The sequence below is a fragment of the Corvus hawaiiensis genome, chromosome 8 (assembly GCF_020740725.1).
Source record: "Corvus hawaiiensis isolate bCorHaw1 chromosome 8, bCorHaw1.pri.cur, whole genome shotgun sequence".
Lineage (NCBI taxonomy): Eukaryota > Metazoa > Chordata > Aves > Passeriformes > Corvidae > Corvus > Corvus hawaiiensis.
In genome coordinates this window covers 30,029,787-30,267,909 of record NC_063220.1, presented here as the reverse complement: position 1 = coordinate 30,267,909, position 238,123 = coordinate 30,029,787, and the positions used below count along the sequence as shown (strand labels likewise).

Sequence of the window (238,123 nt, the reverse complement as noted above, 5' to 3'; positions counted from 1 at the left end):
GAGCAGCCACAGCTGTGGTGAGGGGCACAGGTGGAGCTTGTCTGCAGAGATGAGGCCAGGCTGAGCCTGTGGGGTGGTGAGGAGATGCTGACCCTGCTGGAGCTAGCTTAGGAGGTAAAGAAAGCCCTAAACCACAGCATTATTCAGACCTCATAGTGGGATCTTGTGGAGAGGTAAGTGGGCTAAAATTCTGCACTAGTTTTTAAGTGATACTCTTTCTGGTGAGGAAGAGGGAATTATCTCTGCTATCTGTGCTGCACCAGTGTGGTGTTGGAGTAGCTGCTGCTTTTCTAGTGCTCCACCAAGGGGGTCTGCCTCAGCACCTCTACATTTTTTTGCCTTGTGTGTTTTGCTTTTGTTTCATGTGTACCTACTAAGTTTGTGTTAAAATCTCCCCCAATTACATTTGACTGCAACATTACTTTCTTCTTTAAGGCTTATTTCCCAGGACAGGCTTTATATATGAAAGAATTATAAAAGGTGTTTGGCTGAATTGCATCTTCGTATTCTAAGAACTGGATGGGTCCTTGCCCATATTTTGGCCAAAATAATTGTGTGTGTGTTACATAAACAAGCAGCTATAATGTGTACACTGAGGGCCACCTCATAGTATTTTCCTTGCTGCTGTGGAAGGCGGGATGGACGGCAGGTAGGAATATCTGCAAACCTGCACTGCAAAAACCCACTCGAAAGCAAATATCGGGCCCAGGATCAGCGTGCCTCAGGAAGCCGTGGCATTGTGTCTGCTAGGTGCCATGGAAACATCTCCTGGTGGTAACACAGCCCTCAGCTTGTGTACGGTGCCTCCAGAGGGAAGTGCTGGCTGGAAGGAATCCACTTTTACTAGGAGTTAGTTTCTACCTTCCACCAACTCTGGAGGGAAACCACTGATTAAGATGATGCCTAGCAATTATACTACGATAAGTTAAATACAGAGTGGCTGCTGTTAGCTTTGGCCAGCCTGCACGGATTTGTGGAGGGGAAGAAAGGTGATGGTGTCTTGCAAGCTGAAATACTGGCACTCTGCTGCAGTCTAACATGGGAGCAGGCGCCTCCCTTTCCATCTGCGTAAGTGAACTTAAATCTGGCTTCTTCAGTCCTTTCTCACACCCTTCCTCCTTCCTGAGAAGGCTGACTGTCTGCTGCATCTGAAAATGGAAAGGGGAGGGATTTAGAGTAATGGTGCACAAAGATTTTAGAGGTTTTTTGTAACACCTTGCAGCTAATATATAAAAACGCTGTAAAACATGTTTGGTACATGCTGATATTAGTTCCTTTTAGGTAATTATTTATGCTTTAACACTAACATCAAATTCTAAGCTTGCCTATGTACCGAAAGAGCAAAATGGGCTCGGGTGTTTCGAGTGCTGTGTGTGCTTTTGCCATGGCAGCAGGGCTGGCCTGGAGCTCCAGCTCATGGCTTTGCTGCAGGCGTGTGTGAAAAGCAGCTTCACTACAGCAGTTCAGCTTCAAACCCATAGGAAAATCTTTCCTCTTCCTGTCTGAAAACATAGTAGTAAAAACATTTAAGAAGAGGCTGGTTTCACAGTGCAGTGACATAGTGCTACAAAATAAAAAAAAATTAAAAATTCCCCCCTTCAAATGAGATGTAGGTACTGTTTAAATAGTCCTAGTGCAGAAATGGTCAATCCAGGTGCTCCTGGTTTGGGCTTCTGCTCTCATTGCCTGGTAGGAACATGAGGACAAAAGGCGGCAGGCGCTGTGGGCCATGTCAGCCGCCTGTAAGGCGAGCAGGGGCCTCAGGGGAGGCGGGGAAGAGGCTGGGGCAGCCGCGAGTCCTTTCGGAGTGCCGGGCAGAGTTTCCCCTTTCCTTAAATATCCCTGAGGGATATCATTCTTAAATACATATTTAATATATATATTCTAAATGTACCTAAGCATATATTTAGATAGATATTCCTAAACACCCGCCCCAGGCAGCCCTGCTGGGCTGAGGGGCTGCAGAGCCGGCTGTGCCCACCTGGGGCAGCGCCCTGTCCTCACAGGGCCCCTCAGCCGCCCTCAGGGACAGGCACCCCCCGCCAGAGCCCACAAACTTCCCAGCTCGTGCTCTGCATCCTGGCAGGATGACAAAACAGCTTCCTTCACCAGACAGGATGAAAAGTGTAGGTTGTTTGTGATTTCTTATGTTTTTGCGTCTGTTGTTGGGGTAAGAAATTTGGAATAACTGGGTGAGCAGGCAGGACCCCCTTCTGAGGCTTGTAACACGGCTGCTGCTTAAATTCTTCTTCTGGTTCCTTCATGAATATTGCATTTTCTATCCTCAGGAATTAGGTAGAAATTCACAAATTTCATGGGGTTGGAAGGCTGTGCACCAGCACAGGGTAAGCTTTTTCCTGATTTCTGGGGCTTCTTTGAGGTGTAGTGACCCCTCCCTTTCCTGAACAGCACATCTGCCTCAACATGAGGCCCTATTTTCCCTGACTGTAGGTGTGAGGGGGCTTTACAGGAGTTTACCCCATCACAGGTTTTGTCTCAGCTAAACAGAAGAATATTAGTATTTTAAGAATATACAGTAGAAATAAAATTTATACGAAGATGCTACGAGGAAGACAAGAATTTTACTGAAGCAGTAGATCTTTGGAGGGTAAAATAATAAAAGCCAGTCACTGTTTATCACTTGTCTGTTTTTATTTCCCAGAAATCATTCTCTTCTATTCAAGTTAGGCACACAACAAATAAAATTTCACCAGATCTACAGTTTAGTGGAGAAAGAAGCACTTTTGGTGTTCCTCTGGAAACCCTCGTACAGGATGCAAAGCAATGTGGGGTTCCTTCTCTCGTGACACAGATGGTGGAGTACCTAGAGGCGTTTGGTAAGTTCATATTTTTCCTGCTTGGCTTCTGAAAGCTGGTATTCTTTGCTTAAGCTGTACTTTTCAGCTGTAAATGCTGAAAACGTTACAATTGTTACAATTATTGTGCCTTCTTAAAGGAGCTCTTGCTTTTTGAACTCCAGTTCTCATCACAAAGATGTGGTAAAGCAACTACTGTTTACTGTTCTGCATTTCTTACACAGGTCTGGAGCGAGTCGGTATATTTCGAATTGGTGGCCCAGCAAATAAAATCAAGGAATTGAGGCAGAAGTACAATCAAGGGGAAAAAGTCGACCTTATTAATGATGGAGATGTTGATTCTGTGGCCAGTCTCCTGAAGCTCTTCCTGAAAGAACTACCAGTGGCTGTTTTTCCAGACAATATTTGTTCTGGCTTGCTAAAAACTTTCCAAGGTACAGAACAGGCACCTTCCAAGCTTCTGTCCTTTCTCTGACAGTGACAGATAATGTGTTCATTGCACCTTCTATAAACAAGGTTTTGTGTTTCCTTAACCTGAGACTGATGTTTAATTGCTTTGGAGGGACCAGGCATCTATGACCTTGCCTTTTTTTGATTTAGTTAAGTCTTTTGGATTCCCTTCCTTCTCGTGGCAATGCATCCTGCAATCCAATCCTGCATTCTTTGAGAAAGCTCCTCTTCTGCATGCTGTCTTCTTAAAATTGTATACCTTACTAGTTCCTGGGATAACATTTTTGCTTTTAATGTACTCACCACCTTAAAGCTACTTGTGTCTTTATATAGCCACTGCCTCAGTTCTCTCTTTTCCAAGCTGAAGCCCTCTTTTTTATTTAACCTTCCCTGGCACAGGAGGTTTTCTGTACATCCCCGTTCTTATTTAGAACTTCATTTTTAGTTAGCATTTATTTCACCAGTCCTCCTATAATCTTCTTGGACAGCAGTGTGTGGAGCAGCACGACGCTTTCAAAATGCAGAGCCAAGATGTGTACCCACAGCCGTTCACTGCCTGGTTCCCCTTCCATGCCTGTAATGGCCGAGCTAATGCTCTCGGTCTGCCCGGTGATTTTGACTGATAACTAATTCACGTGTTTGCATACAAATAAGTGGGTTTTGTGGGTTACTTTGCAGGCTGCTTTTGTTCAAAATGCCTGTGTAGGAGTTTACAAAGAAAGAGAAAGGAAGCAGTTTCACGAACTGTGAAAGTCTCCGCAGAAAGACCTACGGGGCTTTTGCAAACACCTTTTTTTTTCTACCCTGAACAGTCTTGCTGTCCTTTTTTAAAATTATTTTTTCCTCTCCATCCCCGTTTCCATTTCTCTCATTAATCAGTTGTGCACCACGGGCCTCGACCCGCACAGAATGTATTTTTTAGGGCTAAAATTACCCTTAAGGGCATGATTTACTTACAAACAATGTCAAAGCTACGCAGATGTGTCCTGGTGATCTACGGCAAATTTGAGCATCAGCTGCCAATTATTGAGCAGTACTGTCATGTCAATTCTAATAGCCAGGAGACTTTACCCTACTGATACTGAACTGCTGATCAAACCGAGTTGCTTGTGAACCCCTTTTCTGCCTTTTTACCCTTCTCTGAAGAATGAGAACCAAGAAAATGTTAAGTATCCCCAATTTAGGTTTTTAAGCATCTCTTGTGTAACTACAGCTGCATATTTATAGAGCAAAGATGTTTTGAGTCTGAGAGCTACCAATTAGTCAGGAAATGAAGATGATGTGGGGCTGAAAGGGTACAATTTCTCGTTCCTCTTAATGAGAGCCATAGAACATGTGTAAAATCTCTTGGGAGAGTCAAGGCTGATAACCTTGTATCATCTTTAAAGGCAGTTTTGAGGATTCAGGTACATGACTCCTGCCTGCAATTTCACTAAGAAAGCAGCTAGTGCTGGATGATTTTTCCATAATAGGAAGTATATCAGAAACAGTGTGTGTAAAACTCGATATCCAGAAAATCCATGGTCCTTAAATATTCATATGTGAAAACTTTTGTCAAAATTTAGTGTATAAAATCCTTGTTTGGGACGTATTTATTCTTCAATTTGCTCTAATATATTTTAAAACTTCCCTTCTTTCTTATATCTAATGGTTATGATGAAATTGTGTTGGTATGAGGAATATCTGTGTCATAAGTTTGGGTTTGATGTTTCCCCCCCCCCCAGAGCACAAAGTCAACACAACAGAATGCATAGAGAACCTGAGACAATTGCTCAACTGCCTGCCCAAAGCCCATCAAAACCTTCTTCAGTTCCTGTCTGCTTTCCTGCTGAAGGTAGCAACCCACAGTGCAGTGAATTTCATGACTCTGGAAAACCTGGCCATCGTGTTTGGACCTGCTCTGTTCAAGTGAGTCCTCTCTATTTAGCTACCTCAAACAGCACAGCAAGATCACACCTCACAGTGAGGTTTTCTGTTGTAACTGTGTGTCCAATAGTCAGTGGAACATTTTAAAAGTTAAATGTTTATATGGTAAGTTATGGGCAGATGACAAGTGACAGGTTCTGAGCTGGCTGATCACTTTCATTCTGTTGGGCACTGACTAGACAGGTCCAGCCTCAAGTAAGAAACCATATGAAGAGGCATGAGGGATGGAGAGCTGTTTAAGGAGAACTGCTTCTCTTTTCTTAGCCAAGATAAGTGCTGGCTGTGGAGGCTACTTAGTTGTTGGATTTGATTCTGAAAAGCTCACCCTCACTTTGAGTTTGTAATAGCATTTGATATCAGAGAAATGAATCCCTGTTATCAAGAAAGAGAAGCAACTCATTCTGCCCTTGCCACTGAAATTCAAGTTGACATCCAAGTTGCCAGCTGAGCTTGCAAGCAGTGAGTGCCTGGCTGGAGCTAGAGAAGGCATGCTTGGGGTGGGTGATGGTGAGTGGGCACAAAACTGGAACCTAAAAGGGGAGTGGGACAGCATGTCATGCAAGTCAACGTGGTAAGAAAGAACAGCCTAGTGTGATCAGATAATCGGGGATTTCCCCCCTTCATTGTTGACATTAGAGGGTGTTAAAATATTTATACCTGTTACAATTTGTAAAGCTTTGTTTTAATGGATCATAGCCATGCCAGCTTAACATGAACTATAAGCCAATGTCACTTTGCAAAATGTGTATGCTAGCAATTAATATCTTCTATGCAGTAAAAAAGCCTTGTTATTCAGTTGGGTGGGTTTTTTTTTGTTTGTTTGTGGCAAGCCAAGTTCATTTTAAAAGTAGATATTCAACAAATTTGATCAGCATCAATGACAGGCTTTGTTTTGGGGAACTGTAATTTTAAACCTTGCTGCTGTTTCATAGGTCTCTGTATGTGGTCTCTGTTTTCCTGCACTGTGGGTTTATTACCAGGTGTACCAGCATTTGACCTTTGCAGGTGATAAAAGTTTATATCTTTAGCAAAAGTACAGCAAGGGAAACGAATCTAACAAGATGTGGTGTGGTTGGAGTGATGCCACTCTGTCCTCTGGGAAAAGGCCTCACCATGAAGGGTATTCAGCACTGGAACAAAACAGTTTTGCAACCAGACCCCAGGTTCCTTAATACCTTCATACTAAAGTTAGTAAATGAGTGGAGACAGAGGAGGTTTATTTATCAGTGTTTGGATTACTTGTGTGGTGACACTTATCAACATCGGCTGATGCTTAAAGGCCTTCACCAAGAATCTGTCCCTTGGCCTCCACACGAATTCAGAAAGCACTTCACCAACTGTCTCTCTTCTGCCATCAGGGGATATTTGCTGTCACCTGGGGCTTTAGTGCATGCACACCCATGCAAGGAGACTTTGTTCCTTTATCTCCACTCCCCAATTATCCCAACGCGTGCCCAGCGATTCCTGTATCTGCACATAAGAGTCCCATATGCTCTCTTACTGATTGATGAATTGCTTCAGTTTTTAAATGTCCCACTCTGCTGGGACATGGCTCAGCTGCTTCTGAACATGTGCCTTTGCCTGGTTTTTAAAGTACATTCAGTGCTAAACTGAGTGCTTGTGGCAATGACCTGTCTGAGAAGCCTTGAAAGCAATCAGCATCGGGTTTCCCTGCCAGTGACCTGTCAAGACAACAGCTACCATAAATAGAAGTATGTCTGCACTATAAATGTTATCTTCACCTTTTTACAGTCATTCGGATTTCACCAGCTCTGGGAGACAACCCAGTAAATCTGGAGCTCATTTTTTCTTTGTAAAATATTTAACTGGTGCTGTGCTTGGTGAGTTACCTCCTAGGCTTATGAAAAATCGCCTTTTTGGTAGTTGGGCAGAGAGGAGGGCCTTGCAATTTTGGCACTGTCAATGAGATTGCTCTATACCACTTCCTGCTGAGTGACCTGAGGCCTTCAGTGTTTCAGAATAAATCATTTGTGTTATCCTGTACAGCAGTGAAATTCAAGGTAGTCAGCTGTGGCAAATCATATCTGCTGACACAGGGAAAAAGCCATAAATATCCTTTATGTCTTTCAGAGCAAGAATTAGTGCAATTATCTGGCACATTATGAAACATTTGGCAGCCAGAGCGAAGGAAATTGAGACATGTTGGGTAGCACTTGCTGTAGTTGTTCAGTGTAAATGTGAAGGTTATGGAAAAAAACACTTCTAATCTGCAGAAATGTGTGCTCTGTGCAATTGCTGGAATTAACCTTCTGGAGGTAATGTCAGCTCCACTTATGGCACAAATTCATAGCAGGTGTTAAAACTGTTCTTCATATATTCTGGCAATCTGCATTTTTGTGAAATTGCATCTTCCCTCTTTGACATTAAACAACTAAACTAAGTTGTTCATGAGCCTTTTCATATCTATTTATATTTGAGTGTAAATTCTGTCTATGATTATCACCTATCTCAATCTTTTGGCACTTTTATTTGTGGAAACCTGTCATACTTATAGTTCCACTGAAGTGACCAAGTAGGAATATTCAGTAGTTGGAACATGGAACCAATATGAGCCTTGGGAACACAAAAGAAGAATATTAAACTTTGTACATTGTAAGCCTAAACTGCACATACTTGGTGATTAGTAGCTGTTGTTATTGTAACACAAAAATTGTAAGGCTTAGCACAGGTATTATATTGAAAGTCTAGTTAGAGGATCATGGAAAACTCCTGTTTTTGTCCTCCTAGTATATATAAATGCCTAGGAGAAGGTATTGCTATACTTTTGTCAGAGATTCAACTGATGTTATTTAAATTTCCATGGATACTTTGTTATGCTTCATCTTGGTAAAGAGATTTTTGGTACTGGTCTCAGAAAGTAATTCTTGCATGAGTGCACAAGGTCTCCAGCCAGCCAGCTGTTTGCTTCTACTCACTTTGACTCATTCTTTCTGTAAATTTGCAGCAAGCCTGTGGCAGCAGGGAACCTTGGCAGACCTCCTGGACAGAGCCAAGGCAGGGGACTGTGTGGACTTTTTAGCCTGTGCTATGTGGCAAAGCAACTTTGAAAGGTTCAGGCTCACTCAAGAAAACCAGTAGCTAATTCCTGATGGTCAAGTTTTACTCGTTTCTTATTCATAGTGAGTGTTCTCCTGTGATTTGTAATACAACAGATTACAGGGCTTTTATGGGGAAGTGCAGAATATGCCTCAGTAGCTCTGCTCTTCCTGGGATCATGCGCCTGGATTTAGTAGTGTGGGAACCTGGTTCCCCTTTGCTGTCACCCCAATAATGCAGTTTCTGCTAGTGGCAGAAGTATCTGAGGAGGCAGGAAGTGATTATTTTACAAAATGAATTGAAAATCATTGTGGAAGGTGGCTGCAGAGAAAACCAAAAGTGTATTCTCTATATTTGGAATGCACAACTGTTGCCACCCATTAATGTCTGCTGATGAAACATTGATATTTGGAGTCAGCTGTCTCATCCCAGTCTATAGCTTAGATCTGTTTTAGGATGAAATGGGAACTGGGCACCCAAACACAGGCTGCTAATCAGGGAAAGGAGGACTCAATGAGTGGGCTGAGAACCATTTATCTTCCTGAACAGCTTGTGCAGTGGTAAGGAGTTAACAGCTGGTAGAGGTGGATTCGGGAGCAGATGTCTAAGCTAAAGAAAGAAGCTGAAAAAGAAGACAAAGCACTAAAAGTATTGCTTGTCTGGCCTGTGAGCTGAGGGTGTTGATGTTTGGATAAGCAATGAATAATCTCTTAGGACTGTTGTATGCAGCAAAGGCTATTGCTCAGTCAACCAGGTTTTACAAGCAGCCTTGTTCTTTGTGGAGAAACTGAGTCTGTCCCAAGAAAAATAGGAATCCAAGAAAGAGAAATGTTAGCTAATCCTAAAGAAGGAGCTGATGACACAGTGGTTCATCCTGTAATTCTTTCTACATTGTACCTAGCTATAACTCTGCTTAAACCTTCTGCTTTCAAAAGGAGCCTAAACTCAAGTTCTTACAGAAACAACAGTAAATTTACAAAAGAGGAACATGAATGAAAGCAATTGGACTGGGTCCAATGTGTATATTTGTATTTTAAAATTGCAAATGAATAATGAATGTACTCATTTGGCAAACAGAAGACTGGTGTATTTATGCTCCACATTAGTCTCCAGAGTTTATGAATTTCTTGTTTAAATATTAATATTGTGCTGGGTGGAACTGAGTTGGTGCAGCATGGCTGGAGAAGCTCCATTAAGGCCACAGCATTTATGTAAATTCTCTCCAAGCTTCCAAACTGTTGTCACAGGTCCTTCAGGGGTTGAGATTAGAGTCCTGTATAAAGAATCCCTTCAATTAAATTATTCTGACTTGACAGGGATAGTACAAATTCAACTATTATTTATAAAAAAACCCCAAAAAATCTGGGGAGAGCAAGCAAGAAAAAAAAAACCCAACCCAAACTGAACGTGGTTAATGGGAATATCTGGAATTTCCACTGCATGATATGTCTGTGGATTTATAAATTAATACACTGAAGCAGTTTGTTAACTAGGTTTTTTTCCCAGAGAGTTCTGGTAATAAGACATTCTAGTCATCAAAGTTCACCTTCATAAATGAAGGTAGAACAAAACCACTCTTTCCATCCCAATGCCAGTGGCAGATGGGGCTTTTTTTTGTCTGTCCTTTTCATCCTTGATTTGGAGAACCTCATGTCCGAGCTACTGTCAGGTTCTAACTATTGTGCTGTGCTGCCACAGAGTCATTGTGTTGTGAACCATTGCAGCAAAGCTGGGGCTCTGTCACTGTGGAGGTCCCGCTGTTGTGAACACGCCAAACTCTGGTGGTCACTGTCCCAGCAATTTCTGCTTTGCTGAATTGTCTTGGGTACTGGGAGGGCTCCCTGTGTGACTCATGATTAGCCCCTGATCTGAGAGCTCCTAATCTTAATCCATCTCCTCTTCCCTCAGGATTCCTGTCAGTCCCTTGGCTTGTGAAGAACAAAGGCTTTACAATGGCCTCCTGCTGTATTTGCTTCAACACCAGGAGATGCTTTTTGTTGACCTGAACCCTTGTTTCTCACAGAGACACGCAGCTGGCCTTCAGGTAAGAAAGTTACAATAATTGATTCAGCAAGTAATCAGAAGTGTTTCATTAGGTTGAAAACCAGAACTGGGAAAGTATTTGCTTATACACAGTGTAATTAATGACTTCAGCTTGTAGCCAGCAAGGTAAATATTCATGATATACCTAAGCTGGAGAGGAAACATGCGTGTTAAAATTCTAATTATGAAAAAAATGCAAGGGCAAAAGCAAAAGGTCAAGAAGAAAATCCCAAGCTGTTCCACTTTAAATATATTAATGTCAGGCTGTGTTAGATCAAAGCTACTGGATTTTTCCCCAAGTGAAGCACTTTATTTTATGTGTGTGTGTTTGTCTATACATTGGTGATGCAGAAAAGCAAAATCAGAGGTTTGAAACCCCTTTCTTCTTTTTTAGAACTCATTGTATATGTTCCAGCCTCTCCTTGAGCATTTTCTTTTCTAAAACATTGTTAGCACTTTGATTCCTTTTTTGCCTCTTTGCTGAAAACCTCCTGGTGGAAGAAACACGACAGACAAATCCTGGTTTAGAGAGAGGGTCAATATAAATCTTATTTTCACTATGTGATGTGGTGTATCATTGCTGCTTAACTTGAAATTGATTTTTGGAAAAAGACATGAAGGAAATGTTATAGCAAACCCTGCAGTTTAATACTGCACAGTGCAGTTTTGTGATCCTTGTGGCTCACGACGAGGTTGGCAGCAGTGTGCCAGGTCAAGGGATGGACTGTGGAGGAGATTTGCACTGCATGTAAATGTGGATGATGCTGTTTGTGTTTATGACTCCTTAATCTTCTGGCTTCTTTCTCCAAGTATCCCTGTTAAGGAAAACTAGCAGACTTCTAATACAAAGTCAGATTCAGTATTTAGAACACATTACATATCCCAAACAGAATATTGGGGCTGTAATGCTCCTTGGAAGCTTTCTTGGAAAATAAAACCCATACAGATGCAGGTAAAAAGAACAGAATATACTGATACAAGGATATTTCTAAAATATTGCTTCAATGCCACAAGACACAGCTCCAAATCTAACCGTAGGATTGTTTCATACTAAGACAGTGTTGGAGCCCACACTCCCAGCTCCCCTTTCTCTCTGAAGAAGTCCCATGTCACTACCACCTCTGGGAGTTTCTGAAACCAGTATTTTAACGAGCACACAAAATCAAAATATTAACTGTCCCAATAGATCTGCTTCTGTTTGCAAAGCTAGAGGAAGCATCAGCAGCTAAAAGAAATTGGAAAGGTATTAAAGAAGCCAGGAAACCTGGCTTTCACTTGCAGTGCTTTTGTTTTAGAACCAGCTTCACTCCCTGTTAATTCTGCAAAATGTCACAGTCTGTCTGGAATTGTGGTGATGTGGGAAAGAATTCTGCTGAAAAGCTCCTTTCAAGTTCTTTAATAAAACCTCAGACAAGGCATAGCCATGGGGCACTCTCCTGCTCTGAGGTAAGCTTATGAAAGAAGTCCCATCTGTGGGTGAGAAGGGAATTCAGTGTTCTGTGGCTGATCTTGTTTATGTAATTTTTGGCAGGAAACGCAGCACACTGGATAGGTACCCTTCATCTTTCATAATGTAATAATTGCTCAAGGTCCACTAAACTAGAAACATCAAAGTTAGGTTTACAAACTAAACATATTAAAAGTCCATGTTTTTCTTCCAGTAAAACAAGCAAAAAGTGAAATGGCAAACCTGGCTCAGATCCCTTGTTGCATCCTGGAAATGAAACTTGTTTTCATTGGCTTTTACACAGATACTTGCATTTGGACTACTTAATCTTAATTGCTCTGATTTTGTTGTTGGGGTGTCTTTTTTTTTGTTTGTTGTTTTTTTGTTTTTTTTTTTTTGTTTTCCACTTCAACATTTTAAGTTAACCTGAGCTCTGTCAAATTAAAGCCATGCCAATCTGGCAGGCATGCCATACAGCTGGCAAGACCTAACCTTCAGTTGTGTTGTTTGTGGGCTGAAGTGGGCAGATTGATTGTTCTGAGCAGAGTTCTTAGTGTCTCAAAGTGCCAGGAGCCATCCCACTTACTCTGTGTGCTGGCTTATTCAGACCAACAGAAGAATTCAGACTGGGAGAAGAATTTGCAAGTTTTTGAAAGGCACCAGTTTAATAGCTCAGAACTATTACCCTGGTCTGGATAGCAGACTATTCACAGCCACCAATTCTATCTAAAGATAGTGATTAAAAAGTTATATCCAAGCCATGACGTATTTTAACATGTCCTATTTTCCTGTATGTTGTATATATTTCTTCTGTCCTTTAAAAGAGACTCAGAATGCTGTAAAATCCTGCCAGGCTGGGGTTTTGTGTCTGTATTTTTTTCTTAATGCATTTTATTTGAATTTTAATTTTATCCCCCCTCCACTCCACCACTCCTGAGAGTTCACTAGCATTAAAGCTGTCCTATAACCTTCTGTCCTAGCTCAAAAGCTGCAGTGGTACTAACCTGATTTTCATGTTTGGCTTAAATAATTCTTTAAAAATAGGTTAGGCACCGTGTTGTTTGTTTTTACCTGAGGCCTCTCTAGATAACTGTGTTTAACCCAAGGAATATCACCAACTGTGTTGGAGGTGTGCAAGATTATCTTAACTTCTGTAGTATAATTTAATTATGAACCTTGCTAATAGCAATTTGTCATCTCTGAATTTTACATTCCAGATAAAAGTTGAACATGGATTTTTTTTTTTTTTTTTGCATCTAGTCCAAGAATGTTGTTCTGTGTCTTTTCTTTGTACAGAAGTCATAGATAAATCCTTCCTGATTTATGCACAGTACCTTTGTCTTGCAAACAAACAGGAGCACGACTTTCTGGGTGCCTACAAGCCACTGCTTGTCTCCATATTAAAGCATGGGTTTGGTTAGAAGAAATGCCTACACCCTGAGGAAAGGAGTCTCACTTCTTGTTCTCTTCTCTTCCTTTGTCCTCTTATGCATACTTCACTATGTATCAGCAAGGCTGCTCTCTACAATCTTGGAGCCCTTTCATGAAGGTATTGCAGAGATCCAGGGGGATGGGGAAGTGGAGCTGGACAGTATCCTGGACTTGCAGGTTGACCACAGACAACTCAGAATGAAATTCTGAAACTGTAGTGTGGTTTGGAGCTGGTCAGAAGAGTGCAACTAAATATTTCATGGATACTTTATCTACTCAATTTATGGCTTTATTGGGAAGGCTTTTGTGGTCTGGAGAGTTTTGTCAATCTTGTGGGTTTAGCTTTTTTCCAAGACAAAATGGATGTTTCAGCATTAACTCTGTTCAGTGAAAGAAATGTGGTGCCTCACTCGCATGTGAAGTTGTCATAAAATAGAATTGTGGTCTCTCAGCTGGAATCTCCTCAATGTGGAGGACAGCAATAATTTAACTGAAGTTTTACTTTGCTAATCCCATGACAATTCGTGTTGAATTAACTGAAACCTTTCAGAACAAATGAACAACCACCCAACCAGACATTATCTCATTATCTGAAGTTTCCAGGTTAGACTAAATTGTCTCGTCAAAATACTTTTTCCTGGATAGGGGAACATAGTTCCACTTCCTATTTGTGCTCTTAACGATTTTTCCTAAATTTAAAGTGGTAGAAGTGTTGATTACTTTCTTTCATTTAAGTTTTTTCCTTAGCAATGGTATGTTTTAGTTGGTTTTATGTGTGAACATAGCAAGTTCTGCATGTACCATGTGAAGTGCCAGGAGATTTGTCAGTGTTTCTGTAGGGATTGCTGTTACATTATAGAAGGACTTCTTAATATTTCCAATTCCACAGAAAAACTCTTTCCCCTAATCTTCGTAAATTTGCTAAAATATGGACCCATTAAACATTACATTTTAATTTTCCATTTGGGTACTGACCAAACCAGAAGACTGGATGAAAAATGCCGTTCTTAGAGATCAAAGTAGGACCTATACCCCCAAAAACATTGTGGCCAATAAATTGTAAAGATGTATTTCTTCTCTACTGGAAAAGCAGAGCAGAGTATGTTACTGACTGTAGGTATAAGGATTTGATGAAAATCTGCTGTAGGCTGGGGAAGTTTGACTTGAAACAGTTCAACTAGATGTGGCTGGAGTACTCATTACTCCTTCTAGGTGTTCAGTGCCAGAGCCTTGCTGCCTGTGGGTGGAAGGAATAGAGCTTTTCTGTGCTGTGCCTGTGATCTGCAGCAGCCCGGCCTTTGTACTGGAGATCTGTAACTTGGAAAGGACAAATGTGCCTGCTCTCCCTTTGTGGGCAACTGCAGGGTGTGGAGGAAATGTCACTGGTTTAGTGTTTGCTCCAGCATTGCTGGGGCTTTCTCTTGGTTTGCTGAACCAGTGCTCTGGGACCCTGCTGTCACACTTCAGCCCCCCAGGTGGGTTGTGCTGCCCTCTTTCCCTTTTCTCTCTTTCCCCTCCCCAGTACATGGAAGCTTTGGGGTTTTTTTTGCCTGGGTAAGGCTGCACTAGGAGGGTAGCTCGGCAGGAGAGGGTGTGCACTGTGTGACAAATGAGGACACCGCTGGCTGTGCTTTACTGTAACAAGCAGCATGAGCACAGGGGAGGGGAGCTGGTCAAGCTGAAATGCTGAGGCTTTACTTCAGTCAGTGGCACAAGAGCAGAGCTTGGGCAGTCCCACGAGCTGCTTACGCTGATCACTGGCTGTTATTTGATAAGGATATAAAGTGTGGGAGAAGGGAAGGTCTTTCTAAAACTGGTGACTGATACAGGACTTTCCTGGCTTGGAACATGGTTTTGAAGGCAGTGTGGGTGCAGAAACCAGCTCAGTGGGCTCTCACCTTTGTTACTTAGTCTGTGAATGCCCATTTTCAGTTTGGCTGAGAATGGAGCATATCAAAAGCTCCTGCCATAGACTCACAGAACTTGTATGGATTACAGATTAAGGATGTTTATCTGCAGTTTGTGAAGGGCAGCAATACCTGATGTGTTCACAGCAGCAGCCAGTTGCTTTGCTTACAAGCATCAGCTACACTACAAGGAAGAGGATTGTAATTAATCTGCTGGTGCACCCACCAGAATAACACGGATCTCTGCTTTGAGAGGATCTGTGTGGTCTTCCTCTGATGCTTAAAACATTTACCACAACGCCTGACCCAACTCTTAAGGTTTTCAGGCATCTCAAGGTAGCAGCAGAGGAAGGAGCCAGCAGCGTTTTCTTCCACGTGGTGTCAGCATTGTTCTCTCTCACTCCAGAGCTGTTCTTTCCTTTGAGCGTAACCCTTTAATATGTTCTGAGAACCTGTCTTAAAATTAGGTAGTACATTTCTATTTTTGTAGTGTATCAGAGCATCAACCTGTTCCTTCCTCAGATAATTAATTGATATCAGAGAGGCATGAAGGAAGGGTTTGAATTCACCTCCAAGCCATTATGAAATGCAAGCCTTTTTTATTTTATGCTTGTGTCACCTTCCTTACCTGAGCAGGACTGCCAATAAAATCTCTTACCACTCTTGTGTTCCTTTTCTTTGGTGAGCCTGGGAAATTTGATTTGTTTGCTGATGATAAAGACTTACTGAAGAAAACATCAGAAGTGAAGTCTTTGACAGGAATATCAGCCCTTGGGAAATAAGAAGTATTTGTACTGAAAGGCTTATGATACATAAGCATCAAATATTTCAGCATTTCGACTTGTCTTTGGCCGTAACAGTAGGGTTATTTTAAACCCTTAGTGTCTTTTCATTTCATGCAAGGTTGGGTCTGAAGTGAGAAATGTTTTCAGAAAAAAAGGCAAGAAATGTAGAGTAAAATAAAAGCCTGAAAAAATATTCACTGCCAAAAAAAAAAAAAAAAAGAAAATCCAACTTTTCTTTTAACAGTAGTTAATTGTGTTCATTTAACTCTAGTTAGTTCCAGAGCTGTGCAACAGTGAATTTAATATGCATGTTCTGAAAGCACAGTTTCCCCTCACGCTGCCTCTCCCACACCCGCCAGTTCCTAGACCGCTTTGTTCCTCTTTAATTAGTTTATTTCACCTACTCGAGCAAATACGCAAACATCCTTAAGCACTTAACGCCAATTGAGAGAAGAATAAGGCTGGCACTTATCGCCTTGCATGCAGAAAGGCTCGGCTGAATCTTGAAAGGATATTAGCATGTTAGAGCCTAATGCAGTTTCCCTCTCTCCCAGTTTATTTGGTTTTCTGCTGTAGAGTGGAGCCTGCAGGGTTTAATTTATTTGCTTCAAGTAAAAATGGAAATGCATGTTCGTGAGTCAGCGTTTTTGCTAGATAGTTTCCAGAACTATCAAATGCTGCGTACCCCTTTATTCTGTTATGAGAAGGAAAGGGATGAAATATGCCTGTAGTAAAAATACAAGTGCAATTGAGCCAAAAATTATGAGAAACAAGGAAATGTGTGGTGAAGTTGTGTGCTACACCTGTTCTCTGGGGTCTGTAGTTAGAAAAGTTAAGTCCAAGTTGCTTTGATTTACCGATACATCTTCTTAAAAGAAACTGTGGAAAAAAACTGGGGAGGAATAAGTGAAAAAAGCATTCCAAGACCATTTTTAATTTAAGGGAACATTATTGCAGTTGGCTTTGCATGCATGGGTTGGCTTCTGTGGCTGGTAATTCAGATGGATGCTTGAAGCCGAGGTTCTGCCAGCAATTTTAATCCTGACCTTTGAATTTTCACTGACCATCTGCTTTAATTAGATGTTGCCCTATTCCCTGGGGACTGCAGATGTGCTCACAAGGATTCTGGCTGGTAAAGGAATCATAGTGTGGGCCTTAGGCTGTTCTGCCAGGCGCTGGGGTAGTCAGCTGTGCCTGGAGATGGTTTTGCAAAGAATGCTGCTCAGGACTGAGATTTTCTGGAAGCTGCTAGGAAAACGAAATTCTTGAGGGGTTGATGCTGTTTGATCCACTGTTGCTTCCAGTATGCAACTGGAACTTTGCCTGGGAGCTGCTGGTGTCACTGGGTGCACGAGAGAGCAGCCACGGGAGCTCAGCTTTTGGGTAGCTCTTATGCATGGGAAGCTGAGCAGGGCAGAGAGCCAGATCTTCTACAGCTTCAAACTGGCCTCTGCTCCTTCTTGCCTGTGGAGGGGCTGAGAAAGGCTGAGGTTTGCCAAGGTGGACAGTGTTGGGACCTCTCTTCTGCCTATGCCAGGCAGGGGTCAGGAAAAGGCTGGTCTCTGTGCAAAACCTGCAGGCAGGGCAGTGGGAAAGCTGCACAAGTAGAGGTCTAGGTAGAGGAGGGCAGAAGATGTCGTAGGGAGTCCTCTACAAGCCCTAAGCACTGTAACTTTAGGAGTTTTGTGTGTGTTCTTTTACTTCACCGAAGCCATTAAGCTGAATGGGACTACACTGAAAGAAAAAAAATTACTTTAAAGTAGAAAAAAAGAGAAAAGAAATAAAAAAAGAAGTATTTTGGTCTATTAGTGATTTATACAATAGCTTTAGTATTTTTGTAGAGTTGTAGTGGAGATCAAGTGAAGAAATTGTGACACATTTTAGTTCCCTGATTTTGAATTTTATTTCCAGACTCTCTGGGAATTCCATGGATAGCTTTGACCGCCATAACTTTTTCCTTGGTCAATACAAGAGGACCACACAGCAACAATAGAGAGTGAGCTGGATTTGGGTATAGGGAGAACACTGCATCTCAAAATCATAGAGAAGCTATAAAAATATGTTTGTCTTCTGCATATTTTCACTAGGAAAGTATAGCAAGCAATCTACCACTTAATTACAAGAAATGATGGATGAACAAAATATTTTCTTGGTAAAACATCTGATCTGCTGCTTTACTTTTCTTCCAACTCTTGCTTTGATGTTGTTAATGTTTAGTTTAATTCCTGGCTATTTTGCTGATCATTTATATTCCATGATGCCTTCCAAGCTCAACCAAAATGCTGGTTAGGGTGGAAGATGGGAGAAGACAAAGACAAACTCTGTTTAAAATTAGTAATTAATGGACTGCAGAACAGTAAAGAGCTGTATCTGTTTAATTATCCTTTGCAACCACCAAGCACAGTTCATGTTGGAAGCCTAAAGAACTTGTGAAAGCTGGTGTTTACAGATCTGCAAGTTGTGTTCTAGATAATCAGCGAGTTGAGCCTTTCTCTCCTCAGTAATTTGTGTATTTTACCAAAATCTCCTTCTGGATCTGTCCAGAGCATGAGTTAAATATTAGCAGCAGCAAACACTGTTGACTTCTTTCCCAGTGTTTCTTATTCCCTGCATTCTCATGGTAACAGCCATTGCACTTGCTGACCAGGGAAAGCATAAGTAGATGAAGTCTAAAGCCAGATCCATGAAAATGTCATTCCTTATAAAGTCTCTTTGTTTCTGATGTCTTCAGCAAATCCAGATCCATGTAATTGTCATTCTTTATGAAATCAGTTTGCTTCATTATAGCAAAACAGGGAGGTGCCTAGTTCATTTGTACACTTAAAATTCACAGGTATGCTGTTTCTGCGAAGTGTGCTTAGGGATCTGCTAAACCATGATTTAGAAAAAGCCCAAATCAACCAACCAAACAAAACCCCAACAAAACAACCAACCAAAACCCCCACACAAGTAACTTTGTGAAGCTTTGCTCTGATTTCTGTTTTCAAACCCTTTGCTGAGAACTTCTACCTGAGACACACATTTCTAAGTTATGCTGATGTTTTCCTCCAGTGAAGCCTGCTTTACTTCTTTAATGTAGAGAAGTTCATATTGAGTCAAAATCAAAGAAAAAAATAAGGAGACATTTATGTGCAGCAAAGCAGGGCAGCACTTTTTATATTCTTATTAAGCTGTCTCTCCCCAGGAGCTTGGCACTGCCACAAACACTCCAGAAAGAGAAAAGAAACTCTTCAAAGTGGAATATGGTAACTTCAATTACAGGACAGGTCAGCTCCTAAGAATACTGAGGGGAATGATGGATCTCTTCAACTTCTTCCCACTTAATGGATTCTACAATATGTAATCTTTCCTACTTTGAAATCTTTGTATAGCTTTGGATTTCTTTTTTTTAGTCAAAATTCACTTCAGAGTTAAAGGGTTGCTGCTGTCCCTGTATACTTTTCAATTGTGGCTTTTCAATTATTGAAAGGGAGAAAAAATAGAAAGTAATGGAAAACAGATGGAAAAATTAATTCTTTGACACCAACCTACACTTCAGTGAAGAAGCTGAGAGTGGCGTCCTCATCTCACCCTGATGCAGCTTTTCCACTCTGAACAAAATAGTAATTCTGGAAACAAGGTTTTTAGGTATTCCCTTTTCCTTTTCTCTTTTGCCCCCTCTAGCAATCCTTCTTCTTGAAGCTCAGTGTGTTATATACCTCTTAGAAACCACTGATGTTACAAAGTAGAACAAATGCTTGGCACTGGGGACATTCTTCATTTTTATTCAGAGAGGTTTTTATTTCCCGTTCCTTGTTATATTAAAACCAATGGGAGGAAATTTTAACTACTCCTACTCACTTCACACATCATAAACTATTGGTTCTTGGTCTAAAATGACACTAAAGCAAGGAGAAGTCACCTGCCTCTAAATTAGGTTTTATACTGATGGAGGTGATGTATATTGCTCCTTATAGAGAGGGATGGCAAAATTTCTTCCCTACTTCAACGCATCTCAAACTGATTCTGCAGGTCTTGTTGCAAAGCATGGGTTTTTCTTTTGGTTTTGATTTTTTTTTTGTGTTTTGGTTTTTTTCCCTAGGAAGGGAAGCCTGTTCCCTTCCACTTTGAAGCCATTCCCCCTTCTGCCCTATCACTACTTGCTCTTGTAAAAAGGTTCTGTCCGTTTCTCCTGTGGGCTCCCTTCAGGTACCGGAAGGCCATAATTGGGTCACTGCAAAGCCTTCTCTTGGCAAAAAATAACAGATTACTGCTTTCTTCTGCTCAGCACATTCCACAGGGAAATTCCCACCACAGCAGAAGCAGAGCACAGGTTCCATTGTGAATAGAATCACAGAACCATTAGGTTTGGAAAAGACCTCCAAGACCATAGAGTCCAGCCTTTAATAATGCTATGCCTGCCTCACCACTCTAGGTGGTGCTTAGATATTATCATGGGCAGGTTGGAATGTCTTCAGTGAAGTGGAATGTGTATTTGAATTACATAACAGTGACTTTTTGACATTTTCACAGGGTGTCTGCATTCTTTCCTTGAGTAGACAACAAGTCAACAAATTCCAACCAAAAATGCTCACCGTCCAAGCAGAACTGCATGAGGGCATGGTCGGGCCAGCCGAAGAGCTGTGTGTTATTCCACAGTGATCCTTGGCACACCTTGTGAATTAACCATACATTGGGTTAATTCACCAAATAATAGTGTAGTAGGGGTGGTGCTGTTTTTCTTTCACGAATCTGATGCTCACAGATGCTGTGCAGAGCAGCCCTGAGCTGGGCAGCGGTGCCAGTGTGAGATCTGTGTTACTCAGGAGAGGGTTAAATCATGTCAGACTAGCTATTTTGTTAATGTGGCTGCTAATTAAACTAATTTAGCTAATGTAACAGCTTTCAGTTGTTCTGATAGGGTTCTCCTCACACTGGATACATACGTGTTCCTCAATGCGCTATGCAAGTACCAGTTGTTTTTAAATGATGAAGTAAAACAAATTCAGAGCAACCAACTGCACTGGAGATGTGGCCTCTCTTTAATGACTTTTTAAAAATTATTTGTAAGTAAGGTGGACAGGAGTTCAAAAGGGTGACTGCAGTCTCAGCTGAACCTTTGAATAAAAGCTCCAAAGTGCCAGGAAAAATATTGGATGAGGTTTCTTTGATATATTCTTTCTTACTGAAGAGAATATTTAAAAGAGAAAAGGAAAGACAAAAGGTCTGTAGTGCTTAAAAAATTCTTCTTAATCTTGCCCTCCCTCTTTTGGAGACTTATAACATGATCTGAGGCATAATCCAGAAAAACACGTCAAGAGGATTTGTTCATAAGCGTACAGCGTGTTGACATCAGCAAACTCTTATTATGGCTGTCATGTTCTCTATCCTGAAGCCTCGTTCTAATCTCCTGGCAGCATTCAAGCTCAGTGCTTTCCATTTTGATTGAATTAATTAGTGGAGTTTAGATGATTGCCCAATTCTGAAATTGTCAGAATTTTTATAGCAGGGTGTTTTTAAAGGCTATTTTTGCCCTAGTTAATAGCAAGTAGGACATCTGACTGCATATCTGTATTGTCTAAATTGAAAATACATGGCCCATTTGGAAGCAGAGAAAATGGTAAACGAGAGCTATATTTATGTACTTATCTTGCCTTTAAGTTAATCTCCTGTTACTAGTCTTGAGCCTTTCAGGTTGCCATAGAAACTGCCACAGCCTCCAACTGTGCTTCTCCCAAGACTTAATTGCATTCTGAGTTTCATGTGCTCTCTATTAACTGCAGCACCAGCAGACACAGGCACGCTGCAGAATGGGCTGAATTAATGGTTCAGTATGATGTATGCGTTTTTTAATACTTTGTTTCTATATCCCTTTTCAAGTTTTTCTTCACCAGCTGGTTAAATTCTTCTGTAACGTGTAGTGATACCACAGGGATGGATTCTCTTTGCTGCCACTGTATTCTATGTTTTCCAGTCTTTGATGCCATCAAAGTTAGCTGCAAGAGTCATTAGCTTTAAGGACTGGTTTCTTTTTCCCCTTGGAGAAGTCAGATATTCCTGAACTACTTTATCTCTGCTGAAGTTTTTCTGACTCTTCTCCTTCACCTCTGAAGGCAGCATTGGAGTGCATACCTGCTGTCTCAGTAGCTCTGGTAAGCTTTTGCTGACTCAGTGCTCTTTACCACATGATTTTTGCTTGTTCAGTGTGGGTCAAAGGCAGTTGTTCAGCCAGGCTTGATTTTAAGTGAGGAATACAAACTCATTAAAGTAGGAAATGAGTTTGATAAGGTTTGATAAGGCTTTTCTGGGAATTACTTATTATTCTTGATGAAACTTCTTACCAGAACTGGACTGATAATGTGCCTCATTCAACTAGCAGAACAACATCTCAGAGATTTGGTTTCCCGCTTGGCTCTCAGCACAATGATGCTCTCAGTGCAAGTGCAGTGTTCTTACAGATGCCATTCTGCTTTCAGTGAGCATGAACTCGGGGAACCAGTGGTTAATATCACTTTGTGCTCATTGGATTTAAATCCAGAACTGCATAACTAAAAAAGCAATCCCCACTGTTCTTGTCTTGTGAAAAAAGAAGAGAGAAAATGTTAAGCCCTCTGCCTCAGCTCTGCTTTGCTTGTGTCTGGTGGGTAAGAGATGGGGAAAAGGACAGACATCCCCGTGCACTGTTGCTCTTGGACCCAGGATGTTTCTTTACTTGTATTAATGCAGGCTCAGAGATGTGCTTTTATCCTCAGTAGAAAATACCCCACAGCTGGTGAAAGAACAAAAGCAGTGGTGCTGAGAAACACGGCAAAGTGAAGATTTCACCAACACGTCACTTGAAAATGCTCATGCACGTTAAGTTATGCTTTTAGACACTGGCCTTCTGAGCACAGCTCAGATATACCCATTGTAACTTTTAAATGTTATAAATATCCTTTAAAATCTGACCCTTTTGCTTATGTTTTTCATGTGGTTCATATTTCTTATTATTTTTGTAATTCTCCATAAGTGCTACTTTTCTTGAATTAAGTATTGGTGGTCCCCCATAAAAATTTTTGTAATTAAGTAAGCCAAGCTAGCTTGTCTGGCCTCAGCCTTACTACTAGTATTTCTCTGTGAATTTGTGGGGTAATTTTAGCTTTTTCAACCAGAAAGAAGAATTGGGTAAAAGATGAAATTATGACAATATTGCCAGGATCAATCTGAAAGCGTGAAGACAGTTTTCCAGCACTTCCCCCCCCGCATTCTCTTTGTTTTTTTCCCCAGATTCCTTTTTACATTAGCTACCTATTTTACGCTTCTTGCCACAACAGAGTGCACATTCTGTCTCAGAATTTAAATCTCTTCCAACCTATCTCATCTTTTCTTTTTATCTGCTCTGTGAGCTTGCATGTAAAAGAGTGCTGGGTTTCCCTGCCAGCTCTGCTCAAGTTACGTTTCCTGGATTGCCCTACAGAATGCCAACATACATTCTCAAAATCTGTGTGTGCTGGAGATCTTCCTCAAACATTCTAAAAACACTTGCTTTGGGATGGGATTCATTTGGATTTGAATATAAAATAAGTATTGTTTGTTGGCTTCTTGTCATTCTTGAGAAGCCGAAGAGTTGCCGTGTCTCCAAGTTGTCTGTCTCCATGAGCTGCTTTCCAGGCAGTGACAGCGCTTCCTCTGCAGGAAGCACTGCTCGCACTGTCTCTGCAGGCATTCAGAACAAAGACCTTGCCCATCAGCTGGACAGCCCAATGTGTGAGCACGTGGAAGGCTTGACACCAGTTACATGCAGCTCCTAGAAATCCCAGAAGAGAGAAAAGACTCATTAAAAGTGAGATGTGACAATAGCAGCTTGGTTTACTCCACCGTGGAGTGTGTTGCAAAAGCTTTTTCACATGAGCCCTAATTTCTTCTGATTTCTGTTGTTCACAGTAATTTTAGGATGCTCCCAGAGTGTAGTGTGTTGGTAGGCTTTTCTACAGGCACATGGCATCTTTGGAGTACAGGTGGCTGGATGTTTAGAGTATGCCTGGGGCCACATCAGCTCATGCAGTTGCGGTTAGGGATTGCTGCACTTCGTTGCAGAGTTGCGCTTACTGTTGTACTTTGCTTCTCCTGCCTTGCCAAAACTTTTCTTCAGATACCTCTTGCTCATCCTTCCTTTCCTCTCTTGAATTTGTATCACTTTATTTTTTGCTTTGTTTAGTGCAGCAAATATAGATTTCCTCCAGCTTGTACTGAGCAAGATGGGAGGTGATGCTGCATAGAATGTAGGCTCTGTAGGGCTAAACTTTTAAAATTCTTGAAATTTAGACCTATTATTCACTTTCAGTGTGATTTATGTCTCTCTACTCCTCATTTGTGCCTCCGGAATCAATCCCCAGTGAAAATTCTGCTTTCTGCTTTACCCCTGCTCACCTCAGTGGCCACTTAGCAGAAGGTTTCACCTATGAGTTAACTAAATGGGGCATTTTGTGTGTCCTTGCATGGCATGCAGTGGAAACATGCATGGGCCCTATTAATATCTGTTCTTACATAAACAGAACCAATTTTATTCAGTTCTGCAGCTAAGGAAGCACTGTGGGAACAAGACAGCCAAAAGCTTGGGAATTACTCTACAAGGAAGGATCTCAGTGTTTCTTGGCAAAAGCTGCTTATGCTCAAGGCTTTCTTGGTAAGAGCCAACAGTAACAAGGTCTTATTCTGAATAGGAGTCTAAATAAACAGAATTTTTCTGCCTTTTTTGAAAGCTCACACACAGAAATCACAAAGTTTATTTCAAAGAAGGGTGATTTTTTATCTAGTTATAGCCAGATACTCAATTTTGAGGAGGGATTCTAATGAAAGAAAAGAGGAGTTGGAGTCCCAAATGGGGACTTATGGAAAATTCTCTTTTCTTTATTTACTTCCAAATACTGACAGGATGGAAATTTTTTTTTTCCTCCATTCTCTGTCTGTTGGTTTCCTTAACATAGAAAGACAAAACTGAAAGGCATATGGTGGCTTACTTAGCAATAATTGGATTACTAACATCAGTTGCTATCAGAATTTTATTACAATAGCTACAGAGGTGGCTGAATTGTTGTAGATGGTCATATATAGAATGCCTTTTTGGGGGGTGATGGAGACTGTAATAGAGGCATTAGATGGCATTAGATTCACAATGTCATAACTTCTAAATGCCTTCGATTTTTTTTTTTTTTTTACATGTATATTGAATTTAAATGTTAAATGAGAACTTGTGCCTGGAAGGTCAGTATCTGCAATGCTGTGTTGTGCACACAGGTGCACCAGGGAATGTGGGGAACTCTCTTTGATAATGGTTTCTTAGCTGGGCTGAACACTGATAGCTCGGTGACTCTGATACCAGGACCAGAGACTCTGCCTGTTAAGCTGGTACCAGCACAAATGCCATTTGATGCTGGTGCTTTGTCTCAAGGGGTGCTGCTTCAAAGGTGTCTCTGGTTTCCAAAGACTGCCTCTGGCTGGATAATATTTCAGTGTAAAGATAACATCATCAGAGATAAGAATAAGGAAAAGATGAATGATACTGTTTGTTCTTGGGTTATTGCTGTTTGTTTTCCCTGGGCTGGAAGATAGAGTTAGGAGGAAATTCAGAACGAAATCTTGCATACTGAAAGCTGCTGCAGAGCTGGCAGGAACTGATATGAGAGGGCAGGGCTCTGCCTTATATCCTTCTCCTTTGTGCATTATTCTCCCCCTTCCTTCATGAAATCCTGTCTTCAGCCACTTCTAGCTTTCTGTTCTAATAACATGCTGCAGTGGGAACCTCAGACTGATGGGGAACGTGTGACCCAGTGTATCTGTGCACCGCAGAGGAAGAAGGAGCCTGTTCCCCTTGGCCTGTTTTCCAATTGCCCGTTCCCAATATGTCTTCATGTTATCAGTGGAAATATTTGTAGGAAACCAAGCAATCACTACTGAATGCACTGATCTTCAAATAAATCAGGATAGCTGCTCAATCTTTTGCATTCAGTGCACACTGCAACAGCTGATGTGCAACAAGGCTATTTGCTGAGACCTGCATACAAATGCAACAGTAAGGAGACACCAATCTGCAGAACAAAACTGAAAAAATTCACACCATATGTTCAGCACCACTGATAAAAATGAGCCATTTATTCCCAGGTCCAAAAATAAGTTTGTAACTCTATTTATGAACTTGTTTTTCTGGATCCAAACATAATAGAATGCAACCCATAATTTCTTAACTGCTCACAATTGCACCTGACCATCTGAAAGATATTTCTGAGGTCTTGGAAAAGCCTGTAAGAATCAGAGAAGGACCAAAAAAGCACAGAGAAAATCACAATAGTAAAACAATTAAAAGGCAATAACTTTTAAAATAATTGAGGAAGTATTTAAATTAAGAAATAATCTTGATTCCCATTTCCTGGGAATGTGCACTGTGCAAGGAAATAGAAGGTAATTATGCTAAGAAGACCTGTGGTAAAATCTTTAATTATAATCATTCAGAGAGAAGTTAATTAAAAGCACATCTTTAATGTAGCAGAATGGTTTTCCCTACATGCCACCATTTGGGACTGACTCTCTTCTGCCCTCTCTGTTATTTAGCTTAAATAGTAACAAATAGCTGTGAATGCAGTTCTAATTTTCTCTTATCTGCTGAACAATGGCTTGTGTTCCAGGAGGGGTTGTGCAGAAGGCTGTAGTCTTTCTGCAGGAGAAGAAATAGCCCCTCTCAGTCCCTATTGCTGTGTAAAGAAGTTACAAGAGTAACTGCAAAATTTGAATTTATGAGTTTCCTGGGAGGTGGCTTTGGCCATGCTTCCTTTTTTGCTCCTGTTTTCCACCACCAAGTGGGTCCCAGGTGTGCAGTATTGATATCCCTGTTGGTGGTCAGTCTCCATAAGCTGCTGGTCTGGTACTGCACTCACAGCAGCTGCCAGCCTGCCTGAGCTCCATGGGGTGGGATGATTGGCCATGGAAATAATGTAAGGAAGTAGGAAGTGGAGATGTAAACACGGCCATGCAGTTGAAGTCTGGTGATGAAGGTGGTTTTTCAAATGCCCAGCAAGTTGACACTGCTTTTCTTTAAAGAGGGAACTTTGTGCCTACCTGAATGCCGAGCACTGTCAGGCTGCCACAGCCTTATGGTAATTAATCACAGCTTAGGAAGGAGAGCAGAGAGGGTTTTCTCCAGATTTTTTTTCCAGAAGTGATTTAAAAGTTTCTCAAAAGGTGAGGAAATTGACCTTGATATGAAAAATCTGTGGGGTAGGAACACACTCCTATTCCAGACTCTCTTCTCTATGACGTGTCAGTGCCCAAATACTTGGCGTGTATGTTTTGGTGTTTGGTGTTTTTTTATTTTTAAGCCATGAAATTTGTTTCCAAATAATTTCTATGTCTCTTTCCCCAGCTAGGCTGCACTAAATGATTGCTAACAGGGGTAATATTTCATTTGGCTGCAGGCTTCCCAAATTAGAGTTTAGTTTATGGTGTTCAAAACCAAATCAGCCCCAACACTGTTGTAGCTGTCCATGTTTCTGGCTTACAAACCCCACACCAGCAGTGAAATGCATCCTCTTTCTGCACCTTGCCCCCAAAAGGTCAATGCTAATGGACACAATAAGGCAAATCAGTTCTGAAGCTTCTAGGTGAGACATTAAGAAGAACTTTTGAAAAGAGACTGGCTGAAAGAGAAGGGCTAGAACTCCTGCGTCTTCAAAATGTTTGTCTATCTGGCAGGCAGTGTTCCAAAGCAATTGTGTGCTCTGAGGCCATGTGTCAGCTGAAATTTGAGATGGGTGGAAAGCTGACTGTGAGGCTGGCTTGAACGGTAAGTGAACAGGACAAACACTTCCACCCTGCACAAGTTCTATGTTCAAGCTATTGTGCAGCAGATGCTTGAAAGCTGCTCATGAGAAGTCTGTGAAGAGCTGGAGATGCTGGGATGATACAATCCATTGATTTTTTTTTTGGCAAAGCAAACCCTCTGAAGATGCTTTCTGAGCACCAGAGTGAAGTGGCATTACAGGGCTTTGTGTGGCAGGTCTGAGATGGGACAGAGAGGGAGGAACCAGGCCAAAGCAGTAAGGTAACATGTCTAAACTGAGGTTTTAATATGCATCAAACAGCACAAATTGAAAAATGGCTATAGACACATTTAATCAGGGTAATTGGAAAGACTTTTTAGGAGTTTAGTTTGTATTACCCAGCTCAGTGTACAGAAATGATGAGTTCACATTGTATCAGTTTCAAGAGTTGATAATGCAGTGAGTGATTGCCTAGTTTTTATCAGCTCTGAGTGAAATTTTTCAATTTAAAAGTTGCTGTTTCTGTTAAAAGAACAAACATTTAAACATTTAGGCAGGTGGCAGGTTCTACAAACTGTCCACAAAATTAAAAATAACAGTATGTCATCAAAATTCTATCAACTGAGATAACCTCAGGCTGCTGGAAATTTCTGATCTAGAAAAGTTGGACTAATATGTTCTGGCCATAGGAAGAGAGAGAAGGCCCAGTCAAAACCTAACGTTTCTGCTTCTACTAATTTTTAATATTCTGTACAAAAGATCCATTAATAAATTTTGAGATTAAAGACTTAACTAATTGTGATAGTGAATACTTAAATATCTTCCATTTCAAGATATTTTTTTACTAATCTGTTTCTATCATAGGGTTTTCCTTTGGTAAAATAATGTTTATCAATATTATATATATTCCTTAAGGGTAAAATCATGGATATCTCTGCTCCAAATCTCCTAGGTTCTGTCTACAAGGTGAACTCTCAACAGCAAATGGCACACTAATTTTTCATTCTGCTTAAAATGCAGATAAAATATTGCCATTGAGTAATAAAGGTATAGGTTACATTTGTAAGATATACCTTAGTTCCTTTCATGCTAAAACAATTCACCTCAAAGCATCTTGCTGGTGCACCAGCAAGATATATATTACCATGGCAAATTTACTTACTATCTTCTTGATGTTACATGACCTCAGATTATTAAATGACTATCAAACATAATAATAGCTTTCAAAGAGCATAATAAAACTAAACATCTCTACAGTGCTGTGGAGTACTGCAATATAATCTCAATTAAAAAAAGTAAAACTGAAGTCTACAGGGATTCCTGTATGTTGTATACTCAGAGAAGATGCATTAATAAAATTAATGCATATATTGTTGAGCTCTGTTCCTCTTTGGAATGCAAATTCCTAGATCTTGGAAGTGCCAAGGTAGCTGCAGAGTAGCTGAACCTATCAGTGCCAGATATTGACTCAGATTTGCTGTACCTATAAGAAGCCTGTCTCTAGCAGGTGATCTCTCAAAAGCTGTGTTTTAATAAATTATCTCACAGCAGTTCATTTTGCTGTGAATTTTGAGATACTATATTCAGAAATGTGTGCAGCCTTTCTTCAAGACTTGGTGTTATATCTTCTCTCCCAACAGTGCTTTTATAATTACTTTCTTTAATAGGAAGCCAGAAAAATATTTGCCATAGCAAAGTTTAGCAGAACGAATTCAAGGTGTTATGTCCAAAACACCACTGGGAAGATTTTGGGTTATAAGGGTGTGCACTTTTAAAAAGTACTGGCTTTTCTTTAAATATTCCTGCCACTGAAGATGATGACTTTGAGGCTACAAGCTGGTGGTTTTGTATAAGTAGATGCTGGAAAAAAGTGTCCTCAATGCACTGTACTGATTGAAGTCCTCCCCTTGCCTTGCAGTTTTTTACTTAAAGCTGTACTGTCAAACAAACGGCTTTTCTTCAGCATATTTTACCCTCCGTTCAAACAGCAGTTTGGCTAAATGCAATATGCAATAGCTTTGTGAACCACCCTGCAGTGGATTAACCATTGGTGAAAGAAGTAAAAAAAATTAGACCCAAAGCCCAACTTTAAAATGGAAAGAAAAAAAATCGATGTGTTTGTGCGTCTTTATCAGACACAAAATGTTTATTTTGCAGACTTGTTCTATTCTGTGGCTCCAGATTCTTTGGCTACAAGGGATGTATTTTTAAATTTTGAATGAGTTGTTAATTAGAGCAATTTCTTACACTAATTAACTGCAAAGATCCCTGGAGAAGTCTCTGTTCTTATGCAGAAATCCATGTGAGATTAAAAAACTGTGATGTGTATTTAGGGTGCAGTGAGAGAAGCAATGAAGCTGTGAGTGCTGTGTGTTCATAGCTGCACCACTTCCACAGAGAGTTCATTTCCTTTGTTAGTACTGTAAAGTTCAGGAAGCAAATGCTTAGTGCCTCTTGTTGAAAAAGTTCCAGTGAAGACCATGCAATAATTAAAGCTGATTTTTCTAGAGGGAATTTGAACAAAAATAATGCAGACTCTTTAACCTAGGGGCACTGCAGGGGAAAGGGGAAGCCTAGGTTAAATCCCAGATGTTTAACAAAATATTGGAGCAAGCCCAGAATAAAATAAGGCAGCTGGATGGGATGGGATTAAATGTACTCACTCGCTGGAGTTTGCAGGGGACGTTCCTAGGTTTATGACTGTAGAATAACTCAAGATAGAAGAGACCTCAGGAATTCCTGAGGAGGAGTTTTCCTTGCCCCAGAGTGTCTGCAGTGCTCAGACAGGTGTATTGGCTGGTAAATCCAGTGCACTGGGATGCTGGAAAGTGAGAAGTAGTACTTTTGGGCAACAGATTTAAAAAATTGCAATTTCTTATTTACAGTCAGGAAATTTATAGTGAAACTGGAATTTTTTAGCAGTATTAGGGCAGGAGATCAAAGAAAGCACGTGAAGAGACTTGGGGTCACAGGTGGGCATTCTCACATGCCAACCCATTGATCTGAGAGCTCTTGAGCGCATTATCTTCCTTTTCAGCTGAGCATTATCAGCATTAGGGTTGTAAGTGAACGGAAATTGTGTAGTTCAGCACTGTGCATGAAATTTCTCTTGGCAGGCACGGAGTGCTTTGTGTGTGTGTAAGATTTGGGCCTTGCTTTATTTAACAAGGCACTTCAGTGCTTGCCAGCCTGCTTAGCATATAGAAGCTCTTGGAACTAAGCACATGCATGTTTCCCTCACTTGGGACTAAACCAGAAGTTCTGCATTTTCATTATAATTATTACAAGGTTACTTGAGGCTTGATCAAGGTTACTTGATCACTTTTTGTGCTTGACAAGTTCCTCCTGAGTAGCTCTGATTAGGTAAGTAGCGGCTGTTTCACTGCTGCGCGATAAACACATGACTGATGTAATTGCAATAACACTTTTGTGTCTGTACTAAAAACTGGTGAATATTTGGAATTTTCTAATTTTCTAGTTGACGCAGGAAAAAATCACAAGGAACAAAAGGATAAAAAGTGAAAAGGGTATCAAAACTAGAACAGTTTTTCCAGTTTCCATTTTACATCGTTAACTGTCTGGGGTCCAGATAACACAAGATCTGATTCAAACCTCTATTATCTCTAAAATTTAAAATAGCACCACTGAGGTCTTTCAAAGGTAAAACGTAGTTCAATTTTAAATGGCAAAAGCTCCAGCTGGTTTGGGGAGAGACTTTTAAAATCCTTCCCATTTGGCTACTTTGGTGTTTCTTGTAAATGTCTCCTGTATTCAACTACGAACTCCTGCTGTTTTGTATTTGTATCTTCCATTTCTCATAATATTTACCAATTACAGGGTTATCGCAGCTCTTATATTGTGTAAAACTGTGGGTGCCCTGCACAGAAGGGAATTTAATACATGGAATACATGACATTTTTGATGACCTCTGAGCCTTTGGATGCCTTTGAGTGACCGCTTGACCTTTTCTGTTACCTCTGACCACATGGGTGACCTTTGAGCTCTGGAAGACCTGTGACCTTTTGGCAACATTTTGAGCTCATCATGACCTTTCAGTGACCTTTGACCCTGCAAGACCATTTGTCCTTTTGCAATGACCTGTGTCCCAGGATGACATCAGAACTTTGGGACTGACCTCTGGTGTGTTTTCTGTTCGAATTTTGTTAGCATTTGTAGCTCCCTCACCAGGGCTATGCTGAGGTCTTGACTACAAGAACATTGCAAATGCTTAGAAGAGCCAGAAGTGCTGTTTATCCTCCCAAAAATAGCCCAGAAAGCACAAGTGAGCAGTGATCAAACTGGTCTGGAATTGCAATTCAGCCTTGTACATTCTGTTTCTTCTCTCCACAGGCAAGCAACAAAGAGGATGCAGAAAGAGACAGACTCACATTGCTAAGGTAGGATGAAAACATCCCTTATTCAACTGCTTCACGGAAACTTTTGATATCTCAAGAGAAATTTGTGTCCTATACTACTCTAATGTAATGACAGTTGGTTTGTTGGAGATTTGCTGGAGGAATAACCTAAAGAGTGAAACTTCTCAAAGTCTTAATGCTGATGTGTATCAGCTGTAGACAGATAAATGCAGGCCATTGTCACCAGCTAACTCCCAAACAAATGTATTGTTGACTCCTGGGTGGGTGGTTTGTGTGGGTTTTTCCTCAGTATTCCTCTAAAGTTTTATTTTGCTTGTAAATCCCTATATCGTGGGTCATGCGTTGGTATGACCTGAGGGGCCAGGAGGAACTGCCTGGTGTCAGAAACCATTTAACTCGTGTGGAGTTGCACCAGTTGGCAGATTTACAATCAGTAAATATAACAATAATTGAAATCCTTTGCTGTGTTTCTGTCCGAAAGACTTGGCTTTTATGAGACTGGCATTTCTCTAAGCAAACAGCATTATGTTATGCCCCAAGACTAGATTTCCTTGCATCATTTCTCCAGCACACTTGTCTGATTTACCACAAGGCCATAGCTTAGCAAAACAATTTCTTATGAGGAATATTTTTACTCATAAAATTCTAGAACCACAGTAATATCTTCCACCCCATTTGCATTTTGGACTAAAAATACGTGGACTAAGCTAATAGCCACTGGAAAATCATGGTACACATTCCAGTCTTTAAGATATTGAGATGTTGTGAGACCAAGTTTATTGAATTCTACAGTAAAACAGCTGAGGAACAATGTCATGGTTCAGAACAACTTCAAGTATTTCCCAAATATTTTGCACTGCCAGACGCTGCTGAAGTATCCCACTTAATATTCTGTTTGCTTTGCCAGTAATGCAGCAGATTAATAAACCACATTAGGTAGGAAATAGCTTTTTGAGAGAACTAGGAAAGATAATTCAAGGTTTTAGACAAAGCTATTGAAGCAGAAACAGGCTGGCATTTCCCAGAAGCTAATCAAATACTAGCAGAGCAACAAGGGAGCGTAACACATCATTTGTAAGTCAAAAGTCAAGAGAGAAGATTTTAAAAGATACTTTAGAAAAATACTGTTTCCATTTGCCAGCAGACAGTACCTCTCAAAGTCAAGCCTCTATCACTATAGAAATCACCAAGCCCCGTTGAAACAATCATCTGTTCTGTGAGGGAGCATCTTCTAAATCACAGTGATGGTTTAGGACTGGTGGAGGACCTGCACAGGCTCCTTACTCACTGCTGGATCTGGGACATGCGGTCAGGTTCAGTAGATAATAGAAATTCTGGGTGTTTTATTTCTACATTTTTTGATCACAGTCAAACTACTGGCAATTGTTTTTTTCTGGTCACACTGAATTTCAGTTCTTCCTGCCATGCACTGTTGATACGTAATGCTTTGGATGTCCATCTGGGTTATAGACAACTGAATTTCAGTAGCTGCAGTGAAAGGAGAAAAAAACAAACCAAAACTGTGTGTGTAAATGTTTTTGATAAATGCTGGAGTATACCATCAGGGAGACAGTGAACACTCAGCTTCAACTCTAGTGGACCTAGGGCATTCTTCTCAGGGATTTAAGATCAAATCCCTTTGGATACAGAGTAGAATTAAAGCCAAATTTTCTGTCTTGAGTTTGTGCCCTATTTTGGATTTTAAAAAATCATTTAATTCTCAAATACTTTTTGGTAAATTTGTGCACTATGATTTTGTCTCCCTAACTGAAATTTGTGCAGGACCCTAAGTTCTGTATTCTTGAGACATCCAGATTCACATTTCTCAGAGAACTTCATGTTCACTGGTGTGCATTCTTTTACAACCAAGATCTGGTGAAGGTCAGCAAAAGGCGCTTTTTTTCCTGGAACTCAACTTGAATATGCCATTCTTGAAAGCAATGCTTTTTTATTTGTTTAAGAAGTACTGTCAAGTGGGCTAATTGCTGATGTGAACTTCCTGACTTGTTTGTATTCATTTCAACAAAACTAAGTAAATGCCCTTGGTAAATACTCACTCGGCAAACCCTTAGGCCAGTCAATAAAGCTGTATCCCCAATCATTTGTTACTGTCACTCTGCTGAAGTGAAAATGCACAGTAATTTGTTTCTAGCAAAATAGGATGAACCAATCACTTGGCCATTTAGTTTGAGGTAGTGTCTTGTCTGAGCAGAGAAGGGAGCCCTTGAATGAAGTGAGCTCACCTCCAGCAAGCAGGGGCATTATTTGCCTTGAGATCCCACTGCTGGTCTAAAAGTATTATCCAATGCCAAGGTCACTTCTGAGAACAGCTTTTAGATGTGACAGTCTGCTCCCCGAAAGGTGTGTACTGCACAAAGACCAAAACCCATGGAATAAATGTGTAGGAGAGAGAGCTGTAGCCTCAGTCTGCTGTGATGGGAATAAGTATTGCAATCAAGAAGCTGCTGGGTGTATTGTGAAGCCTCCTGGTTCTAAAGCAAAATGTTGGTGTTTGGTTGCCATAAAATTACCTTTTCCTTAAGTCTAAGCACAAGGAATTGCTGCCCAGTTTCTCAGTAAATACATAAGTAAAGAATGATGCTCTCAAGAGTACATGATTGGGAAAGGACAGGAAGTCTACTTTACCTTTCCCAAATTGATGGCTAGTTCTGAACTGAGAGCAAGGCTAATTACCATGCACCTTCTTTCACGTCCCTGACGTGGAATATGTTCTTTGTTGTTTGAAATGCATTTGTGCTGCTGCTTTTATAATACAGCAGTTTCAGAGCAAATGGGATGATGCTTCCCTTTTTCAGTTACTTCATGTGCTCTTGTATTCCAGAACTGAAACTTGTCCCAGTAAATTAACATTTATCAAATTCCTTTTATCATGAAAAAGTGAGGACAACTCACAGTTTAGGCTAGCAAGTTACGGACTTCTGTGACTTTAATTTTGTGTAACGATTGTTGTTTTTCATTTAGTGTTACACCCTTTTAAAGCAAATCAGAGTGATACCACAAGATCCCTGTCAACTGATTTTCTGCTTTGTTTCATAGAGGCTTAAGTTCATGGCATATACAAATCTCTTATCTTAGGAATCTGACATACAGAAGTGTGTTTGATACACGTCTATCTGTGTGCTTAGCAGGCAGTTTTAATCCCTACATTAAGTCAGTTATTAAGGGCAAATAAAAGTGCTTGTCTTGGGGGACAGACTATTAACATATACAGGAATCTCAAAATGTTGCAGGATATTTTTCTTTTGGAAAAAAATAATTAAGGCAGATCCATCCTGTTGGGCTTTGGTTTTTATTGTTTCAGTGTAAAAGCTAATTATTAAATCTAATTAGATTTACCTGCTCTGCTGGCTAAATTTGAGAGTAACTGGAGGTACACCCTGTGTCTCTGTAACCAGGACAGTGTCACCAGGCTGGCTGTGCACTCTGCTAAATGCTGCTGAATCCAGCAGGCACAAATAGCACTGTTGTTGTTATGGGAAACTGGTCTTTTGTCCTGCCTGTTCCAATGCCAGTACAATCCTGCTGCCTTTTGGAAAGAGAAGTGCAGAGTAACCAGAGGCCTTAGAATATAAAATATTTGTGATACAAAGCTGACATACCTTGTCACATCTATCAAGGATGTTTTGTCAGAAAGTGCCTAGGGATTAACAAACTAGCAGGTCCACAAGACAAGTCTGAAATGGATGAAGTGTGTTTTGAAGGAAGGGATCACAAGGCTGATGTTTCACTTCTCCTCCTTTGCTCTCCAGATACTCTTTTCATAAAATATGCAGAGGCACAATGGTAATTTGTAGTGAAGACCAAACATGGTAAAAATGACAAGCAATGGCAAGTGTGTGATAAAGCTTTTCAGGGTAGTTTTTCCTCTGATCTGATATTTCGTCTGTTCACGCTTTGTATTTTAAACAGCTTTTTAATTTTTCCTCGATTCAGAAGAGTTGACCAAGGTTTGGAAATCTGTGGTTACACAGTAAGCTTGAGATACTAATGCCTCCCTACAATGGGATTACTTTTAGGGTTTTGCTTGGTTTATTTTGGTTTTTCTAATTTTTTTGATCTTCTCACAAAATATAGTAAATTAAAAATCTGGTTTTCAGATTTTTCTTGGTAGTGAGGTCAGTGGGGAAGACTTATTAATCAGTAAAAGCTCTCGGCTTTGCTTTAGTCTCCCAAAACCACTTTTTAAATTTTCTAGGTGAGAATTTTAGAGAAATTCACTGTTTTGTATGTTTGTCCACATGCATAGTCATGTCCACGGGATTACCTTGGTGCTGGTTGAACTGATGTAAAATTCTATGTGGAGCTTTCTTTCCTTTGGTTTTAAGAGTAGGTTATTTGACTTTTTTTCTGCTTGATATGAATTTAACTAAAGTAAACCTGATTAAAGGGCAATACATCCACATTATTTTGCACTAGCTTGACTAAATCGGCTTAATATTCCTTCCCCATGGTGTGCCAGCACTGCAGAGTGATGTGTAATGGGGTGTGATAACACTCTGTTGGCTCCCTCACATCCATTTAGGATGACCTGCTTCTATCACTGCCACTGCTACTCCACTGCTTACATTGACCTTTTGAAGTTTTGGGACTTTGTTTGTTTGTATTTGTTGTGTGGTGGTTTTGTTTTTCCCACAGTAATGTTTGTAACAGGATTTCTTTCTGTTTATGCAATCAGGCTGGTCAGGAGAAAGCGAGTGCAGTCATTTTGGGCACTGCCTGTGGGCATGGAGGGATAGATCCAGGCTAAGCAGACACAGTCACATCTCCTCTGATAGAGCCCATGAATGATTACAGGGAATGTGATCCACTGTCCAGAGCCAACTCAGCTCTGCTGGGTACTGATACAGGGAATTTTTCAAGTGGTTTCAATGGGGATGCAGACTGAAACTATGGAACTACACTTTCTAAGCAGGCATTGTGCCAAAGGTCAAGGTTTCATTTCTAACTTTCATGTTAGGATAGAAATTAGAAAATAAATATTAGAAAGGAAAGAACTTTTGAGTATTTTTCAACCAAAGAGAATAGTTTCCATCCAGTAGCAAGTGACATGTGCAAAATCCTTGCAAAGTGTTGCTGGCAATCATTGTAAATTGTAGCTCAGTGGAATTTTTTTCCAGCTTTGAGAGTTTGAGAGTAAAACCCTGCAGAAATTTTAGGTTACCATATTTTAATCTGCAAGTACAGTTCTCTGAATTTCCCCCATTTTCCCTTAACAGCAAACATTAACATTTGCTAACATCTCACCCTTTCTTCAGGGAGCATGACAGACTGAGGAAATAGCAGTTTTCCAGACTTTATGCCAGAGCAAAGTTTTACCTTAATTGCTGTCAAGCAGTTTGTTTCTCTCCTAGCAGTAAAGCAGGTGTCTGTATCTCAGTAGAGCAGTGCCATGGTAAATTGAACAAGGCAGGCACTAAAATATATTCCTGAGAGCTGAAACTGCTTTGAACATCCTGAGTCATTTCAGCTGTGTGGCTGGAACTGAAGAAATAGAATTACAGAACCTGTTTTCTTATTGATTTCTTATGAAAATAGAACTTATGTAACTTAAGATCTTTGGGTAGTCTATATAAAAAGAGAAGTCAGTCCAGTTTACACCAGGGACTATTTTGAGCTAGAAGATTCATAATTTCTCCTGTGTCTGCGGTTGGGCTTGCTTTGCTTTGTACTTAGAGTCTGTCTCTCCTATCAAACAGCAAGGTTTCATTGCTGGCATAGCTGTGCACCTGCCTAAACTGCTCCGGAATAACAGGGCTGCATTTCTGATCCAGCTGGTGATGTATCTTGACTTGGGCAGTAGATACTTCAGGGGTGAAAGGTGTATAAAGCACCACAGGGAAGCATTCTGTAGTGTGGCTGTCCCTCAGGCAGTGTTCTTTCACCCAGTGTGCAAGAAGCAATCAACCACTGAGCTGTTTGGTTTCCTTCCCATTCTGCAGAAAGGATGCCAGGAATCACTCATTTCTGGATGCAAGCACTGCCTTTTATACAAAAAGCTACCAAATAATGATACAGAAATGGGATTCTCAGAATCCAGAAATGGTCACTCACGCTTACACAACAAAATTCACAATGTGTATGCAGTGGTCTGGGTCCAGTTCATAATACTATCATTTGCATATACAAATTTCCCCAGGAGTGTAATTTTTAGCTTTATAAATGTCTAGGGTAACTTGAGATCATATTTTCATCCTATCTGCTCCCACGAAGTTATTATTTAACCTTATGCTCTATTAGAGTTTTGGCTTGAATCAATTGTCAATGAAATAAAGATTTCCAGTACTCTGTGCCTGGGGGCTCTTCATTGCTCTGTTGCTCTGGCGCCTTGTTCTCATGGTTTCAAGACCAGCTCACAGTCCCTGTGAACTTTTTGTGCATTTTTTAACATCATGTGACATCAGTATAAACCCAGGGGTTTTCCTAACTGGAGTTAGTTGTCAACTCTCATTTGAGTTTTACTTTTGCCAAGTGTAGCTGCTGATCGTATTTCTGTTCAGAAATATTTTATGATGGCATGCAACCTGCTAAGATAAAGTTGCATTTGCTCTTAGCTCTTCATAGTTCCTATGGGATAAAATTCTCCTCCAGAGAAACCATAAGCCAGTTATGTCAATGAGGGAAAAAAATCCAGAGAAACGGGGTCAAGAAGCACATTTCCAAGTCGGAGACCTTGTTGAGGAGAATATATTTCAAACACGTGTTAAATACACCCTAAATTACAGACTTGGATTCCTCTGGAACTTCAAATACCTTTGAGCCTTTTTTTCTTCTAAATTTTTCTTTCTTTTACTGCTGCTGATTCAAACAAAATCTGCCCATGGTGGGAGAATTGCTAATTGGGATTTTCAATTACTATAAAATTTGTCAGTGCTTTATGAAGTGTGCTGCTGTTATGTGCTGTAGTGACAGAGTAATTAAAGCAGACGCAAAATATACAAGAAGCCATCTCTTCCTGCATGTGCCATTGCTATGGGCTGTGTGTGGAGCTGCCCTTGGCTCCAGGGAACGGGGTCACTCTGATGTTAATGGAGGCACATTGTGCCAGCGTAAGCAGCTGTGGGAATGCAGCCTGGTACTGGGCTCCGCTTTTGGAGCTGTTCCTCAGCTTCAGAGGGAGTTAATGAGCAAATCGTTCTTCACACACAGAGGGGATGAAAGAAAGCGTCTCAAAGCTGATTTTATTTGCTGCTGAAACAAAGTTAAAAAGAAGAACTCTTCAACTACTTGAATTCATTTTAGCTTTCTACCCTAAATTTAGCATTTAGCATTTTTCATGACTCAGACTGCATGGGAAAGATGGAATGCAAAGATTGTTTCCTCAAATGAGAGCTGTCATATGGAATATTTTAGGTTTTGGGTTTGTTTTTGTTTTTATGGTCAAATAGGTTTTTATTTTGCTCTTCGTGGGATATATTATTGTAAGCAGTATTGAAGAGCTGTGTTGTCCATTGACTTTGCTGCTCTCCTGCAGATACATCTTTTAAAATGGCCTAGCCTGGGAAATAACAGATAACGATTTTACAAACTCCTTTCTCAGAAATGGCACTTAAGATCTGTGGTTCTCTTCTAGCGTGACATTAATGCTGTTTGTGGCACAGGAGGACTGTCAAGAGAATTTGAAAATTAGAGATATGAATCATCATAAAAACAGTGGTAATGATATTTTCCATGACTGCTGGTCTGTGATGTAACTCTGGATCAGAGCATGCTTTATTACTGAGAATAGAAATTCAGTGGGATGGGAAAGAAGTTCCCTGATCCTCCTTGATGATTTCTTTGATACCACAAGCCATCTAGCTGTTTAATTCCATTTAATTATTTCAGAGTAAATTAGTAATTGAGAGTAATGGCACAAAAGCCTCTCTGCACAGGAGGATGAGAATGCCAGTTATTTATTGCAAAAAATTGCAAAATATTTCCAGAGAGGATGGACATGGCCAGAAAGGTGGTTCTGTTATTTCTCTCAGATTGCTGAAGAGGGAATTATTAGGCCAATAAATGAATTGCCAAGTTTCATGAAATATTCTGAATCTAGAGTCTGAAGGCACTTTTACAACACTAGCAATATGCAAAGCCTCTGATTTTGCCTTATATTTTATTAAATAATTAATAATTTGCTCTAATATTTCAATGTCCCTGTATCTCCAGCATACTGGTTGGAAATGCTGTCTGTTTTGCTTTGGCTTTCTTGTGATCTGAAGATTCAGGTATGGTTAACTTGAATGAACTAACTCAATTAAGTTTTTGGCTCTTTATGAAGTAATGAAATAATTTTGGTGGCCAACAAAAATAATATTTAGCATTGCTTTTCATGGTACACAATACTGTGAATATGTGATAAAATATTTTTGGGGGTAATTAAAGGGATGAAGTCTATAAGGTTTTGGTATGACCAGTGGGGAATGCTATAGAGGCCCTTTCTAATTAACAGGGCAATTTTTGCAAATTTTTGCAAAAAGCAATTTTGCTTTACCACTCAGCTGGTTTGAAGGCAAAGCATTTACTCTGCAGAGAAGGCTCAGAAAATTTTTGTTACTAAGTAAAAGTCTCAATAACCTTTCCTCACATACCACAGGCTTATGCCTGGATGGAATAAGGGAAAGCATTAGTAAAAGCCCAGACTCCTGGTGAGGAAGAAGGAATTTTTTCTTTCAATATGACTTGTGCATGAAATATTTTAAGTGTTGTTTTAATATTTATGGTCAAATGCGTTTTGCATTTTATGTAGTCTATAATTCTGAGAAACAGCTGTGAAACCTTTCTCACATATTGCCAATATCATCAATTCACTAGAAACTGCTCCCTTAGATACCATCCAACATCTGAGTCCTGCCTGTGCCACTCCAGTTGGAGCTGGTTGTCGTGTAAAGTCACACCAGCACAGACCTGTAATGGTGGACAAGTATACACTAAAAATACCCTTTCCAGTTTGTTGGCAACAGGAGGAAGATTTGGTTTTGGTTTAGAAGGGCAATTTTGTTTACTGCTTGGATTCTGAAAATGTTAGTGCTCTGTGGTTTTTCCTTGAGGCACATTGCCACTGAGGAAGCAAACATGGACTGCAGGCTCCAAAGTGGCACCTGGGCTGCTGGTGGGCAAGGCAGACACATCCCCGGCAGGGCAGCTGTGGCTGATGAAGGCTCTGGGTGTGGGGGTGGTGTGTTCAGGGCCCTGGACCTGAAAGGGGTTCAGACCTTGTGTCCAGGGCAGGAGGGGCACCAAAGCATTCAGTGGTCACACCTGGCTCAGAATGCTTTGTGTGTGGAGGGTGGGTGATGTATCTTGGTCCATCAGCAATTTAGTAGTTTAGGTTCTCATTTTTTTCCACGAGTGCTTGTTATTTTCCCTGATACTCTGATGATTTCTGTATGAAACACTGACACTCATTTGCTGCCACGTTTCCCAAAGAATGTTCCATTTTCATTCAGGGCTTCCCAAAGCTTTGGCATTTTTTTGTCATATATGTTGCATATAATTTTTTTCCAAGTAATACAGGGTTGTAATGAAACTAGAGTATCTCTCAAAAACAAAGATTATTTGCCTTCCATGTCCTATAACCAGGGCTTCGTAAGGAATAACATCTTTTTAAAAACACCCCCAAAATGGTGGTCTTCCTACTACTTCACACTATAGCTGCCATAAAAGTGAACTTTCTGAATTTCTGTTTTGGTTTTAGTGTAATATGATGAAATTGGTATGTCAGCAATGGCATTTTTCTTCCTAGGTTTGAAGTCCAGTAGTTTTCCAGACAAATAGGATATTCCTGAGTTATTGGAAAATTCATGCTGAGCTACTTCATACTGGCTAATTTTGCATGTCACCTCTCATGTTTCTGTTGGCTGGCAAAAAATGGCTGTTATTTGCTATTTCTATTTTCTATGCTATTATTTCTACTTCTTTTGACTCTTTCTCTGCAAAACACTAACTCTAGTAGCCTGCAAGTGGGAGACTTTAAATATTAAGAGGAAAAGACAGCTGATAATGTTCAATGCAGGCAAACATCCAATCATGCTCCTAAGATGTTTAAAATCAATTGTGATATCTAACTCGTTTTACGATTTTGAGAAATATTTTTATCTCCTTAAGACTGATAAGTGAATAATTTTTCTTTTGTGAGCACAAATGAACAAATGCATTTTGTATTTTTTATCTTGGCAGTTCTATGAAGCAGAAAACACATGATTACAATCCTGTTGGGGTTTAGATTCAGCGTGAAAAACCTAAGGTGTCTTCAGAGAAAGCTCTGAAAAGTTTGCTGCTTATGCTTTTGACTTGTTTGTTCTAGAGACTGTAATAAACTGGTTACAGAAAAGAAAATATCCTCACTGAAATTCAGATCCTAGGTTTATTTTTGCTGGCTTATGACTACGTATTCTTTCTTCACAAAATAACTAAAACTCTTTCTCAGATTTTAAGCCCTTACAACTGTCAGCTTTCATCCTTTACCATTTGCAGGTTAAAAACGTAATTTAGTGACACAGAATCTTATTAAAACTGCGTGCTGCAGATGTTTTCTCACGGCTAAATCTTTCCAATAAAATCCTCAATGTGCCAAAATATTGCTTTTTTAAAGCTCCGCCCTTAAAAAATCAAATCAGTGACTCCTTCACCATCTGTCCTGAAGAGAATTAAATTGACAGAGGTTTTCAGAGCAGTAGCCAGAATGCCCTTCTCTCCCCCAGTTGTGTTTTGAATTCTGTATATTGTATTTCTTTTTAATTCTTTGCTGCAGAAAGTTTGCTACTTTTTTCAAAATTACAACTTTGTATAAAAAGTACTTCAATTTTTCTCAGCTGTTCAAACAACTGTGTCCCTTCATAGTCCATAGCACCCTGTGGGAATGGTCTGCATCACGGTTTCCAGTTTTTCTTGTGAGTTTTATTTTAAAGGATTTGTTCAGATGAGCAAGGACTGCCCTGAAAGGTGGTAACAGAGTTTTAAATAAGCTGTATATAATTAAAATGGTAAATGGGAAAACTTGATGCAATGTTTTTTGAGAATATTTTCAGGCCTCAGTCTGGTCATATCTGAGCACCTAGGAAGACTTTACCAGGCTTGTAAAAGTGTAACGTGGCTCTGCTGGGAAAGCAGATGGTGCAGGAACGCAGTGGGTGGGCTCCTGGATAATATCCACCCAAAGCACCCAGCCTCAGGTGGCATGGAGCTCTAGGGAAAACACAGGGTGGTTTTGCAGTCATACTGGTGGATATTTTTGGGCTGCCAGGGAAGGGGTAAGTTTGCACCTCGCTCCTGCCAGGGCTGAGATGAGGTCAAGGAAAGGCTGCATGAGCCAGAGGTGCATCGAATTTATGGGTCCTCTAAGCACACATGCTCCAGGAGGAGAGGAGGTACCCTTGTCCTGCAATTTAATATGCGATGGACAACTTGTTTAGTCTCCCATCCCCTTTCAGTGGAACTGAAAGGTGTGAGGCAAGTTAATGAAAATATTATGAAGGGGTCACCAAGGAAATATGATCTTCTTAATACTTCATTTTCCCTCTTTGAATTAGATTCATTTGTCCATTTCAGTCTTTTTCCAATGAGTTTGCTCAGATTGATGACAAAACAAGCTTCATTTTAAAATACACCTTGAAAGCAGCAAGGCATTTTTCTTATTATATATTTGTAGAGTGCATCCATGACTTGATTTACATGAGATTTTTGTTCTAAAGGTTTCTGTTCTACGTGTCCACTTGTCTGCTGCTATCTGGTAACTGGAACTGCTGTGAAATGAAAGGAAAAGGGCAGTTTAGGATTAGTGCAGCTGTAGAGGCCCACATAAGTTATAAATATCAAGTTAGGAGCTGATTAAATACTGAGGAAAGCAGCCCATGCTGAGCTCTGGCCCCACTACAGCAAAGAAAGAAGTGACTGCGGTTGTGTTGACCAGTTTAAAATTAACTTTATCTACACACTGCATTAGAGATGCAGCAGTGACCACAGCAGATGTGGTTGCAAGTTTCCAGGTATGCTAGGAATACTTGGAAATGACCAAATTATAAATCTTTATGTTTATTTTTTTGTGTTTTTTCTTTAAAAATTGACTTCTTGTGTCAGTCTACAAATACTTTCATATTAATTGAGCTAAAGTCACACATGTACCAGTAACACAATTTTCTCTGCTTCACAATGCTAATACTGAATTGAAAGCAGCACTCTGACAACACTTGAGAGGGTGGTAAACTTTCATTTTGAGAAAGCTAATTACTTATATGTTGTTTATTTTGTTAGCCGCAGTCTCTCCCAGTTCAATTTTAAATTGGCCAAATTATATTAGCTCTTTATTGCCTGGTCATCAGGCTGAGATATTCATGTTTATCTGAAAGCGAGTACTCATGTGAATATCCACATCTAGATAAATATACTTTAATGAGAAGGTTGCTATTTTTGCTTAATTTTAGGTGGACATTTGAGACATTTGATGCCCAGGCTGTTCTTTGTCATCTGAAATGCTACTGGAATACCCCTTATGTGCATCTTACTGTCCTGGTCAACACAGGCATCTGAGCTGGTCACTGACTGCTGCTTTTCTCCCTCTGTGCTTCAAACAAGGATGTTCAGGGGAATTAAAATTTCTCATGAGCAGATGGCATTTTTGTTGCTCAATAGCCAGACATTTCAAAATTCTACTCAATCTTTCTTTCTGACTGCAGGGGAGCTCTGGGCTCTTTCTAAAGTCTCCCTTTCATATCCTGACAGAGAGCACAGCGATAGATTTATCCATCTGTGTCTACCTTGGACTTCTTGTTTTGTGTGTTCTTAATGTTATTACATCTTGCTGGTCAGGACAAAAAAATTTTTTTTGCAGAGAGATTCTTTCTCATGTTCCTGCAGACAAGGAAGGAACTGTTTTATTGGGGAGGGAGATGTTTTCATTGTCTTTTTTGCCTAATTTGAGGGATGATATTGACATTTCTGTGTATTGATCAGTTCTGGCATTTGTTACACTATTTTCCTAATGTTAAATACTGGTATTTAGACATATGTCAATACCTTCAGTTTATTTGCAGCTTTCTCTTGTGTATGTTAAGATGGACATAATATTTCAGCTTTTAGTGAAGCCCTAAAAACAATTGTTTAGTTGTTCAAGCCATGTTTTACTGTAGCATCTTTTCTAACACTATTAACATTGTTGTGGTTAGCTGAAGTACAAATTCCATTAAGAATAACAGCAGAGTCTCCCCCAGCAAAGAGTCTCTCTGTACTGTTCCAACCTCAAGGAGCTTACAACCTTCTGAAAGTTTCTAAAGTGATATCTAAAACTAAGGCAATAAAACAGGTTCTCATTAAAAAAATAGACGTAGTAACACGATGGGGCCGGAATGCCTTATATTATAAAGGTCTGTCAATTAGAGGCTGTTAAATCTCTCTTGATATCAAAAGGTGCCCAAAATCACTGAATTAATGAGAATCATCTCAGTATCATCAGGCCACACACTCAGGAAATAAGTGTCCCTCACTGAGCCAGGCTGGTGAGTGGCAATGATTTACCCGTGCACATTATTCTCTGACTCCCTGCCAATGCAATTTCAAGAATTATTTAGTACATGCTATCAATTATTGTATTTCTGTCTTGCTTAAAAAGGAAATACAGAGGCCAACTTAATTTAGCCCATGAATTGCCCAAGACAAGCAATGAAAATGATATCCCAGCTTGCAAATAAATAAATAGAAAACAGGAGGCTGAAGCCACAGGGGTTGTCAGCACCTTCAGGGGAGCCTGCATAAACCCATGGCTGGTTGTGGGCTGCTTTGCTGAAGGGTTGAGGTGCTGCAGATACATTGGTTGGGGTACTTATTGGGAGATATTCCACAGAAACAAAATGAAAAATTTTTATAGTGACTTTCTTTAAAGATTACTGGTTCAACATTGTCATATGAAGTTTTTTTCTATAATATCAAATATAGCGATAACTACAAAGATTCTCAAAAGAAACATGAGTGAGAAGGTAATTTTGTATACTTTTCAAAAAGCAAGAGTCAAAATGCATTGAAATATTGTAGTAAATTTCAGTATGATGTGTGGGATGTAATAAGCAGATTAATACTTAAGAATTAAGCTAAAATAAATTAACAAGTGTAGGCAAAATAAATAAATAAAACCACCCAAACTTACAGACTTGAATTCTGTCAAAGCTAGGACTGCCAAAAGTTCTGTTATACATATATTTTATCTGTACGTTACTTTTTCTTAGTGGTTGCTCCTCTTTGATTCTTTTCTTGATTTGAACATGAGGCAAATTGAATTACAGGTTTTTGACATAAGAACTCTTTTCTTATTTCCTTGACCCAGTACTGCCTTGGCTTAATGGCGGTTTTTTTTATATGCTAACTTCACTGTAAATCTCACTCTTTCTTGAGATGAGGTGGGTATAAGTTGGCTGAATCATAATTAATGAGCTGTAAAATTAACAAACTATAAATTGCTTCTTTAAATTTGGGATGCAATAAACCCCTCAATTTATCTATAATAAATACAAGGAAAAATGCATACCTGTACACATGTTGTCCTGGCTTGTCCTCAAACAGTGCATGATTTCTAGTTTTGCTAAAACTAAAATACCATCAAGGCGTGTGCTTTTTACTGAGAATCACAAGTGCTGTCACCGAACGACAGATAATTCACGTTGGGATTGTTTCCTTTGTCGTTTTATGCTCCTTTTCTACTGATTTCTGAACACTTCAGTGTCTTGCCAGATGCATTGCTCACGTAGAGACAGCAGCCTATGCAGGGGACTAATGGAAAAATCTAGAGTGGTAGTGATGGCATGGGAGAGTCTTTGCCCTGGAAACAGGAGGGCACAACTCCTGTAGGAATTGTATCTGTAGGTGGTAATTTTGCACAAAGAACACATGAAAAACAAACTGGTATCAACAAATGCTTCTATAGTTATTGTAAACATATTTTGTGCATACACTTGCACTCCTGTATTTACACAGAAATGAAATTGATAAGGGCCAGAATGGGAACATGTAAAAGTCAAATTCAGAAAATGTCAGTTTTCAGAAACTGCAAGGAAGAAGAAATTTCTCAAATAGTTTAGGACAGCTCGTTTTGCTTGGCAGAGGGAGTTATTTTAAAGTGTGTTTATTGTTTTGTCTCATGGTAGAATTGGTGAGACTGTAATTGTATGACTGCTACCATTCTGGCTTCCACTTAAAGCAGAAAACATTTACTTTCTTCATGGTGCTGGTAATAGAGAATGAGACACTTTTTGAAGTGTTTCACATTTTAAATACGGCAGTGATTTTTCTTCTACACAAAAGAAAGTGATTTATTTCTAGTGTCACATTTCACGTTCTCTGGTACAAATATGAACACTAACAAGCTGAGGGGGGCATGCAAGACTATCACAAAGTATCAGTGAGATATAAGTAAAGCCTGATTTTATTAGGTCAGCCAGAGATAAATGACTCCAGGACAACTGCAGAGGTCTCAAGATGTCAATACTTATTCTTTAAAAGAGAAAAAAAAAAAAAATAGAAAAAATTCCAACACCAAACCATAAAAGACAGCACTGCTGCAGTTCAAATGTTTTTCTTTGTCTACTTTTAAGGAGAGGCATTGTGGCAATACTTATAAATGTGCAAAACAAATATCTGCATAATTCTGGATGTAGATTTAGACAATTGAGATACTCTAGGAGTCCCATTATTTTGCTTTGTTATCATCTTTGGCATAAACCCTAACATCTGAGTTGTGTGACAACAGGACATCCTTGGAGTGTGTCCCTATTGTTTAGGAAATCTCAGATTATTTTGCCACTCATCATGAATATTGATGTGCTATAGAAATAACCGTACTTTTCCCCCTATAGGGTTTAGCTCCACTGATCAGCAGCACAATGTTTTCCCAGATGTTATCAAATACAGTCAGGTAGAAAACTGTTGCCTTGTGCCTGAAGAGCTTTCCAAGGTCTGAAGTACTTAAAAAGGCATTGGTGATCTCTTGAGATCTTCTTTCATTTGGTTTGCATGAAGTCCATTAAAATAAGTATTTTTTGCTGAGAATGTGATGTCTGTTGTGAGGTAGCTTCATGCAGTCAGAGAACAGTTTAGGTTGGAAGAGACCTTTAAAGATTATCATGTCCAACTGTTAACCCAGCACTGCCAAGTCCACCACTAACCCATGTCCCTAAGCACCACATCTGCACGTCTTTTGAACACCTCCAGAGTGGTGCCCCCACCACTGCCCTGGGCAGCCTGTGCCACTGCTTGACAATCCCTTCTGTGAAGAAATTTTCCCTAATGTCCAATCTAAACCTCCCCCGGGGCAACTTGAGGTCGTTTCCCCTTGTCCTGTCACCTGTTACTTGAGAAAAGGAACTGAATCCCCCTGGCTACGCCCTCCTTCCAGGGAGCTGCAGAGAGCCAAAAGGGCCCCCCCTCTGAGCCTCCTTTTCTCCAGGCTAAACACCCCCAGCTCCCTCAGTCACTCCCCACCACACTTGTGCTCCAGACCCTTCCCCAGCTTCGTTGCTCTTCTCTGGACACACCCCAGCCTCTCAGTGTCTTTCTTGTAGTGAGGGGCCCAGAACTAAACACAGGATTTGAGGTGCCTCACCAGTGCTGAGTACAGGGGGGCAATCAGTGCCCTGGTCCTGCTGGCCACACTGTCTCTGATACAAGCCAGGATGCCATTGGCCTTCTTGGCCACCTGGGCACACATTGGCTCATGTTGAGCCACTGTCCTGTGGATGTTTGCTCTCAGGTTGCCTTAGGACTCTGGTGTGCACAGTGACATACTATAGCAGGTCATTTCTTTCAACATTTTCCAAAGTACTACTGTAAAATGTTACATATGGAGGTATTTAGAATCCAAAATCTTAAAGATAGACCAAGAGATCTGAAAATTTTGCTCACTCACGAGCTACTATATTTTGTCACCTGCTGTGAAGCTCTTTGACCCTAAAGGTACTCATCACTTGAATAATTTTCTATCCTGAATTCACTTTTATGCTCCAGTGATGCAAAACTCAATGAGAAATAAATTTTATTCCAGCTGCAGTGAGGTAGCACAGGTCCTACTGGTGATCATTGTAGCTTTAAATGAAAAATTAGGGAATAAGTAAGCAGACTAGAGCTCTGAAGTTCTGCTTTATCAGTGGGGTTGAAAAAAGAACATCAAAAAAGCAGGGAGAATACATATAAGAAACCTAAATATATATGTGTGTGTACACATAAAAAAAAGAATCTAAACTTTTGGCTTATTAATATGATGCCAAAGATACTGTGATGAATTTCCCGAATAATAAAATAATTTTGGTCATTTTCTTGCAGTCTTAGGAACTTGCATTCTGTTTTCGTTTGGCATTATGCTTTTAGGCGTTTTATTTCATGGTGTTGAAAGAATTACCTTATATTACTGTCTGTTAGAATGCCATCTATGTTCCTTTTCTAAAGTGAATGTTCTACATTTTATATGTCTCTTCAGATGAGAGAGATCTTAAATATTGCTGAAAACAATTGCTCCTAAAGCATTTTTGCCTTTTATTGCATTTATAGTAATAGTGACTGTCCAGATATGATGCTGGTCACAGATTTTGCAACCCAATCTATGCCAAAAACTCCCTAATTTTTTCAAAGAGCTTTTATGAAGCTTTGAAATTCTTGGGAATCAATTGACCTAAGTCTTGAAAATGTGAAAAGTAATAAAACCTTTTTAATATTCATATTAATGAAACGTAAATTGCACAATAGATTTTGCATCTGTTGGTTTGACAGCCACAGCTGTGGCTTTGACCTCTGCTGCCCACTCTGAAGCATGTCAGGACTTCCCTTAGTGCAGCATGTGCTGTTGTCTTCTTCCTCCAGCATTTGGGACTAATCAGCTCTTACAAACAGAAACAGGACTCTCCTAACACAAAGGAAATGTACACTGCTGCTCTGATCTGACAGTTCATAATGTTTCAGGCAAGTGCTCACTTGAAAGCCAAAAGAGTAAAATGCAAGTACAATCTTGTTTTCTTCTCTCTGAATTGCTCCCTGTTTACTTCTCTCGATATGTCAGGCTATTTTTCTGTTACATCAGCTGCTGTTTATTTGAGGTGTATGGTAAAAGAGGGAAAAAAACCTCTGGAAATACTTTATCCTGTAGTTTTCCTATCACATTTCAAGCCATATTTTAGGTATAATTGAATGAATAGTTTCAGGATAAGAAATTACTTAAAAACTTTCCCATTTTCCCCCAAAGTGCACAAGGATTTCAGTATCAGTTTCTGTCTGCCTGCTCCCCAAAGACACTGCCTGTCTGTGTCTCTGGATTTCTTGCTTGCACAGAGCTGTATGTTCCTGTAGCAGGTCTGCTGTGGGTGCCAAAAGGGAAATTGAAAACCTGTTTCTGACCTGGAAATACTGGGCAGTGAGGAGGTGATAAAAATGAATGCCTGGCTTTCATGGAGTTATTACCATCCTTTAGCTTCTACTAAGGGAACTTTAAAATAGAAAACATTATTTTAGTTTGTATGGTGACAGGTTTTTGAGAAGAAGTGTAAGTGCCCCAAAGCAGAACAGAACAGAAAAAAAGATTTAATACATTGAATATCTAAATCTCTCCTTCCCACAGGTTTTTGCACAGATGGTCTTGGGGCAGTGCCAGGAACCTGCAGGTGCAGAAGGCCTTCCCTTAGTCCTCATTCCCTTCAAGCAGCTCTCAAACTCACAACTTTTTGAACCCTGAAAGTACATTGCTTTTTCCTTCTCAACAGATGAGGTACAAAGGTTTTGCCAGCCAACTAGAAAGCCTGTTGCTTGAAATGCTTTGGAACACTTTGTCTTACCCTGTAAGATACAGCCAGCTGAAGAAAAAGATGTACAAGTTATAGCAAGACTCAGAGCTGTTACCAATTGCCAGTGCTCTGCCCTACGGAAGGAGGTGAAGCAGCTCTGTGGTGTTGCTATAGAAGCTGCAGTTCTTGAGCATCATCCTGAGAGATACAAGGGCCAGGAAGGCTACTGTAAGACAGTGATTAATGCTGCTGTGTTTGTAAACTGATTCCTCATTGATCCCAAGGAAGCCTCTGGAGGTCATCTAATCCATACCTTTGCCTGAAGGAAAGGTAAACTACACTTAAACCATTCCTTACAGACATTTGCCTAACCTGATCTCCCCACCACAGATGGAGATTGGGCAACATCCCTGAAGGATTTACTCCAGCACTTAGCTAATTTGTGTCTCTCTCTCTTTAATCTTCAATTGCACATTGCCTTTTGTCATCTGTCATAGTTCCTTAGCTTTTGTGATGTCCTTATTTATAAGGCTTGAACTGAAAGTAAAACAGGGTGATTTGGACCTCCTAGATTAATATATGAAAGTGAGGGGCAAAAGAAAATACTTATTTCTTTTGCTTAATATTAACCAAATGATTTCTGCTAGTGTGTGGAATGGGTTAAATAGAGCTACTGTATTTCCAACTACCTAAATACATATGAAAAAATTCTGCTTCTGAAGCACATCATGCTGAATAATTTAGGGACTCTGGGACTGCATACTGTACATAAAGGTATTGCAGGGCATAATATATCATTAGCATGTATAGAGTCTGTAATTTGAAATAGAAAATATGTACAGTATCCTAGCAGGAAATACTGTATGCTTGATGAAAATTTCCTCTCTGAGAATTAGGGTCTTTGTCAAAATGACAGATCAAAACTCCAATGTGAAATTTCAATAAAATTAATGGGGCACGTCACTAGGACTTGAGAAAGCAGCTCCTGATGCTCTGATGGTGTAGTGGTCATAAATAAGTTGGATCAATTTCCCAGGGAACATCTAGACAGGCAGAACAAGTCTGCATTGCAGCACCTGGCAGCCTGGAGTGTGCTGGGCACGCTGGAGCCGAGGGGCCTGGCAGCAGCTCTGCTGTGGCTCTGGGGGATGTGCAGGCACACATTGCATGTGGGATGCAGCTCTTAATGCACAGAGCTGCACAGCTTTGGGCTTGAGCAGCTTCAGCTACCCTGCCATGGCCCACTGTGGCTGTGCTGGGCACAGCTTGCTGGAACTTCAAGTGTTTTTAGGCCATGCTGCTTATGGTTTTGTTATTTTCAACAAATATTCAGTCAAAAATCTTTATATCTATTAATAAGCAAGTCAATTTTGTGTTTCTCAGTGCTCATTGCTTGTAAGAGTGTTTTGTTAAGGTTTTTAGTAGGAGCTGGGAAGATGAGTCAAGGTTTTCCATGAGGGAAAAAAATCAATATGTGATTCATGTGATTCATCCATCTCAGAGGAATTATGAGGGAAATATTGAGTGAAAATGTGTATGGGACATCAGGTAGGCAGAACATCTCATTTATTTAACTCACTGGGAATAAACCATTCACCAGCACTTCTGACTTACGTCTGTTAAAACTAAACTTCCATCCTGAGCTGGATCTCACTTTATGGCCCTTCTGTTCATTGATCTATGCTGGATTTGCCCTAAGGTTCTTTATGCACACTGTATTATTCAGTGCTACTGAGCTCCATTAGAATTCTAATGAATACTGTAAAATTACTGGTAAAATGATGTTGGTCCTGAAAGTTACTGCAAGTAGTCAGAATATTAAACTCATTGCCACTGAGTTCTGGTGCCAGTTTAAATCTTTGATGCTTTTAATGGTGAATATTAGAAAAACTGGATGCATCTATATTCATACCTATTTTTGTGACATTCTCTGTGCTTATGCAATGAACTGAGCAGAAGCAACACAATTCCACTGGTAACCTGGGCTTGTTACTACTTTCTATGTCACACCAATCTAAATAAAGTATTTCACTCAAATGAAATTATAGTGCAGGATTTCTGTGCAAAATACCGTACAAATATCTGTTTAATAACCTGCTGAGGGAGGGCATTGGCTGCTTTGTGCTGTCTCTGTTGAATGGCACTGGGCTTTTCATTTTGTCTGACAAAGTTGCTGTGGAAAAAGGTTGGCACGTTTTTGCCTCATCCTCCAGAAGAGTATCTACTTGTTTCACGGGTGTGGTAAGACTAGGATGGGAGCTCAGGGCATGACTTTCCCCACGCCCCCCCCCCCCCCCCCCCCCCCCCCCCCCCCCCCATGAGTGATGAACACATTTATTGAACACACTTATACGTCAGGATGCCTTCAGAAAGCAGGAACAGCACCTGAGCTCCTGAATAACTCTTTCAGTTCTAGGTCATCTCCAGCCAGGGGATGACTTGGCTGTGTTTCTGTTCAGCAATGTCTGTCTTAGAGCTCGACTGTGCCTTGTAAAAAGAATGAGAGACTGACTGAAAAGTGCAGATTTATGCATATTGCATTTGGTGAAAAAATGAGCCCCTAACTTCCCAAGTAATTTTTCTTTTACAAGATCATTGAAGCATTTCTGTAGTGTTTGTGGGCAATTGGGTGTCGCTAAACCAAGAGATGCATCTGGAGCCCTAATCCTCCCTTGTGTTGAATTAGGTTACAAACTGGAGCAGTTTAACAGGAGAGGTCAGGAGAGATGAAATCTCTGCAGCCCAGAGTTTGGGGTGAATTTGGAGTTAAACAGCTGAAGTTTGTATCCACACTCCAGGACAGACAGATTGAACTGTGGCTCCTGGTATAATTTGTGCATGAATTATGGGAATGGTAGGAGGTTGAGGGGCTGAAAGAGAGGGGGAGAGGGTAAGAATATATTTTCTTACTTTTTCCTTGTAAATCTCTGCATGGACAATTTCTTATTTTTTTCTCTTTAAAAAAATCTGCAAATGGAAATGTTTTATTTTGGATAAAAATAGGTACTGTGTTGGTACTTTTCACTTCTTTTTTCATCAGTTTGTCACTGATGACTAAGTGATAGAGTTCTGAGAACTGTGGTTTTAGTTTAGCTCTAGAAACCCATGCAAGGTTTTCTCTTAAGCAGGTAACATCAAGGCATGATTTATTTCTGTCCCCTGGTTTCATCTGCCCATCTGTCCTATCTGTTTAGCCTCTATCATTGCAGATATGAATTTCTTCCAAACATTGAACATGCCAGAATTTCTGCTTCTGTTTTAAACTGAAAGCCTACAACATCTGCAAATTAGAGCTGGCAATAGGAGAGAATGAATTAAAATGAAATTCTCTCTGTGGCTGATATAAATCACAGTATAAATCTTATACCCATCTGAGGTAGTTGTACATGAAAAAGTCTTCATACAATCCTGTTAAGAAATGACTTTTTTTTTTTTTTTTTAAGTCAAACTAGTTTTTATCACATCCAGAAAGGAAAATGGGTGCCAAAAAAAAAAAAACCTGTGGTAATTTTAATTTTAATCTGAATTCTTATCAGTGCTGTAATTATTTCTAATTGTTTCAAACTCTCAGAGGTTGTTATAAACTGTACTCCATAGAATATTCTCAACCCTAGAGTACTAGCAAACTGCCAGAAGATCAAAATAGGCACAAGAAAAGAAGTCAGTTTTCCATACAATTAGCATTAGTTTTATCATGATTTGATGCAAATAAGAACGGCATACATAATTATACATACATTATACAACCAACTGATCATTTGCACATGCAGAAATGCACTTTGATGAAAATAAAAACAAAGGAGAAATGCAGATTGTGTTTTCTTGTTTGCATTCGTTGCTGTCTGTGTATCTATTTCCTAGGCTTGGAGTCCTCACTCTCTGGGGTGCTGAGGTTAAAGAGCAGTCCCTGGGCTTGGCTTCATGGTTGGAATTTCCAGATGGCTTTTTATGGTCGAGCATCAATTCAACGAAAAAGATGGCATAACATCCCTGATTTTTTTGAATGGAAGGCAAAATAAATCAAGCATATTTGCCAGCCCAAACCTCTGCTTGGAATAATTAGTTTGCAAATTTTCAGAGATCCTGCAGCCTATTTTTAAATATAGCTGGAAATGATGTCAAGCAGGGCAGTGTCTTTACACTGCACAGTAAGAAGGGGTCACTCACAATATGTCTCCTCTAAACAGTTTGGTTTGCAGGACTTTATTACAGGTTTTGGAAAAAAAATGGATTTCTCTGTGTCTATAAATACTGGAAAGATAAATTACCCTGGCTCTTATCAGTACTTTTTATTCTAGTCTAGTATTTCTGTTATCATAATTAATTCAGTCTGTGCTTATGGGAAACTTATCAAGATTCAGTCTTTTCGTTTCTCTGTCTTCTCTTTTTCAAGCTCAACACCAGACTGATTTCCCTCTCCTCTGTTTTCTTTCAGTGCCTCTTCTCACCCCACTTGACCAATTCAGGTTCCATCAGCCTTCTTGACAACCATGACCTGAGGTACTCGTGCTCTTTTCAATCTTTCAATGGGTTTTATTTCCACTCATGCTCAACAATTCATTAACTTTTAATTTTTTTCAGGTGTAAGAGCAGTGCTATTTCTCCTTTTTTTATCTTGTCCTTAGCCTGGCTTTGATTCCACAAGTCAAAAGGCTTTTTAACATGCATGGTGTGTGGAACAAGGGGGCTTTAGCAGGTTGTTGACCTGGTATCAGTAAACCAGAGAGCATCAGCACGTCCCTGCCAGGCAGCCACCTTTTTTTTGTCCCCTTCAGTATTCTTAGACTGATTTTAAAGGAAGCAACACTACTTTCTTCATCCTTTCATTTATGACTTCAGTTCTTTTCATTTTGATCTTACTTTGAATAGCAACTGGAAAAAAATCTTCAAGCTCATATTCAATGTCTAGGGATTTAGCAAAGTGATGTTAGAAACAGTTCAAAGCAGCTCTATATGAAGTTGAATTCAAATAGTGCTGATATATTTTTAATTTGTGTCTGTGTGAGTAATAGAAGGAAGGCACTTTGCTATGCAGATGCTGGTATCTGAAATGGATTTACATGGATGTTTTATTAGATTAATGACAGGTTTTGAGATACTCGTAGCTGTGTGGTTGTTTTTAATCTTACAACTGGGTGAATTCTGAGGTCTTGCTGACCTAAGCAGTAGCAACAATTATATTCTGAAAACTGTGCACTGTGGAACCTTATATAGAAACACAGATGTCTGGATGGTGGTTGGAGTTATGGGAACTATGTGGTTCTTCAGATTCCTAGGGTGTTTCATGGCTTAGATGGCTGTTCTGCACCAAGAAATGGACTGTGCTGTCTACATCAATGCTGCAATGACAATTTAAAATGATGGCAGTGGTCCTACACAGGAAGCAGACTTCGTGTTTGTCTCCTTATCACTTGTGGAAGAACCAGGCAGTCTGCTTATAGATGAGAAGTTTTGAGCCTATTTCCTTAAAATCTTTAATTACGGAGGAGACACCTTAAGTAACAACTTCTAAGATTTGTCCTTCTGAGTGCCTGAGGAGACCAGCAACTTTGCAAGTGGGAGATGAGGTGGGTGAAGAAAATACGATGACTGTGTAGGAGACAGCAAGGCAAATTCAGGGTATCTGTACAGAACAGCAGAACTTTCTGTCGCAGAAGGTTAATTCAGCTCTGCATCTCCTGGGAGCTCCATGGTGAGGAGTCTCCCATCTAATACGTGGATGACTCGGCAGCTTTCCAGGGAAATGCCTGGATGAGGCCTGGGACTGAGTGTTTCTGGATATTCTGTGCACATCTCAGGCCTGTGCCGTGGGAGCAGGGGAGCTGCACTGCTGGTGGTGAATTCCTGTGTAACTCTCTGTATGACAGAGATCAAGAATTAAGAGCAAGGGTAGCTGCTGTGACTTTTCCTTTGCACGTTTGCAGACTGTTGCAATGCAGCCAGGTAATAAAAGCCTGTCTGGGTAGTTGGCTGAGGTCTGCAGGAATTCCTCGTTATCTCTCTGAAATTCATAGTAATTCTTTCATATGTATGTACAAAGTGTTCTGTGTGTAATTTCACTGCCATGGGAGGGAGCGTGTCCCGACCTTACTCTGGTTGTGCACTTGTGTTGCTGTGAAAAGAGATTGCTGCTGATAATAAATATTTCATTTTGTTAAGACTACTTTTAAACAACATCTGAAAAGGTCACTATTTTTGAGATTATATCTTAGACATGTGCTTCCAGTTTTGTCAAACTTTTCCTATTTAAGTGGAAAGTTATTTTTTGCACAGAGCAGAGGACATTATGAAAAATGTTGGTGATTACTCATTTCAAGTGGCATCAATGTTGTGACTCACTCTTTCATGGGCATCCTTCCCTACATTCATAATGGATTTTGAAAATTGGAACTGGCTTCTGCCAACAAAATGAAATATTAATGAATGCAGGGTTGCATAATACAGTTTTTGCATAGTGTAATTTTTCCCAGGAAATGAAATGACCGCCTCTTAAAAATAAACTGGGGGAAATGCTTTATAGTCTTATTTTGCTGTGAGCCAAAAGGTATTTGGGTGAAACCTTGAATATCTGTGCGTTGGCATATTTGTTGTATACAGAGGCTCTGCATCAGATTTGATGCATCAGATTAAATGGTTCATGACAATGACTGCTGCATTAGCTGTAATCATTTAATCATCCTTTTGAGTATGGAACAGTTCCAGATCTGTCTAAAAGTATACACTGCACAAGCAAGGGAGTGAGGATGCTGAGGACAGTGGAAAACCAGGAGTTCATCAGCACATGTAAGTAAACAATTTCTGAAAAAAATGACATGGAAACATTCTTCCAGACAGCAGACAGAGATGCTTGACTGATCCCTCAGCTCTTGTCAATCAATCCATGAATCAATCAAATTGTACTTTATGTATGGATTAAATTTAATCTGCCCTTGGTTACTGCCTAACCCTTGAAATGACAGCACGAACCTTTTGTTGTTACCTAAGGCTGTAAGTAGGGATTTGGGTCAAGGCCTTCAGCAACAACTTGGGGAAAACAACTGGATTTTCCACAATCAAGGGAAGGGTAACAAATAATAGCAAAGCCCATTAATCCTCTTTTCCATTAGTGGCAATGTCAGATAAAGCAGCTTAGTGACTCTTGAGGAATGTTACATGGATGATTTATTGCATGTGTAGTTTTAGATGTAGTGTAATTTTGAAACGTGGTACCTCTACAGACTCACCAAGAGATAGAGTAGAATAGCAGATGAATTACAGCACCATATAATGGGCAGTTTCTGTACCACTCTTCAGCTGATTTCCCAGCCTTTTCAGTTAGTTCTGGCTCCTTTGGGTGGATATGAGCCTCATTTGCTGCAGAGGCTGACAGGACACTTCGTGGTAACTGATGAAATTAAAAAAACCCTTTCTTTGATGATGCACTTGGAGAATGGGTTTCATTTGGTTACTTTTCTCCTGCCTGTTTCCTGTTTGCTATATGACTGTTTACAAGAATGAGCTAGTAATAAATTAGTCTACACCACAGCACAGATGTCAAGAGTAGTTATGGTTTTATAAACATTTTTAATACTGGGGATTCATTTTAATGGCGTATAAGGAGGAGTACTTACCCTGTATTGAAGAGTGGGCTGATAATGAATGAACTCTAAACTTCCGTCTCTATTACAAATTTAACATCCCTATTGATTTAAAGATGCACACTGCTTTATGCCAGGAGATGACTGTTCCTCAAGTTCTCCTTAAAAGCACTGCTGTTCCTGACCCCAGCTGCATTTGCTTCTGGGAGAGGCCTCAGCTACTTTTTTATTCTGCTGGAAATTCACTGCGCAAAACGAGAATGTGATGGAGCGATGAGCGTTGTGCACCTGCAGGCCTGGTGCAGGCACTTGACAGCAGCATGACTCAACCCTCCATCCTCCCAGCTTGGCATTCAGCTGGATCTGCCTTATGTTTGACTAAGAAATAATCTTCTAGGTTCTAGACAAATGCATCTTCCTAATACTTATTTACTACGTTTTATTTAAAGCTTTAAGATACATTTATGCATCGTTGTGGTTTGCTTAGACCTGCACTGTGATTGTGCTTTGGTAATCACTTTAAAACTGTGCAGTGCAAGGCAATTGAGGAAGAACACGCAGAAAGGATTTCAAAACTGGTTCTTTTTAAAAAGAGAGCTGTTAAACAGGTTAGTCAGAACTGTGAGTCACCCCAATTGAGTCATGCTTACTTTTTGGTGGCTATAGATTATCTGGTTTTCCTGTTTCTCCATGAAGCTGTGAGTAATGCTGTGGTAAGAACTGTACTGCTTTGGAGAATGGGTTTTCCCTGCTCTGCCAGAACACATTTATGCACTGGGCAGTTTATAAAGTCATTCTTTGGCCCATTCTCTCAAAACACTTGAGGGGCTGGTTGCATGATACAAGTGATGACAAATGGGCCAAGTGTAGCATTGAGGGGAGAGAAAAGAGAGCAAGGGCCCTCACTACCAATCCATGATTGCCACCACTTCTGTGGGGTTAGTAGGAAATACTAATAGTTATCCTGGTTGGCATTATCCCTTTTGCACCCACAGGAACTTTGGGGTAGTTAATCAGAACAGAGGAGATCTGTGAGGAGCAGAAGAAACGAGGGGGTGGGAGACAAGAACAAATATGCCCTGAGATGGTAACTGGGTTGGTGCCTCAATAACTGTTGGAGCTGAGTTTGGGTATGTTGGAGGATTTTTTTTCTATATTTGTAGTGAGCATGCATCAACACAGCTGTAGTGTTAGGCATAATCCCAGAGCCTTTACAACCATCATCCCAGACACTGAATTAGCAGTGTATGTATTGGCCAAGTGCTTTCAGCTTGGTGGCTACCTAAAATTAGTCTTAAACTGTGTAGGTGCTTAAATGTGGGTTTGAGAGCCTGGATTTGGGTTAGAGAGTGTAGGCTGTAGTTCTTCAAACTTCAGCATAGAGAGGGAAGATATTGTAGCTCTGAATATTCCTGAATATGCCTACATTTAGACTACAGTATTCATTGCTCTTTTTTAATAAGTACTGTCAGCATTTTTGTTAACATAAAAGCAAGATATCCTTTCCTTGTAACCTTTTAAAAAAAAGATATTACAGTCAGATTTTAAAGGATTATTTATTATTTTTCACTGGCTCTGCTTCTGAGAATTTTTATAAAGACTCTAATTCTCTCTAAAGATGGATAGCTCACCTAGAAATAGAACTTTTTTCCATGATTGGTATGTTTCTGATTGATGCTGCAGAACTGCTAGATGGAAAATATTATTAAAATTAGAATGAAAATGTCTTTCTTGTATTTACAACTCTCTCTGAGTAGTGTAAAACCAAACCCAATTTTCTCTAGTTTATCAAAGGATCAGGGGACTTACAATTTGAGATAGAAGATGTGATCATGTCATTAAGAACACTCAATGTGCTTTACAACACAGGATTTAAATGCTTTAAAAGGGAAAAGTAATTTACTCTGCCCTTTTGAGAAAGATAGCAAAGTGGTAAAGCTGCTTTCTGCATAAATTTCTTTCCTACATGGTTCTGCTTCCTTTCAGCAGATCTATACTGGAAATATTCAAGTCACAAATAGTTTGCATTGGGACCAAATTTATGTGAACAAGGTCATTTGTTTGGTGTCAGCAGTTGTTGTGAAGTTGCACAAGGTCTTCCCAGAGAAAATGATTGCCTTCAGATTCTTTTTGAATCTTAAAAGCTGTTGCTAACCTGGGATGAGAACATATTCAAACAAATAACCGACTGAAAGGGAGAACAGTGCATTTTATAAGTGAAGGGCTGAGTGCTGCCCTCTGTGTGTGCTGCAGCCCTTCAGTGAGCTGATTCTGGACATCCCTGTGAGATGTTCTGAGTCAGGAGAAGAAAGGTCTTCTGCTAAGTCTTGTTAAGTCAGGTTTGTCCTGGTCCTTGGAAGAGGACCTCCTCTTAGGAGTTGGAAACAAATACTGAATTAGTCACTGGGAAGAGAAGTGGCTGTTGTAGAAGCTTTCTGTGCTGCCATGGACAGTAAATGCCCTGTGGCCTGGCTATGTCAGGACTCAGATCCTGGGATCTGGGGCAAGAGACTCCATTGCCTGAGGAAAGGGGATGTCCCAGTGGTCCTGGCACAGGAGGTGTCTGCAGACAGGCTTGGGCTTGGTGCTATCTCAGGACACCCCTGAGCAAGGGAGCCAAGCCAGCCCACAAGATAAACACACACACACTTTAGCAGGAGGCAGTGCAGCAGGAGAAAAAAAAGGCAAGAGCACAGATGGTGTGTGGTTATGGGGATATTTCCTCGGCTTTGTGCAGAAATTAGGTCCTGTGTTCCAGTGACTGCCACAGGTTCATCTCCTCCCCAAAGTACCACTATACAAAAGAAAATCCTTCTAAGTAATGAGAAAATAAATTTGAATATGTGTATAAGACATTTATGCTTCATAACATGTGCCATTTTCTTGTATTTTCACTAGGGTTCTGGTTTTATGCCACAAAGTTGAATATTATGTAAGAAGATTTTATTATTTAATTTCTGTAGAGTGTTGTGACCAGTCCTGGATGTTTTACTGTGTTGAAAAACACAATGTGCTGAGAATGTACATTTGGGTGAAATACAATTTCCTCTGTCTTTCCCTCAATATAAAAGAAAAAAATACTTTGCTTACTGGAAAAAAAAAACAACCCAAAACCAAATCCAACAAAACCAAAGCAACCTAAAATATATTGAAACTTAAACATATTCTCAGCCTTTGGAAGAACAAACTTATATTTATGCTGAGGAGCTATGGATTGCCCTGTTAAATTAGAATGGTACATGGTAGGACACAAGCACAGATCATAAGCCTGGATAGAAATAGAAGCCAAACAGAGGAGGACTACTTGCTAGGAGAAGAAATTAAAACAGCAAGGTAGAAGCTGAGCAGGAATTGACCACTGACTGTGGCTGCTAATATTTGGTGGCTTATTCACTGCATTTTGGTGAAATACAAGTGCAGGGGAATATAGTATAACTGCTGAGACTTTTCTGATGTCAATGGATGATGATATTAGAAAAGATAATGGCCTGAATCAGTGGGTTTCAAATATCACTGCCTACACATTTTAGTAAATAGTAATTCAGAAAACAGCTTGGAAAAAAAAGTAGGATTTGTTACCATGCACTTTTCATGGCAGAAAGGAGAATGAGCAACTGGAGATTTATAAACCTCCACAAAAATGGATGAGCTAATGCCCAGAAGACCTCCCTCAGCTGCCTATCATAACTGTGTTTTACATTGGGACTGTTTGCTTATATTTGATGGATTTATTCTGGATTTTTCTTGTACCTTCCTATTATGTTCCCCAACATGAGTTTCCTTTCTTTTGTCTACCACATTATTTTCTTTTCTGACTTGTGGGCAGCTTTTCCTCTCTATGAGATTAAGATGGCTGGGAAGAAATATTATGTCTGAATTGACAGCCAGGAGTAAGTTGACTAAATTCAGCTCTTTGTAGGATTTTTCCATGGCTCAGAATGGACTCCAGAGGGGCCTGTGAGAAGTTGGATCTGTCTCGGGTTTATGTTTATATGATGCATATAGCAAGTTCAGAAAAGAGCATATAAATAAACACATTACATCAATTTTGACTTAATGACATCAGCTTCTTCTCTGACCATACTTGCCCTTGAAATTAATAAGCACTTGGCAAAGAAGTAACCAGATTCAAATGTATAAAAATACTGACTGCAGTGAATGGGGTTAAAAACCTCTCTGTGGGATCCCATGTCTTGTATAGTTGCATCTGATGTGTGCAAATGGAGATTCCTTGCTTTTCCCTGTTTCTGATGGAGGAAGTTAAATTCACTGCTAATCATCCCTGTGTTACTGTTCTTCTTCCAAAAGAAAAGTAGTTTTGGTTATTTATTATGACACAGGAGACTTAAGTTACAGGTTTTACTTTTGTAACTGCATTTATTGCTATTCTCTTTCTGAACTTCAGTCAGCATTCCCAGTGTCACACAAACAGTAGTGGGTATTCAGAGTTCTCTAAATGTGATCTAAATACATAAATAGAAAGTAGTTTGTTAAGTGGCATAAGCATCATATAATGGTGTAGTTTTACATTTCATGTTTTGGGTTATTTTATACATTAATACTTCATAATCCGTCTGTATCAGTTAGATTTTCCTGCAGTGCAACAGAAATAGAAAATAGGAAGTAAGCTCTTGAGAAAGAAATATTCAAGGGCTTGGATTTTCTGTTTTCATACCCAAAATTCAGGCACATCAGGTCACAGGGGCCAGTCCTATTGGGCTATAAATACTGTGGGCAACAGGCCCTCTGGTACAGCTGCCCAGCCCTCTGAGGGCAGCCTGTGGGTGTTTCCTGCTCGTGGTCAGAGGGTAGAAACACCCATGAAGGTTTTGTAAACTAGAAAGAGGCAGACAGATTGCAAATCTGTCTTTCATGTTAGCTGACCTGTCCCTTAGATGTCAGTAGGACTAATCAGTGAGGGTCATGTGGTGCACAGTAATGCCTAGGGGGAAGGTCAGGTGTCCTCTGAAAGCACGTAATTGCTGATAATGGAACTCTTTGACAGTGCTAATTAAAGAGGTTCTCCTATATGTCACTAAGATCTGAAATTAGACAGCAGTTGCTTTAGGTTGGTTTTGATACATGTCTTCTAGATTGGTATTGATTTTGTTTTGTATCATTCTGGCTTCTCTGCTGCTGGGAAGATAAAGCTCCAGGTGAGGCAAGGTAGTATGAGCTGGTCTGCTAGTTACGTGGAGGAGAGTGAGCAAGATCTGCAAAGTACCTCGTAGGTGAGTGCATTACTACAGGCAGATGTGCAAAAACACAAATACTGAAGCCTTTGAGGTTTATGATTCTGTGAATGCATGTTTGGAATGAACATAAACATAAAAATTAAAGATATGTGTGTATTTTTCCTCATCTTGCAAATGTTCAGAGGAAAAACTGGTTATGAATTAGTTCTGTATTGAGTCTAGCCTGACTGGCGTAAACCTGCTGGAAATAGTTTTGTCATCTGTGACGGTATTAAACTCACTGCAGCTGAGTAGTAGCTCAGTCAGTAGCACCACTTAGGCTGGTACAGCTGGGCTTATCATGCAGCCTTGTGAGTGCTGGATAATGATCCTTGGGCATCTTTACAGCGATTTTCAGCAGAGCTGATGGGACTCCATAAAACAACTTGTTATTTAATAACAAAATTAGAGGCACGGTTCTGTATTTCCAGCTTAGCACTCTTCCTCAGACCAGAAGCCTGTATGGAATCAGCTGATACTGGTTAAGCAGGGAACCAGGAGTGGTGTAGCCTTCCAGCAGAGCTTGGTGTGGGCTCCCTGCCCCAGCAGCTGGCTGTGCTGGTGGCAGCTCTCCCACTGCCACTGTTGGTGCTTGCTCAGGTATGTGCACCTGGGCTGCAGAAATGTAATCCAGTGATGGGACTGTAGTAGTCCACAATCTGCACAAAACTGTGTAGCTCCATGGTAATTTTCCCTTTAAAAGAGCAGGGATCTGTACCTTTTGAGCTACAGGGTAGATGGGCCCCCCTCAGTGCAAACTTGGGTGTGCTATGGGAGTGTGTATGGGATTCATGGGCCTGCTGCTTAGGAGGCTTGAGCCAGGAATTCTGTGCAGTTTGATTGCTCACTGAAATCTCTTCAGAAAATATACATATTCACAGACCTGAAGGTCTGTGCAGGTGCTCAAAGTTTTACCCAGCCCAACAGAAAGGCACCTTATGGGTCTTCCCTGGATTTCATTATGACAACTGTGTCTGCACCTACGCTCAGCTGGAGTCTCTTCCTGTGTGAGCCTGTCGGCTCATTTTAAGACACACAGCAAGATCAACTGAGTGCTCTTTCCCCCAGGCTCCCCCCTCTCAGATGATGTCCTAATTAGGTCACTAAGAAAATCAAAGATGTAGAAACTGGATTGAGGGCTCACAATCGGCTCCTACATATAATTGCTGTATTTTAGTTTAATTTCTCCTGAGATGTTTGCTGATGTTTCAGAGAATGTTGCCCATAAAAAGGCAGGCTGCTCATCAAGAAAGCAAGTCGGTGAACACATGGGTATTTTGAGCCGCAGCATGTAGCACTCAGTATTTATCACTACAGGAGAGAGCATGTGACTCCTCTCTCACATGGCAGCTCCTTGGTTTATGTCTTACAGATTGGAAAATAGCAAAATATCCTGCAGGATCGCTTTTGAAGAAAGGGAAAGGCACTGGAGCGATCCACAGTGCTAATGTTTTGCTGTGGAATGATTCCTGCCCTTATCCCTCAAGCAAATCCTGTGTGTGGGAAGACAACAGACTTGCTGAAGTCAGAACTGAGTTCCTGCTAAACAAAAGTCAGGAGTGTGGCCTCAGAAGTAGCAGTGTGACCTGCCAAGGAGGCATATTCAATCTTCTCCTCAGAGCAGTGGAGCTGTCTTCTGTCCATGGCAGCAAATGCTGTGCATGCAAACAGGCGGGACTCAGTGCACCTCCTGGTTGGTACAACTGGAGAGAGGTGAAGGACAGCTGGAGCACTTCAGGGTATTGTTTCTTGGCAGGAGCACACATGATCCAAGAAAAACAAATTTGCTCAATATTTTTATGAGTCTCTGAGCTCAGCTAGGTCTGGCAGGGATGACTTGACTTCATCCAGAAAGACAGTAGTGGGGAGATCATTCCAAGTTTCCCTTTATTTGGGTAGTGGAACATGAGTAACTTCTTCCCCGAGCTGGAGGGCGTTGCCCTGGGCTCCTCATCCTGCAGTGTGCGTCACACTGCGCCTTTCACATCCCTCCAGGGTGCCCAGGGCAGCTCCCTTGTATGGCCTGACTGCACTGCAAAATATAATTGCCTTTGATGCAGCAATTCCAGCACAGGCACTCTGGACTCTGTGGAATAACAAATAATAATAATAAAAAATAGTCTGGCAATAAATGCTAATCACACCCTGTAGGCTTGCACTGAGTTTGTCATTAGGTAGTAGATATTACATGCAGAAATACTAACTTTCCCAGAACATTAGAGAGTGTAGAGTTCTTTGTAAATGTGTAATTTCCCCTTTAAAATACAGTTTATTTCCCAGTATAAATTCTTCATTATTCTGTAGTTCTGAGGTTGAAAGGCCTCATCATTTGTCTGAGTCAGAAATGCCCTTGAGAGAAAACAGTCATTTAGTGAAATGAGCAAATTCTGGAAACTGAGGCAAAGGTTCTGTTCTGCAGGTGAACCCAAAAAGCCACAAAACCTGCCGGGATGTGGGTGTGGGAGGTGGGTTTAGACACTTTTTAGACAACTGCAGCTTGGAGAGCTTCTTATTCCTCCTTTTTTAATGACATTTTGCTTGTTGTGCTCTCCTGTTCTGCTGAAGCCAGAACTGTTTCTGCCCACTTTTGTCTCACTACCTCTCTCTCCTTTTGCAGTCTTTGTAGGGCACTCACTGCCAGCTAATGCTGTTCTGAGCTTGTGAACATATAATTTATGTTGAATATTGTGTCTGTAACTTGCAAAACCAAGCTGGATGCTGTGATTCCTGTTTCATTCTTCTTCCTGACCTAGCAGTACTTCTCCTGATGATACCAACCAAATAAAGAATGGAATTTCTATGACAATCTATTTGTCAGCCATAAATAGGCAATATATTAGTCAAACTTCCAATCTTAGTGAACAGCAACATATTTCTGAATCTTGGTATCTCCAAAATGTAGGTAGATGTTTTCTTTGGGGATCTCTGACATTTTTGTTGTCAGCTAAGGGCTGTCGTGTGATGTTTACATTGGCTTGATCAACATTTGGCAAAAGAGAGTAAGAATAAAACTGGGTATAAAATGGGAAGCTTTTCCACAGAAAAAGTGTTTTTTCATAGACAGGATTTGCAAAAATATGAATCACTAAAACTGTTCAGTAGAAATAAGGAAAAACTGATTTTAAAGCCTTTATTTTCAAAATTTCAGAAATATGTATTCTAATGAATTTAAAATAAAAAAATCCTTAAAAGTTTATCTGCTATTCAGTGGGGAATTTCAAAGCTTACTTCACACATAGGTGTAGCTTTATTTTCATTGAGACTTCATGATGATGACAAGCCTGGCATGTCATCTGAATGTGGTGATGAAATACATCTGGCACTGAGAATTTCAGTGTGTTAAAGAGTGATGTTTCATAGCATTACAGCCCTAAATGGCTTGAATGTCATTACTGAAGAAAAGGAGGTAACAGCAGTTTTAGGTTTTCTCCGTGCGTGGGACTTAGAAGGAAGCAGAGATGAAGGCTCAGGTATCTTTGGCTCTCCCTTGTGAGGCCAGAGGCTCTTTGCCTGCTCTGGTCTCACCCCAAGTATGTGGATGGGAAGCAGGTGGAAGAAGCTGGGGTCAGCCAATAGGGCCCAAGTCAACATCGCTGTTGAAATGAGTGTTTGCCTCTAAAGACAAATTATTTCCTTCTGGTAAAGGAAGAAAAGTAAAGTTATTGTGAGTCTACTGCAGTTCCTCTCTTGTGCTCCCCAGGAGCAGGGTGGCTCCATTTATCTGACTGGGACATTACTCTGAAACAGGTTCCTGAGCTTGGCTGGACTTTACTTATGAGCATTTGTTAGTATTATTCCTGTTTGACACGAAATTTGGTTTTTGTTGAATGGTTTCACACCCTCACAAGAAGAGACTCTTCATTTACACTGATCAAGTGCTATCTTTGAAACTAGTGGAAGTCTGTGTAAAGAGCTTCCCTAAAGATATAGCAATCGCTGCTCAGCACCAAAGTCTAGACAAACAACAGAAAAGTGATGATGCTTTAAACTTGGTCTCAGTCCGAAGCATCCCTGTCTTACAAACTAATCTTCAATCATGTTATCTTATCAGTAATAACATCAAAGCCCCGCAGTGTGTTTGCAGTGATTTTGCAGAGGAATAGACCTTAACTTATGCACCCACAAATGGAGAAGTCCTGTTTGTAAGAGCACTCTCCGTTCACTCCCTTTCTTGTGTGGGTGAGTGTAGGTACCCAGTCCTTCTTTAAATTCTACTCTAGCCAAGCTGTGATGCTTATCAGTGTGATTTTGTGATAAAATGTAGTGATTCCTCCATTACACACTTGAAGTGCTAGCTGTGAACCTAGCCTGACCATTGAAAATCAATGGCTAAGAGTCAAGCACTTAAGCATTCTGGAATATATTCATTAAAAATAATATCACTTATTTTTAATGACACTACTTATTGACCATGTAAACTGAGCTTTTGAGTCCCACAACCTCTAGAAGCATACCTTTGTTCAGTTGCTGTCCTGCAAATAGAATAGCAATAAAGAAATTTATATTTGTATGGTCAGAGCAAAGGAACTGGAAACAGGAGGAGAAAAAAAATTTGAAATTTAAGTTTTAAAGCAGGATTTAACTGCTAACCATTAAATTTAGCTTTTCTGTTCACTCTTCTCTCACAAACCCTGCTCTCTGTAGGGCAGAAGTCCCTGCAGACTGGCTGTGATATTCTGATCCCCAGGTAATTCATGTCATTAAACACATTGACAAATGTGTACCAATATAAGAAAGAAAATAGCAAGCAGTGTGTGCGAGCAGGTAGGGAGGCTGGGACGAGGTGAAGATGCTTTGTTAGTGCTGTTGGTGAAAGAAAAGCGATTGTCAGGGCTGTGATTCCTGGCTGCCACTGCTGCCTAGGAATGCGTGTCAACACCACGCAGAGGCACAAGCTGCTGCTGCGGGGAGGAGGAGGAGGTGCCTCTCTTTATCCCCGCTCTGCTTGATGCTGGCGTCTCAGAGATGCCTTTGTCACAAACAGGAGTGCTCACAAGGCGTTGTTGTCTGCATTGCTTTCTCTCCCCCAGCCCAAACAACAACAAAATCCCATCTCTGCTATGTAGCAGTGAGATTATTTGCTGGTTGGGTTTTTTTTTTTTTTATTTTTGCCGCTGTAAGATTTCAGGATGATCCAAGATTGTATTCACTGGATTTGAGGGGTGTTGTTCCAGGGGGAATTCCACTGCTGCCTCAAACCCAGCAGTTTGCAATATCCTGAGCTGACCCTGCTGAATGTATTATGTCAGGTCAGAAACACTTTGTTGCAGGAGCACAGCAGCTATTCCTTTCACAGGAATGGTTTTATCTACTGCTTGCTGTTAGCTTCATAACCTTTTCCTACTTGAACCGTCCTTTCCGCCAGATTTTTTTTGTAGAATCTCTTGGGGTTTGCCCATGAGCTGAGTATGCAAGAGACCACTAAACAAGAAAACCTCCAGACAACTTAGCTGGGCAACCCTATTTAAGTAATAAAACTCCCCGTGTTTGATGAGCCAATTACACAGAGCAAGCATTTAAAGGACAGAATGCCAAATGCTTGTTTGTAAACCTAAGCTTTTATTAGCAGCATTGTTACAGCTGTCAAAGATCGTGATCTGAGGTCTACCTGCACCCCTGCCTGAATTCTGAGCACTGCTGGATGGGCTTTGTGAGTGTTGTAGGACTAATCCCTGTGGTTCCTTGATTATGAGCATGTGCAGAGCAGCCCAAGGTAGAGCTGTGCATGTAGAGGGAGCACACAGAGACGTGCTTAGCAATGCCATGTCTGTGCATGTGTTCCTACAACTGAGGAAGATACAGGGAGCCTGCCTGCCTTGCTGATTTATCTGATGTTTTCTTGTTTCTGTTTCAGCATTCAGGATAAGTCCTTCAACACGACAGCTTTAGCAGAGTAAGTGAACACTTTAAAGATGTCCTTATTTTTAAACAAGAATGATGAGTTTAGGTACCGTACAGAATAATTGTAAGTGGTATGTGAGAAGTCCCAAGCTATCTGTCATATATTTTGATTGTGTTTTCAGTAATCTAAATATATTATTGACTGTATGGGAAGGATTGCATAAAGCAGCTGTCTTTAAATGCTCTGTGACCATTTAGCAGTGAAATACCTTTCTTGGGAGAATATGTGCTGGGTGCACATCACACACGTTTAAATGCATGATTTTCAGTGTGGGATAAACCTCCTGTTAAAATATTGCTCCTTGCTAGTACTGATGATCCCATCAAACACAAGCACGTCTGTTTTCTAAGGACACATGGTCTCTACTTACCACAAGCATTTTTAGGAAAAAAAATTACCAGCAAATATTTAAAAATATATTATTTACACAGGCCAAGTACCAAAGACGTCATTTCTTTGTAATCAATTACATAAACTCCTTAGAAGGCCTTTTGTATATATCATAGTCATAAGGATGTATGTGTTGATTTTTCTTGCTGTTTTACAGAGACAACAGAACAAGGGAGGACATTAGAAAGTTAGAAAGGCAAAGGCTCTAGGAACTATTGCACATGAAATAGTCTTTGTCTTATTTTAGTCTAAACCACTTCAATATTGGTGTTCTGTATATTATTGTTTTGCATGCTTTTGATTGTTTCAAAAGCTTTTGGGGAGGATTCTGCAGCAGTAAGGTGCCAAGCTGTTTTTCAGGAGGAAAATGATGTATGGATTTGTTTGTATATTAGGTGAGTTTTACACTGCTAAAATGCTCATAATTTAAACCACTCTGGCTGGACAGTGAGCTGTTTGCTGAGTGCTGTGGGAACAGGGTACATTCTGAAAGCAGGCCAAGTTGTAATCATCTGAGCCATCCCTAAGTGTTGTCATAACCACTACAGGAAAAGTAATATTTCAAAGGGATCTAAGGAATTTCCCTCCCTTATGCTGCTTTGCTTTATTTTCTTATATTTCCTTGCTTTATTTAATATTTAAATTTAGTCACACTTCTTGTGGGACTTGTGATTGGGGCAGATATGGAAAGATTGCACTGAAACTAATAAATCATGGAGGGGTTTTTGTTTGCTTGTATGCTTGTTTGTTTTCATTCCCTGTGTTCCTGTTAGTTAAGTGATGAATTGTGGTCTGTAAAATTCTGGGTTGCTCCCCCTTCACAGAGAAATAGCCAGACAACAGGTAATACATTTTTCATATTTTTTTCTTCTTCCCTTTTCTCTGCCCCAAAGTACATCCATTGTTTCCTGTAGAGATTCCGCTGGAGCGACCCCCAGGCCTGCCTCACCCCTGAGGTTTCTGGGACCTGGGGGTGATGGCTTTTCTCTGTGGGGGCTTCATGTTAAACCCAGGAGGGTATAAAAGCTGGGAGTGTGATGCCAGCCCTGCCCATGGGGAGATGGAGAGGGGTGCAGGGTGAGAGCCAGCAGAGTGGCAGAGCTGGGCTGGGCCAGGCCTGAGGGCTGGATCTCCCTCATTTCAGCTGTTGTTGGTTCTGGTTTGTGGGGTTTTGTGTTCAATCTTATATTTCCAAAGAAAGGGGTAGAAACGTGCTTTTAGAAAACAAAGCGAGTGAACAATGACATCTGAAAAGCATTGTCCAGTTGAACAAACTTGGTTTCCAGAGTTGCCCTTCCTAGGACTCGTTTGGAGCCTTCCCCCAAATCTTGTTTTTGAGAGCTGCTGAGGATACACAATTCTTACTGATTTCAGCACTCATTGTTTGTGTTGGCCATCTCTGAACACAGATGAAAATAGATTTACTTTTATTTAGCAGAAGAAAGAGAGAGCTTGCCATGCAAATTTAGACATCGTCATTTAACAGTTTCTGTCTTTATTTGTGGCAAAGGCCACAAATGAATGATGTAAAGCCAGTGGCACAGCACTTTCAGGAGCATTTCTCCAGCCAAGGCGAGCGCCTGGGGGTGCGAAGCTCCCAGCAAGCCATGCATGCAGCCTGGTTTGGGAGCTGTTCACGTGAGCAGCTGAAAGGTCAAATCAGCAAAAGCAAGCAGCTTCCACACTGCTCTGAAATGGCTCCTATGGGAAGGTGAAAATGGAAGAAAGTTAAAGAAGCTGATCCCAGTAACCCAGAGACCCTGGAAGAGACACAGAGGCAGTACTATCCAGAGGCAGAGCAACACTCCGTCTAGGCTGGGATCCCACCTCTGACCCAGCTCTGGCCCATGCCATAAGATGGATAATGGATGTACTTACTTTTAAGAGTCATATCCATCAGTCAGTAGCTGGATTGGGCACTGAAGGGAAAGGATTATCATCACTGGTTTTGTCAAAAGACAGCTCCTACCCCATGTAAGCTTCAACCCATTTGGATTTCTGACCTGAAGCTGTTGTGGCATATTCTTGGATGGTTTAGGAGTGAGGAAGATGCTGCTGCAGTTTTTTGGTTGGTGGGAACTCTCTCTGCTACACAGCCACACACTATCAAAAAACCTACCAAGCTCTTGAACATCACCCTATCAATTAAATACAGCTACAGCTGGACAACAAGACAAGTTATTGGTGAGAGGAAAGGAAGGTGTGCATGTTTGTTGTGGTATGTGCAGACAAGTGGCATGAACACAGAAGGTGCATTTCTTTAAGAAACCAAGGTAAAACCACTCCATGTTTTAATGATGGCTATTTGCACTATATCAAAAATTCATCTTTTTAAAGGTCCTGCTGTGGTCCTAGCCTCAAGCACTCTTGTGTGAGTGAGCTCTCAGCCTCCTGGTTATTATTTATTCTTGCACAGACAAAAATGTCTGTTGGAAATTTTAGAGTGTGTTGCTTCTGAACTTCCTCGTGATCTTTTAAATTTTGTGATGGTCATTGTATTCTCTGACTCATTATTGCTTATCTTTCCTATCTACTGCCATCCAGTTACTCAAATACATTTTGTCACACTCACTTATGTTGTTTACAAGTTGTGTCTTGTTTTATGACTTCTATCAGTTGCTGGATGCTGAGTTAGGACTTCAGCTTCTCGAGATCACCTCCTTACAGTCAGCTCAGCTCCCCCAGTTAAGGAGTGTGCTCACACAGACTGGGCTGCTGGACTTGTGCTCAGCCATCCCTTGTCCCTCCAGAGATTGTTCCCCATTGCCAAGGCGGTCCTTCAGCACTGAAGGCTGCCAAGTGAGGTGACTGGTGAGAGGAGGGGGGAGTGAAACTGGTGGCAGAGCTGCTTCCTCCCACTTCCTCTCTCTGAGGCACACGTAGGAGGGAGACTCTGTCCCTTTAGGGGATCCCTGGACTTTGCTGGCCATGGCTTGGCCCATGGTGCACACCCCACCTGGTGGCACCTTCTCCTTCTCCTGTGTCTGTGGTGGGAGCTCTGTCCATCCAGCTCCGACCTCGGCACTGTCTCCTCACAGTGCATTTTCTTTCTATTGTTTCCTGCCTCTGAAATATCCCATCTAGTTCTACAGCCAGGATCCTGGTTCCTTCCACCCTGGGCTTCCTTATTCATACCCCAGTGTGTCCTGTGCTCACACCTTACAGGGATAGGCCAGAGGGGAAGGTGTGACTGACATCCAGAGGCAACCAGATTTCTACAGGGAGTTTATACATTTTGCACATCAACCCCTGTCTTCCACCCATCACCCCACTTTGCCATGTGGGGAAAGCTGCACTCATGGCAGGAATATTGTGTGATTAGAGGGATCTGCCACTGTTGTTCTGTGCTCCAGTTGTGAGCAGCAAATTCTTTCATGCATATGCTGATGTATTCAGGAAGTGTAAACACTTGAGTGGCCCTTTAAATATTTTCTGCTGCAGTCTGGCTTTTGATATAGACACCAGCAGAAGACTGGTGGGAAAGAGGAATATATTAAAACTCTTGCCATCAAATTGTAATGCAGAGCTATGAATGTGTCACTTAATGTACTCTTCTAAGTGGGGCAGTTCTCCCAAAATTTAACAAGTCAGCGAAAGTACAGGCTGCTTCGCCCATAATGAAGAGATTCCTCTGCCAGAAAACTTCAAGGGATCCAGGCCTCCTTAGTGTCTGTGCCCTGTGAGTATGAACTGAGGGTGAGGAGAGGGCCCCAAATTTACCCCAGCAATATCAGGCTGGGTGTTAGCATATTTTAGGAGTGCATGCTTAAGGATGCATGTTTGATTGAAGAAAGACTGCTTGTGGGCTTTGCAGGTAAATCATCCTGCAAAGTTCAGCCATGCAGCCACAGTGTCATGTTCAGCCCTCACTGCTCGTGCTTTAGCATATTTACTCCGACTTCTTTTGATTAGGCAGCCTTAGGACAATTCTGTTGTTTGTAACTTAAGGGGATGTAATTGATTATGATTGTTTAGGCATCTTAAAAAGTACTGCTAATTCACTTTTTAAGACTAGCTCTCACTTCATAATTTACTTGGGGATTCTTTTTCCTGCTGCACAAAGGGTGACTGCTCTATGATAGTTAATATTTTTGTGAGTTTGAGAGAAAAACATCCTTATTTGTATCTAATTATTTTTGGGATTAATGTGACGTATACTATAAGCAATTAGAATACAGAATTTCTCGTAATTTTCCCGTACTTTTTATGGTAACATCTGAACTCCTTGTAATTATTTCCATTTGTCTGAAAATGTTATACCAAACTGTGCACACTTAACATCTCAAACCCTCTTCTTCCTCTGAGATTTAGACTATCATGGAGCAGCTATGGCATTAAATGACCCTAACTAAGCTGTGAGGAGAAGAAGAAATGTGTTTATACTTTGAGCTGCACTGTCATGCTATTAAAAGCTACATTTCTGCAGCTGGCAGAAAATGAGCAATTATCTTGTATTCATTTTCAAGGTGTGACGGGTATTCAGACTCTGTGCATGAAGATCAAGCAGGCAGTTCCAGTCCCAGGTATTCTCCTGTAAACTTTGTCTGAAATCCATTGGCAGCAAATGAAGCTGTGACTGCTTCTGTTAAATCATTAGAAAGAAGCCTTTCTTCTCAAATGAATGCAGAATTTTTGGGGTATTCCTGCAAAAGCTGTTAGTATTTCTGGGGAATGCATAGTTATCTTGTATACTTTTGTGTGATCAATATGATTAATTACTGTTGTTATTATATAAGTAAATATATTATGATCTTTATTCTTAACTTCATATACTCCTGTCATTCAGATGCAGCTCTTATGTTTATACACTGGATTTTACTGTACAGCAGCTGATACAAAGCAGTAATAAGCAGAGTTTTGCAACTGTGCAAAGATATGCTCATTGCTGAATGTGTCTGGGAAAACAAATCCTTCCAATTGTAATTTAACTGAAGTATTCTTGAGGCATGCCTCTCTCATGGCTATGTTAGCACATATTGATTTCTAGGGTATGCAGCTTAACCTTTCAGGAAGATTTTAATATCAGATTATACCTTAAAATTAGCAGCACTTTTGCACATTGTTGGAGTGCCGATGGGCTTTAAAGCTGTAACTCTAACAACTGCCTTGGGGCACACTTGGAGAAGGCATGGGCAGCAATGGTGTTCAACTCCATAGGCACCCTGCAAGCATCCATCTGGATGCTGATGGGCCACAGATGGAAAGTGAGTTTGGCAGCTCAAAATCGTTAGGAGAAAACATTGAACTAACAAGTTATGCTTTCTGGAAAAAAAAAAAATCTCTGGGGGATTTAATTCAATGGCCCTTGACTCCCTCAGCTGTGGAAGTTTCACACCAGGAGAGCTAACCCTTAGGATGTTACCAGCTGAAGCTAACATCTGAAATCCCACCTGGAAACTGAGCTATGGCCAGGGATTTTGGAGCAGCAAAGCCGCCCAGCTCGTGCTGCCAACTCATCAGGCAGCCTTGCCTTCTGCATTGCGGTAACTTCATGGCGCCGTGGAGATGCTCCCGGCGGAAGGCACGAGACCAGGCTAAGGCTGGAGTGACTGGGTGTGGATGAGTCCCCCTGGAAAGAGCTTGTACCTTGTAGTCTGGGTGGGGATTGAAAATACCTGTCCCAGATCCCCGACTAAGCATCCATGAGTAACAGTGTCTGTTTAAGCCACCAGGTGTGCTCTTACACAGGAGGAGGTTTTCTCCAAACTGGGAGCACGATATTTGTCCCTTCCAGCCAAGCACATCTCCGGCTGTTCAGACCGTACTTTGAACGGCTTGCACCCTCCTTTTGTCCAAGGGCCCTCAAAGCCAGAGACTGTCCGAAGGGAAGTGTGCTGTCGGGACGATTATTGTATGTGATGATATTTTTGTGAGATTACAGTTTACTGTGAATCATTGCGTGGGGGAAGTCTTGTGCATGAAGAAGACAGTTTCAGATTTTATTTGGGGAATGTGTACTGTGGGGCTGAAGCCCAAGAGTGCCTCTAAAGCTAACATTTAAGTAGCTCCACAGTTGAGTGTGTAATAATGCTAACAGTAGTTTAGATCCGTTACTGATGTGCAGACCACTAAACTTAGTAAAAGCAATACGCCATGAATAGCTAGGAACTTGTTGCTCTTCTTCTTTCATAATGTTTTGACAGGTGTCTGAAATCCTGCCTGATGCATTTCAATTTTATTTTCTTACAGAGACGATGATAACAAAGAAAATTACCCGGACAACTCTGCTGTCTTAGAGGAAAGACAGCTGCCTTTGCAAGATACCCAGCAGCACAAGCAGCAGGTTGTAATTGACTGCGCTCTAAAGCCTGAAATGGGCAACTTAAAGCTGAGGAAACCTAAGCCCATTGCAAAGCTAGAAAATGGAAAAAGCCATGAGGAAAGTCAGGTAAAGAATTAAACTTACCAGGGATCAGTTTGTGGCACAATGTCTGAGCAACTTTTGAAATGCAAAGATGGACTCCCTAGTAATTCATGTGATTTGAGACCCCACAATAATCTACCCTGATTTCCAGGGACCTGCAGTCTGGAACCTTCCTGTAATACCAGACAATTTCTTCCAGCCAGGGAATTGCAGGGAGGGTTGTGTTGCAACTGCTTTCAACAGTGAGTGGAGAGCCTAGCTGAAGATGTGCAAATATTTCTCTTTAGTTTTCCTGTGTTTCCTTGCACCAAATATAAAAACTTGGTAGCTGCAGCACTTGATTAGATAGCTTCTGTTTTGTTTGTTTGATCAAGGATCTCTTGCACTGGCATTTTGGCTGCCAGTAGAGAGATTTCATAGTTTCCCTTCATCTTCTATTTTCTCGTATTTAAATAGTAAGTCTGTAGCAGTGCTCCCCGCCCCCCATCTGCCTAGGCTGAGTTGTGGGGAGCAGAACCATAACTTTTGTAAAGGGTGTAAAGGAAGAGTAGAAATGAGGAAGCTTCTGCTGCTGTCTCTGGAAGCACATTTGCAGTGTTGACTCTAGAATTACCCCTCTCAGCAGCTGCTGAAAATGCCTCTGTTCTTCCCTGGTGCTTCCCAAGTCACGTTGGATGTGTGGTGTAAGGGGTAGAGCTCTGGTGCAGATTTAACCCCTCAGCTGGAAACATTTCATATCCTATATTAGTGTTGGTAGATTTGTTGTTCTGCAGTAGGCACAAGGCCTGACATCTGTAAATACAGATGTCTGTGTTTACATAAAATTGTGCATACCCAAATACAGATGTCTGTGTTTCCAGCTCTTCTTTGATGTATGATGTATGTGGCTACTTTTTGTCTCTCCTCCCGTCCAGGTTGTGGATAGAAATTTACAAAGCTCTTTCTGAAGTGCTTCAAAGCCATCATAGACTAGGATTTATTTTGGACCAAGTTTAGAATGGGATTTCATCATTTTAGACAGAATGTCTTACCTTCTAAGTGAGAGCTATCCTTCTGAATCCCTGAAGGAAAATGAAAAGCAAATGGCATCCCAATGGCATCACAGTCCCTTTCAGAATATCATATCAGACTCTTGCCCTAACCTTCCTGCCTGTTCTTCTGGAGCTCATCCCAGAGACAAAGCAATAACTGGGGTTTTTTTTTGCAACTGTACTGCATTACTAGGAAATATTATTTAACCTGCAGAGAGATGAGGTGTGCATGTTTATCAGCTGAACAGAAAAAATGATGGGAATTTTGCCCTGTGAAGAGCAAGTGGAAGCAGATCAGGAAGAACAGTCATGAAGAAGGAGTAAACAGGGCAAGGTCTGTCTCATAGGTCATCTGTTGCTTTTTCAGCCTCTTCAGAGCCCCCTGTGTGTGTCCTGCCTGTACCCCTCACCCAGTGAAAGCCAACACAGCACAGATTTGCTGCTCTGTGACATTTTACATGGCCCCAAGGGGTTAACTGGAGATGGTGATATTCTTTCATGGGAAACTTTTTGAGTATATAATTAGACTGCCATAAAATACTAGTGCAACTTAGGTATGCAGCCTCTGGAAGGAAAAACGGTGCCAGGCAGATAATTTTCACATGACTCAAGGGCTTGAATTAGGAAGGACAGAAGTGATGGAACCCTGTAACTGCATGAACCTTCCTTGGTGAAACCCCTTGCCACCAAGCCATTTGCAGGGATAAATGATGTGCTCCCAAGCAGCTGATGCCCATGTGACAAACAGCATTTTATGAGCACATGCATTTATGAAAGAAAAGCATGATGCACTGTACATCATGATTAAACTGTTCATCCTTGTTTTCCTGGGATTATTGACAGAGCGCTTTTCCAGCAGTCTCCTACTTCCCCAGCCGGACTTCTCTGTGGCATCAGAAACAGGGACACCAGAGCAGTGACAGAATCTCTGATAAAGGTGTTGCTGATAAGCCAAGGAACTGTTTGCTATTCACTCCTATGTGTTACAAGCCCATGAGTTGCTTTTACAGAGAATTGTCCCTTTAAAATTAGAAGAGGCTATGGGGAGATGAGTAAGTTTGCTGCATGTGTTGGAAGGATTAAAGTCTGTTTGGATGGGAACCATTTTCCTGTGCCTTTCAGTTGTGAGAATCCAAGGGGTTTCCATTGCAGAAAGGTCCCTGAGGGAACAGACCACTGTGATCAAGTAGAGGAAAGATGGCCATCTTGGGGATTTTGAGCTTCACAAGGCTCTCAGTCAGCTGAAGTGTGATTCCTGATATTTTTGGCACAAGTACAGCACTGTGCTCATGTGCCCTAGGTCTTCATGAAGAAAAGGTTATTAGATTTACACTGATGATTAACAAACCCGAGTGTAATAAAAGAGCAGCATCAGGTGACTTCACTTGACCACTCATCAGATGACAAAATGCCAGCAGAGTAAAGCTGTACTTTGCATGTTGCCTGCAGTTATTTCCATGGGGGCAGGAGCTGGCTCTGGAAGCACCTGTAACCTTTCCAAACAAAGGGGAAGAGAGGGGGCTGCTGGAATGCGGCTGCACCGCTGCACTCCAGCTCTTTGGTTTCCTCTTTCCCATGGTTCCAGGAGCTTCCTTAGCAATTCTGTAACACTAATCTATAGAAAATCAAATTAATTAGGATTTATTTGACTTCAAGAGGTGAGGAAGCATATGTCCAGAACATACTCCAGGGAGTCAGGGTGAAAACAGATGGTAAGAAATAGGAAGTCTTGGTCAGGAACAGAAAATCTGCTTTCCTTGCCCAATCCTTTCTCCTGTCACTCACCTTTGGTGCCCAGTCATGAATATAGATTCTTAAATGAGTCATCCTCAAATTCCCTATTGATACTGAGACATATTTATAAAAGGACACTAAACTAATAGCTAATAGGCAGAGACAGTAAAAGTTCAGTTTTAAGGTCTTATAAACAAGGTAAATACAAAAATGAAATGGTGGCTTGACAATCAGTGCCTAGAGATGAGAATGCTGAAAAGTGCTGAGTTAAATTTAGTGTTTTGAGTATAAATGAAGTGGAAAAATTGCTTGGGTGTCAAAGAACTTCCAATAACTTGATACTAAAACTGTGATTTTAAGTGCACAGTAATCAAAAACTGGAGGTGATGTTGACACACCAGCTGCACAAACCTGTGAACTCATCAGGCAGTCTGCAAGTTTTGCTTCGGATTCTGGGTATACTCTGTTTATGTTTGTTATGATGCAACTTCTTTGTAGAAGTCACCCTCTTTAGTGAAAAAGAAACAGAAATGCAGTAGATGGGACTCTGCTGCTGGTGCCTGTGACACATCAGGATTTCACTGCTCTTTAGAAAGAGGTTCCATCGAGGGTGTTTCCCTGGTGTTACTGGTTAACACCCTAATGACATGATTTATCAGCAGCAACAGGGACATAAAAGAGAAAAAAAAATACATAAGCAACCCGAAACCACCCAAGTCCTCAAGCATCAAGCCTGCAAGCAAGGGTTTATTGCCAGCACATGTTCTTGTCCTCAGCTTTCCCCATCATCCAGCAGAAAGCACCTGGAATTGCCCTGTTCTCTCTGCCCTGCAAGTTCCCATCTGAACAATCCTATCCAAACTTCTGACTTCCATGCATCCAGCAAAGCTTTGGAACTGTAGCAAGGTCAGGTACATTGCTTTACCAGGGAAGGGAACTCTGTTGTTTTGCAGAGCACATTGTATTTTAATTTTTTTAACTATTAGACTAAAATATTGGATTACAAAAGCTAATAAGGACGTAGGGAAAAAGCCTCACTTTGATTATCACATTTTCAAAGATCTCCATTAACTTATTTCATTGCAATGCAAGGGAAATATTACAACCCATTCTATAGGTAAGGAAATTAGGATGTGTCAAACACATCTTGCCACAGCCCTACAACTGGTTTTCAAAAGCTTCGAGTTAAATGGATACTTTTTGCATTCCTATTCTTTTACTCAGTTTTTTGGACTAAATTGCCTTTTTTATTTTCTGTGTAGCAGATTGGGTGATGTGACTTTTTTCCCCCTCACTGCCTTTCTCTCCTCCCAGAGTAACACTCCATTCACAAAGCTACACATATTCTAGGGAAGGGAAAGAGGAAAATGGTTAAACTTTACAAATCTTATTTAAGTGAACTGCATTTGCCTTTGTCAGCCAGAATTTTTTGATGATACCCAAGTAATAAAATCTTACTGACATGTGAGTAAATAATTTCTAATGTATTCTGTGTATAGAACCTCTTAGCTCTGAAGCTGACATCTGTTATTTAAGTAATAAACAGAAAATGGGCTACAGTCTGCTTTTGTTTTCCAGTGAAATAACATACTACTTTGCTTAGAACCTTTTATCCTCTGTGTTTTCCAGTTGTTTCCAGATTATTACCAAAGAACAGCAAGGATCCACAATCAACATCTGGTCTCACAGAACAATTTTTTTTCTGAAGCAAAATATTCAGCTAAGATTGGATTGGTACTGACAGGGCGCATTCAATTTTTGTTTTTTTTCCTCTTTGTGCAGGAGCTGGAGTGTGCATTGCCAGGCCTCTCAGAGTGGCAGGGGAAGGCTGCATCCTCAGCTAATAACTATGCACAGAACGTGGCTTTAAAATGCCAGGAAGCAGTCGTGAGATTCCAACCAAGGTAAGCCTTGGGATAACACAGCACATTTCACTTCTGATTAACTGTAGGAAAGGCTAATTCATTTGCTGCATTTTGCATAAAATATTCAGACTCCTGGCTCTCCTTGGCACTTGTATTCTATATTTATATGTCTAGGACTGTTTGGAGAAAGGGGAAGGGATAAAGATAAGAATGCAAATTTCATCATTCTTTAAACCCCTTACATCTGAAGCAGAAAGAACATCCTCAGTTCAGAAACTTCAGTTCCTCTGTGCCAAGTTTCAAAAATACTTCTCCACATCTTTTCTTTTCCCCCCAGTGCTCAATTGCCTCTGTTTCTCAGAGCTGCATTCCCATTGTGAAATGGGAATGGGAACCTTCACACCTGATTATATCAAGGGTGTCTATTGATGTGTAGTTTAGACTCTGGGTGCTTTGGCAACTGTGCTTGTTCCAGGGCTGGGAAGGGCACTGTGTGTTCAGGTCAGGCATTAACCAAGCCCTGATGGCAGGTAACACAGCTGGTGATGAAGTAACTCAGTTCTGGTAAATATTGGAAGTCAGAATTTCTATCCTCATCCTTCATGGCCATGCAAAAGGCTAAAAATGGGGTTTCAAATCACTCAGCTGACCAGTGAAGGTGCGTCCTAAAAAATCTGGGGGCACTGCTTTACAAATTGCCCATGCTCAGGTGCTGGTTTGGCTCTGCTTTTCTGTGCACAGAGTTTTTGTCAGGTGAGCCAGGTCTCTGCTCTTTGTCCTCTGTCTTGTGGTGCATGACAGCCTTGGTACTCTGTGGCAGAGTCTCTGGCTCCCTTTGGAGGGTCTGGAGCAGCAGCAGTCCATCCCAGGGATGCTCAGTGGCTCAGGGCACAGCTGGTTGATAGCTAAAACTCGCTGGCTCCAAGGTTTGTTTGCAGTCAGGACTGGGACAGCAGTGACAGCTGCTGTCCAGTGGCACTTTGGTGCCTTATGTGACATGTACTGGTTGCCTTCACCACAGCTTTTAGGAGGCAACATTGTAAATGATCTTAATTTGTGCTCTCAAAGGAAGGTCTAGCAGAATGAAAAAGCATTTAATTAGCTTGGACAACGAAGTGCTTTTGCCCTCCAATGCTTGTATGTGCAGTGGGGACTGCAACTCAGGAAGTGTTTCTAATTAGGAAGCCTGCCTTCTCTTTTTTTTGGCATTCCTCATGCGAGGAAAGAATCCCATGGATTTCTTGTGAAGAGGAGCTTACTGAGCGTGGTATCAGAGAGTCAGACCTCCCCAGTGGCTCTGCTGGTGGGATGTTGGTGTACAGGTAGGTAATAAAATAACTGGTTAATTTTGAAAGGAATGTGATGAAAGCACACAGGCTTAAACGATAAGAACCAGAGTGGGGCGTGCATGAGTAAAACAGCAACCACAGCAAAGCTCCCCTGTCCACTTCAACAGTTTGGCCTTTGCAGTTTGCCCAGTATTAAACTATTGTTCACTATGCTGTTTACTCTTGTTCGACGCCACAGTAGCTCCTTAGAAAGCCTGCTATCCACAAGGGCGAAATCTGCTAAATAAGGAACTTTAAACATAGAGTAAACAAGCAGTAACGCGTGGTCTCTGGCCTCACGTACACAATGCACTCTTTATTTATTTCATCTGTCTTAACTGTCCTTGAAAGGACACTCCCACCACCCAGCTGTGGCAGGGCACTTCCACGTACCTGTGCTGAAGTTCCCAGTTTCAGTCTGAGGGTCGCTGTGTCTGCTGACTCCTCCTAAGGGTCACCACCAGCTGCCCCCCTGCCTGTGCTGTCAAAGGAGAGGAGGAGAGGGGGACACTGCTGCAGGGGTGCCCCTGGGCAGGCTCTCTCTGTATATCAGATGTGTAGGCAGAGGACAGGAGAAGAAGGATTTATTTCTGTCTCAGATGAAGGATCAAGGTTGATTGTTTCTAGTGCAGCCTGTTGGTACTTCTGCTTTAACTTAGTTTCTGCAGGGGGCTACAACCTCTGCCATTTGTCTCATTGGGTCTAAAGGTCTCAATACCTCCAGACTCTACAGAGGTTTTTAAGAAATCTGTTCTGGTGAGTGTGAGGCAGCTAAAAACCAAATCATTTTAACTTGTCTAAATATGGATTAAAGACTGCTGAAATCCGAAAAACCTTTCAGTACAGTCCCTGTTAAGCAGAGAAATCTAAGTTTAGGGTATTCTAACAAGGGATGCTAATAGGCAGATGTGTGACAGAGAACAGAACAGGCCATGTAAGAGCAACAATCCACAAAAATATGACGTAGAAGTGTGGATTGTTTCTTTGAGGGGTTACTTTGATTTTGTGGCAACCACTGAAATAATAAAGGAAAGATTTTGTGACATTTGAGGAAAATGGAAGAGTAGACTTGGTGAGGAGATTTGCAGTCAGAAGAATGAGGGAATAGTGTCTTGTTTTTGGCTAAGCTGTACCTGGCCTGTGAAGCAAGGGTTTCAATCTCAAGAGGTGTTTATCATGTATCAGCATCAATTTAGTAGATGAAACGTCATCTGCATGGAAGGAAACATTTTCATTTTATTTCCAGAACATGAATTTCTAATCCTATTGCCAGTGATTACACTGAATACCGCTCTGGTCATTGTGTGTAGCTGGGTTTGGATGGGAGAGCAGTATAATCTGCACCTTTGGTAGATAAAAGTTATATGCAGGTCCTGGGAACAAATAAAGGAATTGCATTTTTTTTAAAGAGACTAGAAAAGCTGGTATGGAACAATACACATGATTACAAACAGCTGCTCCTGCCAACTGCCTTCTCAAAGGCAATCAGCAAAACTGGAGTGGGCTGCAGGCTGTGTGCAGTTACCTGAGCAGAGCCTGGTGCTTTCCTCAGATGCCTGTTACAGAGAGAGGAGGCTGAAACAAGGCACTCCTGGGCAGTGGGAAGGTCAGTGCTTCAGCAAAGGCTGCATTTCAAGTCAGTGTGGAATTCAGAACTACACTATGGGGTGAAGTTTTCTGCCAAAGAAAAATTCCTGCAAGTTCCCCATCTTCACCATTCCCCAAATAAATTGGGAATGAAGTGGTTTCACTTAACAGGAATTATCTGGTCCCAGGGTTGATCCCTATTCTGTGATTCTATAATTCTATTTTTGGCAGAGGCTGTAGAGTGGCAATTGTCAGACCTATGATTGTTCTTAGAAGTGGAAATGCTGGTAGCTCTGGGCTGCCCTGGATCTTGGGGTCAGCCAGAGTCTCCCGAGGTTTCTGTGCTTCCCTGAGGGGAGGCCAAGCTCTAGCAAGGCTTTCAGTATTTAAGTTTGCAACTCAAGTATCGTTTGAGACCACAGTTCAGGTGGGAACTCTTGTGGTTTCCAGGCTTTTTGCTGAACAGCTACAACTCAGGGATGAGTGGGAAGCAGCAGAAGTGCTGATGTTCCCATGCAGACCTGCATGGGTGAGGCAGAGCCTGAGAGGCTGCATTTCCTCACCTGCACAGGCAGCCAAGTGAGCAGGGAGAAAGCTGGGAAATGATTGACTGGCTCCTAAGAACAATTTCTTCAGAAATGTTGGCATTAAAATACTGGTTCCAATGTTACTTGTATCAAGGCGTGGAAAAGTCTCTGAGCAAGCTTTTGGGTTGAAACGCAATTAAAGCAAAAAAAGCAAAAGGGGGGATGGGGAGAGGATAGAGGAGCAAGAAAAGAGCAGCTCTTGCTGCAGCCCCAGTAAGGACTGTGCCTGCTGAGTACGAGAGCTGCTCGTAGTAAGAATAACAAGTGCTGGCTGGGTTACATAAGGGCTGGGGCTGATGGGACAGACACTGCTACACTGGCTCTCTGTCTGACTTCCTATTCCAGCATCCAGGGACTGCCCAGGGAGTAGCCCTGGGCCCTTCAAGGTGGATTTTTCATTCCTTGCAGGTGTGGACTTTATGTTCACCCCAAAGCCCATTGCAGTTCTGCATTGCTTTCTGAGGAGTCATAGGTGTGCTTTTGAAGCATCCACCTGCAGCCATGTATTGAGGTGTTTGTAGTTCATAATGCTTTTTGCCATTTGGGAAGGCCTCAGAAAGGAGCCTTCTGTTTTCCTGGTGCTGAGATGTGCTGTTGTGAACTCGTGTGGCGTAACTCTGGACAGGCTGAATCAGTCCCCTGGGAGGGAACTGAGACTTCCATTTATGAGCTGTTAACCTTCTAGGTCACCCTCATGGTGGAAAGGGTGGAACTGACCCCTGGACTGGACACATGGGAGGAGTATTGGGCCAGGATAGACTGAAGGTGAATCTGGAAAAGGAGTTTCATCCCACAGAATAGTGTGAGGTTGACGGGCAGGAGCACTTGTGGCATTGTGGTGCATGAACACATAAATTTCATGGGGTTGGGGTTAGTGTGATCACAGCTGGACTGGAGTGAGATTTGCAAATTGCAGAATGCAGTGCTCCTTTCTGGGCTTCGCAGAGGAAATGGGATGTGAATCTGCTTATGTTATCTTCAAACATTTTTCCTAGCTTTTAAAATGATGTGGTTTTATTTGCATTTTATACAACTTTAAAAGAGGTGTTGTGCATAATTCAAAAATTCACGTCCTGGTCTGTTTTTTAAACAGCACAGTGCTCATGCAAATTGATCTCCCCATTGAAGTCTGGTAGGAGCTCTGTTATGATAATTAGTATTTAGATGGGGTTTTTTTGTTATGTCCACAAGCCTCAAATGTGCATATTGCTTATTGCATCTTTGCCATCTCTGTCATGGAGAAAAGGATAATTCTGCCAAAGCCAGAGTCTATAAAGGAGGGTGAGAGACATATATTTGAGTAGTAGCCACAGAGAGAATTTAATTTTCATTAATTTACAGGATGTAAATTATACAAAATAAGGGTGCCTGCAATTATTCAAAATTTCAGCTAAGGCCTGAAATAATTTTAATGTACTCAGCACAGATGGAAAACTAGGGCTTGTTCCTGCTGCTTTTGAAGTTAATGGATATTTTGTGATTGACTTTTAATGAGAGTAGGATCCAAACCATAGTTATTAATTTGTAAGCCCTGTGTTTCCTGGTGACAATCAGAAAACCTGCATTTGCCTAGCAGAGCAATTAATCTTGGTGAAAATGAAAAAGCACACCCCAAAACTCTCTGTATAGAGTAAGATCAGCTCAGCACACGAGACTGAAAATGTAAATGCTTGTCACACAGAAATACGAAAGCCATTACTCACCTTAATGATCTCAGTATCTCCAGAATCCAATGAATGCAGAAAGAAGAGCATCTTACTCCAGTGTTTTTAGTGTGAAAGGAACAGTAAACTGAAAGTTTAAATGCATCCCTAAAACAGCAAGCAAAAACATCAACCTGAACAAGAGAGAGGTGGTACTTCATGGCTGCTGTAAACCTTTCTCTCCAGAGTGTAAGACTCATGATTGATACAGCTGTGAAAGATGTAGAACTTAGTACAGTTCCTGTACAAAGTGTTGCTAGCATTTACTGTTTCTTTTTGTCTTTTTTAAAAATTAGTTTTGTTTTTATTTTATTAAGGAGAGTTTTTGCTGTGTTATGCACCCTGGAAGGTGTCATCCAAATGAGTACCAGAAGTGTACAAATCTGACACGTGTTGTTTTCATCCTTTCCTTCCTGTCTAGCTCCAGTTCAATGCAATAAATCACCCTAAATATTTTTTAGTCATTAGTGAATTAGTTCTTCAGCTGTTTGTAGCCTTGCAGCTGCCTCCTTACATGCTATCAAACCAAACTACAAATACTTCACTCTTTCCTATTAAATTAGTCCTTTTGTTGTTCTCATGACTCATTTCTGTTCCTATGTGAATTGCACATCTTGGATCAGATTTGGAGCCAAGTGGTTGTTCACCCTGGTGTAGCTGCGTCTGGTTTGCTGAGAGAAGTGGCATAGCCATCATTTCAGTCTTTAAATGTCTCATAAATCCAGGAAGAACTACAAAAAACACCTGTGCATTTGTCTGTACTGGTTTTGAGGTCTCTAGAGGCATTTACAGCTACTTGTTTTTGCTGGGATGACTCTGAGCCTGGTAAAATATGAATTATTTTGTGCAGAGGAGTCTGGCTTTTGTATTGGGTTTGACCACATCTCTGAGTGAGTCTCTAGGGGCCACAAACTTCACCACCTTTTCAGCACTGAGAAATCTCATTCTCTGAGACAGGTACAGTTTTCTTGCTTCCCGTGAGTTGAGAGTCAGCTTGTGGTACACCCGTGTCAGGCTCTGACATCACGTGTGGAAAGCCTCAGCTTGTTTTGGGGAAGCACAGAGCAGTGGTGGGAGGCTATGGAGGTTGCTCACTTAATCTGTGGGAAGCTGATTTTAGACTTCAGTTTCATTCCTTGGGGTAGTGAATAATACTAATACTGACACTGGGAGCTGTGTGGGCCACATCTGCCTGGATGGGGCACAGCTCCTTGGTGGCCACAGTCAGAGGGAAGATATTTGCCCCTTACTCATGCAGGGCCTTCCTTTCCTCTTCCCACGTGGAGAAGCAGCAATACACTGAGAGAAAACCAGGGATGTGGACATCTCTGATGGCAGCAAAGTGACAATCACTAGAAAATGGGGACATCTCTCTTGCAGGATTTCCAGGCACCTGGGGCCCTTCTGAAATTTGCAAAAGCAGAAAGCTGAAGACTGGGAACCTGAAATACCATCAAATTGAAATACGAAAAGATTTATTCTTTATGGCTGTGATACGGGAAAACTCTTGTTCCTGATTTAAAGCATGTGGGACACATTCTGCTTAGATTTAAGCATATGTTTGAGTTTTTCTTGGCTTTAACCCTGTTAGCTCACCAAGACACTGATCATGCATCTGTAGAACTTTTTGACATGACAGAGTGAGCCCAGATATTAACGTCATAGTTTCCAGGACTTCATTAACAGTTTAAATGTATTATTTAGGATTCCTGTAAAATCACTCTTGTTTTGAATGGGCTAGAAAATAGAGATGTTACTTTAATAGAAATGCTATTTTTTTACTAAAACAAACTTATTCTGTAATTTGTAAATTATATACACACACAACGAAAAGTTTGAGATATTTGCAGCACAGATAAGCAATCTATTGAATTAATTTTTTAAAATTTTGTTTTGTAGAATAGATCAGAACACAAGCATTTCACCAAAAGAAGCAACTGATCAATTTAACAGCTTAAATGAGGTAAGCTTAACCAAAAATTGAAATATGATGTTATAAATTTTGAGTAGATTTAAAAAAAAATTTTTTTAGGTCTTGGAATAATGTAATTGCTTAATAATCCTAGGTTAGCTTTTCAATGGATCATTGTAGTCATGTTTTTGGAGAGAAGCTTAAAAATGTGATATGAGACTGCTAGAATGGTTTAAAATCTTGAAGCAAGTTATTTTAAAACTTTTTAAAGCCAGCTTTAGACTGCTTTCTGTTTGTGCTCAGAAAAGAATCAAACAGTCAGTATTGACTGAGTGAAAGAACGTCTTTCAAGAACGTTTGATTTTTTCCTCGTATTACAGCTCAAAAGGGTTCATCCGTTAAATATGTTTTGTTTAAAAATAAGGAGTTCTCAAGGTTGCTACATCCTCCATAAATAAACTATGAACAGCGCAATGGAGGCTGAAAGGTGCTCAGGTTGTAAGATGGAAGGAGGGGAGAACTGAAGAGGGGAAGCAAGAGAAGCCAAATAATGCCTGAGACACTTGAAACAAGCTGCTTTCACAGGGATTGTGCCAGGAGCACAGTGTGAGGGAAGCACAACAAAGCTGTTTGTGTGATTAGGTTGAACAATGGATGAGCCTGGGCGAGGTCCCCGAAGTCAGCAGTATCGTGGGAGGGGCAGGGGGTAAAGCCAAGCTTTGCAGTTATGCAAAGTGGGAAACCCTATAAAGCATCTCCCCACACCTGAGGAATCTGCACCCCAGCACAGAGTCCACTCACACTGCAAGGGCAGTGGAGGACACCGGACTTACGCAGGGAGCAGTAGAGATTTTTAATGTGGGCAAAGACAACACAACAGAAGCAGTGTGAGAAGAGAGCTGGGTGAAGAGAAGCCCATTTCTGACAAATCCTGGGAAAGAAAGCTTTGTTTCCATAATGAGCTAGAGAGCATCTATGTCTATTAATAGATGCCTGACTTTCATTAGGGGAAGACCACAATGCGTCCTTTCAAAGGAATTCAGACCTAATCTTCTCCTTGCAATAAATTGTTTCCTCTGCATTTGTGTCACTGTTGTGCAGCTCACTGTAGCAGATCTCAATGCTGGCAGGCAGGGCACATTCAGTGACCAGTACAAGGGAGTACACTCAGCCTCTGCCGAGCCACCTCAGGCCCTGGGAGAAATCATGAAGTTATTGTTTCTTTTGAGAAGCCCCACTCAAATATTCACAGAAGTTTCTGCTTGAAAGCTTCCATTTAAAATCCTTGCAAAAGATTCCTTAAAGGCTAAGATAAAATACTATGGTAAATAAATCAGTGTAAAATATTAAAACCGAGGATTAGATCAGAAATTAAAATAAATTGTTAATAACCAATGAGGAATAAGCAAGAGTTACAACCTGGTGCTTTCTTTTGCAAAATCTTAGATTGTATTGTGTCTCAGGTCTGCTGCAAACCCAAATGGACCTGTGCCATAAGAAAATAAATCCTCTTTCTGGAGTAGAGAAAATGGTGTCTCTCTTCACTGCTCACCCGTGGCATTATGCAGACCCAGGGCATATCTTGTTCTATCTTATTGTTGCTTGTTTGTTCCCCATAAAGGAAGTTCTGAATTGAAAATGTCACATGCCTCAAGGCACAAATATTGCCTTAATGGCTACTGCAGAGATTTATTTATGTCCGCGTAAAATGTGCCTATCTTATTTTAACCTGAACTCTCAGATTAAAAAGCTGTTCCAGTGTGACATATAAAAGCATTAATTTCCTTAGAGTGAAAAAACTGAAGGGGGTGAAATTTGCTCAGTTTCTTTCCAATATGAATCACTTCAAAGGCTATTAAATGCTGAAAGCTTGGATTATTCTCCTTCTCTGCCCCAGCCTATTTCATAAATCCAGTAAATCCATCAATAAACTATAATAGAATAGCTGCCTTCCTGTCTGGGAGGCACAGGAGCAGGCCCAAGGGCAGGGTACAGGCATCCTTTTTATTCAGGAACACTGTGTGTGGGTCAGGATGAGATCAGTTTATGCAGAAAGCACCAAGCCTGGGCTTTGCTCCTCATCCCTGCTGTCAGCCTCCTGCCTGAGACTGGGCAGAGCTCAGGGGCACACCTGGGCCTTTTCCCTTTCCCTCAGTTCTTACATTTATCAAACCTTTGGATGTCCACAAGGATGAAACAAAGGATGCTGATAATAGCAATGCTTTATCAGGGAAACAAATTCCTTCTAAGGGCAGGGTCTCTCATTCGTCACATTGTCTTCTGTCAGGCTGTGGCCTCCTGAACATGCTGACCAACACATCCCACAGTGTTGATCCTGCTGGGCATGGCCCCATGCCATGTCAGGGTACTGCCTCTCATTGCCACAGCATTTTGGTGATGAACTGGGAGAATTTGTTCTTTCAGTGTCCCATTCTCCAGGGGGATTTAACAGTGTGTGGCATTCATCTCTAGATGTAAGAGGTTATCTGTTATCTCAGTAATTCCTTACCCTGAGGCCTCCCCTCTTCATTTTCAATAATCACCGGTTCGAAGGAGCAATGGTCAGTGGAGCCCAGGCTTAGCTGTTTGTGGAGAAGGTGTCTCTATTATAGGTTGAGCTTCCTCTGGGAGTGGCAGTCCTTCTGTACTCCGCTTTCTCCAGCGGCCAAAGCTATGACACTTCAGTGACTGTGTTTTCTTAAAGCATTATCAAAAATAATAAATAGGTGAGAAGAACCACACTGTTTCTCTTCCCATCTTCCTCCAGCTTCCTATGAATATCCCTATTTTACCATTGTTTGGAATAATGTACAGTGCTTTTTCTCTAGTGGAATTGGCTTAGCTGAAGATCTGTGAATTGTCAGTTGCTCTAAGAGGACATGAGAAGAGATAAGAAACCTTCGTTCAAGACAATTGTAATTGCTTCTTTTTCACACTTTCAGGATACCCTTCTTAAGAGAAAACAATATGGTTATTTTTCCAAGGCAATTTATGCATCCATTTTAGATATTAATATGTCCTTTCATTTGCATTAGCATGGATCAGGAATTACTACATCAGAAACACTCGTGCTAGGCACCAGAGTGAAGCTGGAATGAGCACCAAATCTGAAGTATTTGAACTGAGCTCTTTAGCTGATATAGAATGCCATAGCTTAAATTACTTCAGTTATACTGGATTTCCATGAGGAGCTTTCTCAAATTGATGATGGTGCCCACCACAGCCTAACTGTTCCCTCTGTGTATTTCAGCTGCTTGCACTGGCTTCTAACATGTTTAGCAGCTTCTTTTGACCAGCCACGAGCAGAGGTGGCCCAGTTGGGATCAGGTCTGGCCATGGGACAGTTGTGAGCAGTGTGTGCTGGTTCTGCCCCAGTGCAGATGTGCTGGCCTTTGTGCTTGGCCTTTGCTCTAAGCCGTGTCTCCTGCCATGTTTTCCTGTAAATTTGTGGTGACTTTTCCTGGATAGTGCAATGTGGCAGTGCCATAACACTCAGATGTGGTTTAAGAGTAAGATGGGGTTGGTGGCACCCTCCAGATTCATCCTCTCCCTGGTGACATCAAAATGATCAAATCTACTTAGTGTTTTTCTCCCTACACTAAATCCCTGTCAAGGGCACACTCATGAAAATAGATAAGGTATTTCTATTATTATTATTATAATAAAATGATTTTTTAAATGTTTTGGCAGTGGCTGGAAATTTGCTATCCACCCACCTTCCCCAGATGGGTGAAAAATATCATTCAGAGCAATTGAATATAAACCAGCTGGTGAATTACAGCATAAGCATTACTGAAGTATAATGCTTAACAATGTAGTCTCTCAGAATGCTTTTACACTGAACTTCCCATAAATATTAATGTATCATAAGGAATACTGATACAAAGTGAATGTATTTTCTTGAAATGGGATTTTTCTTGTCAAATGCTTGAAGTAACAGTCCGTGAAGGTCAAGTCCTTTTGTCAGATATTCACTTATGTTTTCCTTATTGGCACATTCTTATGGTTTGTCATCTGTGCTCTCCCTAATTTTCATCAGCTGTTCTCATGGTAAGGTCCAGGCTGGGACCAGAGTCCTCACTGATTTGTAACTGGCATAGTCATTGTTTGCTAGATGACATTGATGACTGTAAAATTCTGAATTCTGCCTGTCTGTGATAATTCCACAGCTGCTTTGTTTGGGTTCAGCTGGGATGAGATACAGTGAGAAATGAGGCCTTCCCAAAACAGTGCCATGTGTATGATGCAAGCCAGCACCCTCCCCTTGACAAGGAAATTCACTGCTGTCTGAAAGATTTTTAGGGGCGAGAAGGTTTCTTTAATTTTCCTGAATTCTATAAAAGGAATGAAAATATAAAGGCAGAAAGTCTTCTCTGCTGTTCTTAGACAAACTGGTTTCTTTTTTTTTTTCTTTTTTTTTTTTTTTTTTTACCTAAAGTTATCCTTGGGTTTATAAAAGGAATGCCTTACAACAAAAATAATGCAAAGATGTATTAAACCACTCATTACATAGGTAATATATTGTTACACAAAGGAAATCAGGCCAATAAATGAATTTATTTTTCATTAAATGAATCAATACATTCGTTTCAGGTATTTGACAGAGTGGGGAAAGGAGTTTTCAAGGTATAAATTTGAGGAATTTTTTTTCTCTTGCAACGCAGATTATTTTCTTCAGAAAATGCCCTTCATAAATATGTACCACTAGAATGACTTAATGTTATACGTACATTCTGTGTGTGTCAGCTGTGTGGTTATTAGGACTGCCTTGTGTGGTTTTGTTTTATGTTTTAAGCTGTATTTCCCTTGAGATGGGGGAGCTGAATTCGTGGGGTGTGGGGAGTGACTCATTTTGCCCAGTCAGATGGTGATTAGGGCTTTCACAGCATTTACATCACAGCGAGATGCTTGTGTCAAATCGTGCAGCTCAGTACTGCATGCAGCATCCAAAATTCAAATCAGAGATGGACCATGCATGGCACAGAGGCTGGAAGGGATGTGATAGATAAGTGTCACTGTCACTGACTTGCCTGCAGCCAGTGACAATGATGTGTTGATATCACCTTTGCAGCCAGTGACAATGGTGTGTTGATTTCACCTTTGCAGCAGATCACAACTGATCCACTGCCCTGTAGAACCGGCAGCAGCCTACATAAAAGCCGTGTCTACATAACGAAGTATCTCTAAAGCAGCCAATTAAAAGATCTCTCTCCCAAGAATCCCATGAGTGAGCTTGTTCTCAGTAACTCTTTGTTCACTGCTGTGTACTGCTCTCACAGGCTGGAGAGGGAGATTTGATTTTTTATGAATGGTAAATGGGGAGGGACATAATGTCATCAGATCGTGATGTCAGCCCAATGAATGAAATACTTCCTTAATGTATTGCTTCAAGCCCAAGAAGAGGGACACCATCTCAGTTTGGCTTTCTAGAATAAATCGTCTTTTGCTGACAAAGTCGTCTTTCCCACGTGCCATGAATAATCCATGTAAATTGGGACTTAAATAACCAGGAGTCAAGAAACTCGTGGAATAGTGCACGTTTGTTCTCCCCACGTCCTCCTGGAGCTGGCAGTGGAACACCCCTTTGCCGGCGCTGCCGATGGGCTCCAGGAGTTGAAGAGCAATTGCTGATCCCTGTTGTTCTCTACCCAGCCCAATGTTCTGCTTTTGTCTGCAGAATTCTTTGTTGAAGCTGCAAGCCCTGGAAACCGATCTGTGCTCTGCGTTTCTGCCAGCCCAGGAGGAAACTCCCCAGCTGCCGGCACCCAAGGACACAGCCCTTTCTCCAGCCCAGAGCAGCGTGCAAGCTGATGGGGCCAGTTGTGGAGGTAAGCGAGCGTGCCATGATGTGTTCTCATTTGCAATTATAAAAAAGCCTTGTGACTTGCACTTTAAAATCAGGCTTGCAGCCCTCTGGGAAACAGTGCAGAGCTAATGCAAAGCACCATTTCCTCCTGCAAACGCTGTGTAATGTAAAAAGGGGTGATACCTGATAAAAGAACGGAAATTAATGGCTGTAACCCTCTGATTTTCTGAGAGGGAATTTTCCTTTTCAGACAGGTTTTAAGAATCCCAATTCTTTTATTTTTAGTTTTAATCTGTTATTTTTTCCCAAGTAAATTTACGCTCTTTACTTCCTATGTCTGTATTGTGTGAGATCACCTGCCATATCATGTAATTCTATTTTTGTCATTCTTTTTGTCAGAGCAATATCACTTCATTTCTCCTATTATTGATTTTAATTTAATGCATCAGCAGAGAGATAGCGAAGGTGAGTTTTACAGCATGTGGATTTTAATCATTCATGATCCTGTATTATTACCCAGCTGGGGAAACTGTGGTGTGTTATCTCTCCCTCTTCCCTCAATATGGAAATAAATAGCCCTAAGGCTCAGCACTATTTTTGTCAATTCATAGCTTGTAGTCACAGGGCTGGCAGAGTCGTGATGCTCAATAGAAGAGGAGTCACTGCTCGTGAAAAATAGGTCAGAGACAGTATGACTAATACATCTCACAGACAAGTGACATGAATACACAAATACCTAAATCGTGCACCATGTATGGTTCAAATGAAGGCAGGTAGGTCAGTAATCCCTTCACAATTGATGTTTCATATAACATATAAATAATAATAAGAAGAAGAATAAAATGTGGGTTCAGAAGAACTTATTTTAGGAGCTGCTTGCTCAGCGTTTTCAGCAAGAAATAAGATAGAGTTATGTATCAAAAAGAAAAAATCTCACAGATGATACTGTTCTACTAAAAAATTCCAAAGTTTGAGGCTGGCATTGCAAAATTAAGGAACAATGTATGGAGAAGTCAGATTGTTATAAAGATGAAGGATTGTAAAAATGCTAACTGTCCTGGGTTTTAGTTAACAAAAGAGAATGCCAGGCAAATACCTTAATAGCTCTTGGATACAGGTATGGAGCCTGGACTGGGGCTAACCTTGGTGTGGATCTGAAGCAGAGACAGGTCTCATTTGTGTGCTGCATAGGCAGAGATGTTCTGCAGCTCATCCAAAATCTGCACTGATTCCTTTCCTTTGTGGCAGGGTGGGGTTTTCCTCCTTTCCCAGTAGTTTGCTGCATTATTTTGTTCTGGTGGTTTCATAGGTCATTGTTAGGATGGTTCCTAATTGTTCCCCTTACTTACTTTTTGCTGTTTTGATTGGAGATTTTCTTTTTATTCATGCTGGTAGTGACCCCTGCTTCCAATGCCCTCTCTACTCCTATTTCCCCTCTGCAGCCACATGGGGAAATGTTGCATGATGTAGCATTTCTCTCACACAGTTTCAGAGCATGCTCTGCCACTCCAGCAGTCCAAATTCGTGCTTCAGTTAAAGCTTATCTATTTAATGGGTTTTAATCTGCCCTCATTCTTGCTAACATCTGCTTTGTGGTTTGTGGCATTTTTACTAACTTGCCATTTTGCACAGACAGAGCTGGTCCTAATTCTGTCTCTTAAATTACTACTGAAATCTTCTGATGCGTTGAGCTGTCACATGGGACTACTGGCTGTTTGAGCTCCACCTCGGATGGAAGTCCAGGGTTTGTACCAGGCTGAGAAGAGAGTTTCTAGAGGATGTACCATATATGCTCCATCTCTAGTTACCAGCCTTTCCTCAGTGAATCAGGCAAAACAAACACAATTCTTTCGTTTGCCTCCCAGTCAACAAAAATTAGAAAAGTGTACATCATATGTATGGAGAATGAAGACAGAACAGCCCAGTAAGATGACAGGGTGCTTCAGGATGCAGATTTTAAGGGGATGAACAGTAACTTATCTCTGAGCAAAGTCAGTTTACTTTTGAATATGTGAAAACTGAATTAAAGTTGCCAAAGTGAGATCATAAAGAATTGTGAGGGGTGCATAAGCAAGTTTTTTAAAAGGGTAAATATAGAAAATTAGGGTGTAATTTCTGTAACTTTTGGTTATGAAATTACATCAAATATGTGCCTGCAGCAGTGAGCAGCTGAACCTGACTACAGGAAGTTTTAAATTACTTTTAAATTAAAAATCCTGATAGAAGCAATCATGTAATGCGTTTAGGGCTGAACACACTCTATCTACTTATTATTTTTTCTATACAAGAAATTTGTGTGTATTATTGTTTTACTTGAACAACATCACAGGCATAAGTACAGACTTGTGCCATAGGACTTGCTGTCATATGAAGTCCACCTGCTGAACCATGCTGCAGATCATCAGATACTAGAAGTTGACTTTAATTCATGTGGTGGTCCCCTGTCAGTACTAAGCTGGGTGGAGTAGATGAGATGGAATAGATGCTATGGGGCAACCCAGTGGCTTGGGTAGAGGTGGCTTTAATTTCCAGTTTTGGCAAAAAATAGAGGCTAAAATTAGACCAGGCACATGAAGACAGGTAGAACTTTGGTCTGTTCATGGGCTACTTGTAGGATAATGTTGAGTGTCTTGTTTGGGATCTACACAGAACTGGAATCAGGATGATGGCCTTAAGTGTTAATAAAAAAGGGGTTTGTTAGAACTTGTCATCACCCTGAGATGTCCCACTAGAATGGTAATTGTGCCACTGAAAAGAATCAGTCTGAATTATTTGCTGACCACTTCTGACCATTTGGTAGTAAATTAACGCACTTCTAGTAGGTTTGGAACGAAACCCTTTCCTGGGCTACACCACAATTGCACCAGTGTCCAAGCCTTGCAGAGCTTTCTGTCAGAAGGCCCTGGTGCCAAGGAAATGGAAGTGCCCTGCCCTTTGAGAAATATTCCCAAATTTATACGTCATGCAGGTTTTCTCCCTTTCATTTGCTAGGAGAATAAATGAACTTCCTTGAACTTTGTGTGCTTGGTTTTACACTGGAGCTGCAGCAGCCACTACTTGTCCTTTGCATTTAACTTCCAGGAGTGCTTAGTCTTGAATGTGTGCATTTCTTCCATTTCTGAGACTGGGCTGAGCCTATAAAATTGTCTGGTTGTAGATGTCAGGGGGAGCAAATACCTGTGACCATATGGTTTATCAGTGATACAGCCTGTCTCCTGCAAGAAGAGCATTTCTAGGAAATCAGAGTTCAAATGTTGGAAAGTTATTTCCTTCACCTATCACACACAGACTGCCTGATCTTTTTATCACATTGTTTTCCTTTCACAGTGAGGGCACTGTTACTGAATACGACTATAAAATAATTTATTCCTTGTAATAACAGAACATGAAAAACTCTGCAACTGTTCTTAGTCAACCTATTTCACAGTGATTATGTGTTTCTTGAAGTTCAGAGATGGTGAAATTAAAGCAAGGGAAGCCAGGTTCTTCTCACTGACAATACTGTTCTTCAGAAAAAACCAACCCAGCAACAACAGATCAAAACCCAATCAAAGGTATTCATTTTTAAAAGTCTTACAGGGTAAGGAAAGAGTACTTTCCAAAAAGAGAGAACACTTTTGTTTGCAGAACATCAATTATTCTAGCCATTGTCACTCCCAGGACTTGTCAGTGCTCTACCTGTGCTTCTCCCTGGTGCCTGCCTGGGGGTCTCTCTGTGGGAGGATTTGAATCTCATACAAGATTTAGGAGATTTGGGTGCTGCTCTGGTATTTTGGAGAGCTGAATTTGACCTACAGAGTATGAAGTACTCAGAGGAAGGATGCAAGGTTAGAATTAATAATCAACTAGATTGTTAGAATTAATAATCAACTAGATTGTCTCATTGTGAAAATGCTTAATGTAATTATAATTGATGATGCTGTTAAAAGTAGATGAGCTTATAAATACAAGAGTCACGTGTAACTTTTGCTTGACAGACTAAACTGTGATTATACAATATACAATAGGATTTTTTTTGTTGTCTGTAAAGCAAAAGCAGTTGGATAGTGCCCAATAAAATTAAATTTAAGCCATCGTAACTACTATTTTTTAGATAAACATGGGGTTTTTTGTTGCCATTCAGAGCTGGTTTTTCCCCACCGTCCCAGTGCACCAGTAGGGATTTGCAGTTTTGGTATCTGTTGGGAAGAGGGCAAATAAAATGTACTAAAAGGTTCCATTAAAATCCTGAAAGAAATACTCACTCAGCATGGGAATGTCATGTCCCAGGTGCAAAGGAGAAAATCGAAAGAAAGTGAAGGTGAAAGAACTTACCTAAACTTGCCAGTTCTTCTGAGACTAAATCCATGTACAGTTGTTTTTCCGTGCAGTTTTAGACTTCCAGTGAATAAAAAGATTCTGTGAAATGTATTAGGATGCATGACATACAGCAAATATAATACTGGTTAGAACTGACACACATGCTGCCTGGAAATGTGAAATAATAGATATAAATTAAAAGGCTGTATATATGAATGGGTTTAGAAAAAACCAATAACTTAGCTGGTGTAAAATATTATGTACCGTGGAAACTGCTGTAAGGGAACCTGAGTCAGAGCACAAACTTTGCTTTAGCAAAGCAAGAGAGAGAACTTTTGGAAAAGAATTTTTATGAGATTGTGGAGTTTCTCCCTAGAAAGTTTAATCTGTTTTAAATCCCAATCATCTGATAGCAAAAATATTGATTAGGTTAGATCATCCTCATCCATTTCAACTACTGAGGGTGAGGAAGAAGATTCAATGAATATTCTCTTCAGTGTGCTCAGGTACAGCACAGTGAAGATGGACCCCTGGTATTCTGTAGGTAGGCAATGTAATGTGCCTTTTTTTTTCATGCTACCCATAAACAGAACCTGTGCAATGAGGCTCATCAATTCCTACCTTTTCTAGCTTGACCATTACTATAAAACAGATGTTGCCTTTTGAGGCACCTGAGGTGAGGTTTGTATTTGCAGTCTAAGACATTGTTGACATTGTACCACTCCTCCAAGGAGCAGCCACTGCCCACGACCTCGAGTAAATAAATTGAATGTTCTTGGTGGTGGTTGTTATTTTCATAATTTGTGTTCTTTGAGCCAAGGGTCTGTTACTGCAAAGCTGAAAAAAATCCTGCAGGATGCTGCAAGCAGCCCTGGAGGTTCTTAGCACCAGGACATATTATGTTTTTGACCTTCCTTTCTCTTCACCAAGGGAATAAATAATAAATCACAAAATTAAACTTATTGTGGACACTCATTGTCTTCTTCAGGAATGTGGCTTTCAAAAGCAAACAGATCTGTGAAAATATAAGTAATGCTTCTATTCTGGGAAACTCTCCATCTTTACTTCATAGTTTATAAATACACCCACCCACCTCCTCCTGTGGAACTCAAAAAGGATTTATGTTAAGCCAGTGACAGTACTTCTATTTTCTCATCCTCAGTGCTATGTCCACCCTGCATGCAACACTTTGCTGATCTGTTTGCTGTTCACTTTGAATACTTATGCTTGGAATACTTTTGTAAGGACAGATTTTTATTGACCTAGGGAGCTCAACCCCATGTGAGTGACCCTCAGTCCACACTGATTTATACTTTCTTTCTAGAGCCTGTGCCAGCCCACAGGGACTGGCAGAATGACATGGAGAGCAGCCCACAGGAGCATCACTCCCTAGGGACCAGCCGACTGCTGTATCACATCACAGATGGAGACAATCCTCTCTTGTCACCACGCTGCTCTATCTTTAGCCAAAGCCAGAGATTTAATCTAGACACAGAGTCTGCCCCTTCTCCACCAAGTGCTCAACCTTTCATGATGTAAGAAAATCTATTTTAATTCCTATGTATTTTTAAACCTTTTTCTGCAATCCACAACCTTTGACTCTACGTGGGGCATTTTTAGTCATTGTTGCTTCATAAAAAGGAAATTTTCATATTGTGGCATATTTTGACACAGATAATTTGCAGCATCAGAAATAGCAATAAGTCTTTCCTCAGTTATAACAGTGTATAATATTGTTTGAAGTCTTCATTAATTATAGTTAGCAAAGACAGTTTTAAATGTCAGTTAGTAATTAGTCTGACGAGTGAACAGAAGATAGACAGGGCTATCAAGGTATGATACTGAAAAATTCAGCTGTAATTGAACTAGAGCTCGAGTGACTGATGAGAGGTGACAGTGTCATAAATCATATGAACAGTCCATGTATGCGATTTCCAGAAACCAAGCTTGAGTTTCAGAGAGAAATCAAACTTCCTTAAAAGCTCATATACAGAGCTTTAGCTTCAGCTGCATACGGATAATAATCAGCTCTATTGACTTGCAACTGTAAATAATCAGAAACCAAACTGTCTTCAAAATGATAATGTTTATTCCCAGTAATAAAAAACTCCCTGAGCTTACTTCTACAAATCATGTCACCACAGTCTCCTGTTGTACTTGGAAGACTTGTGAATAAAGGTGTGGGTGTTAAATGAAAATACTGGATCAGGCTTTTGCCTACTAGATTAATTTTTTGAAATATATTCATAGATCCCAAGTTTAATTAAAAAAAAAGAGAAAATGAAAGACAGATGGTGAACCCATTAGAATACCCTAGGGGTACCTTCAAGCAAAAGCAATTATTTTATGCTTACTTTGTAAAACTAAGCTGTCTCTATCCTGTGAAAGAATAGAATAGCCATGAATTCTGCAGTGCTAACTAAGTGTTAAGCGTGCCTGAAAACAAGGCATGGTCCATTACAGCCAGCTCTTAGATCCCACAGCTTTGCTTTCGGCTTTTGTAGGCCAAGAAGTTCTTCTAGATGTAGCTGTGAAGACTGCAAAGAACCACAGACAGTAACACAACTTACCAAGCATCTTCAGAGCCTCAAAAGAAAAATTAGGAAGTATGAAGAAAAGTTTGAGCAAGAAAAAAAATACCTGGTAAGACAATAATTGAAAAGGAAAATACTCCAAAAGAGAGGCAAGGATCCCAGTGTATTTAAACATTCAAAACAATGTGAGATAGGGTATTTCTGATAAAATGAAATAGGAAAAACTTCAGCGAGGGAATAACTTTTCAGCATCTTTCAGTGTATGCAGTAGTTCTGAGACTAATTTACATTTTCTTTGGATTACCCTTGTTGTAAAATACCCATCTTTGAGAAGTGTGAATCAGTGAAACACGGCTGACCGGCTTGTGAAATAAAATGGTGCAAAAGATGAAAAGCTACTTATTCACTTTGTAGGAGTCATTTGCTTGGAAACTTGTTCTGCTGTGCAGATTCCTTCATTCAGGCAGACTCCTGTAAACCTCCAAAGCCTGGGGCTCAGTTGAAGCTGATGGCAAAAATCGGAGAAATAAAACTTGTGGGGGTTATCTGAGGTCAGTGGTGAGCACTGTGCTGGGAATTGTGCAGTATAAGAGTATCAAAATGTGCCTGATGCTCAGGATGTGTACAACATGAAACAGGGAAGTTTGTGACATTTTCTGCCTCTATTAAAATTAAGCAAATTATGTATTACCTTGTAATCCCATTAATAACTGAAAACTTAAACTTGTGAACTGTATGGCCCTGTGGTCATCTATGCTCCTAGGAGCAAAATTTCATACCTAAACAACCCTCTAACTATGGCCAGAAAAGAAATTATTTCAGAAGCTTGATTTTACAAAACTGTTTTGCCATTTTAATTATCTGAGTTCTGAAGATTCAGTGTAAATTCACTTTAATTTGGAGGCAATTTCTAAATGCAAAAAACCCCCCTGATATACAAAGCCTTTGTTGTTTGTTTCTTTTGAAATCACTCTTGCACGGGATTTTTCATTTGATTAATTAAGCAGGTCAGTTGAAATTTTTAAAATGCTGTTTCCCAAGAGAATCCCTGTCCTGAAGCAAGGGCTTATTCCTGCAGGGGACAGAGAGCTTCAGTTACCATCCTGGAAATCACTTAGGAACTTGACTAAAATTAGGTATTTGATCAATCCTTTTGAAGTCACTGAGATTATTTATCCAATTAGTCAGAGATTGAAACGTTCATTGCTGGGTTTTTTTGGGGATCAGAGACATGACACTGAGATCCTTGTAGCACTGTGTCACAACGGGGAGAGCTAAGCCATGACAAATTAATGCCATGATCAAGCCAGATGCTCTGCATGACACTGATAGAGTGCAGTCGGAACTCCGGACATTTTGTAGCACACTGGGGGTAGGGAGGGTTTTATCTGTGTGATCCTTTTACTGTCAGCTCCTTCTGTTTCTTTACATTCTTTCCATTTTCCTTTGCGTTCAGCCTTCGCATGGTGACAAGACTTCCAATCCTGAAGTTCTGAAGTGGATGAATGCTTTGGCCAAAGGTCGGAAGCAGCTCAAAGGTACATAATAGCTGGTTGTGTCCCTTTGTTGCTGAAGCTTTTGGAAGTGGGAGTGTACCTGGAACATTTTAAAGTCAGTTTTGTAACCTCACTGCTCTGCTTATTTTTCACAGTGCGCGGCAATAAGTGTCCCATGGCAACAAAGATATTATGTGATATGACTTACCTTGATTCCTGAAAGCAGGGATTAAAGTGAGCCAGTTCAACCTTCATACCAAGGCTAGAAAGGGGAAGGGGGAAAAGCCATCGTCTCTCCCTCATCATTACAAACATTCATGCAAAGGGTGATGCTATTCTGTCTACTTTTATGAGAGTCTGAAACACAGAAGTTAAAAGTTTCCTTCTAATAGCACAAATGTAGGTGCAAATCTTTCTTTAAAACTGAGGATACACATCTTTAAGGATTTTATTTATTTTGATCATAAAACCAGATCTTTCCTTGATATTAAATTTGGCCTTCAGGATCAGGTTTTGCCCTTGACTGTCTGCATACCAGTCCATTAATGTCTGTGGGTGTATCACATGCTTTCCCTTGGGGAGTCTGTAGCCAAGACTGATTGATTATTTTTAAAGGCTATTTATAATTTATCTAATTTTTTTTTTGCCCTGTTATAAATGGATTCTCACTACTAAATAAATTGTATTATTATCTTTCATTTCTGTTCTGGATATAGCTAATAATATAGATATAGAGGACGTGATTGTGGTAAATAAAGAAATAGAAACCCATCTTTCAGTAAATTTCTTCTGGAAAGTTCTCCCTTGAGTACTATCCTGTATGATTACTAGACGAAGATGATGATTATTATTGTCACAAGTATTATATCCCCTTGAACTCTGAGTTGCAAATTGAGGAAGGACAAATGAGAAGAAATGGCCAATACACATGGTTACATTTCTGAAAATTGTATCTCTGACTCAACCCTTGCTTCTCCTATCCAGAGGGTCTGGCTTTCATAGATCAGCCTCACTTTCACACCCCAAATGCCTCAATCCTGTGACAACCCTTGATTTTTATTATCCTGAATAATGGCACTGCTTTCAAGTGAAGCCAGATCCATGAGGTTAACATGATAAGTACAATTGCAATGGAAAACACTCAAATGCTTGTAGGTCCTTCTTCAAGTATGCAAGGCTTGTCTATCCTTTCTAACTCTATGGGTTTACTAAAAATTACTGGTTTTCACCACAAAACCGGCCTATATCCGCAGACTGTCACAGCTAAAAAATTATGTTACTGTTTCTGCATGGATTTCAACAAATTTAACACAGTTGGAGACATCAATCTCCTGCCTTGCCCAAGGTCCTTCACCAGACAGGCATATGCTTGGAACGAAGTCTGGTTTTATGGGAGCTAATTCAGATTTTAATTCAATTTCCTTGTTGCTCTGTGCAGGTCCCTCGAGCTCCAGGGGCTTTGGCTGGGTGTCAAGTTAATACAGTCACACACTTTATCACATCCACGCAGGCGGCTGACTGGGAAGCTTCTGTCTTCTGCTGGGGTGCTCAGGTGTTCTTCTGCCAAGGAAAGTCATTTAAGAAAGTGGCTGCTTCTCCTTGTGAGGGCCACTTGAGCAACCTGGCTGGCATGGCAGTGTGGCCTCTGGAACGGGAAGGGACAGTTTAAATTGCTCTAGGGAGCAAAAGATGTTACATGCTAAAGGGAGGCAGAATTACTTTCCTACATGTGTGTGGTACAATAATAATTGTGTGCAAGAAGCAGGAAAGTTTTGGTGTGTTTTTTCCTAGTAGTGTCAGAGGAAACTGCTTTGCAAATATTTCTATTCTATTTATTTGCCATGCAATTTGCCTTTCAGAGCTGAAACTCAGAATGTCGGAAGAGCAAAACTGTAGCTCCACAGCGCCCCAAAGAAACGAGCACAGTGAAAGCAGTGGGACCTCTAAAGAGGCTGGCACACAGGAGGCCACAAGCATGGAACCAGCTCCCTCCGTGGAGGAAACCATGGACAGTGTGTTGAGACGACTGAAGGAGAAAAGGCAACACTTCAACCTTCCTGAGACTATTAAGGTATTTAAGAAGCATGGCTGTTCCCTCAGAACTCTCTCACCTGAGGCAGATACTGGTGTGTGGCTGGCTCAGGGTGTGCACATCCTCTGTCTGCTGGCGCTGCAGTGCATTTTCTCTGTAGTGAGGTGGGAGCTCTAGTGCAGCTTCCTGAAGTGACTCTTCTGAGAAGAGTTGCTCAGGTGCAGAGGTGCAGAAGGCTTTTTCAAGCAGTGCTAATCATTTTTTGCTCAGAGATGCACATGTGAATCTGTTTGCCAGGCACTGCTGGACCCTGCCAGCAGTGTGAGAGACTTGAGGCTGTGTGCCCAGAACTGCATATCCTGGTGTACTGAAGATGGTGACAGCACAGGCACCCTGAGTCCACAGAAACTGTGTGACTAAAAACATTCCTGAAGATATTTTGATGATAAAGGTCCCCTCGCAGCTGAGAAATGCTAAAGCCTCTGCACAGTCAGTAGCATGCACTGAGGTGACAGGGACAGCACAACCACCCAGACTGCTTTGCTCTCCTGACCTTGTATGTTTGTGCTGATCCTGCCTCTGCTCTTCCACGTTCTCAATTTCTCTTCTGAATGTAGGAGTAATAGTCTGTGAAACGTGATTGCTTGGCTGGGAAATTAGTTTTTGTTTTAAAATTAGTACATATATTAAAATTTAGCTGTGCCTTCACATTCCTGGCACACTATAGGGTTCTCTAAAACAATACGTACCCCCCAAACCCCCACTTTTCAGGGGGCTGTTTTTGCTGTCAGATGATGTTGCTGTCCTGATGCCATTACAGCCAAGCAAGACAATAAATTCTGCCCTCAAAGGTACCTAAAATCCAAATGTTGACAGTAAGGTCTAGACTTTGGCTGGTGAACGAAAAAGGGGAAGGGGTGAGAGGGTGAAGAATTAAATGCTAAACTATGTGAGAACTAAGAAATTATTCGGAGTGGATTTCAGTAGCAGAGCGTACCCAGCAGAGGTAATTTTTAATTTTTGTTTTGCTTCTATTCTTGGTTCTTAAACAACTAGTTGCTAAATAAAAACCAGGACTGTGCATAACAATGCCATGCTTCTCAGATCTTGAGCTCTGCATACATGACTGATTTTTCAATTGTTTCTTTTTATATGCTACTTTTTTATAAAGAAAAATTAAATTGAAAAAGAGTTTCATAACCAGAAAACAAAAAAAGGAAACAAAACCTTGCTGTTCTGCATATAGTCCTAAAATACCAACAGTGCAGACTGTAGGATAATATTTTCAGTCATTATTTTTTTTTATTAATGGAGTGAGATCAGATGACACCAAAACAGATGCCTGTGAGGAAATCCTGTCCAAAAAACTTTCTTATAAAAGTAAGTTGGGTGTGGGTATCTGTCCCACTCATTTTTCAATTTTTCAAAACTTCTGATTTTCCAAGAAAACCTTCTAAATCTGTGATATAGCAGCGCTGACTTGAAATGTTCTCACAGACAATGAAGCAATGTAAATTAAATGTTTGCACATGACAATATTTTTTTTTTAAAAAAATCTTATTAATTTTCTTCTTGTTTTCTTGTGGAGAGAACTTGTGTTGTGAAAACTATCTGTTAGCAAAGGTGCTTGGTAATAGTTATCCAAAAGTGCTGGGGAACAGAGGCTTGAGCAGGAATAACATGAAATCAATTTGATCTATTTCAAAATGGTATATTTTAGTAGCTCCCTAAGCATAACATTAAAAAGATTGGATTTTGATTATGAGTCATCCTGGACTTTTGGGGGAGAATGAGATTTGTGGCACTAACGATGTGAAATGAATCAAGGATATCTGTGGTAACAGCAAAGATCAAAGGCTTCATTTCAGCTACAAACAACTTTGTTGTTACTGTAGATATATTTATGTGCAACATTTTGTTTTCTATATAACATTTAGATCCTGCACTAGAATCTGAGCTAGATTAATAGTAAGCTAAATAGCAGCTAAACGTTTCTTTTTTGATATTTAGTTATTTTGAGCAAAGATAGCATTTCCATAACAGCCTGCCAAGTTCTCCCCTGAAGGTCACTGTGGAAAGCCTCTAAAGCCTTGCTGAAACACAAATGAGAGAATATGTGTCCTTAGAAAGGTGCAGAGTAAAATCCCAGTATGTCTAAAGAGCACAAACCACAAGATCTGAATAGGAAACAGCAGAACGTGGTTTCCAGAACAAAACACCCCTCTTGCAAACAAGCCTGTGAGTAAAGGTATTGAATGAGAAGGCACAGAGAAAATTGGGGTTGGCCTGTGAATGGCTCAGTAACCCACAAAGGAGTGAGCACTTGTTACACCTGTTTGTGTCACTAGCTCCTTGTGCAGGGAGACGGTGATTTATGTAATAGCTCACCTTGGGTTTAGGTACAAGGCTTTAGAAAAAAATAAAGATTAAGAGCATGAATGTAGGAGTTCAGGAGACAAAAGGCAAACAAACACACTTCGAATCGTAGTACTCAAAAAGGTGCACCAAATCCCCCCAAAAACAAACCCAAGACCCAGCTCCCAACTTTGAATCCAGTCCGAGTGTTCGGTGGCTGGGGCTGCGATTGCTGCCCAGCTCTGGCTCACCAGCCCTTCCCAGCGGGGTAGGCTCGGAGCTGGCCTGACCTCGGCTGACGGGAACTGGCACCGCTCTATGGAGGTGTCATGGCACTCGTCGCCTTTCTTTAAACTTTTTCTTTCTAATTTTGTGTTAAATGCTGCTTTGTAATGAGCCGCCACACATCCCCTAGTGGCAGACTAAGGCCCTGGGAACCTGACTCTGTGCCTGCAGGGAAACAAAGCACTGCCTTTGACAGGGTCCAGGCAGGCCCAGCCCTCACTGGACTGTCTGTTCTTCTGTCCCCAGAGTTTGTATTTTCTGTCTGGAAAAACAACACTGAGCTTGAAGGCATAAGCATGCAGGGAACAGAACAGACTAGTAAAGGAGATAACTGTATACAGCATTTTGTGTGCCTCTGTTCCAAGTTATGAAAACCAAACTACTACCTTATCTTTAGGTGAAGTCCCCCTTGTCTTTCTTCATATGTGGCAAATTTTTGCCTTCTGTTTGAATGTTTGCAGCCTGTCCCCCAAGGCTTTTCTCAGGCTGGTTCCCTTTATGTATCTGTTTTCTCATCACTGACCCACTTAACTTCATCTTCTCCTTGGCTATGAAGCAGTGTTTCTATTTAATTATCATTGCATTTTCTGCTGCTGTATGTAGCCTACAGTCCTAAGATGTCTCAGACAATTCTGCAGTTTGTGACTCCAGCAGCCTTCTCTGATTTTGAAATTATCAGCTATTTCAAACTTAGCTGAATACCAACCTGTCTTGAGATTGCTAATAAAAGGAGCTAATGAAATAGGCTCAAATGCTAAGCCCTGTTGAGATCGTTTCTCTTGTGTAAAATCAATATTAATGATCACCCCATTTCTTCCTAACCATTCAGCTGCTCCAGCCTTAATAGTTTTTGAAAGAATTAACCTTGTATTAATTGCAGAACTAGCAATAAATAAACAAATTAGCTAATTTATAATACTCCTGCATTCTAGTTAGCAGCTCATCTTTTAACATGAATGACAGACGATTTTACAGTGATTAACTCATGCAGACCTTTTAGGAAAATGTGGTTAGCAGTTCTGATTAATGGCTCTGCGCTGTTTTTGCGTTTGAGCATCAAACAAAATAGGTTTTGCTCCTCTTGAAGTTAATAGCAAGGTGCTCTAATATTAGAAGGGTGTCACTTCTTCAAGGCTCGATATATTTTTAAAAGTAGGGTCCAATTAGTGAAAGCATTTCTCCAAGTTGTCACTAAAAGCTGCCTCGTCATCAGCTTTCTGCAGAAAGGTCCCCTGTATGTGTGTGCCCCCGAGTCCAGGGTTCTTCACATCACTTCATCTCCCCCACACCTCTGAACACTGGGCCCTAATTCAGGCAGCTCCATTGTGATCTGGCAGAGACTGTGGGAAATGACATTCACTTCATGTGCTCCTTCCTTGGTGTTCTGGCCCAGGTGAAATTACGCAGGTGTCAGGAGCAGATCTTGCTGGGGAAAGGGAGGAGACAAATACCTGTTACATGGTGTGCTCCCCACAGCAGACACCTGTACAAATACTGGTCATTCACCAACACTGAGAAATCAATGTTCTTTTGGTACCAGTGATTCATATTGCAATTTTTGAACAGATATAAGCTATTTACCATGAATGGGTTGGGTTTGCATTGCTGAATCTTTCTGTTCTATATTCCTTATCAGCCAAGGCAAATCTATCTCTCTTTCTTAATGAATAATTAAAAAGTTGAGGAATGTCCTCTCTGCATTCTTCCATGTTTCTGAGTACTTTATCTAGAATGGTGGTTGTTCTCATTTTTTGCAACTAAACATATTTAATATATACGTAATGTAATTTTGGACTTTTTTCTTGCTAAATTAATGCCAAATCCCCATTGACCTCAGTGCAGACAGAAATAGAATTCATTATTAATGTTTGTCTGGGAAGAAGAGATTATTAAACAGATATGTACCTGTACCCATGTCATGAAATCCTGACTCACAATCTTATAAATAACTTTTTCAAATAGGATATGACAAAAAAGCAAATGGCTTTGGAAAAAATCAATCTTCAGAAATGTCTACTATATTTTGAGAGTATTCATGGACAACCTGTAAGTATGCCATGGAAAAACAGATAAATTAAAAATTATCTAACATCTCTAACCAATATTTTTGGACTGGTATATTAAATATATTTAGATGAATTTTACACAGTTAACATAATTTTAGTTATTTCAAACTAATTTTCAGGTATAAATGTTATTGCCTGATACTGATGAATTTGGTTTATATGTCAGAAATTAAAGTAAAATAAAAAGTGGCTCTGTATCTCTCTTCATGATTGAAAAATGCAGGATTTGATGATTAAGTTGGAAGACTACATATTCACAGCAGATTTGGCTCTGCTATCATGTATGATTAGAATGCTTATCAGCTGAGGAAGGTTTTATATAGGGCACCATCCGAGACATGAACTACAAAATCACATGACCTGACATATGTGTTTTGCCTTTACTACACAGCAGGACTTAAACTCTTAATTAAAACCACTTCAAGGGACTCCTTTGCTGAATGTAGGTGCAAACCAAAAAAATGCCTTAGTTGGTGAGATGATGATTTGAAAATTTGTCTACACAGCTGAGGAACTTCTTTTTGATATCACTGTCTGTATTCTTGTGACTGTCTCTGTTTCTGGCTAGTAGTAGTTGTGGTAGAGGAAAAGGGAACTGGACCAGCATTTGTCCAAAAATATGTCAGCTGTTATAAGTATGATCATTCTGATCTCATTTTTGTTCATCTTCTTTGGGCTTGGAATGAGAGCTGAGGGATGGAGTGAGTATACAAGAAGGGCACGAAGAACTTATGCTTCCTAAGAAGGAAAACAAAAAAGAAATTATTTGTGCTATGTAGAGGTAAGAGACTTGATTCAGAGACAGAAAAGAGAATACCAGGGCACCTTTGTAGCACAGGGTTCAGAGAGGATGTTTTTTCTCAGGGCTGAAGCAGCTCTCTAACAGCAGCACTGAAACACAGTGGAATGTGCTGGGGCTGATACGTGCCCGGCTGATGTCTGGTGTGGCTCAGCACCATCTTTATCCAGACTTACCTGAACAAGGCCAGAAAGAGGCCACTGACCAGGTTTAAAGCAAAACCCGATCTATTCTGGCTTGTTTGGCATTCCCTGGAGCCCTTACGTGTAGTAGTTAAATGGAACATGACGCCTGGGGAAGAGAAGTGGCCTGGCTGGAATGGGCAAGCCCTAACACTCTGCAGTGAAGTGTGGCTCTAGAAGTGGTCCCTAAGCACTCCATCAGCCAGACACGTGCAGTGACACCACTCTGGGTTTGCCTACTGTCCCCCTTGCTCCTGCTCACCAGGCATTTGTCTGTCTGAGCAGCTCTGGGCTATTGTCTGTGCTGTCAGCCAGTATGTGTCTCTTCAGACCTGCCATGTGTTCACTCATCTGAGCGGGTACACCTGGGCCTCTCTGCAGTGCCAAGAATCAGTGAAATTGCACCCAGAGGGTGCTCATAGGTGTGGGAGCTGATGAGCAGAGGCTGATGGTGGACAAGTGTGCACATGACCCTGTTTGGACATTTCATCAGGGAGGAAAAAATGTTACTTTGGCAGGGGGAGGGGTGTGGTGGTGTGGTTGGTTGGTTGCAGGGGTGCTGTCTTGTTTTCTTTTCCTTGAGGAATTTGCTAATTTTTTTTCCCCCCTTAATGCAGTAAGTCAATCTAGAGCACAGCTAGTTTCCCTAAGGTTTATTTTTGTATTTTTGAACATTTGTGGCTGGACCAGGCTCTTAACACCTGATTTAAAATAATATTCTCTTCCAAATCCATGCTTCAAGTGCTCATGGAAGACTTAGAACAAAGTAAATGAGCAGATGGTAAATCCCAGCTGTGGAAGGCAGCTCTGGTGAGGAATGCATGGAGCAATCCTGCGTGGAGCCAGCCCCATGTGCAGGCTGCAGAGCCGTGTTCTTGGCACTCTCCTCCATCCTGCTGGGCCCATGAGTGTATTGTCCCAGGCAGGCTGAGGCACTCCTGCTGCTGTCATCACAGCTAAGGAGGTGAGCTGGCAACGCAAGGCACAGCAGCAGCACATCTGAACTCCCACTGCTCTAGCAGCAGCCTCAGGGAGAGAATAATTTACCCTCTGCCTAGGCAGTGTGGCTCAAGAAAGTGAGGAAACCACACTGGGTATTCTCCATTAGAAAACAGATTATCATTTTCTTTTTTAGAAATTGTATGGATTAAATTACAGTTCCCATGGAATATCTATGGAAGCAAAATACACATCTGTTCATACTCTTCTAATACCTTTTTCACTTTAACAGGAGAAATTAAGAACCTTTAAAATTTACTTTTTTTTTTTTAATTTTTGAGGGCAATGTTTTGTTATGATTTCTCTTTAGGTAACTAAGCAAGAAAAGAGTCTCATGAAGCCTCTTTATGACAGATACAGAATTATCAAGAAACTTCTTGCTGCTCCATCTTTGATCACAACAATTGTAAGTTGGAAAAATTCACCCATTGTCAAGGAAACATACAAAACACTGCGTTTGATTTGTACCTGTATGTCACTTTGGCAGCAATAGAACTACTGATGTCCAAAAAACTGCTCATAGGCTAACACAGGGTATTGATATTTCAAACAGAGCAAATGTTCTGTAAAATGCAACTTCTATGCATGCCAGAAGTTCCAATGTACAGCAGCAGTTTCTGAGGCACAAACTTCAGTGGGCTGGGTAAGACACCAAAGGCTGGCATTAGTTTTCCATCGTGGCAAACATCTGCAATACATTCCTTGAAGGACTCTGCTGTCAATATATCTAACTTCTATATCTTATCAACAATGCTTTTATCAATTATGTAGCATGTAAATGCAATTTGTAGTACTTTAATAATATATTGGTTTAATGGAATAGTACTGGTCTCATAGTGGGTGAAGGCAGTGGAATCCGGCTACTTGGAAGTTAATTATCACGTCTACCAAAAATACTAATTTAATAGTAAGTGGGGCTAGGTTGATTTTAAAAATTATTATTATTTTTTTAGATGACAGTGTAACTTTACATTTCTTTGAAAAATCCCAGTGCAAAGCTTTACACATTTACAGATGGGTATTTAATTGAAAAATTTCTCTGAAATTCCTTAGTGTTACTTGTTAGGAGCTTTGCCCTATGGCATTTTTATGTTTAAGCTTTCGTTTCAATAGCTCAAATTTTCTTCTGAGGATGGAGGAATGTGAGCAAGACACCAATATCAGTCTATTTTAGTAGTTAACGTTAGTAGCTATAAAATTGTGGAATGTCTCCCTCCAACTCTTTTTGCAGCCAGAACATCTGGATACAATGCACGCTGTAGATGGTATATAAGAGGAGTGCAAGTTCCAGCCAGACTGCACTGCTTACATAAATACAGAATGTTAGTTAAATCTTTGCCATGTATAAGGGCTTTTGGGCAGACAGAAATAAGTTGTTGGCTGGAGATACTCGGGAGCAGGGCCAACTTCCATCCTTTTTACTCCTGGTGGGCAACACACAGTAACCCAGTGACCCCAGGAGTGCTTTCATGAACAACCTCAAGTAGACCTAGTATAATCTGTTTCAATGAATACATCCAGGAAGTCAGATCCTAATTCTTTATGTTGTCATACTATTAGCTGTAAGTGTTGTAATTTAAACAATTAATTTAATAATGTTTTGCATTTCCCAAGCAGGAGGAGGAAGACTCAGATGAGGACCATTCTCAAAGCAGCCACGAGTTATCGTCTGGTCCAATGTCTTGCTTCCCTGTTGAAGAGCACCTGTGTTACTCTCAGGAGGAGAGTGAGCCTGTACATATTTCACCTCTCGATGAAAAGAAAGTTTACAGGCAGACAGCCTTGTCTATGTCCAATTTACATGAGGCAACAATGTAAGTTCTCTCTTTTTTTTCTCCAAATGTTTTAAAACATTTCATGTAGACTTTGTAAGTGAAATATGAGCCATACCTGTTGCATAAGAATATTCTATACCAAAGGAGTGATTCAGTGTTTTCTTATGGGAGAAGGAGATTCATTGTTTGGGCAGCATACCTGTGGTTTGAGCTGTTTATTCAAAAAGCTTTGTGCCAGCTCTAGGAAGAGAAAGGTAACTTGTTGAAGATTGTGCCTTCCAGGAACAGATATGTTCTCAAAGCTTAGGGGATGGTATCTTTCTTTTGTGTTTTGATTGGGAGGTCTTAGATGCATAAATGAAGCTAACTAGAGTCTAACACAATTGAGAGTAAATAAAAATTACTTAGATTTCTATGTAACTCAACTATGTGTGCAATAGTTTGCTCATAAATAGTGGGAAGATATTTTCCATGCATTTTGTTACTATGCAAAAAAAAAAAAAAATTACCAGGAGCAAATGTCATAACAGAATTCTTTCTTTGCTTAAAATCCTTTTTCTCTGAACGCTAGCTAAAACATGGCCTCCAAAAATGATGCTTCTGGGTACCACTAGCCTTTCCACTGCATCACAGTAATGATTGGGAACAGCTGCAAACAGGAGCAGGGCTTGGATGTTGACTTTAATTCAGTTACAGTATTTCCTCCTGTGAGGTGCTGAGCCTGTCAACTCCATTAATTCCACAGAGAATTAAAGCCACTAGCATGACTCGGTCCTAAATGCTTCTCCCCCCCTGTAGACCAGAGTCTCTGCCTTCACTTTATTAGAAGGGCTGGAATACCAGTAAAACGGAAGGAGCACAGCTGTGTGTGGAGTGTGGTGGAATGTCTCAGGGCTCTGGTCAGTGCCTGCCATGGCCCCAGAGCAGAAACTCTTTGCTACCCAAATCCAAGGCTTTTACAATCCTTCCAAGCAAAATGGGGCTTCATGTTCTTGTCTCTGTTTCACAGGCCTGTTCTGCTCGAACATCTCAGAGAAACAAGAGCTAATAAGAAGAGACTTCGCAAGGCTCTTCGAGAGTTTGAGGAGCAGTTCTACAAACAGACAGGAAGGTAACTCAGCAGCTCAACAGAGCCCTCTCTTATCCCCTTTGGGTCCTGGGCAGGGGTGTTTGTCTCTGCGAGGGTGAGCTGGCCAAAGGGGCTTGCGCACCTAAGGGCTGGAAAATACCCTGGAGCTGTCTGGTCTCTGGAGATGTCCATCTGTCTCCCTGCTTAGTCCCTTCAGAATGTGGTCATCCGTGAGGAAAGCCTGGATTTGGGGATCTTTCAGGACACGCCTGCAGTGGGTATAAACCCTACCCCAGCACAGGATATTCCCTGAGCTGAAGGGAGGCTGCTAAAAGACTCTTTCTGAGGATGTCAGTCTGCAGGGAATACACTTGGCAGTTGGGCCATTTTTGAACAGGAGATTTTAAAAACAGAAGCCTCTGTTTCTTTTACCCAGAATAAATACTGGCCATTTTTCACTCTGTTTTTCCTCCTCTTCATTTGGCAAACCTTTTTTGTTGAAAACCGTGGAGGATATGGGCACGGATAACAGTGGTAACTGGTAACAGTTTTCAAAGCACTGTTATGATTTCTCTGCATATTTGAGAATCAAGTAGTTATGCTTCCACAGCTGTCAAGAAAGTTGTCTTGTATATGAAAACTCAGTATTTTAAATATTATTTTATTTCTGTATATTAGAGCTTTTTGGCCCTGTCAAATTATCTTTAGTCATTTAAAGTCAGTAAAAAAAATCCAATCCTTATCAGTTGTTGCAGAATTAATTTTTAAGACTGTTTCTCTTCTTACTCATAGAAAGTGATGGTGCTTTTATTTGCTTTTCATAGGAGTCCTCAGAAAGAAGATCGGGTGCCAATGGCTGAGGAATACTCTGAATACAAGCACACAAAAGCCAAAATCAGGCTCCTAGAGGTTCTCATCAGTAAGCATGATATTTCCAAAACGATTTGAAGTGAATGCAATGCTGTGATATTATTCTCTAGGGAAAAAAAAAAAAAAAATCCAAACAAACAAACAAATGTTGAAAAAGAGAAAGTAATTTTACAGGTCTTGGTCTGCTGCACAATTATTTGACACACTGAGATTTTTGATGCACTTTACCAATTATAATAGCTGGGATGAGAGAGGACAGCAATATGCAAGAATATTAAGCACGGGTGAGTGGACTATAGTATATATTTTTCCTTTTGAAAAAGCTTTGAAGTGCACTGTGAGAATGTTAAGAAATTAAAAGGACATTGAAGTAATGTAGATTCTCAGTTTTACCTGCTCCAAAAGTGTGAGGAAGTGCTCTACAGGTTTTTAGTACTTCTTAGTACATGATAATGTGCTACACTTCGTTTCCAGAATTAACATGCACTATAATTAATTAGTAATGTTGGCTCTCAAGGTCTTGATTCACTAGATTAAAAGAAATGACTTGAGTGAAGGAAAAACTCGGAACATACTCTAGCTTTCAAGACAAAGTTGCCATTCAATTCCAGTGGCTTCAAAGAAAGGTGCACAGGAAGAACCAGTGCCAGGGCTGGGAGTAGAGCAGACTGATGCTGCTTATGCAAGAAAAGGCCAGAACACAACTGCCACATGGAACTATTTTATGTTTTAGAAATGAGAGAAAGTGCTTGACTAAATGAAATAGCTACAGGTTGCTGAGAAGAGATAGAACAGAGGTACTGGCTGCTGTCCTTTTCAGTTGTTCACAGAACCTGGCTCACAGAACTTAAAAGTCAGTAAAAATAGATCAACTGCGTGCTAGTTTTGATTTCTCTATTAACCTTTGCACTTTGGTTTGCCTGACGCTATAACATTCGCTTCTCTAACTACCAAAGCTTGTTTAGGCGCATGCACTTTGTAAAACGTTGAAGTACTTCTTGTGTTATAAATTGCCACATATATATAAAAACAGGACTAGATTACTGCATTATGCTAAGATATTTTGGATAGATGAAGTACATGGTATATGAGTGTCACAGTTAACTGATGAGAACTGCTAAACTTCTTGTTTACTGAAAATAAGGTTATAAATAGTTATTTTTCCATTGGAATTACGCATCTTTCTTAACTTTCAGAGCACCACACTTCGTAATATTAAGGAGAATTGTCACTGTTTGTGATAGGCCATTGGTGTGAAAAGTGGACTAGTAATACAAGGACTATCAGCAGGTTTTGTACTAGAAATGAAAAGCAGGGATTCTGGGAAATACCTAGCCCAGACAGAAAGGAGGGAAGAATTACTTAGAGAAGAAAAAAAAAAGGGGAGCGGAACCAGTTGAATCATGTTTAGTGTTTTGCTCTACCTGCCATTTTGTATTGACCACATAGTATAAGCAACCTGTTTTCTATCTTGGTAAGAAGATTTTGATTTTATAAAGCCTATTATGTACCATGTTTGTATTTATGTATGTAATGGCATGATTTGGAAGATGTACACATCTTCAAGTAGTTTGGAGGAAAAAATATGAACACTAAAAAAAGGAATTTTTTATTTTGCAGCTATTTGTTGTTTCAGTGTACTGACTTAATAATTTATAACTTAACTTTTATGAATCAGAAATGGTCTTCATAAATCTGTTTTAATTAAAGTCATCTAGAGCAACAGGAACAGATACAGAGCTATTTGAAGTTTACAAACTACATCTTTGATAAGGGAAAATGATTTAATGACATATGTATACAATTGATATTAAAATGTAATCTATATATTCTATATGATTGTATAATATTTTATACAATGATACAAATAAAATATTTTTCTATTATATTTATTATGTCAAGACACAGTTTCTGTTTTCAGTTAGCTAATATAAATAACATAAATAACACTGTCAAACAACACGTTGGAAGTGCTGACATTTCTAGGCTCTGAAATTCAAATCATGCTGCAATTACAACCTTTCATGCTCTTCAGTTATCCCAGTACTTGTTCAGTAGTTAAAATGAATGCATATTTAAACACCATTTATAAGCCGTTATTTTTATTTTGCTAAAGCAGTTTATATAGGATTTTGTTATGTTTGGCAAGAAACAGAAAACAATTTTTGCAGCATCTAGGTATAAATGGTTGCCAGAAAGAAATCCAGGATTTCTAATCATTTAAAGCATTGGGGGAACAGAAGGGAGAGAGGGAGAGAAGAAGTACTAAGAAGGCTATTGGAGATTTTGAAGACTGGTGGTTGCTTTTGGTGACAGCGGCATGTGCATGCTTCCGACAGAACCCTCTATGGAAATGGGCAACAGAGGTTTGAAGGCTCCTAAGGAAGGAGGGAAGTTTTAGCGTCCAACACTGATATTGCAGGTCTTGCAGCTGGGATCTTTCTTTGCATTTGCAGTAGACAAGCTCATTAGTTGGTGACCAGTAATTTCTGCAACTGTGCCAAGGGAGAGATCCACAGGATCAGTGTAAATTACTTCCAAAATAACATCCTGGGCATGATGGTAAACCATGACCCCGTCTTCTTCATCACAGGTCAGAAATTTGTTATCTTTTATATTTAGCTGAGGAAGGCGCTGCTTACAGAACTCGTCTCCTGGTGACCCCACGGGGGCGATCACGAGGATGACGTAGTGGTAGGCTGTGTACATGCAGTAGAAGTCTCCAAAGTACAAGTTAGTATTTGGGTTGAAGAGTTTTTCAGCTGCAATCTCATACCTGTATCTTCCATAGGGTGAATCTTGGGGTGGCTTCCCAGTGTTAAACTCAGTGTTGCAGCTAAAGAAGATGCCTTCCAGCTTCCCACTGATTGGAGAGCCATGGCTGCCACTGTTATCCTTAACAGAGGGCTGCATAGCATTCCCATGATGCTCTCTACAAATGAAGGACTGGTATTGATTATTTTGTAACACATGGTAAAGAAAAAGTGGGAAGTTAGGACATCATGCTGTTTGGAAATAGGACTGGAGGGACACAAAGGAAAACCATTAAACTGAAGGCTGTGGTTAGTGTCATGGTCTTAAGACCAAGAAAATCAAGTGACATCAGACTTGGGAAGAGTGAGAATCACTCCTGCTCAAGGGGAAAATCTGCTTTTCTAGGCTGCCTTCTCTGTCAGCTGTCTGGGTATTACATGCAGGCGGAAAAAAAGCACAAACAAAAAAAGCCCCCAAACCACAGATATCTTTAATTAGCTGATTTGTTCAGTCTTACACTACATTTCTAACAATAAACATATGTTGAATATTGCAAGTCAGTCTCCATATGTTGAATATACTGTTAGTTAATATGTATTTTTAGCATAGGCAGTATATAGCTCATGTAGAAAACTGCCAGTGAAAGTTATTTCTGAAGGATGCTTTTCAGAGAGATAATAGGAAGGAATGTACTGTCTGCCACTGTCTTTTTTCTCCTCAAATGATCATTTCAATTCTAATTGGTCTACTGCTGACTTCAATCAGAGCAGAGCTGGGCACAGAGAATTAGGCAATTTGGTTAGTTTCCACTTTGGTTGGTATCCAGCTTCTGCAGTCGCTAATCCTAAGGGGAAAGAAAGACTAACTTTTTTTTTTTTTTTTGCAAACTTAGCTCAATTTCATTCCAGTGAAAAGAAATGTACAATGCACAAGTGAATTTTTAAAACCCCAAATCCCAAAGTGCACTCAGCAGCATTAGACTGCTAAATTTAGGAGAACACTCCAAAATACCCTATCTAATCCTCCTTAGCACCTGAGATTTTACGTATAGCAGGGTGTTCCCCAGGACTTGTGCCCCACACATCTCTGGAAGTGCCCCAGTGGCAGCTTTGGCTCCCTTTGCACCTTCAACCACATGATACCTGAAAGGCAACCATCCCCTTTTGCAAGTCCTGCAAACACTGTATTTGCTAGGCACCCTTAGAACAATGCCTTTAAACTCACTGATATGACAGACTAAAAATGCATGAGGCTGTGGGGCTGGAGATTCTTATATCCTTCTCTTGCTTTGCTTTTACGTTTTTCTTTTTTTTTCTTCTTTTCCTTATTTCTTTCTTTTAGGAGAGGGGAAACTACCCAAGAAAGACTGTTCTCTCTCTGCTTTTAACTTGCACCAGGTCCATGTAAAATGGTGCTGTGTGGAAGAAGGTTTTGCTTGGTAGCAGTCAAAGCAAACAAACTCAGTGTGTGCGTACAAAACAGCTCTAAATCAATTCAATAATATCTCCAACTGTGATTATTTTTTTTTCATTATTTGTAATCTCCTCAGCAGCACATCTTTATTTTACTCTAAGATACATTTCAAAAGTTTTCTGGGCCATTCAAATACTACCTAGTTTTGCCTCAAACCCTATTTCATATGCCATTGGAGTGGGGGGTATAATCAGTATTTTATGACTGAAGAGATTACTAGGGAGAGAAAAACAAAAAACCAAAAACAAAAAACCAAAAAAAAAAAAAAAAAGAAAAAAAGTTGAATGAGCTTAAATAACCACCTGGAACCTCGGCAAACTGAAAAGTCAGGCTTCCTTCCGAGAAAGTCTGTTCCATTTCTGTGGCAAGATACTGACATCCAGTGGCCAATTAGGCTAATTATAGGTCACCCTTTCAGGGGATCTGAGCTGCTTTGTGGCACTCCCAGCCCAGGTAAGCTGCAGTGACACGAACACCCCTTCTGAGCTCACATCTCAAACCCTCCATTTAGGGGCTGCTCCTTTAGCACCGGGAACAGCTGCCTGCATGCCGATGCTACCAGAGCTTTTCCAGGCTGGGTACTAGTGATGACACCACAGAGACCATTGGCAGGCATGCTGACAAGGAATTTTCCCTAATAGGAAGCATGTGGTTAGGGTTTTTAACATAACATGCAGAAGGGTGTTTTGTGGAAGGATTAGCCCTTGTGACTGTATTAGCCAATTTCCAATCAAAAGAGGTAACCACCAGCCAGTTACTGGTAGTGTAGCTTCCCACTGGCCTGGTAAAACACAGCTTTTTGTCTCCAGCTCACTGAAACAAACTCATCTCTATTGGTGTCGAACCAAGAAAGACCTTAACAGGAAGAAGGGGAAAAGATACTGTGTGCAATCAATTAGAGTCACATTTGGCAGAACAAAGCCAAACCCACAGCTATAAATGCACCTCAGTGGCAATTTTCAGCACTAATGAACACAAAGGCAGATACACTATGATTATACAGCTGAAAACAACGCAACAAGAGAATCAAAACAGCACAGGCATTTCCCTTCTGTGGTATGTGGTATCTAGCCCAGGACGGCAGCAGTGGTTTATGAAGTCCTCAAAGAGCCTCAACAACTGCAATTCATTCTCTACCTCCACTGAGTTTTGCACTCACTTTGAGTTTTTGTCACTATGTGCAATAAAATAATCCTTCCGAAACACAGAAGGGGAAGAGCAAGCCCATGCCCTGCAATATACAATACACTCTTGGAATAAATCAGATACCCATGAGTACAAAGTAGGAATGTTGCCAAGGATGGTGGAGTCTGTTCTTTGAAGCTGAATTGCCTGGAGTTGTTTTAAAACCTTTCCATTCTAGGCAGGTACTAGTGTGACACTCACAGAAAACTGAAATTACATGGCCCAGCAGGAGCCCCATCTCCTGATGAATATTAAAGGATAGTCAGTGCAGCAGCCTTCCAACACACTGCTTACCTCTCATCCATGTTTCTTCTAACAGGGGAAGGTTACCCTGTGTGGCTGCTCCTGCTCACTCAACACATGAGCTTTGACCCCTTCTATCAAAAAGTCTGCTTTTCTCTTGTACTGACACTTCTGGCCGTGTGTGGGAGGGCACACTGGGTCTCCAACAGGAACAGGGAACCTACCTCCAGCTCTCCTGCTTTTTCATTCCAACTGAAGCATGGTGTTGCAACACTGTCTAAACATCACTCCCTCTCCCTCCTCCCATGATCTATAAATTAACATTCAGATTGCAGAGTCTATATAATTGCATTTGGCTATGGAAATGAGATGGTTGTACGTGGAGAGCAAATATTTGAGATGGAACTCATGCAGGCAAATGCCTATGCACACCATTGTACACTCCCACTCTCAGTCACCTCACTCTCAGTTTCTCAGTACAATAGAAATATTTGGCTACTAAACTATCCATTATGATTACAGATACTTTAATCAGGCTGGAGGCCCTATGAGTACCTCAGTTTCTGTTTCAAAACACAGACTTTTTTTGCCTAATGGAAGTTCTGCTTTAAGCAAGGTAAAAGAAATGAGTTGTACTTTATTCTTTTCTTTCTGAATGGGCTATAAAGCATACAGACATTCTGCCCTAGCTTTAGCACAGCTGTCTCCATTTACCTATTTTCATTACTCCGCTAATTTGCCAAAGGACTATGTTTAGTTTCTTACCTGATATAATCAAAGTATTCTTTGTGCTGATTCCGATAAAAAACAGACAGTTTGAGCATACGGCCTGCAATCACTTCAGCTTTTTCCAATAGCTGTGTTAGGTGAACTTTTGAATAATCTGGAAAGGAAAGACAAACTGCTAGCACAGGGGGCAGGAAAAACCACAACACTCTCCAAAAGCCACAGAGACATGCAGGCTGAAAATTGGGAACTGAGTCTTACTGAGTAATACACATCACATAATGCCCCCAGTTTTCAACAGTGGCAACAAGCAAATCAAAGGGTAGGAGCAGGCATTTGTGATTCTCCCCACTCCTTCCCCCATGAAGACTCTGCAAGCCTACAGCAACTTTCAGCTTAGGAATTCCTATGCTAGAGCTGGTTTCCCTCTATTTGGGACTGCAGCAGAGCTCAGGACTGCCCTCTCTGGCTCCTATCAGTTGACAAACTGTTTGCTACAACATACCTCGTTGTGAGCCAACAACCAATGACAGAATGAACAAAGATTGCTCAGGAACCAGCTTAAATGGCTTCCCAACCAACATGGGATTCATACTGAGCTTGCCTCAAGTCTTCAGCTTTCAGACAGGCATGCACAGTGGCAGCAGATCATGAGCATTCAAAGGAAGCCTTATAAATCAAAGGCAGGCCAAAGTGACCCTTGGGACGGGGTGTGGATGGTGCTGAGGCTTTGCAGCATGCAGAGAAGACAGAGCAGCAGAATGTCTTAAGCTGTCAGGGAGCTGCTGTTCTACCTTTTCCCCACAGGTGCTGGTAGCCAGCAACAGGCACACAAGTGGCCCTTTCCTAGCCTGGGACAAGCAGTGGTGCTAGGCACAGCACTTTGGGACAGCCAAGTTTTGCGCAAGAAAAGGGCAGTCCAGCTGCCTCTGCTTGACGTGCAAACCTTGGCACAGACAAAGCCTAAAGTTCGATTTCCAGTCTCCAGGGGTGACTATTAAAGGCTACCAGCACAGCTGGCACTGGCAGGTGAGCAGCCCAGCCTGGCAGCAGAGCCAGCATTCATTGACTCCAGCCTGTAGAGATCCTTCAGCAATGTTACCTGCGGTGCAGAACTCGATGATTTCACTCCACTCCGAAACGACGTAATCGCCATCGACCTGCTTGGAGGCCGTCTGCACTGCTACCGTGTACTCTGTCCTGGGGCTCAGAAACCAGTGCCCGCGCACGGTCATGGGCAGAGGAACAGCTTTGGCCACCAGCTTCGTGGGTACATCCTGACACAAACGGAAGGACAGAACGACACACGAGTCAGCAGTGCAGCCAAACCAATCTACCACCCCTTCCTCCACTGTTTTTGCAGTGTAGTCCCCAGCCCCAGGCTCTTCTCTGCAAACCCGAGTTACTGCCCACAGTTTGTTGGTGCAGCAAAGTGAGCAGGGGCAGAGGACAGTGGTGTAAGGCCTGTTCTAAGAGACATGGGGATACCTTGTATGTACAAATTAATGATTTGTTCAGTGACTGTAGCATAACACTATTATATATAGCCCTAATAAATAATTCAGACTAGGGCCTTTCATGCTTAAGCATGCAAACAAAGAAAGGCATGCTACAAAGAACAAAGGTATCTTAATTTAAGAGCTTCTTGTGCTCTCATTGTTTTCTTTCAGCCAACATAAACAAAATTCCTCCTGCTGTCAATCAGTCCATCTACACTGCTGCTGCTATCTTCCAAACTAAATATCAACAGAGAAAATTAAAGACATTGCAGAGTAACTACAGCTGGTTTACATCTATCAAAATACCTTTCTGTACAGGAATAGCCAGAAGAAGCCAAACAGCTTGTGCCTATCACTGAACCTCTTGCTTTCTCCCCCACTGCCCTTTCAGATCCTCTGTTTTGCTCTTCCAATATATCATAGCCCCAGGATGCAACATAGAAAAATAGCTGCTTGTTGGAATTGAAATAGTTGATTTCTACAGTACCAAAGACTTTGGTACAGACCACCAAGGGACAGAAAAAATTGAAGAACTGGACAGTCTATGCTAAAACTGTGGGTGAAAGGACTCAGGATGGACTTGAATGATTCTCTGTAGTGTACCTGAGGAGCTGAGATAGAATGAGAAATATTTATTATTGAATATTCACCAGTAATAACAGAATGGTAAGATGGCTGCCATGTGAAAAGTGGGCACTTAAAATGACATCCATAACTGCCCACCTATAAATACCAGTCCATGATCATCTACCTATGAATACAAGCATAGCAGTCCTTTAAGGAAAAAAGGAATAGAAGAGAGATATTTTCTGGTCATGATCTCTAAGCAAGGTCTGAAGGATTTTTTTCCTTGTCTTCTATTATGGAAAAAGATCTTTCTCCTTTTGTTTACCTATCAACAAAAAATATTCTTCAGTTTCTGTATTAAGAAACTGTAAAATTAGCAGCTTGGGATATTACAAGAACTGATGTAATTGAGTGATAATCAAGGGTAAAATTTTGTTGTCATGATTTCTCCTTTGTCAATTCTCATTTAAATCAGATAATAGTTAGGAGAAAACTTTATCTGAAAAGGAGACAGTTCTGCATGCTACAATGAATAATATGTAGAGAAAAACTACAAAGAAAAGAAAGGAAACAAATGACATTTAAAGCTACCACCCTGAAAGGCATCCCACTGGACTGAGTCTGCTACTGCTAAGGCAGCCAGCAGGTGCTACAGTTAACATCATTGGTCTTCCTGTCACCTCTTCTTTGGTTATGGTAAAAACAGCTTCCACCTGGGTCAGATCTCTGTGCTCACACCTCAGTGGTGGCTTTTCCCCCATTAATTTTGTCAGTTTTCATGTAACATTAAAAGCCTTGTTGCCCCCAGGTGTCAAAGCCTTGCCTTCCAGCTGTGCATCAGGAACCTCTTTTAACTGTATCAAAAAAAAGGGGATGTCTGCCAAAAAGAAAAGGGTAGAAAGAAGCGGGCAGACCACCACATTAAACTGAGGGGTTTATGTCTTGCACAGCTGGAGAGGAGGGGCAGGTGTGCTGCTTCTCATAGCTCTAATCTTCTGGTTTTTTTCTAAGCAAACACCTTTTTTTTTTTTTAAAGGCCACTATACAGAGAAAATGTTCACATTGAGATCCCTCTGGGAATTCTCCACTTCTCCCTTTCACATCTCTTCTGCTCAGCTCTCATTCCTGGCTGATCCACCAAAGAAGTGCAAAGTAGGTACTATGCCAGCTCAAGGAGAGCCAGGATTCTGGAGTGGCAGATGGCTGCTCCACTAGCAGCACCCCCCAGACAGCTCTAAAGGTACCTAGCTGGCAATAATTTCTAAGAACAGCCTGCAAGCTTTGAATAACTAAGCGTCAAGGTGTATGAGCCACCCTACTCTCCTTTTTGGGAAAAGAGGCACCTTTCAGTCTTCAACTTTCTCACATTTCATGTTACCCTTCTCTTTGCCAGGTCTGCTCATAGAACACATTTTGTGAACTCAGCACACCCAAATTCTAGTCCTAGTTTTGCTAAATATTTGAGCATTTTTCTTATTACATGGCAGTAGTCATATTTCCATATTTTAAAAAAGACAGGAGGCATACAAAATGAATTGAAAAGAAGATAAAATCTTATTACAGTTCTAGACTGTGCACACCACTACCAATACAAACCTTCTCCTTCACAGAGATGATGACAATAGGCATAAATAATAAGACTTTATGCTCCCTAAGTATGCTGAATATACTTTATATATTTACCAACAGAAACAGTATTGAAAGGAGGAATCACTCACAGATGCTCTCCCAGGTACACAAGAAAACAAACAACTCCCTTTCCTGAGGAACAGCATGGATGTACCTATCACATTAAGTCTGTATCCCAAGTCACTTACAGCCCTCTGAGCAAACTGGTATTTAATGTTAATTCTGTATAAGTTAGAAAATGAGCTGGTCCTTTGGGTTATCACCTGTGAGAGAGATGGGCACTTGTAGTGCTTTACCCTACCTGTAAGCTACGTAAGGATGAATTCTCCTTGGACAGCCATCTTCAGGGTGCTGGATGACTCCTAGGAGTAAATCCCAATGCTCTTTTTTATATCTAGGCAGTAGGACTCACTCTTTTCTCTCTAAAAAGCTCTGCTAGGAGAAAGGGCAGTGCTGTCCCTCACCTTCATGCAAAAGCTTTGTTAGGAAGTCAACGGATGGGTGGGGACTGAAGTCCCTGCTGTGAGGACTCAGCCCCGAGTGCTGCAGCTGCTGGGATATCAGCTCCTGCTGCTGAGCTTCAGCTGGGAAACTCCTATGGCCGACCTTAGAGGGAGGAAGGATGCTTGTCTCTAACCACACCTGGGCTATGCATTTGGAATTTGAGCATTTCAATTATCAACAAAAGTTCGTTCTAGAAGGTGTGTTAAAAACTGCTTAGTACAAAAGATGCATGAAAGCAAACACTAAAGTGCTGTGGCACAGAGTTGGAGTATTCAGTCTGTGCTTCACTACTGACCACCCTCTCTGCTCTCTGGATCTCTGTCATTCAGGCTTGGGAATAAAACCACCCAAAAATTACGCAAAAAAAATCTTAACCAATGCACTAACAAAATTAGTAGCAAGCAATTTTTAGTTAATTCTGACAAGACATCCAACTTATTAATAATTTTAATTGATAGATTTTAATCTCCTGTTCTTACAAAACCAATGACCTCTGTCCTTTAACTAAACATCACTGCACAGTAAAAAGCTAGGGAATTGCTGAGAAACACAAAATAAATCTAATAGCTTATCTTTATTATACTACAAATACAGTTTTCCCCATCCTCTCCATTTCAAGTCTAGTCTCATCACTGTGATAAAGATTTTGAAGTGTATGTGGTGTTTGCTCTACTAGGATGGCTCTAGTTTTCACAAAAATATATGTTCCAATTTTACACCAGTTTGCACATGAATGAAAAAACATGTAGAATAATAAAATGAGTGAAATTAAAGAGAATCCATCGCAGGAAGCATTTACATTAGAAGGTATATTTCTTCCTGCAGTGTAAAATGGGAATTTCAATTCAAAGGCTGTCAGTCCAAAATTAGTAAGAGTAAGGAAAAAGCAAACGTACCCTACTTTATTTGCTATTACAGTTAAAAATGGGGCATAATACATGCCTATTAGAACATTAGGTTTAGTAGTGCTTCACACACTGGTTCCTAGCAACTGCAACACCCTGGCCAAACGTGCAAAATTCTCCATTTCAAGCAATAGTAAGTGATTTTTTGCTACTCTTAATGCACATATTACTTACAAAAAAAAAAAAAAAAGGTCAAATAAGAAAATTATACACCTGTTATTAACAGAAATCTCATGAAAAATACTCTCACAATAAAAACCCTCAGAGAAATTGGTGGGGGTATTTTCTGTTTATCCCACAGGCTTAGAAACCAACAGTTATTTAGGTGCTGATAAAATTACAGCCCTTGTATTTGTTTGGATGGCTGTTTGTACCTCGGCAAACCTTATCTTTTAGATAATGCCAACATTATTTTTAAGTTTGCAGAATGTTCTATCACATTCCATGTTTCTCTAGACATCTCAGTATTTCAACTGTTCTGAGGTCAAAGCAAATTTTGTTGGATTTGGTAAGTACAGATTCTGCAATGCCTTCAATATGTTCCTGCACCAGAGGCTTGAGGAAAGAGGCCAGATGAATATTCAGGTCACAGTGCTGAATGCTGCAAACTAGAATTGCTGGAAGCCTTCCTGAAGTGCATTAGAATTTGTGGCTCTTCTGTTGAAATGGCATGTGTTGCTCTCAGGAGTCTGTCACTGAACAAGGACAGGCAGAGAATACATACATTTTATAAATAATGATGAAAAACTAGTCAGGAATAAAAATGGCTGTCTTGCACTACATTGTCCAGGTTCCAAAGGTGCTTTGAAACGAAACAGAAAAGGTAATGTGCAATTCTCTGCAAAACAAATGTATTTGTGTGTACATGCACATAGGCTGGAGACAGAAGGTACTTTGAGTAAACCAAAATTCCATCAGATTAATCAAAACCCACCTTTGCTGGGTGTCCAATTCCTGTTTTGCATGGCTTGACTTTGAAAGGTTAATAAAACTTGGAGATTCCTCTGTTTAAAATCAAGTATTTGTGCCCTGATTTTTTAATGAAAATTACCTTGTGTTTGAATTTGTTGGAATTCTTGTTTTCTTTCTTGTTGAGATCGATGAAGTAATGAGTAATGCGATCCTTGGATTTAGAATCCATGTCCCAAGAAATCTTGAAGGAATCACACGTGATGTTACTTATTTTGATGTTGTGTGGGACTGGAAGCTCCTCCATCTCTGCAATCCCACTATCTTGTGATTTATTCCCTGCATAGAAAATAAGCACGGTTCGTTCAGTGAAGGACCCATTTGAGCACTGTTTTGTGTGCTCCAGTACAAGCACATCCCTGAACAGCCTTTCTCAAAGGCTCACAGGGAGTACTCTGGAGCCAGTGAGGTACAATTAGGCAAGTCTGGATGTCAGTGATGGAAAGCATTGGAAAGGGATGAAATTTCTCAGGTGAATAAGCACTAATAACATGTAAGCAGGGTGCACAGAGTGGCTGGCATCACCACCTGTGTGTGTTTGCAGGCTGACAGTACAAACCAGCTGAAGCTATCAAGTGCTCCAAGGTTCAGTTAAGAAGCCAGCAATGTCCACAGTTAACATCATGGCCCTATCCATATGTGTCAGCGAAATGAACACAAGCAGAAATCATATTCATCCTTAAACCATTTTTCAAGCACAAAGCACAGCCAATCTCTGCAAGGTTTATAGATGGTGGATGCATATGCACATATGTATACACATATTTAAAACAGCAACTCCTTTGAAATGAAACAATTAACATTTTGATGAGCCACAGCAAAAGGTACACACAAGCAAACTTCATTTTCTGTTCTTTATTCTTCCCGTTTTCCCAGCTGAGACCCTGCAGTTTTCTTGGAAAGTTCTTTTTTAATGTCTCTAAGTACATATGGGAGATGAACAAATGACCATTGACTCCAGAAAGAATCACTGGTTTTAAATTTAGGTCTCCCCTTAGTTCCCAAGGCAACTTTATAGCTCAGCATCCCGTGAACATTAGAACTCAGAAATTTTAGGTGTTCTTGCACTTACATAAGACCCAAGCTATAAGTGAACAAATAGAAAAAAACCCAGAAAGCTGAGAAAAAATACTGGGTAAAAAAGAAAAAAATCTCAATGATGTAAGAGAAGAAGTGAAGAAGCAGAACAGAAAAAAAATGAATACTGAACATAGATAAGGACAGATAGAAACAAAGGAGAAAAAAAAAGCTAATGTCTATATGAGAAAGAGATGAAAGCTCCCAAATTCTGGCCAGATGAGGAAGAGGGGAAACTCATGCAAGGATGTGAGGCAATGCATTGTCAGAATTATTCATAGTCACACCTAATTATAGAAAAATATAGTATTTATACTTTCATCGTAACTGGTAAAAAAATGACAAAAAACTAAACTCAGACGTGTTTGGGTAGTAATAAAAGTAAAAAATTTACTTGGAAACATTAGGAACATTTCAGCCTCTCAACATACTCTGCCAAAGAATTATTCCAACCCTTCAATGCAGGAATATTACGGTTGGCCTGATTGTTCAAAATTCTCCTCATAGATATGTGAAGTTCAATCACAGAGTCTGCAAAATTCATAGATCTCCAGCTAGTATTGTGAATAATGTATTTTTACTGATGACTTCAAGAACTAATAAAACTATTTTTTATTTTTGTTTTATTTTATGCATTTACATCCAAAAGGTTGTCTCTTCTTCAAATATTCTATTGCTTTTTTTTTTTTTTTCTTTTTCACCTAATACCGAAATCAGTTAGTTCATGGTCTTGCTCAAAATGCCCCCCTATTTGTGCCATACACAATGACATTTCCAACGGCTGCACTGGCTGCAACAGACTCAGAAATACCAGTCATTACTGAAAGCTTTCTCTTCATATGAAAGATGTGGTAAGTGCTTTTCCCAACATGACATTTCAGAAAGCCAGCAGGGAGAAAATGGCACTGCTTTCTTTTGCAAGCAATTTGTATTTGAAAGATGACTGAAAGCTCTGCCAGGTACACTGAAAAGGCTTCGTGTGATCAGCTCTTCCAAGAGTGAGGCTCTGTGTTTAAGCAGAACATGGAGTGTTGCTGCTGAGGTTCTCAGAGCTGGAGAGCTGGACAGACTGAGACCCCGGCACACTGAACACTGTATAACGTCCTAAACATACATGTAGCCAGGAAACCCAAGCCATAAATCCACAATTCCTTAATGTGCAAATTATTTGCCTAAAATGAGCTTCTGTGTTCCAAACCCAGCCAGGGTGGTTTAAGCCTCAGGGCACGTGCAAAGTAGGAATGACCATTCACACAAAGTAACAGAGAGAAGAAAACATTTTGGAGAACACCAATGGCAAAGAGCAAAAGTACTCCTGGAAATAGGTATTGTTTTCTGTGCATTTCTTGGTATTAATATCTGGCACACATCTTCAGAAATCCGAACTCCCATTCCTTTCAATTTCCTTGCTTTTGAAGTGAAAAAACAGCTTAAGTAAATGTCAAGCAGAAAATCTCCGGATAATTCTTAGGGTTAGGGTAGGGGTTAGGGCTAGGATTAGGATTGAGAGAGTCAAAGAGCCTACAGCTCCAGGAACACTGGGGCACGCCAAGGCCATCCTGGCAGGGTCCCAACATTGCTGCTCCTACATCTTTCTGGTCTGGACCATCCATGGTGCTGGGGTTAGGGTTAGGGTAGGTAGTGGTTAGGGGCAATTGTTAGGTAGCGGGTAGTGGTAGTGGCTATGGGTAGTGGCTGGATAGAAAATTAGGTGATACAACACACATATTTTAGGGGAAGTACAAAGACAACAAAGAAAACTAAGCACACCTAACGTGATAAGCACCTGAAGAACCTCCACGTCTAACACTGGCTTTTTTCCCAGGACTGAAAGTTTGCTACAGAAGAGAAAGCCCAGATTCAGTGGTAATTGCTCTGTTCATCCAAACCACGTCTGTCTCTGCTCAAGCACCTCAAGGCAGCCTCTAGGTTGCTGGTATCTTTTTATGGGTGGGTGAGACACCCAGAAGGCACTGAATTAATTAGGAAAGACAAAAGCACAGGGAAGCCCTGGTGATATCCCACAACCAGCGACTGGGAGGAAAGTCAGGGTAACCGTGGTGATGCCACTTCTGTGTCACCTCAATATCCCCCTCCACTGATGTAATTTCACTCATCTGAGCTGCTGTCACACAGAAGACGGTGCACCACGTGCTGGGTGTACTGTCTCTGGGAAGACACACAAGACATTAATCCCTGCAGTTACTTCTGTGAGGTGTCAGCTCCACGAAAACCTAGCAATGTGATAAGCGAGACTGTACTCACTTAGTACAAAATTAAAAGCTAATGCTAGATTCTTTATATATTCTGGGAAGATACCTGACAATCAAAAGATGTGTAGATGAGAATGAGAAGCAATTTCTGAGACCCTGAAATACGAGGTTTATATATATACAGATACCAACAGCACATGTAATAAATACACTAAAGGCCACACAACATTATAACGCTAATCACTTTTTTTTTTAAAAATCTCACCTTATTCAGATCTTAAAATGCATGCACTGGGGAAATCAGAATGCGGTTTTCTCAAGTTAACACTTTCAATACAATGAGAGATATTAGCTATGGTATTTTGAAGTAGAAATGTTTGATGAGACAAGATCAGCTTCTTAAGAGCACACAGATACCATGACATAAGAAATCCTCTTATGAGATGTGAATGTTAACAACTGAGAACAACTCATTTACAAACAGGAACTCCCATAACATGAACAGAGAAACCCTTACACCTTCTGAAATACAAAAGTTTCTACCTTTTCTTGTCTTGATAATTCAGCTGATAGGTTATATATCAGATCTGTAAAATATTGTAATTACAGAAATCTGATACAGACTGACAATATTTAAGTGCTGTAATTGAGACTGAATTCTCCAATTTACTGAGAAGGTATTTAATTTCCTCAAAAATTCCATAGAAGGAAGAAAACTTCATTCTGTATAACCATCAAAAATGACAGGGAAGTGCCAGGAAATTACATATTTTCATACTTTAAATTTAACTAAGCAAAAATACAGCCTCACATTTTTCTCCTGAGCTCTGGAATTAATGGCTCCCTGTCCAACTGCTGCTTATATAGAATTGTTTTACAGAGCCAGGACAATATGTCCTCACCAAGCAAATAATTAACCACAATACCAACAACGTCAATGATCATGGCAACACCTTGTTCAAGAGAGACACCGAAAGCACACAGAGCAAATACAAATGCAACGACATTCAAAAAATTATTAAATTGCTGCTGTTATTTGTTAGGCTGTGTATGTGCACTTCTCTAGGATAGCTATTCTATTTCAAAGCTCAGTCTTTTATCTGTAACCACAGAAGTAATGCTGATGTTTTGTTTGTGCCTCTTTTCATGTACAAAAAGAGGAGTGAAGAGTGTCAGACTCTTAAGTATCTCTCTCTCCTCTCCCCCAGAATCCTGGCAAACTACCTCCCGACAGAGATTTTATATTTAGATAAGCATATTTAGGAATATTTTCTAAATAAGTAACCTTGTAAAACCAATTCCTAAATTAGATAAAGAGAGAATGCTTGACCCTAGAAATCCTGTTAGAGGGATAAACCCCTCTAAACCTTCTCCTCATTTCCTCCCCACTGTCTGATACTACTGTTGTGTATTTTCTAGTAAGAAATGTGCACTGTATCCAAAATTTTTAAAAAGTTTCAAAAACAAAGCATTACTTAACTATAACATGAATATTTGTATTTACTGAGTGTTTTTGAAATGTTCATATACATTCAGATTCTCTTATCACTTGGTTTTAACAGCTTAATTTAGCTGTTTCCTGCTAGTCTAGGACATTGACTTCAGCAGGAATATTCCACATGCAAACGAAGAGAACACAACTGGACTCTGTGAGTAGAAATGTGCCTTCAGTACAGGCATCTTCTTCAGCTGAGAATGCCCCCAAAGTGTGCCCACATAAACAAAGCACTGAGCAATCTCTGGATTGCCTGGTTTCTGTGCTGAAAAATTTCTCTCAGCCCCTTACAAAGAACTCGATTCTTCCTCCTTCTCACATGGAGGATGAACGCACTCTACAAGTGGTGCCGTGATTCCGATTAGAGCAGCCCAATCTCTCACTCCTGCCATGACAGCGAGAGATGTGCGGGCTCAGTTCCCAGCGAGCAGGTCCCTCTCTCTCGCAGCCTGGTTCCTCAGTGCCAGCCTGAAGCCTGGCTCTGCAGGCAGCTCCCTGTGTCCCGGCACCCCCTGTGTCCCGGCACCCCCTGTATCCCGGCAGCTCCCTGTGTCCCGGCAGCTCCCTGTGTCCCGGCAGCTCCCTGTGTCCCGGCACCCCCTGTGTCCCGGCAGCTCCCTGTGTCCCGGCAGCTCCCTGTATCCCGGCACCCCCTGTATCCCGGCAGCTCCCTGTGTCCCGGCAGCTCCCTGTGTCCCGGCAGCTCCCTGTGTCCCGGCACTCCCTGTATCCCGGCACCCCCTGTGTCCCGGCACCCCCTGTGTCCCGGCAGCTCCCTGTGTCCCGGCACCCCCTGTGTCCCGGCACCCCCTGTGTCCCGGCACTCCCTGTATCCCGGCACCCCCTGTGTCCCGGCACCCCCTGTATCCCGGCACCCCCTGTGTCCCGGCAGCTCCCTGTGTCCCGGCACCCCCTGTGTCCCGGCACCCCCTGTGTCCCGGCAGCTCCCTGTGTCCCGGCACCCCCTGTGTCCCGGCACCCCCTGTGTCCCGGCACCCCCTGTATCCCGGCAGCTCCCTGTGTCCCGGCACCCCCTGTATCCCGGCACCCCCTGTGTCCCGGCACCCCCTGTATCCCGGCAGCTCCCTGTGTCCCGGCACCCCCTGTGTCCCGGCACCCCCTGTATCCCGGCAGCTCCCTGTGTCCCGGCAGCTCCCTGTGTCCCGGCACCCCCTGTGTCCCGGCACCCCCTGTGTCCCGGCAGCTCCCTGTGTCCCGGCACCCCCTGTATCCCGGCACCCCCTGTATCCCGGCACCCCCTGTGTCCCGGCACCCCCTGTGTCCCGGCAGCTCCCTGTGTCCCGGCACCCCCTGTGTCCCGGCACCCCCTGTATCCCGGCAGCTCCCTGTGTCCCGGCAGCTCCCTGTGTCCCGGCAGCTCCCTGTATCCCGGCACCCCCTGTATCCCGGCACCCCCTGTGTCCCGGCACCCCCTGTGTCCCGGCAGCTCCCTGTGTCCCGGCACCCCCTGTGTCCCGGCACCCCCTGTATCCCGGCAGCTCCCTGTGTCCCGGCACCCCCTGTATCCCGGCACCCCCTGTGTCCCGGCACCCCCTGTATCCCGGCACCCCCTGTGTCCCGGCAGCTCCCTGTGTCCCGGCACCCCCTGTGTCCCGGCACCCCCTGTGTCCCGGCACCCCCTGTATCCCGGCAGCTCCCTGTGTCCCGGCACCCCCTGTATCCCGGCACCCCCTGTGTCCCGGCACCCCCTGTATCCCGGCAGCTCCCTGTGTCCCGGCACCCCCTGTGTCCCGGCAGCTCCCTGTGTCCCGGCAGCTCCCTGTGTCCCGGCACCCCCTGTATCCCGGCACCCCCTGTGTCCCGGCACCCCCTGTGTCCCGGCAGCTCCCTGTGTCCCGGCACCCCCTGTATCCCGGCACCCCCTGTATCCCGGCACCCCCTGTGTCCCGGCACCCCCTGTGTCCCGGCAGCTCCCTGTGTCCCGGCACCCCCTGTGTCCCGGCACCCCCTGTATCCCGGCACCCCCTGTGTCCCGGCACCCCCTGTGTCCCGGCACCCCCTGTATCCCGGCAGCTCCCTGTGTCCCGGCACCCACTGTATCCCGGCACCCCCTGTGTCCCGGCAGCTCCCTGTGTCCCGGCACCCCCTGTGTCCCGGCAGCTCCCTGTGTCCCGGCAGCTCCTGTGTCCCGGCAGCTCCCTGTGTCCCGGCAGCTCCCTGTGTCCCGGCACCCCCTGTATCCCGGCAGCTCCCTGTGTCCCGGCACCCCCTGTGTCCCGGCACCCCCTGTGTCCCGGCACCCCCTGTATCCCGGCACCCCCTGTATCCCGGCACCCCCTGTGTCCCGGCAGCTCCCTGTGTCCCGGCAGCCCCTGTGTCCCGGCACCCCCTGTATCCCGGCAGCTCCCTGTGTCCCGGCACCCCCTGTGTCCCGGCACCCCCTGTGTCCCGGCACCCCCTGTATCCCGGCACCCCCTGTGTCCCGGCAGCCCCTGTGTCCCGGCACCCCCTGTGTCCCGGCACCCCCTGTATCCCGGCAGCTCCCTGTGTCCCGGCACCCCCTGTGTCCCGGCACCCCCTGTATCCCGGCACCCCCTGTGTCCCGGCAGCCCCTGTATCCCGGCACCCCCTGTATCCCGGCACCCCCTGTATCCCGGCAGCTCCCTGTGTCCCGGCACCCCCTGTGTCCCGGCAGCCCCTGTGTCCCGGCACCCCCTGTATCCCGGCACCCCCTGTGTCCCGGCAGCTCCCTGTGTCCCGGCACCCCCTGTATCCCGGCAGCTCCTGTGTCCCGGCAGCTCCCTGTGTCCCGGCAGCTCCCTGTGTCCCGGCACCCCCTGTATCCCGGCAGCTCCCTATGTCCCGGCACCCCCTGTGTCCCGGCAGCTCCCTGTGTCCCGGCACCCCCTGTATCCCGGCACCCCCTGTGTCCCGGCAGCCCCTGTATCCCGGCAGCCCCTGTATCCCGGCACCCCCTGTATCCCGGCACCCCCTGTGTCCCGGCAGCTCCTGTGTCCCGGCACCCCCTGTATCCCGGCACCCCCTGTGTCCCGGCACCCCCTGTGTCCCGGCAGCCCCTGTATCCCGGCACCCCCTGTATCCCGGCACCCCCTGTATCCCGGCACCCCCTGTGTCCCGGCAGCTCCTGTGTCCCGGCAGCTCCCTGTGTCCCGGCACCCCCTGTGTCCCGGCAGCTCCTGTGTCCCGGCAGCTCCCTGTGTCCCGGCAGCTCCCTGTATCCCGGCAGCTCCCTGTGTCCCGGCACCCCCTGTGTCCCGGCACCCCCTGTGTCCCGGCAGCCCCTGTATCCCGGCAGCCCCTGTATCCCGGCACCCCCTGTATCCCGGCAGCTCCCTGTATCCCGGCAGCCCCTGTGTCCCGGCAGCTCCCTGTGTCCCGGCACCCCCTGTATCCCGGCAGCTCCCTGTGTCCCGGCACCCCCTGTGTCCCGGCAGCTCCTGTGTCCCGGCAGCTCCCTGTGTCCCGGCAGCTCCCTGTGTCCCGGCACCCCCTGTGTCCCGGCACCCCCTGTGTCCCGGCAGCTCCTGTGTCCCGGCAGCTCCCTGTGTCCCGGCAGCTCCCTGTGTCCCGGCACCCCCTGTGTCCCGGCACCCCCTGTGTCCCGGCACCCCCTGTGTCCCGGCCGGAGGTGCAGCACAGCGGTCAGGGGACAGTGCGTGCCCCCAGGAAACCCCTGGGCACGGGCTGCGAGCCGGGCCGTGAGCTCCGACACCGACCCGGCCGAGTGCTCACGTGCCCTTGAACAAAAGCAGGGCTTCGTTTCCTCAAATGTGTGTTTTCCACCAACACCAGTGTGTCAAACCTGCCAGCTAGCAGCAGCAAACACAGGTACCATGGTATAGTTTGGAACATGGTTGTGCTGTCAGAACTGAAGGGCTTTGGCTCACAGCTCAGTCATTCCCTCAGCGGGCACCGAACGCAACATTATGTTCAATAGGAAATTAAGTGTATCTTTACAGAGAAGGTTACTATAATTAGTAAGCAGAAATTAAATAGCCCCATTATAACGTTTCTGTGGAATATTAATTTTGGCATAGATACAAAATTCTTAACAGTGGATTTGTGGGGCCATATGTATTCCTCCAAAGTTAATAATAAAACCCAAATATATCTTAAACATGACAGCAGAAACAGTAGCAAGAAAAAATCTGACAATATTCACTCCTGCAATAAGACCATAGATATCTGGAATGACACCTGGAATAAATTTGATACAAAATATGCATCTGCTAATCCCAAAGCAAAGGCTACTGCCCAAAAGACTTGATGCCTATGACTTGCAATGATGTTCAGGTACAATTTTCATATGATGTATATGAAATATATATATATACACAGATATAGATATATGAATTTTCCAGACCACTGTGGAAACCACTAATACTTTTGCTATGCTAAGAAAGACAAAAACACTAACAAAAAACCTCACCCTTGGGCAGTGAGTCTCCTCAGGCTCACTTTGCATCCAGTGAAGAAAGGCAGTTTCCTAGATGGGATAATCTGAGTACCTACAGGTAGCTCTCACATTCAGCTTTGCCCTGGAGGATTCTAATTCTCTCCAGAGACTAGAGAGGGAGGTCACAGAAGTTAAGAGATAGCTGAAGTTACCCTTTACAATTACTTCCTAAATTACATTTGTCAATTCTACTGATTCTCATGACGCAACAGCAATTTGCAAGATTTCTGACAGACAAAAAAGAAAAAGAACACGGGGATAAAAGGTATGTTTTACACTGTAGCCAATTTCTGAACTCTTTAGCAAAGAAATCTACATGTCACTGACTCAGAAATATCCTTTGGACTCACACTTAAAAAGGGATAAACTTTTCAAGAATAATTTCTCTGAATTTTTGTGTCAAATACATCAGAGTTCAACACTTATCCCCACAATATCTTTTCTGAAAGCACTGATAGGATCAACATCTCAGGACCATTTAAGCTTGAATGTGGATGAATTTATAGCTTGCTAACTGCAATCATAGATAAATTATTTAATAACTGTAATTTAATTAATTTTAAATAAAAATAAATAATGCATTTAATTGCATCATTAAACTAATTCCTCAGAATAATTGTTTCCTCTCTTGCTATTACCATACAGAAAATTCAGATATATCACTGTACATTGTCCTCTGTTGTTATCAGCCAAATGGTCTAGATCAGTGCCAATTCTTCCTTTGATTTTTGACCTATCCTTACTTGAAGCAAAAATTTAGGTAACAATTAGTGACATCTCCAGAAATACCTAAATGATGTGGAAAAGTCTTTATGAAATCAATGGGATTTAAGCCCAGTTACTCAAGAACTTCTGAAAATGTGATTGCAACTATGTTCACAAGTTTCACAAACACAAGGCATAACACAAAACCTGACTGCAAATCAGATCAATGGCTAAATTGGCAAGGCTGACCTTATTCTTTCACTAAGATTTAATTCTTATTTGATATCCTGACATCTTGGGAGTATTTAATATTTATACCTTACTCATTCAAAACTAAACCACATTTTCAGCCAAAGCCCTAGACTGAGTACTGAAATGGAAATAGATGCCAGTCCCTGTTGATACAATTACTTTTTTCAGAGCTCCCCTTACGCCTTATAGATAATTTTTGGAAGAATATTTTTATGAAAACTGGATGCATCTATTTTTCTGTAAAGTACTTGGTGTCTCACAAGGCTGGGCTATTATTATAGAATTCTTCCTCTTTCCTTATTGCAATTTTATTACAAGTAAGTGGAGGAGTGTTAGCACAGTAATATGCTAAGCTAAACACACACAGGTTCACACAAAATTTAATTTTCACTGTGTTAAAAACATATGGAGAAAATATGAAAAAGGAAGTTTCTTATTTTCAGAGGAAAATATGCAACTGGAAGGTTGCAAATAATCATGTAGGTACATATTTCTTCACTAAGGACCAGGAAAACTGTAAGACTGAAAAACCACCGAGGCTAGAAGATTAAATTGACATCCATGCTGTCACGTCTACTATTCCCTGTATCAAAGATGTGGAGATCTTTCGAGATCTACTGACCCTGCCATGCTCTAAGGACTGACCAAATCCTTGTGGTAGAGAGCTGAGAAGTGCTGGGATCTACTTTTATGACCCATGAATACCAAAACCAAACAAACTGAATTGGCCAGATAAGCTGAGACTGAGTGCAAATGTCATCACCATCCATCAGCATCTCTCTCCTCATCCTGTCCACTGACTCCTGCATGCAAAATAACTTATACCCAGTTCCCTCTGAAGTTCTCAGACTGCTTATATTAAACACAGCTTTATTTTTTATTGTACCTTGTCATGTACAGCTAAACAAGCTTCTCTGCGACCTTCTGTGAAATGAGAGTTGCAGTGTGTCAAAAATAGCTCCAGCTGCACTCCAGCTCCTACTGGCAAACCATTGGTTTTCATGGCTCTGCCAACAGAGCCAGGCAAGGGCAATTCTGTCTTCTGGAAATCGAACAGGACATTATAGCAGGCCACAAACACTAAGCCACCCCAGCATTTACTCCTAATTAAATGCTCCCATTTTGTTCAGCACAGCGAGCTCGCTGTACATGGGTGGTAAGTGGCTCTTCTCAGCATGTGTTGGCTACAAGATACATTTGAAAAACAAATTTTAATTAAAATGTGCATTTCTCAGTTGCTGAAAGGGAAAGAAGGCAACAAGGGATGTAAAAAGCTCTAAACCACCATCTAGGTTAATTTAAAAGCCATTTAAAAATGAAAATGAACTTTGCAGCCACTTACATATACCAGAATTTGAGTATAATGCATACCTACAGTTATAGAGAATTCCAGATTGGGGAAGCAAGTAAGTATGTCAGAAACATCACTATAAAATCTATCCCAGATCAATCTATCACATCTACTTCATTCATTTAGCAGAACTCTGTGTTATCAGGTCTCTATTATTATCTATCTATTGTGAAATTCTGACCATACTTCAGACTGCAGTCAGGCCCATTTTGTGGTGTATTTTTGTAAGGATGCTACCTCGGTGCTGTTTTGCTGAAAACCGGGAGTAAAATTTTTCAGCAGACTCCCACCCTGTTGATTCCTAAAGGGGCAGATTTTGGAGCAGGACGGGATAAGACGCTTTCAATGGCATGAGGTTTGTCTCTTCTGGTGAATAAAATGTACAGCTGCATCTGAGACTGTGGAACTGCCTATGTCTCCAGGACAAAGGAAAACAGATCTCATAGATGAAGGCACTGACTGTATGACCCCAGACAAGTTGCTTGGGGCCAGATTCCGATCCAAGTTACACTGCTCTGGGTCACTGGCCTAATTGCTCCAGTGCTCTTCATCTAACACTGTAATTGAGGCAAAGCATTGCCCTTAGTTTTCCACTGCTTTTAATATTAACTGTGTATTAGAGAAGTGAGTGGCCTTTCATGATTTGTGCTTCCACATGTCACTAAACAAAAGAGAGAGATAAACAAACACTTCCATTTTAGTTTATTACTGTGAACCTCATTCATTATGGTTTACCTCATTCTTTGGCTGGCAACAACTTGTGCCATTTATTGCAGCTGTGTCTTCATCTAAACCAAAATGTGTTCTCTACTTCAAGTTAAGTCATGTGAGTTCAAATCTAGCAAGATGACGCAGCCTTGTATTCACATGAGCTTTAATGTGACCTGCCAGCTTGCCTGAAAACTGCAAGTGCCTTGATCACACGAGGATTTTTTTCATTTAAAATCCACTTCCTTTCAACGAAGGGAAGCCCAGACAGAAAGGCAAAACTCATCACTTGAAGGGCAGCAGAGAGAACTCAAGGCTGGGGAACACAGTTTTACTAAGCATTTTCCTTGAGAAAGTAGGGTGCTCAGCATGAGTGGGCTTTTGTAACTCTCTGGACACCCTGGCAGTCTGCAGCATGAATGAGCATTTCTTTACTGCAGCACACTGGCAATTGCTGTGTGCTTTTCACACACATCTCTTGTAAGGAATGGGATTTGGCTCTGGTTTACACCAGTTTGTGCTTTTTAGCTGTGATTTAAAATGTATTACATATTCACAAGAGTTCAGGAAATTCTACTTTGTAATTTGTTTTTTTTACATTTAAATTGCATGCATGTTTCAGAATTGTATGCTGGTTTCAGACTTTCTCTCAGGCCCTGACAAATAAAGGATATAGGGGTTTTGAGAGCCCTTTTTTTTTTGGCAGGAGTTGTTCTGTTTTGTTTCATTTTTAGCTGGTTTACTAGGGCAACCAAACATTGTCAAGGCCATGTAGGTCTGCCACTGGTTGACTGTTCCTGACTTTTGAACCTCTGACAAGAGCAGAGAGCTCACAGATAACTTAGGTTGCTGCCGGTTTCTTTAAGGCCGGCAAGCATGCAGAAATGAGAGGATCCTGCTAAACACTCCCTATCGAGAGGAAGGCTACAATGAGTTCAAGCTTTTCACCGTTACTAGAATATAAAGATGACACAGTTGTTAATATTGGAGTCAAAAGAAATCTTTCAGTAAAGTCTTCACCACATTGGAATTCACCCCTCACTCAGACACGGTATAGCATACTGGCTGCATATTTATTAAATGTCTCAGCTGTAGCTCATCAGCTTCCTGTCCTGATGGCATTAGTGACAGAACTCTCTTGTAGGTTATCTAATGAAAATTGTCTAATGAAGAGGAGAAAACTCAAAACAAAGTTTTGATGTAATTAAGTTAAAAGAAACCTACAACAATTCTAAAAACATCAGATTCAAATCCATGGTCCTTGATAATTTTCAAATTGCTTTTTTAAAAAAGCACAGCTCAGTTGGATACTTACAATAGTTTCCATTACAGATTTTTCTGTAGTCTTATTATGCAAGCTATCAACAGCCATTGGATTGCAACAATGGCACCAATCATGATCGTGGCAAGACAAAAATTGATTAGCTATAGAGGAATAGCTGCATAACCTTCTACAAATTCTCTATGCCAAACAAGTCCCCTTGGATAGGGTACTTAAAAAGAATTCATATTTTGCTTAGATTTTCATCTTTTGGATTTAGAGAATTTAAAAGCATCTCAAGGAATGCTTTCCAGATCCCACTCCCTACTATATGAGCTAATCTAATAAGCATACTGAGATACACTGAAGGATTTAGTTTCCCTCTCTGGCTTCCATGTCCAGCACTGCACACTTGCACTAGGGCTGACAGCCTCACCAGGCAGCCTAAGGGGCTCCCTGGTGGCCTGCTCAAGGAAGGAACACAGAAACCAGCTGAGCATTACAGAATATACAAAAATAGAAAAAGGAGAATCACTATTTTATTTTTTCACATGGAGATCCTGGTTCTTCCCTGCACTTGTCCAGTTATGAGAAAGCACAGAGTACTCGATATGTTCCTACCACACAAGTCATGCTGGGCCCACCTGGCTACCTGATGTGTCACTAAACCTGAAATTAAACCCTCATGCTCTAAAAAGGCCGCCCTACACAGATCCCTGTACATCAAGTATGATTTAAGAACTCCATGCTACCTAAACAGTGACAAAGTGAAGTACGGAAGTGACACATTCTTTGTGTCGGGGTCCCAAAGCATGGCACAGAGCTGTTCACAGACAGAGGAAACCAAGAATGGTATCTGGAGTTTCAGGTGCCTCCCTCTAGGGGGGAAAGAAAGTAACCTCTACACCTGGGCAGAGGTGAGACAATCACAATAAATGGCATGAGAAGTCTTACTGCCCAAACTTGTCCTTTCATGAAGAGTAAGGTAGTAGCTGTAACACTGCCGAAAACTCCAGTATGTTCCACACAAGAGGGACATAACTTCCCTGTCATCTACTGGATTCAGACTGAGGGGATTTTCAGTTCCTGTGATTAGGGATAAGTCTTGGAATTAACACTGGAAGTGTTAAGGCTAGAAATTCATCAGAAACATTAGCATTCTGAAAGTCACGTTTACCACTGAACATTTATATTAAATTATCAGCATAAAGTTCAACACGAAACTGTAAGTACATAATATTTACTTTATGTCATCAGATGGAAGATGGACCTTAGTAGCATTAAAAAACGCAACCTGCTGTACACCCTGTTTTTAATTTTATCCCTTCCTTTAGATAAACTCACATATAATTTCCCTTTACATATGTTGCATTAAAAGGAACAATGACACAGCATGAGTCACTCCACAGATACTTGTACACTAGGACTTACAGCTGGCCAAGACTGAAAGAGCCTTTTAACATCTTTTTATCCTGCTCATTTTGAAGTCCAAATGTTTTCAACTATGAGTACACATAGAAGTGAACTGTAAAAAAATGCTCAGAATGATCTTTTTAAAATGTTATTTCTAGCCAAGAAATAAATACAGATTACAAATACTGGTTAAATATATATAGAAATATATAAATCTGTCTTATAAAAAAAGACAGATTAAATCCAGATAAACTGCAGCTTAGAAAAATTCCAAATGAGATGCCTATCTGTATGAAATAAGATGCAGTACACACACCAAAGACTAGGAAAATACAGTAGTTGTAAGAGCTTGATCATGCCACATTATGAATGCAAATTGGTTTTTACATAAAGTCTTACTGAAGCCAATGGAACAGCTCAGGAAAGAAATTTATGGGATACTTCTGATTATTACAAACCAAATAATTCTCCTAACAAGAAAATTCTAACAAGACTTTTCCTAACAAAGCTTAATACGGCAATTCCTTCAACTGTGCTTCTCCTAGAGCTGCCAGCTGGGTCTGACTTTCTCCAGTACTGGAGAAATAAACTCCAGACTCCGCTCCACACTTGGAACTAAGAAAGTGCAACCCTGCTAATACTTTCTGTCACTCCACAGGAATGAAAGAGCAACACCAAACTAGTTTTAAGGCTTCCCTTTCTTGGCAGCAGCTAGGCCTGTCAAGGCTCAGAGAAACAGTTGTTAGGTTATGAAAACAGTACAGCTGATCATTGCTTTTGGAAACATCCATGCAAAACACCTTGTTCATTCAAGCAGAAATAAAACAAGAACACTCTGAGAACAATAAAATAAAATTGACTAATGATTCAACTACAAACACCACTGTGAAAACTGATTCAGTTACAAATGCCACAATGAATTCTAACCAAATCTTCTGTGCTGAAGGAAAAAATTTCAAGGTCAAATAAAGAATGCTCCACTGTATAACAAACCCTAGTGAGGAAACCGCGCAAAGTGATCCTGGAGCAGAGCTTTCTTTAGCTCCAACTACCTAAACACTGTCTTTGTTCATAATTTTCTATAGCAGTGATATGTTTTGTACACATATCCTGAATTGGCACTGTCGGTATTTAATTGGCAGTATTTCTCCAGCTATGCTTAAAAATTTTTGAAGAAAGTGGTCTGCAAGGAAAATGCTTAAAAATTCTGTCAAAAGAGAACAGAAGACATAGCTTAAGACTGTGGGCTGTGTTCAGCCAGAATTAAATATAGCCTTCAGGTCACAAAAAGCACGAAAGGCCATGCATGCTGGCAGAACAGAAGATGTACCTACTGTCCTGAGTGGTCTAAGAAAAACTCAGACTGGACGACTTTTAAAGATTACCTCCTCAGTTGGGGTGAAAGGTACTGCCACTACTTCAGCAGCACAAAGGGGGCTGAAAAAGACCTTATTCAGAAAAGGCAGGGTCTCCAAACTGGCTGTTTAGAAGCCATGAACAATAAAAGACGGAGGAAATTACAAGGAATGGGTAAAGGAGGAGATCTTCCTAGATTTTGGGAGAAAAAATGGAAAACTAATGCGGCAGAGAAGTCCCAGAATGAAAAACCAAGGTCAGGAAGACAGGCTTCAGCAAGTCTTTGGAGACAACAGAACACAACAATGCCTGACTGGAACCCATTCAAAAATCAATGATGAAATACTAGAGAAATCTAAATAAGAATATGATAGAGTCTCTCCTCAACACACCTTACATGACAGAAGGGATACTCTGCCTGTTCTAGAAGCTATGGCTCTGGAACCAGGAATCTCACCGGAAAGCTGCTGTAGAGACTGAATTGGCCTTCTGGGTGTACTCTGACCTGGATCATACAGGCAGAACGGCAGGGTAAATTGTGAATTTGGAAACATGAGCTCAGAACACGTCTTACAAGAGGTGGAAGAGCTACCAGATTAGTAGGCTGAGAATAAAATTGCTAGTAAAATAGAAAAATCTAGTTTAAGATGAAAGATAAAAGAGGTGAATTAGTAATAGCTTAACTTTTCCTTAATAAAAACAGCTTTAGTCTTTGAGATTTGCAGAAGATACGTGAAATTTTAAGTGAGGGTGGGCTTGGCTTCTCCCTCTAGAGGACTGCTTCTCAGAGGTTGGAGGGGTTAGAATTTCTCTTCCCTAAATGATTCCTCCTGCCATTGTACTCACTGAGAACTACTGATCTGCAGGGCTGAACAAGGGCTGGCAGAAGTGAGACTGACATATGGCAAAAGAGGTAAGGAGCTCAGGTGTCCACTGGGCTACCATAGAGCCTGTGGCTGGTTCCAGGCTTTGTGTCTTTGTGAATGATCTAAAGAGAGATCACACTTGTGCACTGCAGACAACATTAAACAGAAGGAGCTGCAAGCACAAATGGCTTAGAAGTATCGGCAGGAAGTGCTACAAGGGATTCTGTTACAGAATAAATAAAAGAATGCATCTGGGAACTCTAATCCGAAACAAACACAAAGAAGAAGGGACATACACAGGAGACACTGATGATTAAAATGCTTTAAGTATAAAAATGACTAGAAATTAACTACAAAAGCTATATTATATGTTTGAGTTTCATTCCTGCAATATGAGCACTGGGAAAAACAGTGATTCTTTTGGTGAATCTGGCATAATTACACATCAAGCATTTCAGTAGCTTTATAAGGGATCTCGTAGAGTTACAGTGAAGAATAATTGAATGAAAAGGGGCACAAATAGAATGGCAGGCAATATATAAATAGCTAATAATATATAACTTGGTCATTGCCAGACAAAATAGCTCATAATCAATTACACAGGTTTGAGTGTCATAAAGCTCTAAAAGAAGATGAGGAGAAAGAAGGAAGGAAAATAACCCTAAAAATTCATGAATATAAAGGAAGAATTTGGATGACTACATTTCTTGACACCAGGATATTGAATAGCCAGTTTCCAGCAAAGGCTCACTAACTGGAGACATCATTACTTGTGACATAAACCAAGACAGGATGAAATACTTGCTGAAGTGGAAGACATAGGCAAATCATTTGTCTTCTTCTCTTCCACAGCTCTAAAGATCATTCATGAAGACTTGTTGCTTGGCTCCATTTAGTATTTTTCTGTTCTATCAGTGAGGAATATTACATGTGAAATCTTAGTCTCTGCCAAGCATGTAAAGCTGAAACAGTATTAAGTATTTTTCTTTGCAGCAAGAGAGCTTTTGGCGTGATGTACTAGATTTTAACTCCTACCTGAAGCAGCATTATTGTTTGTCACAAAACCTCCCCCTTCATCATAATGTTCAAGTTCAGCCAGGTTAGACATAATTCTTTGGAAGAAATACATTTCTTAGCACAGTTTGCATTTTGAAGAGAGTGAATTTAAATCTCTAAATTTGCAGCCGGGGAGAGGAAAAAAACAGCAATAAACATAACTCTGAATTTTGTGTCCTATCAAAATATCACAAAAACAAGCACTTCTCTATTATGTTGGACACAGAAAACATGAACTGTGCTCAGAAGTGCCATAGTTTTTTAAGAAACCAAACAACTAATCAGCAACAAAGATTCAGGAAACTAAGAATTACTGTGAAATTTGGATCTCTCAATTGTCCTTCATGTGGGAGTCTACCTAGACATTCAATTTTTTCCCATCTCTTAGACATACATGATGACATTTCAGAAATAGCAGTGATACTGGTCCATAATGCCAAAAAGGGGATTTGAAGATCACATCCAGAGACTGGATGATGCCACTTCATCCCTTCTGTCTGAAAGGTGAATGTGTACACAATATGGCAATGAAAACCCCAATTAATGAACTACAGAAAAATCTTTCAGAATCCTCCAATAAGTCCAGCATGATAATAAACTCCTGAAATAAATTAGAAAACATGAGACATGCTCAAATAACATGGAAAGCCAAAGATGCAAGCTGTTTACATAAACCAGAACTGACATCTTAGCTTATATGATGTAATGTTTTTATACAAGCCTTTTAGACTAAACAGTTGTGGTGGTGCCAAGTGTTTGGAAGGTGATGAAATTGATTGAAACTGGCCAAGACACCAGTTCCAGCCCTGATCCTGCTGCCTAAATACTATCTTCAAATATATGAAGACAGAAAAAAAGCTTTAAAAACACTTTAATGAGATTGTATAGTTCAAGCCATCAATGGTTAGAAAATACCAGAATGAAGCATAATTTAATAACCTGAAGTTGGGCACTTTGTTTAGATTATGATATAGCCTTTAACTGCATGGTTACATACTTATTTTTCCACATAAATTCTGACTCATTCAGCATACATAATGAATAGTGCGTACATAATGAACTATTTTTCTTGTAACAGTTATTTGCTGTTGTTCAGTGTGTAGTCCCAGGACTTATTTGCTACACATTATTCATATTCTTCTCTGAAGATAAAATTATGAATTTCATCATGGGTTTTTCCATGCACCTCATGTGTTTTCCAGGCTACTACAGTGTCTGTCTGATTAACATTCATTTGTTTATTTTGAAAACATTGCAGGAGGGGAGGCAGCAATACGCTTCCATTTAACACATGGAAAACTAAGGCACAGGAAAGTTACTTAAGGTGGTTAATGTTCTCTCTCAAAGCATTTTTTTTAAAGTCCTACTCTCACTGAAGTCAGCAGCAGCCATTGACTCTTGAGTACTCCATGGTACCCTTCTCTGCTGGCAAATGAACAAGGAGAATTTGGCATCCTGGGGTCGTGTGTGGCTCTGGAAGATGTCATGCACTGATACACACTGACCCTTCTCTGGTGGTCACACCAAAGCACAGCCTCTTGTGCCCTGGTCCTTGAACTTGCTCCTGTCCCACTTCCTTCTTCCCCAGTCACGCTTCAGAAGTCCTGTTCTTCATTCCTAAGGCTGTCCTTTCAGTCCCAGTCTCTCTGCTCAGCGAGTCCTAGTTCCATTCCTTTACTCCTGAGCTCTATGGTCCAAACTGCCCAGCAGCCCCCCTCTTGTAATTTTTGTCTCTTCTTTGCACACAGGTCACCAGGTTTACTCTTCACAGGTTCCCAATCCTCATTCTTCAAATTAATCTAATCTGGGTGAACATCCCCTCACCTTTTCCCCCCCAGTTTTACTTCCCTGGGCATGCTGCCTGAACTTAGATTGCCTTCCTTGCTCCTTTATCTTTTCCTATTCTCATTCAGGGTTATTTTGTCCACTTCTGCCCTCCCATTTAACCTAATCCCCAGCTTGCAAGTCTTTCCTGTTCTTCTGCCCTTGACCAGCCACTGCCTCCAGTCTGTTAGTGTCTCCAGATCCAGTTTTCTTGCCTGACTCCCTTGTCTGTGCATCCCAAGTTCCAGCATCCTCTTTGAAGGTTTGTTTCTCTACTCTTCTTCTTTCTGCATTTTGACAGGTGTTGTTTTGATAGGTGTCTTCTGCTTTCCCTCTGTTTATGCCAACGTGAGAGCAGGGGGAGTGGATGACGGCGTCACGGCTCTCAGCCTGGCAGGACCCAGCAGCCAAAGTGCATCATCTGTAGCAGGAGCACGGCACAGCCACAGTGCAGCTTTGGGGAATTCAGCTGCTGACATCCAAGGCCGTTCTACCAAGCCTGTGAAAAGCTTGGTTTCTTCCAAGACTTAAGGTTTCCTGGCATCAGCTATATTTCCATAGCATTGGCATGGTCATGACACAAAAGACATCCATCCATCTACTAAAGGTTTAATCCCCAGGTGAGGCTAATACAAATTTTATAAAAAGGTCACCAGAATGTTCAGCACTGATTAAACATTCACTCCTGGCCCAAGTTTATAGAAGTATGGCTACAATGTTCAAATGTGGCAAAGGAAAATAACAAATGCTACACGTTTTCCTGTACACAGAGTGAGTTCAGGAGAGTCCTAAGGAACTACACTTTAGACTGAGCGTCAGACTAACACTGAGCTGTGCTATCAGACCCCTGTAGGAGAATAAGAGCAAATAATGCAAGATGCCTTAGTAAATAACAGCTCATAACTGCCTTTAGAATGTTGCATTCACTTAGAACCAAACCATATCAGGAGATTTTTTCTAAAAAGAAATTTCCAAAATTCATACATTTATTATCTCTTATTTAACATTTGTAAGTTTTTAAATTGCTTTGATTCATTAAGAGAGATGACAATGCCTGCAAAAACAACGCTGAAAAAACCCCAGAAAAAATCCATAAATAGTTGAACTCTCATGATGTTATTAATTGCTTACTCCAGTTTCTAGATTTGTGGCTCCTGTATATATCTCCACAGAAGGTATAACGCACTTTGCTGAATACAAAACATCTCAATATTAATCCTCTCATCTTAGAAAACAAGAAAAATATTTTGCTACATAAATTTTCCATTACTGCTTATGTTTTTACTGCAGCATTGCTTGCAATTCCAACTGTGTTGCAAAATTTGTCATAGTTGGATGTATAAAGTTATGATTTCACTGGCTGTCTGTACAGTTACTACAGCTTAAAGACCAAGGATATTTTCAGAATACAAATCTATCATATTTATAATTTACTATGTGTAATACATTGCTATTTATTGCAAGACTTTGTTTTACCTCAGTGATGCTAATCACCTTAAGAACCTCACTTTCTTCAACAAAGATACCCTAAAATAAACGCAAGTATTTATGATACAAATACACCCATGTAGACACTCAGGGATCTAAATGTATTGCATATACATTTGTACGCTTATCTCAAAGATGAATGCCTTCACCTTTGCTTCCTTGTTTTGTGTTCCCATTAAAACAAGCTTTTTAATGCATAAGTGCCACCTGTAGGAAATACCGGAGTGTGCTCAAGAACAGCCCTGTGCCAGCTGAGGCACTGAGTTGTCTCTCTCCCATCCCCAACATAGGCACCTCCTTTGGAAATTCAACCATGTACTGGGAAAGCAACGGTCCTGGATGATGGCAGCTTGCTTGATGAATTTAGTTTATAAAGCCACATCTGCAGGAAAGTTGTTTTCCAGTGAAGTCTAATCAAAAAGGAACTGAAATGAAAAATACTACATTTTTCCATTCGCTTGTCTGTATGACATTATTCCATAGGAATCGAGAAGTCCTTCACTATTGTATGTTAAACCAAACAGAGTTTGTCATGATAAACATGGACTACTTCACTACCATTACTTAGGGTACAAAAATATGAAAGACTGCATAACTTATCTATTTTTATTTGTATCTACTATTAATTAAAAGGAATATATGTGAAAAGGTGTTTTAACAAAAAACCAGTCTAACCTCCACTACTATAAACACAGCTCAGTTTCCTGTGTCCTGTGGCAGTGAGTAAGGCATGAACGGATGGAAGTGCACATATCTAAATTAAAACATTAAAACAAAAAAATCAAAGAATTGCTAATGTAGCTAGAAAAAGAATAACTGAGACTTTTCAATACCTTATAATTTTTTTTTTCTATTACAAGAAAAATAAAGAGCTTACCAAAATTCAGCTTTTTAAATGTTAGAGTCTGCCTAGGTGAAAAAAAATGAAATATTTAATCATAATTTTTAAAAAATAACGGAGAAAACTGGCCTGACTCCCTCTATCAGCTTTAACAGTTATGCTCCAAAAATAGACTCACGACAAGGAAATAGTTTCATTAATTCAACTGTACCAATCACTGATCCAGTATCTCCGTTCCTTGGTACATTTACTAGGTAACATAAATTCCACACCCAAAGCACATTTTGCATCCAAAAATGAGAAGTTATTTTCAATAGTTCGATGTGAAATGACAAGAGAGGAATCATCTGGTATATGAGCACAAATTGTATGCCACAAATTATTCCTCTACGAGAAAATATTAGTTCATTGTTTGACAGTCAGCGCGCCTGTTTAGTTTTATCAATCACAGTTGTGTACAAACGACACGTCTCTCTTCTCCCCTAGTCAGCCTTCAGTGCCGCTTCGAGCACGTACACTTGTTTTGGCTGTCCCTCGTCACCACCTGACATTTATCTGCTTGCTTCAACACAGACAACCTTTAACACCCGCACCCGCGGCTCTGAAACCAAACTTCATCTGCCTGCGGGGTGACGGACGGGCTGACAGCCGCTGTCCCCAGGGCACTGCGGTCTCCCGCGGCGGGGCGGGCGCCAGGCGCGGCGCGGAGGGGAGCGGGCGGGAAGCGCGGCTCGGAGCCGGGCACGGCGCACCGGGCCCGCCGCCGCGCTGCTGTCCGCGGTGCTGAACCGCCTCCCTCTCGGCTTCCCCCCGCGCCCCGTCTTGCCAGCCCCAAGCTCGGTCCGCTCGCCGCCCCATGGCTCTCACGAGCCACTGGCAACAAGTCTGGCCGTTTGCCCACGTCAGCCGGCACATCCGCCCGTGTATTTGAAGCACAGGAATTGCCCTATAATACAAAGGACTTTGGAGACCGCGGGCAACAAAACCCCGCCAGGGCCACTACCCCATCCCTAGCTCCGGACTCTCCGCAGCGCGGGCTCTGGCTCTCGTTGCTGCCTCTCCCAGAACAAGCCCCAGCGTCCATTCCTGGCAGGGGCAGGGTTGTGCATCAGGCTTGCCCGGGGTAATCGCACTGCAACGCCAGGCACGGCTTAGGGAGCGGCGGTTTTCCCTCCCTTCCCTCCAGCAAGGTGCAACCTTCTCTTCTTCTTTTGTTCTCAATGGCAGGAGGGTGGCGACGGCGGCGAGAGGGGTGGGGAGCACTTGCACCTACAAATTCTTGGGGGATAACAAAGGACCATACGACGTGGGATTAATTTGCATTAGCATCCATGAGGGCAGCAGCATCTTACGTCTGCAGGGATTAGCCGCGCCGAGCCCGGGCTTACCGTCCCTATCGCAGAGCTGAATCGCCTCCAGGCTGAGGTTCTTGATCACCTCCTCGCAGGGGCTCGTGGGGCTGCTCATGGTGTGCGCCAGGCGCGGAGCCTCCATCGCGCCCCTCGCCGCTCCTGCTGTGGCTTGGCCGGGGGCTGGGGCTGGGGCTGGCCGGCTGCGGTGCAGAGCCGCGCGGCAGCGCTTCCCGGCGCCGCCCGGCTCGGCTGCGAGCGCTCGGCGGAGGAGGCGGGCGAGGAGCGGATTTGTCACCGCAGCGAGCCGGGGAGGGGGCAGCAGCGAGGCGGGTGCCCGGCGCGCCCCGGGATCCGCGTTTAAAGGGGCCGCGGCCGCCGCCGCCGCGGAACCGTCCCTTCCCCCTCCGCTCCTTATGTAACGGAGGCCGCGCCTCCACGGGAAGCTGCCGGGGAGTCCCAGCCCTCCGGGTCAGGCCCTGCGAACGGCCGGTCGGGGTTCCAGCCGGCCGGCCTCGAGCACAGCTGCCCACCGCCGCGGCGTGGTTTGTTTCGAGGTTACCCCGTAACCCGAGAGAGTCGCCCAAGGCAAAACCACCCCCAAGCCACTGTTAGCGACTTCCCCTTCTCCAAGCGCGCAGCCCACCATGACTGCTGCGTGCAATCCCACCGAACTGCAAGGGCTCTGCCGTCCACTCTGATCCTTCGATTATGCAAGTATTTGCAGAAAGAAATATTAGCCGGCTTTAGATTGATAAACATAGAAAAGATGGCAGGTTATTGATTGCAAAAGAGGGTATGGGAATTAGCCGTTTCTGGCTATCTGCTCTGCACACTTCCCACCTGCCCTTTTTGTGGGAAGGAGAAATAATCCACGTGGTAGCAGTGCCATTCCTATCAAGCTTTTTTGAAAAGCACTTATTTATCAGTTCCGAGCTTCAGGAACAAGAACAGGGCCAGAAAAGAAGAAAATTTAAAGAGTAATAGGCTAATAGATTAAACTGGTGTGTACCACTGCAGCATCATCAGGTGTGACAGCTCAGTTCCTTCCTCAGCACAGGCCCACAGGCTGGACAAAGGAGCAGCCTCTGGGCCTCAGGAGCTGCAGGAGTGCACTGCTTTCTCCAGGTCACAGACTGACTCTGGGATCAAGCTCACCGTGGTGGGATGGGATCACCAATTTCCAGACTGGAAAGTGTTTTGAGCCCATTTCCTACCACACATTACAACAAGCATTCCTGGCACCAGTTTGTTGTTTCACCAAACCAAAATTCACACCATTTAGCCATTGATCTTGAGACACCAGCACTGGCTGCTTTGAGAAACAGCAGTTCATTGCACACAGGCTCCCATCAAGACTGAGGCTGTGATGTTTCTTGGTCAGCATTGCATGACAGCAAATCCAGAGTCCCTAAAAGTCCCATTTCTCTTTCTGCAGTCCCAAGACCTCCCAGTGTCCTCTCAGTCCTCACTGATCTGGCACAGTAGCAAACCCTATTGCACAGCTAGGTGTCTGTCATTCCACTACCACTGGACTTTGGGATCCTTCCATTTGTTATGATGGTTTCTGGGGACACTAATCTCAGAAAATGAACTCTGGTGTTGCCTTTCACAAAGCCACTGCCAAGTGCTGCAGCCTAGAAGCAAGGAATAGGTTTTAGGAGCTTGGATTCCTCTGACACCTTCAAAAACCTGTACATCCTGGGGAGAGAGTGCAATACTGAGCACCCTTCTGGGGCTGTGTACTCATTACACACACTTACACACACTTCCTTGCTCATCTTTTTTTTCCTGCCCTTTATTTCTCTGATGTTTTCCATCAGGATGGAAAATGTGTGCAGAGGGGTCAGGCAGGGGAGAAACGGAATGAGTGGGAAGGGAACCTAAAGGAAGAGAAAATGAAAAGGAAGTAATAACAGGAAGGGAGAGTGTGAGTCAATGGGGAGGTGGGAAGGGAGAGGAATATATGAATGAATGCGCAGACAGAATGAGGACAAATATAGAATCAGAGAGGGAAGAAATGAAAGTGGATGAGACTGCATTCATCAGCTTTTAATTTTGTCTCTGACAAGCATTAATTCCCTGCACTGAAGCAAAACCTTTCTCCTTGATATTGCAACTGTTCTTAGCACACAGTCATCTCCTACGTAAGGCTGGAAAATGTCTTTCTCTGAAGATGGTGTATTTAGTCTCTCAGCCTATGTTCCACATTCATTCCCTTCCACAATGTGGCAGACGCTTCAGCAGCTCACACAATCTTGTTACTTCTTTGCTATAACATTATATAAGGTCCATTTGAAACAGACGCTGTTCTTGAATACTGAGAGAATTCCCATTTTATTCTCTCTGCCTCTATTTTATAGACCTTTCTCTCCTCTACTTCTTATTCTATGCAACTGAAATCAGGTTTTTAAGAACAGATGGATTTTGCATAGCTCTTTGAAAGGGGACAGCTTTGGGGGTGTTCCCATTCCTCAAAGGCCTCTCATTTCTCAGCTACCTTGTAGCAATAACCCTTGGCTGAGCTATATCTGTTTCTTTCCCCACACCATTACAATTTTTTTTTTAAGACTGATTAATTCTCCAAATACTGGCACAGACTCCAGTGTAAGTGTAGAGCAGAAAAATCTTTTCCATAGCTCCACTTTTCTAAATCTGGACCTGCCTGAGACAGTATTTTGCAGAGTCACACTTCAGGCTTCCTTCAGCCTATCACTCCTCCCATCACCTGGGCGAGGGATTAACATTTTTTAAAGCTCAAATTACTCCCAGGTGTGATTCCATGCAATCACTTGGCAATGAATTTAGTCCTAAGTATTTCAGTCTCAGAGCACACAATGCTCTCATGATATTTTTCTTACCTGAGAGAACTATACTCTGCTTGTCTTAACAAGGAATAGCATTGTCTGAGGCACAAGTTATGTTTGTGCCAAAGGATGACAGAGTCTCAGCATATAATCAGAAAATTTATTCTGTGACAGATTATCCCTGACAGTGTTTAGCAAAAAATGTCACATACCACAAATATGGGTCAACATTATGTAATGGAAAGCCTGCCAATGGCAGCACATCGGTAGAGACAGCAGAGGGTCATGTGTTTAGAACTGCAAAAGCTTGCAAAGAATTTGCCACAACAGCAACCTCTCAGACTTTCAACATTTAGATAAACAGAATCTTACCAACTTCTGTAGTTCAACAATGTGTCTGTTATTACAGTAACCTCACACTAGGAGAGAGAAGCAGCATTTCCTAGCGTTATGCACGTACCAGGAAATGTGAGCTGTGACACACAGCTCTTGCCTGGCAAGGTTCAACAATCTCAGCTCTCCTGCCTCAGCCTGGCACTCACAGTCCCCCAGGTAGGTCAGCAAGATCTTGCTGCAGGGCTATGACTCTACAGCAGAAAGGCAGAGAGGCTGCCAGCCAGCTGGAGAGGTGTGTGGCTTCTTTCCTAAAAGGCACAAGCTCATTCATGCCCTAAAGCAAGGGGGAAAGGGGCTGTGTATGCCTTTCCTCCCCACAAACAAACCCTCCCCATGATTACAAAGTCCAGCCCCACCTGTGTTGCGCTCTGTTTTGGGAAAACTGCTGTGCGTTAGCAGCAGAGCACAGCACAGAGCTGGGCAACCCCATCCTCACTATTTGAAAACTCTTTTGTATTTCATTGTAGCAGGTTTTTATCTGCAAGTTATAAAAGAAACCCCCTTTCTCAGACCTCAGCAAGACTCAGAGTTCCAGCTCTGCCTTCCCACTTGGGAATAAAAAACGATGTGTTATTGCTCAGTGGACTGTGCAAGCATAGGGCAAAAAGGCTACAGACATGGTTTTCAGGAAAGAAAAACCAGAGAGGAATTAAAGACAGCATTTTGGGTTTTTTTTTCCTGCTGTTAATATGTCACTTCTGAGGAGAAAAGCAAAATATTAAAGGACAGATAAAAGGAAGGATCAAAATCAGCATGGAGGGACAGTTGTAAAACGTGCACTGACTAAACTTAGCATCTAATCCCTGAAGTTTCACGGAAATAAATTCTTTGCAATTTTTCAGTCATTCTCTGTCTTTAATGGACATGTCAAGTGTTTCAAGCATGCGAAGGCACATACTTGAGAATGATTATGTGCAAAATATTCTTGAAATACCATAGAACTGAAGTAAAATCCACAGACTGGTGACAGAAAGACAAAAAACCATCCCAAAACTTAAGACCCTAAGTGAAAACCATGACTCTGTAGAGTTAATGTGCAGTGTGACAAGCATCCTTTGCTAACTGAGACAGACATTGATGTATGACAATTTAGAGCACTAGGCACAGTATCTAACCAGGAACCTCTTTGTTTGTTCTCAGATAGCAAAGCAAGAGCCTCCTCAAATGCTCAGACAATAAGGATGATGGCAGAAGTCCCCCTTTTACACTCTAGGAAAATCCAAGGCAGAGCAGCAGTGTTTATTCTTAGCTCTAGAGCGAGTCTCCCTCCCTCTTTCTGCCAGGCACCCTGACACCAAGTTCAGCAGTGAGGCTACAGCTCTCCTGGAAATGTCTCTGCCTGCTGTTTTCTGCTTTGGTGTTGTTTGAGATGCTGGGAAGCCCCACAATTGCTGGGAACTCTCCAGTGAGGTGCATGCAGTAGCTCATACATCTCAAAATGTCTCTCCTTCCCTATTCAGGGGACTTCATTTCAGCAATTGCATTCAGTTCACGCATTCAGGCTTCTCTTGCAAGGCCATAAAGCATACTTTAAAACATCAAAGATACAATTCTGAGGCAATCTTGTGACTTCTGGGGCCAGAGAACCTACTCATGAATCTGGAAAAATGGCTTCAGTGTAGGCAAAAGCTAATCTACTACTTGGATTAAAGGACAATCAGTCTGTGAAAAAGGCAACCAAGGGCATATGAGGTAGAGATGCACTGCAGCACAAGTGGCACAAATGGGGTAACCAGAGTCTGACTCTGCCCAGTCTCCCAATACAGGAATTAGAGGGTGTCAGTTGCAGTTAATAGCAACGGCTTCAGAGCAAACAAAAGGAGGTGGTACCTTCTGCAGTGGATCTAAGAGTTGTAAGACTAAAGGACAGTGCCAGTGCTAGAAATTTTTGTTCATTGAAGGGAAGGCTGGAAAAATTAATGCAAAGGGAATCCTTTAGAGTTACTAAAACCACAAGTGACTCAGAGTCCCTAAGCTGAAAACTAATGAAGTCCAGGAAGGAGTTACTGAAGACTGTTATATGTGCTTGTCATGCCTTTCATCTTCTGTAAACACCCATTTTCAGCCACTGTTAAAGGGACTGTACTATCCTGGGTAAGTCCTTGGTCTGACCCAGGACAATCACAGAAATGCCCAGTATCCAAACCTTCATTCCTTACCACCCACCACTGCCACACCACCCTCATTCACAAGGAAAACTTCAGAGTATGGAGCCCTCTGATGGTACCGGTTGGGTGTGCAAATCCCAACCTAATCTAAGCAACATAAACAATTAAAAGGGAATATTTCTGTCCGATAAGGAAAGATATCAAGGAAATTATAATTTCATTAATGCTACTGATGGTGCTGCTTTCTGATTTTCAGTTTTCTGATTAGCTTTATAAAGTCTGAATAAGCATCTAAAAAAGACAAATTCTTTCATACACAAAAAATTGTAATTGTAGTTCATAAAATTTATTTGTTCCCTAATGGGCACAAAGTACTGTTAATGCTTAATGTTATCACTTACTAATTTCATTTTATGTTTAGCCTCCCTTTATGAGATCCAGAGTAACCTTACAGAACAATCTGAACCTCTCTCCTCTGTGCTGTTAATCAGTCTTCCTACTTTTGTAACCACTTTCACATTTAACTAGTGCCTTATCCTCCAGATATTGGACCATATCTTGACCTTTAAAGGATACTACTGTCTGCTTATCCTTGACAATGCTGACTGCTATTCAGATTTACTTTCTGTCTACAGTTCAGTGGCCAGCCTTTGATACCTTTAAATGAATTTCAGCCCCAGCTGACTTGTTTCAGTAATTTCCTTAAGATATTACGTGGCACAGCATCAAATGCCTTCGTAAAGTCCTGATGTTGTTCTGTTCTCTGCTAATCTTCTGGCTTCATCATAAAAGATGTGGAGGGATAAACATTCTAATTGGCCTGGCTTGGTTTACTGCAGTACACCTGTGCCATATCAGGGTCTTGTTACACTATTCATCTCCATACAAATACATTTCCCCCTTTAGCTGCACTATTTATAGTATTTGTTTCAATTTGGAGCCATGCCCATAAGACAATAGTTTCCATAGTTACTCTTTTTTCAGTTTTTAAAGACTTCTGGCATGCTGACACTTTATTAGTCTCCTGATACTTCCTCAATTCTCTCTGGGGTTTTTTAGAAACTAGCTGTTCCATCAGTTCTTTAAATACCTGAAGGGACACATCAGATGCACTTGTTCAAGTGATGATATTTCATTATGTATTTCTTAGTTACTTTTTCCCAGCAGTTCATAATTACATCAATGATTTCTTAAGCAAGCCATTATTTAAAGTTTAATCTCCTTCCCAATAAACTTCATGGCAAAAGTCCAATTAGTTTTAGGGAGAGTAAGAACTGGTCTCAAAATTTATCTCCTTATTACAAATTAATTACAATTAATATTTTCTTGGTCAAGTAATTTTGTGTTATCATGCCGTCAGGACTTAAAACACAGTATTTTCATGTTATTTTTGACCTCTTGGCAGCTGTTTCAGTGTATCCTCATGCTGTCCCTGTTTCTCTCCTGTGTACTAAACTTGGAATATAAAATCCTGTTTTGGTGACCCTCCAGTTTTCTGTTTCTAGCACAGTTCATATTTTAGTTTTACTTGTTTAAGTAGCCCGCAGAGACCCATTCTCTCTTCAGCGTTTCCCATTTTCCTTGGAAAAAGACACATTTCTGCTGGCTTTTCATTACAGTATCTTCTAATGTTCTCCCTACTGCCCTTCCCCTTTCCACAAAGCCTTTTCTGAAACTCTCTCAGCTGATCCTGTGAATGAGATTTTCCTCATATTACTACACCCTTTCACTGGATAACCAAAATTCTTCAGATAGCCGAGAAGAAGGTACAGTTCATTGATAAAGTTAATGAAGAAAATCTAAGTGGTTAGTTCCTCAATGTCATCTACTGATCTCATTTTCTTACAGCTATTGAGCTATAAGCATTTTGCATAAGCACAGAAGATGGGATCTAGGTTGATGTCACTGCTTTTGTACCATCACAATCTGCTATGACTGAGGTGATGTGGCAACACAGGAAAGACACCATTGTCTCATCCCCTGCTGCTACCATGAACACAGTCAATTAACTGCTAAGGAAACACCAGGAAGATTGTGTTAAATCAGTGACAGTAGGAACACCAAGACTTTCCCTCTCCTTAGCTCAGAGACTGCATGAGTAGTGAGACTGATCTTAAATTTCTCTCATTTGACTCAGTCACTTACTACAAGCTCTTCTACTGTTTTTCAGATCTATGATTATTTATATATACATTTTGCATTGACCCAGGCTGAATGCCAGGTGCCCACCAAAGCTGCTCTCACTTTCCCCTCCTCAGCTGGACAGGGGAGAGAAAATATACCAAAAAGCTTATGGGTTGATATAAGGGCAGGGAAAGATCACTCAGCAATGACTGTCATGGACAAAATGGAATTGCCTTAGATAAATTAATTAAATTTACTACCAACCAAAATCAGAGTACGACAATGAGAAGCAAAAAAAATCTCAAAACCACCTTCCCCCACCCCACCCTCCTTTTTGGGCTCTACCTCCTCCCCAACCAGTGGTGCAGGGAGATCGGGAATGGGGGTTATGGGCAGTTCAGCACAAATTGTTTCTGCTGCTGCTCAGGGAGCAGAGCCCTTCCCCTGCTCCAGCATGGGGTGCCTCTCACAGGACCATCCTCCCAGCTTCCAGAGTCCCTCCCACGGGCTGCAGTTCTCCATGAACTGCTCCAGTGTGGGTCTCTTCCCATGGGCTGCAGTCCCTCAGGAACAGCCTGCTCCACTGGGGGTCCCCCATGGGGTCACAAACCTGCTCCAGCGTGGGCTCCCCTCTCCACAGGTCTGCAAGTCCCTCCCAGGAACCTGCTCCAGCGTGGGCTTGCCACGGATTCACAGCGTTCTTTAGGGCATCCCACTGCTCTGGCATGGGTCTCCTTCATGGGCTGCAGGCGGGTCTCTGCTTCCCTGTGGATCTTCACGGGCTGCCGGGGGACAACCTGCCTTGCCATGGTCTGCACCACGGGCTGCAGGGGAATCTGCTCTGGCACCTGGACCACTTCCTGCCCCTCCTCCTGCACTGACCTTGGTGTGTGCAGAGTGTTTCTCTCACATATTCTCAGTCCTCCCTTCCCTGGCTGCAAAAACTTCTGCACAATTAACTTTTTTTTTGCCTTCTTAAATATGTTATCACAGAGGCTTTACTGCAATTTCTGATTGGCTTGGCCTTGGCCAGTGGTGGGCCTGACTTGGAGTCGGATGACTTGGGCTCTGTTGGACATGGGGGGAGCTTTCAGCCACTGCTCCCTTAAGCCACCCCTTTAGCCATGCCTGTCCCCTCCCTGCTACCAGAACCTTGCCACACAGACCCAATGCAATATGTGATCCACAACTGAAATGTCACAAAAATTCACCAGAAACAATTTCACATTAGAAACAGCAATGAACAGCTGTGTTTTCCATGGGTTTGCTCTGGTAGGAATGCATGTCCACCTAGCACCCATATACGGGCAGATTAGATAACGAGAATAGAGTATACAAATAGACGGTGAAATGAGCATTCATCTATAGCACTGTTTCTGTAACAACATCCACAAGCATTTTAATTAAACCATGTTCTGCTCTGAATTGTGTCCTACCACTGTTACTTGTGTTCTGAATAGATGTCAGCCCTGCAGTATGATGTTTATTGATAGTGTAGCAATCCCCACAGATTTCCAGTTGCTGTACATACACAGTGCCCTGGAGTGTTTAAAGTCAGTGGAGGAGTTGTAGCATTCTGTGAGACTTAAAAATCCTAGAACTGACTCAAAATCTGTTAGTGACTGATTCACTGCTCCTGCTTCTTAAACCAGGCTGCACAGGAGGATAATTGCAAAGGCCATCTTTAGCCTAAGGAGTTTATTTGCCTTAGGATCTTTCCACAGTCAGTGGAGAGTAGAAAAATCTTCATCTGTGTCTCAAAGGGAGTTCATTGTAGGTGCTCGGAGTTGCCCCAGAGGAAGCAGGGGAAGAAAAAGCTTCTGAGGCTAAATTTAGTCTTTGTGAATGCCCCCTAAATTGTTCCTGTGTGTGTTTGCAAGAGCCATCTTTGATAACATGCAATATATTCTGGAGTGAGAAATGAGAACAGCAAAGAAGTATGGTAAAACTCTCTCTCCTGGGCTAACACAAGCTCCTCAGCTCCTTGTCCAAAGTTCAGGGGGCTTTATCTGCACATGCTGATAGCGACAAGGCTGCCTGCAAAGCAGAACAAGTGTCCAGGTGTTGCCTAATGACAGAGGTGTGACAGTGACAGCTCCTGTGTGATGGAATGTGGGTCTGTGTTCAGACTTGTCCAATCACTGCTTATCTGGCACCCGCTGAATTCACATCAAATGCTCATCATTTGTAAATTCTTTTTCTCTAATTTCCTCTCCTTCTTCCATGTTAACTGCCAACCCAGTATCTTACATTAGTTTTTTTAACCAAATTTACTCGGGTTATTTATGTAATTCTTCTTTTTAATACCAGTATTTTTCTTCTTCTTGATTCTCTCTGTTCTTGCTTTTATCCATTTTCAGTCTAACCTCACCTACTCCCATCTGTCTGAGAGCCAGCTTCTGATTAATGTATCTCCACATAAATTCAATTTAGCTATCAACAGTACATTTTTGGGGTTGATCATGTGACATCCACCTGGTTATTTCTGGGATGAGGAGGGAAAATGAAGTAGAAAGTAACAAAAAATTGTTTTCTATGTTGAAGCAGTTGATTTTAATTAGTGAAATTAAATTTCATTGGGTTTGTGTGGCAAATTTTTGGTTGCTACAGGGGTGACTCTGTGAGAAGCTGCTGGAAGTTTCCCCCAGGTGTGATGGAGCCAAGGCCAGCCAGCTCCAAGGCAGACCCACCCTGGCAAAGGCTGAGCCCATCCACATTGGTGGTAGCACCACTGGAATAACAGATGTAAGAAGAAGGAAAAAATCCTGTGCAAGATCAATCAGAAGAGAAGAATGAGAATATGTGAAAGAAACAACCCAGCAGACACCAAGGTAGTAGAAAATGAGGGGGAGGAGGTGGTCCAAGCACTGGAGCTGAGATTCCCCTGCAGCCTGTGGGAAGGACTCACATTGGATAAGTTCAAGGGGGACTGTCTTCTGTGGGAGGGACCTCATGCTGGAGCAGAGGAAGAGTGTGAGCAGTCCTCCCATGAGAAGGAAGGAGCAGCAGAGAAAATGTGTGATGAACTGACCAAACCCCAAATTCCCCATCCCCCTGTGCCACTGGTTGGGGAGGAGATAGAGCAAATCAGGAGTGAAGCCAGGGAAGAAGGGAGAAGTGGGGGGAAAGTGTTTTTAGATTTAGTTTTTATTTCCCATTATCCTACTCTGATTTGATTGGTAATATATTAAGCTAATTTCCCCAAGCTGAGTGCATTTTGCCCATGACAGTAATTGCTGAGTGATCTCTCCCTGCCCTGATTTTGACCCACAAGCCTTTCATTACATTTCCTCTCCCCTGCCCTGCTGAGAAGGGCAGTGACAGAGCAGCTTTGGTAGGGACCTGGTACCCAGCTTGTGTCAACCCACCACATAAATGTTCTGGTCTCTTGTCCTTAGCAGGCTACTTACAGTAGCTGCCAGTTGACAGGAAAGTCGTCTGTGTGGATTTGATCAATCTTAGAACGTATTGCCTGTCATGCTGTGGAAGTACTAATTTGTACACGTAAGTGACAGTAAAGTTTTCCAATACTAGATTGAGCACAGCAACAGAAGTAAGGGTGTGAGGTGGAGCTATCCAGTTTTGTACTTTAAATGCCAATCTAGATTAGCCCTACTATTTTGTAGCAATACTTTTTGCACTGTTTTGTTCCCTGCTATTTAGGGCAATAGCTACACTACTACAACTTAATTCCTTGCATTTTTAGAACAATCATTACATTTTTAAACATATTTTAATGCCGTAGCTCCATCAAATTAATTTAGAGGTTGTACCAGCTTAATAATACACACTCCTACAGTGATATAGCTACAGTTCATAAAAACTAAGGACAACTTTCCCCCTTAATTTCTGTGTACCACCAAACTGCTCCTGTCAGGAGTGAATTAGACCTGGTATTAAGGCAGTACTGTATGTGTTTTTGGAGTAGAGCCAAATGTTCATGTATATTAAAACCTCTAGAAATGTATTGCTGCATATGTGTTTGCATTCATAAAATTTATCAAGCAAAGCTATTCAGAAAAGGACGATATGAAACAGAGTCAGCCTAAGGAGAGATTGACAACAGAAATATTTTATCACTGACCAAGGACTATCCTCATTTGTCTAATAGTGCAATAGAAATGAGTGCCAAATCCTCCATTCTCTGCAGTTTGACACCTGAGCAAAAATGCTCCATTACCACCTTTAACATTCTTTCTTGAAGTTGAATAATTTCTCACAATAAACTAGGTGAAACAAATGAGGTATAAATCAAGCTAAGTTCAAGGGTTAATGAGATTAGCAGCTATCAGATCCATCGGCTATCTATAGACTGACCACTAAGTCTTATGCCCTCAGGAGTTAATTACACAACTATCACAACATTGAAAATGCACATGACTGGCCTCTACCTGAATTGCAAACAAAACTTCCCACTCCCAACACAGGAGCAGTGATGTCCAACAAAAATGTGACAGCAAATAATTCAGAGACAAAACACAGAAAAGTATTCCAGAATGTCTTCAGGGCTTCCTCCCATGCTTAGGAGGCATGAGGGATGCTCAGTGACAAATAAGACAAAAACTGGGAAGCCCAGCTGTCAAAGCAGAGGTTGGTCCCCTCACTCCTCTAACCAGGGAGCTCAAAACTGCTGTTATAATTAACACTTGTAGAAAATGATTTAAAAATGTGCAGTGATCATGATGGCTAAGGTGGGGAGACCCAAGCTCTCTGGGTTTTGGTTCTGCTTTAGTGCAGTGCTTCTGCAGCTGAAGAGGTGCCACGCAGCCCTTTTGGGAACAGTTGCTGTCAGCGAGCATTATGAACTCGCAGTCAGCCTGGACAAAGATGCTCATTCCCAAAGTGTGCCTGTTCAGCTGCAGAAGGCAAATGCCTGGAGCTAACAGGAATGTCAGTAAAGAAATAGGAGCAAGCTGTGGGGTTAGACAGTCACTTTGGGGGTTTGAGCTCTCATGCATGACAGCACTATCTAAATGGAAATAGTATGCAAACTATGAATTCACCCTGGAGTAAAACCTCCTTCCTGTATCTTGCTGGCAAAAACACTTTATCAACAAATACATTCGCACTGAAATAGATCATGCAACCAGCTTTGGAGAGAACATGTAGTCTTATCCCTATTTTCTCTTTTTGGATTTCTCCACCCTCTTGAGGGATGGTGGTCTGAACTCCTTATACTGTCAAACTCCCACTGACCTCAACAGAAAACAGCTCATCTCAAAACACAGCTGAGCAGAGCAGCCAGCTGCCTTTGCTTGAGCCAGCTGTTCCCAAACCGAGGTTGCAATCCCACATGCAGCTGCAAGGCAGGCAATGAGAGCAGGGTCAGTTCTCCAGCCTATTATGTGGTGCTTCCACAGATTGTGGGAGCAAAAGCTTTGCTACAACACTGATCATGGGTATCTTCTTTCACTGCTTTAAAGTTGTTTTCCCCTCTTCCTCCCCCTCAACTAGTGATGGAGTCTTATTACTGCTTGATCCAGCTGAACCCTAAGGCAAAGTTTTCAGCACTGGGCACACTCCTGCAGAGAGAGTTTTGTATGAATTATAAAGTCAGGGCATTCAAATAGTACATCAATTCACTTCCCACAGGCTGTCTTCATGAATGCTTATTCATCTTGAAATGATGGTACTCTAAGAAGTCACTTAAGCTCTTAAGCTTTCCTGATCTCTTGTCACAACTTCAAGAACAACCAAAAGGAAGAACACTTGGAAAGGCATAAAAACAAAATCCATAGTCAGAAAAATTTCTGTTGCTGCAACTGCTGCTAAATAAAGAGATCACTCCCTGCACAGATGCAGCATAACAGTATGTTCTGCTGTATAGATCATAACAAACTTCGATTCAGTCATTTCTGCCACTAAAAGATTATTGCTGTGGTGTCCTCCTTGTTTAGGGACATAGGCAAACATAAAAGCCCCTCTGCACGCACCCTTCTGGAGACTGCAAAGGAGAAGCAAAGAGATGTTCCCCACACTTCCATTGGGGGAGGGCTGCTGGCTATTTCTGACAATCAAATTCTTACTCTGGCAGAGGTATCTTAAAAATTAGTTTTTGTTGTCATTACATGTAGCAGTATTGGTAACCTCTACAAAGCACTTTTGTGTTTCAAACATAATGTTACCACACAAACATGGGCTGTGCCGTTCCACAAAGGCTAAGCAACACATTTCTTACTGCCTTAAATCATGTCTTCCAGGCCTTCTGGAGATCAGAGGGGCTGGCACAGGGGAGCAACTAAGTGCAAGTCACTTGTAATGTTCTACCTGCTAACTAACGAGCAGACAAGCCCTGGCAGGCTGGCTGGAGCTGTGGGCACACAGCACTTGCTATAGCTCATTTCAGAAGGGTAGCACTGCTTTCCTCTCTCTCATGCCCTCTCCCACACGCCAGCAAGCAAACAGGAGCATGGGAGCAGCTGACCACTTCTGATGCCAAGGACTGTGTGCATGCACTGTAACAGCCTGTGCTCGCCAGCATTTCTCAAAGGAAACGAGAAGGCAGTGTTCCTCTCAAGCCTTGGGTAAGGGCAGGGAAGGGAGAGGGAAGGAACTCCCCCCGCCGTCCTCTTTATCCTGTCGTGGGAGCTAAGCAGAGCAAGCCAGATTTAGGAAAGTGTGTGAATGCGAGACCATGGCAGGTTGTCCCCTTCCACACAACACAGCAATTGAGGGAGTGCTGTCAGGGCCACGGCACCAGCTCTCCATGCAGAGTTCACATAGTCTGGGAAAGTGGGCAAGGTGGAAGCACAGGAACCCCTCTGCATCCTGATGCTGTTCCTTCCCTTCCTAGGGCACAGCACAGTGCCTGGGACAGACAAAGAAGCAAACACAGGGCAGAGGTGCTCTCATAGAATCACAGAAAATGCTGAGCTGGAAGGGAGCCACAAGGATCATTGAGTCCAACTCCTGGCTCTGCACAGGACTGTTCCCACTCTTAAAACCACTTTGCCCTTTTCTTCCCCAAAGTGCTTTCTCCTACTCACTGTCTTTGCTTACCAGAGGTTCTCGGGGAAAAGAAAAAAAAGGAAAAGACACAATGTGCAAATAAAACTTGCCATTTCCAGAGATCAGCCAGGACATGGTAGGGATGCTCCTCTCCTGTCCCCAGTCAGGGACATATAGAGAAACTGTAACTCTGAAGAGTCAGGAGACATCTTCTTGCCATGTACATCCCGACTGACTGTCCCCTCCCCACGCTGCCGTAACACTGGGTCTGCAGGATCACTGAACAGCAAGAGGCTGGTGGAGAGAATAGACTCCACACATTTCCATTGTTCAGAGGCAGTTTATCAATTGTTTGAGGACCTGTCCAGGTCAAGTTTGGTTCTATTTTCAGAGCTGCATAATGACTGTTGATGACATCTGCCCATGACTGGCAGCACACATTGATGAGTACTGTAAATGACCAGTTTCCAAATGTATAGCCACGTGTCTCCTTTCTGCTCCAGGCAGCTGATAAAGATCCACTGGTGGTAGCTGCTGTCTAATACGGTAAATGATTTTGGAGATTACAGTCTTCTCTTGTGTAATCTTCTTATGTAAGGACTGAGAAAGAAAACATGTGATGTGCAGAATTTGAACATCAAAACAGCAGTGGATTTGGAGCTCAACATTTTGAAAATCTTTTCTTACTATTCCAAGCTAATAAAAAGTCAACAGAAATAAAATTCACCCTCTTATATATACAAGAAATTTAAACAAGAGCTGCATCTCACCATAGAATCTTGTGTGATAATCCACTACGTGGTATTTAGCTAATCAGATGTTCAGTGAATAATATGGGAGGTAACTAAGCAAGTCAATTTTAATTCTAAGTAAAAACTAAACAAAACCGAACAAAAAGCTTCAAAAACTGGAGCTTAGAGATTGCAAATGGGTTGTTCCTATGGTAGGTTTATGTTGGAGAAAAACATGTTGTTCTTCCTAACCAGCTACCTCATGGTGACACGCACATTTTGAGACTTTTTGCATGCTGATTTATGATTTCGAGCCACACTATTCCATTTGGTCTCCTCATGTGCTGCATCAGCAGCTCTTGCTGTGTGTTGCTTGTAGCTCCTTTTGCTCATTCCTCATAACTTATGCTTGTAGTAAAGACAGAGGGACTGACTTAAAATGTTTAAAATCTTAAAGGCAGAGAGTGAAGAATGTAAAAAACAAAACGAGATAAAGAGAACGGAAAAAAAGTAAAAGTAGCAGAATGAGTGGAAAATGCTGAGAGGCTCTTTTGTCCTGTTCATTCCTATCGATTACTGTCTGCTCTGTTCCTTTCTTTATCTTTCTTTGCTGTATCATGTGTCATACTGCAAGCTTTGAGAACACTGTGCTCAGATACAATGGCAAAGAGCCAACACATGCAAGACCTGAAAATACCAAAGAGATGAACAATGCTCACGGGTGGAGGCTGTTTGCAGTAATGTGAGAAATTTAATGCCTGGAGAAAAAAGGTCAAGATCAGGAGAGGGTCTGTCCTGTCTTTACTTCTGAGCATGAGGTATAGAGGGCTCACGGATTTACAGAACTCAGTAAGGGATGGAAGTTTTTCATTGCTTTTAGATGAGAGTTGTACCAGTTCTTAAAATAGCTGAGAAAATACTGGAAAAAACCCTCCACCAGCATTTGCTCAAACTTTTTAATAAATTCAGTCTAGCTGTTTGTCCTTCATATATGTTCTAATGAAAAAATGTGCTGGTGATGAGACTCACAGACACTGCAATCATTATGCAGATTATTTGGTGAAGGATTTGGAATAATGCATTGGTAAAGACTGGATTCCTAAAAGACAGAGGCAACTAATGAAATTTCACCTCTGCCCTGTTGATGCACTAGTAATAAATGAAAGGCCTTATCCAGAGGGGTTTTTGTTCTATTCTAAAAGCTGTAATTCTGAAATTATTTAGTATTAAAATGTTTTTCCTGCTGGACCTGATCAGCCTCTCAAACGGAAAACACAGCCTAAACATGCATATTTTATCAAAAACTTGTCTCTTTTTCTTGCTGTTTGCATTTTTTTCCTTAAAATGCAAAATCTTGCTTGATGTACATTTCCTTGGCAGTAAGATCAAGACTGAACTCAAGGAAAAGCTTGTTAAAGCTCCTAACATTGGCTTTACAACGAAAAAACACAGACATAAATCCAAACACCATAGATGCAGCCATCTTATGCCCTTGCAGAATGGCTCTGGTAGAGACAATGTCCAAAGAGAGAGAGAGTAAGGAGGGAAAAAACCCCAGACTAGGGGAAGATCTATTGCATATTCTTGTTTCATGGTGGAAACCCAGTAATGACACATTGATAATCTCTAGATCCAGTCAGTTGAGAAAATGAGAGTTTCCTGTGTTTATTACCAAATGAGAGCAGCCCTGTGACCACAAGCCCCACTGAGTCCCTCTTGCTCTGCGCTGTTGCTGCTCACACCAGGGCTGCAAGTCTCCTGCTTTGCTGTGCTGTGCCCACCAAGTGAATCTGTTCATGTCTCTCACAGGTGCTACATCGGCATCCAAGTTCATCATTCTTTAGATAGACTCCTCAAGATAGCTCTGGAGAGCTGGTAACTCACCATGTTACATACTTGACTGGAATTTCTAAAAGTCTTCTTTGTGAGGCAGACAATGACAGCAAAAACAAAACCAAAGCCAAAACCAAACAAACCAAAAACCCCAATGTTTTTAAACTATTTTGCTCTCATCACACAGAAACACAGAGCCAGGGGAGTTTCAAGAAGCTAACTTTTCGCTCAAATCTATCTTTTCTATTAAAAATCTTTGTAAGGTTCTTCCAGCGCTCCTCCTCCTTCCACTTGCTGTGTTGTTTTCAGTCCTAAGCAGTAAGATGGCTGTCTGGCTCTCTTCATTCACTGTGACATTAGGTACTTAAGCCTAAGGCGCCAGCGTCTCTCAAAAGGTTGCACAGGGTGGCAACGCTTTGATTCGGAAGACAAAACGCATCCAGGCACACAGCTCTGAGTTTCACTACTTTCTTGACCTGTGCTGACAATCTGCCCTCTTTTTTTCTCCACTCCTAGGAGGGAGACATTCAGTCATCCAAATATTTCTTTTGGACACAAATACAGCTTAGTTGCAAAAGCCACTGGATGTATATGAACAGCAGACCCTATTTATAACTGTTCTGTGAGTGATAGATTGCCTCCAGGAGGGCTCCTCAGGTGGAGCTGAGCTGTTTGTGTTGGAGGCAGTGGCTGCACACCAGTGTTACTTGGTGGTCACGAGATAGCTGAGCTTTCTTAGTGCTCCTATGTACATGCCCCAGTATACACTGTTATTTTAAAAGTCACTAAAACTGCTTACTAGAATTCTGAAGGAAAATTTTTTTCCTCTGGTTCTACAAAATTTTTGCTTTTCCTTCTGCACTGAAGTAAGTCATAGTTCTCCTTCTCCTCTCAACCCTCTTTTGCCAAGTTGCCTTTTTAATTCACTCACCTAATAACATAGCATAAACAACATATCGTTGCTTATTTATAAAAAAACCTAAACATTTTCCAAGTAATAGAGGGTAAGGAAAACTGGAAGGATAAAATCTCTTATGAAGTCACCTAAGACAGAGATTACGTTCTTCCCAGAATGAGAGCACAAAGGAAGTTCACTGACTCCAACACAGGAGATGAAACAGAGATTCAGCTCAAATACCCTCAGTGGATAAGTAAAGAAGGATTTTCACAGGAAAGCTTTCTAAAAATAGATCTGGAGGTTGATGACACTGCATTTCAACAGTATAATAACAATAATAATAACACCACCACCTTTATACCTGTTATGACACTATCTCAAGTAATTTAAAAATAATATGCCCTGAAACGATAAACAAATAATTTGGCAATGATCTGGAGGAACGCTTTTAGTGCAGCAAGCCCAGAATAAATTCAAGGAATGAAGTTATGAGAGAGTCTGAGCAGCAGAAGCCCTTCTGCTTTAAGAGATGTACATCTATCTATTACATGTAGATGTACATTGCTATCTATTTCTAGACATTGCTTCTAAGCTATCAAATATGTCCCTAAAATAACATTCCACCAAAACACAGATTAGGTCAGAAGGGAATGCTGGCAAACACCATCACAACACAGAGATCCTCCATGGCTCCGCTCAAGAGTAAATAGTTCCATGCAGCCAAGAGCACCCAACAAGAACTGCTGAAAGGATAAATTGTGGCCTACTCAGGTTTCATCTCTCCAGTAAATGTCCTACTGGGAGTAATAAAATATTGGATAACAGTGGATTACAAACATCAGGAGTTCTGAAATCATTCAAAGAGTGACACTCCAGAAGAACTCTTCTTGACTCTATACCCAAACTCCAGACAAGAGTGGTACTGTGACATTTTGGAAAGATGTTGGTACATGATTTAGATATATTTTTGTATTCTGTGTTTCTATTTCAAAATATTGGAAAGGATGTACATAAAAAGCTGAAGTTTTTTCCCTCACGTTTCAACGATTAGTAAACCACAGTATGATCTCTACGTGCTTCCTGTTCATCACAAGTCTACAGAACATAAAATCCCTTAGGAACAGAGAAAAATTATTATGCAATCACAGAAATAGTATGCACCAAATTAGGTTGATTTATTTACTTTTTAAATGTGAGAAGTATAACTGTCTTAGAAAATTGTGTCAACATCCTTAGAAGTAAAAAGGCACACAAATTTAAGTCTCGAATATACCCCTGCAGAATATTTTGGAGGCGAACAGGCAGAGACTATCTTAGATCTGAAATAAATACTTCTGAAGATGAAAACTTATCAGAAATGATCATCCCCTCCAGTTCTGTGCACTCGGGAGGGGAATGCAGCTCCCATGCTTTGACTTGTTAGTGAACAGAGCCTCATGGGCTGGAGCAGCACAGTCTGTGAACAGAAGGGCAAAACCCCTGTGCACAGTTTAGGTACAAATGCTGATTATGGAAGTCACCTTATCTTGTTGCAGAGAAGCACCATGCCTTGAGGAGCCTTCTGTAGCTGTGTGTCTCTATAGTGACCTAAGCAATGTGCCCTCCAGCAGCCGCTGCAGTAACCCCCCTTGGGCGGGACGGGATGTGTGACCTGAGCAGCTGCAGGGAGACCTGCCCCATTACAGCTAAAAGAAGAGTTGTCTGCTGTGTGTTCTGTGTATGAGTGCTCATTTTAATTAAGGTTTAATCTCCTCAATCTCTACACTAATCCTTGGTTCCCTATAATAATATTCCCACAGAGGACTCCAGGGTATTTTCTGGCATCGAACAAGTCTTAACTGATGGGTTTGTTCTGGTTTTACAGACTCTCCTGTGTATCCATCTTTTTTTATTTTCTGAGAAATATGTCAGGCAGAAAAAAATATCACTGTTTGAGCATTAATTGGATGATAATGGCAATTTATGGATTTGAGGAGGAGAAAAGGTGCCACTAGAGTGTGTAAAGTGGGCAGCTGGCACAGTAGCTTCTGCCAACGTTTGTGTCAGCGTGGGAGTACAGCAATATGGTAGCTGTTAACGTTGCACTCAATAAATATCTCATCATATGTGAAGATGTGACTAGCCTTTTAGAGGAAGAAGCTGAGTATTCTCTGCATCTGTGGCAGGATTTTAAGTGTAATCCCAACAAATCTCAGCAGGCCTTCATGTGTGCTTAAATACTGTACACGTAAAATTGCTTTCTTGAAATCTAGTGTATAGGGAAGCAGTGACATAATAATGAAATGATTCACACATTGAATTATCCAGAGAAAAACAGTGTAATGCTCAACATGGCACTTTTTCTCAGCTGATTCAAGCCTTAAGGAAAAACACACAGGCCTGCTGTTGTCCAGTGCATGTGGCAGTTTTTCTTACTATGTGACTTGGATTCTGTGTTATATATTTGTGCATCCACAAAAGCATTTAATTATTTCCAACTTTTTTTGTTGCTGTTAGAAATAGGAAGGGCATTAAGATTATTGTTTTAGGACTGAGGAAATTGTTTCTGTTACACACGAACTTTTAACTATTGGAGTTAAACAGCAAAATAATGATATTGTAGATTAAAATGGCACTACACATTTTTTGGGTATTTTTCTACACCTATTTCTTGCCATGAGGTTTCCTCCTGTGGATTTTCTACAATCCTTACACAATGATTCACTACATTCTTTTATAGGGAAAAAAATCTGGTGTTAGGGTTCTGTCTTCTACTCACGTTCTCTTTAAATTTTGCCATGACAATTCTCTCTATGAGGAGCGTGCCCATCCTTTCTCCACCTTCTTCAAAAGCCCTTTTCCCTGCCTCCATCCACCACTGCTATTCTTCTGAGTGTCATCCCTACACAACTACTAATTCTGAACAAATCCCACAGCCCCATTCCCTTAGAAGGAAGTTCTCTATAATAAAAATTTATCATAGCATCAACAACTGAAACATCATCATTCTGAAGAGTCAAACCTACTGAGATTTTCAAGAATTTTTGTCTGTGAAGCCTCAAAAAGCTTGATTTATAGATGCAAGTAAAACAAACAGAACTGAAGCAAACTCAAAATATAGACTGCATAACAAAACATCCAACCAAATCACTTGTGAAACCAACTGGCTACACGGGTAAAGAAAATTTTTCATTTGGTGTTAATGATGCCTATTCACTCTCCAGCCAGCCTCCAAAATGAGGATTCTGCCCACAGAACATCACCCATGCATTTATTTTTACATTTTCATAAGCATAGACTGTCTTTTATCAAAGAATTTGGGAATGTAAGGTGGTGTATGAAAAAAGACAGTGCTTTTTTAAACTGAAATGACAAATGCCTTACTAAAGTGCTTTGGCTACTATGATGGACAAAATGTTCGTATATATACAGAAAATTAAGTTTTATAGTTTCACATGCAAATATAAGAAGGGACATTCACACTTTCTTACTGAAAAGTTAATGACTTTCACATTTCCTAATAAAACACTTTCAACAAGCCTCATTAATGCAGCTGTTTACATTGACAGTTATTGGCATAAGCACACAAAAAGGGAAGATACTTTCTCCACCCTATCTCTTAAGCCTAAAAGCTTGAAATTTATGGCTGTAGAGAAATAGCAACACTGCCTCACAGCCAAACCCCAAGCATAAAATGGCACCTTCTGAATGAAAATGAAGGTCCTGGCATGCTGCTCCGGAAAGTGAGACATTAGCTAGCTGATTTTAGCAGCAGGTGGCCAAGAAAGACTAAGGCAGAGGTGGGTATAATTTTTTCCTGCCAGCATGGGGTCAGTCCCTCACAGAGGAGTGAAGAGCTCATGAGGATGGGCCAGCCTGAGGAAGAACAGAGGAGTGGGGAACCCGAGCACCCTGCAAAGTCACCACTTCTCTTCCAGTTGAACAGCAAGGCTATACTGTGTTGCTCCCTCATTTGTATTTACCAAAGAGGTCAAAGAGCAGCCTCATGCTGCCATCTCCAGACTGGCACGACAGCAGAGAATTTGAGGGGTGAATCTTCTACTTGCTCTCTCCCATGGTGTTCCCAGTGCCCCAAGCACACGGGAGAGCAGGAATCTGTGCACTCTCACACTGCTCAGAGGCGGCTGAGATCCAGCCCCTTGTCTGCTGCTTCCAGCTTGGGTTGCTCTGCTCCAGCAGATCCTACCTGGTGAGTTAGGCCTGGCTCGTAGCCAGTCCATGGGTGGACATCTGTCCTGTGGACGCTGGTGTGTGGTTTGTGTGTTTGATAATGACAGCATGAGGCTGAAGCCACGGCTGTGGTGGCCGGCTGTCCTCAGCCTGCCTTCCAAACCCCAAACAAGTCTTGGGAGAAATATCAATGGGGAAATACTGTATAACTGCATTTTGCATAGAGAGTACTCTGCCATGACATAGAGTGTGTTGTTTTGGTAAAATTTTCTTAATGAAGCAGTAAATCATGTTGTATCAAAATAAAGACAGCTGCAACTTATTACCCTACGTAACAAACTTTCCACTAAGAATTAAAATGAAAAAAAAAAAAAAAAAAGTGAATCCAAGGATGCTGACCCGTGTGAGATTCATGAAAATGGAAGGTTATATTTACGAAATTTATAAAGCCAAGTACTATTCACTTTTTGTTTTATAGTGAACCAGTGCTCTGGTGGGGTTTAGAATCTTAAGGGAACTTGAAGCAAAACCACTCAGCTGCAGAGTAAAAGCACCTATTTCTTAAAACAGGTGCCAAAATAAATAGTCTGACATCCCACCCAGTAGAATAGAGCATTTTGCACATATATAAATAAATAAAACTCCACTCAGAAAACAAGCAACAAATAAATAAATAAACTTTTATCCTTGAGCATCTGTGATCCAAAGGCATTAAGTCCAAGAAAACAAAGCATATTTGAGCTTTGTCAAATACTCATACTAAAGAGCAGGTCTAACCATCCCTTCAGACGAGGGCACCATCTCTTACATCTTATTTCCAAATCGCTTACATTTACAGATGGGAAACCCGATGAAATGGGACACAGTGAATCCCTTACTTGCTGATTTCAAGAAGGGAAACTTCTGATTTTGAAAATTCAGTTTGAGAGTTTTCTGACTTCATGGCTTAGGAGAAGATCAGCAATGCAGAAAAGTACAATTGTATGGTGATAAATTCTGGAGACATGTGGGAACCAGACAAAAAAATGCAAGCAAAGTACAAATTTGAAGTGAAATGCATGTTGCATTTTTCCTCTTAACATGGGTATTCCCGCTCAACTCCCTCAGTCATTGCATACTCAGGATTGCATCAAGCCATTAATTGTACAGTAAATGCTCCTTTTGCTGCCCGTAGTATCACCACTCGCTACTTTCCGCATATCGAAGCATCCCATTGAATCCCATTTTCCCTTCAGGCAGTGGGTCAGGTTCTTCCAAGCCCCTCCACCCTAGTTTCTCTGCTCTCTTTAGCCCCTTCCTCTCTTAGTTGCTTAGTTTCCTCTCCTCCCTCTTTCCAGTCTCCCTCTGCCCCAGGAGTGCTGTACCTCGTGCACAGAGTGACCGTCTGGTATCCTGGCTTGGGGGCTGCCTTTGCTCACGCTGGAGATGGCAACTTCTCCGTGGGCCCTTCCCGTCACTGAGGGCTCTGCACTGCCCTGCTGGTGCTCCTCCCCCAGCTCCTGCCAGTCCCCTCATTCGGACACAGAGAAGAGAGGTTTTGTTTAAAGTTGTGTTGGGGCCTCATGAAGGAATGGTCCTGCCCACTCTGGCCACTTGCCAGACTCCAAAGACACCTGAAGTGAAGGGTCAGTAGGGGTCCTGGGATATTACGATTCCTGTCCCAAAGTCAGACGGGCATGAGGTTTGAGTTCTGAAGGCACTGTGTCTACCAAAATCCCTTTGCAGCCAGTGCTCTTGGTAACCTCCCAGTACCAGAACTGGGGAGGGTGAGGAGGGGAGAGGAGGAGGTGGCTGCACAGCCAGGCTTCCCCTGCTGCCACTGTCATCGCATTTGCATTGCAGGGAGATGATCTGGCTGTCTTTGTGTGGCCCTTTGGCAGGAGCCCAGCAGCATTTCTGTGCCACTGCTCACATTGTACTGCAGGAGTATAAACACAGGCTTGTCCACAGTGCTCTTAACAGCTCTGGAGGAAATCCATGATTGCCCAGGGTCAAATAGGCCAGAGAAGCTGGGCTTTCTGTATACCAGCTACTGTCCCTATCCTAATATCCTGTCTCTTGTAGGAATGTGGAAATTCACTGGTATCAGAGAAATAGGGCAAGGTAATATGATGTGACTGTGATCAATATTCTCACTCAGAGCTTGATGCTACAAAATTGTCTTTAATGCTCCACTGTTCCCAAAGACTCAGGCTGGACAGTGTTTAACATTTCTCAAGACCATGCCAAGGTGCCACAGAGATAAATAAATGAGGCAGAAAATATATAATGTTTGAGAAGAAAAAAAGAGAGTTGCTAGTGTGAGGAGAAAAATTATTTTGAAGCTAGAAAATACCATCTCAACTAATCCTTTCCCTACACTATAAATATTTAAAAGCATAAACAATGTTATCAATACTCTACTCCTTCCTGTCCAATTTCGCTTTGACAGGGAGAATAATCCTGGAAAACACAAAGACAAGACCTTTCATCTACTTAGAAGTCTTAGTACCCTACTGGCTGGGCACTATATATGAGCTCCTGGACCATTATGCTGACTTTGCACGGATTTGCATGACTGCACAAATTTCCAGGCCTGAGAACACAAGAAATAGATCAGAAAAAAATCACCAAGGTTGGTCCTCTCCAAGCTTTGAGATCTCTAGACTGGAAAAAAATCCTGTGTGCTTCCTGAACTTATTGCATGAGCTTGAATCCCTCTGGCCTTCCTTGCTGAGCTTTCTGCCTCCTACAGCCCAAACAAAGGCACAGGTCCAGTCTGCCATAAACATGGGATGTCCACCTCCCCCTGGGCCCCACCATGTTCAGACAGGAGCTCATGTTGCTCCTGCAGTGAACTCTGGGGAAATTCCAGCAGCTTTAACAGAAGCTGGTGTATGTCCTACAGCCCCAGATAACGTGGGTTTCTTTTCAGTCTCTCTGTTATCATTTAGGCAGAGCTGCTTTGCCCACAAGGAAAGCCCTTCCCTGCCTGTAGTATGTGGTACCTAGGAAAGTGTAGGTGGCAAGCAGGGCCTCCATGTGCTCCCCTTTGCTGGTCCCACAGTGGAGCAGGCAGAGGGGCGAGGCACACAGAGTAGCACGCTCTCAGCTACTGCTTTACTTGCCTGAATCACAACATGGCATTTCATGAATAACCCCTTTTCCACAAAGACAAAAGAAGAATTTTGCTGCTGACGTCCCTAATGCTGCAGTGACCAGCTGATTAAACCCTTTGGAAATGCATGCAAATTAACTTTATTGCACTGACTTCAATGAAACTAGACAAACTTATACCCACTAAGAAATTAATCCTTATGTATTACTGCAGTAGTGTACTACTGGACAAAGAAATATGTATGAATATGAAAGAATAGAAGCTGTTACCCCATCAGATTTCCTAGAAAATCTCTCTCCTAGAAGCTGTTACCCCATCAGATTTCCACAGGACTATAAAAGTCTACAGGCTGCAGACTTTATTCTCTCTACCTTTCACCTGAAATTGATATTGTTTTAAACAAATGCAATCTTCATAATTTTATCCTATCCCAATTCAGTTACTATTTCCTGCTCTGCATTTAATTTTTAATAAGAAATTAAATATGTACCCTGATCAAAAAATCAATTTCCTTTTGAATTACCCAAATGTTAAAACTGCACTTCTGTGGCAAAGAGATGGCACTCTGATGAACAGAGCCATCTACAGAAATCTTTTTGATAATGGTGTCCTTCTTTCAAATCCAAACATTTCCTTGATGTAGAATACAAATTGAGCTCTAGTGTATAAGTCAGCTAGGATTTCAAAGTTGGCCTTTATACTTTGCCATTAATTAATTCCGTCCAAGAAATTCAAACAAAGATACAAACAAAAAAGTTCTCTAAATACATTACATAAGGCATTCAGAATATTCTAATTCATTCCCCTCCAGGAACACAGCAGAGTCAAAGAATAGTGTACACAGCATGTTTTGACTGTATAAAAAGCACTAGAAACTGTAAGAATAGTTTAAACCCCATTTATTTAAAGCTCTCCATTATAAGAGCTATTGTAGAGTATTTGCTAATCAATCTACACTTCTGAGTTCTAAACAATTGCAGGCTTAGTGTACTTTTCTTCACTTTCAGATGCAGGAACAAAGTTTCCCATTAAAAGGGAGGAAATGCAAGCAGAAGGCAGAAGACGTCTTCCAAAAATTATTGGAACTTCTGAGTAATTTAAATATTGGCTAGAAAGTCAGAAATTCATGTTTGTGATCTGAGAAAGAGCTATTATTTCCCAATACACCTCATGCACAGCTTTAAGTCAGGTAGAACAAGGATTTTCTCTGATACAATGAGGAAAGCCTACAAAATCAGGTGAAATTCATACAAATTACTCCAAATTTTTTGTATTTCATTTTCTTGCAATTATCATAAAATAACTAAAACAGAAGTTGAGAGTATGGGTCAGTGGTCAGTTGGCATAATGAGATCTTCCAAGCTGAGTAATCAAAAATGGTTTGTGCTTAGGAGTAAGTACCACAGCATGGAGTAAGAACAGAACAGGTATGCTTGTTCAGCATGAAAGTACATTAAGAGTTTTCTTTTTCTCAAGATTCACTTAATTCAGCTTGTATAGAAGCACAAGGGAAACTTATCCCCTCACACCTTTGGCATAACACTTAGCAGCACTCATTCACCTGAAAACCAGATCAGTTAGGGGAAGAGGCAGAGTCACAAATACAATGTCAGGAAAAAGAAAAAAAGAAGTGAAAAATAGGCTTCGTTGTGCTCCTCACTACCCCACAATATGCCAGTGATACCTCCTCCCTTGTCCCTCCTGTGGTGGTGTGACAATTTCTATAAAAGGCCACTGAGCTCAGCTGAGACACGGTGCTATAAGCACCATTAACTTCTATGGGATTTGCCTAGGCCACTATCTCCTACTCTTAGCTCATTATTCTCTGGAGCCCAGAACACTAATTTGTGGCAGCTCCTTCTTCGTGCTAGGATCTTGTATGGTCATTGTTTTTGTGTAGCCTCTATTTTCTCATCTCTCTATTTTCTTGTAATCTGGTTTACTGTGCAGTGAGACCTAGGAAAGTCCCACAGCAAACTGGATACTTTACAGCACTAAATTTCTAGCACTTGATTGTGAACATGCTGCATGAGAAAGCCAGTGTTTGACATCCTCTTTACTTTCAATTTTGAGACAGACCTACACTAATGGACAATATTAACAGAGTTTTAGGTTACAATAACTTGCAGCATTGCCTGAGACTGTTTGAAAAGATGCAGTTCCTGTAAAGGACAGAGATTAATTCCAATGCCTATATGGGCATAGAGAAGCACATATGTTTCTATTTTTCTTTTATCATGTTTGATAACTAAGACTAATGAATTGCTATATTTCCATCATGCAAATTTTGAGGGGTTTGGGGGTTGTGTTTAACATGCATTACAATTAGTGCAAGCTGTTTAAATATTCATCAATGCCCTTTAGGCACTGAACCACAGGCACCGAAAGGCAAAAAAGAAAGCATTTCACTTACATATTGTAGGAATCAGCTACTGGGAGCAATCTAAATCCGAACCAAGAAAAGATCAATGATTTACTCTTTTCTCCCTGTAAGAAATTCCAAATGTCCTGATTCAGTCTTTTTAGTCCACCTGAAAACTGAAGACACAACTAAAACCATAATGAGACGAGCCTGAATGTATTGTCTCCCTCAGCTAAATATCCCAAACCCAGAGGAAGCTGATACCTGCATTCTCAGAGCTTATCTATCTGCAGAGCTTTGTAGTCTCTCATTCAAGAATTTGGATTTTCTCTGAGATATGTGGCTTGGAAATGAGTCTGGCACAATATAATCCCTTTCATTATGTAATTGGAAAGCTTATACCTTCTTTTAATATTAACATGGGTTTCAGAGAAAAGAGGAAATTCCACTTTTCTTAAGGAAACAAAACCCATCTGATCCCAAATCTTTGCAACATACAGACATGTACATGAAAATTGGGCTTTGCCATTTGTCCATGAAAAGTAGCATCATGCAATGCTATCTGTATTTTTATTGTGATTACAATTTCTAGACCACATATTCTGGTGTGGTGACAGATGAATAGTTCCACAGCACAGCGTGGGATGATGGCCCATTATACAGCTGAGGGTCTGTAAGGAAGGTTTCCATGACAGCATTCTGTGTATCATTGGTATTTTGGAAATAACATTCAGCTTTGATCTCTGACTTCTACAGGTTTTGCTGTTCCCATGAAACATTATATTCAAGCAGAAAAAAGGCCAGGGCTAGCATGAATATTTTACATACAGCCAGGAATGCCTGGAAGTGATATTCCTGTGATAAACTGTAGAGCTATGTGATAAACCACAGAGCTATTTGTTAAATGCACCTATTAAATATCTTTAATTACCTGTTCTACTCTCTGGCCAGTAACCGTTCTGTCTTGGGACTTGTTCAGAAGTTTTATACTGCTGAACAGGTTCAGACAGCTGGCATTTCCAGCCTGCTGTCTACATTAAAATATAGAATTTTTTTGAAAACGAAAACTGATTCAAAGCCCAAGAGAAGTTAGTTTCAACCCTGGGCCAAAAGAAAAGCTTTTCTATACATTAAAACATGATGATTTTTAAAGAACAGCATCTTGCTTCACAAAGCTGAGGATGAGTTTAGCACTGAATGAGAGGGGAGAGTTGGGACAGGAAGGGCCTTAAGAATACTTCACATTCAGATGTTCATAAAAGTTGTTCCAAGTAAGGTTATAATCTGTTTTGCAGCTGTTTATTCCTTCACATTTGGACAGGGATTTTCCAAGAGGTCTGAAGGAGCTAGCTGCCCAGTTCTTATAGAATTTCAGTAGCATTCCACCTCTTAACTCCAATGTGCTGCTCTGAAGGCTGTGAGACATGAAACACAGCCTCTGTAATGAGTTTAAACGAATGGTGGGGATCTGTGAGTTTTCGAGAACAAGGCCACAATACAGTCTTATCTGCAGCACAGGGAGAGATCCTGTGCAACTTTTGCTGGTTTGGAACTGGAGACTTTTCTCAATCCACCCCTGACTCTGTAAAGCAAAATATACCATCACATTATGCATATCCGTCAGTAAGCATGTACTTACAATTTATATTCAATAAAATATCTAACTATTGCAGTCTGCTTAAGGAGCTTTTTTTCTTAGCCATTTGAATTTCAAAGCATAGATAAAATTGCAGAAGGATTTTAATTGTATACAAGATCTGATCTTAGATAAACCATCTACATGGATTCTTAATCTTTTGTGAGCAGCCAGTACTTCTTAATCAGTGTAAAACAGAATTCAATAATAAACACAAACACTGAGTGACAATACAAAAGCATGGATTTTTCTAGTACATTTGAAGGTATAGCACAAAAAATTCTCTCTGATAAGGAGGAGAAGGCGTACTGTTTCCAAAGTGGAGCTTTTATGAATCAATTTCCCCACATGTTTTAGAGGATTATGAGTAAAATCTGAAGATGCAGAGAATGAAGAGTACAGCATTCCTCAGCTCTACTGTCATGGACAGAGAAGAGACCTACTCATGTAGTCCATTGCCAAAGTAAATCCCAAAGTGTTTTTCTGTATCAATGTAAGGCAGGAGCATGAGCCACTGGTGTCCTACTTTTCTGCATGCTCCTCCATTTCAAGCTCCAAATAAGCCAATAAAATATACTAATGTATGTTTCCATCCTTACAAATGCTTTCAGTAGTCTTGCACAGTATCAGGAAGGCAGTTTTTCAGGGGACGGCAAGGAAATGAGCCTTTTCCTCCTGTTTTGAAGAATGTACTGATTTATCTGTGAAAAAGTTGGGTGTAAAGGATCACCTGCTATCTTTTGATAACAGGAAACATGAAATCAGAGCTTGCACAGGAATCAACAAGATGCGCTGGTGGCACCACAGCTAACCCAGGACAGCACTTACTTTGCACTGAATCATAGTACTGCCTAATGCTTAATGCAGTAAGAATTTGTGTGAGAGACCAGGGCTGGGAGAAAGTCTGAGGCTTTTAGCACAACCCCAGCAGTGAGGGTACTACATGTGATAGAAATTTGTTGCTTCTCTAAATTTACAGCAAGGGAAGGGGTGAGATAGAGTCCCAAGGAAAAACACAGAGATGAAGCAGGGAGAGGCTAAGTTTATTGCACCAACCTGCTTCATCCAATGCTAGAGGAAAGCAATGCTTAATCATCTTCAGGGTTGGGTAGCATGCTCAAGAGAGATGCTTGGCTCTGGTACTTTTCTTCAAAGGGAAAGGTTGTTGTTCTGAACTTGTAGCCAGATGTGCTTTGCTATCAGCTGTTTTCTACCCACAAGTCTTGTCTTACAGACTTGTTTCATGTTCTTTGAAAAGGTCTTAGGTTAGAGCATGGCGCTAATAATGCCAAGGTGGTGGGTTCAATCCTTGTATAGGCCATTCACATTAGAGTGGGATTTGATCATCCTTGTGGGTCCCTTACAACTCAGAATATTCTGTGTTTCTGTGATTTGGAGAAGTTTGGTCTTCTCTTTGGGGAAGAGGCAGTCTTCCATTTCTGAGGAACGCTAGTAGTCACAAGAACAAGTGATGGGACATTACTTGATTGGATGCCCCTGGAACGTGTGTAACTGCATGTAGTGCTGTCCATTGCTACCTGAGCCCATTTATGAGGTCCAAGCAGCACTTCCATAGGTAAGGGTTGTTACTTCACAAGAAAGAGCAAATGAAGAGAAGAAAAAAGTGCTGCTCAACCACTGTCTTCCCTATTTTTCTCACCAGGCTTTTGTTTATTCTGTGACAGTGTTCCCTATCCTTGCCTTAAGTACAAGAGAGTGAGGCTGAGGAGGACATGCATGAAGGCATTTGCAGACTGTTTACAGAAGCTGGAGGATTTCCCAGGTAAGCAGACACTGAGCCCACAGAGAGGGCTGGCACTTTGCCCTGCATCCCCAGCTCCAGGCACCCTTCTCACACAGAGGGGGGTGTGTGACGTGCCCCACCATTCTGATGACTGGCTCCTCTCTGTTCCACAGTCCTCTTGGCAACACCACTTTGGAAAACACATTGTACAAAATGTGGGACGACTATCAAACAAACCTGCAGTCAAGGGCAAAGCAACACCGTGTCAATAGTGAGTTTTGATTAAAAGGTGTTCCCAATCCAGCTGTGAAGGAAGCCAAAGATAATTTTTGACTTTCTGCCTTTCTTGATATCTTGGCAGCTGACAAGCTTTTGAGCTGGAGGAGGCTGCCTTACCTACAGGGACTGTCCTGCACAGGGAGGGCTGAGAAAGGGTGCAGAGGTCAGGTACAGGTAACATCCACAGGCAGAAAGAACAGCACTTTTCCACAAACTAGAGCATGTACGTGTGCAAAGCACTAAGATACATAATTTTTTAAATTATGTGTCGCAGGAAAGAGAAGGTAGATAGATCTTGGTAAGAGTTTTACTTCTGCTCAGAATGTTTTGGCAGCATGATAATGTGCAGTTAGCAAGTTTCCCTAAAATCAAAACCTTAAATCAATGGGCAATGTATGCCAGTATTTCTTCAGCTCAGAGATGGGTTTCTCATCTATGTTTTCTTTTTTCCTTTTCCTTACTGATGAAAATTGCAAGGAGCACTTGAGCTGTAGAAAATACATTGCAAACCCTCCCTTTTAAATAGATGCCATTTTATAGAAGCTGGTAAAGTCCTGGGGCTCCCTGGTTGTTTTGCTTCCTCTGCCTAACTGCAATGAGAGCCAGCTATGTAACATCTGATGCCTACAATTCACTCATCAGCAGCTATTCTGCTTTATTTTTCCAAAGAGAATACCACGCAACTCTAATCAGAGTTGATGTAGATCAATGTGAGCCTTTACTTCCATTATATTTAAAGGGACATACGATTTATTGATTTGTGTATCAAATTTTAGCACACGTGTTTTCTCTTTTGTCTACAGTCAATGCAGCAGATCTGTGGATCCAAATGTCAGTCAGTACAAAAACAGAGTAATACCAGGCAGATGATTAAGCAATGATATTGGCATAGGACACATTTATTTTATAATTTCAAGTTTGTAATATGTAAAGATGTCTACTTGAGCACAAAGTTAGAGCCCTGAAAAAGCATTAACTCTGAATGTCCTTGCTTTCTGGGGGGTTTATAACATGACTGCTTGCTTGTCCTATGTGTCCTAATGATGTCCTGTTTCTAGATATTTGAAAATAATTTAAAACGAAAAGCTAATTAATCCTATTGTGTTGATAATTAGTTGAAGCAAGCAAAGAGCTGTTTTTTTTTAAACAAAGAAAAAGCCCACATTCTATGCTGCCACATATCCTTTGCTTAATATGCCTTTTTCTTCTTGTTTTTCCTGGACAATGTGGTCTGACTACACATCTGACATGAGCTTATTACTAGGGTCAGGAATTAGGTAGCTTTCACACCACTGGCCATGTACAGGCATGTACATGTTAGAGATTTAGTCTGACAACTGCCTAGGCTCCCTCTACAGTCCAAGCAGTAGGAAGGGCACCTCACTCTACTCCATCCTCAGCTCGAGATCCTCTCCAGTGACCAGCTCCACCTATACGGCTGACTTTAGTGATATACCTGAAATTTATAAAGCCAAATACAAAAGATATGGGTCCCAGCTGCAGTGAAAGCTGCAGGCTTTACTTAAAATCAACTCTGCTTACTTTCACAGGTTTGACCAGGCCCCAGTGCCTCCCCTCAGCGACTCATTACAGGTAACTTCTGTGAGATTAGTGCATTCTTACTGTCAGGCAAATGCAAAAGGGACTTGCTGAATCATGTCCTCAGTCTAAAAGACAGACTGGTGTTCACTTGTTCAGTCCCATATAAATTATATGCCATTCTTAACAGGGTTAATTAACACAGTATTAAGGACAAAACAAACTGACAGCTGTAGTGCCTCTAACATATGAGAGGGGCTTTTAGCGCCTTTGGCCTTTTGTGCTCCTTTCCCTGAAATGCAGAGATATCATTCGTATTTCTTTCCACTTGGAAACAAGGAAAAGAAACATGGAAAATAAGGTAATACTTATGATTGACAGCATGATTGTGCACTAAGGAGGCGTCATCAGTCACGAATAATTAATTTTTTCCAGGGCATACTGCACATCCATCATGTGTCTCCTGCATATTAGCAGTGCTGGAGCTGGGGACAGAGAACACCGGTTTTGCTTTTGCTGTGTGAATAAGGCCATGATCCTATGTGAATGACTCACTGCTGTTGTGTAAGCTTGTAAGCATCTTTGCGCGAAAGATGAAGGCATTTTAGATGAGCCCGCTCAAATCACTGCCATCCTCTCAAGCTTGAGGACATAGTTCTGAAGAAGACAGACTTGAAATGCAACAAGATTTGAGCTAATGTGTTACCGGAAAAGAAATCCACCAAAGATCAGCTAAGAAGTACTCTTTACTTCAATTCACAGTTCAGCTTGGCCATGGAAATGCCTCTGGTTAGGGTCTTTTTGAACTACAACTCCAATCGTACAGCATTTCTGAGGAAAGGTGTGGGAACCGACAGCCGGACTGAAGGTCTCACAGGTATCGATTTGGACACAATCACTTTGTACCCGTGAAAATTCGGTTTGTACCCATAAGAATTCTAGCATCAACAGAAGCAAGAAACCAAAACAACAGAAGAAGAATGGGCAGCTGTTTGTGGGAGGCTGTTTATGGGTTTAGAATGGGTGTTAGTGGTAGGTGACCAATAATTTGTAATGTAGTAGCTTAGTAGCCAATGGACACACAGCACAAGTGCCAAGAAAGTGGATAAAAGAGGCTTTGTAGAATTAAAGATGCTTTTTGCCCCGAGCAGTTGCTGTGTGTCTGTATGTGTCGTGACTGCCTCAACAGCGACAGAAAGGTGTGGTTATTCTAAGTCCATTTTAGGGAAGTGGTAGGTCTGAAACACACATTAAAGGGAAGTTAAGTTTCATGGTAATATTTTAAAGAATTTGTTTCAAAATAGCAGATGGATTAATTTCTTCAATTATTATTTGCAGTTTTAAAGGGAAACTTTATTTCCCTGCCTCCAGTTTTCGCTGAACTTGACCTTTCAGGACTGATGTGTGCTTCTATGAAACTCCACAGCATTGCTATCATAGGCTGGGTACCAGCCCCTGCTCCTGTCCTCCTCTGCTCAGCCATATCAGCTGCTTGGACTGACTACCAGGGGAGGAGAGGAGCTACCCTGGGAGCCCACAGACTCCCTGCCTGCCAGGCCCTTTGCTCCAAGATCCCCCTCCCCTCTCTGTGGCTGCTGGCTCTGCCCCATATGTTGCCTGATGCATTTAAGAGGAGCTATTTGGCTCACAGGGCAGCACACATCACTTGCCTGGGAAACGGCAGTGTGTAGGGAGCCTGGGAAGAAGGGAGGTGTAGAGGTGTCCCATTTGCAAGAACTGGGACATTCCTTTGTCACAAGACTGAAAGTACATATGGCCTTTATGAACTTAGAGCTGTTATTTCTGGCACTGGTTCCCACTATCTCACTGGTCCTGGAAACCCTATTAGCAGGTACTGCACGGATTACATCAATCACAGCCAAACATGAAAAATCTTGCAAAAATTTATCATCCTGCCTATGTAGTCTTGCCTAAGAGATGACACAAGAAAGATAATACAAATTTGAGAGACAAAACTTGTTCAGCAGGCCCTTATTCTTTCCTCATCCAGGACAATGTGTTTCTCTGTTGGCTTTGCTTCCCTGGGCAACTGCACTGAAGCCGGAACACTTCCCTCACGCAGCCCAAATGCTGGTTTCCATTTTGTAGGGCTATATAATTCGATTTGCTCTGGTGGTTCAAAAGGTCAGTGGGGAAGGGCTCCCATGGAGAGGAGAGCAAGCAGCTCTTGCTAACAAATGGGTGCTTGCCTTGGAAAATGGCACATGTCTGTTCACACGCATCCAAACTGCTAAAGCATCCCACCGAGAGCTAGCCTGCGACAGGAAGAGACTTTGCAGATCTTTCAGTCACCAGGAGTAACACAAACAAGAGCCAGAAAAAACATTTTGCTTTTTAAAAGGGAATCATTATATACAGTGCTTGATAAAGTTTTTTGTACCAATTCGTGGAATCAGGAGGGAAAACAGGACCCAGTTGTTTGAGGAAAACATTCAGATGTAAAATGTGACCTCAGCTCCTTGGTGGTGATGTGACAGGATAGAGACAAAAGGATATTCAAAACACATGGCTAAGAAAGGGGAAAGAAAAGCTGAATCCCAACTGCTGTGTAAGGACAATCACCGTGTGTGAGTTGGAAGGGAACCACCCAGGTCCAAGTCCACAGCCAGGGAAAGAATTAATACAAAGGCAGCAGTTCTTGGAAAATTTCAATTATTATGCATTGCTAAGGTAAAGCAAAAGCATTTTCAGAGCAAATGAATAAAGGTAAAACATGCTATTCTTTTTCACAAACAGCAGGTCAAAGCAGTGTTATTCCACAGGCACTGTGGATCACAAAGAAATACATTCCTCAGAAGTAGTGTCCTGCCCTGCTCCTACTGGAATGAGAGAGCTCAGTAAGGGAGGAGAATTAGACCTATATGGGAAGCACCAGTCTGCTACATTTATACAGCATCTCTTATCATGAAGGGTTTGAAAGATATTTAACAAGCTCTGCAGTGTTCACAGGACCATTCAGCTACCGATGAATACAAGTTTCTCAATTATACCACAACAAGAGTAGACCCCTGTGCCTGGAAAGGCTCCCCAGTGGTGGGGCAGGAGAGCCCAGGCACACAGCATGTCCTCCTGGCACACACACACTGCCCACTCGGCCTCCCGCGGTCACCCTGGCTGCACTGAGAGCACCCCGCAACATCACCACTACATCAAATCTTACACAGAAACGCTCGGTGCTTTCACCTGCACACACCTCACTGCTGGGGGACACTTGTGTGCATGGCAGATGTTGGCCCTGCAGATCCACAGCTCCGGGAAGGGAAAGAAGGGCCAAATCCACACTGGCTGGCAGGCAATGATGTCCTCGGTGCTGTATAATCCTCCTGCCCTCTTGAAAGTACACCAAAACCCAGCTGACCATAAGACTTTTCTGAATCACTGCTCCCTGGACATGGTTTATGGAAGAACTATGTGGAATGGTAGATCCCAGAGCACCATCCTGGGCATAACCTACCAAAGAAGATGCACTACCTGCTGAGCTTGAGCAGGTTATGATTTAGAAATTATTTAGAGCTGAAGTTACCTGGAGGGCACTCCCAGCCTTTTTAGCCCTGTGTTTAAAATGTCTGTTTATGACCTCTTCCCCTCCCACCCAGTATAATAGGAGATAATTTGTATGAAAAGCCAGATGCTGGTAGAGAATATTGTGAGGTCAAAATGTTTTATACATGTGGTTGGAAAAAAAAAAATAAAAGGCAGTTACTAAACTGTGGTTTACATAAAGTGCTCTTAGCATTATTTTTTTAAAGGCACAGCAGTCCTAGAAATACTCAAGCTGGGTGGTCAGTATTTTTGTTTCAGTTTCAAGCAACTGGTGGAAAATAGGAACAGACAAGCCATGAAATCTTAAGCCTAACTTTGGCTGCTTTTCTGGCAAGAAATCACTGCTCAGCCTGAAAATGTTGCCATAGCCTACAAGAATAAAACTGCAGATCAAATGGTATCTCAGAGTATGTGTCAGTTTTGATGTACAAGGCCTTTATCATGAAGCAGAACTAGGAAAAAAGCCCAAAACCTCTGAGGGCATTGTGGCATTTTTTTTTCCCAGACAGTAACAAAACTCCTGAATGGCGCGATTTGTGGTTTGTGTCTTTGCATCAGGAACATGTGAATTTTGGTTTGTAGTTCTTCAGACACAGGACAGGAAGCCTAAACCAAGGATAAGTTTTATTTCTGCTCTGAAGCTGCCTTTCATACTTTCTTGAGATTGTTGAGGAATGGCCCTCAAATCCTGGAGTAATACTCTGTGTTCTCATATCAAGGTGCAAACACATTAAGAGGAAAATTTTGTCAGAAGCCACCTTTAGTCACTTCACTCACTTTCAACCTTTCTCTTCACCGCTTTACAAATTAAAAAAATAAAAATGTTTCTAACAGCAGGGAAAGCAAAGTCCTTGAGAAATGACCCAGGAAAGAAACACTGCAGTGTTTAAAGAGAAGCTTAAACAAACACATATCAGAAATGTGTTTAAAGCTGCAGGAGCTCAGCCAGAGCTGCTACTTTGCAGCTGGGGAGGCAGAGGATGGCTGTAAGGCTGTCATAGCAGCACTTGAAGGTGAAAGAGCCCAATATCTCCTTTTCCACCCTCACCAAGGCAGGAACTTGGTTTATGTGCTGGGGGAAGTCCTGGAACTGACAGCCCCTAACCAGCCTAACCTGAAAATTTAACCCTACTAAGAGATGTTCTGCCCATTACAACAATAAAAACCAAAGGAAGATTAAAAGGAGAGGAATCACCTGTCACCATAGGTTATGGGATGTTCAAAAAGCTTTGTAGGTTCAGCTGGGTTCAAAGCAGTGTTTAGCTACCCTGCTGACAAAATTGGGTTTCCTGCTTTCTTGTTTTGGGTATTTGTGTTTCTGCTGTAGCTCTGTCCCTTGCCTACATAGTGCCCATCTCTCTCCACGACCACGTTCCAACAAAAAGAAAGCTTGTGCATAGGAGAAATGACAGAATTCTACCTTGTCCTCAAAACCTTTCATCTAAAGCCTTGACTGTGTGCAAGAGACACCTAATGCACCCAGGCAGCCATTTTCTGCACTCAGAGCACAGTCAGAGCTTCTGGGTTTCTAGAGTTCAGCTGTGGTTGATTCCTAATAAATGCTGCCGAGTTCCTTCCTCTGCCTGCAAAGGGACAGCTCTGTGTCCTCATTTTCACTACTAGGATGTTTTTGAAAAACTCCCCGTTATTTCATACTTTGAAAACATGCTGTTTCTTCAAGCATAAAATGTTGGCGCTGATAGACCCTGAGGGCTTTTCTACAGTAAATTGATCAGATTATTTTGTTTAAAACTATTGTTCTGAATACAATTAGAATTTCTGGCTCTTGGACTGTGTTCATTTTGGCCTCATCACAGCTAAATTCTGACTTGAAGCCCATATAAATATTTGCCCTTTTAGCATTTATTTTGATTCTAATCATACTCATAGTTTGGTTGCCTTTTTTTAAAGAAGAAAAGTACATATAAATCAGATTAAATAGATCACTTTGCTATAGTTTTGCCATGAATGCCTGTTCTGCAGAGCAGGACATCACTGCCAGATTTTTCCAGCAACCTCTGTAAACATTTACTTTACTGTCCTGTAATTGCTTTAACATGTATTTTCCTGCACAAGCTAGCTATTCACTATTAATTTTATTAGCAGGAAGATCCTGCCTAATGTTCAAACTCCAGAAATTTCTACATTCATTCTTGTTTACCGAAGTACCCCAACTGGTCTGAGCAAATTTAGTACTGTGCTTTGCAAGCAGGCTGACCTCCAGCCCCAGAGCCTTGCAATGAAACCCCAACAGGTTTGAGGTGCATAGCCCAAGCCTATTCAGAAGGGATCCATTTCAGCCTTAGGCACACAAATCTCTGACACTGATTTATCCAGGAACAGTGTTTTCGTATTCACTTCTGGAGGCAGATATTGGACGAATGGCTGGTAAATTATTATATGTCTGGCTAATAAAAACGGAGTGCAGGTTTTTCTAACAGAAACACAATTCGTTTTTGGATGGACTTCACCCTGTGGACTGACTTTCCCCACATTCCCAGGTGTGCTTTGGCATTTTGTAGTGAACTAACCCAGGACAATAAGATGGAGCCTTTTAACTTAGCTTGGCTGGTTCAGCTGAATAATTTTTCAGTGTGTTCACAGTGAAAAGTGCAGAGTGCAGGCACTCTCTTTTCACAGTGTACGTAACAAAAGTTAGCATTCACTGTGCTGTGAAGGCTGCACGCTGCTGTGCTGTGATGTTTCTGAGAGATAGGCAAAGGCACGGGAGGGGCAGGGCCAGCAGGCCCCAGCCCAGAGCTGCCAGCCTGCGGCAAAGTGCAGCTCCCAATCTGCCCACACCGTGTGCTTCATAGAGGATGTTGCACATTGCTTGAGACCACTTAGTTTAAAACATTGACACAGAAATTTATCACAATTAACATGAATTATTGCTAGCCTTGCCAGCTTCTGCAGTAGCCAGTGACTGCTTCTGGAACCTATAAAATTGTCTCAGTGCGATGGGTGGTTTATTGTGGTCAAGACAGAAACACTGGAAAACCTACAGTGTTGCTAACTCGGAGCAGCTGCTCTGCAAACACACACATGACTTGGGTGACCTGGCTTTGGGGTTGGAAACACAGGGCTTTGCAGGAGGTGCAAATCCCAAAACTGAAATGTGAGAATCGATGCACCACAAATATTTTTTGCCATATACCACAGGTGCATCATGAGCTATATGAGATTCTCCAATGCATCACTCAAGATCTTATTTGGTGTCTTTGCTCTGAAAATACTTTTAAAAAACAAACCTCAGTACGTAGGACAGCCCATTTTCAGCATTTAGGAGAGGGAGGAGGAATTTATCAGAAGCATATTTAAAGGAAGGTCCAGATTTTTCTAACTTTATAATTTTTTTTTTACAGAAAATAAACCCATGTTTCAGCCAGGTCAACATATTATACAATAATGAATGCGCTGGAGTTCATTATTATAGGCAGTGATGTTTCTAGTGCTCTTTACTCAATATGAGTGTATCTATACTAGAAGGACATAACCAAAGGGCCAGATGGGAAAAAAAAGAAGATATTTTAGCCAGACCTGATTATGAAAAGCTCCAGAACTGAGTCCAGTGACTCTTTGTTAGACTAATGCATGCTGTGCTGAAAGGCAGACAGTAAGGAACTGGATACTTCAGCAGAATATGTCACTTTCTTGGATATCTTTTTCCAGTTGTGACTGTTACTGTTAAACCTTCCTGTCTTACTACTTGCACTCATCTGGCTGCAGCTTCCAGCTGATGATCCTCCTCATGCCTTTCTCCACTAGATTCAAGAGCCCATTAGAACCCATTAAAGTATTTATATATTGTAATCAAGTTGCTCCTTAAGCCTCTTCTGATGTACTGCACCTTGAAAATCTCTCCCTGGAAGGTATTATCTCTAGTCAGTCTGGGAGTTCTTACCCCGCTCTGCTTGCCTCCCAGCTGTTGGGTTTTTATTTGTTTCCTTTTTTTTTTTTAAATTTTATTTGTCCTGTGTTTAAAACCATGATCAGACTATCTTCCCCAGTACCAACTTACCAAGAGTATACAAAACTGTATCACACATTTTCTCCTATTTGTTATGCCTCCTTTAGCCATCTAGGGATTTTTTTCTCAGTGCTGAATACATATTAGGAGCTGCATATGAAATACTGTCTCAGTTGCCTGTTATATTCAGCCATAGACACAGTACCCCTTCCCACAGCTGTAGCTGGCAATCCTTGTTCCTAAAGATGAATTCTTCCACTGAATCAGTCAAACAGTTCAGGAGGTGGCTCAGATATCTCTGACACTCTACTCCTCCTGTTATTTAGTATTCTACTAACTATGGTGTTATCCCATTTTTAATGCTTACTCTCAGATTATGGAGAAGCTGCACCTCCCATTGAGCCTGTGCACTAAGGTGCACTTTACAGACTTGATTTTGGAACGCTGATTGAAATATACAGCGCAGTCAAAAAGTAAACTTAACCCAGAGGTTGAAATCAGCTTTGTCTGACCACAAGAATTACACTGTTAGACTTCACTTCTCTGTGTCAGAAATCTTTTCCCTAAGATTTTTCTTGCTTTTCTATACAAAATGAGAACTCCCATTTTTGGAAATGTCATTAAGCAAATTCTCTGCTCTTACAGAATGATGGTGATTTCTTCTGCTCCTCTTTTGCATTTCAAAACTTTTAATGTGTGCTGTTCTATTTCCCCCCACTTCTTACTTTCTATGCCTCTAATTCCTTACTTTTTTTTCTCCTAAAGAAGATACACTTTTAGCCAAAACAACATTTTCATGTAGCCAAGGAATACTGGCTTTTTGGCCATGTAGAAAAATCTTAGAGATCTTTGAGATTTCTTTGACATTTTGTGTGCACATATGTCATATTTGTCATTATTTTTGTTCAGCCCTGATGAAGCAGACCTTGGGGATCAGCCACCATTGACAGCAGTGCTTGGGACTGGTTCTCTCCCCATTGGATCACATCCATTACTGACGTAATCAGAACGTGATCATCAGCTTCTGTGTAAGCACTGATTTCTGGCCCACCAAGTAACTCCTTTTACTCCTTATCAATTAGACTCCAATTGCAGCTACTGTGTTTAAAGAGCAAGAAATTTTGAAATAAAAATGTGCCTTTAGAATTAGTAGAACTTCAATAATGTTCCACACTGGGTGCCTAAGAACTATGACATATGAACTTGAGGGTCAAACTGGCCTTCTCCTGTAAACCTTAATTTTTTCACCACATTTTGGAGAAGAACTTAGGAAATTATGTATCATGTTTTCTCATTTTATTTATTATCCACAGAAGGTTCTCCACCAGTATCTTCTGATGGGCTTTGCAGCAGTAATCCATTTGAATCAGAACTAATCTCTTCTCATTCGCCAATGTAATTATACAAGCAAAGGTCTCTATAATACCCAATTAACAGACACATGCATCATCAGAAAACTAATTCAGATTCATCCCCTTCCAGGTTCCTAATTTTCCCTAAACATTGTCTGATTCTGTGCAGACCAAATGCTTTTGAAAAACTTGGCAAATTAAATGGTTCCAGCTACCTCAGTGCAGATAGCTCCGTTCTTCATGGCTTAAAATCCTATCTGCAAAATCCATATGACTTAGAAACACTGTCATAGAAAAAAAAGATAAGCTTCTTATGGCAGTTTGAAAGTCATGTTAGATTACAGTGGAATTTGACTGTTTTTCTGGAGGAAATCCACATGTGTGTCAATTGTAGCAGCTAGGATTGGGTCTCTGGTTATTTCTGCAGTTGGGGTAAAGAGAAAATTCCCTGCACAAGCTAAAGGTGGGAGGGCAGCTGCTGTGTCCCTGGCAGCACAGCAGCCTGCTGGGCTTCTGCAGCCATGCCCTCACCTGTGCCAAGTGCTTTTTGCACGAGTGAAGCGCAACTGGAAAACTGCAAAGCCAGAACCCTCCAAGGAGCTTCCCTTTTACTGTGCCTTGGTGCAAAGCTGCGTAGTTTGTTTTATGAATGACTAGTACATTGCGTGACTATTTTTATTCCCTGCTTCAGTTGACAGATTATATAAATGTGTTAGTACAGCTTTGAGTACAACACAAGAAAACTGAGTTTTCAAGCAGGTTATTCTGGAACATAACAAAGGAAACAGTGATCCCAGGGAAGAGCTAACATGAAGAGGTGAAAGCGGCTCAGATCAGCGTGTGAAGGTAAGATCAGGGAGACAACATGATCTATTTGGAATGTAATTTTTGCCAGTAATTGCCTTCTTTCATTCTCAGCACCGAGTGACACTAAGTGTGTGGAGAGACCTGATAAACATGAGTTGAAGAGAGAAGGAAATACAAGACACAATAGTGTGCACTCACAACCCAGGGGGCCAACTGTGTCCTGGGCTGCATCAGAAGAGGGGCCAGCAGGTCTAGAGAGGGGATTCTCCCCCTCAATTCTGCCCCTGTGAGACCCCACCTGGAGCACTGGCAGTGCATCCAGCTCTGAGTCCTCAGAACAGGAAAGATGTGGACCTGTTAGAGTGGGTCCAGAGGAGGCCAAGGAGATGATCACAGGGCTGGAGAGGTGCTCCAAAGGCAGGCTGAGAGAGCTGGGGTTGTTCAGCCTTGAGAGTGGAAACCAGTGTGTGCTTTGAGACCCTGTTGCCTGGTGAGCACTGGGGGTGATTTGTGTTTGAAAGCAAATTAGTGTTTAAGCACAAAAAATATGCACTGAGAATTACCTGCTTTTCAGCTGAGACAGGTAAGTAGGGTGCACACAAACCATGATGCGCAATGCTTGTTTTTCTGGAGACTGCATCAACCAGGAAACTGTTTCAGAATACCTGATGTAATCAGGCCTTCAGACAAGCACAGATGCCATCAAGCCGTGTCATGGAATTAAAGTCAGAGGTTAAACTGACAGCATAAAATGCAACAAATGGGCAAAGGAAGAGTTGAACACACATAATAAAAACATTATGGGAGATAATTTTATTGTAGCTAACGCTGAACAGGAACCTGCATCTGCACTGAAGCAGTAAAAGCAGTGAGGGAACACAAGCCCAGTGACTGTGACTGCAGACTTGCTGAACTCGTAGAGAGCCATGACAAGAAAGGTATAAGCACCTGATGCAAGATTAATGATGCTGCCTGCAGGAGAAGGTTTGAAGCAAAAACTGCCAAAGGAAGCAAGCAAGAACTAAAATGATATTACTTTAAATGTGTGTAAGCAAAGTACGTTGGCAAATAAAGAAGCCCTGGGAATACCAGAGGAAGTACCCTAGACGTTGGATCAGAAAACCCTGTATCACTGTTTCAGCACTTTGCCCTGCACCAGGAACCGTGAGGGAAGGACATTGACAAATGACTGCATGCCTGGACAAGTAAATCAAGTTTTCTACTCATGTATGCCGCAGAAAGCCGCAGCAAAGAGGTTCTTGTGTATTTTTCACCCTGCTGTGCTGTCTGCATTTTAGCTGGGAAGCCACAATTCAATTCAATAAAAAGGTGAAGCATTAATGTCAAAGTAACAAATAGGAAGTCCTAAGAAACAGGGTTCAGCAAAATATGTGCTGGAGCAGACAGATATCTGGCCTAATTTTTAATGCTCCTTTTAAGGCTTTCCCAAACCATGTTTATGTATTAGCCAGAGAGAAGACATAAGGTGAAATAAATATGGGGTTTGATTTTTTTCTTTTAATATATGCTCTGATCAAAAATCAAGATGAAATTTCTATGCTGTAATTGGCACTACTCAAAGCATATTTCCCTTTTGAAGTCAGTGATTAGTTGAAATATCACTCTTCTCTATGGCCTACAGTCACTCTCTAAAACAACAAGCTACATGGGTGATTTTCAAGGCTGTTGTTATTTTTGGCTGTTTGCAGAAAATTTTCAGCTATGATTTTTCAAATTGAACTGGACACTTTCAACTGTCATGACAAACTTTGGGCAGGATGTCTTGAATCCCCACCTCCTCCAGCCCTCATGCTGTCTGAAGGATTACCATGACCAGAAAAGGCTGATTTCCTTTCACAAGCTGCAGGCATGACAAGTCAGCACTGATTGCAAGGAATAGGAACAAACTCCTGCTCTCAGGCTAGTTCCTGATGGACAGCAGAAAAGGACTTTCTGAAAAAGCCTCCTATTACAGCAGAGTAAAAAAAAAAAAGCTGTGTTAGTAACACAAATAAATTTGTTCTGCACCCACAGGGGAAAGAAAGCATTTTTTGCACATCTCTTGACAATTTTTTGGTAAATGCCTTGACCCCAAATATCACTATTCTTCTGTCCTCTTATGTTCCCTTTTGGCAGGTCTGCGCAGTGTGTTGGTGGTACACCCCTGCTCTGTTTCGTCAACTCTGTCTGTGAATGACAACTTGTTTTACTGGGGTGTGAGCAGCCGGTCATCTGGCAAGGACTCACAGAGACTCCAACCCAAAAAAGCTGATCTCTTCCTAGCTCCAAGCCTGCAAGGCTTTAATGAGGTCTTGTGGAGAAGCAGCAGCTATCAGAGATTCATTAAAGATGAGGACATCCTCACACAGCTACTAATTGCTCTAACTCACTAGATTGTGTTGTTTGTGAAAACTGGAGCCTGCAAAACGATTCTCTCAATTTAAATTTTTGCAATGCTTTGTGCCTGTTTTGGAACTTTCCCACTCTGCCCATGAATCCAAGCATACAACAGATTTCTTTTCTTTTTTATAATGACAGAAGAGAGTTATTCTGTTGGGGTTTGTGCATAACCTTGTCTAGATAAATATTGAACTGCTGAAAGCTATGGTATTGTTAGCTTTCTGAGAAATAATTATAAAGGTGTCATCAATACTATGTCCTGTATATTGTTTAACTATTGAAATACGACCTTTCTAAATATCCATGTGGAAAATATTTTGGTGCTACAGGTCTGAATAAAATCAGAGTTAAAGTCTAGCCTTTTAAGAAGAGATGTGCAAGTCACTACTGGATCAAAATGTATTTTCTCAGTGAAGTTAGAAAGCCTCTAGCATATATTGGTTTTGATCTCGTTAAAAAATATCCATTCATCTGCTCATGCTTTTCATGAATGCAATAACTTCCAGTTTACCCAAACAGGCCTTAGTTCTACCTTGTAAATTCATTAAAATATGGCACTTGTCATTCATAACCTACGTATTAAAGTTTATGTTTGAGGGTGTTTAAATTAAGGACTGTATAGATCAGAGCTGTTAGCACCACTCACTTTGCTTAGAATTACATGTTAGAATCAAGCCAGTAGGTTTTGCCTCAAGTGTTGGAAAATTATCTCTCAAGCTGCATTTCTACAGACGGATAACAACCTGTGAAACCGAGGCTTAAGTAATTCCATTAGAAGCATTTGGGGATAATATTAGCAGAGAGTTTTGTAAATTAAACACAGCAAGAAGTTTTAGATCTCAGAGGGCCATGTTCAGAACAGGCAAATGGCAAGAGATGTGCACTTGCATCTGCCAGCTAAGCACGTGTGACATCATACCTATAAAAACTTACCTTCCACCCTGTCTTCCCCTCATCTGACCTGCTCACTCAGGCAGCACATGCACCTGACAGACACAGGGCTGATTGGTTTTGCTTGTTTTCCTGTGTTGTTTTCCTTCTCATGGAAATGTTTTGCAAATATGGATTGACACCCCAACTGGATTTTTCTAGCTTATTGTAAGAACAGACTTGAAAGAAGGGCAGATTCCCGATCTGAAGGAGGAACAGGGCTTTGCTCCACAGTGCAGATTTGCCTTGAAGTGTCTCACTGGGCCATCTGTGATCTCTGCTCTGAAGCTGAAGATGCTTTTGAAATAGCAGCTATGCAGATGCCTCATTCAGATGCTGAGAGTCTGCACTGGTTTAACTGTTTCTAGAGAAAGAGCTGAAAAGCTCTCCTCTGCTGAAAGGCTGTCCAATATCCATCATGGAGTGATCACTTTTGCATTACAGGAGGCTCAAACTGACGAAAAAGGTAATGTTTACATGAATAGATAACAGTGTGTGGTATGGGTCACAGCTATGAAAAAATCCTCTTTTCCCATGGAAAGGGCATCAGAAACCTCATGCCCTACTTGCAAAAATGTGAAATAAACACCTATGTGGCTAATAAAAAACGGCAGAAAAGCAAAACAAAGCTTCTGAAATACAGCTATAAAATATTAAACTACAGTTCATAAAGGTCAGGCTGTCCAGGTAGTCAACAGAAAGACTTGCACTTGTGGCTTTGGTGGCGCTGGCTGAGCGTTTAGCATCGGTCACTCACCAAACTGCTGTGCGGTGCTGGGTTGCTGCATCCCCTCAGAGCTGTGGCCCAGCTGCGACTTGGACCTCTGCTATGCTTTAATGCCCCCTTCCCACTGGATGATTTTGGTTTCCAGCTAAATCTATAGAAAATCTGTAATAGCTGAGAACTAAAATGCTTTTCATGGCATTTTGAATGTTTCACAGCTTTTACCAAAGGAGTGACAGGTCAGAAACAGCACTCTTTGGAAAAGCAATGGTTATCACTAGCTCTCCTTTCCTTTCCTAGTCTCCGGGGGTCTGATAGTCTTAGGGAAAGCAGGATTTCCTTGCCTCTCTGGGTTTCTCACTGAGCTGCTGGATATAGCCAGAGTGAGAAAAATGCCATTGCTGCAGTGCAAGAGCTGCCTGGTGAGCTCTCATCAGCCATCATCAGCAGGTAGCCACGAGTGGCGTTGCCAGGGTGACCTCCTTGCCAGCAGCCTTGTCGTCTGCAGGGAGAGCCACAGTTTAGCCCTTGCTGGGTACAGCAATTAGATTTTGACATTGCAGCACGTTGCCAACAACTCCATACTGCAAGCCTTTAGCGAGCTCCCTGAGAAACGTGAAGCAGTCTCACATCCAAAATGGAATTTTCAGTCCCGTGGGAAGGTAGCCAGAGCTCCCAGGTGCAGCATCGTGCTGTAAAACATGTGTGGACACAACCTGGGGGGGGCATCCCACAGCAGACACACAGGAGCACCTAAGGGTGAGTGAGCAGCACACAGCTCCCCAGAAATCTCCTGGGAAAATCTCATTGTACGAGGCATTCAGTCAAAAATAGTACAACAAGCACACTTGCAGAATCAGCTTGCCACTTCCAAAGTGGGAGAGGAATGCTATCTCCCTAAGTATTCTGCATGGAGTGCAGTGGTGTCTTAGCACTTACTAAATGACTTCAACAGTGTTTTACATGCTCTTCTAATCTACTTGAAATGGCACATTTTCTTACAAATATTCAGCAAGGCACCTCTCTTCCTGCTGCATCCTAGAAAGGCATGCACAGTCCCTCGAGACTGGGCTCAGGGCCTCAGTGTAGGCTTTTATTGTATAAAAGTAGGTGACAAGCAAGCAAATACAGGTACTTCCAGAAATTATAAGGCAAACCCAAAAAACCTATGTTTTCAAGAGGGTCCATAAAGTGAAAAGAAACCACAAAACCCCCATGCAGTAAGACAGCAATGCAACGCAGGTAAGAGTAAGCACAGGGCTATTTCTGGGGAATATTTTAATGTAGCAGTCATGTTTTTAAACCTGTTCTAACCAGTGCTGAGAAAATCAAAACAGAATTGATGCAAAGAGGAGAAATGTGGTAGGATGAGTTAAGAGAATTAACATAGCTAATAAGAAGCATGCAGAATAAATTAACTGTGATAGATAATTTATCTTCAATAAACACATTTATATGTAGGATTACATGAATGAAGGGGACAAGATTTTAACTCTCTGCAGGTAAATGTTCTCCCATTTGCATTTACACTGATTCTCATGCTGCTTTATCTACATTAAATTATGAAGAGGATGACAAGTACTTTTCGTCAGCAGTGCTACAGAAGGAAGAGAGGTTTGTCCAGTCGCCAGAGATAATCACAAGCTCTGTTGCTCAGCTTCACCGTGGCACCTCTTACATCTGTGCATGAGAGATGGGAGCTCTCAGCCTCCCAAGTAAGTTAGTACCACCACACTACAAATTAGAGGCAGGAGATGCCAAAGTCCTTAAGAAAGAGAAAGCATCTGAAGAAATAAAAAGACAGGCACGAGAAAGTGGAAACTGAATTTCCTTTGTTTCATTCCTTAAAAAGGTCGTGACCAGTGATATTTAATATTCTTCCCATACTGAAGGACAAAAGCACAGGTTAAAGGCGGCAGCAAGGAGAGTTCTCTCCTTGAGCCAGGCTCCAGATGCCCTAGAGCATGGTGCAGGAACCACAATAATTATCACAGACACCTCAAAACGCTTCTGTATAAAAGAAAGGGAAAATGGCTTTTACAACAACAAGCCTTTGCAGCTTGAGAGTCTGGTGTTCAAAATGAATATTCTGCCATTATAGTGGATGAGCACTTGAGTTCACTCATTTCAGTATTCAAGATACCATCTGCTGTCTTTGTTGGTATTTTTCTCTTCTCTCTCTCCTTTTAAACAGTAATTCTGGTTAACGATATGTCACCTTATATCAGTGTCTATGGCAGCCTATACCATGTACACAGTGTGCTGAACATAAGCTGCAGGGTGCAATTCCACCTCAAAACAACCCCTGAGAGCACCATGTCCTACAGCCAGCACTCGACAGCCCGTACATCACCTTGCAGAATGATGATTAAGTCTTTGGCCCAGAGGCAGGGTGTGGCCCCAGATGACAAAAAATTGAAAAAGCAGAGACACCATAATGATTTAGATACCTCCTGTGAATTCACACAGGCAAGAGTAACTTGTCTTTTGGACTGATGTGAAGGTGCATGAAATCTGCATTTTGAAGGCTAACCTGTGCCTGCTCTCCAGAAGAGCTCTGTCTCCCAGCTGAAAAGCATACGTGGGCTGTTGGTGATCACCAGTTTGGCACGGAAGCCAGACTAAATTAATGGTTCATGAACAGCACGTCATGCTCATGTGAATTCACTGCAGCTACATGGTTTCTCTGCTGTACCATTTAGGATCATCCTCCCTGCACAGTAAATAATTTACTGTCCCCTTTTCAAAGAGGACTTCCTATAGTACAGAACACATGGAAAATCATCATGGCTGACAAAAATCTAGATTGTGAAAGAGTTCTTGCACTTTCTGACTATAAATAAGTTATGTCCTATTCACAGGAACTTAGTGTAACTACAATATTTAGCTGCCATGCTATTCAGTATCATCTTGCCTGCACAGTAAGTAATTTATCTGTTTATTTCCACTGGGGATGTCCTATGAGCGAGTTTGAATGGCAGCTGATTGCATGCACAGTATGTATAGCCCCAGCAAGGATTAGCAGCAGCCCTGCGAGAGCAGCCCTGGTTACTGCTGCTGCTGGAACAGCTGAGGAGGGAACACGGTGCCTGTTGATAGGCTTTTTTAGGGGAGCATCCACAGCTTCATGTGTGCTGGGATAGCCCCCAGGATACCTTCAGCAACCTGCCAGCTCTTCTCAGTGCCTCAGGTGAGGCTGCAAGGGAGACAACAATGGATCCACTGAGAGTAAAGTTTGCTCAAACCATAGTCATCTTTCAAACTCACTGTGAGGCATCTCAAGGGAGTGTTAGAAAGTCATTCACATATCTCTATGATATTTGATTTTTTTTTTTTTTTTAATCAGATCACTGCTGTTTTACCAGGAATATCCTCAAGCATTTTGTGTGCTTGGGGTTTCTAACTCCTAGTCCTCACTTTGCCACTAAGTGTATGATCCTAAATAAGGAGCAATTATCTCTGACATGATTATATTTCCTCACTCCTCAAGGAGGCTGTGAGTCTGAACTAATGTTTTTAAAGCACTTTGCATGAAAGATTTTAGCTGCAGCTTACAGATTTGCCTGCTGCTTCTTTTCCTTTTAACTGATGATGCATTTTTGTGCACCATGTTTGCTGTGTGTCTGTCACTGTGCTGTGTTGGCCTTCACCAAGATGTGTTTTATTCCAAGAACTCTCTCTGAAAATGGGACAAGTCCATATCCAAAGCTGGCTACCCTAAAGGATCAGGTCCCAGCTGCACACTTTATGCCTTAAGTGCTCCTGAAATCCCTTGTGGCAGTGCATGGTCTAATGTGCTTCTCAGAAGAATTAAGGAGAGTAGATTCTGTTGCTAGATGAGCAAATTAATCTGATTTAGAAACTTCATACATCTCTATTGCTTATAGAACATCACACAAAAATGCACAGTTGAATTAGCAGGTTACTAATGTGCTCCAAATGAGGATTTGTCACCAATGTAATGCAAGTCTTTTGAACATCTACACGAACTCACAGCATTCAGCACTTTGCATAACTTCTGAGTATACTGGGTTGGGTTTTAAAACATTAATTTGGACTGTGACTTCAACGACATCTGCTTTCTTCTCACAAAAGTTATTCAATTCAACTTAATTCAATTGAGCTACAACTGTTTATGCCAGTGTAATTAGGAGGAGAATCTAGCCTGATAAAATACAACATGACTTAGAAATTCAGTGCTTAGGCTGCACTTCAGAATACAGTTACATGATGAAGTACAGGTAGCCTTGCTTTCCTAGTCTGCCAATGTTACCAACTCAGACAAACAGCCAAGACAAAAAATACAATTGTTTGGAGACTTCAGAATTCCTTATTGACCTCCTTAATCAGCGAAACCAGATTTTATACTAGAATGGAAAGTAATGGTCCTGCCAAGTTAATTTTATTGACATTCTACACTTTTACACAGTATGTGAGTCCCCACTGGCTTGGAAAATTCTGGTGGCTTTTTATTGAAAGTAGTCTCAGTTTATATTAAATCTACAGAGACATTTGCCACTTCATGTACTTTGGAAGACATTTTGATGACTCCATTATTAGTTTCAGAATCATGAAAGTTTTGCCTTACAATGAGATGAATTACACTTAGGATAAGTAAAGCTGTGCATTTTGCAAGCAATGTGGGTTTCTCTTGTTGCTTGAGCAATAAACTGCTCATGGAACCCGGGCACAAGTCTGCCTGGAGGATATAATCAAAATGGATACTGTGCAAAAGCTATGCCAGAGTGCCACAGAATGAAAATTTTACTTCTAAGAAGGAGGCAAAATAGAAAAATAGGAAGCAGAGAAGAATGAAAATTTTTCTTTTGGTTTTGATGCTTGCCTGGTCACGTAATTTGAAGTGTTTTGCTTCACCTGAAATGGAACATTAAGCTTTCGTTCCTTATTGGATCTTTCCTTGCCTTTAACTTGAACAGTTCCATAACAGAATGATAAAAGTTCATTTTATTTGAATAGTCTCAGCCCGTATCCCTCCTTACACATGTTTTCTCAAGGAATCAAATCTAAACTAAACATGGAGACAGCTTTGTTTATGCACAGCTGTTTGGTTTTTTTCTGACCCTTGTTATCAAGGAAGTTTACTGTCTAAAGAAAAAAGGTTTCCTCTCCTAAGAATGCCATAATATACTTGTGCAGATTATAACAGGGAGCCTGGTATTAATTGTGCCACTAATTTGTCAGATTGAAACTAGGTGAGCAGAGATGAGCACTGGTTACTGGGCAGTAGAGTTCTAGTCTTAAACCTCAAACAGGCAAAAAGGCAGTCTACATCAGAAATATCCTACAGTCTGATAAACAGAGGGGGCACAAGGAAAAGAGATTATATTCTAGGGGGAACTGGCACATATTGCACATTTCAGTGCACAAGAGCCACTGTGCCCTCAAGATCACTTTAGTATGCCAGCCAAGCCTCTCTCTTTGGTATGGTCTACCGAGCAACATTGTACATGAGCTTAAGATGATGCACTTTATCATTTCGATGCAGTAAACAATTTTTTTACAGATTCACCCCCGAAAGAAAAATTAAATAATTTATCCTTACAATTCCTTCTTTCAAAAACAGTGTTAAAAAGAAATATTGACATTGATACCAAGGTTTAGCCCAGTTTCTTTAATGTTTTGGGCAAGCTTTTCCTGTGAGACTCAATTCTCCCTGCTTTGTCATTCTCCTAGAGATCTTACTCAAATAACTTGGGGCAGGAAAGGAAATAAAAAAACCCACACCATAAACACACACCAACAGCTATTCTAACTGCATAGCTGTGAAAAAGCACTCCCAATACCTGATTATAATCAGCTCAGAAAGCAGAGTTGAGAAAGAAACGGGCTCTTGTCCAACACATTTTGCATTCGAAGCATTTGACAGGTATTAGCTAAACAACCATTGTAATGTGCCCACAAGACAAGCAATAAATGGTTTTTACAGACAGAGGTAGGGGACGGGATCTGGCTGGCTTGCCAGTGGCCACTAGGAGAACAAGCTGCAGAACGCAACACAAACTCCGAATTTCCCAGCTCCACTCACCAGGAGCCCATTAGTTGTTTATTCACACTTAGAAAAAGGATTCACATCTCTTCTGGGTGCCAGCAGGAGTTAAGGCGTGGCAAGGAATACAGAGAGCCCACCTCTCCCCCATCTTTTGGTAGCACACTTGTCACCAGGACCCCCTTGTCCTGCCCATGCAGGGGGTGAGCCCCTCCCTGCCCAGCCCGGCTCTGCCGCACGCACACAACCCTGGGTGCGACGGCAGCTGCTGGCTCGGGGCAGTTTGAGGTACCCCGTGGTACCTCAGCATTGACACAGCACACAGGGACGGGAGAATCCATCCACTTCAGAATATCTTCTGCATGTTTATTTTAGCCCTGAATTATGCAAAGCGGTGGGGTTGAAAGGCTGAACCTGCAGGTGAATTGTGAGAGTCTTTGGAGAAGCAATTATTCTGCACTGACAGGCACAAATTTTAAATTGCCAGGGTTGAAATTATGGTACAATTCCAACTATGTTTCTGGCAGTTCCACACCATCTCATTGAGAAATTGAAAAATAAAAGGTGACAAAGACTGCACATTTTCCCTCAAAATATAAATTATTCAGTAATACTAAAAACACATGAGCAGCAGTCAGGGTTCCCACAATTCTGTGACATTCTTGTCTTTGGCAATTTCTATTGAATTCAACAGGAGACTCAAAAGTCTTCCTACCTGTCTGGTTTTTTTTTGGTAATAGGTGGTTATAGCTGTAATAAAAAATATAACAAAACAGTCAAGCAAATGTGAAAAGCTAACACCAAAAATAACAGGCCTTGGCACAGAATATATTAAGAATGAAAAAAATCAATGTTTTTGTCTTACAACAATGTCTTGGGAATACTAATAATAGGTGACTCTTTCCTCCCTGAAATTACTTTTCCCTTCTTTGCACATGATCTGACACAGGACTTTTGTCTAACTGCAATATCTAGATGGAAAGTAAGTGAAAAAAGGAACCTTTGTCTGCTATTTTAAACACAGAAATTCTGTCTGTAGAAGGGATGATTAAAATACTGTGTGTGGCAACGATACATGAGTGACTGTCTCCCTGACAACAACGATAATGCTGATATGAATAAAAACCCAGGTTTACATAGAAGTTTGGAGTCTCAGGTCCTAGAAACGTCAGAAGCAGCTAAGCAGCTGACCATTGAGTGTAGCTATTGATTCCTTAATTATTAGGTATGCAACGTTGATATTCTCTTTATTCTATTTTTAGTTGAGTTTTCTTTTTCTGTTGCTATTTCAGAAAAAATGTAACAATTCTAGAACTGTGACTCTAACAGCCTCATTTTTCCCAGTACGCCCTGTTAGATCCAAAGTCTGATACATTAATTGCTTTAAAATTTCTTAACTGATTCATTACATCAAGGAAGGACATTATTTGCTTTTCTTTATTGCCACAATACATATTTCTATCAACTAATTGCATTAGATGTTCACATAATTACCCCTCTCTTCTGGAAAAAAAACACACAAAGTTAATGTTGTGTTACTCTAAGCACATTATACAATTAGAACTTTTGAAGAGCTCTGACAGGAAAGGTGCTTTATTTCTGCAAAATATGGGATTCAGCTTCAGAGCCAGTTGCTTTCTTCAAGGTTTAAATCAAGCAGCATGCATCCATAGCTTCATTATGGCTGAGAAAGTATGTGTTTGTGAGCTGTAATCAATAAAGAAGCACCGGTTCCCTGAACTAAAATATATCTATGCATATAAATTGCAATCCAGAGGCTTCTCAGGCTGCACAGCCTCAGTGTTTTGCACCTGCCGAGCACTGGCTGAGGAATATGGGATTGTCTGGGACTGTCTGGTATGCTGGGGTGAGTACAGGCAATGCACCGTTGCAGGGGGCAATCATTCAGCAGACAGCGTGTGGGGCTGAGCAGCTGCAGCCAGGGTCCTGCCAAACCCTGGATGCTGAGATGTTCTGATAAACTAAGATGTCAAACAGCAACTGGAGCAAGGTCTCCCTCTTCTTCCAGAGCTATCCTAAAAACTGGGGGGAGTCAGGCTCTCCTTACAGCTTGTCTCTTATGTCCAAGTTGTATACAAATCAGGAATATAATGCACAAAACATTTGGGGTAAATCCACAGGTCTCCCCAAATGCTGTGCTGAGATTCCACCAGGCCCACGCACAGACAGAGGGATTATCTCTCAATCCCACCACGGTTCCTGCTCCAATCCCTACCTGTGCCAGCCTAACTGGGTTGGTAAAGAAGCACGACATGCAGCTCCCAGAGGGAAATGAGCAGGAGCTCTTACTGTGCTGCAGAGTTATAATTACACTTTCAGCAGCCTGGCTTTTAGGAACGTGCCCCTGGCAAGACAAGGAGCCGCTGGGCTGGAGCAGCTTCCCGTGCACTCGGCAGAGCACTGCGGGCACGGCGCTCACCTCGGGGCCGCTCCCAGCGCTGCCCGGAGCCCGGCAGGCTCCGAGAGCTCGGCACGGTCGCAGGAGACACGGCGGCCCCGGGGCTCTGTGCTCAGCACGGGATGGCGGTGAGGTGTGCAGAGCTGCACAGAAGAAGTCCTTCAGCTCTGCCTAGGCGTGGTGGTTGCGAACTACACCAAGCTCCCCCCATCTTTTTTCTTGCTTTACATATCACACGTCAGCAGACTGTTCCCCAGAGGCCAGCAGGAAATCACACATCGTTTTCTTCCACTCCCAGCAGTGTTAGTCATATACACACAAACACGTAAGCTGCAGCAGAAGCAGGCTGACCCAAGATCGCATTCAGAAGTGCCACGAAGACACCGGAGACGGGAAACGACTCAAGGGGGGCACGTTGGCCCTTGCCGGCTGCAAGGGCTGGCTGCACAGCAGTGCTGCTGCCAGATGCTCGCTGCAGCCCAAACCTGCTCTCTGGGCCTTGCACCCAGGCAAGATCTCTGGAGGAGCTGCCTTTACAAAGAAGTTCCTGCAGCGAGTGGTGACAAATGAGAAGGAATTTATCCATATGGCATCAACTGTCATTTTAATGGGCTACTTATCACACCATTGCTACTCATGTCTGCTACAGTAGCGCTCAGGTGCCTAATCGTTCTGAGCACTGTGCTAACACAGGGACAGGCGACTCCCTGCATGCTAATCATCTTTCACAAGTTATGCTGGATATTCCTTTAGTTATGGGGTGTGGGGAAAAACCTGTCTATAAATGCATTGCTCAATTTTCAGATACAGCTTTGATAGCAAAAGAAAAATAATTAGTAGCTTAGTCGCTGGCACCTGAAAATAGTAATTTGGCAAGTTTGCTTTGAATGCTTACTTCCAAAGTGTCTATTCAGAATACACTAATTTAATTTCTAGGAGATGACTAGAAGATAGAAAGCTAAAGCTTTTTTTCCCCCTTTGCTATGGAAAGGTACTTCAATCTAAAAAACCCTTGACATAAGAATAATAAAATCATACTAAAATTAAAGTAAATGAAGTTCAATTTTGAAATATTTGCTAGAAACAACAGCAATACATATTAATTTAACAAAACGAGATTTTCATTATTTTAATGAATTTAAATGCTACTGTAAATTTTTACAGTAGCATAAAAGACAGTAGTATCAAAAGATAACTACAGTATATGCTTGCTCGTGTAGCTGGTATTTTCAGTTGATTTTAGCATAACTACTACTGCTTTTCAAACCGTGCACAACTGGGCTTTACAAGGAGGTTTTGGCAATGCTTAGTCCAATTTAGTATAGGAGTCTCTCTCCCAAAAACCTGGAAATGGGAACCATGATGCTTGCAACATTTGTCTCTTCTGCCTTTAGGCTACAACTTGCAGCGTCACTTGTAGTCCTCTGGTCTTCCTAACCAGGACACAGTGATGGGACACAAATCATTGGGATGAACGTCACGACAAAGTAAAAGCAAATGCTTCAGACTTGGAATTTTTTGCTATAAAGCATTCATGAAGGAATTCTGAAGGCTGAATTAATTCATTATAGCTATGTGATCACAGATAATTCACAATAAACAGGAGGAAAAACAGCAGAACAGATTGTTTGGATTTCTTTGCCAGGCTCTGGCCACAGCAGCCTTAGCCCTTCCATGTTTGCCTGCTTGGAGCACTTTGTCAAACTCAGCCGAGGCTGCAAAGTTGACAGGGATGGACGCTCTATTGCCTAATTCCCAATGGAGGACTACTGCAAGTACAGCCAGTGGAAGTTTTCCCACGTATTTCAAAGAGTGGCAGTGTTGTTATTCAGTGTGAACCGTGACACAACCACAGGCTCTGCTATTGCAGACCTATTAACGTTAAGTACATTGGTCCCTTGAGCATAAAAGGTTCTTCAATAAGCAATGAATGTTTTTCAAACAACTGTGAATGTTTTTCAAGAACCGCTGCACCTACCATTTTTTAAAAGAACAAAAAGGCTTCAAGTTTTCCTTAACAAAGAACAGCCATTGAGTTTTGTCCCACTATGCCCTTTGTTCCAGTTGATAAACACTTTCTTTAAAATTTCTTATTTGCCCATTCAAATTTTTTTTTTTTGTGAAGGCTAGAAATCATTATTTTACTTCCATTTTATATTTGTTGCTACCTTATGCTGAGTTCTCTTCATGACAAGTTTTTATTTGAACCAAAATAAAATGGTTGTTTTATTTCCCTGATTGATCTAATTTAAAGTGATCACAGCTCCTCCTGCCCTTTCCAAGCTGCACAAATAAAGCCTTTCTGGTTTGCTCCCATATGATACTCCCCACATGTCAGTCATTACCTCATACCTGATCCTGTTACACATCTTCTTTCATGTACATGGGTGAAGAAGGCACCATATATTTTTTCAGGCTAACTCTTGCATAGGCTATCATCACACCACACATCTATCACAACTGTATTTTGTAAAACTGAACTATTTTTGCACTTACATTTTATAAATTATACTGCAAGTTTTGTGTCTACTCGTGCTAGTGGCTGGTGAGATCTATAAGGCAAATAGATTCCATTGATTTTGATGCATTCAGCTGGAGCTTAACTATGAGACTGAACATAGCATTTTAAAGATATTTTATTTTGCTAGGGAGGGATTTCCTCAGTCTATTTGTCTTAATATTGGATACAGGTTTAAAGTATTGGTAAAAGACCATTCCTTTTTTGAGCAAAAATGCAAATATCATTTGAGGAAATTAAACATTTCTATTAGAGGTTATAGAGACACCAGCACCAAAAATTTTGACTGGATCTACTTCTGTCTATAGCCCTTTTCATTTCTCATGAGTGGCATATTTAGATACCCTCCATCTTTCCAGGAAATAAGGATGACAGTGAAATATAAAACTGTGGGAGATCCTCTCATCACCGCTAATATGTAATTTCTGAACATCCTTGGTTAAAACCGCTGTTTTCAAAACAGGCTGATGCAGAGTGACGACGAATTGCTTTATTTTCTCTGCTACAGTGAAGAACAGGCCTGTGTTAATTTATCTGGAATAAACATGCATACAGCCCACATTGTGCTCCGACACCGTTGTTTACAGTTGTTGGCTCTGTGTGCTTTGCTGTAGATGTGGCCTGTTACAGATGTGTGGGGCGTTAGAAAGGCCAGGCTTTGCTGGCAGCAGGAGGCAGCTCTCGCTCTTGCCTCTTAGCTATTTTCATTAGGTCTTATTCATGTGCCCCTGAGAGTGAGAGAGTCAAAGTCATCTGCCCGCTGGTTATTATGTTGCTGCACAAAGGGGTCCTTCAGCCTGCAACAGCAGGCTGAAAACAAGACTTGATAAATTATCGTGGCCCATCCTATTCCTATTTACTATCACTGCAGCTGTCTGAGGCTGAAGTTAACACCCACATCTGCACATTACCAGGGTGTTTTTACACCCAAAACCAGAACAAAAGCTCCATGCATGGAGACCACATATCAAGAAATTCAAGCAAGTCTAAAGCTCTCTCATGTAGTTTCTTCAAGTGTTGGAAAGATCTTTCAACCACATTTAAAGTATTACTCCATGTTCAGTGCAATTTCTTTCCCCTGGTTGGTGTCACAAAGCTGAACATATCATTGGGCTCAAGTTTTAGTATTAATAGAAGCTTGTGTCAAAACAAGTACTGAAAACTACTTTAGCTAATTGTAACCAATTAGAAGACACTGCTAGTCAGAATATAACCTGTCTCATGGGCTTTTCCTGTATGCCACAAACCCCAAAATTACTGTACCAATAAATGCACAAAATTTCCTATGGTCTGCAATATGAATGTATCCACCTTCAAGTGTGTACTGGGAACAAGAGGTCACAGTACCTTCCTGGCTTACTGAAAATGAACCTACTGCAGTTATTTATATTTGTTAGAAACAAAACACACAGCACCTACCAAATGGAAATGAAATCTCTCCGTTGCTACAGGAGCAGCTATCACTGGGTAACTGACTGTACGTTAGAAACTACATTACTTTCAAAGCTGTATTTGCTTCTGATATGTATCTTTTCTGTCTGACATGATTCAAAGTTTTATCACATGCAAATCCCTACACCAAGGAAGACAAAATCAAATATGCAGTACAACGTCAGTTATGACTAGTCAAGCAGCAACACATAGAAAAGCATTAGGAGTCATCTCGAACTGGAGTTTGCAAAGCAATGCTGATGAGCAGGAGGCAGATTTCATGGGCTGCATTAATAAGGCACGTTATTATTCCTTTTTCTTCAACCTTGATAAAGCCTCAGAATGGGTACAGTCCAGAGCCTGACACACCATTTTCTCTTTTGATTGTTGAGGGATTCTTTGTGTAATGTTTTAAGAAGATGTTACACAAATATTTCTCAGAGGTGAAGTAGATTGTCTTAAAGTTGTACTGAAGACTCTCCAGATGGTCCCTCCAAGTCCTATATAACACTATTTATATCTGTGAATATTAAGGATAGTCTTTCAGGTTAAAAATAAGCCAAAAGCAGTTGTAAGAAAGAATGCCAAAATAAAGCCAGAAAGCTATTGCTACACTAATAGATTTTTGTGCATTAACCTAATACTGGTTTTAATGACTGCTGCATTAAGCCTTTTCACAAAGATTGGTATTTAACAACTGCTTATAGATAACCCACCCGTGCTTTAATGTACTCAAATTTAAGATCAAAAATCCTGTGTCCTCACTACAAACTCCATCTAATAATGCAGATCACTTTCCAGAACTTAATTAGAAGATGACAGCCATATCCCTTCCTGAAAACAAAGGGCTTGATCATCCCCCGCTGGTGTTCTGCACTAAGGGCCTTTCTCTTTGGGCTAATTTTGGCAGAGATGGATGCTCTCTCTGCCCTGGCAGGGAAGGATTTCTGCAGGACCTCATGCACTATCACAGAGCCAGTCTGCCAGCATAACCCTAAATGGGGCTGACAGCTTTGTGCTCCAGGAGCGGTGACCTTGTAGAAGCGGGTCTGCTGCGGCTTTCCTGGGTGCTGGGAGAGGCGTGACCGCCCCTAGCCCATCCTGCCCTGATCCTCTGCAGCGCCGAGCGGAGCCCGGGCTGAGAGCACTTCTGCTGAACACACATCGACACGGGAGCAGCTGCAAGGGGCGGATGGAGCTGATTCATCGCTTGCCTTCGGGATTTCACAGGCGCAGCTCCAGCTTTCAGCCACGGCTGTACAGATGCAAACCAAGCCCTGATGTTGTCTAAATGCACCCTCCCTGCAAGCATCTCAGCCTGATTCAATTAACAGGTATAGGAGACATTTAATCTATCTCCCTCCTGCAGATCTATCATCCAGCTCCCCATAAACAAGCTCCCCGTTAGAGTGGCATTGTCAGCCCACACACAGACCTGGAGTTACAGCCCATGAGCACTGGTGAGTAATTTATTTTCCACATTTACCTACATGTGGATGTCAGGCTATCAGGTAACAAACCCAAAGTAGCATAAGATCGTTGCAGTTATTCAAACCTGTTAATAGAAAATAATCTCAGTGAGTAGTTTGCTCATTGCCTACAGAGGGAGGGAGTTGTCTAAGCAATGTTACAGAACATCTGGATTGAGGCTGCAGTTTACTCCTGCAAAGAAAGCATGAGGGTGCCTTCCTGGGACACAGCTTCTCGACCTGCTGCAGGAAGGACCTGTAGCTGTCAAGAGGCAGGAGGACGACAGGTTTAGTCTTAGGAGCAAAGTGGTATCAGCCATAGGGAAGAGGAATGAATCCTAACAAGACAATATGAGACACCCACCCTAAACAAAATACACAGCATGCCCAGCAGCTGAGCAGCAGGGGACAGAGGCTGGGCTGGTTTGGAGGAAAGGTGGCTCATCCTTGCCCTCATGGCAGCCCCAACAGTGTTCCAATTTCACAGCACCGAGGCTGTGGAGAGCTCAGCTGCCCTGTGACTGTGCAGTATGTGTGTCCACAGAGGTCCTCCTGGGAGGAGATGATGCAACCCCAAGGTCCCTTAGACCAGGAGCCAGGACAAGCGTTCTGGATCTCTGAGGTTTCTCCTGCCTCCAGTGTCCTCTTAACAAACCAGAGTGATTCCCCTGCTTGTGTGGGCTGCCCTGCTTCCAAGGCTGTGGGCAGAGTGCTCAGTTCACAGGGGAACTTGCACAGAGGTCTAAAATCTCCAACTATGAAATCATTCATATTAAAATTCTATAGGAAAAAAAAAGCTGAGTGGGAGAGTTGCTATCCCAGATTTATCAGAGGAGAGGTTTGAACTAAAATAAAACTTTTGGATAAAGCAAAATATGTAACTGGCTCCTTGGTAGGTCAGAGTATACAGTACACAGCAACCAGGTGGAAAGGGCTCCATGGATTCTGTTGCATTTACTGCTCAGCTTCTGAAATCCTGAAGTGGCTTCAGGGGAGCTTCTCTCCAGCTCCTCTCCAGCTGATGATCATCCTGCCAACACCACAAAGTGAATTTCACCCTCTTTAACAGTACCCGATGCCCATTTTCCAGGAAAGAGCCTCTGTTTCCTGTGTTTCCTCCAGCTTTGGCAGTGCTGGTTGAGACCTGCCCCCACCCCAATGCCCTGGGGAGGTCCCCTTCACCTGAAACACGAATGCAGAGAATGTGAGATGTGGCAGATGAAGCCCACAGGAAAGAAAAGGCTGAGGGAGATGAGGGGTCCTACAGCACGATTTCACCAAGGAGAGTTTTGCACCTTAGAAATGCTGCCAGCCTTTCTTTCCAGCAGGCTTCAGGGGAGGGCTGGCCAGGGCCAGGAGATAACATTTATTACAACTTGGTCCCTTCCCCAGAAAAGTCAAGGATGTTTCATGGACATGCTGAATTACCAGCTACTGGTCTGGATAACTCTCGACCTGAAAAATCAAATCAAACTTTCATTATCCAACAGGAAAAAAAGAAAGCCAGCAAGGCTTTTCCAATGCCATGTCAAGGTAGATGGGAGATTTTTGTTAGAATACAGCACACATTACCACAACTCCTCTAGTTCCCACTGAGCTGAAGTGGCCTGAGATAGTCTGTGCTCAGCGTGAGAGATCTCTGTTTACAAAGAACCCGATATCCAGCATTTTCTCTATAAAAGCAATGAAAAGCACAAATTCTGGTTCTTCACACCATTTTCTGGACTTGCAGCTGCTTTGACACTGTTGCCAAAGGTGCAATTCACAGTCATCTCAGCCCAAAAAATGAGCCTAAGTCTCATATACTGCTGCTTTGATGCTCTGCACCTTTCTGGGTGTTTCACAGAGATCGCTGGGTGAAGCAGTAAAAAAGGGACACCTACAGTTAATACATCCCCTGTGAAGTGCGATCCCTGCTACAGCTTTGAGGAGTTGTTATGATGATTGTTTGCAGTAATTGAGCTCAATGGAGGCTTTCGTGTTCAGCACACTGCATCATCTCCAGGGAGTTTCCTTTACAACACTTATAAATGAGAAAACAAGATAACTTTAGACTGCACAGCTGCAGGGTGCAGGAGGAGAGCGATAAAATAACACAGAATTAATCCATTCATTCAAAGGCCACTGAGTTGTAGTGCATAGATTTAATGAGGCTGGAACTCTAAATGGCTAACAAAAAAAAATCATTATGCCTTCACACCCCACATCCAGCCTCCTCTGCTAATCTCCCAGGAACTGCAGCAGGCAAGGCTTCCCACATTTTGTAGGTCAGCACCTACTCTAAAATTCATCTGTTTTAGTGAAAATAGAGGGCAGGCACTGGGGACCTGCTCCTTGACCCCAGCTCTACAAAGCCACATAGTTGGAGATTATTGGGTTTTTTTTCCTAACACTCTGCATTTTGCACCTGGCAAGGCTGAAGTGCAGCTACACCACACAGGTTGAGCTAATGCTCCCCCTCAAAGCTGTGCCAGGCTCTTACTGCATGCTGGAATGCCTTATGGCTGTTGGGATGAACTAGGAGCTCATGGTTTAGACACGTGCACTGCTCATATAGCTGTTGTAAGTAAAATCAGGTAAAAGAGCAGTACACCTCCTTGGCTAAGACACTGATATACTGCAGGGTTTTCAGTTACTGGGAGAACACTGAATAGAGTAAATTTTTATGTGGTTACATCCTATTACTGACACAAACTCCTGGATGCTGTGGTGGACACTGTCCCTGGCCAGGCATGTGGCAGCCACTGGGTACCCAAAGAGCCAGAGCCACCTCAGATCCGGCCATTCCTCCCTACCCTTGTCCTCACCTTCCTGGGCACAAAACTTTTGCTTCCACAGAAAAATCCCCACAAATGTGTTTTCCCTCCTTGAGGAAGGGGAGGATCATCATAGGTGACAAGTAAGTGATAGAATATTTAGAGCAGAGTTTTTCACAAATAGAATATTTAGAGCATAAGGCAGTTGTAATTCAGTCTGGTCAACCTAGGATAAGAACCTAAGCAGGATGGAAGCAGGGAAAGAAGCAAATTCTTTCTGAAAAAAATCAAGTTAATATGGCTCTTCAAATAACAGATGTGTATCACAGGAACACTCAGGCTATTGCATCAGGGTGGAGATGGAGCTCTTCATCACATCACTGCAGTGCTGAGTCAGAGCCCACAAGTCACCACACTGCCTCATACTGGGCTGGCACCCTGAGCAGCAGAATTCCTGCAGCACTTTCTGCAGGGGCAGCTTTCTGGACAGATTTCTGAGGAACTGAAGTCCTCCTAGGTTTTCAAATACATAATTCAGTCTTCATTTCTGTCTTGTACAGGCTTCTAAAGGTAGCTGATTTCAGTTTGAGCACAGTGACTTTCACACAAACTGAAATACCTGACATGAAAGCTGTTTCTATAAAACAGATTATTCCATGCATACAATGTGTTTATTTAGAACTGGTACTGTTACATATATATATAAAGATATGAAAATTTTCTCTACTGGCAGTATGATTGTCTCCATGTGTATTAGTTATTAGTTTTAGTAGCAGAGAGGGCTACAAGGGTAGGTTCAGTGAGAAGTTACTAGAAGCTTCCCAATGTCCAAGAGAGACCTGCCACTGGTCAAGGCCGAGCCCATTCACAAAGGTGGTAGCACCACTAGGATAACAGATTTAAGAATGAGAAAAAGCCCTGCACAACTTCAACTTCAGTCAGAGAGAGGAGTGAGAATATGTGAGAGAAACAACCCTGCAGACACCAAGGGCAGTGCAGGAGGCACCAGAGCAGATTTCCCTTCAGCTCATTGTACAGCCATGGCGAGGCAGCTGTGCCCCTACAGCCCACAGAGGTCCACGGTGGAGCAGAGACCCACCTGCAGCCCATGGAGGACCCCCCCACATACTCAGTACAGCATCCTGTCCTACACCACCCCATGAAAGGGCTTGGGGAAACAGAGACACCCCCTGCTCCCAGTGCAGCTCTCCAGCTGCCTCACACGTCACCCCTGCCACTGGAAGCCCCTAGGCTCAGTGCTTGTGCTTTTGGAAATTAGTAATGCATCAAAGTCTCCCACTGCAACCTCTGCCGTGGTCAGGTGCTCAGAGTTTTTCACAAAGCACTGAGGTCCTTATGTTTGGTTGGACTTCCACACCAGGTAATATCCCATAACAGAAAGCACCTCACACATTCACACACAACTTTCTCCAAGCTTTTTCACCAACTGGAACAAAACACTGCCTGGTCAGGAAGCACAGCCCATCTGAGAGATGCAAACCTCAAGTTGTTTATCTCAGATGTGTATCTTTCCAGTAATTTATCACTTCTATAATCTACTGCCCTAAGAAGGATTATTTATAATCCATGGGGACATTTTGTGAACTCCCAAGGAGCAGGCAAGGACTCATAGTATCCCACGAGTTGTGGACAGGCTGTGAGTAACCTGAATTATCTGAAATATCATAGCACCAAGTGACAACATAAATACCTAAAAAACCTGCTAGCAGGAAACAGTAAAAATACATAGAATATTTCCAGCATCAAATGAACAAAGTTGAATAAGCGTGCAAAGCCTGGAGTTGAAGGTAACTCAAATCTAGGTTTTGAAAATTATAGATTCTTCATTTCCCTAAGTTTAATCCTAGTTCAGATGGCTAGGTTATTTCTGGTAGCATAGCTTGAGTGTGCCAGACTTTCAGTCCATGCACCCAAGATGTCTTTACAACCTTAGCACAGCAGGTTGCCTAAGATCTGAGTTGGCAGTAGAGACAACCCATAACATAATGGCAGTCCCCAGCTGGTTTCTAAATATAGTTTAACTCTACTGCAGACTTAAGAACTTTCCTACAGAGGTTAACATCGTTTCTGTGCAGACTACTGTAAAATATATATATATATATATATATATATACACACTCACAGAGGTAAACACACTCAGTGTAGGTGCATCTGACTCCATTAAAAAGATGTGCCCACTGGGCTGTGAATAGAAAAATTAATTCTGCATGAAAAGACCCTTATTTGTCTTTTTGGTGACAAACCCTCTCAGATAGATGGGAAAGGTATAGTTAGCAGTCTGCTATTCGAACACTATCACTCCCATACCCCAAACAACCTTTCTCTTTACTCTCCCTCTAGCTTTCTATTGTCCCAGAGCAATTCCTGCCATCAATGCAGCTTTACAGATGCCAAAGCCAACCCACAAAATTGGGGTTTATCCAGATGAAAGCAAACAAAAAACTACTTTAAAATCCATTGCACAGTCTGTCCATGGTATTGCCAGCACAGACCTGAGAGGGGTGCAGGGACCCTGAATGAAGCACACTGAATACAACTAGCCCGTGGGCGGGACTGATGGGCTGTGGAGATGCCCCAGGAGCTGCTCCCTTGCCTGGTGGGGACCCAGAGCACACAGACCATGACCAGTCCAGTGCACTCACTATACCCGGGGATGTTGCCATACCTCTGCCATCAACACGTCTAAATCATCATGATCTTTAGGGGGGTTTTTATTTTTTATTAAAAAAAAACCCCTAACACCAAGAGTTTAGTTTGTCCTCAGCTGGGATTTACTGTGATTTGTGTCCACATGCTACAGCAGACAGTTTGTCAAGACCTGTGAAACACAGAAGGGGACTCAGTGTTTAACACAAGTAACACTCACTCCAAGTGTGTGGTTATTATGTGACAAGCAATATTGCTGCTGGGGGATGTTTGTTTTTAAATGGAGCATGGTTTACACTTCCTAGCAGCAGGCATGATTTCTGTTAAGCATTATATTTGCCCCAAAATCAGAATAATTTACTCCAGGGCACACACAGATTTACCTCAAACCTATACCTCTTCTGTGTTCTGTTCAGAGGGTGCCTATTTATCCCAGTACTTCTGAGTAAACCTCTTTAAATGAGCCATTTCCAAGAAAGGCTAAAGTTTCCTTTTGGTGTTGTCTGCAGGCTAATCCAAATAAGAGAAATACCAGTCTCACTATGGAGAGAGAGAGACGAGATGGAGAGAGCAGTTGAACACACTTCCCTTAGAGAAAACAAAGATTGGCTTGTTCTTTACAGTATTGTACAGTGCTTAGTGCTATCTTCATCTCGAACCATTCAATCTCTCTCTTCCCAGTGCTCTCTCCTCTTTAATAGCTCCTCACATCTATTTCTATCTACAGTCAGAAAAGCCAAGACTGAGACACAAGCAACTTCCAGCCTCCAGGTAATGCAACCAGCTGCTGTACACTGCCCAATGGGGCAACAAAGGCTTCTTTGTCCTGAAGCGCCTTGGTTTTTAAAATATCTCATATGCTAATGACAGATTAAAGGAATAACCATGGGCTTGTCGGCACGTGGTCACATAACTCACTACTGAATGACCATGTCACTCTGGCAAGACAGTTCTTTCTCCAGTGGGGAAATTTTCAGGAGTTGCACAAATTCTCCATTTGCTGAGACCCTTTGGGCCCATGGCTTTGCACTGCAGAGGAACTGGGAGGTTTTCACTCAGGATGACAGGAGGAAATTATCAAAATGCTCCTTGGCAGCAGTGGAGCAGCACATCCAGCACCTTGTGGCTGTGTGAAGGGGAGCTGGACCTGCTGACCCTAAGCAGCAAGACAGAAAAGCTGCTTTTGTAGCAAGACTCTTCTTTTGTACTTCTGCCCAAGCTGCTGCCAGCAGATACTGGCAGGGATTTCAATAGCTGTTTTGAATCAGTGCCTGGCAAAAGCACAGGCAGGTTGAACCTGAACATCCTCTATGGAGCTACACTGATGTTTCAGCATATTCCTGGTCTAGCTCAGCCCACAGACAGAGCTGCACTTTCCCATGTGTGAGATAAGGGAGCCTGAAGAATACATAAGCAGTGTGTGTATTTCCTGCCCAGTGCTGTCCTCCTTGTGCTCCTTCCACTGTTGCTACCATTGGGTACAGAGTTGTCCAAGTTTACTTCTGCTCTGCATCTATCCAGTTGTTCAGATGTTCACTGGAAAATGAGACAAACACAAGCCAACAGCTGGTATTTCCCTTTCAGACTGGGACTCCATTTTCCTCAGACCCTGAGGACAGGGACTGCTTTGAAGCAGATTGCCTTACTTGGAAAACCAAGGCCAGGTTAATAATATAATTGCTGTAGTTGAAAAGTGTCACTGGCAGTTAGAAAAAGCACAAAACTTCACACCCTGAACACAATTTTCTCCTGAGGAAGTCCCTGTGGTGTGCCGTCCTCTCTTAAAAGAAAATGTACTTTGACATTTTGCTGGCTGGAGGAGGCAGGGGATGGGAAGGTGGCAGTTCTTCTGTCCCAGCTCCTTTCTGCCCCATAGGGAAACAACTCGGTTCCTTCACCCCACTGACACTTACCAATGAGAGCAGAGTGTAGGTGGGAAGGTGAAAAATCCTTTTATACTATTTCATGCATAAGTACTGGGATTTGTCATGTTTTGATCATGGAAGTGCCACATCCAGGACTGCAGGGCAGACCCAGTACCCATCTCCAAAGATGAGGTGAAAGCATGCAGTATAGCTCCCTTTTCCCATGCTGCCATAGGGCTGCCCACATCCCCATCAGGCATACTTCTTTATGGCTCCAGGCAATGGTTTCAATTGAAATAGTGATTGCAATGTATGCAGAGTCACAGCAAGACTTGTGTCAGCAGCAATAGCCTTACACACTGACAAAGAGTGGCCCCTCCTTCCTGGCAGCAGTGGTAGGGGCTTCACATCAGCTGGAAGGAGACAAGAGGCTCCCTGCCCAAGTGCAGAACAGGAAAAAACAAAGGCAGAAGGAAAGAAAGTGGAAGATCAGAAGAAAAGCAGCAGGAGACTACAAAACCAAACGGGTGGCTGCCTGCATCCATGGGAATTTGTTATTCCCTAAGGCATTTCGGGAGTTCCTTCCCTAAAGCAGCACATCAAGGGACTGGATGAGAGTTGCACGGAGCCAGACCCCAGATGAGCGGCAGCCCCTCAGCCCAGGCGGGCAGCTCTGCAGCCCCCGGTGTGACAGGCCCAGCTGTGCCGCTGCAGAGCCCAGGGCCCCCGGCAGCAAGGGGCAGACGGCAGCACAGCCCGGTGTGCGTGGCCACAAGGGCTGATGTGTGACACTGCCTTTGTGAAGCACTGCAAGACCAACTGCTTGGGAGCACAAGCATTACCTAAAATGCCATGAAACTTCCAACCCTCCAAAATCCCATTTTCCCTCCATAGCTGTCTCATTTCTTTTTCATGCCAAGCAAAATCTCCAATGGTGGTTTAAAGTCTCAGTTCCTCAAACCATGGGTACAGTCATCTAAAAGAGCAATCACTATTAGCTGCTGTGCATCCCTCAGTACTTACTAAGCCAAGTGAGCACAGGACAGGATGCCGAGTGTCACGGCTTCCTTAGCAAGTCAGCTAACAGTGGCCTGCCTTTTTTCCCCCCATAAATGAAGGCCAAGATTGATTCCTCACTTCACTGGATCTTCCCAGATGCTGCCTCCCTTCCTGTTCCTCTGCCCATGTTGAGAGTCAACCTGAGAGACTGGTGCCAGTGGTTCAGACCTCTCAAATTCTTGCAAGTCAAAGCAAAATATTTTTCTTCATGTTGCATTTTATATGTGGAATAAATGCCTTTTGTGGTTATTAAATGCTCCCATAATGTGCTGACATTTAACCATCCCTTCAAGCTCTTTAGTTTACATTTTAAGTTTGACATTATCCCTTAATTCTTTTAATGAATTGTGCAGTTTTGTAGTGACTCGAGCAGTAAATCATACAGGCTCTTTACGGCTGGTTTTACAAAATGAGCTTTAAGGACAGCACAGGGAGAGGGACCACATTGCAAAAAAAAAAAAAAAGAAAAAAAAGAAAAAATACAGATAGACAGTTCTGTTCCTGCCTGCAATTTTGACCTGGCCACTCACTGTCTATTTTCTCCTGTTCCTCTCTGACTTCCAGCCTTTGCCAGGGGCTCATGTGCTTGGAGGCAGCATATTGCACACCAGGCTGGTGAGCACACCCAGCCCTCCCTCCCTCCTGCTGCCCAACCTTTGCAAGTACAGTCTCCCTGTCATTGTTTCCTAAAGTGTGCATGGCAGGTATTTCCTCATGCAGTTGGAGGCTGTACAGTCAACTTCTCTGTAGGCTCAGCCAGAATGGACAAACAGGATTGCAGGAGACAGAGGCAGTGGCTGTAGCATTGTGGAAACCTGTACACAGCCCAGGAATTGCTGGGTCCAGCCCAGCACACACCTGGAGCAACTTCAGCTCTTTCCAAGCACAGCTCAGTAGTCACCCAGATGATGCAAGACAAGTTAATTGAGCAACGCAAGTACTTTGATGATGCCATAACACTTGGTAGCGATAATTAATACACTCTTCTGTGCAAGGAAACCACTGAAGCTTTGTATTCCCACTACAAGAATCAAGCCGAACAAGTTCTCAGTTTGCAAACCACCTTACACTGAATTGCCAAGAAAATTTCTGAATTTAATAGCAGGGTTAGGATGCAGCACAGCGTGCTTAGCTGCCTGTGCAAGCTGCCTTCCTTTGACACCCTACAACCTGGGGGGAACCAGGTACGAAAAGGGGAACTATTTTGATCACGAAAGCAAAGAAACCACAGGACACAGAAAAATCTGTCTGAAAATTCCACGAGTAGCCAATCTGAAAGAATTTTGGTTACTTGTGATGCCTAGTATGTGAGCTGGGAAAGAAATTGAAAGTATAAAGTCCCTGTGGAATATTCAAAATGGGAATGTCACGTTCCCTTCTAAGATCACCAAGCCACACCCTTTGTCCTTAGGCAGGTGGAAAGTCATGAGGAGGTAGCAGATTTTGGGAGACATGAAGATCTGACTGCCTCTGAGCTGTGCCATGCAATATCATTGTTGTATTGGCAAGATTATAGAGCATCCCTGTTCAGCCTGCAGCTGTGTGTATTACTGATGTAATTGAAAGCCAAGCCAGAAAGAAGATGAAAAAAAGGAGAAAAAAGAGAGCAAGAGAGAGAAAACAACACGTTTTAGTTTTGGCCTACGACACTTGGGACATTTTATATCAGAACAAGTGAGCATTTGTCTGGGGTTGGTCTGCATAGACACATCATCAGAGATGCATTTATTATTTATCCAAGCTCTGGGCCTAGAGAAAGCAAAAGGGTTATGTAAACCCCCAATTGGGATTTCTAGATCTTCACTTAGACATTTTCTGTACCAGCTTCCCGTGCAGACAGCCCACTCAATTAGAGAGAGAGCAGAAAGGATTCCTTCGTCAGAGAGTGGGTACCATTAAGCGCATGACTTCGAGCTGCTCTTGTGTAGCTGAACAGTAATTTTCCCCAAAGTGGAGATGGGAAGAGCTCTAACTACCTGCTGCTGGAAGGAAACTACAGGTACTACCTCCGTCAATACAAAGCTGTCCAAGACCAAGCAGCTCAGGTCTCTGCTCTTAATGGGAAAAGAGAAAAAAAGTGATGTTTCTGTCCACCCAATGCAGCTGTCCTGGTGATGCACCTTAGGCATTTCCCACAGCCTAGACATTGGCCCTTCCAATCATTCTTACCCTGACAAGGCAGAGGCTAGGGAGGTGAAGGTGCACGTTGGATATAGTAAGGGTTTGAGAGCAGCAGTCTCAGTTCTTAGGAACAGTCATATGCAGCATCACAATATTTGGTACTTAGCTTTGTAAATGTCAGCTCATGGGAATTCAATCACACTTCAATAATTAAAAGCCTTTTGCTAATAACATTGGTTATGAAAGGGTAGGTCGCCAAATGAAGCTCACACTGTGTATCAAAGGTCAAAGAAGCAAATAATTTTTAATTGAATATGCAAATTGCACAAACTGACTTCATGTAAAGAAATTTATAAGCAAAGATGAGAATTTGGTAAGTGATTCCAGAAATCAGATGGGATACATCTAGCCTTTAATTAATTATTTGCAATTAGAGAGCTCTCAAAAGCAACAGGGGACCATTCCCAACTGGCTTGGGAATTTCAGCCTAAACAACTCGGAGAAGACAAGAAATTTACACTTGCAGACTGAATATAATTTGGGCTTTGAAGGAACATTGCTGTTTACTACAAATCTATCCATTTTCAGTTTTCAGATAGCTCCAGGTACCGCACTTCTGCATTCCAGCTATTTATTTTGTGATTTTACAATCCTTATGGTTTCCTCCACCAGGAATGTAAAAACCCCACAAAACCAAAATCTGACAGACCAGACAGTGAAACAGTAAAACTGACTTTACACAATGTGTTGTGAAATGCAATGAACTAAACAAATAGAAAAGCAAGTGGTATATTTTCTTAATTTGTTTCATCTACCTTGGGTGTTGCTTAGAAAGCATTAGATAGGCATTTGCTAATAACTGTGTGTATTGCAGCAGATGGTTCTCCATTAAAAATCAGAGCTCAGACAGAGAGCTCTGGGAAGCCCTTGAAGAACTGAAGGAACTGTCAGTCATGTATTTGTGCCTCTCCAGCATTCAGTCCATAAAGCCAGCCTGTGTCAGCTGTATTACCCAAAGGATTGGCAATTCTCTCCTGTCTCTATCATGCTGAAGTATGGATCCTGTACAGGGAGCCTGTGGTCTGCAGCTTTTTCCTTTAACTACTGGTTGCAAATGGATGGTGGGAAGCAGCAGCAAAGCTCAGTGCTAGTTCCTGTGCTGGCCAATGACTGGCCATAAATAAATCAAGATAACAGACAAAGAGGTTCTTGACAAAGAGCATAAACTACAAGCTATGGCTGTAACAACAACACTTCTATTACATTTCAATCCCAGGGAATGCTGGACTGTGATTATGTCTCACCTCCCTGATTTCCCTGTGCTGGCTCACTGATGAATTTTTAAAACTTAATTTTGATGCAGTATCTTTGAACCTCAGCTTCATCAGACATGGTGGGGAGCTGAGAGACATCATCTGCCTCTGCACAAAAGGGCTCTTTGTGGTTCAGGATACAGAGTAACCCCAAATTGGCTGGAAAAAAATAAAGTGCAGAAGGACACCTGTGCACATCACCAAATGTGAAAGACAGTTCAAAGGTAAGAAAATGCTTTTCAGTGCCATCAGGGTAATGTGACTGGAAGCAGTCTGGCTTCCTGGGATGCCAGACCAGTGCTCAGTTTTGCAAGATCATTTGAGATCCAGCTCTCTCCTGCACTGCTGCCTTCAGCACCACCACCAGCACCTCCACTCACATCACAATCAGCCCTCCAACAACAGAAAGAAACCCAAAACCTACTCTAAGGGATCAAAGCAGGGGATATTGCTGCTCATCTACCTTTCATCCAAACCAGCACTTGGTGTAAGGGACTTAGCAGTGAACCCTGCCATGCCATACTATTGTATGTCAAGAGATGAAGACTAAATATACTCTGGAATATTTTCAATCATGACATCAGAGCAGATGCCCTGGAGAACACTTGCCTCTTCCTTCTGTCACTGAAATGTTCTGAGAAAATGCATTTATCCCATTTGAAGCCAGCTCACAGGTTGGGGTGGGGAGGGAGAGGCTCTGTTCCTTTGTGCATGCATGCGCATTCTCTGTCTCGCCATATTTAAGATGCAAATAATCCTACTTGTATCCTGTATAAATGCAAAAGCAGATGACCTAATGATATAGAAGAATTACCTCTATTCCATGGCACAGAAAGGTCTGGCTGCTACTCAAGCACCTTGGCTCCCCTGAGCACACACTGCACTGCTGCTCTTGTACCAGGACTTTCTCAATTTGTGAAGAGCTTGGCCTAAGGTTTCCCTTATGGAAGGATTTCTACAAATCACAATGGAAAAACTTCCACAAATCATCCTTCACCAAGCACATTGTGACATATATGAGAGACTTCTTCTAGCCAAAGTCACAGACGTAAAGAACTCTGTAAAATTTCCTCAATTAGTCAGTGTAGCATCCTCATGCCAAATCTGGTTAAACATAAGATGTCCTCCTTAACAGAAAGCCCAAATCACTCACAGGATGATGGTACCTGCTGCTCACATGCATTTTCTTTTCTTAATGTCTGACTTCCAGACTTCAACCCAAAGACATAATTTCTCTAATAAAGAACTTGCAGAGTAAGCACACAAATGCTTCTAAAATATTTGGCTCTCTAGTTACTTAGTGGTGATATTTGAAAGGATATAAACCCATCCATATTTTTGGCTAAGCTATTCACAGCAGCTCCAAGTGCCAAAAAGATGCAGGTGTGTTTGTTTAAACACATTCCTGTGGCTTTCTTCTGAGCTGACGTTGTTTTTGGGTAACTGAGCTTTCACAAGAGCATCCATCAGCTGTGACAAGACCCATCATGGTCAGAGCACTGAGGGGGAAACGGGGCCCCATGCAGACCCTGTGTCCCACGGAGCCTGGCAGGGAGAGGTGGGAACAGAGAGCTGCATGGACTGGGCCATGGCAGTGTGAAGGTAACTTCTCATGGTACAGCTCATTTTCCTGCCTGCACAGGTAGAGGTGCGTGTTTTTATAGCTGCTTTCACGCTGCAATGGCTGCGCTGCTTTCAATATCTTCCCCAAAATAGTACAGCAGTACCTTTAGAGAAATAAAGCTGCCTTCCAAAGTTATATTATCTGTAGAAAGTCTGAAAAACTTTACATACCTGAGGAGGAGGCACATCTGCTCTGTAAGTAGCACTACATAGAGCAGGTTGTTATTGAATAACTGTAGCACTGAGTCAAAAGCACTGCACCAGGCTGCAATCCCATCACACACCCTGCAGCAAGGAAAGTCATCCCTGTGACCTGCACTCCATTTTTTTTTTAAGTGCATCTTTACTTACATGGTGCATTACCATGTCACCAAGTCCACCTTGTGGACTTACAGCTTTGAGTAATCCAAAATGGACTATAACCAGTCTTATTGCTCTCTTACAAGAAAAAGGGTTCGTTATGTCCTAGAAGTTTTTACTTAAATCAAAATGTTCTAATGGTTGAGAACTGATAGTCATCATATTTGAGGTAAGATCTTTAATAACCAACTTTGAAACATTACTGTGCTGACCAAATCTTCTCAGTCTTTTCCCATGAATTACTCTGCTCCATAACCAGCAGTCTCTGACCTACAGGATTGTCAGAGCCAGGGTCACCATACTGGTGTCACTTTTGCCACTCTGTTCAGAAATGCTTTCATCATGAAAAAGTCAGCACAAAGTACTGAAAGCAAGAGAAGGCCCTGAGCACAGGTTGTCTCATGTTTCTGCCTTGAACCTGATGTGAGCTCTCAGATGCCCAGATGGTTTCCTGGCCTCAGGAGCTCCCTGTTCAGAAATTTGTTGAAATATTTATGCCCTCTCCCTGTTTCCCATGTGAAGCTGTGGGGTGTATGCAGGGCTTGGCCGTGGGGCAGGGACCTGCTGGCCCCACTCCACAGAAACCTTTCAAAGGAGGGGACATCTGTAAAGGTCAGCTTTGCAAATTACCTCCCCAAAAGCATCTGGGGCCCCAGCATGGCTCAGCAGAGTCTGACTCCCTGCAGAGGAGATGCAGTGGCGTTGCTGAAGTGAGGGGCAAAGCCCTGAGTCATCACCACACACCTCTTGCAGATAACAGGCTTGATATGCTTCATTACACCAAAAGCTTCAGCCCAGCTGCCAGGATCCATTTTGCAACCCAAAAATGCAAATGCAATTTCTCCATCTAGTGGTCCAGCAGAGTAAAAAAGCCATTTTTTCTCCTGCAGCTGATGGAGGAGTAAGTAGCATCTGGCAGGGACATCACCCAGCTGAGTGTTCATTCATCCACAGCTCTGCCCATCCCAGCAGCAGTAAAAAGCAGCAGAAAAACAGAGACAAACCTTACAGCAGGATGCAGACCTGCTAAATAATAAAACCCCAAAACAACAAAAATTTAAAAAGCAGAAAAAGTAAACAAGCAAAGTATGCTCTAAAGGATGTATAAAGAAGCGTATTCCTTAGGCGGATGCAGGACCTAGTCCAGTGCATTTTGAAACAATCAGGAAACTGGTCTGACAAAATATCAGAATTACCTTGGAAACTTTGACAAGCTGTTAGCTGCGACAGCAACAAAACTGCTTCCTAGAGTTCAAATTCTCATTCACTGGGTATAGGTCTGACAGCTGACAGCCAGTGTTATTGGAGCAACACGCAGAAATAATAAACTAAATCCCTTTGGCGAGGCACCTTTCAGCTGCTGTGAATTACAGGTTTACACGGGCCATTCATTGCCATGATTCTCCTCACTGCGACGGGATTTAAAGCAATGCAGGATAATGGGGCAGCACTGCCTGGCCTTTCTCTCCTCCTTCACGGCCAGCTGGAATTCTCAAAGGTTATTGAGGAATGAAGGATGGGGGCAAGAGCAAAAGCAGCCCCCACTGAAAGTGGTGTGGGGGCAGCAGTGCCCAGATACTTCTCTTGTTTCTCCAACTGCCATGAAGATAGAGGGTGGTACAGGCCACTCTCGTGCTTCCCAACACGAAGGGGAGAGGCTGACTTTTGGCACTATTGGGGGAGCAGAAATACTTCGCTCATGGCACAGCCCCACACAACAAGACCCCAGCCCAGCCTCCTGCTTGCCTCCAACCACTCACCTTTTCCCTGTGTCTGGTCCTCATAGCACTGAAACTAAACCCCATGCTGGAGATGTGCCATCCCTTTCCAGCCTAACCCCAAGCCACACTTCATTCCCTTTGTTTTCCACTTTCATTAATTACCCAAACACAATTTGAGATGAATAATCTGTGACATTAATGATTCAAGGTGCTTATAGCCAAGAGAATTTAGTATCACAAGCAATACAATCAAACACCCTTGATTTGCAGAACTGGACTGCATCTGTGCCCAAACAGATCCCAGTGTTATGCAGGATTTCTGACTTGTTCAGTTTTCTTTTGGAAAGAGTAGTCAGGAAGGTATTTTTGCTTGACCCATTATGATTCCTAAACTTCCTCCTCTCTGTCATTTTACATCAGCAGCAGAGAAATTGTTTCTTATTTCCCATTTGGTTTTATGGATTTTCCATAGAGAAGATCCAGTGCATGAAAGAATGAGATACACCCACTTCTGTTATATAAAAAATCCACTTTTAAACATATTTCAACTTATCTGCTCCACACAGTTTATATGTAGTGCTTGGTCTGCTCACAAAAAAAAAAAGTCATAGCTTTATAGAGAATGAGATATCCCCATAAAGATCAGATTTCCTTTTAAGAGAAAGTCTAGCTAAAAATCACAAGAGAAAAGGAAATAGATTGGCCAAATGGATCCTGTCTATTCAGAGCTTTTATCTGGGGCTTTTCTGGACTACTCACTTTAATGTAACAGACAGCATTTCTTCATAACAACCTTCAGTTCAAACTGGCCGTAGCTGGGAAATAGTTTGATTCTTCAACAAGCCATGCAAAATACTTTGCTGGCAACTTTAACAAGGGAAAATCCCCTTGGGGTGATCTGGTCTGCACAGCCTGAGGAGAGAAGCTGCTTCTGGCCTGTGACTTCAGATGATTCTGGGCTTGGAGGATGTGAAATGCACATGAGACATCAGAGGTGGGGAGCAATGGGCATCAAAGGGAAAAAATTTCCCTGGCCAGCACACACTCCCCTGAGCTGATCCTTATCCCCGTGATCAGCTGTACTCATTCCTCACAGGGAGGACTTGGAGAGAAAGAAAGGGAGTGCTGCCAGATAGCTGAAGGGAAAAGCACAGCTAAATCTACATCCATTTTGTTGTAGCTGTAAAGAGGACAAGACAAGCCTTTTCAGGTTTTATTATTATTGGAAGAAGCAGAGGATGGGAACTTGGGGAACACAAGGATTTGGTGTGAACTTCAAGTACAGGAAGGTAATGATGGGAGTTGGGGTGGGGTGGGGCTGTAGTTTCTTGGTTTGGCTTTTTTTCAGAAAATTTAATTGCATACACACCACGGAAGAGAAATTAGAAGTTCATTCATATGCAAGGGAGACAGCAGAGCAGGCTCAGCTGTGAAAAGCCCAAGGCCAGTCGAAGCAGCACCTGGAAAAGCACAGGGTGCTGGGTGCCCTCTCATTTGCCAGTCTGGAAAGTGCCTTGAGAAAAGCGAGTTTCCATTCCATTTAGCTTTTAGAGACTCACAGATTCTCTGTATAATTCCCAGCACCCTCATTACTCACCATCTATCTCACAAGCAGGAGGGGAAACCTCCGGGAAGAGATGTCCCCCTGTGAGTGGTTTGACAACACAGATCACACCAGGTGGTTTGTACATTTCCAGCACAAGGCAGCTCTGAGTTTCTCCCAATGTTTTTTTGTTTTAGTGCTGTCAGATGAAGTTTTGTATGATGCTTTTCTGGAAAGCGCTGTCGAAGGGCCATCACCTTACACCTCTGAAACCACCAGGATCTCATTCCCCTCAAGAAGGAGGCTCTTTCCTCCTTCCCCTAAGCAGATGAATAATTCTTTCACAAACATGCAGTTGGATTCAGAAGACCCACACCACTCTCTCCACAGAACATAAACAACTTAGCAAGCAGCCTGAAAACTTTCCCACACTGAGGTTGTCACCTTCTCCCCTCCCTGTTGGAGGATCACTCTGAAACCAGGACAGTAATTCAGTTTTCTGGCTCTCTCCCTTTTCACTCCTTCATTTAGTGTTAACAAAACACAACTGTGTGCCAAACACACAGTTTTCTGTGGAGAGGAAATGCATCTGGGACAGACAGAATCAGGAGCTGCAGCTCATTTCCCACAGGCCACGTCAGAGGGCAACACTCCCCCTGGGCCACCAAGCCTGGCCAAACCGCTGCCGCAGGCTCAGGGCAGAGCGTCCTGGTGGCTGGGTTGTGGAGGCGATACCACGAGAACTTCATGTGACCTACGAACACTGACACCAGCTGCCAGCAAGCGGGCAGGGGAGAAAAGACTGTACACAGTAAACGTGCCAGATGAAGCCCTGCCCACAACACAGCATGTCAGCTGCTACAGACTGATGGTGGTCATGTCTGGGAGTATCATCCAGCCCCAAAACAGGCACTGGGCCCTCCTGGCCTCCATCTTTGCTTTTCAGCTTGTCCTCAAAGAAGCTTAGCAGTCACTCAGTGCCAAGGGGTGCAGAGACAACTTTCTCTCAAGAACTGAAATGTCAAGAAGACACAAGAAAGCCTGGTTGGAGCCTTTCGCAACAGGAAGGAGGTTGTTACAACAGTAATTTACTGTGGTAGGTTTTGCAGCGTGATTGCAACATATCATTACACCAGTTTTATCCTTTTCCATTTGGCAGACGCCAATTTCTCCCCCTGTTGCTTACAGAGCACAAGCCAACATGGCTGCATTTCAAATGGTTTCAAACTCTGCCAATAAAAATATATTAAAAAACCCCCAACAACTGAAAAATTCTCACAATTGCATTAGCTTACCCAAAACTAATACATACTTATATACACACACGTAAGTAAAAAATATACACAGGTCAGCCAGCTTGAAAGGGTGGCACCATGAAATGGTGGGATTGGTCTCTGTGAGTAGCTAAAACAAACAAAAGATAGGTTGAGTAGGAGCCTGAAATGAGATGGGCTGTGCAGGTCTCCAGGCAGATAAACTAACTCATGCTTAGTTGATAGCCTGCTGCCTCGAATGCTTTAAGTACTTTCCAGGCACAAAGAGAAACCACATGCCCCCTTGGTGAGACTTCTGTACACTGCAGACCATGGAATCAGAAGTCACAGGCCACAGGGAGAGCAGAAAAATCAATGCTCTATTGGTACCAGGGGGAGGGAGCATTCAGGAAATAAAATATTTACTGTGACGTTTTCCCCCCACCCCCAGGATGATCTGTGCTCGTCCTGCAGACCAACAGTCCAGTGGTAGAGAGAGACGTGCTCATTAGGAACCTGTCTCGGAGAGGCTAAAATGAGTATTTCAGTTGCTGAAGCTCATCCCTCTCCAGGCTTGGCAAAACAGAGATCTTCCCAATGAGATTACAGACCAACCACCTACAAGAGCCTCTGTTGTTTGTGCAACTAATATGTGGGGAAAGGCATTTTCTTCCCTTGCTATATTTTCTGGAGATGGCAATGGGGCAATTTTTGGGCATATCCCAGCTGGAGGAAGGTGCATGAAAGCCTAAATTCTCCTATTTGATCCCATTTAAGATCATTTGACTTGATACCTGTTTGAGAGAAAGACATTACATTAATCTTCCCATCTAAGTGATGGGGAAAGAGAGAGTTGATATCAGCTCAGATTAGCTCTCACTTAATGGAAGATAGTCCTGAGATTTTCAGAGGATTGTTACAGCGGGGATTATTAGGTAAAATTAGGACAATATATTAGTTTCTTAATTGAAGGAAAATAAATTGCTGCAAGGTACTGAGTTTATTCGTCTGAGGAGCTGTCTGTAATTCAACTGAACCAATGTAGTTCTCACTCAGGGAAGGGACTCCCTTTTAAAAGACATTAAAGAAAGTATTTGTGACAGTTGCAACCATTCCACAGTTTAGGTCTAGGGAACTGGCAAATAACATACAGTGATAAGGCTGTATTTGTATTCTAGATGTCAAACTTTGCTTGAGCTGCAGTGCAATCAAGAAACACTCATTTTTGCAATATATTATGTACAATTGGATTCATAGTGGTACCAGACTTTGAGGAGATGGTGGGGGAAGAAGAGAGGAAGAGAGAAGCAGCCACTAATCTTTCTTCCAGTTAAATTCTTGTTTATGATTTCAGTGGTGCAGCATAAGTAATAATGAGGAATGAAAGAATTTTTGTTTTCTCATTTAACAATGTGAAGCTTTGAAAAAATATTTGCATTAAAAATGGACTTCGATGTCTTGTCAGAACAATAAGCCCATTCTCTTAAAGGTCAGGTATTACACTTTCAGTTAAAAAAAAAAAAAAATCTTCTTAATCCTAAGTGACTACTTCAAATGAAACAATAAATGACTTATTTCTTTCCATCCTTCTGCATATATTATCAGCAAAGAATTAATGAAAAGCAACTCCAGTGAAAAACCCTCTGAGGATTTCTTAAATGTGGATCAGTTCAGCACAGAATAGCAAATGCATCTGTGTGGTCAACAGAGTGAACAAATTTGCAGGAAACAAATGTGCAGAATGAGTAACTGAGCAGTAAGAAGGAAAAGCTTGCATGTTGTGTAATATTTCTGTATGAAATACATTTTAATATGACTCCTTCTATATGCAGATAGACCCTTCTTTCAATCATGAAAAACTGTTCTACAGTTCATTTCAATGATTACATTTCATAAAGCAAACTATCTACTCCCTCGTGCTTTCTGTACTGTGGTGGGCCCCACTTCTTGGGCACCTGGTCAGCTGCTCTTGGGAAAAATCCCAAAAGCAGTTCCTTGAGAAGATAAATTTCACCCACCCAGCACTCGGGTTTGCAAAACTGAGCTTGATTCCAAGGGGAGGAGGGAGGGGAGGGTGTGTCTGTGCATGTAATGATCCAGAAAAGGAAGATGGCAATTTACCATTATTTTCCGATACAATTCTCAATTTGTCGAACACTATTGCAGAAGAGTTTCTTGCTTCTGTTCTGCTCAGGAATCCAAACATAATTTAAATATTCATGTCCATATTGCAACACTGAAAAAACTGATTTTTTAAAAAATAAATAAATGGTTTAAGTCACAAGGGAGATGTCAAGAGGTTTTTATACCACAAGGTCCTTTTCTGATTATTTAAGAAAACTTCATTTTAAGCACTGTGCAGTCAATCTCTGAATGAAAGTTCTTAAGGAACTAATCCTTCAGAAATTAAACTTTTATGAAATCAGTGTATTTTTCTTATTAAACAACTGTTTCAGGTGCAATTCTCAAACTGAATGCAAGCCTATTAATATCAAGAGAAAACGGAGCAAACAGAGGCAGGTGTGAATATCTACTGTAGATAATCGGTGTGTATAAAACAAAATGATAAATTCTTTCAATAAAATATACAAATACCACCAAGTTTGCAAACTATAGATCACCTCAACTGTATAAAATCTTTACCAGTGCTGGATCTCCATTGAATTAAATTGAGTAAATCCCTGATGTAGATGGAGTGAAGGTTTCTAACACTAAGAAAATTATATACAAGCAGAATAAAAGAAAATACCAACAGAAAGCTTTTGAGAAAATTCAGAGCAAAACCTTACATTAGAAACTAGGTTGAACACAAACCAAGATGGCACATTTTAAAATAGGAATGCACGCACTTCCAAATCCCAGAGGACTAAGTTGAGAAGCAAAAGGGATGGAAGATGCACTTCATTTACTTTACACAACAGCATTAATAAGATCATTTACTTGAAACAACTGACATTTTATAAGGAAAACCCTACCTGGTGGTCATCAGGGAGGAAAATGGCACAGGATATCTTCATTAGTGGCACTGAGCAGACATTTTCAAACAAGTTGCCATAATGACCAGCTCCTACCTAAAAAGGCAATAGCTCATTTGGAACCCATCCCTGGGTTAGCATGGCTGGAGCTATTTCCTACTGCTGTTGAACTTAAAATACATTTTTTTCAATACAAAGTCCTTGCCATTTTTGTATATAGCTGCTCAGAACTGTAAGAAGCATAGTCCTACCACTCTGAATAATCCTGAGTAACATCTACTTGAACTGTCCCAAATGACTTGACACCTTCAGCAAATGCTGTCCCTCATTAGTCACCTGTTTTTCCACATAGCTGTGAGCTCATTAAACAGTGGACTGCTCTGCATTCTCAATGGAGATCATCTTCCCATGTGAGGACTGGCCATTTGTTCCTCTCTTTTTCTATTTGTGTTTGTAAATCCATTAAAAAACCAACCAAAAGGAAAAAAAACAAAAACCAAACTAGAATCATGTTATTCTACAACAGCTTAGCATCTATACAAACATGTGTTGAAGCCCTTACAGTAACTTTACACATCCAAAGACACTATATGAAGTAGGTGGTTTTGTTCTTGACACCACCTTAAAAAAACTTAGGAAGTTTACCCTCTCATGGTGTGAGCTGCCATGCCTGTATGATTTCCATCTTTTTACTACAGCATTCCACTTCTACCAAGCTTTTGATATAACTTTTATTTCTATATTCTGACTTAAACTGGGTGTTTCTTTTCAAGTCCTTTGTTTATATGTGCAGTATTTGTTTCTTGTCCAGTTTTATGTGCTGTGATTGTCAGGGGCTATTTACTTGTAACAGAATTTGTTATTACCTGACAAATTTATTATATCCTATCATATTTAATCCTGGATTACAGGATTTTCATTATTTCAACTGCTTGTGATGTGTCACTTAGATTTGTGAAGTCTTCCATTCACAAGAGCTTTTCCAGTTTGAACAAGAAATGCATCTAAGCCTTGGAGAGTATATTACCACCAGAATAACTACAGCCAACCAGGCTCTGCTGAGGTGAAGCCCATCCCTCTTGCAAACGGTTAGTCCAAATGCTGTCCCACTTCCTAGGAGACCTAAACCCTGCATCCTAACGCTACCTTTCCAATTGTGTATCCCCCTTTACTGTTTAGCCTTGGCTCTGCAGCTGGTCACACCCTGAGTGCCTCCATGAGAGCACCCTTAGCATGAGGATGCAGCTCTCAAAATTATTCTTACCACCAGCCTTTCTCTCTCCCCTCCACCTCAGCAGCACAATGGTCACAGACAGAAATGGAAACACTATCAGATGCTTGGATGTCTTCATAACTGAATTTAAAAAAAAAAAAAAAGAGAGAGAAGGTGAGGCCTCCTCAATCTAGGAAACTGCTGGCATAGCAACAGCAGAGAGGGAAATTGGTGCAGAATGTTTTTCAGCAGTAAATCGTTATTTTTAAGGAGTCTAAGGGCAACCTTTCCCTGCTTAGTAGGCTTCTTGACAGAGGGCTGTCTGTAAGGGATAAGAAATACTGGTTCTTTGGCAATTTGGAACTAAAATTTCCAAAGTCTCACATGAAAAGTGGATTTTCAACAGATGATGTAGCAACTTCAGATCTGAGCATGAAATGCTAATTGAAAACAAGGTCAAGGTGACTCCCGTCTTTACAAAAAAACAACATATGTTCATTAAATATTAAATGAAAATATTGGCAAACAAGCTTGATTTGAGTTTTTAAAGAAACTGGGAAAGTTACAGACTGAAGAAATGAAATTGAGATAATTTAATGTTTATAGATTTCAGTAAGAAATCTGATACACAGCTGTTTGATATCCTGAGGGAAACCATTAATTAAGTTGCCTTGCTCTGAAATGCAGTTAAATCGATACAAAGCAGACCACAGAGCTTCAGAAAAAAAAAAGTATAATTGTAAACCAGAGTCCTCCTAGCACCTACTAGAGCTTTGACAGAGCAAGCTTAGGTCCTTCTGACTCTGCATAAGGGAACTGAAAAGCCAATTTGGGAGAAGCTTCCATTTTCAAGCAGACATGGTGCTAAATACTCAAGGAACTGCTGAAAATGAGAGAAAGATCTCGAGATAGCCGAGCTAATGAAGCAAGGTTTGTGTGGGACATTGCCTGCACTACAGTGTCTAGGAAACAGGGAATCTGACTGGAACTCTGGCGGTCTTCAAAAACAGTGACAGCAAAGACGATCTGGCTGTGACACCGGAGAACAAATTACACCTCAGTGCACAGCGGGATGCTATTGCCAAGTTACTCAGAAACTGGGCAGCTACAGTTGCCTTATTTTAAGGATTTCTGTGTCCAAGGTCACCAGCTAACGTTGCTGATATTTCCTGCTTTGTGTATGCAAGAGCTAACACCTTCCCTAGCACACACGTACATATCTCTGAGTCTGAGTCCCCACGCAGCTCTGTCATTGACCTCACAGTCAGTACTCAGGCTGCCAATACTCAGCTGTCTGTCAAAAACACTCAGCAGCCAAGAGGCAAATAACTGGAGAACAAATAGGTGAACTCAGCTATTAGTACTAGCCCCAAACATCTGGAGACTGGTTTATTGCTGAACTACAGCTGAGTCTGTGCCTGAGCTGGGTACAGATTGGGAAGTCCATGAAAACAGGTTTTCCTACCGAAGTTGCAGAACTTTTGTTTTGCAGTCACAGCAGAGAAGGTGGGAAAAAAATTTCATAATTTTAGGACATTATTCTCTAGCTAGAAGAAAATGGGGAAAACCAGAAAGAGATAAATGGGAAGTGAAGACTGTGTTTCCCCCTCCCAACTTTAAAGTGAAGACTGTGTTTCCCCCTCCCAAATTTAAACTGCATTTTCTATAGTTATGAGAAAGGCTTGTGCTGGCCCAAACTCTATTTGAGCTTTAGGGGTTTATCATACATTTTACACTAAGATTTCTCCTGGGTGAAGAAGTTACACAATTCTGCTCTCAGTGATGGATTTCATATTCCCAACCTATGCTCCAAAGCCTTTGACACCAATTCACAGCGCATCACCAGCATGGTAGGAATTGCAGCCCCTATTGAGGTGCCTATTGGACTTTCCATCCTCATCTGGGTGAATCTTTGGCTGGAAACCACCAGTCTGCACCACTGCAACCCTCTGCCTCCCAAACAGACCAGTGCTGTGCCCTCCCCACAGAGTCCAAAGCCACTGAGGACTTTGGGCTAGTTTCCATACTTCAGGGAAAGAGCCTGCCCATAAAGGGCAGCACTTCAGCTGAGTAGGCTGCAAAACTTCCTAGATTCCCAGAGCTGCCTGAGGAGACAATCACAAAAGCCAAGTCCACCCTCCTACCCTCCTGGGAGGGTTTTCCCCAACACCCTCACCAGTGAGGAGGAGGAAGGCAAAGCAACAGACTCCCTGTCTCCCTCCACACCAGGGCCATGGCAGTCGCCAGTGCTGTGGCCATCAGCTCCCTCCACAGAGAGAATTGTACCTTGGCAAGCTTGGCCTTGATTACAAGAATAATTTCACTCACTTGTCTCTCTAAAAGTTTAAATACTGTATGTAAACCTTTAGAGTGATCCAGACTTTTATTAACAATATACTTCTAATGGGTTTTCATAAGAACTGAGAAACAATTGTTATTAAGACATCTGTAAATAGCTTATTCCTTATCCTTGGGATATAATTCATTCCTAGTGCATGCAGGAATGTGGCACCAGGTCCATGAAATTTCCCCAACATATGGGGGAAACTGGATAAAAACCAAATAGACCAGAAATTATTTTTTGTGCGTGAAAACGTTTGTACAATATTCACATGCAGGGTTTTTGTGTAGTTATTTTTCTTCTTCATTTTTGCCAGACTTACACAATTTCAAGGGAAGCAAAATGCACTAAAGAAACTAATACCGAAGTCCTGATGAAACATAGCATTTCACACTCTCAGCTCTATTATGAATGACAATAAAACTGTCCTGGCTAATAACATGGGAATTTGTTCCATCCTTGACATACTTTCTGGAAGTGCAGCAAGTATCCCTCAAAGACCAACATGTTTTCATTGTTAACAGTAAATGTTTTCAGAAGCTGTGAGATCAACATATTACTGCAGTGCATAATTCACAAAAATCTCAAGTTAAAAAAGATCACAGGCTTTATATTTGCTCTGAGGCTTCACAAACACCACCACACTTGTTCTCAGCAATGGGTCTGCACTCGGTCCTGCACCACGGCTTAGGCTGACTCATGCCCAGTGACACAGTTACAGTGCTGCCACCTTTGGATGCAGGGGCTCCAAAGCCTGTTTCCTTTATAAGCAAGTAAATTTAGTTGCTAGTAAGTTCCTGTCTGCTCAGGAGATGCTGCTGCTGTTCAGGGCCAAGGTGGAAAGCTCAGCAAGTGCACCTGCAGCAAGTGTAACTCCAAAAAAATCTCCAATGAGGTCTGTGTAACTGGATTTAAGCTCCTCACATCCTTATTCCATAGGGGAAAAAAACCCTTCAGAACTTTCTATGCCTTTACAGGCCCTCAAATCTTTAAAATGGTGCAAGGAACAAGCAGTCACAAGTAATCAAGCTGCTATTTATCTAAGGGGCTCAGATTGAAAGGTAAATGCAAATATCTTGATGATATTGTTCCTCAGGAAAAATTTGCCTAGTAAGAGTCCTCACCCAGCTCATGAAGTCACACTTGATAGAGATTTTAAGCAGAGAAAAGGTTCCATGTGCCCAAATTCCCAGGTTTTGTTTCATTTAGGTTTCAAAACAGTTCATGTTTGCATGCACACCAGTTTGAAAAGTCTCCATTAAAAAAGCCAAAAAACGCAAACCGCCACTCACAGTTCTGCAATGTCTGTTAATTCAAAATCATTTTGTAAACAGCAGTAACATACGAGGTTGCTGAAATTTCATATCAATGGTTTAGTCAAGCTGTCATTCTCCAAACATATACTGACCAAATAGTTTTGGGAATGAACATCAGGAAGCTCAAACAAAGATGAAGGGAGGAAAAAAATTCAAGACTAAATTCTTGGATTTACTGAGGGTGGTTTATTTTCATTTTTGGGATTTGTTTAGATGGGTTTTTTTAAATATAAAACATTTGTTAGCTTATTAAATGCATTGATTTATTGCATTAAATTTTATTCTGTTGCCTCTTTATGATAAGGATGATAAAGCAATGGAAATGCAGGCTTGGATAGGAAAACCCTCTTATTTTTTATCACCAAAATCTTCTAAGAAAAGTGAATTCATTACTATGGAGACAAATCCCACTTCCTCCTGGGAATTAAGTGTCTACATGGCTTGAAAGCTGTCTGGCAAATTTCACCTGAGCAGAAGAACTGAGAACAGTTTTTTTAAATTTCCTGCTTTACAAAGAAAAAAACCCCAAACTATCCTTATATCCATTTGTTGCACACTTTATCTCATTTATTTTCAGGTAATTTCAACTTGTCAGAAGGCCACCAGGAAGGCAGGAAAACAGTGGTATAAGAGGCATATAAGATATATTAAAAGTATATGAGATGGAGGTCTTTTCATACACACGGGTGTTCCCTGGAACTTGGTAAAGAAATTTGCCTTTTATTATATGGGCACCCTGAATTGTTGAAATAGGGACGTAAGAACATATTTAACTTTTGCTGAAAGGACTTGAATAAATGCTTGAATTGGTCCCAGATTTTAATCTTTCTTAAACCTGTAAATGTTGGTAGGGGATCTGTTGTACCACAGGATTTAAAGAGCACTGGAGGATTTGCCCCTCTCACAGGTGAACAGCAGCCATGTGGTCCCTGGCAGCTTCTGTGCTTTAAAAAAACACCCACATCCTGTAACCAAAACTCTGCCCTGCACTTCTGCAAAATATCAGCTCGGATGGCACATGGGAAGGGCATAAGGAAAGGAGGAGAGA

General features: G+C 41.8%; 2 protein-coding genes across 11 annotated transcripts; one reads left to right on the top strand and one right to left on the bottom strand.

Moving 5' to 3' along the window:
• Window positions 1–839: 839 nt before the first annotated feature.
• Window positions 840–116,427, top strand: FAM13C (family with sequence similarity 13 member C). Of its 9 annotated transcripts, none has more exons than XM_048310511.1 (23): window positions 840–1,068; window positions 2,663–2,837; window positions 3,041–3,250; window positions 4,991–5,174; window positions 10,158–10,293; window positions 31,984–32,030; window positions 69,424–69,462; window positions 74,328–74,384; window positions 76,051–76,249; window positions 80,773–80,894; window positions 82,082–82,177; window positions 87,960–88,023; window positions 93,650–93,800; window positions 94,178–94,243; window positions 99,402–99,612; window positions 100,582–100,720; window positions 102,068–102,149; window positions 103,967–104,178; window positions 108,742–108,825; window positions 111,136–111,231; window positions 112,443–112,639; window positions 113,610–113,711; window positions 114,494–116,427. In XM_048310511.1, the coding sequence occupies exons 1-23, from the start codon at window positions 1,039–1,041 to the stop codon at window positions 114,615–114,617; spliced, it is 2,823 nt and encodes a 940-aa protein (XP_048166468.1). In that variant the 5' UTR covers window positions 840–1,038; the 3' UTR covers window positions 114,618–116,427. The 9 variants fall into 9 exon arrangements, with proteins under 9 accessions (XP_048166468.1, XP_048166467.1, XP_048166472.1 ...); XM_048310510.1 differs by having other exon boundaries at window positions 841–1,068; window positions 112,440–112,639; XM_048310515.1 differs by lacking the exon at window positions 108,742–108,825 and having other exon boundaries at window positions 843–1,068.
• On the bottom strand, window positions 116,221–174,384 carry PHYHIPL (phytanoyl-CoA 2-hydroxylase interacting protein like). Of its 2 annotated transcripts, none has more exons than XM_048310520.1 (5): window positions 174,066–174,384; window positions 127,076–127,272; window positions 122,023–122,197; window positions 120,960–121,077; window positions 116,221–117,471 (listed from the first exon to the last, which is right to left on the bottom strand). In XM_048310520.1, the coding sequence occupies exons 1-5, from the start codon at window positions 174,214–174,216 to the stop codon at window positions 116,937–116,939; spliced, it is 1,176 nt and encodes a 391-aa protein (XP_048166477.1). In that variant the 5' UTR covers window positions 174,217–174,384; the 3' UTR covers window positions 116,221–116,936. The 2 variants fall into 2 exon arrangements, with proteins under 2 accessions (XP_048166477.1, XP_048166478.1); XM_048310521.1 differs by lacking the exon at window positions 174,066–174,384 and adding an exon at window positions 150,726–150,952.
• Window positions 174,385–238,123: the final 63,739 nt, after the last annotated feature.

Excerpts from the sequence above, each read along its gene's own strand:
- FAM13C (XM_048310510.1), top strand. The coding sequence starts at position 1,039 with ATGGGAGCAGGCGCCTCCCTTTCCATCTGC. Across the intron at positions 1,069-2,662 it reads GCGCCTCCCTTTCCATCTGC|AAATCATTCTCTTCTATTCA; the intron begins GTAAGTGAACTT and ends TTTATTTCCCAG. Across the intron at positions 113,712-114,493 it reads TTCTACAAACAGACAGGAAG|GAGTCCTCAGAAAGAAGATC; the intron begins GTAACTCAGCAG and ends TGCTTTTCATAG.
- PHYHIPL (XM_048310520.1), bottom strand. The coding sequence starts at position 174,216 with ATGAGGGGACTGGCAGGAGCTGGGGGAGGAGCACCAGCAGGGCAGTGC. Across the intron at positions 127,273-174,065 it reads ACGGTCACTCTGTGCACGAG|GGAATAAATCACAAGATAGT; the intron begins GTACAGCACTCC and ends TTTTCTATGCAG. Across the intron at positions 117,472-120,959 it reads GAATACTTTGATTATATCAG|AGAGCATCATGGGAATGCTA; the intron begins GTAAGAAACTAA and ends CTTCATTTGTAG.